Source organism: Cucurbita pepo, chromosome 2 (assembly GCF_057944985.1).
Source record: "Cucurbita pepo subsp. pepo isolate OVF chromosome 2, ASM5794498v1, whole genome shotgun sequence".
Taxonomy (NCBI): domain Eukaryota; kingdom Viridiplantae; phylum Streptophyta; class Magnoliopsida; order Cucurbitales; family Cucurbitaceae; genus Cucurbita; species Cucurbita pepo.
The window spans coordinates 11,436,437-11,657,594 of record NC_141799.1 but is presented as its reverse complement, the minus strand read 5'-3'; the positions used below and the strand labels follow the sequence as shown (position 1 = coordinate 11,657,594).

The following is a 221,158-nucleotide window of genomic DNA, read 5'->3' as shown; positions in this document are numbered from 1 at the left end:
TCCATACGCCTCCAACCCTTTCTATGAGTATTATAGCAAAAAAAAAAAAAAAAAAATGCATTTCTTGGTCTTTGGGTCAAGTTTAGTTCGATTATGTTTCAGTCCATACATAACAAATAGACCCAAAAATATCAAAATAACTAACATTGGGTTTACGATGATAAATCAGCTCGAATGGTGATGATTCTATCCCTGGCCATGGAGGTAGCCGATTTACAACATGGCAAACTGATGTCCATAACTCTCTTGGAAGACTCCTCGCATGCAGCCAAGACAAGAAAACTGATGTAAGATTTGCTAACTTGCGCTCAGCCACCCCATTTTGTTGTAGGGTTTTTGGACTGCTGAATCCCATGCTCCTTACAGTATTCCATAAAATCATTTGAAAGCCACCCCATTTTGTTGCAGGGTTTCTGGACCGCTGAATCCCATGCTCCTTACAGTATACCGCTGAATCCCATGCTCCTTAAAGTATTCCATAAAATCATTTGAAAGAAATTATCCTCCATTTTCAGTGCGCAAGCACTTGATGTTCAATTCAAATTCTTTTTCTATCCTCCATTTTCAGTGCGCAAGCACTTGATGTTCAATTCAAATTCTTTTTCTATCCTCCATTTTCAGTGCGCAAGCACTTGATGTTCAATTCACATTCTTTTTCTAGAGCATGCGTGATAAGAATCACGGTGTTCCAAATGAACGTATTGCTAAGAAGATTCAAAAAATGTCATGAAGATTCAAAAGAAATATGTCAACAACAGAATTCAAACCTACGCGCAGAGAGCTCAATTAATTTCAAACCTATCGCATTAGCCACTCAAGCACATCAACATTTATTAGAAAGAACTATGTTTAATTTCATAAATTATGTAAAAGTCAAATGGTCAATTTGACTTATTCTTTGTGGAGACTAAAGGGGATCGGGAATAAATCCCGTCCACAAACGTCTCGAATAAATCTCGTCCACAAACGTCTTTTGTCGGAAGACTATAAATACCCACAATATGTTATGTAAAATGCAGATTCGTGGATGAATGTAATTCAGATCTCAAATTGTGACGTTTCACTTAGAAATCCGAGCATCATATTTGCCATTTCTAAATTTCAAGCAATTCTTGTGGTAGAATTGCACCCGAGCCATTCAATCAAGCCTTGATCAAGTTAGATTGTGGAGTGACTCAATTTAGAACAAGGTTTCCAAATCTTGCTTCTAGATCTTCGATCGTAAGAGGTAATCTAATTCTAGCCATATCTCTTGGTTGATCCAAATTTCGTATAAGGAGGTGTTAATTACTTTGATTCAAAGGTTCTTGCTTCAACAAAAGCTTGGATCGTTGGGCTGAGGATTAGGGTTGCCTTGTCAATTTGGTATCAGAGCCTAAGTTTACATGTTTGTGGCCTACTCTAGAATTGATTTTATCTTTCATTTCTGCTATTGTTTATCTTTTCTTTAAATCTGTCCATTTATTTTCTTGCGTTGTTTCCGCCATTATTCATCAACTTTTCACTTTGTTCTCATTTTCTTCCTAAAGATCACGTTGAGATCTTGAAAAAAACAAAAACAAAAAAAAAAAGATAAATAAAAAAATCTTATCATATTGTTCTTACGATTGTGATTAGAAACGATCTTTATCATTTTTTTTAGATCATTTGCATGTTTATTTAAAGATCAAATAAACTTCGATTCACATCATTTTCTTAATCCATCTAAATCTAGAACCGTTGTGTTTGATATTTTTTTTCCTCTCATAATCTACGCTTGAAGATAACTTCTAAATTTTCCGAATTTTGTAAAAAAAAGAGTTAGATCGATCTTAAAATCTTCACGTCCTTTCTTTTTTGAATTTTTTTATTTTATTTTTCAGTGTGCAATTCTATCCCAAAATATCTGTGTCTCTTATTTGTTTGTTCACTTCTTGTTTTATTTAGTTGTTATTTCATAATTAACTTATCTTGATTGCCTTGAATAGCTTGCTACTATCAGAATTGCTTTACCCATATATTAGCCTACCTTGATCATAATTTAGTCACTTTTCCAAACAGCCTACTTTTGTGTGTATAAACACGAGTGTCCCTGAGTGTAAAATCAGTGAATTGAGTGTTTGAGGTCCTAAACATATTTCACTACTGTTTGTACAATCATGAACCAAGACGAGGAAAATGGAGGGAAGATCAATGATCTAGTTGAAGAAGTCAAGAAGAATGAGGAGGAACTGGAAGATGGGATTCATTTGGCACTTATAACAAGAAGACTTGTTAAAACTCAAGTTACAGAGAATGATGTTGATGATCAAAGAGACAACCTGGTCCACACGCGGTGTTTCGTCAAGGGGACTGCTTGTAGTCTTGTCATTGATAGTGGAAGTTGCACCAATGTTGTAAGTACCATGTTGATCAAAAGGTTACAAATTCCAACCCAAGATCATCTTAAACCTTACAATCTCCAATGGCTCAATGATAGTGGAACAATGAAGGTAATTTCCCAAACTTTAATATCTTTTACTTTGGGAAAATATAAGGATGAAGTTCTTTGTGATGTGTTACCAATGCATGATGGAGACATATTTCTTGGCCGACCATGGCAATTTGATAGGAAGGTTATGTATGATGGCTATTTGAATAGGAATTTTTTTGTAAAAGATGGTAGAAAAATCACTCTTGTACCTTTGAATTCTGCAAATGTATTTGCTCATCAACTAAAGTTGGAGGAAAGAAAGAGTTTGAGGAAAAAGAGTTAAAAGAAAAACAAGAGTTAGTGAAAAAAGAGAGAAAAATCAAAGAGAAAAAAAAGAAGAATGAAGAAAGGGATGAAATTGAAGAAAAAAGGAAAAGAGAGAGTTATATGGCTACAGTTGGAGAGGTGAGAAGGTTTTCACAAAAATCGATCTTTGCACTTATGTACAAGGGAGGATTTTTGGTCTCTAACTATAACAACTTGGCTTTGCCTAGTGTTTTTCAATATCTTTTACAGGAATTTGAAGACATGTTTCAAGATGAAATACCTCCCATTAGAGGTACTGAAACATAAAATAGACTTCTTTCCAAGGACTGTCATTCCTTATAAGCCAGCTTATTGGGTCAATCCAACCGAGACAAAAGAAATTCAAAGGCAAGTGGAGGAGCTCATGGAGAAGGGCTATGTACGAGAAAGTTTGAGTCCATGTTCTATACGAGACTTATTGGTGCCAAAGAAAGATGAAACTTGGTGCATATGCATGGATAATAGAGTCATCAACAAAATCACGGTAAAGTATCGACATCCTATTCCTAGGTTAGACGATATGCTTGATTTATTGCATGATTCGTGTCTATTTATAAAAATTATTTTGAAATCTGGCTATCATCAAATTAGAATGCATGTGGGAGATGAATGGAAAACAACTTTCAATATTATGTTTGGATTGTATGAATGGCTTGTTATGCCTTTTAGGTTGACTAATGCTCCTAGTACACCTATGCGCTTAATATATAATGTTTTGAGAAAATATATGAGAAAACATGTTGTTGTTTATATGGATGATATTATAATTTATTTGAAGATTTTGCTTGAGCATGTGGAGCATGTTAAATTAGTTTTCATTACACATAGAAAAGAGAAATTTAATTTTAATAAAGGTAGTTTTTGCATGAAAAAATTCACTCTATTGGCTTCATAGTTGATAAAAGTAGAATAATATAGAGACAAAGTTAAATTCATTATGGATTTGCCAACACCAAAGAGTGCACGTAAAGTTCGGAGTTTTCATGAGTTAGCTAACCTCTATAAAAGATTTATAAATAATTTTATAACCATAACTGAACTATTGAATGACTTAGTGAAAAAGAAGGTTGTTTTTAAATGGGGAGGAATGCAAGAGAATGCATTCAATTTGCTTACGTACAAATTAAGCAATGCATCATTATTTGTTTTGCCTAGCTTTTATAAAACTTTTGAAATTAGATGTGATGCATGTGGTTTGGTCATAAGTGCTGTTTTAATTCAAGATGAAAAGCCGTTAGTGTATTTTAGTGAAAAACTAAATGGGGCAACAATGAAATACCCTACCTATGATAAAGAATTGTTGGTAGTTCATATATTGCATGTGCGGCAACACTACTTATGGCCTAGAGAATTTGTGATCCACTTTGATAATGAAAACTTGAAGTATGTGAAGGGTCAAAGCAAACTGAACCGTAGACATGCAAAGTGGCTGGAATTTATTGAAACATTTTCGTATGTCATCAAGTATAAATAAGGTAAGGATAATATAGTAGCTCATGTGTTATCTAAAAGGTATGATCTCTTTACTTCTCTTACTGCAAAAATTCTTGGAGTTGAGCATATTATTGAATTATATAGAGATGACAAAGACTTTAGAACTATTTATGCATCTTGTCTTACAAAAAAAAAAAAAGTGGTGGATGATTATTAATGTGTTTCATAAATTTTTAATTACTAAGAGTATGCTTTGTATTCTTAAATGCTCTATAAAAGATTTGTTTTCGAGAGAAGCATATGGTGGTGCCTTAATGGGACATCTTAAGATTAATAAAGTTTATAAGATATTGCATAAACACTTTTGTTGGCCGAAGATGAAGCATGTGGCAGATAGATTTATGGATGATGCAAAGCATGTTGCTGACTTATTCTTTAAAAAAGTAGTTTATGGATTTAATACACTTCATTTGCTTCCAATTCCTACTAATTTCCTTCTAAACATTTCAAGAGGATTTGATCAAAACATTTCAAGAGGAGGTGAAGGAAAGAAGATGATTTTTTCTGATTCGAGGACAATCGCACTTTTAATGGCAGCGGACTTGCGATTATGTGGCACTCACTTTCCAACGACAAGTGAGCTAAGCCAATTCGTTGTTGCGTCGCCTACGGCCAAGCGACGTATGCTCGAGCCTCTGGCCTCGGTTTTAAGAGAAGGTTTTAGAAAGCGAGGGCAGAGAGAGATTTTGAAAGGGACGTTATATAAGCAAGCAAGAGAGAAATAACAACGGCTTACAATATATAACCTTGGGTAGGGGGATACGACGAATCCTTCTGAAGAGGGGGAAGATGATAAGAATCACGGTGTTCCAAATGAAACTATTGCCAAGAAGATTAAAAAAGTGTCATGAAGATTCAAAAGAAAGAAATGAAGAAAGAAATTTATCAACACCAGAATTCAAACTTACGTGCGGAGAGCTCAATTAATTTCAAACCTATCACATTAACCACTCAAGCACATCAACATTTATTAAAAAGAACTATGTTTAATTTCATAAATTATGTAAAAGTCAAATGGTCAATTTGACTTATTCTTTGTGGAGATTAAAGGGGATCGGGAATAAATCCCGTCCACAAACGTCTCGAATAAATCTCATCCACAAACGTCTTTTGTCGGAAGACTATAAATACCCACAATATGTTATGTAAAATGCAGATTCGTGGATGAATGTAATTCAGATCTCAAATTGAGACGTTTCCCTTAGAAATCCGAGCATCATTTTTGCCATTTCTAAGTTTCAAGCAATTCTTGTGGTAGAATTGCACCCGAGCCATTCAATCAAGCCTTGATCAAGTTAGATTGTGGAGTGACTCAATTTAGAACAAGGTTCCAAATCTTGCTTCTAGATCTTCGATCGTAAGAGGTAATCTAATTCTAGCCTTATCTCTTGGTTGATCTCAATAATCTAATTCTAGCCTTATCTCTTGGTTGATCTCAATTTCGTATAAGGAGGTGTTAATTACTTTGATTCAAAGGTTCTTGCTTCAACAAAAGCTTGGATCGTTGGGTTGAGGATTAGGGTTGCCTTATCAAGGCGTAAATTGAATAAACTAAGAAAAAGCTTCACTTTTGTGTTCTAAGAAGTATACCCAACTGAAACGAGAGAAATCATCCACAAACACCATCACGTAATAAAGGCCGGTATAGCTTGATGTTCGTGTTGGTCCCAAAAGATCAGAATGAATGAAATCCAATATTGTTGAAGCTCTACTCTTTGAGCTTGGGAAAGGAAGAAAGGAAGACGATGAGACTTGCCATATTGGTAGCCTAGACAAATCTCATCATGTTGAATATCTTTAAAAACAGGGACACCATCAATAAGTTGTTTTGTTAATATTTTCTCCAACAACTGAAAACCCACATGACCCAAACGAGCATGCCAAAACTTTGAACTTGCATTATGACCAGCTTTCTTGATACATTCATCACTAGCTGATAAAACATACAAAGATTCTTTTCTTTTTCCACATAGCAGAATATCAACAACATGTTTCACATTAGAAAGAATTTGAACATCTTTAGGACCAAAAAGAACATCAATCTGCTATTTGTGACACAGAAGTAAGATTTTTCTTAAAACCAGGAATATGATAAACGTCCTTGAGTAGAACACTCCCATCATTCAAATCTCCTTCTTTCATCACAGGATGCATTGAATTATTAGCTGTCACAATGATCTTCTTTTGACAATGTCGACGAACATATGATAGAAGAGTTTTGTTTCTAGTTGCAGGATGAGAACAACCAGAATTGACAATCCATTCTTCATTGTAGTCTATAAAGGCATGAGCATCTGCAGAGACATCACGTTGATGTACAACTGAAGTCACATTTGTTGGTTGGTCAAGAACCTCAATAGTTAAGCAGTGTTCCAAAAATGGATATGAAGAACTTTTACTTTCATGTACAACATTTGCTTTTGATTCCTGCATTTTGACTCTGTAATTTGGCTTAATATGGCCTGACTTTCTGCAACGATCACACACCACTTTCACCTAACAATCTTGTTGAAGATGACCAGGTTTTCCACACTTGTAACAAGCTTTAAATGGCTTCTTTGACGATGCCTCACTCATGAATTGATTCCCATTGCTTGATGAAGACTTTGAATGAAAATTATGTCTTCTTTGATCTTTGACATACAACACATCTTCTGACTTTGGAGAAAGCTTGTTGTTGCTAGTCATTTGCTTAATTAAAGCTTCCTGATTAGAAAGCAAATTCTCCATGTCAATAATTGTAGGCGGATTTGCCCACACTTGTATTGAGGTAACAAAGAGCATAAAGTCTTTTCGTAATCCACGAATAAGATAATTCTGAAATTTTGTTAAAATAAAACTCATTAATTTGTGAAGTAATCTCTAAAACTCATTAATTTGTGAAGTAATCTCACATACACTAAAGATAGAACGCTCGAATACCGCTTTGTGAAAATACTATTTGCGTATTTGTGAAGGAGATGTCGAGACAAATAACCCTGATTGTATAAAAAACCTTTTTTGTTGCTCTGTATTTCTTTGGTCTGTATTTTTGCTCCAACTTCAAGGAAGGATTAGTCATTTATATATTTTCTATTACTAATAATAGGGTGAGAGAAACTAAACCCCTATCACCATTCCTCAAAACTTTGTTTTTTTTTTTTTTTCTTTACTTAGTTTTCCTAACATAACTAATTAAATAGAATTGACGTTAAGTTTATTTAAAACAAAAACTAAGCTTGAGCATTTAAGTTTATTCCAACAGATTTTTCACTCTCAAGAAATATTCTTAACACAAAAACTACCTTGAGTTACCACAGCAAGTTCATTCTTTAGAAATTGCAATCGAGCGGTATGTTTCGTAGTGAATAGCTTTTAAAGTGTTTCCTACACTTGCTTTGGTGACTTTAAATCACGAACATGATCAATATATTCCTTGCTAATCAAAGTTCGCAAGGTAAATAAAGCTTTTCCACATTTGATATTCCATTTTCGGCGTAATTCAGCATTTTGTGGAGTATCTGCTGGAATTTCTGTGTCATCACCTTCCATTAAATCTCAATCTTGCCCTTGTAGATAAACTTCCATATATAACTTCCAATAATTATAACTATTGCCAACAAACTTTTTCATAGCTATATCGATAGAAACACTCCCACCATTTATCTCGTTGAGTAATAATATCAAACCCGTGGTTACCAACTTGGCTTTGATACCAAGACATGATACATAACATTCAAAAGTGTGAATAAATTTGAAATTATTATTACTCAAACAAGACATTATAGAGAAAACTGAAATATGAAGTGTTGTAGTGTAGATATATTTTACTAATAATAAAACTTCTATTTAAACTGAAATAACTCTTATCAAGACTCAACTGATTGCACACAGACTCCTAATAAAAATGAACAACTTGACTAATTCAAACAAGCAATAAGTTGCACTAAATTATGACAAGAAACATAGAAAAAAACTAGAGAGAGAGAGAGAGAAAAAGAGAGAGAAATACGAAAATACTCAACGAGCCCAACTAGAGAAACTCGATGCCAAAACTGTTGAAAATAAAAGTTTGCTCTGATACTAATTTGTTAAAATAACACTCACAAAATTGTGGAGGAAATGTGGAGAGGGGAGAGACAAGGAAGCAAAGAATTCTAACAAGCCATTCTCTCTCTCTACACCTTCAACTTTCTTCACAAGTTCAGAGTCTCTTCCTTCTCCTGTTTGAGATAGGAGGAACTCTCACTCAGCTCACCAATTTCCTTCTCTAACCTTTCAACCTTCCTTTCTAACTCTTTCTTTTCTTCTTCCATTTTCTCTTCCATTCTCATCCTCAAGTTGCCTTTCCGGTCATTGAAGCTCTCTCTCTTCGAGCTCGGGCTCTCTGTTATTCGGTTGTTCATCTTTCTTCGATTTTTTCGTCTTCGCTATCAGGATTTCGACATCGTCTTTCACGCCGTCGTGTCCTTTTGTGTTCAGCTCTTCATTTTGGGCCATCAAGAGAATGCCTCCGTTTGTTGCGACATTCAAGGCTAGGTTGATCGTTTCTTTCACCTTTTCCTCGGCTCGACAATCTCTTGCATAATGACCCATTCTGCCACAATTGTAACATTTGTCGGAGTTACAATTATTTGCATAGTGGCCATATTTTTGACATTTGTAACACTAGATGTTGGAATTATATCCTTGACCGCGTCCTTGATTGCGTCCTCTTCCACGCCAATTTGTTTGGCTCGACTGTCTCTTCTCCTTATAGATGTCTTCATTTCTGCTGTCTTGACTGCCTCGACCATTTTCGCGACTTCCTCGACCTCTACCTTGAATATTTTGAGAGTATCCTTTTCATCCTTTATTGATGCCTTAGTCTGAAGCGCTTGATCGAGTGTCTCCTCCTTCTTTTTCTTACGTTGCTCGTGTGCCTCGAGAGAACCAGCGAGCTCATCGACCGTGAACTTCGCTAGGTCCTTTGACTCTTCTATAGCACATACAACATTCTCAAAGTTGTCGGTTAACAACCTCAAGATCTTCTCCACAACCCGTGTCTCGGGTAATATTTCTTCGTTTCGATTTAGTTGATTTGTAACAGTTTGTACGAGCGTAATGTAGTCAGATACATTTTCTAACTCATTCATCTTCATGCTCTCCAACTCGCCACGCAAAGTTTGGAGACGCACTTGCTTGACTCGGTCGGTTCCCTTGAACACCTTTTCTAAAGTGTCCTACGCTTCTTTTGAAGTAGTTGCCCTTGCAATCTTCTCAAAGCCCGACTCGTCAACAGCCCAAAACAACATGTATAATGTTGCCTTATCCCTTGATCGCAATTCTTTTAGTGCCTTGTTTTGCGCCCGTGGTATCCTTTGGTTCTTCGAAACCTTCTTCGATCACCTCCCATGCATCTTGAGAACCGAGAAGAGCTTTCATTTGGATGCTCCAATTCTCGTAGTTCGTCTTCGTTAATCGTGGTAGCGACATTTGTCCCATCATATTCGTCATCGTCTCTAATACCAATTTGTTGAAAATAAAAACTCGTTCTGATACTAATTGGTTAAAATAACACTCACGAAACTATGAATGAGATGTCCAGAGGGGAGAGACAAGAAGACAAAGAATTCTGAAAAGCCCTTGTACTTATGAGATGTCCAGAGGGGAGAGACAAGAAGACAAAGAAAAGCCCTTGTACTTAAATGACACAATTTCTCTTTCTGCTTTTTCTTCTAGCTCTCTTGCTCTACTTTTACCATGCAAAACAACTCATTTATAGGTTTTCTGGAGGCTAAACTATTACATATTCCATCATTTTTTACTAAACAATTCCCACTATTATTTTATTGGCCTTTCATTTTTTCCTTTTGGCCTTTTCTTTTCATGATTGAGTTTAAAAACCGACTAAAATTAACCAAAAAAAAAAAAAAAAAAAAATCAAATAAAACTACCCTTTTTATTTAAGTTTATTCCAACAAAAACAGTCATCCAACGCAACAAAAGAGTCCACTGACGTCTGCACATACACAAGAGGTCCATTGCTTAAAGCTAAGAAGTGGGGGTTGACCTTCACTATAAGAGGGAGGTCCATCATTTCATTTTAGCATCTCACTTGAACGGTTTGAACCAGTCGGAGAATACACTTTTTGACGGCTCAAGGGTAGCATTTTGGGTAATTCGGTTTGGTCTGATATGCTCGAACCCTTTTCTCCTAGTTTCAATTCTTCGAAAGAGTTTAAGGTTAATACGACTACCTTTTATTATCATGGATTTATGAAGTATTGTCGTTGCCTCCTCTGTCACCACGTCTGTGACCATGCCCACGACCTTTACTTTTCTTGTTGTGGCCAGAATCAGTCGCATCTTTTATTTTCGTTCGTGTGAGCCACTCCTCATGGGTGAGTAAGAGATGTCTCTCCTCCTCTCTATCATCGTAGCCATGAATTCTCTCTTGAGGACCTTAAAACAACCAACGATCTCCTCAACCGACATGTTCTTGAAGTTGCCAAACTGCTCGATGGAGGTAACAATCTGCATGAATCTTGGGGGACAGCTCGAAGGAACTTATTGATGTCGGAGATCACTCCACCTTGTCGCCTAACATACAGATTGCGGTGACGTTCGTCGTCAACTTCTTCGCAAAGTCATCTATTGACTCACTATCCTTCACGGATAGCCTCGAACACACTCTTCAAGGTTTGCACCTTTGCTTCCTTGACTCATTCTGCACCCACATGCATTGTTTGCAACAGTTCCCAAACTACTCGATGGAGGAAATAATTTGCATGACCCATTCCACACGCTTTGTGCCTACAAATTAACATGCATTTTTATCGACCATATTGCGTAGTTACTCTTCACGAGTAATGGGTACTGTTGCGTTACACTCCCCTCCTTTCCACTCCTTATCGTTGTCAGATCTCCTCTGATGACTTTGTGAGATGATGACGTTTGTTTCGGCATCCTTACTCTAATATAAGATGTTAGATATTACCTACAGTCGAAATATATCGAACGGAAGAACCTTAAGCACTATATTTTTCAATTCTCTTTGTCATTGTCAATAAAGCATACGTTTGAAAACTATGTATAGAGGAGAAAATATTAATCAATTTCTTAAACTTTTTCCACAAGGTAGTAACTACTAACAAAAAAAAAAAAACCAACAATTTTTCTAAACTTGTTCAAAGTTATTAACGACTGACAAGGATACTAAAATTGCACCAAGTTAATAATTTCTTCTCTAACTCAAGCTTATTAACTCAGGTAACTTAACTTTCAAGGCATCATTTCATGTATTTTGAAGATGAGAATCTAACGACCGTGTGCTACATCAAACATTTACTATAGTTTTGATTCATTATTTCACGAAGTAGTTCACTGATCGTGTCTTGCACGTTATACCGACATTTTCCCATTAATATTCGGTAACAAACTTGCATATAGATGACAAAACTTCACAAAACAACACACAAGACATGCTTCACCACAACGATCTAAAAGGGAATGGAAATGAAAAAGCCCAATGAATCGTTGCATATACAAAATAAAAAACTTAACATTTGGATGTCAAATGAGTTGAAGATATTATTGTTTTTACTTATCCACAATGTTTCTGTCGCTCATAGTAGCAGGTGCTCTATGTTCAACCATTTTGTTGTCTTAGCTGTCTCTTAGCTAAACCCACATGGTCAACAACCATTAAAGTATAACACATGATGATGAACCTGTTTTCTTTTCATTTTATTTATTTATTTATTTTTCTCTTATGAGTTTGACAAGGTGGAAAATAAATTAAATCACAGACCAATCAGAGTTCATCGCCTCATAAGCTTACAAGTGTTCACACAAGTCAAATTAATGATTATTCTTGCATTTAATATAAATGGTCACCCACGTATCCCCATAATCAACCCTTGAGAATTACTTAGAATATAGGGAAAAGATTGAACCTTTTAAAGTTGAAACTCTTAATGTTATTTATATTTCATTACATATTAATAGTTTAATGTTGTTGAAGTTTATATTGTATTATAAGAGCTCATGTGTGAGACAAGTGTTATAAAATTTTGAAAATCGATTAAATTTTGGGTTTTATTCGTAAATTAGAATCTTGACTTCATTTAATTTATTTTTGTATCCTATGAATTGGAGAACACCTGGATCGTATGATTAGAGTAGAAAGTCTGAATTCAAACTTCCTATAATGCTGGACCTTGTGCTAGATCTGAGCTAAGTAAGAAATTGTGAGCTAAACTCAAATAATGTCGTTTTTGTATCATTTCACATCAATAGCTTAGTGTTATAATTTTTCGACTAACATATTAAGAAAGATTAGATGCATTATAATCTATGAACTTAAACGTTTCAGTATGATAGTAATTTGGAACTTCGATAGGGTATAAACTTTAGGTAGGCTTCCGGTATTGGCCAAAACGAAGAACGTGTAGATCTAAAATGTGCACATTGGGAAACCCGAGTTGGGTTGAAAATGTATTTGGTGAGAGTTTTTTTTTTTTTTTTTTGTTTTTTTGAAGTAAGTTGGACAAAAATTGGAAAGAAAGATGAAGGGTAATTTGTTTGTTTGTATGTATTTGAAAGTTTGTGAGGCACATAACGAAGGGATGAGATGGAAAGGCATCCAAACATAGCTATCCAAAACCTAAAAGTTAGGGATTTTGCAAATTAGGGATTTTGCAATGAGGACAAAAATGACCGACCTTGCCAGTTGCACCTACCTATTTTGCAAACATACCCCTCTTATTTCACCAATTTTGGTTTCTTTCATCATTTTTTTTTCATTGCCCTTTTGTGTTCCTTCCCTTCTATCCATAGAGATGTCTACCGGGCGAGGTAGAGATGAGAGGGTAAATGCAAAACTATTAGCGCAGATGTCCCTGTTCTGCCACCAATTTCATTTTTCATTTATTTTTTAGGATCGAGGTGAGAATTCTAAACGACGAATTTGCGGGAATCCAGTTTCCGAGGAGTAAGTTTAAAATTTTCATTTTTCAATATAATGTTTATTTTTTAAAAAATCATAATAAATCAATATATTTAGTAAGTAAACATATATGTAAGGTTTGGGCTGTTATAAACGGTATCAAAGCAAGACACCGGGCGATGTGTCAACGAAGAGGCTGAACCCGAAAGGGGGGTGCACATTAGGCGGTGTGCCAGCGAGGACGCTAGACCTCAAAGGGGCTGGATTGGGGGTCCTATATTGATTGGAGAGGGGAACAAGTGCCAGCGAGGATGCTGCGCACCGAAGGGGGGTGGATTGTGAGATCCCACATCGGTTAGAGAAGAGAACAAAATATTTTTTTATAATTGTATAACGTGTTTTAAAAACCTTGAGGAGAAGCCTGCGAAGGAAAGCCCAAAGATGACAATATATATTGGCGGTGGGCTTGTGCTGTTATAAATGGTATCAGAGCCAGACACCAGGCGATGTGCCAGCGAGGAGGCTGAACCCCGAAGGGGGTGAACACTAGGCGGTGTGTTAGTGAGGACGCTAGGCCTCGAAGGGGAGTGGATTGAAGGGTCCCACATCAATTGGAGAGGGGAACGAGTGCCAGCGAGGACGCTGGGCTCCGAAGGGGGTGGATTGTGAGATCCCACATCGATTGGAGAGGGGAATGAAACATTCTTTATAATTGTGTCACGTGTTTTAAAAACCTTGAGGGGAAACCTAGAAGGGAAAAGCCAAAGAGAACAATATCTGCTAGTGGTAGGCTTGTGCTGTTATAAATGGTATTAGAGCCAGACACTAGGCAATGTGTCAGCAAGGAGGCTGAACCCTGAAGGGGGGTAGACATTAGGTCATGTGCCAGCGAGGACGCTAGGCCTCGAAAGGAGGTGGATTAGGCAGTCCCACATCGATTGGAGAGGGGAATGACTTCCAGCAAGGATGCTGGACCTCAAAAGGGGGTGAATTATGAGATCCCACATCAATTTGAGAGGAGAACAAAACATTTTTTATAATTGTGTGACGCGTTTTAAAAACATTAAGGGAAAACTCAGAAATGAAAGCCAAGAGAGGACAATATCTGCTCATTGTGAGCTTGTGCTCTTATAAATGGTATTAGAGCCTAACATTGAGCAATGTGCTAGCAGGAAGGTTGAGCTCCGAAGGGGGGTGGACACTAGGCGGTAGCCAACGAGGACGTCAGGCCCCCCACTAGGTTGTGCGCCAGCGAAGACGCTAGGCCCCGAAGGGGGGTGGATTGTGAGATCCCACATCAATTGAAGAGGGGAACATAGCATTTTTTAGAATTGTGTGATGCATTTCGGTACGAAAAAGCCTAAAGACAACAACATATAATTTAACATTGTTTAGAGACTAAACTTCGTGTACATTGATTCTCCAAAAATTTTGAAATTTTTTTATTAGATCCTTAAATTACTTAAAATAATATTGATTGAATGTTGCTTTTTGTTTTTTATTTCGGTGGAATTGGAAGTAGATATGAATCTTGAATGAACCTAGTGATTGATTGTGTCACTTTTGGGGCTTTGTTGATTGTTCTAGTATCTCTCCATTCTTAATTGTGAGTACCATTTACCTAAACATCATACTCATCCAAACCCTAAACCTTCAAACCATTTTCAATCACTTTCTTATTCACTTCAGAAAAAAAACAACCACTAAACACCAACACATTCCTCACCAAACACACTACTTTTTTTATCTCAACAAACTTTTTCTTCCTTTTCAAATTCAAATTCCCATTTCATGTCACTTTGCATCATTTTAGTAATTTCCTTTCCTTTAATCCAAACTTATTTCAAAAGTTGCCTTCTCGTCTTTTGGAAATGTGATTATTATTCAAAATTACATCGTCTTATAGAAACGTATCTCATACTGCATGTAGCCTACACTATTTCTTCTCATATGATACAAGAACTATCAATGGTGGTAAGAAACATGAACGAACAGCCACAAATGGTATCTATTTGAAAACAGGGTGAAATTGAAGAGTATTTGCTCTGTTATGGAACTAACAAAATTTTTATTCATAAATACCAATGTCCCAAGAAGAAAAATGCACGGGATCTCATATCATACAAGAACTAATTGTTAGTAAGAACTGTTACGCTTAGTTAAAGAAGAGGTATATGAATAAACCCTGATCACTTTTAAACAAGAGCGATCCTAAAGATGGTTTAAAAGGACTTCAAGACAAGTGAAGTGGAAAACACGATCATCTTATATGAGCAATACACGAAAATATAATGTTATTAGTTATCAAGTTTTGATTCCAAATCTTAGATCGGTTCATAAGCATAAGATGTTTTAAGAAACATAAACTATCGTACTCTCAAACAACTAAAGAATATGCTCTCGATACGATAAATTAAAACTATTTATGAAAAGAAGCGATCATTTATGAAAACCTATAATGTTTTTGAAGCAATATGACAAATTCATAAAAGACAAACTCTTTTGATTAACATTAATGTGAAATTACATAATATATGAATGAAATTGAATTGATTTGTGTGAGACAATTGAATCTAAGCTGTTCATTTCATTCAAAGAATTCAATTGGATTCATATGTTGGTTGGGCAGTCACTTTTATACACACACCTCCAATTCCTACAATAAGTTAAAAACATCCAAATTATTGTTGTAATTTCAAATCTATGAATCTCGACCTTTGATTTATTATAGATATAAAATTGACTTTTATGTTTTATTAAACTCGAAACTGATTAAGTTCGTGTTCGAGGATTATTAGACATTGTTGTAAAGTTCGAGACCAAATAGACACGAATATAAAAGTTTAAACATTAAACATATAATATAACCTTGAGCTGTACTCGTAATGACGCATGAAAACTACCAATTTGAGCATGACTCAGCTATTAAGTTAAGATATCTGTTTTTTAACGTTAAAAGTTTAAATTCCTATTCCGATGGCTTACGAATGAGAAACCTTAACACAATGGTTGAAAAATAAGAGCTCTTTCTTTGTCGAGTGATAACCCCGAAAAATCCAACCTAAAAGCTATGATCTTCAAGATTTTTACTTCAAAAACGACAAATTTTTTAATAATATAATAATTTCCATCTAACTTGGAAATCACCTAAGCTTGTGTGAATTTCCTTTTATTTTTTTTAAAAATTATTTATTTATTTTATTATTAATTTTTAATAGTATGTCTACAATTTAAGTCATATTTTAAAAAATAGATAGCTTTCTTAAATTTAGGATAATGTTATATTTTATTTTAAATATATGTTGTTTTAAATTAAATATTTGTTTTAATTCTTAATATTGGACTTCTTTTTTTTTTTTTTTTTTTTCTTTTTGCACTATAGTCCCTTACTTTTAACTATTTTAATTTATATTCAAAATTGAAGAATAATCTTATAACATGCTACTTGTGACCACAAAAGCTTAGAAAATATATTCCAAACTTATTAAATTAATAAAAATATTCGAGTATATTTCAATTATGTCCTCCGACTTTGAAATTTTTATTTTTTTTCCTTTAAACTTTGAAATTTATTTGATGTCAAAAGCTAAAAATATACTAATGGTGTAATAATTATTAGACATAAAATTAATTTTTTCCCTCTTATATTCAACTTCTTTATCCAATAATTTTGGTTGCTTTAATAATAACCCAAAATAAGTTATTTTCTTACCCAATCAATTTCAAATTAGTTTCAATTAAATTAAAAAAAAAAAAAAAAAAAAAAAAAAAGTCCAACACTTTATGAAAGAGGAGAGAGAAGAAGGTGGGGGGGAAAAAGGAGCATTATGGGGTGTGGGGTTGGATTTGACCAAGTTGGTAAGATTGGTAAGATAGAAAGAGAAGTGGTTATTGGTTACACATTTCCATTACTCCTTAAAAGCTCTTCTCTCCCCCAACCCCTTCTCCCCCTCTTCTAAGCCTTCTTCTTCTTCTTCTTCTCTTCTTCTTCAATGGGGCGATCCCCTTGCTGCGAGAAAGCCCACACCAACAAGGGCGCTTGGACCAAAGATGAAGACCAACGCCTTGTCGATTACATCCGCCTCCATGGCGAGGGCTGTTGGCGCACTCTCCCCAAAGCCGCTGGTATTCATTCTTATCATACCCATTTCTCCCCCTTTTTCATTCCTTCCCTTCTTTTCTCATCTGGGTTTTCCTTTGGGTTTTAGGATTGCTTCGATGTGGCAAGAGCTGCAGGCTTCGCTGGATCAACTACCTTCGCCCTGATCTCAAGCGTGGCAATTTCACCGACGAGGAAGATCAACTCATCGTTAAACTCCATAGCCTTCTCGGAAACAAGTCAGTCCCCGATTCAATTTCAAATTCCATTTCATTTTTGGTTTCTTTAATTTCATTCTCATCTGGGTTTTTTTTTTTTTTTTTTTTTTTTTTTTTTTTTTTTATTTTGGTTTAGATGGTCTGTGATTGCGGGTCGGTTGCCGGGAAGAACGGATAATGAAATAAAGAACTATTGGAATACCCACATCAAGAGAAAGCTAATCAGCCGTGGCATTGATCCACAAACTCACCGCCCTCTTAACGAATCCGCCGCCGTCTCCACCCGTTTCGGGTACCTAAATCATGAATATCCCAACACCAACAACAATTCTTCTTCTTCCTCCTCTGTTCCCGTGGCAGAGCTTCCGATTATGAAGCCAACGATCATCAACGCGCCGTCCTTGGACATCGACGAAGAAGGCAGCGGCACCACCACAGAGACAGAGCCAGCGGCGACCCATGTGAAGACAGAGGTGAATTTGGAGCTTTCAATTGGGCTACACCCATTTCAGGGAGAGACAGCGCCAAGGAGCTCTGCAGAGTCTAGATTGCGAGAAAGAAGCCCGTATCAGTTTGGCTCACTGTGTTTGTGTTGCCAATTGGGATCGGACAACGGCGGCGAGTGTCGCCGGAATTGCCAGAATTCCAAGGGGTGGTTGTTTGGGGTCCGGCCAAATGCTCTGGGTTCTTCATAGACACATTTTTACAAACAGCTTGTGGGGGAAGAAGAGAATAATATGAAATCTAAGTCTCCCACCACTTTGATTAGATAAAAAAATTAAATTATTGTAATGTAGATATAGATATGTAGATTAACAACATTTTTATTTACTCCAAAATTAATAAAAATTAATTAAAAAAAATTAATTTTGGCTAATTTTCCATTATAGTTAAAATCAATATGTAAATCCTCACTTGCATATCCTCTTGGTTACTAAAAGAGGATTGATTAATTTTTTTAGATATTAATATAATGAAATTCCCCTAATTTTTATTACCTTTTTAGATATTATTTAAGAAGAAATTAATAAATAAAAAGTCAAATAAAGCGTCGTGGAAATTATTGTAATTTATGATTGCGTTTTAGAATATTAGATAATAATACAATTATAAAAAAAAAAACATAAAATTTCTCCATTTTAATACATCTTCAATTTCTAAATATATTGTATTTTTAAATATTTGTGTGTAATAAAATCTTAAAACTACCCACTTTTATTTTATTAATATAGTTAATGGGTTTAAAACGTTATAATTGCAATTAAAAAAAAATTAACTTAGACAAAAGCTGGAAACATCTGTATTGACTATTTAACTTTAAATATTAAATAAACTAAAAAAACATGGTCTAATTAAGTTTAATATTAAATAATTTATGAAAATAATTATTGGTTAACCTAATTTATTACTAATTATTAACCTCTTTTATAAATTTAAATTTCTTACTTCTATTTTAAATAACTAGAATATATATATATATATATAGAGGTAAATAATAAAGGAGAGAAAAAGAGGCATTTTAGGTAGAGGTATTCGAATGACTCAAAAGACTCGATCAATCCAACCCAACACAATCTAACCTGTACGATTTAATAAGAGTCGTTTAAGTTGAAAAAATTTACAATCCGAACCATTAGGTTGGGTCTAAAAAAATATCCTAGCTCGACCAAACTTAAACCAACCCACGAACACTCACAGCTCGAAAGAATTTTATAAACCCATGTAATTATAAAACACATATTTTTGTTTGTTTTATTTAAATGGCATAATATTCTATTAATTAGGTATAATATGCCTCTCAATCTAAATTCCCTCTTCACCTACTCCAAATTATATCAATTTCCATTTCAATTTTACCATTTTTTTTTTTTTGGGAGAACGAAACACCCTTTATAAGGGTGTAGAAACTTCTCCATAGAAGACGCATTTTAAACCCTTGAGGGGAAGCCCGAAAAGAAAAATCCAAAGAGGACTATATCTACTAGTGGTGGGCTTGGACCATTACAAATGGTATCAGAGCCAGACACCGGGCGATGAGCCAACGAGAAGGTTGTTCCCTGAAAGGGGTAGACACGAGGCGGTGTGCCAACAAGGACGCTGGGCCCTGAAGTGGGGTGGATTTGGTAGATCTCCCACATTGATTGGAGAAAGAAATGAGTGTTAGCAAAGACGTTGGGCGATTTACCAGCGAGAAGGCTGTTCCTCGAAGAGGGTGCATTTTGTAGGGGTCCCACATCGATTACGAGTGTCAGCGATGACGCTAGGCCCTAAATAGATTGGAGCAAACAGTATCTACTAGCGGTGAACTAGGATTCGTTACATAAAATATCTTCTTCATCAGTCGAGAATTAACCATAAAATATCTAAATTATAAGTATACATCTTGATTTATAGGGTGAAGAAGTTAGGGTTTGAATGGGAGCAAGTTGAGAGAGTTGCACAAGTGGGTGGAGGTTGGGAATTTATTAGGCTATGACTTTTGGTCATCTTCATTCATTTAACCATGGATGGGTACTCAATTCACAACATAGATGCACCAAAAACACACATATTTTTTAAATTTCAAATATAAACAAACTAACATCAAAGACTAGACTATCAATTAATTTGAATATCAAAGATCAAAGCGTGAATGCTTGCAACAAAGAAATTAATTTTTGCACCTACTTACCAATTACTTTACACTCAACTTCAAAGCACTCTCATTCAATCATCACCTACTACGCTTCGAGCCACCTTTATGTTAAATGCCCAACTTCAAACTTCTCTCACATAGTACACGTATGTGCACATAAACTTACTAGGCGGGCTCGTATACATATCCCTTAACTAGGACTAACGTACACTTATATTGTCGAAAACCAATAAAAAGAAATGAGGGTGTATCATATCATAGAATACGTGTTCATACAAAAGCACACTGGAGAAATATTCCATGATCGTGACATACAACATGCATAAGGTCTCACATTTTTAGATCAGAGTACGTACTTCCATACTGACATAACCTAAGGCATGACATTAATTTAGTTTTATTATACACAACTCATCAAGTGTCTCATAGAACATTCATGGTATCATAACATACGTGGATTGACATACCGGAAGTACATGCATCACATATAGTTTATAAACATCACATCATTAAGTACTAACATGTAGATAAGTTGCATAGTACGTATTATTCATACAATATACAATTAATCCAACCTAGCCCCAGACATTCAAATAGTAAGCTCATTTGTAGGCCTAAGTCGGAATCACCAATTTCTTGTGTTGATGTTTGTTGGGTCCCGCTTTCGAGATCTAAGTATAACTATGATATTCCATGACATCATAATTAAAATATCTCTAAGAAATTAAATCACCTAACTCCCTTAATTAATCCAATTTGGTTCCAAATATTTTAAACTCCTAAATAGTAGTTATAATGACCTCAAACCTTCCAACTATGTCAAAAACCGCCAAATAGTCGAGCCAAGCCAATAAGGAGATGAGAAAATGGCTCGAATCTGCACAAAAAGGGAAGTAGTTGGACTTAGTTCTAAAGTGCTTAGTTTCTATTATAGTTTCAACTACTAATCACCTCTCACGGTCCTAGAGTGCTTAGTCTACTAAAAACACTCTGACCAAACTCAGATGGAATGGACCTAGCTCTAGTACCCTATTTTTAAAGGTTCCTAGACTAGTTTATATAACGTAGGTTAATAAAAGACTAAAAAGAGTATCAGAATAAGCCTTTAAGCCAGCTTTGACGGTGTTATATAATGAACTTGATATCAAACTATATGAGTATGAATCTTGGATGCAAAATATTTTTCTCTTACTCTCAGAATATTAGAACTGTGGCTTAGAGAATCCTTTTAACTTCGAACGTTTGAATTGTAACTCAATCGATTCATATGCTATAACTTGAAAATAAAAAACTTAGTTTCTAGAAGGGAGGAGCTCAAATTTTATTTTGTTTTATTTTGTAATTATGAGAATATTTAGTGGGAGTGGGCAAAACCTACCCTCCATTATCTAATTACCCTAAATTAATTCTTATTTTGTTTGATGGCATCTACTTACCATTCTAATCTACTTTTATTAATCTCTCTCCGATATTCGAGTATTATTTAAATCATTAAATATTACATTTTCGTTCATATATTTTAATCTCATATTCACTCATAGATAAAAGTAGAAGTAGTACATGACTTGAGTATTTTAACAAATAATCCGTAAGTGACGCCACTATTGGGGTTAGATACAAACACATATAATCATAAATGGGACCTATCCTTTCCGTCTATATTTCCTTAGATGACTATCCTAAACAAATAATTGGATGTGTATTTACTGTTCTACACACGGCTCACACATGTAAGTATGGACCCACCAGTCGGTTTGCACACCTCCTAGGCCTCTTTCTTGGTCGAGCTAGCATTCTTTGGAATAGCGACAGTCTCAACATTTTGATAAACATGATAATCATTTTACTGCCTCGTAACATATGCGTTCATACCATCATAATAAGGGGATATTCCTCGATGCATGAACACACAATGATGCATCAGGTCCCAACATTTTCATTCATTATCAGGTAAAACAACCCCCTTCGTTATCCTTCATATCATATCATTTTTCAGCATAGGCTTTAAGGCATGTACGGGGTTGAATCTCATATCATACATGGTCTTATGTCATATCATGCATATAACATATCCTTTGACATATCATATCATATCATAGCATGCACGTATCATATCATAAAGCAATCCACAACATGTTTTGTACAGTCAAACATATTACACCATAACATATATCATATCATCAACACGTCACATCATAACATATGTCATAACATTAACATAACATACCACCGACATTTCATAGTCATATAATTTCATAATATATCTTAGTCATATCATTTCATAAATGCATCATACATATCATAGCATATCAACCATATCAGAGTGATATCATATAATAAACATATTATAGTCATATCATTTCATGAACATATCATAGTCGTATCATTTCACAAACATATCATACTCATATTGTTTCACAAACATATCATACTCATATCGTTTCGTAAACATATCACACATATCAAGCATATGACACATGCAGAACTAAGGGGCACGTGTCATCATACAAAACATCAATTTCTAACCATACCGATAGTAAGACCACTTACTTGGTTGGCCTTAGCCAGAGTTTTATCTAGCTCCAAATTTGCTTGTTTTTCTTCTTCCAATTTGTTCTCATTTATGTTGAGGCTTCACCTATTTTGAATATTCACTCAATTGGCTGAGTGAAAGTTGAATTCCATGTTCTCATTATTTGTAATTGTGTTTGGTAATAAAACTTAATTTTAATATTATTTGTAGATCCTACATCAAATATTATTTTTTATAATATTATTTTCATACAAACAATGAAAAACAGTTTAATCATCTCTAAATCTTACCTTATCTTTATGTTCACAGCTATTATGACCATTTTTAATTGATTCTTTGTAAAAATTGATTCTTCCTTACAAAGCTTATTTGCATTTTTTTTTTATATTCTATTTATTTATTAGTTTACTTGGATTATTACATGGAATCACACAAGAACAGGAAGCATTGTTAGGTGTCATGACGGGAACTTCCAGTTGTGCCTAGTGAGGACCCAGCCTTGAATTTCTCTAGCATGGAATGGTGTAGGAATAGGGAGCATTGTCAAGTGTCATTGGTGGAACTTATAGCTAGCACTTAGTAATAGGCACATATGGAGCTATGGGTAGATTTAGAGATCACCTGCCCTAAGCAATGACACTTTCAAACCTGTTACATTACCATTGAGTTCAAGACATATGAGGGCACCCAACTTAAGGGTAGGAAGCACAATAACTTGATGAACCTTGAAAAGACAGAAACTAGTGGCTAAGTGCACACTGAAATCTGAATACACCTCAATCAATGACTTACCCTCTCAGAATATGAGTAAGTAGAGTACATGACCTTATAAGCCTGGGAGGGACAGAAACAAATCCGAGCCATGGAACTAGCCAACTCTAGGACTCTAACTAAGCACATAGCTTAAGGAAGAGTAAATAGCAGATATTGTCCTTTTTGAACTTTTTCTTTCGAGTTTCCCCTCAAGTGAAAGGTTTTCATTCTCCTCTCCAACCCACGTGGGATATGACAGACACAATAATAAAAACGTTTCAAAAGTTATGAATGAGCTTAACGCGTTAGCACCCACCACATGCATTTACGCATAACATTACTTTATTCCCTTCTATTTAAACATATCCAGCAAAGGATGAGAGAGAAAAAGAACATGTGATATGTTTGGAGTTTGGTAGCCGAATGAGTGATTGAAAAATAATTGAATGAAAAGAAAGTAGAAAAGAGTTGGTTAGTTTAAAAAGAATAAAAATATAAAGTAAAAGGTGATGTGGTGTTACAGATCATGGCATGGGATTCTCACATTAATGGGTATGGAATTTCAGAGTCTGCCCACCTAAACAAATCCCACCAAGTTTCTAAAATCACCCTTTTTCTATTCTCATTGTTATTCCCTTTCACCATAAACACAATTATATGTCTACATATCTTAAACTTTCTTTAGACCCCACATGTTCTTCCTTTAGAATCATCACCAACTTTCAACTTCTCTATACCTATTTCGATTCTCCTATGCACTTTCTCCTTTTGTCGTTTATAATATACTTTGAATTTGGTCAGTTCCTTGGTTAACATTTTTTTTTTTACTAACTCGAAGATAGGGTCACTACAACCTAAGTTCACTGCTAGTAGATATTAGATATGGTCTTTTCTGAGCTTTCCCTATAAATGGTATCAAAGCTAGACATCGGGTAATGTGCCAGCAAGGAGGTTGAGCTACGAAGCTGAGTGGACATGAGGCAGTGTGCTAGTAAGGATGTTGGGCCTCGAAATGGGTGAATTAAGGGGTCCCACATCGATTGGAGAAAGAAACAAGTGTTAGCTAGGACGCTGGACCCTGAAGGGGGGGGGGGTGGATTGTGAGATCTCACATTGGTTGTGGAGGAAAATGAAACATTTTTTATAAGGGTGTTGAAACCTCTCTCTAGCAGTCGCGTTTTAAAAACTTTGAGAGAAAATCCGTAAAGAAAAAAACCCAAAGAGAACAATATCCACTAAACGTTGGCTTGAGTTGTTACACCAACTCTACCCTCCTTTTAAGATTATTAAGAATATTTGACATTTATAACTAATACTAGCGATATGTTGTGACGTGTGAATGTTTGATATTGAGTTTTATGTGATTGTAGTCATGGATGTAATGTATATTGTAGATGAATAGAGTTATATATATATATACCCAACTCAACTAAAAAAACAAAGAGTTGGGTTATGAACTATATTCCAGTTGCTCGGGTCACCAACCAAACTAACCCAAAATTTCGAGTTGATCCAAAAAATTTCTCCAAACCAATCCAATTCGTATACACCCGTAATGAAAAGCCAAATTATACAAATTAATGAATTAGTTAATATTATTATTTTTGCAAAGGGTCTATACTATTTATTTATGTTTGAATATGTGTTGAGATAAAATAAATAATGATCCATGGTCGGCAATCTATATTAATTTAAAGGAAACAGAGCGTAAATAAAATAGGGTTTTTTCAAAAAAATTAAACACCTAATATTCAACCAACTTAGACCAAGAGAAAAATAATGTGTCACACCAATCTTATATTATTTTAAATTGATTCATTTAATTATTCCCATTCACAATCTTATCTATCCATATATTATAAACAAAGCCTATATTAATTCACATCATAGTCTAAGAAAATAATTATTTATCTCACTTATGTCAACAATATATGTATATAATTCGTTATGCGTTGAAGTTATGTTTCATCCACATGCCAGCTTTAAGCTTCAACCTTCATATAATATTGATCTTAGTTTAATTTGATATGTTAAGACCCTATAATGACATTAAAGATATTAATTACGTGATGAGATCTTAGGAGGGAAACACGAACACATAGTTTATTGTTTGACGGTCTAAATAAATTGTTGACAACTATCTAAATATAATACTCCACCTAACATGATGTATTTTTTTTAATTCTTTAATTCCTTATAAACATTTAATAAAAACAATTTATTGATAGTCCCAGCCCGTCACATGAGGTTACCCAATATAGAATTACTCTAGGCAAAAACATGTTTTATTATGGTGTCTCTATGATTGAGCCACTGAAAAGAAAAGTGCATATTATTGGTATAGGTAGTGACTTTCAACTCTTGTCAGTCTTTCTTAGTCATTCTATCTTCAAGATCGCTCTCTTTGAAATGTAGTCTTGATTCATTCATGTACCCCTCTTTTACTTGGGTGTCACATGCCCACGAACTGTGATGCTACTTATACCCACATCACACGTACAATTGATTAGTCGACAAACGTGCCTATACATGTGGAGAGAGAGTCCCGAACTTTATTTCCACATAAGCGAGCAGCACATGTTCATGGAGTAGGAAAATATGAAAAAGACTTGGAAAAAAGTGAAGAGAATGAATAAACTCAAACCAGATTTCATACATATGACTTTGTTCATGTTTTTTTAAGGTTTAATTTTGTTTTTTTTTTTAACCTAAAGTTATAATATGATATATAACTTAGTGTTACATTAATATTTTCGTTTAAGTAAACTAAAACTTCCTCCATAATAATTTTAAACTATATAACAAACATAAATGTAAATACAATTTTTTTATAGTTTGAAGAATATTATAATTTAAAATATTAAAATTAGTCTTTATAATATGCAAAATTGTGATAAATAGTTCGTACAATAAAGTCTATTTAAGATGGTTTTTATGGAAAATCATATATGAAATTTTATTAAAAAAAATAAAAAAAAATAAAATTAAAATAAAGGCAATTAACTCCAAAATTATTATTGTCATAAAATATTAATTTAAAAATCATATTTTTAGGTATGATGGTCCACAAATTTTTTTGGAGAGAGAAACCATATTGGTGGGTGAAGGTTGGTAGGGATATGATGTTAAGAGAATCAACTACCTATTCACTTTTTTCATTAAAATCTTGGTTTTTTTTTTTTTTTTTTTTTTTTTTTTTTTTTTTTTTTTTTTTGTATCACGAGCATCGTATGATAATAGATTCGATGTATCCCGATATTAATTAGGACTAAAACTAAGGTAAAATTAATTAATTTTCTTATTCCAAAAATATTTTAACTTTTATAATGATTCGAACTCTAAATAATGATAATTTATATTTTAATCTTAATTGTTGGATTTATTTGGTCGGATTTGTTGGACTTGAGCATGTGTACGCTTCTATTGATTATCAAGGCTAAGACATAGTTGATTAGGAGTTCATAATGCATGAATATGTTGTTGTTGAACTTCAATGGGCGGAGAGAATAGTTTGAGACCCTAATTAGATACGATGATACTAAAGCGTGTTGGATGATGAAAGTCCCACTTCAGCTAATTTAAGAAATGATCATGGGTTTATAATCAAGCAATATTCTCTCCATTAGTATGAGGCTTTTTGGGAAAGCCCAAACAAAGCCATCAGAGCTTATGCTCAAAGTGGACAATATCATACCATTGTGGAGAGTCGTGTTCGTCTAACAAAGTGAACCACAATGAAATCGTTAAGTCAATATAGAGTTGAATTAGACATAATCAGATGTCCCTTGAACCCCATGGCTCATTTAAGATGAAAACGTATGATTCGACTGTCTGTAAAAATGTGGACGATTAGATCTACATATATACCATTATGGTATCATTAGTTACCATGTACATTCAAGGTGTATTACAAACGTGTTAGACAATTTAGTCATGTAGGTTCCCAATCCTTGATTATGACACACAATTGGGATCATGGAACTTCTGATGATGTATGCGTTACATGGGGATGATTGAGGGAAAACCCTAGTTGTGAACTCCCTTCACTTGACGAGGATTCTCTTAGTATCGAGACACATGGAGTCACCCTCCTATCACCTATAGTACAATGTATGACAGTATTAGAGGAGCTTTAGTTAGCACGTAATAGCATTTTATCTAGATGAGCAAGGACCTACATTCGTATCATGATGACACAAGTTGGTAGATGATGAAGAGTCATAGTCTTGAGCTGACAAAACCTTAAGTACCATGAGATGAACATTAATACCTTGAGGGCACCATGTGTAAATTATTGAGGGAGTTCTAATTACGCTTAATGGCACACTTGCCGAACCTCATTTAGGGAGCACAAATAGCACCTAATACTGAAATTGATTAAGCATCATGGAGAAAGAACTAACTAGCGCTTGATAGTATCATCAAGGAGTCTATTTGAGAGACCGTGATTAGTTGCCAACAAGGGATTTGACACAGAAGACATGGTCCATATCCATTCAAGAAACCTTAAATTACGTACATTAAAATTTTATTATTTTTTTAGTAATGTTTTAATCGAAAATCAATAAATATTAAAATAAATCATATAAACGTATACTAATTGAATTGAAACTAAATCCAATTAATCCACGCCATTCCCACGTTATTTCTTACCTAATTTCCTTGGCTGTTTCCATCTCAAGATTGTGACAAGCTCTAACTCCATCTCCCTCTATTTAATTATACTTTATAGCATCAATAATTCAATTAATTAATTAATATAATATAATAAAACGGCATTATTTTAAGGTGCTGGGTCTCCAAGTCTCATGTCTAATAAATAATTGTTCGAACATTAAAATATAATAGCTAGGGAGAGTTCGAAATATTATTTTATTGTTTAAGAACAACACAATAAATATAAATAAATAAAATTTGTCCAGACAACAGAAGATTATAGTTTAGAAAAATAAAGGTATCGATCCCTTTCATAAAAATTAAAAAAGATAAAAGAGAGATGGATCGATTAGATAAGAACGGAAATAGAAGAGTTTTTGGATGAAAAAAATGCACGAATTAAGGAAGGCTTTGTGTGCAAACTTCACCTAATACTTATCTTAATTTAATAATCTATGGTTTGTCACATGGCATCACCATAGTTTGCTCATAGCATTAACCAAACTTTGTATTTTTATTACTTTCCCATACCAAACCTCTTTCTTTCCTTAAAAACATTTTTTTCAATGCTAACCATTCTTTTTTTCTTTCACATTTTATTTTAATATTATTATATTTATTCAATTAATTTATTGGTTCAAAATCGCTAATAACTTACTGTGTAACGACTCAGATCTACCACGGGCTATATTGTCCTATTTTGGCTTTCCCTTCTAGGCTTCCTTTCAAGACTTTAAAACAGTCTGGTGGAGAAGGTGTTCGCACCCTTATAAAAGGTATTTTGTTCTCCTCTCCAACCAATTGGGACACACAATCCACCCCCTTTGGGGCCAGCGTTCTCGCTGGCACTCGTTCCTTTCTCCAATCGATGTGGGATCCCCTCCCACATTGGTTGGGGAGGAGAACAAAACACTCTTTATAAGAATGTGGAAACCTTCCCCTCGCAAATGCGTTTTAAAGCCTTGAGGGGAAGCTCAAAAGGGAAAGCCCAAAGAGGACGATATCTGCTAGCGGTGGATCTGTGTCGTTACATATTATTTCTAGAGATGTCCATTTAATTCGATTGGAGTTCTGTAAGAATACCACCGAAATAAAATCTTTGTTTAAATAAGGAATGAGGAATTTTTTTCTCATTAGCTAAATGGGATTGGGGATCCTTCATCCCCGTCCCTGCCTCTGGCCCTAATCCTTCCCAATCCTCGTCCCACTCCGCGGTCCGTATATATCTCATATTTTTTTTATGAAAATTTTCAAAATTGAATTCTTTATTTGTTAAAAAAAAAAACATATTTCTAACTGGGCTGGAGAAGGCTAATTGGGCCTACATAATTTTTTTTTTTTATAAAAAAAAAAAACATATTTGTTTGGTTCTGTTAGTTAGTTTAGAGGAAAGAGGGCACGTTGGTTTATGGGTTTAGAGTTTAGGGTTTAGGTCGTATCGTTTGTACCATAACCCTTATGATCATATAGTCAACAATTATTTAGTCATCATAGATCTATGATGGTTCTTGTAATGCTAGTGAGAATTGATAATGAATTGATGGTCATTTAGATGGTGGTGGACATTGATAATAACTTCATGGTGTTAGCTCTTCAACGTAACTCATGTTGAGTGTACATTACTAAACGAACATAAACATTCTAGAAGAACACGTTCTAGTGGACGTTCAGAAAACTCATCGTTCCCGACTTTCTCAAATTGATCCTCATGGAATGTGCTTGTTAAATCAATAGTGCTTAGACTTTCATCTTTGTCGTGATCACTATAGCTAACGTAACATTCTTATCAGGTGTAGATAATGAGCTAATTTTTGTTAGAGTTTCACCTTAGCTAATTAAGGCAAATATTATGAATATGTTAGTAAGAGACACTATCTCCATTGGTACGTGTAACGACCCTAAATTTTCACATCTCTAGAGTCGCCATTAATGTCTCATGCTCATCTTTAATGCAGAATATAATTCTAAGAATGCCCATCTTTATTAGCGAAAAAATTTAAAACTTCAGAATACGTTAAAACATTAGAAAACACTGCCGAACTTACGTGTTTCAAACATCAGGAGTTCAAAATAAGATAAAACAATTATAAATTAAATAATTTAAATAAATGAAATGCAAACACCCTATCCTAACTAAGACCAGAAATTTTAAATATGCAACTATACTATGCATGCGCCACAGTCTCTGATCACGATGCTACCGTCAACCGTACATGGGCACCTTGCCTTTACCTGAAAAACAATATGACACGCGGTCTAAGTATTTTGAAGAAATACTCAGTAAGTGACCCCACTATAGGGGCCATGCTAATGCAAACACATGCAATCATGAATTAAGAACTATCTCTAATCATCTTAAGGGTGGCCTCCAGTCTCGGACAAATTTGATGTGTAGTACTTCCCTACACACGACTCACACGTGCGAGTGTGAATCCCAAAGGCGCTCGCACACACCCTGGACCCTCTGGTCAAGCTAATTTGTAGCAACGTCCGGAGGTCAGCGGAACCCCATAGTGTTATGCGCCTAATGAACACCCTCATCTGTGTGCATTCGAGCTCATCATACGGTGCGCATCCGCACTCATCATCTCTAGGGGAAGTAGCCTTATGCTTATGAACATACAATATGCATGAGGTCCCTCTAAGTCCAATTATACATCTCTTCTGACACAACCCTCTAGTCTCATCTCTTGGTTACACTATGTAACACATGATCGTAGATATTTACATTAATATCATTTTCATACTCTTAGGGTTGTGTCCTATGTCGATCTAACAACATGATGCAATATGGCAAACAACATCATAAGGCATGTTCAATATGGAAAACATCATCATGTTAATAACATCGTCATGCATACATCATACTCATCGTAGAAGCCATTAAGTGCATCAAATATAACATGTACGTCATGCATCGAAGCATAAATAACCTTCTACTTTTTCAAATTTTTTTGTTTTCGTGGCTTTTTATCACCTTCTAACATCAAGAAATTTTTTCTATACGGGCACCGTTTTAAAATTAAATTTTACTCTATACGAAATGTGTAATTCCCGTCCAGTCCTCACCCCAGTAAAAAAAAAAAAAAAAAAAACTAACTAAAAAAAGGAAATCGTGAGCGGCAGGATTCGAACCTGCGCGGGCAAAGCCCACATGATTTCTAGTCATGCCCGATAACCACTCCGGCACGCCCACTTGATGAGCCCTAACATACACAAAGGTGTGGGAATTGGTTCGGCCAATTCGGTAAGCTGTACAGAAAGATATCACTCGGGGAAGAAGGATGATCACTCACCTATTGTGAACCTAGAATCCCACGCAGCGTCATTGAGTATAGAGAGGGATTGTTTTTTAATTTTCAGAAACCGACCAAAAACTTTCCCTAAAAGCTTGAACTAAAAAAATCTCTCCCTTTTCTAGAGCTTACTAGCCCTCGAGCTCTTCTTCACGCTTACTCCTTAGGTTCCTAGAAACTCAATGGACACGAGATTAAGGGAAAAATTTATCTATAGTGCTCGAATTATATTTTCAAAGTTTCTCCAAAACCACATTCAAGAACTCGATTGGGGAAATCTGTTCCGTGCATTTCCTGCGCTCGATCCCTTCTACAAAAGTGTGGGTAACTTTATGTTGAACGTGTAGGAATTGGTTTGAGGGAAATCGGTTGAGTGTAGCTCCCCAATTTTCTAAACAACAGTGAGTTAAAAACTCGAATCGTTCTTGCTTGTTTCTTGAGATTTCGGGACTCTTCTCTCGAATGGAAGGCCCATAATGATTGCCCTAACCTCTTCATAACCCGCCACTCCACTGCCTCTGATTTCTCCGGAAGCTGCACGCATCCTTACCTGAAACATCGAGGTGAAAGATACGATTTTTGCCCAGCTCAGCCGTCGGATGAGATCGTGGCAGTCTCGTATGGACCTAGGTTCAATTTTGGATGACATGGACGGTTGGATCCGCACCAATTTGGAATGAAGAATTCAAGGGGCAGATCTACGTGAAATCCTTGGACTTTAGTGCTACTGTTTCAAATTTTTTTTGTTTTCGTGGCTTTTTATCACCTTCAAACATCAAGAAATTTTTTCTATATGGGCACCGTTTTAAAATTAAATTTTACTCTATACGAAATGTGTAATTCCCGTCCAGTCCTCACCCCAGTAAAAAAAAAAAAAACTAACTAAAAAACAAAAATCGTGAGCAACAGGAATCGAACCTGCGCGGGCAAAGCCCACATGATTTCTAGTCATGCCCGATAACCACTCCGGCACGCCCACTTGATGAGCCCTGACATACACAAAGGTGTGGGAATTGGTTTCGGCCAATTCGGTAAGCTGTACAGAAAGATATCACTCGGGGAAGAAGGATGATCACTCACCTATTGTGAACCTTGAATCGGTTTCCTCTTTCCTTCTCCGATCAGGGGGTTAGAGAGCTTATCTCCCTTTGTCGTCTTTAGCAAAGTTCTTCATTTTCTTCCCACGAATCTATTGGTATAAAGGCTCGTGGACGAATCACACTACGGAGCTTCAATTTTGGGGTCAAAGCTTTCTGGTGTATGGGTTCCGAAAACTAGAAAAAATCATCCTCTTCGTCAGGCTAATCCAGACCTCCTCAGCTCTGGATTCCTTTATGAAAAATTCAATTAGTCTCTACGAACCTAAAGGAATCGGTCTCACGCAGCGTCATTGAGTATAGAGAGGGATTTTTTTTAATTTTCAGAAACCGACCAAAAACTTTCCCTAAAAGCTTGAACTAAAAAAATCTCTCCCTTTTCTAGAGCTTACTAGCCCTCGAGCTCTTCTTCACGCTTACTCCTTAGGTTCCTAGAAACTCAATGGACACGAGCTTAAGGGAAAAATTTATCTATAGTGCTCGAATTATATTTTCAAAGTTTCTCCAAAACCACATTCAAGTACTCGATTGGGGAAATCTGTTCCGTGCATTTCCTGCGCTCGATCCCTTCTACAAAAGTGTGGGTAACTTTATGTTGAACGTGTAGGAATTGGTTTGAGGGAAATCGGTTGAGTGTAGCTCCCCAATTTTCTAAACAACAGTGAGTTAAAATCTCGAATCGTTCTTGCTTGTTTCTTGAGATTTCGAGACTCTTCTCTCGAATGGAAGGCCCATAATGATTGCCCTAACCTCCTCATAACCCGCCACTCCACTGCCTCTGATTTCTCCGGAAGCTGCACGCATCCTTACCTGAAACATCGAGGTGAAAGATACGATTTTTGCCCAGCTCAGCCGTCGGATGAGATCATGGCAGTCTCGTATGGACCTAGGTTCAATTTTGGATTGCATGGACGGTTGGATCCGCACCAATTTGGAATGAAGAATTCAAGGGGCAGATCTACGTGAAATCCTTGGGCTTTAGTGCTACGTTTTCAAATTTTTTTGTTTTCGTGGCTTTTTATCACCTTCTAACATCAAGAAATTTTTTCTATACGGGCACCGTTTTAAAATTAAATTTTACTCTATACGAAATGTGTAATTCACGTCCAGTCCTCACCCCAGTAAAAAAAAAAAAAAAACTAACTAAAAAACGGAAAACGTGATCGGCAGGATTCAAACCTGCACGGGCAAAGCCCACATGATTTCTAGTCATGCCCAATAACCACTCCGGCACGCCCACTTGATGAGCCTTAACATACACAAAGGTGTGGGAATTGGTTTCGGCCAATTCGGTAAGCTGTACAGAAAGATATCACTCGGGGAAGAAGGATGATCACTCACCTATTGTGAACCTAGAATCCGTTTCCACTTTCCTTCTCCGATCAGGGGGTTAGAGAGCTTATCTCCCTTTGTCGTCTTCAGCAAAGTTCTTCATTTTCTTCCCACGAATCTATTGGTATAAAGGTTCGTGGACGAATCACACTACGGAGCTTCAATTTTGGGGTCAAAGCTTTCTGGTGTATGGGTTCCGTAAACTAGAAAAAATCATCCTCCTCGTCAGGCTAATCCAGACCTCCTCAGCTCTGGATTCCTTTATGAAAAATTCAATTAGTCTCTACGAACCTAAAGGAATCGGTCTCACGCAGCGTCATTGAGTATAGAGAGGGATTTTTTTTTTAATTTTCAGAAACCGACCAAAAACTTGCCCTAAAAGCTTGAACTAAAAAAATCTCTCCCTTTTCCAGAGCTTACTAGCCCTCGAGCTCTTCTTCACGCTTACTCCTTAGGTTCCAAGAAACTCAATGGACACGAGCTTAAGGGAAAAATTTATCTATAGTGCTCGAATTATATTTTCAAAGTTTCTCCAAAACCACATTCAAGAACTCGATTGGGGAAATCTGTTCCGTGCATTTCCTGCGCTCGATCCCTTCTACAAAAGTGTGGGTAACTTTATGTTGAACGTGTAGGAATTGGTTTGAGGGAAATCGGTTGAGTGTAGCTCCCCAATTTTCTAAACAACAGTGAGTTAAAAACTCGAATCGTTCTTGCTTGTTTCTTGAGATTTCGGGACTCTTCTCTCGAATGGAAGGCCCATAATGATTGCCCTAACCTCTTCATAACCCGCCACTCCACTGCCTCTGATTTCTCCGGAAGCTGCACGCATCCTTACCTGAAACATCGAGGTGAAAGATACGATTTTTGCCCAGCTCAGCCGTCGGATGAGATCGTGGCAGTCTCGTATGGACCTAGGTTCAATTTTGGATGACATGGACGGTTGGATCCGCACCAATTTGGAATGAAGAATTCAAGGGGCAGATCTACGTGAAATCCTTGGACTTTAGTGCTACTTTTTCAAATTTTTTTTGTTTTCGTGGCTTTTTATCACCTTCAAACATCAAGAAATTTTTTCTATACGGGCACCGTTTTAAAATTAAATTTTACTCTATACGAAATGTGTAATTCCCGTCCAGTCCTCACCCCAGTCAAAAAAAAAAAACTAACTAAAAAACGAAAATCGTGAGCAACAGGAATCGAACCTGCGCGGGCAAAGCCCACATGATTTCTAGTCATGCCCGATAACCACTCCGGCACGCCCACTTGATTAGCCCTGACATACACAAAGGTGTGGGAATTGGTTTCGGCCAATTCGGTAAGCTGTACAGAAAGATATCACTCGGGGAAGAAGGATGATCACTCACCTATTGTGAACCTTGAATCGGTTTCCTCTTTCCTTCTCCGATCAGGGGGTTAGAGAGCTTATCTCCCTTTGTCGTCTTTAGCAAAGTTCTTCATTTTCTTCCCACGAATCTATTGGTATAAAGGCTCGTGGACGAATCACACTATGGAGCTTCAATTTTGGGGTCAAAGCTTTCTGGTGTATGGGTTCCGAAAACTAGAAAAAATCATCCTCTTCGTCAGGCTAATCCAGACCTCCTCAGCTCTGGATTCCTTTATGAAAAATTCAATTAGTCTCTACGAACCTAAAGGAATCGGTCTCACGCAGCGTCATTGAGTATAGAGAGGGATTTTTTTTAATTTTCAGAAACCGACCAAAAACTTTCCCTAAAAGCTTGAACTAAAAAAATCTCTCCCTTTTCTAGAGCTTACTAGCCCTCGAGCTCTTCTTCACGCTTACTCCTTAGGTTCCAAGAAACTCAATGGACACGAGCTTAAGGGAAAAATTTATCTATAGTGCTCGAATTATATTTTCAAAGTTTCTCCAAAACCACATTCAAGTACTCGATTGGGGAAATCTGTTCCGTGCATTTCCTGCGCTCGATCCCTTCTACAAAAGTGTGGGTAACTTTATGTTGAACGTGTAGGAATTGGTTTGAGGGAAATCGGTTGAGTGTAGCTCCCCAATTTTCTAAACAACAGTGAGTTAAAATCTCGAATCGTTCTTGCTTGTTTCTTGAGATTTCGAGACTCTTCTCTCGAATGGAAGGCCCATAATGATTGCCCTAACCTCTTCATAACCCGCCACTCCACTGCCTCTGATTTCTCCGGAAGCTGCACGCATCCTTACCTGAAACATCGAGGTGAAAGATACGAATTTTGCCCAGCTCAGCCGTCGGATGAGATCGTGGCAGTCTCGTATGGACCTAGGTTCAATTTTGGATGGCATGGACGGTTGGATCCGCACCAATTTGGAATGAAGAATTCAAGGGGCAGATCTACGTGAAATCCTTGGACTTTAGTGCTACTTTTTCAAATTTTTTTGTTTTCGTGGCTTTTTATCACCTTCTAACATCAAGAAATTTTTTCTATACGGGCACCGTTTTAAAATTAAATTTTACTCTATACGAAATGTGTAATTCCCGTCCAGTCCTCACCCCAGTAAAAAAAAAAAAAAACTAACTAAAAAATGAAAATCGTGAGCGGCAGGATTCGAACCTGCGCGGGCAAAGCCCACATGATTTCTAGTCATGCCCGATAACCACTCCGGCACGCCCACTTGATGAGCCCTGACATACACATAGGTGTGGGAATTGGTTTCGGCCAATTCGGTAAGCTGTACAGAAAGATATCACTCGGGGAAGAAGGATGATCACTCACCTATTGTGAACCTAGAATCTCACGCAGCGTCATTGAGTATAGAGAGGGATTGTTTTTTAATTATCAGAAACCGACCAAAAACTTGCCCTAAAAGCTTGAACTAAAAAAATCTCTCCCTTTTCCAGAGCTTACTAGCCCTCGAGCTCTTCTTCATGCTTACTCCTTAGGTTCCTAGAAACTCAATGGACACGAGCTTAAGGGAAAAATTTATCTATAGTGCTCGAATTATATTTTCAAAGTTTCTCCAAAACCACATTCAAGAACTCGATTGGGGAAATCTGTTCCGTGCATTTCTTGCGCTCGATCCCTTCTACAAAAGTGTGGGTAACTTTATGTTGAACGTGTAGGAATTAGTTTGAGGGAAATCGGTTGAGTGTAGCTCCCCAATTTTCTAAACAACAGTGAGTTAAAAACTCGAATCGTTCTTGCTTGTTTCTTGAGATTTCGGGACTCTTCTCTCGAATGGAAGGCCCATAATGATTGCCCTAACCTCTTCATAACCCGCCACTCCACTGCCTCTGATTTCTCCGGAAGCTGCACACATCCTTACCTGAAACATCGAGGTGAAAGATACGATTTTTGCCCAGCTCAGCCGTCGGATGAGATCGTGGCAGTCTCGTATGGACCTAGGTTCAATTTTGGATGACATGGACGGTTGGATCCGCACCAATTTGGAATGAAGAATTCAAGGGGCAGATCTACGTGAAATCCTTGGGCTTTAGTGCTACTTTTTCAAATTTTTTTGTTTTCGTGGCTTTTTATCACCTTCTAACATCAAGAAATTTTTTCAATACGGGCACCGTTTTAAAATTAAATTTTACTCTATACGAAATGTGTAATTCCCGTCCAGTCCTCACCCCAGTAAAAAAAAAAAAAAAAAAAAAAAAAAAAAACTAACTAAAAAATGGAAACCGTGAGCGGCAGGATTCGAACCTGCGCGGGCAAAGCCCACATGATTTCTAGTCATGCCCGATAACCACTCCGGCACGCCCACTTGATGAGCCCTGACATACACAAAGGTGTGGGAATTGCTTTCGGCCAATTCGGTAAGCTGTACAGAAAGATATCACTCGGGGAAGAAGGATGATCACTCACCTATTGTGAACCTAGAATCTCACGCAGCGTCATTGAGTATAGAGAGGGATTTTTTTTTAATTTTCAGAAACCGACCAAAAACTTGCCCTAAAAGCTTGAACTAAAAAAATCTCTCCCTTTTCCAGAGCTTACTAGCCCTCGAGCTCTTCTTCACGCTTACTCCTTAGGTTCCTAGAAACTCAATGGACACGAGCTTAAGGGAAAAATTTATCTATAGTGCTCGAATTATATTTTCAAAGTTTCTCCAAAACCACATTCAAGTACTCGATTGGGGAAATCTGTTCCGTGCATTTCCTGCGCTCGATCCCTTCTACAAAAGTGTGGGTAACTTTATGTTGAACGTGTAGGAATTGGTTTGAGGGAAATCGGTTGAGTGTAGCTCCCCAATTTTCTAAACAACAGTGAGTTAAAATCTCGAATCGTTCTTGCTTGTTTCTTGAGATTTCGGGACTCTTCTCTCGAATGGAAGGCCCATAATGATTGCCCTAACCTCTTCATAACCCGCCACTCCACTGCCTCTGATTTCTCCGGAAGCTGCACGCATCCTTACCTGAAACATCGAGGTGAAAGATACGATTTTTGCTCAGCTCAGCCGTCGGATGAGATCGTGGCAGTCTCGTATGGACCTAGGTTCAATTTTGGATGACATGGACGGTTGGATCCGCACCAATTTGGAATGAAGAATTCAAGGGGCAGATCTACGTGAAATCCTTGGACTTTAGTGCTACTTTTTCAAATTTTTTTTGTTTTCGTGGCTTTTTATCACCTTCAAACATCAAGAAATTTTTTCTATACGGGCACCGTTTTAAAATTAAATTTTACTCTATACGAAATGTGTAATTCCCGTCCAGTCCTCACCCCAGTAAAAAAAAAAAAAAAACTAACTAAAAAACGAAAATCATGAGTAGCAGGAATCGAACCTGCACGGGCAAAGCCCATATGATTTCTAGTCATGCCCGATAACCACTCCAGCACGCCCACTTGATGAGCCCTGACATACACAAAGGTGTGGGAATTGGTTTCGGCCAATTCGGTAAGCTGTACAGAAAGATATCACTCGGGGAAGAAGGATGATCACTCACCTATTGTGAACCTTGAATCGGTTTCCTCTTTCCTTCTCCGATCAGGGGGTTAGAGAGCTTATCTCCCTTTGTCGTCTTCAGCAAAGTTCTTCATTTTCTTCCCACGAATCTATTGGTATAAAGGCTCGTGGACGAATCACACTACGGAGCTTCAATTTTGGGGTCAAAGCTTTCTGGTGTATGGGTTCCGTAAACTAGAAAAAATCATCCTCTTCGTCAGGCTAATCCAGACCTCCTCAGCTCTGGATTCCTTTATGAAAAATTCAATTAGTCTCTACGAACCTAAAGGAATCGGTCTCACGCAGCGTCATTGAGTATAGAGAGGGATTTTTTTTAATTTTCAGAAACCGACCAAAAACTTTCCCTAAAAGCTTGAACTAAAAAATTCTCTCCCTTTTCTAGAGCTTACTAGCCCTCGAGCTCTTCTTCACGCTTACTCCTTAGGTTCCTAGAAACTCAATGGACACGAGCTTAAGGGAAAAATTTATCTATAGTGCTCGAATTATATTTTCAAAGTTTCTCCAAAACCACATTCAAGTACTCGATTGGGGAAATCTGTTCCGTGCATTTCCTGCGCTCAATCCCTTCTACAAAAGTGTGGGTAACTTTATGTTGAACGTGTAGGAATTGGTTTGAGGGAAATCGGTTGAGTGTAGCTCCCCAATTTTCTAAACAACAGTGAGTTAAAATCTCGAATCGTTCTTGCTTGTTTCTTGAGATTTCGGGACTCTTCTCTCGAATGGAAGGCCCATAATGATTGCCCTAACCTCTTCATAACCCGCCACTCCACTGCCTCTGATTTCTCCGGAAGCTGCACGCATCCTTACCTGAAACATCGAGGTGAAAGATACGATTTTTGCCCAGCTCAGCCGTCGGATGAGATCGTGGCAGTCTCGTATGGACCTAGGTTCAATTTTGGATGACATGGACGGTTGGATCCACACCAATTTGGAATGAAGAATTCAAGGGGCAGATCTACGTGAAATCCTTGGACTTTAGTGCTACTTTTTCAATTTTTTTTGTTTTCGTGGCTTTTTATCACCTTCTAACATCAAGAAATTTTTTCTATACGGGCACCGTTTTAAAATTAAATTTTACTCTATACGAAATGTGTAATTCACGTCGAGTCCTCACCCAGTAAAAAAAAAAAAAAAAAAAACTAACTAACTAAAAAACGGAAATCGTGAGCGGCAGGATTCAAACCTGCGCGGGCAAATCCCACATGATTTCTAGTCATGCCCGATAACTACTCCGGCACGCCCACTTGATGAGCCCTAACATACACAAAGGTGTGGGAATTGGTTTCGGCCAATTCGGTAAGCTGTACAGAAAGATATCACTCGGGGAAGAAGGATGATCACTCACCTATTGTGAACCTAGAATCCGTTTCCTCTTTCCTTCTCCGATCAGGGGGTTAGAGAGCTTATCTCCCTTTGTCGTCTTCAGCAAAGTTCTTCATTTTCTTCCCACGAATCTATTGGTATAAAGGCTCGTGGTCGAATCACACTACGGAGCTTCAATTTTGGGGTCAAAGCTTTCTGGTGTATGGGTTCCGAAAACTAGAAAAAATCATCCTCTTTGTCAGGCTAATCCAGATCTCCTCAGCTCTGGATTCTTCTGTATTTTGTCTTTAAATGATAGACCGGGTTCCTCACCAACTGTATGAAACTCTTACTATGTTTTTAAAGAATCTTTTCGTGCTGCTTCTTGCCCAATTCTTCTAGATAGGCAGTCATCCATATCGTCTCCTTTGCAGCTTCAGCTATTGCCACGTGCTCAGCCTTAGTACAACGCATTTTTGAAGCCTCGACGTCCCATCATTCATGGCTTGCTCCCACTTGGTTGTATCCTCCAACTGTAGGGCCTCTCAGAGGGCTCTAGTGCCCTTTCATCAGCAACAGATAGTGTAATGAAGGTACATACATATCTTGTACTCTGATAGTGCTGGATGATCTTCTCAACACCGGTTTAGGTGTCACTTACTCTACTACTAGTTCCTCTGCAACAACCTCGGGAGTTTGTTGAGTATCTGCTACAAGATCACTAGGTGATTTTCTCCGCAACTTAACCTCAACTCCCACTTGCTTCGTGGTCTTGAAACCTTGCTCCGCATCTGGTTTCTCAGCAATATTTTCATGAGTATTTGCTACAACATCACTAGGTGAGTTTCCCTACAACTCAAGCTCAACTCCCACTTGGTTCATGGTCTTGGAACCTTGCTCCACATCTGGTACATTAGTAGAAGTCTCAGGAGTTTCATGAGTATCTGCTACAACATCACTAGGTAAGTTTCTCTGCAACTCAAGCTCAACTCCCACTTGCTTCGTGGTCTTGGAACCTTGCTCCACCTCTAGTTCCTCAGCAATAGTCTCAAGAGTTTCATGAGTATCTGCTACGACATCACTAGGTGAGTTTTCTTGCAACTCAAGCTCAACTCCCACTTGCTTCGTGGTCTTCGAACCTTGCTCCACATCTAGTTCCATTTCCAACCGCACTTTCTTCAATTCTCTTACAGTTCTTGTGAAGCTAACTCGTTTCTGCTTGCTCATAACACAGTTCTCACAACGACCCACATCAACAGATTTCAGACCTTCTAAAACTCCTTTCGCAACCAGCATCTTCATTCCTTTCACGCTCATATGTTCAAGTCTATTGTGCCATAGACTTGAATTTGAAGCACTCTCAGCAACAGCAGCTATGTTCATACACCCTGCAGTGGTGTATGAGGTTCCAGATTTTCAGCCACGTGCTACCACCATAGCACCCTTCATAATCTTCCACGAACTCTTCCCTAACTTTGTTGCATAACCTGTGCTGTCCAACTGACCAATAGAGATCAAATTCTTCTTGAGACAAGGAATATATCTGACATCTATCAAGCTTCTTAGGTCATTTTATTTCATCTGAAACTACTTACTCTTCAGTATACATTGGTACATTCATTCCCATCTCTATGGTCATAAGACTGTGTAGTTTATCTATGTTCGAGACGTCTAACTAAAATATATGATCTTGCTTAGCAAAATCATTTTCACGCATACACTAACATTTAGTAGCTTACTAGAACTATAGCTACTCATTCACACCAATAATCTCAGTAAATCTAAACATCATCAATACAACAATTTACATTCACATTCCCTGCAAGGTAAAACTTAACGTATTCTAAATTATAATAAATATAGAATTAAGCTAACATGAATGCAGTAAATTATAATACAATCAATAGAGTAAAGGTCCAATTATGAGTTATGTTTTATAATGACCAAGCAATAACAACATACACAATCAACGACATTTCAATTTCTTATCTTACGCAAGACATACCTAACGGTGATGGGGCATCGACGGTGGGACCATGGAACATGTCAAGCGTACATCGTAGGCTAGTCTACAAGAGCTATAATACCAACTGTAACGACCCAAAATTTTCTACTTAATTTAAGGTCGCTACTGTATACGTACCATAAACATTGAATGCGGAAGACTTCATTTAAATTCCATAAAACATAACCTTTATCTTAAAAGACAGCCATGGACTTACGTGTTTCGAAAACATCTTTAAAACGACACAACAAAAGACCCGAAATAAAATAAATAAGCGTTTTAACTCTAAAACATCATATTCTAGCCTAAGTTTAAGAAAACAAATACCAGTATCCTATGCATGTGCCATGGTCTCGAGTTGCGATGCAGTCGTCAGCCATACAGGAATGCCTTGCCTTAACCTGAAAATGTAGTAGCACATAGCTTGAGTATTTAAAGAAATACTCAGTAAGTGACCCCACTATTGGGGTTAAATGCAACAATCACATGCAATGAGATGATGGGACCTATCTTTCATTCCGTTTTTCCTACGGTGCTATCCTAACGGGTAATTTTGGACTTGTACCATATACTCTACACACAGCCCATACGTGCGAGTTATGGGCTCACCAGCTAGTTCGCACACCGCTGGGCCACCTTCCTTATTCGGTGGGCATACTCTGGGAGCCCCTTAGACTGGACACCTACTAGAACTAGTAACCGTCACGGCAGCACTATGCAAAGCATAACGATCGTTGTCCTGCCATTGGATGTACGCGTCTGTACCCTCGTGATGGGATAGGGGTATCCCCCCAAATGCATGAGCACACATAATGCATGAGGTCCCAAAACTTTTCCATTTTCATTATCCTTTAATACAACCCGCTAGCATTATGTACATATCATATCATTTTTCATATCGTTTCAGATATCGTTCATCATTCATGTCATATCGTTTCTCATTCAGTTCTCAAATCATACATAATTCTAGCGGGGTTATACTTCATGCAATTTATCGTAATTTCATGTCATTCATATCATGTTGTATACACACAATTTAAGAGACCTAACATAACGTTCTATGCTTTTAACATAACATTTCATCATATACACATCATACCATGACATATTGCATCACAATGTATCATATCATAAACGAGTTATAACGTAAACACTTCATAGTCATATCGTTCTCTAACTTATCATAGTCTTCACGTTCTTATACCTATCACAGACATATCATTACGTGAACATACCTTAGTCATCTCATCATAAGAACTTAACCTAACGCTATCGTTCTATCAATCCTAACGCTATCGTTATATCAATCTATCACAAACCTATCCCTTTCTACCCGTAGCCTAACCGTATTCTTCCATCAATCTCTCTTATCCATATCACTTCGGTATGTAACCTAACCTTAACGTTTCATGAACGTATTTTACTCTTATCGTTACATTTCGTTTTGTGTATTCTTCTTGTATCCTATCTCAAACATATCCTTGAACACATCGTACCATAATTATTATCATACAATTCACATATTATAACATATACATAACATATAGGAAGCATATCGATCCACAGACAATTCACACATATCAATATATATGACACGTGCAGAACCACAGGGCACGTGTCAACGTTAAATATAACCATGCCGATAGTAAGGTCATTTACCTGGCTAGCTTAAGTCGTTGTCACGAAAATATCTTTAATGAAAGTTCGATTCCGTCCTTTGAAATCCGAGTCAACCTATATGAGCCCATGAAATTAGTTTCAGGTTTGAACTCTACAACATTATTTCTCTAATTTACATTGGTCTTGTTAAGAGTCTTGAAATGTTATATATCTCTAATTATATTTTTATTGAAAATCTTATTTTTCATTGGTTAGTGTTGTATAAGAAAGTAGATAAGCTATTTTAAGTTATCCTCTAACTCTAACTCTCTATATTTAGTATGTGATTTTTAATTCCCTAATTTATTTATTTATTTATTTTTATTTTTTTTTATCCTTTTAAGTCTGTTGTCATGTATTCTAAATTTTTAGTGAATCTCTGTTTCCAAATCTTGTTATCTCAGTGTTTGCTGTTAAAAGTTTTCTTCCCCATTCTATCTCTAATCTATTCATTTGGCTACTCATAATTGATCATTCTATCTCTACTCTATTCATTTGGCTACTCATAAAAATTTAATCTAATATTACTAATCCGACGTGATTTACTCGATTTCGTATAAATGATTGACATTTATTTTCTAACTCAACTAGACCATTCTAATAATTTAATGAAGATCTACTTATAATTGACTGTGATTTCTAAAAAAAATAAATAAGATAAAAGAATTGGCTGTGATTTCTAAAAAAGAAATAGGATAAGAGAAAATGAAAATTTAATATACTTATTGATCAGATCTCTCTTCACTTAACTTGAATCTCAACTGGGTAAAGATCATTCTTTTTTTTTTTCTCGAGTAAATCTGACAATGTTGTTTGATAAAAGAAAATGAAGATTTAATATATACTTTATTTATCAGATCTATGTTCACGTAACTCTTCTGTGAATCTCAACTAGTAAGCCATTCTCTTTTTTTTTTTCTCAAGTAAAGTTGACAAAGTTGTTCACCTAACTCTTCTGTGAATCTCAACCTCGTAAAGACCATTCTCTTTTTTTTTTTTCCTCAAGTAAATCTTACAATGTTGTTTTTCTGTTTCTTTTTACAGTAACTGTTACTTGCAAGAGATAATTGTGGGGAGGGAGAAATTCTGATATGTATGGGTAAATCTGTCGTTGTTTTTACAGAAATGAATTCTGATTTGTTGCAAGATTTATTTTTAGGGAAGGAGTGGTAAAAGATAGAAGGGAGGAGGAGAGATCCGCTACCAAATGTTTTTTTATTTATATATTTTTATTAGTTATTTATTTATTTATTTATTATTATGATTATTATTATTAATATTATTATTATTTTTTATTATTATTATTATTATTATCATTATTATTATTATTATTATCATTATTACTATTATTACAATTACTATTATTACTATTATTACAATTACTATTATTACTATTATTATCATTATTATTATTATAATATTTTCCCCGGTTGTTACACTTTTGCTGAGAACTACATCTCGAATTTCATCAAACTTCAGTTTATTAGATCCTCGGGAACTACTGATTGCAGCAAACAACGGTATCCCACGACTCGGGTAAAGATGACATCAAAATCAATGCTTTAATTTTCGAAATTAAAACATTGATTTTGATGTCATCTTTACCCTTCCACCAAACTCAGTTGACTTACGATCATATTGAATTCATTTATATGATTAGCAACAGATCCACCTTTAGACATCTGTAGATTGAACAATCTCCGCATCAAATACACCTTGTTCATAGTCGACGATTTTTCATACATATTTTACAGCGCCTTCAACAGATATAACATTGTCTATGGAGCCTGTTAAACGCCACATTTCTGGATAGCATCAACCGCTTCAGCCCTAAGGCTTGTCGATCCTTGAGCTTCCACTGCTCTGTGGTCATGGTATCCGGCTTCACCCCCAACAGGGGTTCGTGAAGACCATTCTGATACAGATAATCTTCAATATGCATCTTCTAGAAATCGAAATCGGATCCATCGAACTTCTCAATTCCAATCTTTGAACTTTCCATCTTCAAAGATCGTGGTGACTTCCGCCTAGCTCTGATACCAGTTGTTAGGATCGCACAACAACACACACACTCGATCTAGATGAACACAAAGAATAGGATAAAGAAAATGCAAGAAGAATATTGGCTAAAAGTTTTGTATTGATGACTTCACGTATGTACAATACGAGAGAATACAGAGAATAACATTTTCAAACCTCTGTCTAATGGATATATATATATATATATATATATATATATTTTGTTTAGCTTACTATATATACCTTTATCAAATATAACCATCTACCCTATATAGCTTTTTATTAGATATAGCTTTTTTACTATACATATCTATTTATTATTTATGACAATTTACTTTACATGTCATTTATCAAATATAGTTTTCTATAAACGTTTGACTGACTAAGCTATAAAATAAATATGAGGCTCCATTCGGTAGATAACACGGAAGGGCCAAAACCCTGTGGGAGGGCTGACAGTGTCACAGCTCACATGGCCGCAATTTTAAACCCTTAGCCCCCTTTTCCTTTTCCTTCTCCTCCTACTGTTTCTCCATTTCCATCATCCCCGCAGCGCCAAACCCCTTTCTTCAACCTCTTTCCCGCTCTCTCTTTTTCTATCTCATTCTCTTTTCTCTTCAAACCTCTTCAAAACTGTTAATAGGGTTTTTGCTCACTGAAATGCCCACAACAACAAGCGATGCAGAAACTGTTGCGATTAAACCCTTCGTCTTCTTCCTCAGCCCCCATTCTCTGTACTGCTGTTAAACCCTTTTCTTCTCTACCTTCCAAGACCACCCTCTTCAGCCCTAAACCACCGCAGCAGCCTCTTCTTATGTCGGCTGCTACTTCATTTCATAGCGGCGTCACTGGCTCTGCCTTTTCCGCTTCCTCTCTTGTCAGAAAACCCTCTTCCGCCGTTGTGTCTTCTCGCTTCGTCGCCGCTAATTCGTCGAGAAATTGCTACTTGTGCCGGTGCGCAATCGAAACCCCTGCCGCATTGCGCGCGTGGTTTGTGTTTAAGGATAATCGAAATGGGTTACGACGGCCGGCGTGGGTGCACACGGATTCTGATGGGTTGTTTTCTTCTTCTGGTGTTGAGGAGCTGAAGAGCTCGAGAGTGGCTGTGGCTGGTGATAATGGTGGAGATGGAGATGAAATGGTGTGTGATAATGGTGGAGAAAGTGGGAAGGTTTTGGAGGAAAAAGGGTCTAAGTCGAATAGGAGGCAGAAGAGTTTGTCTGGTGGAAGCGTGTTGGTTGGTGATCCTGATTTGTTGACCATTCCTGGAGTTGGTCCAAGGAATTTGAAGAAGCTAGTGGAGAAGGGGATTGGAGGAGTGGCTGAGCTCAAGCAGTTGTATAAAGATAAGGTGAATAAGTTCGGCCACTTTTGTTTTGAAAATACTATATTATGAGTATTGTTTCTAAGTAGCTTTCTAATTTTTGATATTGGTTTCTGCTAGTTCCGTGTAATGCTAGAAGTATAGAAACATTGTGGTTTACTGTGTTTCGTTTTGAAGATGAACAAGGGGCAGGTTTAGTATCACTTTTGAAAGAGAAATAGTGTTTTAAAGTGTTGATCAAAAGTCATCTCAAACTCACTCTGTTGGAATCCTTATTTTAAATTCTAATGTGCATATTTTAGAAATTGTCTATGACAAAGTAAATCCAACTCCATCAATGTGCTTGGCTGATTAACATGTACTTAGAGAAAAAGTATTTGTAATAGCTAGGAGAACATGATTAAAGCTATCATGAAAAACACTCCCTGCCTTTTTTGCAGTTCTTTGGTGATTCTAGCCCGAAGATGGTTGAGTTCTTACAGAGTTCTGTTGGAATTATCCACAGAAATCATGCTGAAAGTATAACTGCTTATATAAAAGACAGTGTCGATGAGGAGTTGACAGAGGACAGTTCAAACAAAGATGCAAAGCCATCTCAGAAGAAACGGATTACATTCTGTGTCGAGGGAAATATTAGTGTTGGAAAGACGACATTTCTTCAAAGAATAGCTAATGAAACTCTTGAGCTACGTGACCTGGTTGAAGTGGTTCCAGAACCTATTGACAAGTGGCAGGATATAGGACCTGACCACTTCAATATACTAGATGCATTTTATGCCGAGCCTGAAAGATATGCTTATACTTTCCAGAATTATGTGTTTGTCACAAGAGTTATGCAGGAGAGGGAGTCTTCTGGTGGAATCAAGCCACTCAGGTTGATGGAAAGGAGCGTTTTCAGCGACCGAATGGTAAGAAGACATAATCTATAACTTCGTGTTTTAATCTTATAAAGTCAAACATGTCGTGTGTCAGGGCTCCATGTTTTTTCATTTGACTTTCTCTAGAGTCAGTTTTTGTTGTGACATTAATGATCAACATTGATGAACGAAATACCCTGTAGTTTCTTCCTTTTTCTTACTTGACTGATTATTTGAGAAGAAGAGACCCTTACTATAATATAAAGGCTGACACTTTTGTTTCATTGATACTATCAAAGGTGTTTGTGAGAGCTGTTCATGAAGCAAATTGGATGAATGAGATGGAGATCAGCATCTATGACTCGTGGTTTGATCCAGTTGTATCAACCTTGCCCGGGTTAATTCCTGATGGTTTCATCTATCTTAGAGCAAGCCCTGATACATGCCACAAAAGAATGAAGCTACGTAAGAGAACTGAGGAAGGTGGGGTCAGTTTAGAGTACCTCCGTGACCTGCACGAGAAGCACGAAAGCTGGCTGTTCCCTTTCCAAAGTGGTAACCATGGGGTTCTATCTGTCAGTAAGCTGCCATTTCATCTAGACAGTTCTTTACACCCTGATATTAGGGATCGTGTCTTTTTCTTGGAGGGTGACCATATGCATAGAAGCATTCAGAAGGTGATCTGAACCAAAATGCACACCATTTTGCTCTTTCAATACTTATATGCAGCGAAAAGGAGCTTATGATTTTCTTTTTCTACTTTTAACTTTTATTCTTTTTGTGGTGAGCAGGTGCCTGCATTGGTTCTTGATTGTGAACCAAACATTGATTTCAGCAAAGACATTGATGCTAAGAGACAGTAAGCCGAGTTTTGTATTGTTTATGTTGCATTTATCATTGGCGAGTGAGGGAATGTCAAATATTATCATCATTTAATGGCAACCGTGATATTCAACCCCGATAATTTACTTACAAAACAGTTTGTTCACACTAATGTTGATATTAATCTGCATATGTTTGTTACATTTGATTCTTATTTTCTGTGTATGTTGGCTCATGAAGGTATGCTCGTCAAGTTGCCGAATTCTTTGCATTTGTAAAGAAGAAGAACGAAGCGTCTTCATCAACTGCTGGGCAGGACGGTGGAAATGGTTCCCAACCACAAGTAATGCTGCCAAACAAAGGATTATGGGTACCGGGCGGGAATCATTTCCCAGAATCAGCTCTGAAATCATTGGATTTCAGGCGGGCAATGTCGATGATGTCTGGTTAGTGATCAGATCCTTCCTCCATGTTTTTTTTTTTCCCATTTTGGTTCCCAGATTCATCTCAACAGCCCACTTGTTTTTCTGTTGTGTTTCTGGTGAATGTGGACTAATGTGTAAAAATGGTTGCTGCTGCTGTTAGTGCTTAGGAATGTAGTTAGTTTGTACGATGTTAGTGTTGGAGATGGTTTTGTAGGTTGTAAAACTCTCTTCCAGTTTCAAAAAATTGTTGGAGATACGATGAACTGATGAACTATGCTTACTATAACTGTCTTTATGAGAAGTTTCTGACTTTTTCAACCTCTATAGTTTATTGATTCTGAATAATTATCATATCATATCATAATTAGTTTTGTTTAATCACAATTATTGTGTCATTACAATGTCATTAATTTGTTTAGTGATGGGTTTGGAAAGATCCAAAGGGGTAGGGGTGATGTTGACTGAGATTTTGGAAGCTATTAACAGCCACAATTTTTTGAAAAATCAAATGGCATTGGCTGCATTTAATTTAATGCCTTCCCTATACATATTTGTTATACATATTTGTTGTTGTTGTACTCCTGCAGATTGGACTGGTAAACACATTTTAAGATTTCAATGGTTATGGTCAATGCTCAATAACTATTTGTCTTCAAATTTTCTAATTATTTTATTTCCTTTTTTAATTTTTTTTTTTACCAATTTCATTTTTTTTTAATTTCGCTATTTGTTCGAGAAAACTTGTACCTAAAGTCGGGGCCTAGCCGCCGAAGAAGTGTCAATGGAGGCCCTGGTGGAATAATAGAATAATAGTAGTACTCCAATTACTAGGAAGTTGATAGACTCGTCATAAATTAGGTCGGGATCTTAGGATCGATGTCTTCAATGAGGTGCAAGTACTAGCCGCTACCCTAATTTTCTTGAGACTGACACGAAAAAAACTACTAGTAGTAGGAGCTAAAATTTAAAACACCGTGGTCAAGACGTAATAAAATAAAAGTTCGATTGTCTAAATTTTGACGTGGGCAAATTCGACCTCAAATCAATTAACAAAACTGTATGATCAAAACTACAAAAACAAAGATGAAAATTTTGTTGTTGTATATTGGTGATATGTCCACAGCAACCGCCAAAATCGATGAGAATTGATTGAAAAAGCTGCATGCTTTAAAAAGTAGACAAGAATCATTTATTGCCCTGAAACGGCTTTGATTTAATTTAACCAAAGTTAAACAAACAAACAAACAAACACACTCTACCCCATTACCATCATTTTTAATTCTCCTTCAAGTTTTCAACTGTAAAGTTGCTGTTTTGTTTCAATTTCTTCAATCTCTTCTCAATTATCATCATATTCCCAAATCAATTCTTGATGTCTGCCGTTATTATTCATGCCACCGAGTAATAAAACGTTGAGGCGATTTGTAAACATGGGTGTTATTATTCATGCCACCGAGTAATAAAACGTTGAGGCGATTTGTAAACATGGGTTGTTAATTTCAGCGTTAAAAAGTCTTCCAAATTTTGAAACCCCAGCTCGGCCCAACCCCCTTTTTGTTTTTGTTTCCTCTCAATCTTCAACAACTCTCTTCTTTTCACCCGCTCCCGCTAACTAAACTCTCTACAAAATCATGGCGAAACAAAACCCCAGGAAAGGGGTGGACAGAGCGACCCATTTCTCGCCTTAGAATTCGTTTTCTTGAGATTTCTTTCGATTTCTTTCGATTTCTTGTGGGTTTGTCGAAAAAAAATTGTGGGTTTTGTGGGGATTTAGGTACTGAATAATGGGTAATAGCCTAATGTGCAAGTCAAAGAAGGACGTGAAAGAGAATGGATCTAGAAGTAAGAGAATAGGTCGGTCTCAGAGGAAGTTGCAGAGTGAAGAAGAGTATTTGCAGAAGCAAGCTCTTTCGTTGGCTCTTCATCAGCTCCAATTATCTCAGAGGTTCGATGGATCCACTTCGAAGAGAATTGGGTCGACTAGCTCTCGTAGACGCAATCTCTCCGATCCATTCTCTAATGGAAAGCAGGTGGGACGGACTTCATTTTTTGTCAACACTTTTGATTACTTATTTTGTGGGTGATTGAATCATTCAAGAAAAAGTGGGTTATCATCATTATGCTCTGTTAATTTCATAGCCGATTGCCTTTTTGGAATCTCATATTTTATAATCATTCTTAGTCTACTTTTCAGTTTTAAATAGTTTTTTTCCCCTGCTTTTTATGGATTGACCTTTTCAGGCTATCATTACTATGTTCTTTATATCATTATGGGGAGGATGAATGATCTTTACTGCTTAATATAGATATCAGAAAACAACTTTTAGGCAATTAATCTGCCATGTGATGCAAATTATGAGAAATCTACTAGCCTTGAATGGAAAGTAGAAGGACTATTGAAATGTAATCAGTATAATCTTAATGAGTTTTTCCCCCTCAGAGTCAGAGCAAGAGAGATTCAAAGTTGTGTGGAGCAGCAGATGTGAGTTCAAGTGAAGCAAATCTGCAGGTGAGGCTTGGAATGTTTACTTTTTCTCATTTTCATTCTTTGATTTGTTGTTCATGAGTGAGTTTTTCATTGATGGATCTATCATATAATTTGACACAGGCAGCAGATTTTCTGGAAAATGTGAAGGAAAAGAAATTTGTTTTAGTTCATGGTGAAGGGTTTGGAGCTTGGTGCTGGTACAAAACCATTTCTCTACTAGAGGAATCTGGATTGTCGCCCGTAGCCATTGATCTCAAAGGTTCCGGTATCGATCTAACCGATACAAACGGGGTGAATACTCTAGCAGAGTATTCAAAGCCATTGACTGATTATCTTCAAGATCTTCCTAATGATGAAAAGGTTGGATAACAAATAGTTCAGGATTGTTTGTTTGTGAGTTTAGTTTAAAGATTTATCTTCAAAAAAATTGTTCTGAGGGTTCAACTGCTTGTTCTCCAAATTAGACTGCATAACTAAGATGGATAGTACGATACTTGTTAGCGTGTCCGTGTCTTGTATCTGTATCTATACTTCATAGTTACTTAACGATTCTTGTATTTTGAAGGTTGTTCTAGTTGGGCACAGTAGTGGAGGTGCTTGTCTTTCGTATGCATCGGAACATTTCTCGAATAAAATAGCGAAAGCAGTTTACGTGTGTGCAACGATGGTGGCTGATGGACAGAGACCTTTTGATGTATTCATGGAAGAGGTAAGTGATTAGCATTTATAGCTATGGAAAGTTGCTTTTCTGGGCATTTTAAGAACATTTCCTCTCAGTTGTTCGTGTTGATGATATAAACTTATGATCGTTTTGCAGATTGGATCAAAAGAGATTTTTATGAAAGACTCTAAGAATTTGATGTATGGGAAGGGAAAAGACAAACCTCCTACAGGATTCATGTTTGAGAAAGAACAAATGAAGGGGTTGTACTTTAATCAATCTCCTACAAAGGTAGTTTAGTTTAGATCATTACTTAGTGTGTGTGATTCATTATTAATGTGTGGTATCACTGCAGGATGTTGCTTTGGCTATGGTTTCCATGAGACCTTTCCCACTGGGTCCAGTCATGGAGAAGCTCTCACTGTCGCCCCAAAACTATGGAAGCGGGCGTCGATTCTTCGTTCAAACGCTCGACGATCGTGCACTCTCACCTGATGTTCAAGAAAGGCTGGTGAGGGAAAACCCACCTGAAAGAGTTTTCAAGATCAAAGGCAGTGATCATTGTCCTTTTTTCTCTAAGCCACAGTCACTGCACAAGATCCTCCTGGAAATCGCTCAAATACCATAAAAACTAGGCCTCTCTTACTCAAATCTGTCTAACAGAAAGAACAAAAATATTTTTTTTTTTTCTCTTTTTCCTTTTGAAGTTACTTATTTATAGCAGAACCAAACAAATTGTGGATGGGAATCAGTCATGTTCTGGTGTTAGAAGTTCTAGTGATATATAAAGAACCATAATTTTTCTTGTAAAGATACGAAGTGTTGGATTAGAGTTTCATTCATGTCGATTTTGAAGCAATAAGAAGGCATCTGGTTCATGAATTTAACATCATAATCTGCAAATCTAATTGAATGAGTTGAATATGAGCAGAAAGAATAAATAAAAGTGTTATATATTAGTCGACAGAAACACATATCATAATCATCCATCACAATGCCCATCTACGACATGAAAGAGTATAAGTTTGATGTTTCTGATTCACTGCCCCACGCATGGAATCGAAGAACAAATGTGTACCAAACCAAACACCCTTGTGAGATTATGGTAAGTACAGTACTACTAGGTACTTTCTACATTCAGCTTCTTCTAAGGGAAAGAAAACTTGGCATATGACCAAAACATGAAGCAACGGGAAAGTTGGAAGGAACCTCCCTCTTGGCTTTGATATCCTGTCACTCAAACCACGTATGTGTATATACCGACACCGACACGTTCGTCCAGGTGAAGCAATCACACTTGGTATGTTGGGCAAAAAATCAGATCATACCAAACCAAAATCCACAACCATATTTGGTCTTCAACCAACCAATGAAACTTTGATTTCGTAAAATCAAAAATTCTAAGAACGCATGCATATTCGATCTTCAACCAGAGAACTTTGTGTTTGTTTTGTTACCACCTGTATACGACAAAACAATTGCAAATCTTGCAATCCAGTTCACGAAACCTATTACTGTTACCAACTGCTTCCAGGGCATATCTCCATTTTACATGGTGAATGCCTTCTGAGGATGTGCATTTTTTAATCCTCAGAAATGGAGACAATCCCCCTGGAAGTTTGAGGAACCATAGTCCTGTCTGGATGCCATTATCTGTTCGACAGATTACACACATCGTCATCGTCCAATGGAGAACCATGTCATAATCTTGGTTTTAGTCTTAAAGGAGATCAAATGTTTTGCTAATAATTAAAAGAACTCACATGTTTTAAATATGTTAAGAACCTGAAGATGACTTCTGAACCCATACTTGTTTCTGCATATATGCATCAAAGCAAATGAGTTTCTGAAAAAGAAGTGATTGTGTAGCATGAGAGTTAGTCATTTAGCTTAGATGCAGAACCAAACCTCATGGCCACCTGCAACACCTCTTTTGGATGGTTTTCCTTCATTTGGGTTCAAAGATCCATCATCCTTCATAATCTGGACAGCCCCACGACGCCCAACATGTCTAACCGAACCTAGAGAAGCACAGAAGGTGAGTACCTTTGGATATCTCCTAAAATAAGTGATGGACAATATTAAGAAGGTTTGTGAGAAAGTATAACCATTCTCCACTGAACTGCTACGTCCACTCACAGTGGTTGTAACATCCCCAGTCCTGCTTCCATGAACATCATCTTTCATTTCCCCACGGTATGCTGTAAAGGCATTAAAGATAATTAGAGTTATAATTTCATATCTGGAACACAACGTAATACTTCGATCATCGTCCGGTATAATACACAAGCAAGTAGTCTCGTCATCCCCAATGGGTTATAATAGTAGTAGTACCTTCAACCGAGTCAGAAAGCAAATGAGTAGATTGTGAAACAGAGGATTCATCAAGTTGTGAGACTGAGGCATCTGAACGACCACGTGGTGCCCAAACCCCACGATCAGGTCTATCTTTGTTTCTAATTCGTTTTTCTTGCTTCTCACTAGCATTACCCAGGCCATGATGTTCCTTTTTGTTAAACTTATTTTCCATAGCCCTTTTTCCATCCCCTTCTGAACCAGATGGATTTGGATCATTACTGGACATATCATTAGACCCAGATCGAGAATTAATGGAACGAGGTGGTCGCTTCCCATTGTCTGAGTTCAGGATCTGAATTTTTTGGTGAGACTGGGCTACTGATGAACTCTGTCCATGACGTGCATCATTATTTAAAAGAATGCTTCTGATCATGCTTCCACCAGCCTCACGCCTCTGATTCTGTTTTGTAGCATTAGCAGGAGAATTCCCAGAAGATGTCGCGCTCTGAAACTGTAACATGCCATCAGCAATCTGTAAAGGTATCATTATGCATGAACTAGATAAGGCAAGTGTCAAAATATGAGGCAAAAGAACAGAATTGGTACCCACCAAGTTAGCCTAGAGTGAGAATCGAGATCATTCACAGAAGTTAATATCTAAAGAAAAAGAGAGTAACAAAAGATGTAATAACATAATTGGTAAAGAGAACTTAAGAAACATACATGAGATACGTCTCGGCCTTTCCCTTTGAGAAGCAGAATTTTTTTCTTTCCAGAGTCGGCTGTTACATAGACATATGAAACAGAGCCTTCAAATCTAGACGACGAATTCGTTATAAATATGTAGAGCATATTGATATGCAGGAGAATGCATTATCTAATGGAGGACATTGTTTTCTCCCTCTTTTCCTGATGGACATAATATAATACAACAATGGATATGTGCTCCATAGCTAATAATGTATATGTTAACATGCAAGTTTGTGATCTGCACATCACAATATGACAAAATCCAAGAAATAAACAAGATAATTACTAATCAAGGGGGGAAAAAAAGACATTTTCAAGAACATTACTTCTGGGCTCAGGGTAATTAGTAATGCGAAAAACGTAAAATAGTTATGAGAGCTCGCCCCATCGTAGGCAGTGGAATAACAAGTGTTCAGATCTTAAACCATATAGGCTAATGTTCCCCAAGCATAGAATCGGTGAGATAATATAAATCAGACTCATTTTCAACAGTCTAACAATCAATGGACCAGTAACTGAGAAGGATAAGAAAAATGGCAACTTAAATAATGTTGCTGATCACAAAGAAATCTAACCTGTACCAACGTCAGAAATTCCGATTCCACTTGAAGTGGCTGACTGATCCTCTCGCCTCGGCACCAAAATGAAATTTGACTTGTCTCTGCGGTTCGTGTTCTTCCCACTGTCCTTTAAAATATACTGCATATATAAAAGAAAATATAACTAAAATCTTCAGACCAAAAAGATATGACTATAAATTATTCACAAGAAAGGATCACCACAGTAAAAGCATGAAATTTAAGGGGCTAACCTAAAGACTCAATTTTAGCGCTCACTGTTCATAACCTCGAGGTGGTGTGGCATGAGACAGTTTCAATCCCAGTTAGACAAAACTTAAATCATATAAATACTAACCCCACCAATAACGTTAGAAACTTTAGGTTGAGTTCAGTAGAGTCGAAACTTTAGGCTCTGATTAATTATTTTCTGCTTCACCTCATTGTAGAAGGTAAGAATTTCGTAGAAGATCAAGTTTTGAGAGTGGCAGAACTTGCATTAGGGAGTTAACACCATAGACTAAATACAGAGGCCATGTCCTTTGTGTTGAGGCCATACCACCAATGCATTTTTAGGGCATGTTTGGAAGTAATTCTAAAATGGTTAAAATCACGAGTGTTCGAGGATCCAGATCATATCCTTTTGATACCTTGATTTACAACTTTTTTTGAGGCCTTAGGAGTTTTCTTGGTTTGTCATAAAGATTGTGGTTTTCAGTGATCGAGGTCATAAAATATTTCACTAGTTTCTTGCCGCTTAACAGAATATGGCTAGAGAGTAACAAGAGAATCTTAAAAGGTTTCGAGAGTTCTTGGGACTCGTTGGATCCTTCACTAGGTCTAATGCCTCTCTTTAAGGATTTTTATAATCATCCTTTAGGTCTTATTCTTCGTTCGTTTCTGAGATCTACGACAAGACAAGACAGCATACTTCCCCTAAGAAACTAACATTTACGAACTCTAAAAACCTTAGGAAAAAAAAACATTGGAAAAGTAGGACATGCCTTCTTCTTCTCCATCCCTCGCTTCATGGAATTCGACTCATGTTTTCTAGAGGATGCTGCAACACCTCTTTTAACCTTCCGAGGCACTGAAGATCCCTATTGAATGAAAAAACTTACATGAGATAGTGAGAAATTGATGTATTATAAATTGGAAGAGGAAAATAAAAGTCTTCAAGACCACATAGACAACCATCCTAAGAGCATCGGAATTAATAGCATGCATGTCGTTAACTCGTAAGAAAGGAAAAGAAGCTGAAATCGTTACACAAGCAGCAGACAAATTCAAACGAAGAAATGTCAACTTAATGGTAAGTGAATGTATAAATATTAATATAGGTGGTCAGACAGAACCAATACCTTGTGACCTTCATTTTTGTAAACAAGTAGTTTCATTTTCTCTGAAATTTTAAGATATAGCACACAGGTCGACGTGTTAAGAATATCACCTGAGTTCCACTTTCAACTGCTCGTTTCTGGCGAACAAACTCCATGAGAGGGGTAACAATTGGAGTATCTTTTGCAACACCTGCAAAACAAAAGTAGCCATATAAAACTTCTAGACTATCCGAATTTGAACCGAGTAGTATCTCTGCAGCCGTTCATAGCGAAGTTACAGAATGACTACTCAGCGACTTTTTGGCACCCTATTTTACATTATATAACTTATTTGGCCTCGTTCCACATAAGATTTAACAAACGCAATAAACGTCAACAAGTCGTCCATGAACATAATAACAAACCAGATTGCTCTGCTTCTTTTCTTTCCAACTGTATTTCTGCACTTGGAAGATGCTCAGCAGGCTTGGCAATGAGTTTTAAAAACTCCAAATAATCTGGATCTGCTTTCATCAAGAAAAGATAGTTCACATAACCACAATATGCAATATAAAACAAGAACAACCACTTATTCCATCTTCTCACTAACTGATGCTTGCCTTTGTATATAGTCCCCTCACGACCATCCTTCTTAGAAGACGACCTCGGAACACGCTGCGAAGGTGCGTATTCAACTACAGCCTTATACTGAGCACCTGTAACCATTTAACTGAAATAAGCTAAACTGGTATGCAGTCAATTAAAAAGTAAGCTTCAAAAGGGGTAATGTAATCTCTACATATATCATCAATCAGCATTAAGCATAAAGTTGTTATCACCCACTTATCAGAAAAGAATTGAGCTTCAAAAAAAGGTGTCATCTTTACCCTTCTCATTGACGAAAACATGGCCATCAAAAAACTCCGCAAACTCAAAAACATCTTCAGGAATGGTAAAATCTATGTAGGCTCGAGCGTACCTCTGCTCCTTCTGACTGCAAAATTATTTCAGAAGAAACCTCTGAATGAGTAAAAAAGTTTCAGTATTGTGAGGCTTAGTCCAGAGAATCCAAGACAAAAGAGAAGAAAAAGCAGGAAGTATAGTAAGTAAGGGGCATTGGTAATGAGAAAACCCAAATTGGAGGAAGGAGAAAGAAGTGGTGAACATGATTGTAATCAGAGAAACCCCCCAACCCCAGAAAGGAGGAAGGGGGAAAAAGGAGAAAGAAAAATACCCAGTACGCGGTTAGGCTAAGTGAAGGTCCAGATTTGTGGAAACTGAAAACCCAGTTGGTAATACTAATTTATGTGCGGGAAAGATGAAATTAGAAGGAAATTAGAAGGAAATTAGAGGAGGAGGAGGAGAAAAGTGGAACCTGGTCTTTCCGGGACGATAGTAACAGGAATTGTAGCGACCGGCGAAGCGATCATGAATATGGTGGAAGAGATCTGAGTGAGGGAGAGAAGGGGGCAAGTGCCTAATCACTACTTTGGTCCTCTCCAACGGGTCCTTCATCTGAAAAACCCCCACAATGGGAAGAAGAAGAAGAGCAATTCACAAATTCCTTTCTGCCTTTTACCCTTTGGTTTTTGTTTCTAAATTTCTCAACAATTTTTAGCAAAAGACGGAGAAATATATTTCTTTTTTCTTTTTTCTTTTTTTTTTTTTTTTTTTTTTTTTTTCTTTTCTGGGGAATGTTGGCAATTTGGGCTTTCTAAACGACCACACACTGTTTTTGGGCTTCGCGGAACCCGAACTCTGTTTCGGCCCATTGGACTTTTTCTGGCCCATAATAGCTCGCCTTCGGCCCAACTAAAAGGCCCTCTTTTCAGTGGAATATTTTAATTTTTTTTAAATGTAATAGGTATAAATTATTATTAAAAACTAAATAATTTGAAAAAATGAGATTTGGCTATTGTAAGTTCTAACACCACCGATCAAGATGTCGTCGAGCTAGAAAGCTCTTCTATTCATGCTCCTCAAAGTTGGAAACGTAAGAGAATCATGGTTCCTGCTTCTTCTATACCAGCCACACTTGGTTCACTTGCTAGAAATACGTGTACGCTGCAAGATTTCACTGGTCGGAGAAGGAGAAGAAGCCAAAGGGGGGAAAACGTGCATTAGGGCTTTAATTTCCTTTTTCCAAATTTACCCTTCATCTAAAACTTAAATTTTCATTCCAACCCTAAATTTCTTAGGTTAAGAAAGTAAACTCGATTCAATATTAATTAATATCGTTAGCGATAATTGATAATATCTAAACTAGTCGGAACATAGTAAAATAACCTTCTTGAATACATTTAGCTTATTAACTCAATTTCTCGGTCATAATCATTCAATCCACTACTTTCATGAAACATAAAATTCTTTCAAAATTGATTAATTTAAAAAAGAAAATCAAGCTCTAACTAATTCATGCACGAGCTACGATCCTTAAAACAAAAAGCTAATCGAATTCAAGCACGATAGATAAAGGTTCAATATGCGAAATCAATAGAATAAATATCGAGAAAGACAACCCTAGATAGCCGTTCTTTAATATCCATTGAGCAAAGAAGATAATATATAGAATATTAATGATACGTGTAATATTAATATAATTCGAAACACATAAGCAGCAAAGCACATCACAAACATGATCATCATGATCATTAATAATCGCTAAAATTAATTAAAATAAAATCATCACAAAATGATGGGCATATTTTATTATAATCCTTTTTTGTAACCTCAATATTTTCTAAACCTTAATTAATACAAACATCTGTCCCATCATTACAGTCTCCAAAACATCGGGAAATCATCATATCATCATCATCTCTGCATCAAACAATATGATGGAATTAATAAGTTAAGTTCAGAGATTAAATCATGACCCAGAAAAAACTATTAATTTCTACCTGAGATGAAGCAAGTAGCTCTAGTCTTGGTGAGAGAAAGTGACAGCTCCACCTTCCATGATATTAGGAGAGAAGAAATTGCGAGAAGCCAATGCCTGAATTGCATTCAGTTCTTGTCCAGACTCCATGTTTGCTTGATGAAGCCTCTCCACCTCTGCTATCTACAACAAACAAAACCCAAAATTTTCCTATCACTTTATAACAATCTAAACTTACGTTAACGAGTAAAAGTGTTCAAACTACCTGAGTATTCGATCAACTTGAACTACTCGACCCAACTAAGGTTGGATTAGATTTTTTTCAATCTGGGTTGGGTTGAATTTTTGAAAATCCGAAAAAATTCGAGTCAGTTCCCGAGTTGACATTCAATCCAACCTAACCCAATCCCGGGTTGTGAATATTTGAAATTCGAAATTTTTATGAGATTTTAGTTATTAATGTAACATGGAACGTGAATAAGTAATTTTTTTTAAAATAAAAAGAACCCAACAATCTGACCCAATCTGACCCAACTCGAGAATATATGGTTATATTGGGTTGTGAACTCTATTCGAGTTACTCGGGTCACTAATTCAACCAACTCAAAATTTCAAAAGATTTTCTGAATCCAATTCAATCCATGTACAACCTTATCAACGTATAACGACGTACGTACCTTGGTTCTAATACACACATTTTCGTTCTCGAGTTCGATCTCCTATAGAATGAAGTTGATAGAGTTCAAAAAAATGTTAAGAATATGAGGAAAAAGAAAGGTAAAATGGGGCAAACAATGGAGAGTACCCGTTTCTGCAGGTACTCAATTTCAGCTAGCAACATTTCATGCTGTTCATCAAACAAACAAACACATAATTAATGATTTCAAAACAAAAAAAGAAAAAAAAAAAAAAGTTTTAGATCGAAAAAAGAAAGTTGACCTTCTTTGATCTGATCCTAGTGATGCCTCTTTCGAGCCTATTCTCCAGCTGCTTCAGTTCTTTCACTGTAAGAGCACTCAAGGAGTCCCCCATCAAGTGCCTAACAAGATTGCTTCAACCAATGAGAGTAGCACATTCAAGCCAGCTTAGATATCATCCTTTTGGCTAAATATATATCATTCTCTTTTCAATATTCTCTCATTTTTTTCCAATTTTCTCCCCAATTAGGGACCAAATTGAAACAATGAAACAAATATTAAACAGAAAAATCATATATTTAGCCCAATAATGAATCAAATCAATGTGTATATAATATGAATATGATACTCAGAAGAATCACATATAATAATAACCTGTTGGAATTCTGAAGCATTTGGATTTGTTGGCGCAGCTTTGCTGATTCTTGCTGATAATACTTCATTTTTTTTTTTTTTTTTTTTTTTTGTTCAAACCATATCATATCATATAATATGTTAGCCTTAATGAATATGAACATTTTAATGAATAACTTTAAACGGGTTGATTAAGAGCAAACTCGTCGTAGAGATTGAATTGAAACTTTTAAGACACGAATGGAATTAATAAGGTATTTGAAAGGGAAAAGAAATGGAGCTGACTTGAGTATTTAGTTCAGTGACAGAGCTGGTGGCTGAGCTATCAGAACAAGCCTTCTTGTACCTATCAATAGTAGTTTTGATACTGCATGCAAACAGTTCATACAAATTAGTAATCAATTAGTTTGTTCTTGTAATAAACTTGTGTTCATGGTAAACTCAGCTGCAAAATCACTTCCAGTTATTGCCAAAACATATGTTACTGAGCTTTTGTCATGAAAATGATGAAATTACAGAACTGATAGTACCATTATTTATTATTCTGCATGCAAAACAGTTCATACCTAATAACACACTTTTTTAATCCAACATTCAATAAATATTCACCATAATTCTGTGTGGAGTTTTGTTTTTTTTTTTTTTTTGTCAAAATTCACGACCCATAAAAGTAACAGGGATGTTCATACAACTCGATAATTTTGACCAATCCAAACTATTTAACGCAAAGCAAATCATTGATTTGGTTCGGTTAGATTTTTTTTTTTTTTTTTTACTCTTTGGGTTGGGTTGAATTTTTGGAAAATAAAATATTCGGGTCGGTTTGTAGGTTCAACTCGACTAACCCGAAACAGTATTTCAACCCAATTCTACTTTTAAAAAGAATAAGAATATTTAACATTTATAAGAGAGGTTACTCATTAGTTGTGAACAGTAAATGTTTAATATTTGAATTTGATGAGATTTTAGTTATTATTGCGTGGATAAATAGGATTCTTATAAATAATTTTTAATAAAAATATAATAACCGGACAACTTAACCCAACCCAACGTGAAAATAAAGAGTTACGTTGAATTGAGCTGTGAACTCTATTTAGGTTGCTCTGATCACCAACCCAAATAACCCGAAATTTCAGGTTGGTCCAAGATTTTTCTAACCCAACCCAATACAACTCATGTATACCTTTACCTAAAAGAGAAAAGAACGACGGATAACGTAACAAATCTCTTCATATTTCTACCATGGTTTGATATGAAGAAAGATGGAAGTGGTAGTATAATGGGTAGTGTTTTGGTAGGGTTCATTATTGTGATAGCAAACCCTACAAATCTCCATGGCAGAAGCTTAAGCTTTTTGACATGAAAATGGGAAGAGGAAAGGGCATGGGAGTAAGAGACAGAGATTGTTTGTAGAAGGAAAAAAACAGAGCTTTGAATCATAAAATTCAATGCTGCATGGGAAAGCATAAACATGTTTTGTCAGTTTTCTCAACATCCACAAACCCTAAACCCTTCCAATTCAATTTTTTTTTTGAAATTATTAAGGTTTGTTAACATAGATATGTGGTTCTGACAGACAAATCTGAATCTTAAACATAAAAAACAAACAGACACAAACCTAGGAAATTACAAATCCAATCACTCAACTGGATGATATTATATTAAATAAATATAAATTATGTTATTAAAAATATTTTTAGCCCTAGAACTGCAAGGGAACATAGAGTTTGAAATTGAATGAAGGGTTTTGTTTTTTTTTTTTTTGTTTTTTTTGTTTTTTTTTTTTTTTTCCATTTTAATGAAATTAAACAGTCTCATGCCTCTTAAACCTAACTCTATATCTCTATTCCAACAATCAAACATGGGGTTTTGGTAGGGATATGGTCTCCAACAATGGACCCAATTCTATCGTTCTAATTCCCCGTTCTTTCTTGTACTCCAAAATATGTCTTAATCAGTTGAGCTATGTTTCGATTCCTGTTACTAGTGTTAAAAAACTCGATCAACCCAACCCAACTTGGTTTTGAATCTAACTGAGTTGGGTCGAGTTCGAATAAATGATCTAAACAACCGGAAGCAACCCAACTCAAAAATTAGAAATTGAAGGAACGGAAGAAGACCCATTTGATGTAATTATTTAAAAAAGGGGAGAAAAGAAGGGAACCTGTTGTTGGAGTACTCATAGAGACGGCCACGGCTGGAGAAGACAATGAGGGCAACTTCAGCATCACAAAGAACAGAGAGTTCATAAGCTTTCTTCAAGAGACCATTTCTTCTCTTGCAGAAGGTGACCTGACGATTTGTTGTGTTTTCGATTCTCTTTATCTCAATCTTTCCTCTACCCATATCTTATTCAGAACCCAACAACAACAATATTTGGTTGTTGTATGATGAAAACAGATCTAAATGATAGATATGAAGAGAACAGACCTTAGAAATATGCAAAATCTTATTCAAATCTGTATTAAGATTTAGAAAGAAAGAAAGAAAGAAAGAGAGAAAAGGAAAGAAAATGGGTGAGTGGGAGTTTGCCTCAAACTGATACAAGACATTGGAGTTTATGCCTCTTTTAAAACTTCTCCCCCACCTGCAAATTCCCACCAAAACCAGCAATTTTTCTTCCTCTTTCCCTTTTTCTTTCTTTTTTTTTTTTCAATTACCCTTTTGCCCCTTCCTTCCCGATCTATTCTTTTACGAGCGTTTATGTTTAAAGTCGACAATATCGTATCATTCACAAACGAAGGTTCGGATGCTTCTATCATCCTCCTCTTTCCCAACCTTACCCACAACTATTCTATAGTTGCATGTAATCTCTGTAAGGGTCCACTCGAAATTTCAAGTTCGTTAGGTGGTTGACTCGAGCCGCTTGAATAAAGTTCACAACTCAACCCAACTCTTTATTTTCACGTTTGGTTGTTGGGTTATTGTTATTTTTTTTAATTATTTAAGAAAATTTTATTTATCCGTGCTATATGTGTTATGTTATGTTCTTGGTAGGATAGAGTTGGATTGTAACTCTATTTTCGAGTTGACTAGGTTGACTTAATCAAAACATGTTGAGTTACGAGTAGGTCTAAATTTTCAATTTTTCGAATTGGTTAGATTCTCGAATTATTTGAACACTGTTCATAAACAAATACATATAGCTAGTCAAATGTCTAAGACACGAACAAACTAGCAGTAATAAACACATACTTATTTAGGTCGGTGATTCAAATTTCTATACCGAATATTTATTAAAAAAGAAAAAAAGAAAAAAAAAAAAAGGAGAAGATATGTTATTTTAGATACTCTTAGGGTTCAATAATTGAGCTGTATGGGTCAGTTGCTAAGTCAACGTACCTAAGATTTTTCAACTTACATCTATAATTTTAATTGAACGATATCATTTTTTAATTTTGGTTTAAACCCAGAAAAAGAGTACCTTAATATCACTATTTATCTTGGTATCGAGAGGATTCTGGTTCAAGTAATAATCTAAAAGATCTATGGTATATAGATGAGATTGGATGGTTTATCTTCGTATCATTATGCATACGACCCATTTTAAAATTGTTACAAATGATTTGATTCAAATCATTCATGCGGAGACATGTGAGTGCGAGTATCATATATAACAAATTTATATAAGAATGGACTACGCAATATTCTCTTTTTATAAATACTTTAATTGAGAATATTAATATTTCACATGACAATCATATGCACCCGTTTTTAATTCTGAGTGAGTTATGGACTCCTAATTATGAAAGTTTGTCCTTTGATTTGCATGGGTGAGAATGACTTTTGTAGCTAATTCAATATGCTTACCATTACGAGGACTTAATCAAATAGAGAGTTATAAGCATAATTTCATGAGAAGAAATTCACTCTTTCCCATATAAGATTAGTACATGAATAGTTCCCAAGTTTTGATTTGGAGACTGGAATAATAGGGCCCACCCTCTCATTAGGTTGGAGGAATTTGGTTTATTAAACAAACTCTTGACTCTAATAGTACTTATGAACAACCTGTGAAAGATCGACTTGCTTGTAATGATTATATAAATGAACACAACTTGTTCTACCGTGCATAAGAATGCAACTCTAAGTCTATTGGATAGGTTAAATGAAAATATATATTTGAAATTTACCCAAGATTCAAATTAGTTAAAAATCAATTCATGCTCGTCATGTTGCGGTCTTGCTCTTATCGAAAAATCATTTTAAAACATGGTAGTATTAAAAATACTCAGTAAGGCACTCCTCTATTTGGGTTAGATATATAAACCATGTATAGTTCAGCATTCAAAATCGAAGAACCCTAGTAGTAGATTACCCAAAACACACCACGTACAATCTACTCATCTAAAACAGTTTTAAGCAATCAATCTGCAGTAACTATAGGTGATTAGTTACTTGAAACACAGAGAGTGTAACCCTTACCACATTTATTACATTCAAAATCATAACATGCACATATGCCGTCTCAAAACATATACTTTCTTGATCAAATAAGCATGACATCTGTGGAACAACATACACATCCAACTGTATTTTAGAAAAAGTTGGGTTGGTGACTAGAATGACTTCATAGCCAACCCCACGATTTCCTATTTTATTTCATTTTATATGATAGGATACAATACTATTATATTATATTTTTTTTAGGATTTTACCTTTCGAGTTCATTCAATTTCTTTTTTATTAGTTTCGACTACATCAGTGCATACATACCTATAGTCTGACCTGAGATGAATTGATACTCACTTAATATCTATGTACAAGTATATGAACCGTGTGTAGTGAACTAAATGCACATATAATTTTACTCGTAAAAGAATGCAGAGTTCAAGAGCAATTAGGTTTTAAGTTCAAATAGCCACGATCGTAAAAAAACATGTTGCATGTTGATATGAAGTTTTTAGAAATTTGATCTACCAACCTTAACGAAGAATAAAACATTTAGATCTAGAATATCTAACAGCTCCAAAACCATAAACAATTAACCCAAGAGAAATTTTGGAACGGATTATGATCAAGATCAAAAGTAAAGAAAATTTGTTTCTAAACTTGTGATTCGAATCACTGCACAAGATAACTTGATCTAGACCACTTGAATGAGTTTAACATGTATATCTAAACACAAAAAATGCAAAGGAACACGCTCATATAAACATAATATGTAATTTCATTTTAATATCCAAAATCTTTATACTAATATGACCTTAAAAATAAACCTAGGAAAAATTGGAAGATTATAACTCTCACGCCCATCATTACTTTACCAACCAGTAGTAATTAAAACGTTAAAAATAATATTTTAAAATTGAAAAAATGCAACGAAACCTCTCAAAATCCAACCATATCCAGAAGATACCTTATCTTATATCACACATGTTTGCATTTCCTAACCCTAACATTGAGGTTACTTGCCGAGCACTATATTTAAATACTCAACGTTTTCCAACTTTTATATAGTTGACCGTGTCTACTACAAATGCCATGAGATAATTCGTATTAGATAGCTTTCACACTTTAGTCATTTTTTCGGAATATTTCTATTTTCTATTTTAACTCCGTTTAGTTTCTAATTCCAAGTTTTGTTTAAACTTAAACCATTACAAGTTTTGAGGTATTTTTAAACAGGAACTTGGGTGAGTATCTTTGAATTCTAAGTCTTTCTGAGTCATCTTATTCTTAAGATCAGTCGTTCATAGTTTGATGGGTAAGAAAGTAGATTATGGGTGAGGTGGAAAAAGGGAAGGAGGAGAGAGAATGGACCACTTGGTTGCCTTATTTTGGCTAACAAACTAAAAATCTTAAAATTGAATACTTTAACCAAATTAGGGTTTGGTGTGGGGGCTTTGATTCCTCACCCAAAATGCTCATTTCTTCGCCTTTTGTTAACCCAATTTCATCTCCTTTTTTGGGAAACCCCATTTTTGGTGGTCCATAAACAATCAATGCTTTGCTTATTATAATCTCATTTATTACCTTACAATTTTTTTTTTTTTTTTTTTTAAAATAAAAAATTTGATAAAAAAAAGAAAAAATCAGGTAGAATTTTGAATTAAATTATAAGAAAAATGGTGGAAGTCAACTTTGTAGGGGTAAAACGGTCTTTTCCGTCCGCAGTAACTATTTAAGGTGTTTATATTTTTACCATAATGCAGTGTAATGGAAGATGAGTTAATAATTGATTAAATTAGATATTAATATTAAAAATAGGCCAACATGAACCAATAATACACATTAAATGATTCAATAACTTGTACTAATCTTGTAGTACTAATGTGTAACGGTATTATTATTATTATTATTATTATTATTATTATTATTATTATTATTATTATTATTATTATTTGAATTGAAAAGGGAAATTTAGCGGTATGATTTTATGTACAAATCTCACTTTCTTCGCCCTTAAATAGAAACCTCTTTTTCCAATATTGTTTGGGTTACTTTGGGCATTCATAATTACCCAACAACTTACAACACCATTGCCCTTCTTAAACCTCAACTATTACCCTACATCTACCTATTTACCCGAGCAAGATCGTTAAATTGCATGGGGTACCCGCGTTCGTTGTATCTTCTCGAGATTTCTACTTCAATTCTACTTTTTTTTAAAAAGTGCGTAGAAGGAATTAGATACCCAGTTGTACGTAGATCTAGAATACTAAGTGAACCGTGTTTGAAAGTAAGGGGTAGTTGAATTTATGTTTCATTGAATCGTTTGAGATTTTGGAGTGAGTTAGATTATAAGTTGTATCGAGATATGCACAAAGTTGTTGTGGTTCGATAGCACTTGCTTCACAACACGAGTCTTTTTTTATGATGTACATTTGTTGAATTGGGTCTTGAGACCGCCGCCGGCAGTACACAATGTCATCTTAAGCTGCTACAATAGCTGCCAGTTAGTGAAACCTCTATTTTTGGTGTGTTTTCTTTTGTCTATAGCAATGGTTGATTTGAATTTAACATACGTGTTTTGGTGATGCTAGATTTAGGATACTCATACTCATTATCTTGTTGGAAATGTAATTGAGTAGGTGACTTTTTTATTGACTTAATTTTTTTTCTCCTAAAATTGTTCGATATGTATACACGTGTATGAGTCTAGGGTTTATATGGTGTGATAATTACATGATGTGTGCTTGAGTAATTAGTCACCAAGGTTATCGAGAGGAGTAATCAAGGTCACTGTACTCGATAAGCCTAAGTTTTTATTGATTGGTTCCATAAGAATCGGAGTGTTGTTCTTAGACATTATCGATGGTCCACGACTTTTAGAAACTTCTCACTGGTGTACGTGCTTGGTGAATAGTGTTTCTTTGTATTGATTATAATTGAGCTAGATGATTCTGATTCATGTCAAGTTCGAAACGAGTGATCCGATTTTGAAAAGAAAATTGGTTCCTTGATTTTTCTTGTTATCGAGATATGTAGGTAGATATATCTAGCCCTGTTAGGCAGTGTCTTGTTGTTTTAATATGTCGGGATTTATATCCTAAAGACTTGTAATTAATTTTGGTTATTTTATTTACAATTTAATATTATCTATTGTATGAAAAATCTACTTTTATTAGTGTAACCTTCAACAAAAAAATACGTGGTTGACGTACAAAAGGATTATGTTCAAGTAATGATCTAAATAGTCTATAATATATGGATAAGGTTTAGTGCTTGATCCTGGTAACAGATTGATATGATCCACTATGTAATTCTTACCCATCATTTGATCCAAATCGTTCATGTGGAGACATGTGAGCATGAGTATCTTATACCATGAGTTTATACAATGAGCATGAGCATGAGTATCTTATACTGCGTTGAGAGAAACTTAGTTTATTGTTGGATCATAAACTTTTGACCAAACTGTAATTATGAACCAGTCGTAAAAGATAACTTACTTGTAATGTTTATATTAATAGATACAATTTGTACTACTGTGCATAAGAGTTCAATTATTAGTTTATATTAGAGTGACCTATAGTTAATGATTGAAAACCGATTAATTATAAGTTATATTATGATGTGATTATGTTATGTTATAGAGCTATGTTGTGATATCGATATTGAATGATGCATGAACCTTCATATGTCATGCCATGCCGTGTAAACTAATGTTAGCATGTTCGCACTACGCCTATGAGATATGAAAAAGTCATGTACGTTAATCGTGACAGACATGACAAGTATTATGTATGTATGTCTTATAAAGATGTTATGTCATGAAAATAACAGAGGCATGACTTCCATCATAAGTATATGTCATGATTTAGAGGTGTCATATTCATCGGAATACTTGCCTCTTATGATTAGTACTAACACGTATATTACGATATCTATTTATGTCGTGATATTATACCTCAAACAATCAAACTGGATCTAAAAAATGACCTAACCCGACCCAATCCAACTCACAAATATCCTTTCTAAATTGTTACATAATTTTTAACCTAAAGAAATTCAGAAGAATTTAATATTTGGAGTAAGTGGACAGGTGAAAGATTGAAAACCATCTTCAATGTCTTTCTCTTGCCCCAATGAGACTATTAGACTAACTCAGAGCAGTTTGTTTGGGCCAAAACTATTGAACTAAGTCTTAAAGCTATGAGTACCTGCTGGTGCTGGCTGCTCCACAAACCACCAAAATTCTTAGCTCAAAACAGCCTCTGCAAAAGTGCTTTACTACATGTTCAGACAAATCAGAACACAAATCAACTGGGTCAAACCAAATCCGTTTATCATAAACCTTCAACTTTTCAATAAAAACACAATACAACTGGGTGATGTTCATTGTGAGGTCCACATCAATTGTGGAGTGTAAACATATTACTAACATACACGTATTAAAAGACTTGAGGGAAATTCCGGAAAAATCCAAAAAGGACAATATTTGCTAGTGGTGGGCTTAGGCCGTTACATTCATCCTCTCACTTTCATGTTCCAATTCAACCGAGCTGGTATAAGTTTGACAAAACATGAAAGTCTAACTTGGCAGCCCTGATTAGCTTATTTATGAGAGTTTCAGAATAGCTCTGCATCAAAAGGTAACTAATGGCAGCCCTGATTAGCTTATTTATAAGAGATTCTGAAGTTCTGAGCTCTACATCAAAAGGTACCTAATGTCATCTAACAATCTACGTCTCTAAAGTTTTCGATTCATGGTCACGGTAGTAACTATTGGTTATTATCAATGATTCTCAAATGGTACAATAACAAAGGTTTCTTCAGAATCAAATGTCATGCTCAGTATTCAATCTCCATGCATTTTCTAATATGAACAATTGTCTAAACAATGATTTATATTTGAAACATGCCTCAGAGATCATACACATGTATAGATGAATGATTGAAGGAGCAATAACATTATTCAAAACTAATTGACAACAAAGAATTTGCTATGATTTTACGAACAAAAAACAAAATCAGGATAAGATCAAAAAGCTTGTACATATCATTAAACAAAAGGCAATGGAATCCGCAATGTGCACCTCCTCTTAATTGGTTGGATATGGAGGATGAGGATCAGAGAGCTCAATCCCGAAGGCCAAGTTCGACTTCGAGTTCATCGTCATCTTCAAACAGCTTGAGAAGACGGGCATGTTGTTCTTCTCTCTTCTTCTTTTGCCATAATTTGAATAGAATCACAGAAAACGCAATGAAAGTCACCACACCTAGACATATGATTAGCATCTTGATCCCTGTTGATGGACTCTTCGGAGCATCGGGCTTTTTAGTTTTACCATCTTTAGCACTTGAATGATCACCTGCTAACACTGGAATGACAAGAAAAACAAAACCAAAACCAAAACCAAACAATCATTTGTCAATCCAACATCAACTCGAGGTCTACAAGTTATAAGACACATTCAAATTCAAATTCATTTTCATTCATCTTGTTTTTCCTTTTCACAAAAGTCAAAAACGTACAAAATTAAATCATCACTATTTGAAATGCCTCCTCAAGAAACACAAATATACAGCAAGCGGCAAAAAGGGAGGAAAAAGGCAAACAGGGTATTCGTGAAATTGTAGTAATTTTCCAAGAAATTGCAATCAAAATATCGAGTGATCTCTCCCACCATTCATTTTGCTTATTACAATTCAAATGCCATGAATCCTAAGAACGGTAATTCCCCAAACCATTACGGAACAGAACAACGTTACCCTAAAATCTACAATAAAAAAACAATGCGACAATATTTTCAGCAGAAAAGCAACAAGAAATCATCATAGCTACAATTATTTAAGAAATTCAACTCGGTCTAGCTACCAGAGTTACAAAGAACATAAAACCGAATTTAGAATTTGAAAAGCGAAAAGGTGGATTTGTACCTGAAAGAGAATGGAGAGAGAGGGAGAGAAGGAAAGAGAGGAATTGCAGAGATATGGAGCTTCGAGATCGAGACATCCCTTCGCCGATCTCTGCAGCTTTCTCTAGGAGGAGGATTTGGTCGGAATTTCTTGAGAAGGAAATTGGGAAGGGTCGAAAATGGCGGAATTTTAGCTGGTTTTTTATTTTTTATTTTCTCTAATGGAGATTTGAGGGACTTTAATGCAGCGGCAACGGCTGCTAACTTGATTTAACACCCAAAACTATATTTATAATGGCGTTTAATATTTTAGAATTATGGAAAAGATTAATAATTAAAATATAGCCTTTTAAATCGAAAAACTAAAATAAAATATTTAAATTTGACGAGTCATATCATCCTTTAGAAACCATAATATAATCTTAATAATCAACCTAAAATAGTTTAAGAGGTATTGAACATAAAATAGATTTGATCCCGAGGGCTATCGTTTCAAACAAGCCATCATATAGAGTCAATTCAACTGAAACTAAAGAAATTTAAATGCAACTGGAGGAGCTCATGGAGAAGGAGAAAGTTTAAGTCCATGTTCTATACCAGTCTTATTGGTGCCAAAGAAAGATGAAACTTGGTGCATGTGCGTGGATTGTAGAGCTATCAACAAAATCAAAGTATCGACATCCTATTCCTAGGCTAGACAAAACTCTCAAAAAAATCCCATAGATCTACGAGAATACTGAGACAAAAAATCTATAAAACTTCTCGATTTTGAAGGAAAAGGATGATTCAATACCCCGTAACCATCCTTCTCAGTCTAAGAAGTGATTCTTGTATAAAAATCTTGACCGAGATTCAAAGCTTTCAAAATCAAGTTGTGACAACATTCGTTTTAGAATAGATATTGAATGGACACCAAAGCATGCTTATTTGGCTACAAAGAAGAAACTTCACTCCGAGTAGATATTGTCATTAAAAGTTTTCTCTCAAAGTTTTAAAACACATCTACGTAAACACCCTTGTAAGAAATATTTTGTTCCCTCTTCAACTGATCTGAAATCTCATGATCTTTTTATACTAAAATGGAAAGTTGTCCTATAAATCACAATTTGAACCAAGTAAAAGTCCAATAAAGCATTTGCATATAAAGCATTTGCATATATTTCTATTGTCTTAGCATCTAATGCAACATGATCACATTACTAAATCTACTTACTTACCTCTCATGATTATCCGTGAGCGATGAAAACGACTTTTCATATTCTAGCACGCATACATAGGTTTTGTTGGCATGTCATGTCCTTGTATGGGGATAATTATCTTGTCATTGTTGCTGGTGAGATTCTACATCGATTGAGTAGTGTTGAACACAACTCACTGTGGGAAACACTCGCACTCTTTATTAAGACCGATCGAGAAGAGAATACAAGACACTCTGTAGAATACTACTGCTTTTTTTTTTTTTTTTTTTTTTTTTTTTTTTATTATTGTTTTTGGATTTCTTGGATGAATAACCTAGGTAGGGTGGAGGGGTATTTATACGGTAGCCTACGCAATCTAGACCTAACAAATCTAAATCTAGACCTAACAAATCTGAATCTTTTTTCTTAAAATATCTAGATCTCTTTCTCCTCAAATCTCTACTAAAATAAATATACTGGGCTCCTACAATAATTGGGCTTGACTCTATTGGACTAGTGATGATATTTCAACACTCCCCCAGCACTAGTCCTCATTCGCTGCACCATGTTGAGCTGACAGCGAAAACTCTCATGTTTGCTAGTATTCAGCCCTTTTGTAAACAAGTCTGCCACTTGGTCATCTGTCTTGATCTGCTGCATCTCGATTTCTTCCTTTAGGACCTTCTCTCTAATGAAATGGTAGTGCACCTCCACATGCTTTGTTCTAGCATGAAACACCGAATTTTCTGCTTGGCGAATTGCAGATTGATTGTTGCAATGAAGTGGTATTGGATACTTAATTTTCTGGTGCCAATCTTCCATCAAAAGTTTTAACCATGTATTTTCCTGAGCTGCTCCAGCTGCTGCTCTGTACTCTACTTCTTTAGTTGACAATGATATTGTTGGTTGTCTTTTGTTACACCAAAAAATTGTTCTTGAACCGAGCTTGAACACATACCCGGTGATTGATCTTCGGGTATCGTGGTCTCCTTTGACAAATCTCAAGGTCTGTCGAGCTACATCCAAATAAGGCTTCTTCGAATTTTGCATATATTGATCAATGACTCCAACTTCATTTTCGAATTTTTTCGGTTGGTCAATGTAGAACTTTCTGTTTAACTCTCCCTGCAAGAAAGCATTATTCATATCCATCTGCCATAATTTCCAATCTTTATTTACCGTAAGTAATGGAGGAACTTGTACGATAATGATCTTTGCCACTAGACTAATCGTTTCATCATAGTCTAGTCCATATTCTTGAGAGAACCCTGAATCTATAGTCTGAGCTTCGTATCTCACAATTGATCCATTCGGGTACACATTATTTCGTAAGCCCACTTGCAATAGATGAGTTTGGTATCTCTTGGTCTTGACACTAATTCCCAAGTCTGATTTTGTTCTAGGGCTATAGTTTCTTCCTCCATCGCTTTCTGCCAAGTTGAGTTTTGTGATGCTTCTTCATATGTCTCCGGCTCATTAACTTCGTCTTCTACTGCATTGGCATACTCTGGATTTGCCTTTAGGATTATTTCTGAATGTCTGAGTTGTTGAGGTGTCATTTCATTTTCACTAGGCTCGCTTGGTTGAGTCACTTCTTGCTCACCAACACTAGTGTCACTTGAATCTTCAGGCACATCAGCACTTAAGCAAATGTGTACAATTTGCTCCCCCGTCTTTTGTGGAAGAATCTCTTCAGTTTGCTCCTCTGTGTTCTGTAAAAGAATTTCTTCAGTTTGCTCCCCCGTGTTCTGTAGAAGAATTTCTTCAATTTGCTCAAGGCCTGGTAATACTTCCTTCTCTGAGGGCCACCCCTCTTCTATCGCACCGCTTTGATCGTCAATCATGTGGTTTAAGCATCGTGAATCAATGATCCAGTCATCCTCATAATCGATATGCTCTTCCATTATTGCCATGAGTGCTAGCTCGTCTTCTACTATTGGACGTAGTACCTCTGCATCCCATTCATCCTCTATCTTCTTTTTGGATATTACCACATTGCTTTCAATAGACTTTTTCCTGGACCAACAATCTCTAGACATGTGGCCCTTTTTCCCACAATTATAGCAAATACCTCCAAATCCCTTTTCTTGGAAACTCTTGTTGTCGTTCTTCTGAGCTCTCTCAGGTTGTGCAGTTCCTTGGTGGCTTCTTCTTTTGTCACCATTGTATCCACGTTTGGTAGAAGGCCTATTATTGCTCCGACTTTCACTTGTGTAGAGTGCTTCTTCTTCACCCTTCAATGTGATGCCTCCCATTTGTTTAGCCATGGCTTCTTGGCTGGCTAACAAATTTTCGAACTCTACAAGTGATAGTTGAGTGGGCCATCCTTGTACAGCAGTAATGAAGCTTCGATATTCCGGTCGCAATCCGTGGATTATAATCCTCTTCATTCGAGATTCTACAATGGCGGACTTTGGGTCTAGTTCAGTAATCTCCCGACAGATCGATTTTACCTTGTGGAAGTACTAAGCAATCGTCATATCACGTTGTGAAATTGACAACAACTCATTCTCCAGAAGTTGTAGCCTCGTATCATTCTTCTTTGAGAACAACATCACGAACATGTCTCATGCTTCTTTCGGTGTCTTGTCATCCCAAATATGTTCTAACATCTCTTCTCCGATGGTGGTCTTCAAGGCAAACATTGCTTTGCCTGCTTTGATTCTCCATTTGCGCAAAGCGCCGTTAGAACGATCCTCTAGCGGCGTAGTTTCGCACCCGCCAACGATCTCCCAAAGATTACGTCCTTGTAAATAGGACATCATGCATGTTGCCCACGTGTTGTAGTTGTTGTTGCTGAGTTTCTTGATTCCTCCAACGATTTAGAAATCACCCATCGTGTTGGCCATACCTCAGTAATACCAAACAAGCTCTTTCGACACAAGACTTGCAGAGTCACAGACTTCTCACGACACAAAAGAAACTCACTCACCACTAATCTCAAGAAATCGTTTCTGATGTGGAAGATCAGATAGAGCTACAACCATATAGCATACTAAAGATTCCAAGAGATCAGATAACCTACACTAACCTCGCTCTGATACCAAATGTTGAACACAACTCACTGTGGGAAACACTCGCACTCTTTATTAACACCGATCGAGAAGAGAATACAAGACACTATGTAGAATACTACTTGCTTTTTTTTATTGTTTTTGGATTTCTTAGATGAATAACCTAGGTCAGATAGAGCTACAACCATATAGCATACTAAAGATTCCAAGAGATCAGATAACCTACACTAACCTCGCTCTGATACCAAATGTTGAACACAACTCACTGTGGGAAACACTCGCACTCTTTATTAACACCGATCGAGAAGAGAATACAAGACACTATGTAGAATACTACTTGCTTTTTTTTATTGTTTTTGGATTTCTTAGATGAATAACCTAGGTCGGGTGGAGGGGTATTTATACTGTAGCCTACGCAATCTAGACCTAACAAATCTAAATCTAGACCTAACAAATCTGAATATTTTTTCCTAAAATATTACATCTCTTTCTCCTCAAATCTCTACTAAAATAAATATACTGGCTCGTACAATAATTGTGCTTGACTCTATTGGGCGAGTGATGATATTTACGAATCATTTTTTACAAGGGTGTAGAATTTAAAACATCCATGAAAAATTCAAAAGAAAAAGTCCAAAAAGGACAAAATCTAGGAGCGTTTTAGACTAGATGTAATCAACCTTATCCTCAATACATCTGATGCAGAGCATCACTGGTTTTAAACATTCCCACAGAGCGGCTACCAAAATTGCAAACAAATCGAGCAATCACAAGAACAATCACAAACACAACGACAAGAACTGCAAAACACTTGAAAACAACAGACATGAACTTCTTCATCTTCATTCTCCAGCAGCTCCCATACCATTTATTGATCTCTTCAACCATACTCCCCAATCCCATTTCATAGTTCATCTTGATATCTTGAATGAACCCACTTCCAATCTCACAATCCAGACCACTTTTGAGATGGATCTTCAAAACCTCCTCTTTCTTCAAGCTGCTGGTTGAATTCTCAACCCCATTAAACACCTCCACAGCCTGTTCTTCACTGCTCAAATGGTTGTGAACAATCTCTGCTTTCTCCAAGATCTTCAAGTCTTTGGAGTTTCTCAATAACCCTTTCATTAACGCAATGTAATTCACCAAACACTGCGGATTCACCTCTGCCATTGCTTCAAATGCCACTAGGTTTTTAAGCAGAACTTCAGAGAACCCATCAAGATGAATGGAAGGCAATGTTAAAGTGAGCGTTTTCTCATCAAAACGACACTTTAAAACGCCATTTTTGGTGGATTTGAATGTGATTCCAGCAGTTTTCAAGTCTGATGCAGAAGGGATTATCATAGGGAGCTTTTTCTCACACAAATTTGGCTTTGTTATAGATCCTAAAAGTCTAAACAAACGTTGAATTAAACCAAAGGTCTCTTTCACTTGTTGAATGAAGGCTATGTTAATAACAGACCCCAAAATGTTCAAACTCTCACCTAAAAACTGAACAGAAGAAGAAGAAGAATCCATTCCAATTGGCATAGAATAAGCACAGATATTTGCCACAGCCATCTCATCAGGAATAAGCAAGATTAGAAAATACACAAAATGTAGCAAATGGTGGGAAGAATCGAAGATTTCAGGCAAATTGGAGGCAAATCCAAAACATAACAACTCAAATGGGGAAACAGATGCAGAAAATTGGTAAAATAGAGGAGCCAAATAGTTAAAGGGTTCATCGGGGCAAATTTCTTTAAGAACAAGTAATGGAATCTGATTCTCAAGCTTCATCATATCACTAACAATCTCAAATTCAGACCATAATTTCCCATAAAAGATCTCTAAGGGGAGCTTAAGGGGACGATTACTGAACTCATTTTGAAGTAAATCAATAAAAAACAAACCATCAATGAGCACAACCCATGATAAGGTTTCGCCATCAATTTCAAGGGATCCACAGAAACAGCCTCGGATTTCGAGCTCCAATGGCTTAAGCTGATCTGCAAGTTCATGAAGTTGAGGTCTCCATTTCAGATTCTTGGCTTTCCCAAGTTTGAACAAGTCCATTTTGTAAAGCTCTGGCCGGAAATGATGGTACGGCCCCAACGCGATGAACTGGGGTAGGTAAGCCGCCGGGTCGCCGTCGCGAACGGATTCCGGCAGCTGGAAGACGGAAATGGGGGTGTGAGAAGCGGCAAGGAGGGCATTTTGGTGAATGAGATCGTTGATTTGAAGAACCCACTGAGATTTTTGGAGGGTTCCGTTGAGAATGGACATGTTGGAGTGAGTGTTGTTGGAGGTGTGCTCTGTGCCGGGGAATCTGAAGCAGCGAGCAGATGATTTGGTTTAGAAATTAACGAATAAACAGGATAAGAGATTTGCCTTTTTCAAAATATTTTTAAAATATTAAAATAATAATAATGATGACTGTAATTGTCACTTATTGAGGAGAAAAGTCATCTCTGCCACATCACTCCTTCATACACAGTCAGCAAAGACACGTCACCAAGGCTCTCATAATTGAATTCTTAAATATACTTTTTAATGAATGAAATTAAATAAAAAATTAATTGACGAAATTTATTTTTTGGTACAATTATAAATGTCCATCGATATTAATATATCCATAAAATTAAAATAATGATATTAATCTCATATTAAGATATGTGTAATTATTTAATATAGGGTAATGCAACAACAAGGTTGAGATGGCCGAGTTGGTCTAAGGCGCCAGATTAAGGTTCTGGTCCGAAAGGGCGTGGGTTCAAATCCCACTCTCAACATTTATTTTTCGTATTTTTCTTGCTTAGCCGAATATGGCGGGAAGCGCTGACCGGTCAAAAGGTCTTTTCTCAACTATCCAAATGATGGATTTGTGCTTGTTTTTTTAATTCCATCTTTTTTATTATTTATTTCTCTACTTCTTTATTTTTCTTTTAACTCTTTTATTTATTTATTAATTCTTCTTTTTTTCTTGTTTTGTTTTTTTTTATTATTTTTTTATTTTTTTATAAATATGATTCTCTCTTTTTTCTTTTTATCTCTCAATAAATTAAAATAGAGGTATTTTTATGTTTGAATAAGTGAAATAAATTAATTAGATTTAATTTTTGAAATATAACATGTATAATTAATTCTTTAATTTAATTACTGTATTCAGTATCTACCATTAAAAGTTGGTAAAATTTTAATAAAATCATTTATATGAGAATAATAATAATTATTATTATTTCGTATCAAACCTCTACTCTCACTAGATCTATTCAAATTCTTCACCTAACACGATGTGTCTTAGGAAAGAAAGTCACCTCCTAAAGTTAGAGCTCCTACTTCAAAACTCACCATATAATCAATATGTTGTGAGCACGGATAGAACTCTCCTTAACTGTATCTCATGCTCTGCATTTATTTTGGAGTACACTAGTGAAATTTCTTCTCTTCGAACCGCGTAAATTTTTGTTCTCTTTGTTAAATGTCTGTTTATGGGTGTGTGAATGCGATCGATTTTACTTCCGGTTCCGTTACAACACACCGCTATTAGAAGAGAGTCATGGGTCACAGTCGTTCATGCTCATAACATGGTTGAGAATATTGCGTTAAACATATATAAAAATCACAATCTTATTATACTTCCAAATTGAAAAGGCAAAAAGGAAGGATTCCATTGATGCCCAACACGGAGAAGACAAGACACGAGAAACTTGAGATGAAGGACATATTACAAAGTAAGGCAACAACAAGGAAGAGACAATCCGACAAATAGTTCGTAGCTTCACTGACAAACCCAGCTCCTACAACGCTGCCAATTGTTGAATGTTAATGGGATATGCATAGGCTCTTGAAGGGGAGCTGAATGCCATCTTGGCCAACACAATATTGGCGTCCTGAGTGGGATGGAATGCGTCCCAAAACAAGTAGCCTCGTCGATCTTGACATGGTTGCTGCAGTGGCAGACATGTAATTTGTCCATTGTTTTTGCCTACTCCACAACATCCCTTGTCTACCACTGTGAACCCTGTTCATTCGTACGCCACCAAATCAAGCATCCATGTCAAATATTTAGACTTTCCATTTGTATGTCAAATAGTTTAGATTCGTTACCGTATGTGGAGGCATTGTCAATCAAGTCGATGTTGCTTTTGTAGGTATCAAGGTACACAAACTTGGCACCGGGAAGAACACGGCCGCTGTTGAAACGGTCGACGAGTTTGCGAAGGCCGGTGTTGAAAAGACTGATGGCGCTGTTGATCTCTTCGTTGCAGCGGCTACTATTGCCTTGATATCTAGCAAGCTCGTAAGGAATGCAGCCGATCATCCCTACCCCTGTCACCACCACTTTTCGAGCTCCGAATTGGTACAATTGCTGCAACAAAAGCAATCAAAATAGCATGGCATGTCATGAAATGGCCTTGAAATTAGGGAAGAAACTAATCACTTTAGAATTACGTTTTAGAGATTAAACTTCAAAGTGATTCTTAAATTACGATTTTATAATGTTTATGTTAGACCCCACATTGGTTGGAGAGGAGAACATAACATTCTTTATAAGGGTGTGGAGACATTTTCTTAGAAAACGTGTTTCAAAAACATTGAGGGAAAACCCAAAGAAGACAATATCTACCCGCAATGGGCTTGAGCGGTTACTAATGGTATCAGAACCAGACACCGGGCGATGTGCCGTCAAGGAGAATTAGCCCTCAAGGGGGTGGACACGAGGTGGTGTGTCGGAAGGACGTTGGACCCTGAAGGGGGGTGGATTGTGAGGTCCCACATCGATTGGGGAGGCAGCGAGGAGGCTTAGCCCCAAAGGGGGTGGACATGAGGTGGTGTGCCAAGAAGGATGATGGGCTCGAAGGGAGTGGATTGTGAGGTCCCACATTGATTGGGGAGGAGAACAAAACATTCTTTAAAGACGCGTTTTAAAAACCTTGAGGAGAATCTCGAAGGGGAAAGCCCAAAGATTACAATATCATGGTATCAGAAGCAGACATCCGGCTATGTGCCATCGAGGAGGTTTAGCCCCAAAGGGGGTGGACACGAGGTGGGACCAGCGTAGGGTGGACTGGGGAGTCCCACATTGATTGGAGAAGGGAACGAGTATCAATGAGGGCGTTCAGCCACGAATGGGGTGGAATGTGAGATCGGACATCAATTATAGAGTGACGCATTTTAAAAATCAGTTAAAAAGTTAATTGAAACACACATACTCTAAGTTGGCGAGAGTAGTCCTCAAGAAGGGCAGAGGCATAGGCTTGAGGAGTGTATTGAGATTTGGTGTTGTAAAAATCAGTCATGAAGTAATTGTTAAGATAGTCATTGCTTCCCATGCCCGAGTAGAAAATGCATTTGCTTAGATAGCAACCGAGTGCCTCAGTATCTCCTCTGAAAAACCTACTCATTTCTTCCACCGTTCTTCCAAAGTTCTCCACTTGGTTGTTCATAGATACATGACCACCCTTTCAAATCAAAACAACCCAAGAATCAGCCTCCAATTCAAAACAAATAGCATGTTCTAAACTTATGTAGTACATACCAAATTGTTTCCAGTCTCATCACGAATCCCTGCAGCGCCCGATGCATAATTTGCTCCTCTTAGAAGGGCTCTACCTCGAGTTCTAGTGTATGGAGGAATGAATGTCCGAAACCCCAGTAGCTGAGCTGCATGCATTTGTTGTTAGCTGAGTAATCAAACCAAAACCATTAAATATTTGAAAATATTTGAAGGGAATAAGGATTCACCTAAGACATCAACGAATGTCCGGCCATTGGTGAAGCGCCCAGTAGTGCCCTGTGGGAAATCAACTCCATAAGGCCTATAATTGGCTCTTGCAAGGGTAAGTAAACCATTGTTGTTGCCATTATCCACCAAGGAATCACCAAAAATGAAGAATCCAGGAACACCGCCGCCCTGATCCGCCTGTGAGCAAGCCTTAGGAGTACTCAAACACAAACAAATTGTCAAAATCATTGCAATCATAGCCAATGGCTCCAATCTCTCCATTGTTATGTGTTAAATTTTTGAACCCACAAAAAGCCTCTTTCCGAAGGCGCTCTATTTATGGGCCTTAAGTTGTTTTGCATTAATGGAGGTCTCATGTTTATGCAACAATGGTGGAAGTTGAGATTACTTTTAGTTGTGGTTATCGTGTTTTCTTTAGAGAAAAGTGTCTTTGGGGTTCGTGAAAATAGCGGTGGTAGGGTGGTGAGTATTGTAGTTTCTCGTGATGGCTACTATTTAGGCAACTTGGAGATGGAGCTGCTTTGCTTCATATTAATGAAGTTTATAGAGAGAAATAATAAAAAAAATTTAGGTTGAATTTAGCCTCCGGTCAAACTAATTGAATTGTATCGACCCAATTTGTTTATTGAAAATAAGGTTATCGTTGCATGCATGGCGTAATTAATGTATGTGGAATACATCAATTTACAATATTTCATAAAATGTACCATTAACTTAATATTAAAAAACAAATACCTTGAAAGAATGTAGTCATAAATAGGAAAACCGAAGGTAAATATCATGATTTAAACAAAATAATCAAAGCTCTAAACTAACCTATGGACTATGTAAACATACATAAATACGACTATCCTAATTTTGAAGTACGTGAACTTATTGTTAGTACACATTATAGCTTGAATAGATGAATGGTACCTTGTATCATCAATGATGATTAGACTTTTAAGTTATAAAGACAACTTGACATTTGGATTATGTGATGGATGATACAGATGTTAGTAGCGTGAGTTATGAGTATTATGTTATGTACCTCTTACATGTTACACGTTGTTTGACTATTCCAATCATGAGTTACTTTTCCAATCACGATTTACTAATGCACATACTGTTCATCACTTACATTTTGTATTCCTTTCTTCCTCTACTGTGTTTGACTGCGTGAGTGTATGAATGCCCATTGTTAAACTTAGAAAATGATGCCCATTAGGATAATCATAGTCATATTTCATATGCTTGGATTCTTGGATCAGACCCCTACTAAATATTCTTTAAGTATACTCAACTTTTCTAAACCTTTTTTCTTCAAGTAAAGGCAAGGACATTTGGGTGACTAACAATGCAGGTTATGGAGGCCATGATACGATCAACCATGGTCTAATTTCGGCATTTATTTTCATATTTTGAGATTTTAGATCTGTGACAAGATAAAATATGAACTTTTGGGTTTTGAAATGTTTTTATGACAAGCATGTAGGTAACTATTGGATGATGTTTGAACTTGGATGTCCAAATCAACCATTACATACCGAACATATTGACTATTTTTTTTTTGTAATAAGAAGGGTAATAAGAAGAGTCATCAAACATGGTACAAACTGATTTATCATAACCTTGACCTATATGGTTCTTATTCTTATTGGTCATTACAAGCAGTCCCTTCATTGTTCATAGAAGAAACATGTTCAAAAACGATAGGTCAAAGCAGCAGAAGCAAAGGGTAACCGATAAAAGGGGGCGAGAATTCTGACGACTCACCAGAATTCTCGCACCCTAACCCTACACGTTTCCCTGATGCCAAGAACACGCCAACGACTTTCAGATGCACCTCACAGAATCCACATGTAAAGAAAAATGGTAGGATACAAAGGAAAAACGAGGGAGAAGAAGAAAAGACTGTTGAGTTACCTTGCGACGAGTATGACACTGGCAACCACCCCGTCGAGACTCATGGCACCGTATAGTGTAGATAACGCCATGGAAGAGAGGACTAACGAGCCAGAGAACACCTTGATGCACACGAGTGATTACCACCAAACAGTGTCATAGCTTTGTTGGCCAAGAGGATGAATTGTTTGCTAATACTACTCTTTGTGCACCGGTTTAAACTTTAGAAGGTATGGAAGGAGATGGAAGGGTATCTCGAAAGACGAAAGTAAGCAAATTTGGAAGTAGATAGAACTTTGGCTAAGACCAACCAAATAAGTTGCCTCACTATTAGCTCAGTCGGAAGACTTGTCTATGATGATTATGATGCTATGATAAGCTAAGATGATGATTCAATTTCTAGTTTTAAAAAAAAGATGAACAAACTAAATCTATATTTCTATTTATTTTAACATAATCCAACTCAAATAGGCTAATAACTCAACCAAATCATATAAGTTGAGTTAGATGGATCGAATTTTTCGAATTATCAAAATTTTTGAACACCTCTACTTCAAATCTGTATTCAAATGTTTTACATCCTAAATTTGACCTAATATATCAATTTATATCATAATTTTTGAATTTTATCGATATAAACGTAGAATTAAATAAATTTAGTTCAATTTTGATTCAATTCATCACCAGTGTAAACATGTTTATGAACTCATGAATGTTAACAAAAATGAAGTCTAGCATAAAATTGAGTTGTAAAAGATGAACATGGAACAAATCTCCCAAATACTTTTATTTCCTTTCCTATTTCATTCATAACAATCCACTTCCCTCCCTCCAATTTATACCTCATTTCTTCTTCAATACCCTTTTTTTTTTTTTTTTTTTTTTTTTTTTTTTTTTTTTTTTTCTCTGACTTTTTTGGTACGTAACAATTTAATCTCATACTTAGAAAAAAACTCGAACTCTCGAGGCAAGGGTTGGAGGCAACCGTGACAACATCGATACGATAACGGAGAATGATCAACTAAACAAAAGACATTAAGAACGAAAATAAAATACAAGACTCTAAAAAGTGTTCAAAGTTCATAAATCCAACCCCATTTTATTTAAAACTGATTGGTATTACAAGCACTCGAAATGTAAGAACAGCATTGGAGATTTTAGTGACAGACAACATTGCAACGGCAAATGCGAGAGTTGGCACCATGGGGAATGCATTTGCAGCCCTTTGGTGGGATATTTCCATTCCTTGCCATTGATTCAGTGTAGCATTCTGAGATTCCAATCCACCCTCCACATGTTCCTGTTGAACGAAATTCTTGTGGGCAAGTCTTTGATTGATCTGCAATGCAATGATTTGCAAGAACTTAAGCGATTGAAACAACATATTTGGGTGTTAGAAGGAGTATCAAAGGCTTTACCAATAGAGTGAGAATTGGATACAAGGCTGAGGAGAAGAAACGATAGGAGAGCAACGCAAATCAACTTCTTGCCCATCCTTGCTATCATCTTTTGTTTGTGGTTCAGATTATCACATTCATGTTCCTATTTATATTAGGTAAATTGAAAAAGAATATGAGGAATTACAACAATTTTTTCATTTTCATTTGGGAAATAGAGCAAATATTTATATTATTTCATAATTTAGCCATATACTATGGATTTCTTACCTTTTTTCTTCTCCTTGTAATGGAAAGTAAAATTGGATCATACTTTTTTTTTTTTTTTTGGTTAATAATTTTTAAATCGATCTTTTTTAGTTCAACAATGAATATTTGAATTTTTGGGCATGGTCAAGGACAATAATTTTTAAATGGAATCAATAGAAATTAGTCGGGAGTTCAGAAAGTTGTGACGGTATGTTTTATGGGTTTTAGAGTAATGTTTTTGTCAAGATCCTTGTTCTTAGGTCATTGTTTTCCTTTAAAAATTGTTTATATTAATTTAGGAGAACATTTTCAGCAAAATTTCTTAAGGAAAACGAGAGAGAAAATGCTTAGAGGATCGGTTTCTATTGGAGTTCAAATACGGTAAGCTTCAAGAGAACGTCCTAACTTTGAGCACGATTTTCTTTTTTTATAGAATTGATGAAATTAAACGGAATTAATTTTATTGAATTACTGGATTGAAACTCGTTTTAGGAACTGAGAATGTTTGCTTAATCCACCGCATCTAAATAGCATGAAAGTTATCTATTAAATTAAAAGGATATGAAGAGAGTAATAAATAGAAAGATACCTAATATCTTCTTATAATAAAATATCAAATATGATATATATGGTAAACTACAATTTAGTACTAATATCTTCGATGGGAACCATGTTGAATTAAGATACGTAGAAAAACAATATGGAAATAGGAAAAACTTACAAAAAAAAAACTTTGAATTTTTGGTTTTTGAAAGATTGATTGAAAATATGTTTGCAGGGGCGTCAAGGAAGCTTGAACATCGACAATTGGAAGGGAAATTTAAACAAAAATACGAATGTTGCATCTGCACATGCTCGATAGGACACGTATCAAACAACGACAGATGAAAGAAAATCAAGCACCGCCTACGATTGTTGGGACTCAAAGTGCTAATGGGTGCAAGGGAAAATAAAAGGAAAAATAGAATCGATCGGCTTTTACCAAGCTCAAATCAAGGCTTGAGGGCGACTATGCTAGGTGTCACGAACATACATTTTCAACGGTAAGACGTCATGATCTTGACATACTCATGACAAACCTAAAGAGGAATTTAAGCCTCATTCAATTTTTTCCCTTGACTTTGTGGTTTTGTCAGACCTTAGGCGTGGTTTGCCTTCATCAACTAAACACAACTCGTTCAGAATCCAAGCTTGTTCGGTCGCACACATTGCGTATACATGCACTAGGCCAAGTCATCGATTTGCACATCAGAATCCAATCGTCTGTAATTCTAGCTACTTGCCTCTACACTAGGCCAAGTCATCGATTTGACCTTGGCTCTACTTAGGGCCACTATCTCTCATGTGCAACATCACATCTCATCTTTGTTGTGCGCCGAAAGCGGAACAAATATACTCCCAACACCAATGAACGGAATTACACAAAGAGACATCAAGATATTTACGTGGTTCGGAGAGAAGAAGTTCCCCTACATCCACGGTACCAACCAATCACTAATAAAACAAAGTGTTACAAGTGAATACCTCACTATCACACTATATAGACTCTCACCAATATGTCACTCAAGAAATACAAGGTGACACACAAAACATTCCCGATATCAAATTTCTATGACTAAATCTGGTATGACCAAATCTAATCCAAATAACAAAATCAAATCTAATCCAAATAACCAAACCAAATCAAACTTGACAATTTACAACAATCTCCATAAGATCTCCAAGTTGATAACTGAGTTGAATCAAAACTTGACAATTTACAACAATCTCCACCTTGTCATAAGATCTCCAAGTTGATAACTGAGTTGGTTGCTACCACGTCAACACACTACTCCTTTCTTCCGACGTTGATGAAATCCAAACAATGCCAGAACTTTTCACGAGCGATCACCTTTGTCAACATATCAGCAGGGTTATCAGCAGTTCCAATTTTTTAATAAACGAATGTCCCCTTCACTAATAATTTCTCGAATAAAGTGAAAACGAACATCAATATATTTAGTACGAGCATGATGGACTTGATTTTTTGACAAACAAATAGTACTCTGGATATCACAAAACACATCTATATGTTCCTGCAAAATACCCATGTCATTGATCAAACCATGCATCCAAATAGCTTCTTTAAAAGCTTCCATTATTGTCATATACTCTTCTCCGGTGATAGACAGTGCAACAGTAGACTGCAATGTTGAATGCCAACAAACGGGTCCACCAGCCATAGTAAACAAATAACCCATTTACAACCAATTTCCTTCCTACCTTTTGGAAGTTTACCAAATCCTAAGTTTAATTTATCTCCAATGATGCTATCTCCTGATTCATAGCCTCTTGCGAGCGCAATCTATCCGGGATTTGGATAGCATCTTTGTAGTTGTTGGGAACTCCATCAATCAAAGGGAAAGCATATGTTATCATATCATCAAACCTTGCACGTTTTTGAATTTTCCTTCGTGATCTATTCCTGGCGATGGACTTAGGTTCCTCCACTCTTTCATTTACAAGACTTTACTCCTCCTGTTCTAAGACATAAGAGTTATTATCTACATAATCAATAGGTTCTTCAGCACAGTAGGAGAAACCATATCAAGAGAGAACACCACCTTCTCCACCTGCTTCAATGCCTCGTCAATATTTTCAATTTTCTGCAAAAACATTCCAGACTCATCGAATGTCACATCTCAACTATTAACAATCTTACTTGTTTCTGGACACCATTTTGTAGGGAGTGGCACAGATTTAGTTGACCACCCTCCAGCCATTTTTAGGATAATTTATATTTAAATAGGAAATCTGTTTAGAATAAAAAACAACTTCTTGTTGAAGATTTCCTCTCACCGAGAAGAAGGGATTTCCCTGGCTGATTATCGAAAACCAACACATGTGGAGGTCACAAATTATTTTCTTCATATCATAAACTAGTTATCATCTTCGAAGACTTACTCAGAGGCACAATTGCATCGTAAATTGTGACACTCTTTCCGACTTCATCTCGGCTTCGTCTTGGTGACAATCCGAACATCAGGCTAGTTGCTAACTTGATCCATTGAACTTTATCGTGCTCCAAAATAAATAAAAACTTCACACTACTTATGGGCTATCTCACTAATGGACCTTCTCTCGGTAGTAAAATGGTCGTAAGATGGGCTTGTGTATCATGACATTTCCTCATGATGACCGCAACCCTTTTTCTGAAGTAAGGTTTGGAATCTTGTAACACACATCCGTGTTGGAACTACACTTCAACAAACTTCTTAACTAGTCACTTTTATGAGGTAAATGTTGCACTAACACTTCTCTGATCTTGTTACTTATGGTTTTAATATAACACATGTGGAAACAATTTGGATCTTAGGCACTTTTAGAACATCAATTATAGTAAATAACTAGCATGTTCATAAGTATTAAAACTTAATGAGTTTGAATACTAACCTTTTGTAGTTCAAACTTCTTTTTCCTCACGAACCGGTTTCGAACTACCACTAGTGTCTTCTCCACTATCCTCCGGCCTTAGAACGGGATTGTGGAATCTGGTGAGTGACTAACTTGAGAGGGATTTTGTATATATGAAGAGAGTGTTTGTGAGAGGTTTTTCTCAAGGTTTTTCACTAAGAAGAAGACCTTCCATATACCATGATCACTCTATTTAAAGAGTCATGTTTGCATGTTCATGCAAATTTGAGTTCACCAAATTTTGACACTCAAAATTCCACTCAAATGTTTGGGATTATGTGGCAAGCATGCATGTTTGAGTTAACCAAATTTTGACACATAAAATTCCACTCAAACTTGTGGGGTTTATTTGGCAAGCAGGGGTTTATTTGGCAAGCATGCAAGTTTGGTTAAACCAAATTTTGACATCTCAAAATTCCACTAACATGTATTTTTCCATTAATGAAGTCAACATTTTGACTTTCTTCATTTTAATTCAACAATTAATTTGAATAATTAATTTCAAATCAAAGTAATATTAAATGATTAATTAAACTATTTAATTAATATTTAATATTAATTCAAATGCCAATCTCAATCAATTCCGACACATAATTGATTAAGATATTTAAATCTTATTTAAATATCTCAGATTCTCTCTTTTTGTTTAATTTGTAAATAAAACAAAAATGCGGTTAAATATATCGTATATATGTAGCGCATATTCCCTAATTTGAATTCGAACACTTCGAACTCACTCGTCACACTGTTCTATGGTTTAGTCCGATATGAGCTAGCAGAGGGACCTAATGGACCTATAGATTATGGGCTCCAACGATCCAAGATTAACCGGTTAAACTCATTAACCTAGTTAACCAACATTCGTTAACTACTAGGACACTCCACTATAGCCTAGTAGTTGCAGTCCCCTCACTATAGATATATTTCTGTCCATTTGATATAACCATGATTAGTAAGTCGATCCTTCACAGGTTGTTCGTAACTAGAGCTAGGTCAATTTACCGTTTTACCCCTGAAGTTACTTCTTGTTCCTTATGTCTCATTGATTCTCTTATGAACAATTGGTTTGTGGTCCAACCAGTAAACCGAATCCCTCTCAGGCCAATGAGAGGGTGGGGCCCCTTGTTCAAGACCGGGAGTCAATGCTTAAGGGAACTACCTCTCTTCTATCCCTAAAAGTGGGTAGGAGTGAATTCCATCCTGCACCCCACGTCCCCAGCCATTCACCCAGTCTTACCCCTGAAATGGGAGGCCTATTGAGTCGGCGAACTAGAGTAACTCTCACCCATGCAAATCTAAGGATAATTCCGAATAAACAGGAGTTCATGGTTAGCTCAGGATTAAAACCGAGTTACCTAGGTTATCGAATGAAAAGAAAATCAGTCTCAACAGTAAACGACATTATAAAGTGAGAGTGGTTTTCTTCATGGTTCGATCTTATGCAATACTCATTGCATAGGACGCCCCCACTCACATGTCTCCACATGTACAATTTAGTGATCACATTGTTTATATCATATACAAAAGTGGGCCGCATCCATAGTGTCCCCAGAATAAGGTACTCAACCTTATCCTTATACTATAGATCGTTTTGACTATATACTTGAACTTGATCCACTCTTATGTCTCTACATATAGTTCAAGTAATCATACTATAGCCATAGTATTCTTAGTTTATTGGATTTAGATTAATGATCGTAAAGTTCACTTTATTCAATAACAATATTTACTAAATAAATAACAATAATAACTTTATTGAAAATAGAATATGTTTTTGTTTACAAACTATGAGTTTTAGGACATAAAACCCAACAGTTACAACTTCATTCTCTATGTTGCTCACGTCTAGCCTGATGCTCTGTTCTCGAGCGGATTTTGGTTTTGACACTCTTATGAAGCCACCCTAGACACTTGGCGATAGCTCAAGGAATACACATGTGCTTACTTCTTGGAGCACTTTTATAGGGTAAGCAACTCATTTTCTCGGGCTCTACCCCACTCAATTCGACTGCTCTCTCGAAGGGATGGACTTGTATTGTGCAAAATTTAGCACTTGGGGCATGTCGCATCTAACCTCCAGCTTCTTTGCTTTCAAGCATTAGCATTATTCTTCTTAAGCGAATGTCTCTTTCGAAGGTTCCCAAACTGGTATACCTTATGAATATATGTTGCCCATTTGGAACTCCTAAGCAGTTGGCAAACTAATCTTGATTTTTACTTCAATTGTCCTGCCCACTCTTGCACTCTAAACACACTTGTAAAGTCTTCATTTAACCCTCCGGTTAGTTTTCTGATTGTCATGTCTAATTTAGATAGACAAAGTTTGGCTCTATTAGAACTATCAGGGTCGTACATTTTCAACCGTACGATGTCTTGATCTTGATACGCTCATGACAAGCCTTAAAGAACACTCAAGCCTCATTAACATTTGTCACCCCACTTTGTGGCTTCAGCAAATCTTAGGCGAGGTTTGCCTTTGCCAACCGAACACAACTCGTATGGAATTTAAGCATGTTCGGCCACACACGCCGCTCGTGCGTGCTTGCTCAATAATCTGCAACTATAGCTGACTTGCCTTTACACTAGGCCACGTCATTCGACTCGACCTTGCCTCTACTTGGGATCCAGGTCTCTCATGTACAACGTGACATCTATCTTGCCATCTTGGTTACCAATTAACATGGTTCACATATCTTAATGTCATTCCAAGTCTCGGGATGTCATCACCCGTCGAAGTTTACTTGAACATGTTCATCGAAAACGACCCATGTGACGTTCATATCATCGGAACATCCTAAACATTCATCCATCAGGGTTCTCTCAAGGCATTGGACCCTCTCGTGCCCATACCATTAGATAACGGGTGCATATACCAACCTTCGATACATGGGTGAGGGCCCAATGTTAGCACACTCGTATCGATCGACACTATCCTTGAAAGTCCTATTTCAAAGGAAGTCGGTTGAGATACTCGTTTCGCAACGCTCTTCTTCATTGTGACACACGTATGCACCATAAGGTAGCTCACTTAGACCACATGACCCAATGGGAGCGGCGAGTTGACACCATGCTTCCCCTTATAGTACATTTGAGGCATTTCTAATCTTTCTTAAGTAGACGTGATTTTGGTGAGCGGCTATGTGGCCTCATGCAATGTTCACCAGGTGTGCGATGGACACATAATTTTGTGAGCTTTAATCTTTTATAGACAGACTTAACTCTAGAGCCACATGCCGAAAATCATATCGAAACCCTAACTTCGGAATTAATAGCTGGGGCCCTACCTCATCTTCTCCGAGCTTGCCTTCGACACTCTTGTCGCCTCGTTCTCTCTAACCTTACTTTTGCTTTAGCTTGAATTTAATGCACACTCTTTTTGGTTGTTAGATGATTTAGCATCCTCTCGATTGCATTCTAACACTTGTTTGTCTTGGTTGTCACATGGTCTGATGGGTGTCATTGAGAGTCGCTACATTGTTAGTCTGCATGCGGGGTCATAACATACTATTTTCATCGCATAGCTGTGACACTAGACACTGGCGCATGCAGCAACCCCATGGTTACCTATGAAGAACCCTCCTTGACCTCGAGTGGTAATAATTTGTTTTTTCACAATTCGACTAATTTTGAATCCAAAGCTCAGATAAGCCACACACTATCATAAAAGTAGCCATTTAGAATTCGTTCGAATAGTACTTGTAGGATTGTTAGGATACGCTAGCATGCAAGCATGAACGACCTTATATAACTTGAAAAAGCACGATTAAGGCGCTTGAGTGGAATGAAGAAAATGATATGGATGTTGTCTACAAATTCCCTTGAAAGTGAGTATAGTACCTTATGCTATATAAAATGATTTTTGCTATGCTAGGAACATTGATTTCAACTTAAGAACTATACTCCAAGAGATAGAATAGTTCATATCATTGTATGGACATGCTATAACTAGTATGATTTTATAATGATGAAGATTAGAATGTTCCCAGTAAACTAAACACCCAAGAATCCTACTAAATCCTAAATAGCCCTAAAAATGAGAGTTTAAAATATAAACCGTCAAGATGCCCTAACAATCTAGTTAACCTCGAGGACACAAAGAAATATAAGAAAGCTTACTACCGGAGCTAGACCACCTCCTATACCTCCTATATATATAATTAGTTGAGCCCAATTTTGTTTGATAGAAACTCAGGAACCAGCTAAATCTATAAAAATTTTATCTATTTTAACACAATTCAACCCAAATTAGTTAATAACTCATCTCAAATCATGAGTTTTTTTTAACACCTCTATTTAAAATCTCTATTTAAATTTTGACATCCCAAATTTGCCCTAACATATCAATTTACCTCATAAGTTTTCAATTTTATTGATGTAAGCCTAGAATTAAACGAATGTCGTTCAATTTTCATTCAATTCATCCATTAGTGTAAAAATGTTTATGAACACATGAATGTTAACAAAAATGAAATCTATCATAAAATTGAGTTGTAAAAGATGAACATGGAACAAATCTCCCAAAAGCCAGGAATTTCTCGGATTCTATATCCCTTTGTTTCCTTTTCTATTTCATTCATAACAATCCAATTCCCTCCATCCAATTTGTACCATCATTCAATATCCATTTTTTTTTTCCGTATGTAACCATTTAATCTCATACTTAAAAAAAAAAAAAAAATTCAAACTCTGCTAGGTGAAGATAGCAAGGGGAGTTGGAGGCAACAGCGATAACATCGATACGATAAGATGCAACTAAACGAAGAACATTAAGAACGAAAAAAAATGTTTAGAATAAATTACGAGTTTAGTTCCTCAACCTTTAATAATATGTTAGTGTTTAAAGTTTCTAACTAAACAATAGGAAGATGAAAAATGAAGCATAAATCCAAACCCTTTTTATTTAAAACTGTGTGGTATTACAAGCCCTCAAAATGTAAGAACAATATTTGGGGTGGTAGCATTGGAGATTTAGCGACAGACAGTATTGCAACGGCAAATGCGAGAGTTGGCACCATGGGGAATGCATTCGCAACCCTTGGGTGGGATATTTCCATTCCTTGCCATTGATTCACTGTAGCATTCTGAGATTCCAGTCCAATGTCCACATGTTCCCTTGGAATGAAATTCTTGTGGGCAAGTCTTTGATTGATCTGCAATGCAATGATTTCCAGCAACTTAAGCAATTGAAACAACATATTTGGGTGTTATAAGGAGTATCAAAGGCTTACCGATAGAGTGAGAATTGGATACAAGGCTGAGGAGAAGAAACGATAAGAGACCAAAACTCATCAACTTCTTCTCCATAATTACACACCCTTTTTGTGTTCTTTGCTAGATCTTTTATTTGTGGTGGAGATTATGAAGTTGATGTTCGTATTTATATTGTAACTGATCTCATCCCTCCACCAATCTCCCCGCAACTCCTTCCTCAAATATCTCTCTTCAACACCGCTCTACCAAAGATAGATCGTGGAAAAAGAAAGCATAGAATTGTGCGACCCAGAATAACTAAGTAATAGCCCAAAAAAATAATTATAAAAAAATAGTTAAATAATAATAATAAATAAATATTAAAATAAAATAAAATAAAAAAACAACATTTCCCCACCTCTCATCCCTTCCCACAATTATTTCTTCTCAATCCATCCTTAGCCAGAAAGTAACCCTTACTACAGAAAAACAACCATATTTACTTAGAAAAAAAAAAGGGCCTTTACCCAATTGAGATTCACTAAAGATTTACGTGGAGATAGATCTGATCAATGTATATTAAATCTTCTTTCCTTTTATCCTATTTCTTTTTTATAAATCACAGCCAATTCTTTTATCCTATTTCTTTTTTAGAAATCACAACCAATTATGGGTAGATCTTCATTAAATTATTACCATGGTTTAGCTTTGAGTTAGAAACTAAGGTCAATCATTTATGGGAATTCGAGTAAATCAGGTCAGATTAGTAATATTAGGTTAAATTTATATTAGTAGACAAATGAATAAATTCAAAATATAATGACCAAGAAATTTGTGAATAAGAAACACTGAGATAAAGGAAAGATTTGGATGAATAAATTCAAAATAGAAAAATAGAATGACCAAGAAATTTGTGAATAAGAAACACTGAGATAAAAGAAAAATTTGGAAACAATGATCCACTAGAAATTTAGAATACATGAAACAAAATTAAGAAGCAATAGAGTAAATACAAAAAAAAAAAAAAAAAAAAATGGAATACATGAAACAAAATTAAGAAGCAATAGAGTAAATACAAAAGAAAAAAAAAGGAAGATTCAGGAGTTAAAAACCACGTACTAAATATAGAGAGAAAGGTAAATATAGAGAGCAATTAAGGGCAGAATAACTTAGAAATAACTCTATCTACTTTTTTTATACCTTAGAAATAACTCTATCTACTTTTTTTATACCACTGTAACCATGAAAAATAAGTTTTTTAATAAAAATAACTTTTAACAAGGGAACAATGTAAATTAGAGAAATAATTTTATAGACTTCAAACTGATGTTATGAGCTCACATAGGTTGACTTGGATTTCAAAGGACGGAATCGAACTTCAATTAAGGATATATTCGTGACAACGACTTAAGCTAACTAGGTAAGTGGCCTTACTATCGGTATGGTTATATTCATCTTGACATGTGCCTGTGGTTCTGCACGTGTCATATATACTGATATGTGTGAATTATCTGTGAATCGGTATGCTTATGTTATGTTATGTTATAATATGTGGATTGTATGATAATAATTATGGTACGATGTGTTCAAGGATATGTTTGAGATAGGATACGAGAAGGATGCACAAACCGAAATGTAACGATAGGAGTAAGATACGTTCATGAAACGTTAAGGTTAGGTTACCTACCGGAGTGCTATGGACAAGAGAGATTGATGAAAGAATATGGTTAGGATATGGGTAGAAAGGGATAGGTTTGTGATAGATTGATAGAACGATAGCGTTAGGATACGTTCCTGTGATGATATGACTAAGGTATGTTGACATAACGATATGACTGTGATAGGTATAAGAACGTTAAGGCTATGATAAGTTAGGGAACGATATGACCACGAAGTGTTTACGGTATGACATATTATGATACGATATATTGTGATGTGATGTGTTATGTTTAGATTGTTTTGTGTGACCATTGAGGTAATTGTTGTGTGAATTGCACATTATGAAATGACATATTAAAAGCATGGAGCGTTATGTTATGTTTTCTAAATTGTATGTATACAACATGTTATGAATGACATGATATCACGATAAATGAAATGAAATGTAACCCCGTTAGGATTATGTATAATACGTAGACTAAAAAAATGAGAAATGACATGTTAAGCACGAAAGATGATAGTGGGGTATGCATTATGTGTGCTCATGCATTTGGGGGATACCCCTATTCCATCACGAGGGTACGAATGCACACATCCAATGGCAGGACTGTTTTGCATAGCGCTGCCGTGACGGTTACTAGTTCTAACGGGTGTCCGGCCTAAGGAGCTCCCAGAGTATGCTCGCCCGACAAGGAATGTGGCCCAGCCGTGTGCGAACTGATTGGTGAGCCCATACTCACATGTATGGGCTGTGTGTAGAGTATATGGTACATGTCCAAATTACCCGTTAGGACAATACTGTAGGAAATAGGATTGAAAGGATAGGTCCCGTCATTGCATTTGCATGTTCTTGCATTTAACCCCAATAGTGGGGTCACTTACTGAGTATTTCTTTAAATACTCAAGTCGTGCTACTACATTTTTCAAGTTAAGGCAAGGCATTCCTGTATGGCTGACGGCGGTACGGCAATTCAAGACCATGACACATGCATAGGATAGTGGCATTTATTTTCTTAGACTTAGGCTAGAATAGGATGTTTTTAACTTAAACTCTTATTTATTTTATTTAGTCTTTTGTTGTGTCGTTTTAAAAAATGTTTTCGTAACACATAAGTCCATGACTGTGTTTTAAGAAAAAAGTTATGTTTTATGAAATTTTAATGAAGTTTTTCGCATTCAATGTTTATGGTACGTATACAGTAGTAACCTTAAATTAAGTAGAAAATTTCGGAGCGTTACAAATTCCATCAAATTCGTTCATACAACAATAATTATATTTTCTCATAACTTTAGAAAATGAGATCTTTAATATATATATATATATATATATATATATATATATATATATATATATATAATACTTCTGCAAAGTTTTTGAGGCTGACATGAATTCTAACCCATGGACTATTGTAAAACATAAAGAATTAAATTTGAAATTGATGTTATAGGTTCTTATAGGTTGGCTTCGATACAAATGGCAAAATCAAACTGTCATAAAAAATAAATTGGTGACATCAACCCAAGTTAATCAGGTAAGTGGCCTTACCATCGGCTTGGTCGAAAGACTTGTTTTATGTATGATGACACGTACCAATGACCCTTGCATGTGTCATTTATGATTTATATTATATGATGATGTGATGACGTCATATGATGATGTAATGATGTTATATGATGATGTGATGATGTTATATGATGACGTGATGATGTTAAATGATGACGTTAAATGATGATGATGTAATGATGTTATATGATGATGTGATGAAGTTATATAATGACGTGGTTACGTTAAATGATGATGTGATGGTGTTATATTATGATGTGATGACGTTAAATGATGATGATGTAATGATGTTATATGATGATGTGATGAAGTTATATAATGACGTGGTTACGTTAAATGATGATGTGATGGTGTTATATTATGATGTGATGACGTTAAATGATGATATAATGATGTTATATGATGATGTGATAATGTACATGATATTGACATGATGATAATGATGCATGATAACAAGATGATGCGAGACGTATGATGATAATGATGCATGATAACAAGATGATGTGAGACGTATGATGATGAAATGACTTAATATGATGATGTTTCATATTAAGATGATGTGCATGTATTAAATGTCACGATGCACTACGACGACGTGTTTTCAAAAAGACAACTCTAGTTAATGTTAATTATGATGAATGTATGAAGGTTATTGCGTGCATGTAAAGTAATGTGTGAACGATGTATATAGTTGTGCCATAAAGATGATTTACTATAGGGACCTCACTCATTTTGTGTGTTTCATATAGATCAGGATACTTCCCCATTTATGATGATGAGTACGGACGCATACACTATGATGATGATCATCATCATGTCTCGCATGACACTCGGGGTCTGCTGACCACCAGACGTCACTACAAACAGCTAGGTCGACTATGATGGGTCTAGGGGGGTGCGAACTGCCTCGGGATCTACACTCGCACATGTGGGTCGTGTGTAGAAAAGTACTACATGTCCAATTTTGTCAGGATTGGAGGTCACCCCTTATGATGGTTTTTAAATGATAGGTCCCTAGATCATGAGTTGCGTGTGTTTGCATTCCCTAACCCCAATAGTGAGGTTACTTATTTGAAATACTCAAAGCTGTGTGCTACTTCTTTTTCAGGTAAAGGCAAGACATCTCTGTACGATTCGACACCATGACACATGCATAGGGTAGCTATACTTATTTTCTTTGACTTAGGTTAGAATAGTCTTTTTAATTTTAATGTTATTTATTTTATATAGATTTTCATTGTGTAATTCAAAAGATGTTTTATCAAACACGTAAGTCCATGACAGTGTTTTAAGATAAAGTTTTAAATGTTTAATTTTGCATATGAGTATAGATGATAATGACGGTAGCGACTCTAGATAAGTTTTAAATGTTTACTCATGTATCTTTCATCTCATATTGCCGACATCTTGAACATTCATCCATCAAGATTCTATTGAGGCATTGACCCTCCCATGTCCACGCCATGTCATTTACAACCTCCATACTTGATAGCGGGTGCATATACCAAATTCTGACACATGTGCATGAGCGCAATGTCGGGTCATCAATGTCGTCCGACATTGTCTTGAAAAGATAATTGCATGAGACATTCGTCTCTCAATACTAGCCCACACTATAACATACGTATGTGTCAAAAGGTAGCTCACTTAGGCAACAGGAGGTGGCGAAGAGTGGACAAAATGCCTCCTCCTAGAGTACATTTTGTGGCATTTCTAATCTTTGAAGAGTAAACGTGATTTTGGCGAAAGGTCAATGGCCTCGTGGAGCATCTATTGTATGTTCGATTGACACCAAATCTTGAGACATTTCATCTTTCATATATTGAAACTTCGACTTCTTAATTATGGTCTAAGACCTTACTCGACCATTTTCAAGCTTGTCTTCAACACTTGTGTTACCTCGTTGTCTCCAAACTTTCTTATGCCTCAACTTGCTTTAATATACACTCTTTTTGGTGTGTTGGATGACACACCATTCTTCTCGGTTGCATCCTAGGACTTGTTTGTCTCGGCTCTCACATGACCAGATGGGTGCCACTTAAGATTCGTCACCTTGTCTGCATGTGGAGGTCACAAATTATTTTCTTCATAGCATGATTGTGACACTCTCCCCTACTTAAACTAGTTATCGTCCTCGAAGACTTACTCGGAGGCACAATTGCATCGTAGATTGTGACACTCTTTCCAACTTCATCTCAGCTTCGTCTCGATGACAATCCGAACATCAGACTAGCTGCTAACTTGATCCATTAAACCTTATCGTGCTCCAAAATAAATAAAAACTTCACACTACTTATAGGCTATCTCACTGACGGACCTTCTCTCGATAGTAAGATGGGCTTGTGTATCATGACATTTCCTCTAGATGACCACAACCCTTTTTATGAAGTAAGGTTTGGAAGGTTTGGAAGCTTGTAACACACACCGGAACTAAACTTCAACAAACTTCTAACTAGTCACTTTTATGAGGTAAATGTTGCAGTCACTTTTATGAGGTAACTAGTCACTTTTATGAGGTAAATGTTGCAGTCACTTTTATGAGGTAAATGTTGCACTAACACTTTTCTAGTCTCGTTGCAACTCCATTCTTTATGTTCACCATTTGGAATTCTTTCGAATTGTACTTGTAAGATCGTTAGGATACGATAGCATGCAAGCATGAACGGTCTTATATAGCATGAAAAAACATGATTAAGACATTTGAGTGGGATGAAGAAAATGATAGGGATGTTGTCTACAAATTCCGTTGAAAGTGAGTATAGAACCTTATGCGATATAAAATGTTTTTTTGCTATACTAAAAACATTGAGTTCAACTTAAGAACTATACAAGTGATAGAATAGTTTATATCATTATATGGACATGCGTAGACTAATTGAGATAAGATTAGAGTGCTATAATTAGTACGATTTTATAATAATCAAGGTCAGGATGTTCCCAGTAAACTAAACATCCAAGAATAGTCATAAAAATGAGAGTTTAAGATATAAATCGTTAAGATACCCTAAGAATCTAATTAACCTCCACAAAAGTAAGAAAGCTTACCATGCCTACTAGTTATGAAACGTATCACCACAGAGCTAGACCACCTCCTAGTTATGAACAATATCACCAAAGAGCTAGACCACCTCCTATATATATCATTAACAATAAATTTGGATGGGTTCGGTTTAGCCTAATTTCTTTTGATAGAAACTCAAGAACCAATTAAATCCATAAATTTTTTATTTATTTTAACACAATTCAACCCAAATAAGTTAGTAATTCATCCTGGATTGATCTAATTTTTCAAATTTTTGAGTTTTTTTTTTTAACACCTCTATTTAAAAAAAAAAAAAGAATTGTTTAATGATTCCTAATAAATGAATTCCTGTTTTACACTTGTAGATAACTTTTATGAATTGATACCAAAATCAAATAATATTTTTTCTACTTATTCCTTCCTTTCTCTATCACGCGGGGAATTTGTAATAGATACTAAAAAAAAATTCGGTGTTTCTAAAGTTTAGTTCCTCAACTTTGTAACGCACCTAATAGGCTCCGGTTGAAAGTTTGTAAATAAAACAATATGAAAAATGAAACATAAATCCAATCCCTTTTTATTTAAAACTGACTTGTATTACAAGCAGTAATCGAAATGTAAGAAGAATAAATGGGGTGGCAGCATTGGAGATTTAGGGACACACAGCACTGGAGATTTAGGGACACACATCATTGGAGATTTAGGGACACACAGCATTGGAGATTTAGGGACACACAGCATTGCAACGGCAAATGCGAGAGTCCGCACCTTTGGGAATGCACTCGCAACCCTTGGGTGGGATATTTCCATGCCTTGCCATTGATTCACTGTAGCATTCTGAGACTCCAGTCCAATCTCCACATGTTCCCGTTGAATGGAATTCTTCTGGGCAAGTCTTTGATTGATCTGCAATGCAATCATTTCCAACAACTTAGGGGATTGAAACAACATATTAGCGTGTTACAAGGAGTATCAAAGGCTTACCCATAGAGTGAGAATTGGATACAAGGCTGAGTACAAGAAACGATAAGAGACCAAAACTCATCAACTTCTTCTCCATAATTACACACCCTTTTGTGTTCTTTGCTATGATCTCTTTTTTTTTTTTTTTTTTTTTTTTGTTGTGGTTGAGATTATCACATTCAAGTTCCTATTTATATTACTTAGAAGAGTTGTTTATGTAACATAAATAAATAAATAATAATAACAAAATTGTAACTGATCTCAATCTCTCCACTAATTTCACGTAACTTCTTCCTCAAATATCTCTCCTCAACATCTCTAACCACAGAATGGATGCCATGTTTGCTTAAAAAAAAAAAAAAAAAAAAAAAAAATTGGTAAATTTTCTTAAGATAGAAGTTGGATTCTTAGAAATATATATATAATATTCACTCTACCTATGCAAAGTTTATGAGGCTCGCATAAGTCTATAAAATACAGAGAATTTGAACTTGAAATTGATGTCATAGGTTTATATAGGTTGACTTCAATAGAAAAGACAAAATCAAACTTTTATGCAGGATAAATTGGTGACATCGGCCCAATTTAATAAGTTAAATGATCTTACTATCGGCTCGGTCAAAAAACTTGTCTTATGTACGACAGCACGTGCCCAATGGCCCTTGCACGTGTCATTTATGTTTTATATTATATGATGATGTGATGATGTTATATGATGATGTGATGATGTTATATAATGATGCGATGATGTTATATAATGACGTGATAATGTTAAATAATGATGATGTAATGACGTTATATGATGATGTGATGAGGTTATATAATGACATGATTACGTTAAATGATGATGGGATGGTGTTATATTATGATGTGATGATGTTAGATGATGATGTAATGATGTCATATGATGATGTGATGATGCACATGATGTTGACATGATGATAATGATGCATGATAACAAGATGATGTGAGACGTATGATGATGAAATGACTTAATATGATGATGTTTCATATTAAGATAATGTGCATGTACTAAATGTCACGATGCACTATGATGACGTGTTTTCAAAGACACAACTCTAGTTAATGTTAATGATGATGAATGTATGAAGGTTAATGCATGCATGTAGAGTAATGTGTGAACGATGTATACGGTCGTGTCATAAAGATGATTTAAAGATTAAAAACTATAGGGACCTCATGCATTTTGTGTGTTCATATACATTGGGATACTTTCCCATTTATGATGATGAGTACGAACGCATACATTATGATAATGATGATCATGTCTCGCATGACACTCGAGGTCTAGTGATCTCCGGATGTCACTACGGACAGCTAGCTCGACTATGATGGGTCCAGGGGGTGAGAACTGTCTGGGGATCCACACTCGCACATGTGGATGGTATGTAGGGAAGTATTACACATCCAATTTTGTTCGGATTGGAAACCACCCCTATGATGGTTTTTAAATGATAGGTCCCTAGATTATAAGTTGCATGTATTTGCATTCTCTGACTCCAATAGTGATGTCACTTACTGAGTATTTCTTAAAATACTCTAGCGGTGTGCTACTTCTTTTTTAGGTAAAGACAAGGCATCTCTATACGACTGACGACGACGTCATCGTAATTCGAGACCATGACACATGCATACAGTAGCTATACTTATTTTCTTAGACTTAGATTAGTCTGTTTAATTTTAATGTTATTTATTTTATATAGATTTTTGTTGTGTAATTTAAAAGATGTTTTTGGAACACATAAGTCCATGATATTGTTTTAAGATGAAGTTTATGTTTTATGATGAAGTTTTAAATGTTTAATTCTGCATGAGTATAGACAAAGACGATGGTAACGACTCTAAATAAGTGAAAATTTAGGGCGTTACCGTTTAAATGAAAAGGAACGTGAGAAATTACAAGAATTTTGTCATTTTCTTATGGGAAATAGAGCAAATATTTATATTATTTCATAATTTAACCCTATATAGGGATTTCTTACCTTTTCATTGTAATGTAAACGTAAAATTGGATTATACTTTTTATTTAAAATTAAAAGGAATAAATTGATATTTTCTAGTTTAACAATGAATATTTGAATTTTTGGGCAGGGTCAAGGACAATAATTTTAAACGGAATCACATAAATTAGTCGAGGATCGAGGAAGTTTATGTTTTATGGGTTTTAGAAATGATTTGCTTTTACCAAGCTCAAACCGAGGCTTGAGGGTAATAATGCTATGTGTCACGATCATACTTTTTGAACCTTAAGTCATCATGATCTTAATATGCTCATGACAAGCCTAAAGGAGAACTCAACCAAACACAACTCATTCAGACTTTGTGGTTTCGTCAAATCTTAGGCAAAGTTTGCCTTCGTCAACCAAACACAACTTATTCAAAATTCAAGCTTGTTCGACCACACACGCTGCGTGTGCATGCATGTTCAATCGTCTGCAATTCTAGCCAATTTGTCTCTACACTAGGCCAAGTCATTTGGCTTGACCTTAGCTCTACTTGGGGCCAAGGTCTCTCATATGCAACGTATACTCTCATCTTATCATCTTGGTTCCCAATTAACATGGTCCACATATCTTGATGCATTCCAAGTCTCAGAATGTCATCAACCATTAAAGCTTACTTGGACATGTTCATCAAGAACAAACTCGTGTATTGTTAATCTCATCTGAACATCTCGAACATCCATCTAGTAGGGTTTTATTGAGCCATTCGCCCTCCTGTGCCCACTCCATGTCATTTACAAACTCCATACTTGATAGCGGAGCATATACCAAACTCCAACACATGGGCGGGAACGCAATGTTGGGTCATCCCCATCATCTGACATTATCTTTGAAAGAAAATTGCCTGAGACATTCGTCTCACAATACTAGCTCTCACTATAACATACGTATGCGTCAAAAGGTAGCTCACTTAGGTAAAAGGGCCCAAGAATGGTGGAGGGCAGACACAATTCTTCCTGCTAGAGTATATTTTGTGAGAGTAAATGTGATTTTGGCGAGAGGTCATATGCCCTTGTAGAGTATCTATTATTGTCTGATTTACACCAAAGTTGGTGATCTTTCATCTTTGATATAGACAACTTAACTCAAAAGTTGCATTAAGAAATTTATATTAAAACTCCAACTTCTAAAGTTAAGGTCTAAGACCTTTTCCGACCCTTTTCGAGCTTGTCGAGTGTTGCCTCGTTCTCTCCAACCTTGACTTTTATTTTGCACCTAAGTTACCTCGACTTGTAGTTTGCACCTCATATGTTCATATACTCTAAAAAGTGTTCAAAGTTCATAAATCCAACCCCATTTTATTTAAAACTGATTGGTATTACAAGCACTCGAAATGTAAGAACAGCATTGGAGATTTTAGTGACAGACAACATTGCAACGGCAAATGCGAGAGTTGGCACCATGGGGAATGCATTTGCAGCCCTTTGGTGGGATATTTCCATTCCTTGCCATTGATTCAGTGTAGCATTCTGAGATTCCAATCCACCCTCCACATGTTCCTGTTGAACGAAATTCTTGTGGGCAAGTCTTTGATTGATCTGCAATGCAATGATTTGCAAGAACTTAAGCGATTGAAACAACATATTTGGGTGTTAGAAGGAGTATCAAAGGCTTTACCAATAGAGTGAGAATTGGATACAAGGCTGAGGAGAAGAAACGATAGGAGAGCAACGCAAATCAACTTCTTGCCCATCCTTGCTATCATCTTTTGTTTGTGGTTCAGATTATCACATTTATGTTCCTATTTATATTAGTTTCTTAAGCTGCTTAAACGATCTAAATACTCAACAACATTTGGTTAATTAAACTTAGTGGATTAATTTAAGTTTAGCATCAATAAAACGGCTGGAAAATGCTAGAAAACAGAATTTTTTTCTCAAAAGGAAAGGAGACGTGCTAGAGTTGTATGGTTTTTAATTTGTTTCCTTTCCCTTTTTGATCACCGACCAATGATGAAGATTCAGCCTTAACTTTTAACTAATTTGGAAATGACAACTAATTTTTTCTCGACCTTTTTATTCAAGAAATATCAACCGACATACGGAGAGAAAAAAGGTGAATGTCGAACGTGTAGGATAGATATGAAATTCAAATCCCTAATTTGAACGTGTATGTGATAAGTCCAAATGTAGAGTATTGATATCAAATTTGGCGCTTACTATAGTTTTGTGACATGACATATGTGGTTCAAAAATGTGTATTAACTTGTTGCCAACCCCCCAGGGTTCCCCCACGGTTAACGTTACAAGTCAAAGTCAAACTCCCTCCTACTTTCCCTTTTGTCATTTTACCTAATGAAATAGAGACGTCACTATAAATAACTTGAAGTAACCAAAGCGCCCTAATCTAACTTAAAGGATGAAATTTAAACGTAAATGCAACTCTCCTACCTTCGGTCCATGGCCTTCACTACGATGACGTCATCCACATAGAAGTGTCTTACCTTTATTTGAAAAATAAAAGTAGCACGTAACTTAAGCATTTTAAGAAATATTAAGTAACTCCATTATTCGGGTCAAAAAATGCAAACACAAGCATCAATTGTGAGACCTATCTTTTAAAAAATATTTTATGGTTTGAACTCTACTTTCCAGTGAAGTACAAATTGGATGTGTAGTACTTCTCTACATACGACTTATGCACGCACACACGCACGGATCCAGCTGGCGAGTGTATCTGTAATAACTCATACCGGTGGCATTAAATGAGGAAAAAGCCAGCTCTAACCAACATTTTGGGTAAAGAGAAATGACAGACAAAATAAAAAAAAATAATAAAATAAATAAATAAAAGTTGACAGAAAGAGGGTAGATTTGCCACCTACCCCAAAAGTTCTCTTTTAACTTCTGTGGATAAAAGACCAATAAACTTGAGGGAGGGGTTTAAACCAAGATGTTAAACGAGAAGGAAAACGGCAAGTGCTTTGTTGGAGTCCAAGCAACCCCACGGGAGAAATTACCGACGAGATCATAAACTTGCAAGGAACTACCGTTGCTGGTAAACAAAGTCGGACGATCTTCGAAGAAGAGGGAAAAAGGAACGTTGACAGGTGTTGAAAAAGTTGAAGAAGTGAAAGAAAGTCGCGAGGAGGAAGGAGCCGATCGTTGGGTTTAACCGACCGTTGAACCAAATCAACCCGCTGTACCAAAATGCCCTGCCAAAACCGCACCGACCCGTCAATCGACCCTACACGCCTAGTGACCCGAAAGTCAACACCGACCTGACCCGACCCATTTAGCTGACTCCGACCCACTACCCAAACTAGACCTGAAGGTAAACATGACCCAAGGTTCAAAAACTCAATTCTCACAAATTTGCATTGTTTTGACTAGAATTCTACCAAACTTCTATAGTTTTGATATATTTTCTTAATGTAGGACCTAATTGAAGATCTTTGAAGGAATTGAAAATTTGTTGAAGACCTGAAACAACCTCGAGTAGCCTACAACTAGTAAGTAACCGCATGGAGCAAGTTTCTAAGAAATGCTTGTAGGAGTCTGTTTGGAGTATGGGCAAACGATCTAGTATTATACTTACGAGTTTGGTTAACATTAGTTTCATGTGTTGTATTTCAATATCATGAACGATTATACGTTGATTATAGTTAGGGTTATATAGTTTCTGCATGCATAAATGTGAAATTCTCTAATAGGTGTTTGAGTTTATGTGTTTCCTAGATTGTCGAGGTAGATTGTTAGTTCTTGATTTGAAGATGAGTATGATGTAAGCCATGGTACTTTGTTCTGCTTTGATTTAGGGTTTGGATAGCCCTTTATTGCCCATTTGTGAATTGAACCATTTGCTATGTGCTAAATAGCGTGAATTATGAATTTCATAGATTATGAGTTACCGTCTCTTAGTTGTCACCTATAGTGGATATGGATGGCCATAGTGAGTATACTACTGTTGTAACGGTACACCTTCTGAGGAGAGAGGAGAGAGAGAGAACAAAAAAAAAAAAAAAAAGAAAAAAAAAGGGGGCCCCGCCGAAAATCACGAGATTTCGGCGGGATCCACTCAGGCTCCCATAAACCCTAGGAGTGGCCACCTCCTTTAGGGAGAAGGGAGCGCTAGTGGGGTTTGAAGCAGGAGGAAGCCGACGCGCCACCGGAGAACGGACGAGCGACGACGCATCCACCGACGACAATAGCCAAGCCCTGCGAGTTGGACCGTCGGGACTTTTGGACGAGGAAGACGCAGCGCAGGCGCGGGTCGACCCCCGGCATTCGGCGAGACCTCTCAGCCCGCGTTCGGACACCACCCCAGGGCCTCGTCCCCTTTGTGGCCCAAACCGGAGGCGTTCCAGAAACCCTGCGCCGGCGGTGTTCGTCGCAGCCATCGGTTTCTGCTCCACCGGCGGCTTCGCGAACCTCCGGCTCGGCTAAGTGCGGCTTGGCGGCTCGACATCCGAATAGTATACCGATTCCTAGGTTTTCGACCCTTCCGAAGCCATTTCCGCCCTCGTTTCAACCATTTGAGGTCAGTATAACTCCATGTGTGACAAATAGCTTGCGATAGGGACGTACTTGGTAGCTAGACACGAGGGATAGTTGTGAAGGCGCTCTAAGTGTATCATGTTGTCTTATAGGAGGTAGTTAGGCACTAGAGTTAGCGTTGTGGGCGACTTCGGTCAAGGCCAAGGAGGTAAGTAACCTTACTGTTGGCGTTAGTTTTGTATGTATGTTGGTGCGTGCCCTGTGGCCCTTGCATGCACCATATGTTGTTGCTGTATGCTAGGTTAGATGTTTCTTGCCGTGAAATGCTATGCATGCTTTGTTTATGTATGTGATTCTTGCAGTGAATTGCTATGTATGCCATGTTTATGAATATGATGTTGTGACGCGTTTTGTCGCCCTGTATGTATGATGAGCTTGATTGACATGTTATGATTGTAATGAGAACCCAACATGCCATGAATAAGATGACTAGTTGCTAGGACATGCTTGCTCAATGTGGACCCGGTTATGCTATGTTATGCTTGCCTAATGTGGACCCGGTTATGCTACGTAATGCGGCGAGGGGATGGAGCGTCGTATGTGTAATGCCATGGAGGTAAACCTTAAGAACCTCATGCACACTATGGTTGGGGCACTCCCCCGTTATGCTACTGATGGTATGGATGCGTATATTCGATATTGTGTTCGCCACGATATCATGCAGGCCCTCCTTTGTCCGTGGCGTCCGGTATTGTATGTCATACATACCCGACCAAGCCAGGCCCAGGGAGTTCGCTTGCGAGCTCGCCTGGTGGGCCCACAGTCACACACGTGGGCCATGTGTGGGAAATACCATGCATCCACCCCTGCCCGGACAAGGCAAGGGCCTAAGGCCATGGGAAGGAATGGAAGACAAACATCTCTCTCAGTTCCGTTCTTCTAGCAGTGTGCGACATGTATGGTAACGATGTGCGACATGTATGGGTATTCTGTGTGACATGTATGTGTGTTGTGTGCGTCATGTATGTGTATCGTGTGCGACATGTAGATGTACTGTGTGCGACTGCTTGTATCCGAATGTATGAATATATGTTTAACCCCAACAGTGGGGCGACTTACTGGGTATTTTATATAATACTCAAGCCACGTGCTACCAATATTTTTCAGGAAAGGGCAAGGCTCCCATGTACGGGTGACGGTGGATGAGGCGAAGGGCCATGGAAAACTTGAGGAGGGTTTGTTGTGTCGTAGCGCCTGTTGAATTCTCTTGGGTTCTTAGTCTTGCAAATTGTTTTCTTTAGTCTCTGTTGATTACTTCTAGGCTAGGTTGTCGCAATTGCTTTTCCTAGGTATGAACTGCTTAAATTGATGAATGCATTTTCGTTATCGAGACTGTTTCCGTGTGAACTCTTGTCCTGTTGATTTGATGAGTATAAAGTAACGTCGCTAATTAGGGTGGAGAAAATTAGGGGCGTTACAACTGTACTACTACATTAGAGGGGTGGCTAGTGGAGAAAGTCATGACCTTTTACTGATCTAAACCCGATAGGGGTGTAAGACAGGTAGTTTACTAACGCAGCCCGATGGGGCGTAATGGCAGGTAGTTACTAATTCTCAGGATCAAGTAGTTGATGTCAGGCACCACTAGGCGAAATCCACTTATTTGAGCTTAGTAGATAGTTAGGTATGGAATAAAATCCATATCAATGAGAATCCATAGGGTCTTCTTTTGAGACCATAGTAGACTTTGTTAGAGATAGATTCGAGTAGATAGTCAAAGATTCTGTGAATAGGATTAAGTTCGATAAGTGTCACGACCCGATTTTCGAGGCTTCGAAGCTCGGACTGTGACCAAAAAGACGAAAGCGAAAACAAACCAAAAAGAAAAGAAAATAAAAAGATGAAAAACTGGTAAAATTAAAATAGAAGAAAGCGGAGTGTAATTTTCAAATATTTCAAAAGAGGATTTAAATTTACAAAAAGAAAATACAATACAAATATAAAAGGAATTTGCAAAAGACTCCAAAAGACCGAAAAGGGACTGACGCTCTGGAACAACCCCCTCTGTGACCGCACCGCTCTCGAACGCTCCTCCACCTCGACCGGCACCTAACAAAAAAAGTAGAAAGGAATGAGTATAAAAATTATACTCAGTAAGCCACCTACTTGTAGGCTCTTTTCGCATTCTAACTTAACAGGTTCCCACGGTTTCCTAATTCGATTCTAGGACATCTGTTTCTAGTCTTAGTCCCTTGGAACTTGCCCCTTAGGTTTCACCGGTTCATCGTTCTTTCATTAGACGCCTAGAGGTTCCTTATGCCAAGCTAATATGGTCGGTATCTCTCTATGAGGTGCTACCTTTACATGGCTATCTGGGACTACATGGTGTCTAGCCTAGAGGTGTGTGTTGAATACCCCTAAGCCCATATAGTCCCCCTATGGGGGGCGCGACCCAACCCGTTCCCATGCAAATGGGTTGTACGACGTGGGGACACATTTCCCATGCGAAATGGCTAAGAGCAGTAAGGACTGATCAGGGACCCTTGGTCCTCCCACGAAGCTATAGATACCGTTCTAACACTAGCAATCTATGAACACTCCTGATGTACCTTGTTGTCGTGGTAATCCGCTAAGTTCCTAGGGGAAAGTTAAGTCTAGCTAGAGCGACATATCGCTCCTAACAGTAATCCCCTAAGCTTATCATAGAAATGGGTCCTAGCAATTAACAGAGTGTGCATGCAACCGTCTTCTAATATCATATTATATAATTCATGCAAACTAGCATGCCGGCTCAACGGGCGATGATCTCCATCAAGCACCCAGAACACGAAATTCACGCTCAATGGGGCGAATTCATCCATCAAGCACCCGGAACGCGGAATACACAATTCCAACATAAATTAAACGCATGCGTACGTACGGCGGAAGCTTAAAGCATACAAGCAACACTCAGATAATTCACCTAACACAATCATAACAATCAATCCGACTAATATTTTACATGGAGAGCTAATCTGGAGCAAAATTACTAGCATGCATGCAATCCAAGCGAATCCTACAAGTATTTCTTCCTAAATACTGGGTGGTGACTTACATAGTTGATGCGTGCCTTTTTGCTAGCGTTTCTTTGCCTGTGAGGTGTCCAAAAATACTGATTCTTTAAATTAGGTCCCTATTCACGTAAAAACAATATTAGAACTAGAATCGGGACAATATCGAGCAAACAGAGAGCAACCGGGCCAAAATGGCCGTTCCACGCTCGCTCATGCGCCAGCAGTGCGCTGGGAGTGCGAGTGCCACGCACGCGGGAATGTGCCAGTCGCAGGCTGCACGCTCGGCTTGGCTTTGCAGGCGACACGTGTCGTCGCCTCGCTGGAGCTGCGTTGCTCCAGCCGACGATCGACGCATGTCCGGTGCCTGTCGCCGCCCTCCGCCGCTCGCCAGTCGACCTCTTTTTTTTTTTTTTTTTTCTTCTTCTCTATCCTCTGAAATCCGTAACACAGTCATTTTTTCTGATTTTCATATCTTTCGATCTGTAGATCGGATCGACGTGATTTCTTCGGAAAAGTTCTAGATCATGTTACGGGCTATGTCCTAGTATTTTTTTGTAATTTTTTACTTGATTACCGGATGAGTTAAGAGAGTCGGAATTTTGCTCACCGTTCTCGGACGATTCTCGAATCTCTACCTTCGGGTTGAGATCTCGGCCAAACTTCTTCACAGATCGTGCGTAGAGTTGTTCCTAGGTGAATATATCAAGATTTCAGATCTTGATTCACAAAGGAAAATTGTAGATCTGAGAAAACGTTCAAGATCTTACCTCGCGGGTTTTTCCGATTTCTTGATGGAAAATGGGAATCCGGCCACCCACATTCTCTTCTCCCTTCCAAAAAAGGCTCCTTGCATCATGGTCTTGACCGAAATGGACTCCGACGGTAGTTTTCGATGAGTCTTCCGGCCGTTCATTCTTCCTCCTCTCTCTAGGTTCTCTCTAACCCGTTTCTCTTTTGCAGGACTGTGGATGGGGTTTCATTTGGACCCCTTAGGTGGTTGGAGGGGCAAATTTACCTATTTGCCCCTCTCTCAACTTTTCCTATTTTTTTTTTTTTTTTTTTTTTCTATTTCTCTTTCTCCTGTATTACAATAAGAGCCTACAAGTAGGTTGCTTATGGAGTATTTTTATACTCATCCCATGTTATTGATATTTTTTTCAGGTGTTAAGTAGACCAATGTTGGTGGCGGAAACGTGCGGAGCCGTGCGGCTGCAGTGGAGACCCTTAGATGGAGTCCTCTTGTCCATGTCGTTTTAATGTCATTTTGATGTTTATTTTGGGAAAACTTATGCTATTTTGTAATTGATTTCTTTTGATTGACTCCGCGATCTCGTTATGTTTTGAAACTATTTTGGATTTGAAATGCTTATCAGGTAACATTAATTTTCTTGTGTCTCCCATTTTATAAAATGGAAATGTTGTAAGGCTTTTACCCCCAGAGTTCACGTATCGATTTGTGATTCGATGCGTCGGAGAGCGGTCGTTGTAAGGCTTTTACCCTAGAGTCCACCTAGGCTTGCCCTTCAAGTAGTGCATGCTCACACTGCCAGAACGGTGGAGAGCCGGAGCCCGCATAATATTATGGAAAAACATAGATATCGTAATGTATGCGTTCGTACTCATTATAGCAACGAAGTATCAAATGCATGTGACATATAAGATGCATAAAGTCTCATAGTCTCAATTTATGTCTTATACATATGATGCAAATCATACCTCAATTCTTTTCATAACATAACGTCCTATGAGATCTACATACATAATACTTGTCTGATCTTCCATAATCAACATACATGGCTTTCTAATGTCTCATAAAGAATGAGTAGTATGTATTACATATTTTACCTGACATAGAATATGGAGGTTCATACATTGTACAACGTTAATAACATAACATAATTTCATAACATGAATAATCGTTACATGACATCTATATAACATAGCATAATTTGTATCCCATCATGTCTAACATCATATCATAGCATAAACATAACTTCCCATATATCAAGCAATTAAAATATCAGGACACGTGCAGGGGACCACAGAGTAGACATTGCTCGTACAGCAATCAAGTCATTCAACTCACCAACGATAAAGTCACTTGCTTAGTTGGCCTAAGCTGAAATCACTACGATCCCTTGCACTAGCTTAAAAATACTCATTGAAGTCTCATTCTTCGTGAGGAGTCCACAATCGTAACTTAGAATTCTTTTATGCAAATTGATTTACCTAATTAGCATAAACTAATTTATATTTAGCTCCAAATAGTTTAAATTAGTTAAAAAGTAGTCATAGTATCCTTAAATGTCTTCCAAACTGTCAAAAAAAAAAAAAAAAAAAAAGCCCGTGAAGAGTATAAAAATTGTAGAAAATGATCCAAACGTATCAAACCCAAGCTGGACAAGCTGAGAAGCGAGCTTGAGCTGTCAGAAAATGTATTCTCTGACTAGCTCCGAACGACCTAAGTGAGACAAAAAGGAGCAATCATATTTTGGACATCTAATGTCACAATCCACATCCATACCACCGTGAATAACTTTGATAATCATTGTGACAACTTTAAATCACCTTGTAACTTTCTTACCTATAGGTGTCCTCGAACTCGGCTTTAAATCTGGCAATTAGTGCTGAGATAAGGAGATTTCTACCTTTCTTCCCTTACAAATTAGTTCAAGTATAAGGTGTTTGAACTTTCATGGTAGCTTATAAATGTTTTTTTTTTGGTAAGCTCAAATCACTCTTTTACATGTTCACACGGACGCTATGATTTCTTAGTTACGTACTTCATAGTAACAAAATTTTCCTTTGACACTACCATTTTTTATGTCCATAGTAGTCGATAGAAATTTATTATCTACCAAGCCTACTTAGTCATTTTTGTTTGAAGCAATTTATTAGTATACATGGGTACATTCTTTTTCACATTTCCGATCACGGCACTACATCGTTTTTCTTTGTTTCGAGATATCTGATTGAAACATCTAATTTTCCTCAACAAACCCATTTTCATACATATACTAGTATTCAGTAGCCTACCACCTTCCATGAAACATCACAATCTCAATACAAATCTAGCTAAATCTAAACATGCTTTGAATTATCAATACATCATGTATTATTCAAATTTCAAACTTAGTAAATCATAACATAACAAAACAACATCATTTATTATCTTTCGTAGAGCATAACTAATTTTGACGAAGCATAACCGATAAGCTAGTCTATAGAATCTATAAGCCTAGAACATGCATAGACTAATTGAGATAAGAATAGGGTGCTAGAGTTAGTACGATTTTACAATGATTAAGGTTAGGACATTTCCGGTAAGCTAAACAGATGATCAGAGAACTAAATCCGCTCCCAAATTCGTGTTATCCCCTAGAGTCACTCTAACAAGGCCTAAAAACGAGAGTTTAAGAGATAAATCGTCAAGATGCCCTAAGAATCTAGTTAACCTTCTCGACACTAAGAAAATAGTAAGAAAGCTTACCTGGCCTACTAGCCGTTATGAACATCATCACCCGAGCCAGACCACCTCAATTTCCTCTAGCATATCATTAGCACTATTTAGTGGTCTAGATTGGACCTAATAGCATCTCTGCCAAGTGATGATATTCAAATACATGTATCATTGAGCTTGACCTATATTGATCAGATAGGATAGTGCGTAGATGCAACTTTAGGTGCCATTATTGTGTTTAAAAATGGTCAAGGGCCTTTTGAACAGAGTCGTTGCTTCGTTAACCCGTCCAGGTTGGGGCCAAAGGATCACATAGTATGCCTAAAAGTTGGTTGGCATATGGGATCACTCCCCAATTTTAGTATGACTTTATGATTTCAGCTAACTAACTATGCATAAAAGATGCTTAGGAGAGATGATGCCATATTATCCCTTATGTGATGTTTATGATAAGTGTAACACCTTAAATTCCACATATTTAGAGTCGCCACTAACGTCTCATGCTCATCTCTAATGCAGAATATAACTCTAAGAAGCTCATCATTATTAGCGGGAAAATTTAAAAACTTCATAATATGTTAAAACATTAGAAAACACTATCGAACTTACGTGTTTCAAACTTCATGCTGGAGTTCAAAATAAGATAAAACAATTACAAATTAAATAATTTAAATAAATGAAATGCAAACACTCTATCCTAACCCAGGCTAGGAATTTTAAATATGCAACTATCCTATGCACGCGCCACAGTCTCTGATCATGATGTCGCCGTCAACCGTATATGGGCATCTTGCCTTTACCTAAAAAACAATATGGCACACGCCCTGAGTATTTCGTTCAGTAAGTGATCCCACTATAGAGGTCATGCTAATACAAACACATGCAATCATGAATTAGGAACCTATCTCTAATCATCTTAAGGGTGACCTCCAGTCTCGGACAAATTGGATGTATAGTACTTCCCTACACACGACTCACACGTGCGAGTGTGAATCTCCAGGGCGCTGGCACACCCCCTGGACCCTCTGGTCAAGCAAATCTGTAGCGACGTCCAAAGGTCAGCTGAACCCCATAGTGTCATGCGCCTCATGAACACCCTCATCTGTGTGCATTCGCGCTCATCATACGGTGCGCGTCCGCACTCATCATCTCTAGGGGAAGTAGCCCTCTGCTTATGAACATACAATATGCATGAGGTCCCTCTAAATTCAATTATACATCTCTTCTGACGCAACCCTCTAGTTTCATCTCTTGGTTACACTATGTAACACGTGCTTGTGGATATTTATGTTAATATCATTTTCATACTCTTAGGGTTGTATCCTATGTCGATCTAATGACATGATTCAATATGGCAAACAACATCATAAGGCATGTTCAACATGGAAAACATCATCATGTTAATAACATCGTCATGCATACATCATACTCATCATAGAAGCCATTAAGTGCATTAAATATAACATGTACGTCATGCATCGAAACATAAATAACATATATTTAACATACATCACAACCCAACGTCATACTCATACATCATCATGATTCAAACAATCTTTAGTCTATCGTACAGTAAGACCACTTACTTGATTAGCTAATTAGCTTTAGACTGGTATCACCAATTTATCAAGTTTGGTTTTGTTCTTTGTATCCAAGACAACCTATATGAACCATGACATCAATTTCAATTCTCGAAATTTTACTCTATATATATATATATTTTTCCTTTACCTCTCCTCTTAATTCTTTACCATCTATCCGTTTAATTCTTTTTCCCTCGGTTATGATTATTTCTTTTCCTCTCTTGAATTCTTTTCAGACCTTTCTATTTAATTCTTTTCTTCTCCGTTTAATTTTGTTAGCAGTGTAGTAAATGAGGAGGGATCAGATTCTAAATAATTTTATAAAGGAAAAGATCAAATCTCTATTATGATTATTTCTTTTCTTTTTCCTCTCTCTTAAATTCTTTTCAAACCTTTTCATTTAATTCTTTTCTTCTCTGTTTAATTCTGTTAGCAGTTTAGTAAATGGAGAGGGGATCCATTCTAAATGATTGTATAAAGGAAAAGATAGATGACTTCATTCAAAGATCTGACATGATTTCTAAGGGCTAACTAAAATCTAACTAACTAGGTAATGGAAGAGGAGATCTGATTCTAAGTAATTGGATAAATGATTTTGATTTTTCTTTTCTTTCCTAAAACGGGGAAGAAATTTTTTTTTTTTTTAATTATGTACCAACCAATATCTAAAATCTAAATAATTGAAGAAGAGATAGATCTAACTTACCAATAACTTTTCTATCTTTTCATTTTCTGGTTAAATCTGCTTGAAATGAAGTCATTTCCAATTTTTCTCTCTCAAAATCTGTTATTTTTCTTTTGTTTCTTCTCCAATTTTCCCCTTCCCAAAATCTACTATTTTTTTTTTTGTCTTTTTTTTTTTCTTCTGATCATTTTGCTGTTGTAGGAGGTGCTGGTGAGATATTTGGGGAAGGTGGAGAGAGATGATCATTTACCCTTCTTTTTTTTTTTTTTTTTTTTTTTAAAATTATTATTATTATTATTTTCTCTTTTTTTTCTTTTTCTTTTTTGGGACCTTACAATAAAGTAGAGCCTTCGAGATTGAGGATATCAATGATGCACTTCTAAGGCAAGGTAAGCTATCTAAGTCTAAGAACAAAAAGTTGGTTCACCCAAAAACTCTTATAAGTCGTCTAGAAGACCCACGACACTAGAATTGGTGAACAACTCCCATACCCCGATTGAGTTTGATGTAAGTAAGATAATGACTTCCAAACCTTGGTTGGGTTTGTGGTGAGCATGAAAACCGCTTGGAACTTCGAGGCCTCCTAGAAGCTCAGATAACTATAGAACCTAGGCCCAAACTTCCTAAAGCCCAAATAAAAGCCCATTTTAACTTATTAGATCAATGATGTTAGTAGAGACGACAAGCAAATTACTATGTTTATACTCACCAAATATTACCTTACTTTTTAAAGTGACATATAATTACTGATCGAAGTGGAAGAGCGTTCTAGAGTTGAGAGTTATCCTGTAGTGTGAGTCCTTATGTATTAGAGTTTATTGTCTATTATTTAGTATCACGTTCCTGGATCCCCATTTTAAAATAATCTCACAAACAACACTTGATTGAAATTTTCTGCTACCGAAACAAAAGTACTCACTACTAACAAGAACAGCAAGATGACATGATTCCAAAACAAAAAGCAGATAGAAGGCAGCGTTGGGGCAGCATTGCATTGAAGATTTAGGTACAGAAAAGATCACAGCGGCAAATGCGAGACTGGTCACCCGTTGGAATGCACTCGCAACTCCTGGGTGGGATATCCCCATGCCTTGCCATTGATTCACTGTAGCATTCTGACAGTCCAATCCATCCCATACATACTCCCGATGAATGAAAACTATCTCGGCAAGTCTTTGATGGAACTGCACAAATTAACAAAACCTTCAACCATCACATTAAAACAAACATATTTTCAATCAAACGGCTTACCAGCTGACTCAGAAATGGATACAACGCAGATGAGAAGAACACCAAAAAACATCAACTTCTTCCCCATAATTACACACCTTTCTCCCTTCTTTTGTTTGTTGTTCAAATTATCACATTCATGTTCCTATTTATACTCGACTCGACTCTTAATACTTCAACAATATTTGGTTAATTAAGCTTAGTGGAGTAATTGAAGTTTAGCATCAATAAAACGGCTGAAAAACTCTAAAAAGACAATTTTTTTTTTCTCAAAAGGAAAGGAGACGTGCTAGAGTGTATGGTCTTTTGTTTCCTTTCCCCTTTTGGTCACCGACCAAGGATGAAAATTGAGCCTTAATTTTGATGCAATCTTAGTAGGTAATAATTTGGAAATGACAACTCATTTTTGCTCGATCTTTTTATTCAAGAAATATCAACCGACATAAGGAGAGAAAGAGGGTGAATGTTGAATGTGTAGGATAGATATGAAATTCAAATCCCTAATTTGAACGTGTATGTGATAAGATCGAGGGTTGAGTATTGATATCAAATTTGGTGCTTACTATAGTTTTGTGACGGATGTGGTTCAAAAATGTGTATTAACTTGTTGGTGTAAGCCATGGAAAAAAAAGTTAAAAGTTAAAAGTTAAAGTCAAATTACCAAAAAAAAAAAAATAATTTTCAAACTTTTTTTTTTTTTTTTTTTTTTGTCTTTTTTTGTCTTCCTTTTTCCTTTTTTGTCTGGTAGTGTAACAACCTTATTTTTCTTATTAATGGAACAGAGACATCACTACATATATCACGCCATTATTATGTGCGAATAAATTCATTTGAAACGATGTCATGGACTTAAATATTTGTAAACTTCATTTAAAAAAAAAAGGTAAACATCAAGGAAATAGAGCAAAAAAAAAAAAAAAAAAAAAAAAAAAAAAAAAAAAAAAACTCGAAGGAACGAAAATGCACTAATCGAATTTAAAGGATAAAATTTAAACGTAAATGCAACTCTCCTACCTTCGATCAATGGCCTCCACTACGAGGCCGTCATCGATATAGTTCATTTAAAATATTTAAAAAATGATATCTCGACTTAAATGTTCTTAATCAAAGTTTTAAAACAAAATAGTGGGAAATAAATAACTTGAAATTTAAATAAAAAAAAAAAAGAAAAAAAAAATCAAAGAATGCATTAATCTAACATGAGGGCTATAAAATAGACAAAATGCAAATAACCTAACCTAGTTCCATAGTCTTCATCAAGATGTTGTCGTCCATACATGGGTGTCTTATTTTTATTCGAAAGGTAAGAGTAGTACATAGATGTTGTATTTTAAGAAATACTCAATAACTTCACTATTGGTTGGAAAATGCAAACACGTGCAGCATGTTGAGACCTTTCCTTATAAAACATCAGAGCATGACCTTAGGCAACTTTCTAGTTCAAGCCAGGTTGGATGTGTAGTACTTCTCTACACATGGCTTAGGCATGCGAGCATGGGCCCACTAAGCGGGTTTGCACACCCCTTGGGTCGGCTCGTCGGGCTAGCACTCGCTAACGGGTTATTGTCGAACACCACGGAGGAGAAGGACCTGCAAACATCATGGCGAACATAAATGTCATAATTATAAGTCATATGGTATGCATTCGTACTCATCATATTAGGAAAGTATCCTGATGCACATAAGACACAAATATATATGAGGTCCCCATATCTTATAATCATAGCATAATGTGTAATGCAAGACAAACCTCCATTTATCTATAATATAATAAGCCTATGAATTATGGTTACATAATTCTGGTACATTATGTGATACATAGCATAACTTTCATAGCATGGCCTACGAAGGTTTATGATTATCGATTTCATAACAACTTTATACAACACGGCATGATCACAATGTAACATAACTTTTATACATGACATAGCTTATCATAGTATAACATAGCATAACATAGCATGACATGACATAACGTAACATAGCATATTATAATATAGCATCAAGCAACATAGCATAGCTTAACATATCATTTATATATATGACACATGCAGGGGCCACGAGACATGCATCATCATACATAATACAATTCATTCAATCAAGCCAATAGTAGAGCTACTTACATGGTTGCTCTAGACTGAAGTCACTATGCTCATTTGACGTTAACTTAACGCTACTTCTTCAAATGTAATTCTATTTAAGAAGTCCCACAATCATAACTTAGAATTATACTACGAAAATTGGTTCACTTAATTTTGCATAAAATGATTTAACTTTAAATAATTTAAATTAGCTAAAATATAGTCATACAAACCTTAAACATGTTCGAAGAGTTGAAACTAGTAAGAAAGACTGAGCTTATCAAACCCAAGTGGGATCATAGTTGACCTAGAACCATCAGGAAATGTATTCTCCACTAGGTCTGAACCGCCCAAATAGGATGAAAGGAAGCAAGTGCACTTCATAACGAAGCTAATATCACCAAATCGAGTTGATTAAGTTATCGAATCAAATAAGCTATACGCTCGCTCGACGAGGGTCTGGAGGGTAGCTTGGGCCTATTGCTTTGTGGGTCACGTGCTTAGCTGAACATCTCATTTGGTGCATGGGGTGGACCTCGTTTCCATGGGCCTAGGCCACTAAGGGCAGTCGATGAAACCGCGGGACCTTACTGGGTTGAACGCTCTGTGGATGGGTCACAAGTTGTAGGTCGAAGCACAGGTTGGATGGTGGGCCGAAGAGGGTAATCAGTAGGCCTCAGTCGGGGATGGGTTTGTTGTAGAAATTTCCTAAAGTTGTAGGCAACCAAGAGGGTAATCAGGCAATAGGCAATAGGCAATAGGCAATAGGCAATAGGCAATAGGCAATAGGCAATAGGCATGGCGAAATTTGAAGGGTTCGTGTGATGGAAGTGAAGGTCGGGCAGAGAAATGGAGTAGACCGTTCTCCTCTTCTCCCACAACCAATTCTCCCTTCTCTTCTAACTCCTCACAGGTATTTCGCCATTCCCTTATCTCACAACCCATCACCGACACCCTTTTCTTTCTTTTTCTGAGAAATCTTACACAACTTGCTTCGCTTTTCTCCTTTTCCCTCCAATAGAAATTGGGCCAACGCCAAAACATCCTTGAAGAATCACTTCAGAGCCATTGCGCTGGTATGTTTCTCTCCATTCAAGTGCTTTTGCTTCTAATTACTCCATCCCCATGTTTGAATTGTTTCTATAGCCTAAATTGTACTGCAAACTAGTTACTGAATGTTCAGATCCTCAAAAATTTCAAACCCCATATGAATTTCATCTCAGTTTCCATGAGTTGGATTCATAATTTCTAAATTCGAATTGACAAACTCACTAACTTTTTGTTGATTCATTGCGTTCGTGAGCTACATGTAAGAGGAATTTTTGTATGCATGTAAGGTTCGAGTTCTAATTTCCATTTAGTTTTGAAGAAGATATCACATCAATGAAGCATTGAGTAATTAATCATGTTTATCCTGATTAGCTTAGTGACAGTTCTATCAGTTCCAGAATGAATTACCATATAATCTATGCTTGTTCTTGCCTTCTTTCTTATGTTTTACATAATCACTGCAGTTTAGAGATAGATATCAATTGCAAGAAAAGCTTCAGAGTTCTTTGAATGGACTTCGTAAATATCAAATGCATTTCACGCTTGCCTGCCCCCGACTACCTCCTGTAAGTTTCTTTTTCTCACCAGATGCAGAGCTATATCTAATCTACACATATTTATACAAACTTATCTGTTCTCTGCTTTTTTCTTTGTCAGGCTAGAACCACTAGTTTGGTAGTTTTGGTTCCCCTGATAGTATTTTGTGCCAAATGCATAATTGGTGCCTCTTATGCTAGAGTTTTCGGAACGTCGAGGCTTAAACCTGTTAAGGAACCAGAGGGAGAACGTCACAACTTCAGAAGCGGCCATTGGAGATCTGCTCTTCGAGAGATAAGGGAATTGGATGGTTTGGATTCTGAGTCCTCCATATATTCTACTGTAAGTAATATAACTTTTTGCTCCTACTCTTACTGTAAGGAATGGTTTTACTTGCAATGTGAAACGGGAGGAGAATTGAGAACTGGTAGAGTTGTTGAATTGTTGCTTTCATTTCTTTGAGTACCCAACTCCCCAAGGCTTTTCCAGCTGATCATTCATTTTTGTCTATTCCTAATGGAGTTCACTGGCCACCCACTTCGCTTTCTTCTTGTTTGCCCATCTTTTTTGTTCCAATCAGTGTATAATGCTGCCAAAATGGCAAACTATCTTCAGATAACAACACTGGATCTGCACATGGGTGGGGTGAACAAGAAAAGGAACAATGCAGAAATATGTTACTAAGAGTGTTTAAATGAACTTCATAAATTATAAAAATACATCATATGTCGAAATCATTATAGAAAATATGCTTGATGATTTCAAAACAATACCCTTAAAAATCATCCTATACTCATTGTAGTTCTTCTTTTGCAGAGCCCTTCAGAAGAACAACAGATCTCAGTTGAAGATTTGTCACATGCTTACAGAAAACTGGATCAGGATTACGACAAATTTCTATCAGAATGTGGACTGAGTAAATGGGGCTACTGGCGAGGAGGTGCGCAGAGACCTGGACAGGAATAGGCAATCTTTGCAGCACTTTTCTGTGCTCCCTTGCCATCCAAAAGGGGCTAGGCTAGGGAGTTCTTTGTAGCAACCATTTTTCTGGTGTTGTATTGTAGTGGAGTAAAAATTTCAACCCAGTAATGTAATTAAACTTTAAATTGGACAAAATTTATGCATTCTGCATCCAATTTGCTACAACTCTTAACAAATTGAAGAGCTAACCCCAACAGGTTTTTAATAATTCTATCTAAATTTATTTAGTCCACGTAGAGACCATCTGTCATGTAAGTTTTAGAAGAAAAAATGCATACTAAGTAAAAAGAACAGAGATTCAAACATGGGAAGAGCTAATGAAAAGAAAGAAAGTAGGAAAAGATGTGTAAAATTAGGTATTAATTGAATGATGTTATGATATGAAGCCCTTTCCCTCACTCACTCTTTACAACAAACAAATTCCCCACCCTAAGTATTGTGGCAACAACTACACAATCAATCCTCTTTCTATGTATCCCCCCTCCCTCCCCTGTGACCCTTATCAACAATTACCTCTTCTCTTCTCTTCTCTTCTCTTCTCTTCTCTTCTACTTTTGGGGTATATTTAATTTTCAAACCTTATTGTAGCTTCTTATATTATATACAACGCTACTATTAATATTTCATGGTTCATTCTTCTTTACACACAAAAGTGCAGCACTCACAGTTTGAGAGACCACAGCCTTCTTCTACCTTTGATGATGCTCTACCAAACTTGCTTGGATTCTTTTAAAGCTCATCATAACTCTTATTCGTCTTCGCCTTTCTAAAAGCCTGCTGGATTTGTCTCTCATGCTCTTTCAGCATGTCTTCAATAATGCTTCCTCCTGCAGGCACTAACGGTCCCGAGTAATGTATTCTGTTCTTTTGCACATATCCCTACATGTCACATGTTCAAAGTAGGATTCAGGGACTAAAATACAGTTTTATGGTTCTAATAGAATGAGAAAGAGACTTGTGTTCATACCATTCCAGAATCTTTAGTACACACTCCGTCCTCCTTCGTAAGCGAAGAGGTTGCCGAATCGCCCACTGTCTGATGCATCTGAGATTTCTGTGTCCTCAAATCTGCACAATTTCTTGATGCCCCGGTGGGCTTACACCATGAACTTGCAATAGTCGGGTGCACCATAGATGTTGAGTGGGTGTACCGACTCTGAGCAACTCGAGGAGGCTCACCGTCCTCTTGAGGGTTGTATTTCATACTCATCTTTTTAGCAATCGGGTGTACCTGCAGTTTTTGTCCATCAGAAAGGTATGTTCTTGAGTGAATACTGCTTTTTTCAAAACTATTTTTTATACAAACACAATGTGTTTGGTTTCATGAGAAGCTATAAAAGTATTTTTTTTTCACAATTTTATTAAAAAGTACACTCCCAAATGTCATCATAAACTCAAGGACAAGTAGTTTCCAATTTGTGACATATACCTTAATCGTATAGTCTCCTTGAGTGTTGAACTCGGGAGTCGGAGCAGCCTTGTTGTCTCTCAAGCCCCTTCTTACTGATTCGGGATGATGTCCCTTCACAGCTTCTGCTTTTCTCCTGAAATTAAGTAAAGTTGTATCTATAATGATAGCCCCAAAAGGTAACTAGTAGCCTTAAGTATGTTTGGCAAAATATAACGAAAAAGAAAACTAAACAAAAACTCAAATGAAGACCAATAGAGAAACGATTATCCATACTTTCTTTCTTCTTCATTCCGGAGCTTTGCATCGAATTCCTTGCTTGGAGGATATTTTGGTAAGCTTGAAGGGTCACAAGGGAGAGGTTCTGTTCTGAAAAACTGCAAAATTCACAAGAAAGAACACATAAAAAAGAAGCACTTTTTATTTCAACTCTAGCCAGGAGAAGACAATAGTGAAGCGGGTTAATGCACAAGGTCCTAACTCTTAAACATACAAAAGGAAACTGAAAATACCTCACTTCTGAGAACTTCGGTAGCGGATCCTCTGTGCTCTGGTTCAATAGCAAGTAGTTTATTAACAAGAGCCAGAGCTGGAGGAGGGAAACTTTTGAATGTTTCAGAAATGCAGCTTTTATAACGGTGTTGAGGTTTGAAGCTGGTTGAAAGTGGCAACTTTGTTCTCCGCCAGAACTCCTCAGACGGTGAACCACAGAGCTTAAAAATTTTGTGCATTTGTTCCACCTGATAAGAAATCCACAATTTAACTTCCAAATGATTCTTGTAGTGATCTATTGTTTTCTCTTATTTTCCTAAAGATTACACGAAAAAGAGTTTCGTTGATAAAAACCTCTGTTCTTCCCGGCATAATAGGCTTTCCAGCAAATAGTTCAGCAACGATACAGCCACAGCTCCAGAGATCTATGGCGGGTCCATATTCAGTAGCACCAAGCAAAAGCTCAGGTGCCCTGTACCACAATGTCACCACCCGACTGGTCAATGGCTGCTTTTGATCAGGTTGAAAACAGGTAGCTAGACCAAAGTCTCCAATCTTGAGCACACCATTATCGTCAATGAGAAGATTTGAACCTTTGATATCTCGGTGCAGAATTCCTCGACTATGACAGTGTTCGAGTCCTTGCATCAATTGTTGCACATAACATTTAATCTGCAGCATATAACAACACATATCAATATCAATGGTTTCAGTTATCAGTTCCTTCAGATATCAAACATCATGGTCAGTTCGATGGCTCAATAGCTCAGTTTGAATAAGCATTCATTTTCATAATGGTTCGAGTTGAAATGCTATAGAGAAGCTTAGGAAATACCTGAGCCTCAGAAAACTTATGTCCAGGAGCTGCAGCAAGGCCTGCAAGGTCATGGTCCATGTACTCGAAAACAAGGTGCAAGCTACCCGACATTTTGGAAGTAACTAAACCCTCAAGCTTCATAACATTTGGATGATCAAGTTTACGCAAAATATAGATTTCCCTGGCCATAAAACGGACACTTTCTCGATCCATATTTACAAATCTCACTTTTTTCAATGCCACAGTTTTTCCAGTTTCAAGGTCTCGGGCTTTATATACACTGCTGTAAGTTCCCTGTCCAATCTGCATATAAGAAAGAACACAATGAGATGATTGACACATTTCGATATGAAAGACACATGCTGTTCAATAGATACAAATAAGAAGCATTAGAGTCATATGATTCTAAAGAATTTAAGTCAAAAAGAGAACAAAATGAGTGGAACGAACTTTTTCTAACTTCTCAAAGGAGTCAATCCGGCGGGGAACCCACCCTTTAATGGCTTCTCCAGCAACAGAAGCTAACCATGAAGGCCATCCAGCCATCACATATTCAGCTTCTGCAACTTTAGACAAGCTAGCTAACCTAAAAATGTCGGGCTTTCTTCCAGCTGCCGAAGTATTATCTGCTTTTGCTTTTGCAGGCTTAATGGATTCATCGTCCTCCCTTGCTCGATGGACAGACCCTCCATTGGCCTTTGTTTTATGAACAGAACCTCCATTGGCCTTTGCTTTATGAACAGAACCTCCATTTGCTTTAGATGCCTGCCTTGACAACTTAATCTCTGACAACAAATCCTCTCCTTTAGAGGGAGAAGGAGCAACCAATTGAACTGATGATTTGTTCACATCTTTTCCCGTTCTAGACTCTTTCTGACTGCTATCTTCTGGTCCTGAGGAATCTCTTGAGCAAATGCAGCCCATACTTCCCCAAATTTTCCCAACGTTTATTCACAAACGTTTTCTACCATTGATAAGCCTTCATTTCCTGGGAAACCCCAAAGTTTCCCCTCTCTGTCAAAACACTCAAACCCGTTTCATCAATCTCCTAATTCTTCAACACTCAAAATAATCCTCAATCCCTTCGCATAATTTCCAACAAATTGCAGATTGAACCAACCATAAATCCCAGAATTCTCAACCTAATTTCCGAGAAATTCAAATGACAAATATACGGGAAGGAAAAATCAGGCACTCAATCCGCAAGAAACAAACAAAGAGCCCACCGATTCTAGAGATAACACAAGAACATTAAAACCTCAGATGAAAAGAACCCAGAGAAAGAGAAAAGGAGAGATTAATATTGCAATCGTTGAGGAGAAAATAGAAGAGAAGGAAAATAGAAAGAGAAACAAAAAAAAAAAAAAAAAAAAAAAGGAAAAGGAAAAGGAAAAGGGAAAGTGGAATGTAGAATGTTGAAGCTGAATGTGATTAGGAAAAGGGAGGGAGAGTTGAGTGGGTAGTGATGAGATCCTAGAAACGCGAAGGAGCAGGCATGTTTGGGGATTGACAGAGCGGGTAGGTTACCACCAGAGCTCTGTGTTTCCTTTATTTCTCCTTGTGTTTTATGAAAGATGAAAACAGAAATTGAATCGGAAGGGATGATAAGTAGATATTGGAAACAAAACAATAGAAAAGGATTGTTCAAACCTTCCATAGACAGTGAGGAAGAAGAACCGAAGATTGGTTTTCCTTCTCTGGGTGCGCGACTGCCGCAAGACGTGCATTGCAGTACTGTCGTGCTCAAATCGTTAGTCCTTGCAAAAATGGCGAATTCTTTTAACTGATTCTAATGGCTGCCTCTCTATTCTTAGAACATTCATATTCTATTTCTACCCTTTCCTTTTCATCATCTAACTGAATTTTACATTTTTTTTTTTTTTTTAAATCATTTCAATTACAAATTTCTCTTTTACCTTTAAAACTTCTAAATTTTCAATTTTTTTATTTAATGCTTTGAATTATTTTATATTTTTTTTTAAAAATATTCATATTTTGTGTGTTTAATTTTTTTTTTTTTTTTTAAATAGATTTACTATTTAAAAACTTTAAAAATTAGAAGAAAAACAAGACATTTCAATGAATTAGTTGCTTTTAAACTTCTACATTTATGAACCTCTCAATAGGATTCGAACCCATATGAAGTTAAATTCATATGAAGTTAAATTCTTCAATTTCTTCTGGAAGCGGCTTCTGGACATTGAGGGATATCCAGAAAATCATTTAGGGAATTGGTCATTTAGGGAATTGTTTGAAGAAAGGAAGGATCCCAAAGAATCAATCTTTCTTTTAGTTGTTGAATCTCTCTTTGATTGATCAATGTGTGATATTCCGAATCCTCAAATATTTATCCGACAAAAAAACTTGAAAATCAAGTTGGTTTTAGAGTTTTCAAGTTCGGTAGAAGCTTTAAAACAATTCATTTATAGATTTTCTACTCATGATTTTTGTGAAAATTTGGGAGCTACACTACACTCCACCAATTGAGCCCAAAACGATTCCTCCACCTTCATAAAAACGTTTCTAATAAGTTTTCTCCAGACCTCGAGGGTTCAAAATGGCTAGATCACATCCCCCAATTCGAGTTTATGAAGTTCATATTCGGAGGAAGAGTTGAAATTCGATTCCGGCCTTGCACACATAATATGGAGGCCAAAGATTATTTGTGTGGAAGTGCTCAAAACCAAAAGAGTTACGAATAATAAAAATTTGAGAAGAAAAGAAAATGGCCAATAACTCATTAAGAGGAAATTATATGTCGCTATTGACTCACGAACTGACTCACGAACTAGAACCTGTGACCTTTAAAATTGGAGAGCAGTAAGAGTTATCGAGTGACTCTAGATTAGTCAGGTTATCGAGTCATATTAGATTTAGGTTAAAAATGTGAAGGAGTCGGTGTCCAAATTTATAGGAATCAAAACAGACATATTATTAATTCATGGCATTCTAAGTACAGAGGTTTGTAGGATAAAATGAAGAAAGGTTGAAGAAAAATGAATTAGGCACGCCCAAGAAGAAGATTGGCTATAACCAAGATGATACTACAAATATCTTCCACAGTCTTCCCGTTGCCAGACAGCGCTGATGGGTCCTTCGGCGGCTGCGTGAAGCTGTCCAGACAGTCGCCGGCCTCCGTCATGGCTGCAGACGCCTTAATGTTGACGCCATTGTAGTCACCTTCCCCCAAGTCGTTCTTCCCATCCTCGATGTCGCCGGCGGCATCGTCGTACTGTTCAGCACAGGTGACATATCGCTCTTTAAGCTTGGGATCGGTTGCCTTGGACGCCAGGGACTGGGCGAGGGCACGGGTTTGAGCAACCTTGTCGTGGGCGAGGTTGAGGGTGAAAGTGGCCAGCCCTTTTAGGTCTGTAGTGCCAGTAGATTTCAACACGTTAAAGCAAAAAGAAGGGTTTCTAGTTTTCTTGCAGATGGTGGAAACGATGTTGTCTTGGGAAGCCCCTTGCATGGGCACCATCCCATTGAAGATCAATACTAAAAGGACAATCCTAAAGACGGCAAGAAAACTAGAAGATGCCATTTTTTATTTTGATTTTTCTGTCTGTTTTGCTCAATTAATCCGTAGGGAGGGTTCACATATTTATACACTCACAAATATTCCTTTTAATAGCTTTCACGTTAGAATTTTAAGTAAAACGCTATTAAAAGAAAACGAACAAAAATAGACAGAATAGGTTAAGCTTTTTTCTCTCTAAACCCAATCACAAACTTGGCTTAGTTATCATGCACTTTTTTAGACAATACACGGTCTTGCTCCATGTGCCACTCTCGTGTTAACCTCGACTGACTATACATGAGAGTCATAACTTTACTCTCTTTGTTAGTAAGATTATAACCGTTCTTCTCTGCTTAAACTAATAATATTTATTTTACAAAAAAAAAAAAAAAATCAAGGTTATTAATGTAATATTCAACAATATGTTGTTGACATAAAAGAAGATCCTATTCAATAAATAACCTAAAGAATATATAGTATATGAATAATGCTAATACGTGGACAAATATTTGTTTTGCCAATGTTTTTTTGTTGGCATCACGAAAAGTAGTCCTTACCATCATTACGTGTTTTGACGTGAGAAATGTGAGTCAATAAACTCGAATTGGTTAAAATAAAGGATGTGGGAATCATGTATTGAGAAGTTAGTAAGTCAATAAGCTCGACTCCGTTAAAATCATTGGATTTGAGAAGTTAGTAATCATGTAACATTTTGGGGGAATCACTAGATAACGGAGACCAACCTCAACCCACAATTTCCTGCAAGTTTGTTAGAGGCAATCATGAGCTAAGGGAGACCAACCTCAGTCACAGACTTAGAAATTTTTTGGAATTAGCAAATTACTCCATAAGGTTTTTTTTTTAGGACTTGTCTTTCTTTATGACACATAAATAGCTTTTTTCAAGAGCTTAAGGTGTTTTTGGTGTATGGGCTAGTACTAGCACTATTTTATGGTTCAAGCATGGTGTACAACGATGCCTCGAGAAAAGGATTGGGGTTGCGTGTTGACGTTGATGGAAAAATGATTGTATACGGCTCCTAATAGCTTAAGAAATATGCGCGTAACTACCTAACCCTTAATTTGTTGTTAGCAAATATGGTGTTCACGTTAAAAATATGGCGACGTTACAAGGTACACGTATTTACTAACCATAAGAGCCTCAAGTATCTTATTCAGGTAGAAAGAGTTGAACATGGGACAAAGGAGATAGTTGGAGTTTGCGAAGGATTATGATACCAAGAATCCTTTATCACCCATATAAAGCTAACATTAGTGGCCGATGTGTTGAGTAGAAAGACAACTCACTCTTCTAGCATGTCATTTTCGGTGCTCCAAATCTCTAAAAGTTCTACTAGACAGTCATAATTCTAGTCATTTTGGGCTTAGTATGGAGTAGAATAGTCAAAAGATCACCTTCCATGCACCCTCACGTGCCCCATGCGTGATTGGAAAGGCTTCTATGCGCAATTCCACTCGCAACGGGTTCACATGCAAATACCTCGGCCAGTCATTGCTTACCCTTAATTAAGCATAAGTTAACATAAACTCCCAAAAAAATTCACTACTTGACACGCATCCCACTCACGACACAAGTGTTCTTAGCTTTGAGTCCAGGTGAACGTAAGGCATTAGTATTTTCTTATTTTTTCTTGGCGTGGCATGTGTACTCCGAAAGCACACCTTCAAGTCTCGCAAAATATTGCCTCATTTATTTTCCTTCAATTAACGTAGGGTCCGCACATGTCCTTCCACCTCCATGAGCGCTTAGTTTTAATCCACCCCAATGCACGTGCACCCAAAATTTTCAATTTTTCCTAATTTCTTTCAATTTCTATATATTTTTCTACAAAACTCGATTGGCTTCTTAAAAAAAGTTCGAAGTTTTTAAATCCAACAAAGTTAATTTCATTCAATTTCATTTAGGGTAAAAAAAAAGATAAACACATTTAAAGTAGGGGCAATTTCTTAAAACTTATGGTTCTTTGACCTTGAATGGAACTCCAATTGTTAAGTACCTTCTCTCTAAAAAATAGTAGCTAAAAACTCATAACTCTTACACGGTGGCAAGTGTAGGTGGTAGTGCCAATCTGTACGTCACTAGTCCTATTTTTTTTTTAGGATCTCAAAGAGACTTACAAATCTTGTGTAACTTTGGGAAAGACATGATCACCCATAACAAACTCAAGTTCCTTTCTACGAGTGTTTTCGTAGTGCTTTTGCACGCTCTGTGCCTTCAGTATTCTTTAATTGATTTTTTGCACTGCTGCGTTAATAATTCAAACCAACTCCGGCCCTTGAAGTTGTTGCTCACCTACCTCTTCCTAGAATATAGAAGTTTGACACTTACACTCGTATAGAGTCTCTAAGGGTGCCATCTACATAGTCACATGTAGCTATTATTATAAGCATACTCCATTATGTACAAGTGTTCATCCCAACAACCAGCAAAGTCTATAACACAGTCCTCAACATGTCCTCTAGAATCTAGTTCAGCCTCTCAATTTATCCATCCGTATGTGGATGAAAAGTCATACTTAACCTAAGTTACATGCCCAACACCTTATGTAGACCCTTTTAGAAGTGCAAGGTGAACCTTGTTTCCTAATCTCACTTTCTGAAAATTGGAATACCAGGTAGATGGACTATCCCTTTAACATACAACTGAGTCTACCTGTCCACTTGGTATGTGATTTTTCTACGAATGAAGTGAGTTGTCTTGGTCCACCTATCTTCAAATGACCCAAATGATTGTGAAATTATACTTGGTGTTTGAAAAATCCAAGATATAGTCAATAGTCGATTTATTTACGTATTGAAAAGTCAGACATTGACCTACCCACTCAATTATTCTTCCTTCCTTGTAGATATATTTACCTATTGAAAAGTAAGACCGTGACCTACACGCTCAATTATTCTTCATTTCTTGCCATTGGTAACTAGTCTTTAAGCCTTCATTCATCTTCATACTTTTAGGGTAGAACGTATAAGTATTATACGGGCTTCAGTTATAATATCTTTCCAAATTTTCTCATCCTATGGTATGCATAGGCGGGCTTGCCGCAACAAATTGTCTATCTTACGAGACGTAAACCCTTTTGGCCTATCAGTCTCTTACTATTCCCAGATCTTTTAGAGGTACGTATCAGTCTTCTCAAATTTTGAAGCGAACTAAATGCATAAATTACAATTAAATTGAACCAAACTCGATCACAATAATAATAATAATAATATATTTATAATTCCTATTTCTTCTTCAATTGAAGGGCTTCCATATCTTTATTGACCAGCAAATGAATAGCATCCACAAATTAAATATCAGACCAATGGGTAAACAACAGCCACAATGTCCTTAAACAATATCTATAATTAATGTTTCTTATTCTAGTACCAAACTCTATAACTTGGTCGTATTTACACCACAAAGATCAATCAGCTCAGCCATGGCAAGTAGGCTTGAGGAAGAAGCTCCCAACCAAATTGGAAATGGTAGAGAAGATCAGAACAAGGAGGAGACTTGGCAGAAGAGAGATAGAGAGTATCTGTTGGTAGTAGTAACATTCATGGCAACCGTTGCTTTCCAAGCCGGGGTGAGCCCTCCCGGTGGTGTCTGGCAACAAGATGATAAGAACTCGAGGTATGTAACAATAGAGGGAAGAGTTAGAAAAAAAAAAAAAATCTTATAAATACTCATTAGATGTATGCTCTATTAATAACTATGAATAAAATTGAAAAATACCGTGATTAATGTTAATTTTTTTTGTGACTAAATTGGGTGCCCACAAGTATTGTAGCAGGGACATCGATAATGGCCACAAAATTCCCAGTTGAGTTCACCACATTCATCGTTGGCGTAACAGTGTGCATGATAGTTTCAATGTTGCAATTCACACTGCTGTTGAATGAGTTGCCAAGCGACACACCCTCACTTTCGAGGAAATATCTGTACTACACTTTGTTCTTCGCATTAGGCAGCATGCTCTCGTCTTATGTGTCGTCGGTAAAAGCTTATACGCCGGAGCCGATGATACCCCGGGCCGTCACTGTTCTTGCGTTTTCTATTGGCACTGGTATTGTTTTAGTGGGGATTTCATTGTTCAAACAGAAGATACAACAGAAGATACAGGAGAGACGTATGCATTAACTGTTCACTGAAATTTATGTAGTACTCTAAATATATGTTTTAATCTCCATTATTATTCAACTCCTATAGTTTATAAAGTTTTTATTGAGTTATAATTTAAAACAGATCTTCACAATGGTATGATATTGTCCACTTTGACCATAAGCTCTCATGGCTTTACTGTGTGCTCCAAGAGACCTCATACCAATTGAGATATTATTCTTCGATTATAAACCATGATCATTCTCTAAATGAGACGATGCCCATGTGGGACTTTTATTTTCCTCAGATAGGTGGAACCCAAAAAATAGTTACTTAAAATACTTTTGTGACACTGCATATTTTTAGCTAGAGGTATTTTTTTATTTTCTTTTTACTGTGAGTTAAAATAAATACTAAAGGCACAAAATTTATGACCCTTAAAGTTTAATTGGATTATGAGGTCGTAATTAACTTTGGCTAAAATGAATCGCACTCTTTTTGACAACAGAACGACGATTGTGCGACACTTATTTTAATCCAGTGCCTCCATTGTTTGTCTCTTACATGAAGCTTTCCTCAAGTTAGCTTCTGCTATTTCAAGAGTTTATTAAGCTTCTTGTGGATTAATATCAGTAGCCTTCTGGGCATCATTTACTAAAAAAGTGACCTTATTATTGCCTATTCTAGCAAAACCACCTATCACAACCATCGTTAACCATCCGTCATTAGCTGTAAGACTAAGACGTATTCTCAAAATATTAATATCTACACATGTGGCAATAGGTGTGTGATTTGGTAATACAAGTCCATTGCGTAAAAATCGTATTTTGAGGACAATCTGAACATACAGTCGGGCCTCGGGCCACAGTTTGAGGAAAAAAGTTTTAGAAAACGTGGACGAGAAAAATCATTGAAAGTGAGTTTGAAAGAAAGAATTGTGAAAGTCAAGAGCACTTACAATACTTGGTTGAGGGAGGTTTGATGACTACTTGGTTCCCAGTATAGTACATTTTGATGCGGTTCGGGTCTGACAGGAGTAAACATGATTTTGTCAAATGATCATAAAACAGAAAATGTAATAAGAAAGTAATACGACATGAAAGTAAGTAGAAAGGTTTTGGCATGTCAAGAGCATGCGGCCATGAGCAATATGTCCTAGACAAGAATGACAGTGAGATCCTCCCCCACCTCATTGGTTGATGCCCTTGTCAACCAACTAAGTTCAAAATTTGCAATGTGGGTCACGGCGGAGTCTAGATTTTCGGCGCTCAATTTGTTTTCTATATAGGGAGGTTTTTCCATCTAACAAAAAATTCTTGAACACTTTGGATAGACCTTCTAACTTTCTCAACTCTGTCAGCTAGGATCACTTCGACTTCTTTGTTGTCTTTCTATTTAAGGTCTAATCTAGGTTTTACAATGATATTGAGGCTGTCATAGTTTAGATTGGGGAGGTAAGGCTTTAGATTGCTCACATGGATTACTGTTTAAATTTTCATCCATGTGAGCAATGCCACCCCGTCAAATTTAACTTCTTTTTTTTTGAGAACTTATACTTTAGACAAGCCTCTCGTCCTTTGTGCTGCAGAGATTGATCTGTTCTAGAATCAACTTGATGATAAATGAGATGGGACGATTCTTCCTGTTTGCCATTTTTTCGTGTGGTTGAAATTTCTTTCTAAGTAAGCCTAAGTTATATTTTTCGTCGGCTTCCATTTGTGAAGTTTTGGGCTTGAGGAGTCTTCCCGAGGTGGTTAATGATATGGCATAGGGATGACTCACATTTTCAAAGGGGTTCCTCCTAATTGATAAACTAGTTTGGCAAATAAAGCAGAATTAGACCACATCTAGTGTTGCATCCAATTTTTTTTTTTTGAAATGCCTCAACGAAGTGTCGATGACCTAACTTCATGTTTGCCAACCTTTGGGATGTGTGTAAGGAAGGCTAGTGACACACTTTTCCAAGGTCTTGTCACCACTAGCAAGGGTTCGAGGAGTCCTGAGATCTTGGCGTTTTCAACTTTGCGCTGTTGGCAAATGAAGCATTTCTTGGTGTACTATATTATTTCATATCTCACATATTTTGTCAAAAGTACCCCTTCTTCGCTTAGGCATATGTTCACTACCATCCTGGGTAACGGATCCATAAGGTATTATGACATTTTTGGATAAATTTCTTCCTTAGCTCGTCCCCTCTTGGTAAATTTTAATTAAATGTTTGAAAATAAATAAGTAGGTGTTTTATGAATTAACATTTTATTCTTATTAAAACAAAAATTTGAATAAATGATCCGAACCAACCCAAGCTAAAAAATTTATGGTTGGGTTCATTGTTTAATAAAAGTTGTTTTAACCAAAAATAGGTAAAACATGAGCAATTAGGTTTAGTCTAATAAAATGTCCCAAGCTAACCCATTTAACCAACAAACACTCTCGACTATTCCCGTGAAAGTACTAACAAATTTTCTAAACCTTCTTCTCAAGGGCTCCACCTTACATTGATTTTGACTCTCTTGGCTCTCAACATTAGTTTTGCACGATGCTCCACCTTACAATTCAATCCATTCGTTGGACGTTTACGATTTGGACAAATTATTCAATCAATTCGAGAATCAACCGTAAATTAGACTTCCACAACATCTAAAAATAACAAATGTAACTTTATAGGTTGTTAGCAATATGTACAGTGTAAATGGAGTCTCCGCTACCGTTTCCACTCTAGTACCCATACCGTCGAGTTTCCAATCTGATTCCGTACTTGTTAAAGTATTGTAATTAGGTGTCTCGACTTTGTGAAAACGGTCAAAGGTCTCTTGAACAATATCACTGAGGTGTAAACCCATTCTTGAGATGGGTGCATGGGATCAAGTAGGTTAATCCAATAGTTGGCCAGCACACAAGGGTCGCTTCCCCCAAACGTTGGTGACTTTATGGCTTTGTGGGAGGGTCCGCCAACTAACCTCCCATAAATGATGTTAGATTAGAAGACATATTACTGTCCAATCAAAACTTTAAAAGTTTTTTTTACCCTAAAGATGAAATTTATCACCCCTAAACTCACAACACTAGAATTAGGAGACCACTTCCTCGAACCCAGAATAAGTCCATGAGCAACTAGATAACCACATAGAACTTTGAAGCACTTCAGATGCTCAAATAGTAGTAGAGACCGGGCTTAAACTTATTAGAGCCTGGAGAAAAGTCCATGGATACCTATGAGGATGAGGATGCGAGCCTATGAGTAGATTGGTTGCTGAGTTTTTTTTTTACTTATCCCTTTTCTTCTTTTTTTTTAGATATTTGTAGGTTGACAATCCGGGTAGGGAGCATTTGAGAGATGCTTGGTCATAAAGGGTTCATTCTAAAGTGTTACTCATATTCCTATTTTGAATCTTCTGTATTTAGTTTTGTAATTGTATCCCAAATTAGTTTCTCCGTAATAAATTATGACGGTGATTCATTTAACTCTCAAATCTCATTAAATTGTTAACTATTTAGTAGTTTCACTTGGAACCAACATATTAAGCGTAACGACCCAGGCCCACTGCCAGTAGATACTGTTCTCTTTGTGCTTTTCTTTTGAGCTTCCCTTCTAAGTATTTAAAACGTATTTGTTAGGGAGATGTTTCCACACCCTTGTAGCAGGTGTTTCGTTCTCCTCCCGAACCAATGTGGGATCTCACAACTCCTCCTTCAGGCTCGATCATGGGTGTAATGGACGACGAAGACTACTCCAATTATCGGCACTAAAGTGGAAAAATAGTTAGATTGGTTGAGCTTAACTCTTCACATACATGACGAACAAAGAAATCAAAGGTTTTAATCATTTTACCTACGAAGCTATTGACAGATTCCAAGAAGAAAGAATCCCAATTAATGATGTAGCCGAAGCCAAGTTCATTTTACAAAAAAATAAATAAATAGATTTCCCTAAAAGGAGGGCTTGAACCCTAACCGTCACACACTCTAACCAATCGAGATATTCCAGCTCGTTGCATCTTTTATTTTAATTAATTAATTTAATATTTAATTTTATTCGGGGTCAAAGGCAGCATTGGTAAGCTTCAATGGGACACTGAGATTTGAAGTGAAAGATGATGATGCTAGGATGACAATTGCAACACATGGTCGGATAAGAACAAAAATTAGCAGAGGCAAGTTCATGGTACAAGGAGGCCTTGCATTCCAAAAGAAGGAAGAACAACGGCTCCTGGAGATGCTGGTTGATTTTCGTAATTCGGGTCCATGTAAGTAGAGACCGGATTTGAGGGGCTTGCAAAGTTGATCGTGTCAGAGGCATGTCGAGGCAATTTACGACGTATTCGTGCTACACAGGATGTTCTCACCTTCAATATAATAAAATAAGGCATAAGTATTCAAAACTGTTAGCGCCTAATGTTAACTAATTAAAGGAAAAACCATGAGTATGTATTTCAAAAATACTATTTTTAAAATAATAATAAAATAAAGAAGAAAGTGGACGAGCAGATACTCAAAATGAATAATATCATATCATTGTAGAGGTAGATTGTTCCTATCGAAAAGTTCAAGAACGGAAGAAGTATGATTAAAAAAAAAAGTTTAATTGTTCGAGGTTGAGTTGGAAAAATATTACTATAAGATTCTCTAATTTCCTCGTCGACATTGACATCAGTTGCGCCTTCAGCCGTGGTTCTTAGAGCTTAATGCTATGTGGCATAGGATTATTATGTGTATGCATACTATTTATCTAGTAATCCCAAGTATATGGCAGAATAAATCTAGTCATATTATACATTGAATAACTTTAGTATCCATAGTGAAGCAACTAGTCATATAGGTGCAAAGCAAAGGACAACCACCCCAACACATAGGCTACACATGGCCCAAAGCCTATGTGTGTGTCAAACCTGATTCTTGCACAAATTCTTCAAAAAGGGATTAAAGCTCTTGTATCATCCATCATATGTATGAGAATTTGGCACCTACGCATATGTATTCAAACACATTGAAGGCACTTTAAGAAATCATATGTTTGGATCTAAGTGGGTTTCAAATTGTAAAACCCAATACGAATCAAGTTCTTTATGAAAGCAAAAAATTTCAATGGGAGGTTCCAAATGTTGTATAAATGCCACGACCAAAATGATGTTGGAGTTTTTGAAAGGTTAATATGTATGTATTATTGAAATTCTTAACGGCTTATAGATATTTTTATTAATTTAGTTTTTTTATATATATATTAATTTTGTCGATTTTGTTTATATGGTATATGATTCTTATACAAGCCTGACCTTAGCTTAGTTGGTAGAGTGGAAGACTGTAGTGGTTGAAGAATCCCAAAGCCATCCTTAAGTCGCTGATTCAAATCCGATAAGTCGGTGTTTTTAAAAGTTTAATATGTATGTAATATCATTTTAGGTATTTTGTTGAATGATTTTTGAATTGATTCATTGCATATCATTTGCATGTTGACTGGTGATAATATTGGTGATAATATTCCTGCAGTAGAGGGTTGGTTGGGTAGGTAGTAAAACATGACTGGTGATAATATTGGTGATAATATTCCTGCAGTAGAGGGTTGGTTGGGTAGGTAGTAAATATTTTAGGTGATAGCATCACAACTTCTAGTGCAAAGAGTTTTGAATTTATTGCACAACTAAAAGTTTATATGTGATAACAATTTAAAGTTGTAGGTCATAATATCCATGCAATTATTCACAACTATATATATATTTTTTTCTTTTTAACAAATGGAACAACCTGAATCCAATAAAGGGTTAGGTTCCGAATCCAATAAAGGGTTAGGTTCTAAATCCAATAAAGGGTTAGGTTCTAAATCCAATAAAGGTTAGGTTGTGAAAATTTTCGGGTTAGGTTGGGTTACCAATCCAACCAACCCGAACTTTTGGGTTGTTCCAAAAAATTCTCTCAACCCAACCCAACTCAACCCAACCCGACCCATGTACACCCGTAACTTATCTGATCGATTGGGTTTATGCCATAAAATCTCGTAGTTAATTATTTTATTTTTAATAATAATTTTGATTATTTTGTATGCAATTTAACACAATTTTTATATGATAAATCTAAGGTTATTAATGTAATTTTGAACCATATGTAGTTGACAAATGGGTGGATCACGTTCAAGAAATAATCTAATGGGTTTATGGTATATGGATAAAGTTTGGTGTACAATGGTGAGATTCTACATCGGTTGGAGAGTAGAACGAAACATTCCTTATAAAGGTGTGGAAACCTCTCCGTCACAGACGCGTTTTAAAACCATGAGATTGACGGTGATACGTAACGAGTTAAAGAGGACAATATCTACTAGTTGTGGGTTTGGGCTGTTAGAAATGGTATCAGAGTCACGCACCAGGCGGTGTGCCAGCGAGGATGCTGGGCCCCTGAGGGGGTGGATTGTGAGATGGCACATCAGTTGGAAAGGGGAACCATACATTCCTTATAAAGGTGTGGAAACTCCTCTATGTCAACGAGAACGCTGGGTCACAAGGGGGGTGGAGTTTGAGATCCTACATCGATTGAAGAGGAGAACCAAACATTCCTTATAAAGGTGTAGAAATCTCTCTGCGCCATCAAGGTGAATTGTGAGATCCCACATTGGTTGGAGACGGGAACCAAGCATGTCTTGTGGAAACCTCTTTGTACCAATGAGGTAGATTGTGAGATCTCACATCGGTTAGAGAGGGGAACCAAACATTGATTATAAGGGTACGAAAACCTCTTCGTGCCAACGAGGACGCTAGACCCCAAAGGGGGTAGATTGTGATTCAATAAGTCTACCCTTATATTAGTTTTAAGAATGATTGAGATTGTAAACCATTTGTAAAAATGCCACAACAAAATTCTTTGGTATCAATTGTTCTGACGGAAGCGGAGGCAAGATTGATCGTACTCACACACCCACAAATATAAATTAAACAAAGAGACACAAAGATTTACATAGTTCGGAAGTAAGAAATTTCCCTACATCCACGGGTGATAGCCAATCACTAACCAAAGTGTTTACAAGTGTATCTCACACTCTCACACTACAAATTCTCTGTTACAAAGTTCTTCCCAATTGCCTCTCGTCAATACAAAATGACAATGACTCCACGTCTTAAAACAATGTTAGACAAACTTTTATATAAACATAGCAATACTAATTTCATGCATGAATCAAAGCAACACTAGCCTACATAAATCAAGATCATTCAAGTACCAATATGAGATAATGTACCAATATGGGAGATAAACCAAATGAATCCAATAGATTCATGAATCAAAGTGGGAAATGTACCAAAAGTATTAATGAACAGAGTCTTCAACAATCTCCACCTTGTCAGAAGATCTCCAAGAATAGAACTTATTTGGCTGCCACCAAGTCAACTAACTACTTCTTCCCTCCAATGTTGATCAGATCCAAGTAATGCTCGAACTTTTCACGAGTAACTACCTTTGTCAACGTATCCGCAAGATTATTAGCAGTTCCAATTTTCAATAAACAAATGTCCCCTTCATCAACAATTCTCGAACAAAATGAAATCGGATATCAATATGTTTGATACGAGCATGATGGACTTGGTACATTCGACAAACAAATAGCACTCTGGCTATCACAAAACACTTCTATTTATTCCTTAGAAATAACTAAGTCACCAAACCATGCATCTAGGTTCTTTAAAAGCTATAGTGACTGTCATATGCTCTGCTTCAGTGGTAGACAATGCAATAGCAGACAATAATGTTGAATGCCAACAAATAGGTCCACAAGCTATAGTGGACAGATAACCACTAATTGATTGTTACTTATCAATCTCCACTTGTCTCTCGGAAGCAATTGACATATCATCAACATACAAGATCAAATAGATAAACAAACCACACAATTGTCAAATTGACTATGAGTGTACTTATGCTCCACCATGAAGTGATCAAAATTCATATACCATTGACGAGGTGGTTGTTTCAACCTATACAAAGATTTCTTCAATCTACACTACTCGAAAACCAACTCACTGTGTCATATATATTTCTTCTTTCAAATCTCCAGGCAAGAAAACAATTTTTATATCAAGTTAGCAAGCTCAAGATTAAATTGAGGGACGAAAACCAACCAAATTTGAATGGATGGAGATATTCACAATTCTTGAAAGCATGATTTCCAAAAACAAATTCTCAAAACAAATAAGCAAGCTTACAATGAGAAACTTATCTTTGACAATTGATGCTGAGTTTGAGCATGTCCGGTGGTCGATGAGGTTAAGTCTTTCACTGTCATATTTCTTCTTCCAAATCTCCATGCAGGAAATTTTTTTTTATATCAAGTTAAGCAAGTTCAAGATTAAATTGAGTTACCCAATAAATTTTGAATGGATGGAGATAATCACAATTCTTGAAAGTATGATTTCCAAAAACAAATTCTGAAAACAAATAAGCAAGTTTGCAATGAGAAACTTATCTTCGGCCATTGATGCTAAGTTTGAGCACTTTTAGTGGTTGATGAGATTAAATCTTTCACAATACCCCAAATGTTGAAACCTGGCTCTGTTGATACTAATTGTGGTACCCTAATGCCACAACCAAAATGCTCTAATACAAATTGTTATAGCGGAAGTGGGAACAAGATCAATCATACTCACACATCCACAAATATAAATTAAACAAAGAGCGAAGAAATTCAACTACATTCGGGTGGTAGCCAATCACTATAACCAAAGTGTTTATAAGTGTATTTATCTCACACTACAAAACTACAGAGTCTAGGCAAATATAAAATGGTACTAAAAATTAACAAAGAAATTTCACTATATTCGGGTGGTAGCCAATCATTATAACCAAGAGCCTGTCTTACAAAGTTCCTCCGCAAATATAAAAAATATAAAATGGTACTAAAAACCAACAAATAACAAACCATGTTATTCAAATGGTCGCAAAATCGCTAGAAGGAGGGCTTGAACCGCTGACCTTGTGGTTAACCGCCACACGCCAATTGAGCATTTCTAGCCAATTGGCAACTTGGCCAAAGATTTAATTAGAAGAGTTCTTTAGGATTCGATACTGTATTTTTTTTTAATTTAATATTGAGTGAAAAATTTTACTGAGAAAATCTGTTATTTGAGTTGTGTTTATTGTTTGATTTAATGGGTTGCAAAAGCAATATGTTAAGCTTCAACGAGACATTGAGAGTTGAAGTGAAAGATGATACTGGAATAACACAACAGAGGCGAGTTCATGGTAGAAGAAGGCCTTGAATTTCAAAAGAAGGAAGAACAAGAGGTAATACAACAACTCAGGTGGAGATGCTAGTTGATTTTTGTTATTCGGGTGTATGTAAGCCGAGATCGAGTTGAGCGTTTTGCAAAGTTCATCGTGTGACACACTAGCTCTTAAAGCATCTAGTTTACCACCATGGCAATAAGAAGAATCCTATTAGTAGTCGTGAATGATATCACCAAAGTCATGACCATTTCCAATTTCTTGTAGTACAACTCACTAATGTCAAACTTGTCTCAATTTCGTTAGTGCCTTATCGGATGTTGAAATAGTTAGGGATCTCTAAACGAGACCTTAGTTCCATAAACTCGTCACAAGTGCTATGGACCATATAGGTAAACTCGGTAGTTAGTCAACACAGGAGGTTGCTCCCCCACTTCAGTGTGATGTTATGGTCTTGTGGAGGGTTGCTAGCTAAGCTTGCACAAATGATATTCAAGTCTCATGACGCCATATCGTCTTTCATGTCAACAGGTTTGTTGAGGTTGCTCCTCTTCAACTTAGGATACCAATGATTCACTTCCTAATCAATATAAGCTGCTAAATAAGAAGATCATACAAGTTTGTTTACCGTAAAACTGAGTTAGGTCGTTCAGGTAATTGTGCAACACTAGGTTAGGTGAACAACCTCCAAACCTTTATTGGGTTTGTAATACACACGAAAACTGACTTAGGAACTTCTAGACCATCTAAAAGCTTAGATAGTTATCGGACCATTAGGTGTATGAGCTTATGCATGAACTTCTTAGAGTTCATATTAGGTGTAGAAGCTTATGCATGAATTTCCTAGAGTCCAAATTAAAGCTCATGGTAACTAACTAGATCATGGATGTTTAAAAGCCTACGCATAGGCTACTTACCAACTATTTTTATGCTCACCAGATATTACTTTTTTTTCTCAAGTGAACAGCTAATTGGTTGATGTGGGAAGCATTCGGGAGTTATGCGACCATAGAGGAAGGTCATTCCAGAGAGTCAGTTCTTTTGGTATTTTGGCTATAGTTTGTTTGGTATCTCCTACCTTAGTCCCCGATTTTATATTAATACTCAAACAATCCTTCCAAAATAATAAATATATTTGATTTTATCTTTTAATGTTGTGTTATTTTTAAATTTTCAAAATTGTTTTATCGTACCTTTCTTAACACATTCTTGTGATTCAAAAGTCTAGATCATTAGACCAAAACGTTATGAACAATTTTCATGAAGAAAGCTTGGTAAAAAATGACTCCAATTCATCGAATCTAGTGGTGGAATATTGTTTTCTTTAACTTTCTTTCCAAAACCCTAACCTCTTCTTTTCTCTTTCTTTTTTCTTCTTTGTTTTCTTTATCCTCTCTTTTTTAAATGGCTTCATCATCCGAATGGTTCCATCATAAGACCATAACCAAGACAATCAGCTTGTTATGCACCAGCTTCAAGACAATCATCCGGATGGTTCACATCAGCTTGTTTTTCTCGCCAAGTCGAATTGGGATTCTATTGACATTGTCCACTTTTAGCATAAACTCTCATGACTTTGCTTTTTGTTTCCGTAGCAAGTCTCATACCAATGAAGATGGTGTTTCTTACCTCTAAACCCATGATCATCTCTGTGGGACTACTGCTCCCAATAATCCTTAACATCCTCGTTCTGCTTTATATGTAAGAGGGACCTATCGAGTGTCTGAATGCTCACAAAGAGCAACTCTTTATGCCTTCCACATTAAATTTGATGAATTCATTAGCTGAATATGAGATGACTTTAGTTGAAACATCGTCAATTGAAAGCATTGAGAACCCTTACATGGAAGCCCCCTTACTTCAAAACATAGTGGGAGAGATGGAAGAGTCAGTGGAACAAGGTCTTATGTACGAGACATGAATTAACCATGTATCAGTTAAGAGAACTATGACCATCATACACAATTTCATGACAGAGACTGAAGCAATATACTATAACATCAAGATATTCAAAAGATAAAAGTCATCAATTTAGCAACCCTACCTATAATACAAATACTATCCAATTGAAAAAAAAAAATATACATATGCAAGATAGTGAAAAATGTTGTACATGTTAGAAAAAAGAAATATATTTTTCCATCTCATAAATTTACGTGTACTTCATATTAGAACGTTCTCACAAAAAAAATTGTCTCACTTCACGAAAAATTAAATAACTCTCTATATTTAATTTCTTAAATAAATATCAAAACCCATTTACAAAAAAAAAAAAAAAAAAAAAAAAAAAAAAACAAAAACAAAACAAAACAAAAAAGAAGAAGAATAAGAATGATTTTTTTTTTTTTTTATCACTAACACTTAATATAAACATAAGATCTCAACCACCTTAATTAAAACAGGAGCCACATGTAAAAATTCATATCAAAATCTCGAGGAGCCACATGTAACAATTCATATCAAAATCTCAAGTTTTGAAGTTATTGTCCCTAACGCCACATGTAACAATTCATATCAAAATCTCAAGTTTTGAAGTTATTGTCTGGAGCCCTACTCGACCCTCTTCGAGCTTGTCTTTGACACTCGTGTCGTCTCTCTCTCGAACTTAGCATATGCCTTAGCTTCAATGCACATTCTTGGTGCATTGGATGATGCACCGTCCTCATCTCGCATCATGACACTTCTCAATCTTGGAACTCATGTGGTCGGATAGATGTCACTTGAGGGTCCCCTTGTCTGTCTTGTGTGGAGGTCACAATCTATAATCTTGGGACTCATGTGGTCTGTCACTTGAGGGTCACCCCTTGTCTGTCTTGTGTGGAGGTCACAATCTACTTCATGTTGGTGATGTTGTGACATGCTCCTTCCGACAATAAACGAGGGTTTTCTTCCTTTCATTTGGCTTGAAAAGCCTATGATTAGATGGAGGCTCGTTGGGGGGTTTTCTTCCTTTCGTTGGGCTTGAAAAGCCTATGATTAGAGGGAGGCTCATTGGGACAAGAAACGTTCGACCTTCCACTAGCCTTTTCGTTCTTTTTTTCTTTTTTTAATGAAATTGGGTCGGTTCATGACCTAGTTTTTGTGCGTATAAACTTGAAACGAGCCCAAACGAATTCAAATCCAAAAAGATAAAAACAAACCAACCTAACCAAAAAAGTTATGAATAATGAAAATTTGAGAAAAAAAGAAAATGAAATCTAGTAAGCTTTTGAAAAATTTGGGCAACTCTCCCTCCACACTCATTTTGATTCAAACTAGTTTCTATAGCTTCATCGTGGGCTGAGGAGGCCTATAACTCATTAACATGAAATTATGTGCCGCTATTGACTCACGAACTAGAACCTGTGACCTTTAAAATTGGAGAGCACTAAGAGACCTTTAAAATTGGAGAGCACTAAGAGACCTTTAAAATTGGAGAGCACTAAGAGTTATAGAGTGACCCTAGATTAGTCAGATTATTAAAATGTAAAGGAGTCGATGTCCAAATTTATAGGATTCAAAACAGACATATTATTGATTCATGGCATTCCAAGTACAGAAGTTTGTAGGATAAAATGAAGAAAGGTTGAAGAAAAATGAATTAGGCACGCCCAAGAAGAAGATTGGCTATAACCAAGATGATACTACAAATATCTTCCACAGTCTTCCCGTTGCCAGACAGCGCCGATGGGTCCTTCGGCGGCTGCGTGAAGCTGTCCAGACAATCGCCGGCCTCCGTCATGGCTGCAGACGCCTTAATGTTGATGCCATTGTAGTCACCTTTCCCCAAGTTGTTCTTCCCATCCTCGATGTCGCCGGCGGCATCGTCATACTGTTCAGCACAGGTGGCATATCGCTCTTTAAGCTTGGGATCGACTGCCTTGGACGCCAGCGACTGGGCGAGGGCACGGGTTTGAGCAACCTTGTCGTGGGCGAGGTTGAGGGTGAAAGTGGCCAGCCCTTTTAGGTCTGTAGTGCCAGCAGATTTCAACACGTTAAAGCAAAAAGAAGGGTTTCTAGTTTTCTTGCAGATGGTGGAAACGATGTCGTCTTGGGAAGCCGCTTGCATGGGCAACATCCCATTGAAGAACAGTACTAAAAGGACAATCCTAAAGACGGCAAGAAAACTAGAAGATGCCATTTTTTATTTTGATTTTTCTGTCTGTTTTGCTCAATTAATCAGTAGGGAGGGTTCACATATTTATACACTCACAAATATTCCTTTTAATAGCTTTCACTTTAGAATTTTAAGTAAAACGCTATTAAAAGAAAAACGAACAAAAATAGATAGAATAGGTTAAGCTTTTTTCTCTCTAAACCCAATCACAAACTTGGCTTAGTTATCATGCACTTTTTTAGACAATACACGGTCTTGCTCCATGTGCCACTCTCGTGTTAACCTTGACTACACATGAGATTCATAACTTTACTCTCTTCTTAGTAAGATTTAACTGTTCTCCCCTACTTAAACTAATAATATTTATTTTACAAAAAAAAAAAAATCAATGTTATTAATGTAATCTTGAACCATAGTTTTCATGTATGTGAGAGGATAATATTGAATAAATAACCTGAAGAATATATAGTACATGAATAGTGCTAATACGTCGACAAATATTTGTTTTGCCAATATTTTTTGTTGTCCTCACGAAAAGTAGTCCTTGCAATCGTTGTGTGTTTTGACGTAAGGAATGTGAGTCAATAAACTCGACATGGTTAAAATCATGGATGTGGGAATCGTGCATTGAGAAGTTAGTAAGTCAACAAGCTCGACTTCGTTAAAATCATGGGATGTTGAAAAGTTAGTAATCATGGAACATTTCGGGGGAAATCATGAGATAACGGAGACCAACCTCAGCCCATAATTTTCTCCAAGTTTGTTAGAGGCAATCATGAGATAACTCAGCCGGAGATTTTCTGGGTCGGATAGAGGCAATCATGAGATAACCCAGACCATCCTCAGTCCGAGAACTTAGAAGTTTTTTGGAGTTAGCGAACTACTACGGAAGGTTTCTTTCTAGGACTTATTCAAACCTTGACATAAGGAGTTTTTGGTGTATGGGCTAATGCTAGCACTATTTTATGGTTCAAGCATGGTGTACAACGATGCCTCGAGAAAAGGATTGGGGTTGCGTGTTGGTGTTAATGAAGAAGTGATTGTATATGGCTCCTAATAGCTTAAAAAATATGAGCGTAACTACCTAACCATCGATTTGGAGTTAGCAATTGTGGTGTTCACGTTAAAAATATGGTGACGTTACTTGTATGGTGGAAAGGTACAGGTAGTAAAACCATAAGAGCCTCAAGTATCTTATTCAGGTAGAAAGGGACAGAGGAGATAGTTGGAGTTTGCGAAGGATTATAATACAAAGATCCTTTATCACCCATGTAAAGCTAACATAGTGGCCGAAATGTTGAGTAGAAAGACAGCTCACTCTTCTGGTATGTCATTTTCGGTTCTCTAAATCTTAAAAAATTTCACTAGATGGTCATAATTCAAGTCTTTTAAGGATTAGTATGGGTGTAAAATAGTCAAAAGATCACCTTCCACACACCTTCACGCGCCCCATGCGTGGCTGGAAAGGCTTCTAAGCATGATTTCACTCGCAACGGGCTCACGTGCAAATACCACGGCCAGTCGCTATTGGCCCTCAATTTAAGCATAATTTAACTTAAACTCCCATAAACAATTTCACTACTTGACACGCACCCCACTCACGACACAAGTGTTCTTGGCTTCGAGTCCAGGCGACGTAAGGCATTAGTATTTTCTTATTTTTTCTTGGTGTGGCATGTGTCCTCCAAAAGCACACCTTGAAGTCTCGCAAAATGTTGCCTCATTGATTTTCCTTCAATTAACGTAGGGTCGGTGCATGTCCTTCCACCTCCATGAGCGTGCTTAGATTTAATCCACCTCTCCACAATGGTATCAGAGCCATGCCCTAAACTTAGTCGTGCTTAGTCAATTGTCGAACAAAAGACTCCAAAAGAAAAGGAGCCGAGCCTCCTTGAAGGCATAGTAAAAAATGACTAAGACTCAAGGCATAGTTTATTCAGTTCGTATGCTTAGTCAATTTATGCATGAACCAAGAAAACCACATTGTGAGGCAGCTCTTCAGGTTCTGAGATACATCAAAGGTACTCTTGGTCAAGGACTCCTACTACCATCTGAAAACAATTTAAGATTACAAGCATATTGCGATTCTGACTGGGGTGGTTGTCGAACTTCAAGACAGTCTATTTCTGGGTTCTGCATTTTCCTCGGAAATTTAATTATTTCTTGGAAGTCTAAACTAATGTGTCCAGATCATCAGCAGAAGCCTAGTATCGAGCTATGACATAACTCGAGCAGTTAGTCCTAAACATCTTGAAAACGAAAGACAAGATTTAAATTGTCTAGATGCCCTTAAGAACCCAGTAGGCTTCCACAATATCTAAGAATAACAAAGGTAACTTTTTCAAGTTGTTCGCAATATGTATGGTGTTAATAGGGTCTCCGCTACCGTTTCCACTCCAGTACCCATACCATCGAGTTTTTAACCCGATACTGTACTATCGAGCCAGGTATAGGTCAGCTAGAGTATGCAATTAGGTGTCCCAACTTTGTGAAAATTGTCAAATGTTTCTTGAACAAGACCACTTAGATGTAAAACTATTCTTGAGATGGGTGCATGGGATCATGTAGGTTAATCCAATAGTTGGCCGGCACACAAGGGTCGCTTCCCCCAAACTCTGGTGACTCTATGATCCCGTGGGAGGGTCCGCCAACTAACCTCCCATAAATGAGGTTTAGACTAGAAGACACCTTACTGCCCAATCAAAACTTTATGAAGTAGCACCTCAATCCAAGGCGTTGGACATTCACCGCAAGAGAATAGCAAACTATATAAATATAAGACCTACCAGGATGAGGATGCCATAAGAGCCTATGAGTAGATTGCTTATTGAGTTTTATTTTTATACTTGCCCTTTTCTTTGTTTTCCCCCTTTTCCTTCTTTTTTTTCCTTTTTTTTTTTTTTAGGTGTTCGTAGGTTGGAATTGAGGTGGGGAGCATTTGAGAGTTGTTTGGTCACAAGGGGTCATTCTCAAGTGTTAGCTCATCTTCCTATTTTGTGTCTTTTGTATTTCCTTCTATAATTGTATTCCAATGGCAACTAGTGAGAAAGCTTAGTCACAATCTATTTTCTCTCATTAAGTTTCATGAATTAGAAAATAATAAACCTTCCAATTTATTGTCTAATATATCTAATATAGCAACTTGTTGTTCAATTAAGCTCACTATGATGAGGCCTATCCAATTCATGACTATCATTACCATTCATTTAACTCGCAAATTAAATGGTTAGCTATTTATTGGTTTCACCTTGGTTTCACCTTGAACCAACTTATTAACGGTAACAGCCTAGATTCGTCCCTAGCATATATTGCCCTCTTCGGACTTTCTCTCTCAGACTTCCCCTCAAGATTTTTAAAACGCGTCTGCTAGGGAGAGGTTATCACATGATAAAGGGTGTTTCGTTCTCCTCCCCAATCAATATGGGATCTTTCAACTCTTCATTCAGTCTCAATCGTGGGTGTAATGGACGATCAATCAAACTTAACTCATTCACATACATGACGAAACAAAAAAAAATTAGAGGTTTTAATCATCTTACCTACAAAGCTACGAAGCCATTGACAGAGTCGATGAAGAAAGAATCCCAACTAATGACGTAACGGAAGCCGAGTTCAATTCTCCTCTTTCAGATTGCGTGTAACTAAGATCTATGAAGTCGATGAAGAAAGAATCCCAACTAATGACGTAACGGAAGCCGAGTTCAATTCTCCTCTTTCAGATTGCGTGTAACTGAGATCTATGAAAAGAGCCTGTATTGCTAGTAGCTTATGCATTCAAACATGAAAAAGAAGATAAGAGAGAAAAAAATAATTAGAGTTTAAAAACATAAACGAATGCATTTTTTATTTTACAAAAAAGTAAAACAATATCGCTAAGGAGGGCTTGAACCTCCGACCTGGTGGTTAACAGCCACACGCTCTAACCAAACTCAACTATACCAGCTAATCGTTCATTCTATTTTGAATTTATTTATTTAAAATATATTTTTCGTTTAGGATTATTAATTCAGGGTCAAAAGCAGGATTGGTAAGCTTCAATGAGACACCGAGATTTGAAGTGAAAGATGATGCTAAGATGACAATTGCAAAACATGGTTCGATAAGAAGAAAAATGAGTAGAGGCACGTTCATGGTACAAGAAGTGGAAGGAAGAACAACACCTCAGGTGGTGATGGTGGTTGATTTTCGTAATTCGGGTCCACGTAAGTAGAGACCGGGTTGAGGGGCTTGCAAAGTTGATCATTTCTAAGGCATGTCGAGGCAATTTACGACGTATTCGTGCTATATAGGATGTTCTCACCTTCAACATAATATAATAAGGCAGGAGTGTTGAAAATTGTTAGCGTCTAACATTAGCTAATTTAAAGGAAAGATCATGAGTATATTTGAGAAACACTATTTAAAAAAACAAAGAAAAAAAAAAGACCAAAAGAAAGTCTGAACAGCTGATACTCAAAATGAATAAATATCGTATCGAGAAGTTCAAGAACCAAAGAGAAGTATGGTTAAAAAATTGTTTAATTGTTTGAGGTTGAGTTGGAAAAATATGACTATAAGGTTCTCTAATTTCCTAGTCGACATTGACATGGGTTGCTCCTTCGGCAGTGGTTCTTAGAGCTTAATGCTATGTGGCATAGGATTATTATGTGTATGCATACTATACATCTAGTAATCTCCAAGTATATAGCAGAACAAATCCAGTCATATTATACATTGAATAATTCTAGCAGTCATATTATACATTGAATAATTCTAGCATCCATAGTGAAGCAACGAGTTGTATAGGTGCAAAGTGTTGGATGAAAGTCCCACGTCGCCTAATTTAGGGAGTGATCATGAGTTTATTATCAAGGAATACTATCTCCATTGGTTTGAGGCCTTTTGGGGAAGTCCAAAGTAAAACCCGAGAGCTTATGCTCAAAGTGGACAATATCATACCATTGTGGAGAGTCGTGTTCATCCTAATATAGTATCAGAGTCATGCCTTAAACTTAGATATGTCAATAGAATCCTCAAATGTCGAACAAAAGACTCCAAAAGAAAAAGGAGTCGAGGTTCGATTAAGGGGAGGCGTACTTTGTTCGAGTGGAGGGGTTGGATAAAAGTCTCACATCCGCTAATTTAGGGACTGATCATGGGTTTATAATTCAGGAATACTATCTCCATTGGTTTGAGGCCTTTTGGGGAAGCCCAAAGAAAAACCATGAGAGCTTATGCTCAAAGTTGACAATATCATACCATTGTGGAGAGTTGTGTTCTTCCAACACAAAGCAGGTCTCGAAGGACAAGCACCCCGACACATGGCCCAAAGCCTATGTGTGTGTCAAACCAGGTTCTTGAACAAATTCTTAGGGCGAGCTACAACCTATCTAACTTCACCTTCTTACCTTGGTTCTTGCACAAATTCTTCAAGAATGGATTAAAGCTCTTGTATTATCATATGTATGAGAATTTGGCACCTACGCATATGTATTCAAATCCATTGAAGGCACTTTAAGAAATCATATGTTTGGATCTAAATGGGTTTCAAATTGTAAAACCCAATACAAATCAAGTTATTTATGAAAGCAAAAAATTTCAATGGAAGGTTCCAAATGTTGTATAAATGCCACGACCAAAATGATGTTGGAGTTTTTGAAAGTTTAATATATATGTATTACTTAAATTGTTAACGGCTTACAATATTTTTATTATTTTACTTTTTTTTATATATATTAATTTTGTCGATTTTGTTTATATTATGGTATATGATTCTTATACTAGTCCGACCTTAGCTCAGTTGGTAGAGCGGAGGACTGTAGTGGTTGAAGAATCCCAAAGCCATCCTTAGGTCGCTGGTTCAAATCCGGCAGGTCGGAGTTTTAAAAGTTTAATACCTATGTACTATTGATATTAGTTTAAATTTTTAGGTATTTTGTTGAATGATTATATATTGTGAATATAGATAATTAACTATATGTCGGTAACCTTTGAAATGATTCGTTGCTTATCATTTGCATGTTTACCAAGGGTTGGGTAGGTAGTAATTATTTTAGGTGATAGCATCATAACTTCGGGTGCAAAGGAGTTTTGAATTTATTGCACAACTAAAAGTCAATTTAAACTTGTAGGTCATAATATCCATGCAAGTATTCCCAACTATTTTTTTTTTTTTTTTTTTTTTAACAAATCGAACAACCTGAATCCAATAAACGGTTAGGTTGTGAAAATTTTCGGGTTAGGTTGGGTTACCAATCCAACCAACCCGAACTATTGGGTTGTTCCAAAAAATTCTCTCAACCCAACCCAACCCGACCCGACCCATGTACACCCGTAACTTGTCTGATTGGCTTTATGCCATAAAATCTCGTAGTTAAATATTTTATTTTTAATAATAATTTTGATTATTTTATATGCCATTTAACACTATTTATTATATGATAAATCTAAGGTTATTAATGTAATTTTGAACAATATGTAATTGACAAATGGGTGGATCATGTTCAAGAAATAATCTAATGGGTTTATGGTATATGGATAAAGTTTGGTGTTTAACTGTGAGATTCTACCTCGGTTGGAAAGGAGAGTAGAACGAAACATTCCTTATAAAGGTGTGGAAACCTCTCCTTAACAGACGCGTTTTAAAACCATGAGGCTGACGGTGATACGTAACAGGTTAAAGCGGACAATATCTGCTAGTTGTGGGTTTGGGCTATTACGAATGGTATCGGAGTCACACACCGGGCAGTGTGCTAGCAAGGATGTTGGGCCCCTGAGGGGGTGGATTGTGAGATCCCACATCAGTTGGGAAGGGGAACCATACATTCCTTATAAGGGTGTGGAAACTCCTCTATGTCAGCGAGAACGCTGGGTCCCGAGGGGGGTGGAGTGTGAGATCCTACATTTGTTGGAGAGGAGAACCAAACATTCCTGATAAGGGTGTAGAAATCTCTCTGCGCCATCAAGGTGGATTGTAAGATCCCACATCGGTTGGAGATGGGAACCAAGCATTTCTTGTGGAAACCTCTCTGTACCAATGAAGTGGATTGTGAGATCTCACATCGGTTGGAGACGGGAACCAAACATTCCTTGTAAGGGTACGAAAACCTCTCCGTGCCAACGAGGACGCTTGCTCCAAAAGGGGGTGGATTGTGATAAAATAAGTCTACCCTTATATTATTTTTAAGAATTATCAAGATTGTAAACCATTCGTAAAATGTCACAACCAAAATTCTTTGGTATCAATTGTTGTGACGGAAGCGGAGGCAAGATCGATCGTACTCACACACCCACAAATATAAATTAAACAAAGAGACGCAAAGATTTACATGGTTCGGAAGTAAGAAATTTCCCTACATCCACGGGTGATAGCTAATCCCTAACCAAAGTGTTTACAAGTGTATCTCACACTCTCACACGGCAAATTCTCTGTTACAAAGTTCTTCCCATTGCCTCGGGTCAAATACAAAATGACAATGACTCCACATCTTAAACAATGTTAGACAAACTTTTATATAAACATAGCAATACTAATTCTCATACATGAATCAAAGCAACACTAGCATACATAAATCAAGATGATTCAAGTACCAATATGAGATAATGTACCAATATGGGAGATAAACCAAATGAATCCAATAGATTCATGAATCAAAGCGGGGAATGTACCAAAAGTCTTGAATAATCTCCACCTTGGCAGAAGATCTCCAAGAATATAACTTATTTGGCTGCCACCAAGTCAACCAACTACTTTTCAGGAGTAACTACCTTTGTCAACATATCCGCGAGATTATTAGCAGTTCCAATTTTCAATAAACAAATGTCCCCTTCATCAACAATTCTCGAACAAAATGAAATCGGACATCAATATGTTTGATACGAGCATGATAGACTTGGTTCTTCGACAAACAAATAGCACTCTGGCTATCACAAAACACTTCTATTTGTTCCTGAGAAATAACTAAGTCACCAAACCATGAATCTAGGTTCTTTAAAAGCTATAGTGACTGTCATATGCTCTGCTTCGGTGGTAGACAATGCAACAGTAGACAATAATTTTGAACGCCAACAAATAGGTCCACTAGCCATAGTGGACAGATAACCACTAATTGATCGTTACTTATCAATCTCCACTTGTCTCTTGGAAGCAATTGACATATCATCAACATACAAGATCAAATAGATAAACATACCACATAATTGTCAAATTGACTATGAGTGTACTTATGCTCCACCATGAAGTGATCAAAATTCAGATACCATTGACGAGGAGATTGTTTCAGCCTATACAAAGATTTCTTCAATCTACACTACTCGAAAACCAACTCACTGTGTCGTATATATTTCTTCTTCCAAATCTCCATGCAAGAAAACAATTTTTATATCAAGTTAAGCAAGCTGAAGATTAAATTAAGCGACCAAAACCAACAAAATTTGAATGGATGGAGATATTCACAATTCTTGAAAGTATGATTTCCAAAAACAAATTCCGAAAACAAATAAGCAAGCTTGCAATGAGAAACTTATCTTCGACAATTGATGCTGAGTTTGAGCACGCCTGGTGGTCGATGGGGTTAAGTCTTTCACAATACCACAAATGTCGAAACCTGGCTCTATTGATACTAATTGTGGTACCCTAATGCCACAACCAAAATGCTCTAATACAAATTGTTGTAGCGGAAGTGGGAGCAAGATCAATCATACTCACACACCCACAAATTGTTGTAGCTTACCATGTCTATTAGTAGTCGTGAAGATATCACAAAAGTCGAGACCACTTCCAATTTCTTGTAGTACAACTCAGTGATGTCAAGCTTGTCTCAGTTTCGTTAGTGCCTTATCGGGTGTAGAAATAGTTAGGGATCTCTGAACAAGGTCTTTGTTCATAAACTCGTCACAAGTGCTATTAGACCACACAGGTAAACTCGGTAGTTAGTCAACACACGAGGTTGCTCCCCCACTTCATTGTGATGTTATGGTCATGTGGAGGGGTTGCTAGCTAAGCTTTCACAAATGATATTCAGGTCTCATGACGCCATATCGTCTTTAATGTCAGCATGTTTGTTGAGGTTGCTCCTCTTCAACTTAGGATACCAGTGATTCACTTCCTAATCAATATAAGCCGCTAAATAAAAAGATCAAACAAGTTGGTTCACCGCAAAGCTCAGTTAGGTCGTTCAGGTGATTGTGCGACACTAGGTTAGGTGAACAACCTCCAAACCTTTATTGGGTTTGTAATACACACGAAAACTGACTTAGGAACTTCTAGACCATCCAGAAGCTTAGATAGGTGTAGGAGCATTAGGTGTAGGAGCTTCTGCATGAACTTCCTAGAGTCTAGATTAGGTGTAGAAGCTTATGCATGAATTTTCTAGAGTCCAAATTCAAGCTCATGGTAACTTACTAGGTCATGGATGTTTAAAAGCCTACGGTAGGCTACTTACCAACTATTTTTATGCTCACCAGATATTACTTTTTTTTTTCTCAAGTGATCAGCTGATTGGTTGACGTGGGAAGCATTCGGGAGTTATGCGACTACAGAGAAAGGTCATTCTAGAGAGTGAGTTCTTTTGGTATTTTGGCTATAGTTTGTTTGGTATCTCCTACCTTGGTCCCCGATTTTATATTAATACTCAAACAATCCTTCCAAAATAATAGATATATTTGATTTTATCTTTTAATGTTGTGTTATTTTTAAATTTTCAAAATTGTTTTATCGTACCTTTCTTAACACATTCTTGTGATTCAAAAGTCTAGATCATTAGACCAAAACGTTATGAGCAATTTTCATGAAGAAAGCTTGGAAAAAAATGACTCCAAGTCATCGAATGGTGGAATATTGTTTTCTTTAACTTTCTTTCCAAAACCCTAACCTCTTCTTTTCTCTTTCTTTTTTCTTCTTTGTTTTCTTTATCCTCTCTTTTTTAACTGGCTTCATCATTCCCACGGTTCCATCATAAGACCATGACCAAGACAATTTGCTCGTTATGCACCAGCTTCACATCTCTAACTAGTATCTTCATCGACTTCTCCCATATGAAGAATTCTCTCTAAAGAAAAGTGACTCATGTTCGATAACATATGAAGAGTCTGGGGTATACTTCTACGGTATAAACATATGGAACACGTTATGCACGGTGACAAGTGTAAATGGTAGTGCTAATTTGTATGGCCACTAGTCCTATATTCTCTAGGATCTCAAAGAGACCTACAAATCTTGTCTTCAACTTGCCCTTCTCCCAAATTTCAACACCTGTATCATAGGTGCAACTTTGAAAAAGACATGATCACCAGTAACAAACTCAAGTTCCTTCCTACGAGTGTCTTCGTAGTGCTTTTGCCCGCTTTGTGCCTTCAGTATTCTTTATCTGATTTTTTGCACTACTGCATTAATAATCTAAACCAACTCCGACCCTAGAAGTTGTTGCTCACCTACCTCTTCCTAGAAGATAGAAGTTTGACACCTACACTCGTATAGAGTCTCTAAGGGGGCAATCTACATAGTCACATGTAGCTATTATTATAAGCAAACTCCATTAAGTACAAGTGTTCATCCCAACAACCAGCAAAGTCTATAACACAATGTCCTCAACATGTCCTCTAGAATCAAGTTCGACCTCTCAGTTTATCCATGCATATGTGGATGAAAAGTCGTACTTAACCTCAGTTACATACCCAACATCTTATGTAGACTCTTCTAGAAGTGCGAGGTGAACCTTGTTTCCTGATCTCACGTGATGAAAATTGCAATACTGTGATGATGGGCTATCTCTTTAACATACAACTGAGTGTACCTGTCCACTTGGTATGTGATTTTTCTAGGAATGAAGTGAGTTGTCTTGGTCCACATATCTATGAATGACCCAAATGATTGTGTAATTCTGCTTGGTGTTTGGCAAATCCAAGATAAAGTCAATAATCACGTCTTCCCACTTCCATAGATCAGCATTAGCAGTTGCCACAACCCCGAAGGTCGCTATCTCGGTTTATTTACCTATTGAAAGGTCAGACATTGACCTACGCACTCAATTATTCTTCATTCCATGCCACTAGTAAGTAGTTTTTAAGCCCTCATACATCTTCATACTTTTAGGGTAGAACATATAAGACATATAGTGGGCTTTAGTGATAATATCCTTCCCAATTTCCTCATCCCATGGTATGCATAGGCGGGCTTGCCACAACAAGTTGTCATTTTACGAGACGTAAACCCCTTTGGCCTATCAGTCTCTTACTATTCCTAGATCTTTTTGAGGTACCACCTAGGCTTGACTATGGCCAAGCGTATCTTAAGCTACTAAAACCCAACGAAAGAGAAAGATACGTGAATAATAATGTAGGTGTATGTGTCTATATATTGCATAAGTGGAGAAGTAATATATGATCATAGTTCAGTGAGATGATGCATATAATACTTGCATGCATAACTTGACTTCAATTCTTTATGAGTCGAAGATATATACTCATAGTATTTTGATCATATTGATAGTACATTTTATATCATGATATTTCATAAGGCATAACTGTGGTCATAACGTCATATTAGCCATACTCAACATACATGGAAGTATATACATCACATCAACCTACATTAACATAAAAGTTCAATAACATGTACATAAATATCACGTATTGTTATTCATACAACAGACCCAACCACGCTCAAGGCAATCCAATAGTAAATTTACTTACGATTTTAGGCTTAAGTAGGTGCTCCTAAGCTCACCTTATCTAATCATTCAAAGGTTTAGCTTTGATGTGATCCAATTTCACTTTCTTCTTACTTAACCTAAGTCAAACCTAAACAATGAGAAATAATCTTAATTGGCTAAAATAGTAGTTCACTGACATTTTCGAACTTTAAATAGGTTCAAAATGCTTATGATCTAAAATAGGTAAATCGAGCCACAATTGGCCATGTCGAGCAAAGGAGAGTCGGTTGGAGCCACCAAGTCAAGCGCAAGGGGAAATGGCTATTGGAAGTTGTACACAAATTATAGCCTAGAGCTGCATGCTTATTGCATATGATACAGGCAGCTAGGAGCATATAGAGGGATGGGTTGCAGCCATTTAGTTCTGAGCACGCATCTGCGATTTGGTGGGCTTGCTTCGTGGATTAAGGTTCGGTTGAGCGCACTCAAATTGGACCGTCTAAAGAATTCGTGGACATGGGCGAGGCTGTTAGGTTGAGCATCTGTCTGCATTATGGGTTAATTGAGAGTTAGATGTCACACTGATGCTTGACAAGGGTGTTGCCTCATGTCCATTCTAAACCCTTTTACCTTACTTCAATGTAAGTTAGTTATTTATTATTTTATCATTTTAATTTATGTGTATGTCTACACTTCTCAAAGTTGATTGTTATCAAAATACTATAGGGAGATACAAAGGTTGTCAATCCTTTCTGCCCATAATATATGCTATGAATGTTGTTATTGTTCCTTATTGCTTGCAAGCTTATAACGTTACTTTCTCAAATTGATTTTAAGATGTTTTATTTAACTTTCTCTCACCTCGCTTTTTTAAGATGTTTTATTTAACTTTCTCTCACCTCGCTTTTTTAAATTTGTTTTTTAAGAGTGGGGTTAGAGACTTGATGGTTGGTTGAGATTGAAGAACTGACGTTCTATTTACGAGAAGTCTTTGACGATCTTTGACTTTGGAATCTTGTATGAGTGAGAATATCACAAAAGTTGATAAGATTGATAGTTAGCTGGCTACCTAGATGAGATACCCATCCAAGAATTGATGCCCACGATTGAGACCGTGGGTCAAATAAAGTCATATGAACCGGTGGCATGAGCGTGAGGGTAGCTCGACGAACTCTATTGCCCACATGGAGGAATACACCATAAAGCCTCCTCTGAGGTCCCCTTCACCCTTTGCTCGACACTTAAACCACTTTGACCATTTTGACTACACTTTCAAATGGCTCACAACTTCTTTATTCAACACTTGGATTCTATTGACATTGTCCACTTTTAGCATAAACTCTCATGACTTTGCTTTTTGTCTCCGTAGCAAGTCTCACACCAATGAAGATGGTGTTTCTTACCTCTAAACCCATGATCATCTTTGTGGGACTACTGCTCCCAATAATCTTTAACATCCTCGTTCTGCTTTATATGTAAGAGGGACCTATCGAGTGTCTGAATGCTCACAAAGAGCGACTCTTTATGCCTTCCACATTAAATTTGGTGAATTCATTAGCTAAATATGAGATGACTTTAGTTGAAACATCGTCAATTGAAAGCATTGAGAACCCTTACATGGAAGCCCCCTTACTTCAAAACATAGTGGGAGAGATGGAAGAGTCAGTGGAACAAGGTCTTATGTACGAGACATGAATTAACCATGTATCAGTTAAGAGAACTATGACCATCATACACAATTTCATGACAGAGACTGAAGCAATATACTATAGCATCAAGATATTCAAAAGATAAAAGTCATCAATTTAGCAACCCTACCTATAATACAAATACTATCCAATTGAAAAAAAAAAATATACATATGCAAGATAGTGAAAAATGTTGTACATGTTAGAAAAAGAAATATATTTTTCCATCTCATAAATTTACGTGTACTTCATATTAGAACGTTCTCACAAAAAAAATTGTCTCACTTCACGAAAAATTAAATAACTCTCTATATTTAATTTCTTAAATAAATATCAAAACCCATTTACAAAAAAAAAAAAAAAAAAAAAAAAAAAAAAAAAAAAAAAAAAAACAAAACAAAAAAGAAGAAGAATAAGAATGATTTTTTTTTTTTTTTTTTTTTTTTTTTTTTTTTGTTTTTGTATCACTAACACTTAATATAAACATGAGATCTCAACCACCTTAATTAAAACAGGAGCCACATGTAAAAATTCATATCAAAATCTTGAGGAGGCACATGTAACAATTCATATTGTCCCTACTCGACGCCACATGTAATAATTCATATCAAAATCTCAAGTTTTGAAGTTATTGTCTAGAGCCCTACTCGACCCTTGTCTTTGACACTCGTGTCGTCTCTCTCTCGAACTTAGCATATGCCTTAGCTTCAATGCACATTCTTGGTGCATTGGATGATGCACCGTCCTCATCTCGCATCATGACACTTCTCAATCTTGGAACTCATGTGGTCGGATAGATGTCACTTGAGGGTCCCCTTGTCTGTCTTGTGTGGAGGTCACAATCTATAATCTTGGGACTCATGTGGTCTGTCACTTGAGGGTCACCCCTTGTCTGTCTTGTGTGGAGGTCACAATCTACTTCATGTTAGTGATGTTGTGACATGCTCCTTCCGGCAATAAACGAGGGTTTTCTTCCTTTTGTTGGGCTTGAAAAGCCTATGATTAGAGGGAGGCTCGTTGGGGGGTTTTCTTCCTTTCGTTGGGCTTGAAAAGCCTATGATTAGAGGGAGGCTCGTGGGGACAGGAAACGTTCGACCTTCCACTAGCCTTTTCGTTCTTTTTTTCTTTTTTTAATGAAATTGGGTCGGTTCATGACCTAGTTTTTGTGCGTATAAACTTGAAACGAGCCCAAACGAACTCAAATCCAAAAAGATAAAAACAAACCAACCTAACCAAAAAAGTTATGAATAATGAAAATTTGAGAAAAAAAGAAAATGAAATCTAGTAAGCTTTTGAAAAATTTGGGCAACTCTCCCTCCACACTCATTTTGATTCAAACTAGTTTCTATAGCTTCATCGTGGGCTGAGGAGGCCTATAACTCATTAACATGAAATTATGTGCCGCTATTGACTCACGAACTAGAACCTGTGACCTTTAAAATTGGAGAGCACTAAGAGACCTTTAAAATTGGAGAGCACTAAGAGACCTTTAAAATTGGAGAGCACTAAGAGTTATAGAGTGACCCTAGATTAGTCAGATTATTAAAATGTAAAGGAGTCGATGTCCAAATTTATAGGATTCAAAACAGACATATTATTGATTCATGGCATTCCAAGTACAGAAGTTTGTAGGATAAAATGAAGAAAGGTTGAAGAAAAATGAATTAGGCACGCCCAAGAAGAAGATTGGCTATAACCAAGATGATACTACAAATATCTTCCACAGTCTTCCCGTTGCCAGACAGCGCCGATGGGTCCTTCGGCGGCTGCGTGAAGCTGTCCAGACAATCGCCGGCCTCCGTCATGGCTGCAGACGCCTTAATGTTGACGCCATTGTAGTCACCTTTCCCCAAGTTGTTCTTCCCATCCTCGATGTCGCCGGCGGCATCGTCATACTGTTCAGCACAGGTGGCATATCGCTCTTTAAGCTTGGGATCGACTGCCTTGGACGCCAGCGACTGGGCGAGGGCACGGGTTTGAGCAACCTTGTCGTGGGCGAGGTTGAGGGTGAAAGTGGCCAGCCCTTTTAGGTCTGTAGTGCCAGCAGATTTCAACACGTTAAAGCAAAAAGAAGGGTTTCTAGTTTTCTTGCAGATGGTGGAAACGATGTCGTCTTGGGAAGCCGCTTGCATGGGCAACATCCCATTGAAGAACAGTACTAAAAGGACAATCCTAAAGACGGCAAGAAAACTAGAAGATGCCATTTTTTATTTTGATTTTTCTGTCTGTTTTGCTCAATTAATCCGTAGGGAGGGTTCACATATTTATACACTCACAAATATTCCTTTTAATAGCTTTCACTTTAGAATTTTAAGTAAAACGCTATTAAAAGAAAAACGAACAAAAATAGACCGAATAGGTTAAGCTTTTTTCTCTCTAAACCCAATCACAAACTTGGCTTAGTTATCATGCACTTTTTTAGACAATACACCGTCTTGCTCCATGTGCCACTCTCGTGTTAACCTTGACTACACATGAGATTCATAACTTTACTCTCTTCTTAGTAAGATTTAACTGTTCTCCCCTACTTAAACTAATAATATTTATTTTACAAAAAAAAAAAAAAAAAAATCAATGTTATTAATGTAATCTTGAACCATAGTTTTCATGTATGTGAGAGGATAATATTGAATAAATAACCTGAAGAATATATAGTACATGAATAGTGCTAATACGTCGACAAATATTTGTTTTGCCAATATTTTTTGTTGTCCTCACGAAAAGTAGTCCTTGCCATCGTTGTGTGTTTTGACGTAAGGAATGTGAGTCAATAAACTCGACATGGTTAAAATCATGGATGTGGGAATCGTGCATTGAGAAGTTAGTAAGTCAACAAGCTCGACTTGGTTAAAATCATGGGATGTTGAAAAGTTAGTAATCATGGAACATTTCGGGGGAAATCATGAGACAACGGAGACCAACCTCAGCCCATAATTTTCTCCAAGTTTGTTAGAGGCAATCATGAGATAACTCAGCCGGAGATTTTCTGGGTCGGATAGAGGCAATCATGAGATAACCCAGACCATCCTCAGTCCGAGAACTTAGAAGTTTTTTGGAGTTAGCGAACTACTACGGAAGGTTTCTTTCTAGGACTTATTCAAACCTTGACATAAGGAGTTTTTGGTGTATGGGCTAATGCTAGCACTATTTTATGGTTCAAGCATGGTGTACAACGATGCCTCGAGAAAAGGATTGGGGTTGCGTGTTGGTGTTAATGAAGAAGTGATTGTATATGGCTCCTAATAGCTTAAAAAATATGAGCGTAACTACCTAACCATCGATTTGGAGTTAGCAATTGTGGTGTTCACGTTAAAAATATGGTGACGTTACTTGTATGGTGGAAAGGTACAGGTAGTAAAACCATAAGAGCCTCAAGCATCTTATTCAGGTAGAAAGAGTTGAACATGGGACAGAGGAGATAGTTGGAGTTTGCGAAGGATTATGATACAAAGATCCTTTATCACCCATGTAAAGCTAACATAGTGGCCGAAATGTTGAGTAGAAAGACAGCTCACTCTTCTGGTATGTCATTTTCGGTTCTCTAAATCTTAAAAAATTTCACTAGATGGTCATAATTCAAGTCTTTTAAGGATTAGTATGGGTGTAAAATAGTCAAAAGATCACCTTCCACACACCTTCACGCGCCCCATGCGTGGCTGGAAAGGCTTCTAAGCGTGATTTCACTCGCAACGGGCTCACGTGCAAATACCACGGCCAGTCGCTATTGGCCCTCAATTTAAGCATAATTTAACTTAAACTCCCAAAAACAATTTCACTACTTGACACGCACCCCACTCACGACACAAGTGTTCTTGGCTTCGAGTCCAGGCGACGTAAGGCATTAGTATTTTCTTATTTTTTCTTGGTGTGGCATGTGTCCTCCAAAAGCACACCTTGAAGTCTCGCAAAATGTTGCCTCATTGATTTTCCTTCAATTAACGTAGGGTCGGTGCATGTCCTTCCACCTCCATGAGCGTGCTTAGATTTAATCCACCTCTCCACAATGGTATCAGAGCCATGCCCTAAACTTAGTCGTGCTTAGTCAATTGTCGAACAAAAGACTCCAAAAGAAAAGGAGCCGAGCCTCCTTGAAGGCATAGTAAAAAATGACTAAGACTCAAGGCATAGTTTATTCAGTTCGTATGCTTAGTCAATTTATGCATGAACCAAGAAAACCACATTGTGAGGCAGCTCTTCAGGTTCTGAGATACATCAAAGGTACTCTTGGTCAAGGACTCCTACTACCATCTGAAAACAATTTAAGATTACAAGCATATTGCGATTCTGACTGGGGTGGTTGTCGAACTTCAAGACAGTCTATTTCTGGGTTCTGCATTTTCCTCGGAAATTTAATTATTTCTTGGAAGTCTAAACTAATGTGTCCAGATCATCAGCAGAAGCCTAGTATCGAGCTATGACATAACTCGAGCAGTTAGTCCTAAACATCTTGAAAACGAAAGACAAGATTTAAATTGTCTAGATGCCCTTAAGAACCCAGTAGGCTTCCACAATATCTAAGAATAACAAAGGTAACTTTTTCAAGTTGTTCGCAATATGTATGGTGTTAATAGGGTCTCCGCTACCGTTTCCACTCCAGTACCCATACCATCGAGTTTTTAACCCGATACTGTACTATCGAGCCAGGTATAGGTCAGCTAGAGTATGCAATTAGGTGTCCCAACTTTGTGAAAATTGTCAAATGTTTCTTGAACAAGACCACTTAGATGTAAAACTATTCTTGAGATGGGTGCATGGGATCATGTAGGTTAATCCAATAGTTGGCCGGCACACAAGGGTCGCTTCCCCCAAATTCTGGTGACTCTATGATCCTGTGGGAGGGTCCGCCAACTAACCTCCCATAAATGAGGTTTAGACTAGAAGACACCTTACTGCCCAATCAAAACTTTATGAAGTAGCACCTCAATCCAAGGCGTTGGACATTCACCGCAAGAGAATAGCAAACTATATAAATATAAGACCTACCAGGATGAGGATGCCATAAGAGCCTATGAGTAGATTGCTTATTGAGTTTTATTTTTATACTTGCCCTTTTCTTTGTTTTCCCCCTTTTCCTTCTTTTTTTTCCTTTTTTTTTTTTTTAGGTGTTCGTAGGTTGGAATTGAGGTGGGGAGCATTTGAGAGTTGTTTGGTCACAAGGGGTCATTCTCAAGTGTTAGCTCATCTTCCTATTTTGTGTCTTTTGTATTTCCTTCTATAATTGTATTCCAATGGCAACTAGTGAGAAAGCTTAGTCACAATCTATTTTCTCTCATTAAGTTTCATGAATTAGAAAATAATAAACCTTCCAATTTATTGTCTAATATATCTAATATAGCAACTTGTTGTTCAATTAAGCTCACTATGATGAGGCCTATCCAATTCATGACTATCATTACCATTCATTTAACTCGCAAATTAAATGGTTAGCTATTTATTGGTTTCACCTTGGTTTCACCTTGAACCAACTTATTAACGGTAACAGCCTAGATTCGTCCCTAGCATATATTGCCCTCTTCGGACTTTCTCTCTCAGACTTCCCCTCAAGATTTTTAAAACGCGTCTGCTAGGGAGAGGTTATCACATGATAAAGGGTGTTTCGTTCTCCTCCCCAATCAATATGGGATCTTGCAACTCTTCATTCAGTCTCAATCGTGGGTGTAATGGACGATCAATCAAACTTAACTCATTCACATACATGACGAAACAAAAAAAAATTAGAGGTTTTAATCATCTTACCTACAAAGCTACGAAGCCATTGACAGAGTCGATGAAGAAAGAATCCCAACTAATGACGTAACGGAAGCCGAGTTCAATTCTCCTCTTTCAGATTGCGTGTAACTGAGATCTATGAAAAGAGCCTGTATTGCTAGTAGCTTATGCATTCAAACATGAAAAAGAAGATAAGAGAGAAAAAAATAATTAGAGTTTAAAAACATAAACGAATGCATTTTTTATTTTACAAAAAAGTAAAACAATATCGCTAAGAAGGAGGGCTTGAACCTCCGACCTGGTGGTTAACAGCCACACGCTCTAACCAAACTCAACTATACCAGCTAATCGTTCATTCTATTTTGAATTTATTTATTTAAAATATATTTTTCGTTTAGGATTATTAATTCAGGGTCAAAAGCAGGATTGGTAAGCTTCAATGAGACACCGAGATTTGAAGTGAAAGATGATGCTGGGATGACAATTGCAAAACATGGTTCGATAAGAAGAAAAATGAGTAGAGGCAAGTTCATGGTACAAGAAGTGGAAGGAAGAACAACACCTCAGGTGGTGATGGTGGTTGATTTTCGTAATTCGGGTCCACGTAAGTAGAGACCGGGTTGAGGGGCTTGCAAAGTTGATCATTTCTAAGGCATGTCGAGGCAATTTACGACGTATTCGTGCTATATAGGATGTTCTCACCTTCAACATAATATAATAAGGCAGGAGTGTTGAAAATTGTTAGCGTCTAACATTAGCTAATTTAAAGGAAAGATCATGAGTATATTTGAGAAACACTATTTAAAAAAACAAAGAAAAAAAAAAGACCAAAAGAAAGTCTGAATAGCTGATACTCAAAATGAATAAATATCGTATCGAGAAGTTCCAGAACCAAAGAGAAGTTTGGTTAAAAAATTGTTTAATTGTTTGAGGTTGAGTTGGAAAAATATGACTATAAGGTTCTCTAATTTCCTAGTCGACATTGACATGGGTTTCTCCTTCGGCAGTGGTTCTTAGAGCTTAATGCTATGTGGCATAGGATTATTATGTGTATGCATACTATACATCTAGTAATCTCCAAGTATATAGCAGAACAAATCAAGTCATATTATACATTGAATAATTCTAGCATCCATAGTGAAGCAACGAGTTGTATAGGTGCAAAGTGTTGGATGAAAGTCCCACGTCGCCTAATTTAGGGAGTGATCATGAGTTTATTATCAAGGAATACTATCTCCATTGGTTTGAGGCCTTTTGGGGAAGTCCAAAGTAAAACCCGAGAGCTTATGCTCAAAGTGGACAATATCATACCATTGTGGAGAGTCGTGTTCATCCTAATATAGTATCAGAGTCATGCCTTAAACTTAGATATGTCAATAGAATCCTCAAATGTCGAACAAAAGACTCCAAAAGAAAAAGGAGTTGAGGTTCGATTAAGGGGAGGCGTACTTTGTTCGAGTGGAGGGGTTGGATAAAAGTCTCACATCCGCTAATTTAGGGACTGATCATGGGTTTATAATTCAGGAATACTATCTCCATTGGTTTGAGGCCTTTTGGGGAAGCCCAAAGAAAAACCATGAGAGCTTATGCTCAAAGTTGACAATATCATACCATTGTGGAGAGTTGTGTTCTTCCAACACAAAGCAGGTCTCGAAGGACAAGCACCCCGACACATGGCCCAAAGCCTATGTGTGTGTCAAACCAGGTTCTTGAACAAATTCTTAGGGCGAGCTACAACCTATCTAACTTCACCTTCTTACCTTGGTTCTTGCACAAATTCTTCAAGAATGGATTAAAGCTCTTGTATTATCATATGTATGAGAATTTGGCACCTACGCATATGTATTCAAATCCATTGAAGGCACTTTAAGAAATCATATGTTTGGATCTAAATGGGTTTCAAATTGTAAAACCCAATACAAATCAAGTTCTTTATGAAAGCAAAAAATTTCAATGGAAGGTTCCAAATGTTGTATAAATGCCACGACCAAAATGATGTTGGAGTTTTTGAAAGTTTAATATATATGTATTACTTAAATTGTTAACGGCTTACAATATTTTTATTATTTTACTTTTTTTTATATATATTAATTTTGTCGATTTTGTTTATATTATGGTATATGATTCTTATACTAGTCCGACCTTAGCTCAGTTGGTAGAGCGGAGGACTGTAGTGGTTGAAGAATCCCAAAGCCATCCTTAGGTCGCTGGTTCAAATCCGGCAGGTCGGAGTTTTAAAAGTTTAATACCTATGTACTATTGATATTAGTTTAAATTTTTAGGTATTTTGTTGAATGATTATATATTGTGAATATAGATAATTAACTATATGTCGGTAACCTTTGAAATGATTCGTTGCTTATCATTTGCATGTTTACCAAGGGTTGGGTAGGTAGTAATTATTTTAGGTGATAGCCTCATAACTTCGGGTGCAAAGGAGTTTTGAATTTATTGCACAACTAAAAGTCAATTTAAACTTGTAGGTCATAATATCCATGCAAGTATTCCCAACTATTTTTTTTTTTTTTTTTTTTTTAACAAATCGAACAACCTGAATCCAATAAACGGTTAGGTTGTGAAAATTTTCGGGTTAGGTTGGGTTACCAATCCAACCAACCCGAACTATTGGGTTGTTCCAAAAAATTCTCTCAACCCAACCCAACCCGACCCGACCCATGTACACCCGTAACTTGTCTGATTGGCTTTATGCCATAAAATCTCGTAGTTAAATATTTTATTTTTAATAATAATTTTGATTATTTTATATGCCATTTAACACTATTTATTATATGATAAATCTAAGGTTATTAATGTAATTTTGAACAATATGTAATTGACAAATGGGTGGATCATGTTCAAGAAATAATCTAATGGGTTTATGGTATATGGATAAAGTTTGGTGTTTAACTGTGAGATTCTACCTCGGTTGGAAAGGAGAGTAGAACGAAACATTCCTTATAAAGGTGTGGAAACCTCTCCTTAACAGACGCGTTTTAAAACCATGAGGCTGACGGTGATACGTAACAGGTTAAAGCGGACAATATCTGCTAGTTGTGGGATTGGGCTATTACGAATGGTATCGGAGTCACACACCGGGCAGTGTGCCAGCAAGGATGTTGGGCCCCTGAGGGGGTGGATTGTGAGATCCCACATCAGTTGGGAAGGGGAACCATACATTCCTTATAAGGGTGTGGAAACTCCTCTATGTCAGCGAGAACGCTGGGTCCCGAGGGGGGTGGAGTGTGAGATCCTACATTTGTTGGAGAGGAGAACCAAACATTCCTGATAAGGGTGTAGAAATCTCTCTGCGCCATCAAGGTGGATTGTGAGATCCCACATCGGTTGGAGATGGGAACCAAGCATTTCTTGTGGAAACCTCTCTGTACCAATGAAGTGGATTGTGAGATCTCACATCGGTTGGAGACGGGAACCAAACATTCCTTGTAAGGGTACGAAAACCTCTCCGTGCCAACGAGGACGCTTGCTCCAAAAGGGGGTGGATTGTGATAAAATAAGTCTACCCTTATATTATTTTTAAGAATTATCAAGATTGTAAACCATTCGTAAAATGTCACAACCAAAATTCTTTGGTATCAATTGTTGTGACGGAAGCGGAGGCAAGATCGATCGTACTCACACACCCACAAATATAAATTAAACAAAGAGACGCAAAGATTTACATGGTTCGGAAGTAAGAAATTTCCCTACATCCACGGGTGATAGCTAATCCCTAACCAAAGTGTTTACAAGTGTATCTCACACTCTCACACGGCAAATTCTCTGTTACAAAGTTCTTCCCATTGCCTCGGGTCAAATACAAAATGACAATGACTCCACATCTTAAACAATGTTAGACAAACTTTTATATAAACATAGCAATACTAATTCTCATACATGAATCAAAGCAACACTAGCATACATAAATCAAGATGATTCAAGTACCAATATGAGATAATGTACCAATATGGGAGATAAACCAAATGAATCCAATAGATTCATGAATCAAAGCGGGGAATGTACCAAAAGTCTTGAATAATCTCCACCTTGGCAGAAGATCTCCAAGAATATAACTTATTTGGCTGCCACCAAGTCAACCAACTACTTTTCAGGAGTAACTACCTTTGTCAACATATCCGCGAGATTATTAGCAGTTCCAATTTTCAATAAACAAATGTCCCCTTCATCAACAATTCTCGAACAAAATGAAATCGGACATCAATATGTTTGATACGAGCATGATAGACTTGGTTCTTCGACAAACAAATAGCACTCTGGCTATCACAAAACACTTCTATTTGTTCCTGAGAAATAACTAAGTCACCAAACCATGAATCTAGGTTCTTTAAAAGCTATAGTGACTGTCATATGCTCTGCTTCGGTGGTAGACAATGCAACAGTAGACAATAATTTTGAACGCCAACAAATAGGTCCACTAGCCATAGTGGACAGATAACCACTAATTGATCGTTACTTATCAATCTCCACTTGTCTCTTGGAAGCAATTGACATATCATCAACATACAAGATCAAATAGATAAACATACCACATAATTGTCAAATTGACTATGAGTGTACTTATGCTCCACCATGAAGTGATCAAAATTCAGATACCATTGACGAGGAGATTGTTTCAGCCTATACAAAGATTTCTTCAATCTACACTACTCGAAAACCAACTCACTGTGTCGTATATATTTCTTCTTCCAAATCTCCATGCAAGAAAACAATTTTTATATCAAGTTAAGCAAGCTGAAGATTAAATTAAGCGACCAAAACCAACAAAATTTGAATGGATGGAGATATTCACAATTCTTGAAAGTATGATTTCCAAAAACAAATTCCGAAAACAAATAAGCAAGCTTGCAATGAGAAACTTATCTTCGACAATTGATGCTGAGTTTGAGCACGCCTGGTGGTCGATGGGGTTAAGTCTTTCACAATACCACAAATGTCGAAACCTGGCTCTATTGATACTAATTGTGGTACCCTAATGCCACAACCAAAATGCTCTAATACAAATTGTTGTAGCGGAAGTGGGAGCAAGATCAATCATACTCACACACCCACAAATTGTTGTAGCTTACCATGTCTATTAGTAGTCGTGAAGATATCACAAAAGTCGAGACCACTTCCAATTTCTTGTAGTACAACTCAGTGATGTCAAGCTTGTCTCAGTTTCGTTAGTGCCTTATCGGGTGTAGAAATAGTTAGGGATCTCTGAACAAGGTCTTTGTTCATAAACTCGTCACAAGTGCTATTAGACCACACAGGTAAACTCGGTAGTTAGTCAACACACGAGGTTGCTCCCCCACTTCATTGTGATGTTATGGTCATGTGGAGGGGTTGCTAGCTAAGCTTTCACAAATGATATTCAGGTCTCATGACGCCATATCGTCTTTAATGTCAGCATGTTTGTTGAGGTTGCTCCTCTTCAACTTAGGATACCAGTGATTCACTTCCTAATCAATATAAGCCGCTAAATAAGAAGATCAAACAAGTTGGTTCACCGCAAAGCTCAGTTAGGTCGTTCAGGTGATTGTGCGACACTAGGTTAGGTGAACAACCTCCAAACCTTTATTGGGTTTGTAATACACACGAAAACTGACTTAGGAACTTCTAGACCATCCAGAAGCTTAGATAGGTGTAGGAGCATTAGGTGTAGGAGCTTCTGCATGAACTTCCTAGAGTCTAGATTAGGTGTAGAAGCTTATGCATGAATTTCCTAGAGTCCAAATTCAAGCTCATGGTAACTTACTAGGTCATGGATGTTTAAAAGCCTACGGTAGGCTACTTACCAACTATTTTTATGCTCACCAGATATTACTTTTTTTTTTCTCAAGTGATCAGCTGATTGGTTGACGTGGGAAGGAGTTATGCGACCACAGAGAAAGGTCATTCTAGAGAGTCAGTTCTTTTGGTATTTTGGCTATAGTTTGTTTGGTATCTCCTACCTTGGTCCCCGATTTTATATTAATACTCAAACAATCCTTCCAAAATAATAGATATATTTGATTTTATCTTTTAATGTTGTGTTATTTTTAAATTTTCAAAATTGTTTTATCGTACCTTTCTTAACACATTCTTGTGATTCAAAAGTCTAGATCATTAGACCAAAGCGTTATGAGCAATTTTCATGAAGAAAGCTTGGAAAAAAATGACTCCAAGTCATCGAATCTAGTGGTGGAATATTGTTTTCTTTAACTTTCTTTCCAAAACCCTAACCTCTTCTTTTCTCTTTCTTTTTTCTTCTTTGTTTTCTCTATCCTCTCTTTTTTAATTGGCTTCATCATTCCCATGGTTCCATCATAAGACCATGACCAAGACAATTTGCTCGTTATGCACCAGCTTCACGTCTCTAACTAGTATCTTCATCGACTTCTCCCATATGAAGAATCCTCTCTAAAGAAAAGTGACTCATGTTCGATAACATATGAAGAGTCTGGGGTATACTTCTACGGTATAAACATATGGAACACGTTATGCACGGTGACAAGTGTAAATGGTAGTGCTAATTTGTATGGCCACTAGTCCTATATTCTCTAGGATCTCAAAGAGACCTACAAATCTTGTCTTCAACTTGCCCTTCTCCCAAATTTCAACACCTGTATCATAGGTGCAACTTTGAAAAAGACATGATCACTAGTAACAAACTCAAGTTCCTTCAACTTGCCCTTCTCCCAAATTTCAACACCTGTATCATAGGTGCAACTTTGAAAAAGACATGATCACCAGTAACAAACTCAAGTTCCTTCCTACGAGTGTCTTCGTAGTGCTTTTGCCCGCTTTGTGCCTTCAGTATTCTTTATCTGATTTTTTGCACTACTGCATTAATAATCTAAACCAACTCCGACCCTAGAAGTTGTTGCTCACCTACCTCTTCCTAGAAGATAGAAGTTTGACACCTACACTCGTATAGAGTCTCTAAGGGGGCAATCTACATAGTCACATGTAGCTATTATTATAAGCAAACTCCATTAAGTACAAGTGTTCATCCCAACAACCAGCAAAGTCTATAACACAATGTCCTCAACATGTCCTCTAGAATCAAGTTCGACCTCTCAGTTTATCCATGCATATGTGGATGAAAAGTCGTACTTAACCTCAGTTACATACCCAACATCTTATGTAGACTCTTCTAGAAGTGCGAGGTGAACCTTGTTTCCTGATCTCACGTGATGAAAATTGCAATACTGTGATGATGGGCTATCTCTTTAACATACAACTGAGTGTACCTGTCCACTTGGTATGTGATTTTTCTAGGAATGAAGTGAGTTGTCTTGGTCCACATATCTATGAATGACCCAAATGATTGTGTAATTCTGCTTGGTGTTTGGCAAATCCAAGATAAAGTCAATAATCACGTCTTCCCACTTCCATAGATCAGCATTAGCAGTTGCCACAACCCCGAAGGTCGCTATCTCGGTTTATTTACCTATTGAAAGGTCAGACATTGACCTACGCACTCAATTATTCTTCATTCCATGCCACTAGTAAGTAGTTTTTAAGCCCTCATACATCTTCATACTTTTAGGGTAGAACATATAAGACATATAGTGGGCTTTAGTGATAATATCCTTCCCAATTTCCTCATCCCATGGTATGCATAGGCGGGCTTGCCACAACAAGTTGTCATTTTACGAGACGTAAACCCCTTTGGCCTATCAGTCTCTTACTATTCCTAGATCTTTTTGAGGTACCACCTAGGCTTGACTATGGCCAAGCGTATCTTAAGCTACTAAAACCCAACGAAAGAGAAAGATACGTGAATAATAATGTAGGTGTATGTGTCTATATATTGCATAAGTGGAGAAGTAATATATGATCATAGTTCAGTGAGATGATGCATATAATACTTGCATGCATAACTTGACTTCAATTCTTTATGAGTCGAAGATATATACTCATAGTATTTTGATCATATTGATAGTACATTTTATATCATGATATTTCATAAGGCATAACTGTGGTCATAACGTCATATTAGCCATACTCAACATACATGGAAGTATATACATCACATCAACCTACATTAACATAAAAGTTCAATAACATGTACATAAATATCACGTATTGTTATTCATACAACAGACCCAACCACGCTCAAGGCAATCCAATAGTAAATTTACTTACGATTTTAGGCTTAAGTAGGTGCTCCTAAGCTCACCTTATCTAATCATTCAAAGGTTTAGCTTTGATGTGATCCAATTTCACTTTCTTCTTACTTAACCTAAGTCAAACCTAAACAATGAGAAATAATCTTAATTGGCTAAAATAGTAGTTCACTGACATTTTCGAACTTTAAATAGGTTCAAAATGCTTATGATCTAAAATAGGTAAATCGAGCCACAATTGGCCATGTCGAGCAAAGGAGAGTCGGTTGGAGCCACCAAGTCAAGCGCAAGGGGAAATGGCTATTGGAAGTTGTACACAAATTATAGCCTAGAGCTGCATGCTTATTGCATATGATACAGGCAGCTAGGAGCATATAGAGGGATGGGTTGCAGCCATTTAGTTCTGAGCACGCATCTGCGATTTGGTGGGCTTGCTTCGTGGATTAAGGTTCGGTTGAGCGCACTCAAATTGGACCGTCTAAAGAATTCGTGGACATGGGCGAGGCTGTTAGGTTGAGCATCTGTCTGCATTATGGGTTAATTGAGAGTTAGATGTCACACTGATGCTTGACAAGGGTGTTGCCTCATGTCCATTCTAAACCCTTTTACCTTACTTCAATGTAAGTTAGTTATTTATTATTTTATCATTTTAATTTATGTGTATGTCTACACTTCTCAAAGTTGATTGTTATCAAAATACTATAGGGAGATACAAAGGTTGTCAATCCTTTCTGCCCATAATATATGCTATGAATGTTGTTATTGTTCCTTATTGCTTGCAAGCTTATAACGTTACTTTCTCAAATTGATTTTAAGATGTTTTATTTAACTTTCTCTCACCTCGCTTTTTTAAGATGTTTTATTTAACTTTCTCTCACCTCGCTTTTTTAAATTTGTTTTTTAAGAGTGGGGTTAGAGACTTGATGGTTGGTTGAGATTGAAGAACTGACGTTCTATTTACGAGAAGTCTTTGACGATCTTTGACTTTGGAATCTTGTATGAGTGAGAATATCACAAAAGTTGATAAGATTGATAGTTAGCTGGCTACCTAGATGAGATACCCATCCAAGAATTGATGCCCACGATTGAGACCGTGGGTCAAATAAAGTCATATGAACCGGTGGCATGAGCGTGAGGGTAGCTCGACGGACTCTATTGCCCACATGGAGGAATACACCATAAAGCCTCCTCTGAGGTCCCCTTCACCCTTTGCTCGACACTTAAACCACTTTGACCATTTTGACTACACTTTCAAATGGCTCACAACTTCTTTATTCAACACTTGGATTCTATTGACATTGTCCACTTTTAGCATAAACTCTCATGACTTTGCTTTTTGTCTCCGTAGCAAGTCTCACACCAATGAAGATGGTGTTTCTTACCTCTAAACCCATGATCATCTTTGTGGGACTACTGCTCCCAATAATCTTTAACATCCTCGTTCTGCTTTATATGTAAGAGGGACCTATCGAGTGTCTGAATGCTCACAAAGAGCGACTCTTTATGCCTTCCACATTAAATTTGGTGAATTCATTAGCTAAATATGAGATGACTTTAGTTGAAACATCGTCAATTGAAAGCATTGAGAACCCTTACATGGAAGCCCCCTTACTTCAAAACATAGTGGGAGAGATGGAAGAGTCAGTGGAACAAGGTCTTATGTACGAGACATGAATTAACCATGTATCAGTTAAGAGAACTATGACCATCATACACAATTTCATGACAGAGACTGAAGCAATATACTATAGCATCAAGATATTCAAAAGATAAAAGTCATCAATTTAGCAACCCTACCTATAATACAAATACTATCCAATTGAAAAAAAAAAATATACATATGCAAGATAGTGAAAAATGTTGTACATGTTAGAAAAAGAAATATATTTTTCCATCTCATAAATTTACGTGTACTTCATATTAGAACGTTCTCACAAAAAAAATTGTCTCACTTCACGAAAAATTAAATAACTCTCTATATTTAATTTCTTAAATAAATATCAAAACCCATTTACAAAAAAAAAAAAAAAAAAAAAAAAAAAAAAAAAAAAAAAAAAAAACAAAAAAGAAGAAGAATAAGAATGATTTTTTTTTTTTTTTTTTTTTTTTTTTTTTTTTTTGTTTTTGTATCACTAACACTTAATATAAACATGAGATCTCAACCACCTTAATTAAAACAGGAGCCACATGTAAAAATTCATATCAAAATCTTGAGGAGGCACATGTAACAATTCATATTGTCCCTACTCGACGCCACATGTAATAATTCATATCAAAATCTCAAGTTTTGAAGTTATTGTCTAGAGCCCTACTCGACCCTTGTCTTTGACACTCGTGTCGTCTCTCTCTCGAACTTAGCATATGCCTTAGCTTCAATGCACATTCTTGGTGCATTGGATGATGCACCGTCCTCATCTCGCATCATGACACTTCTCAATCTTGGAACTCATGTGGTCGGATAGATGTCACTTGAGGGTCCCCTTGTCTGTCTTGTGTGGAGGTCACAATCTATAATCTTGGGACTCATGTGGTCTGTCACTTGAGGGTCACCCCTTGTCTGTCTTGTGTGGAGGTCACAATCTACTTCATGTTAGTGATGTTGTGACATGCTCCTTCCGGCAATAAACGAGGGTTTTCTTCCTTTTGTTGGGCTTGAAAAGCCTATGATTAGAGGGAGGCTCGTTGGGGGGTTTTCTTCCTTTCGTTGGGCTTGAAAAGCCTATGATTAGAGGGAGGCTCGTGGGGACAGGAAACGTTCGACCTTCCACTAGCCTTTTCGTTCTTTTTTTCTTTTTTTAATGAAATTGGGTCGGTTCATGACCTAGTTTTTGTGCGTATAAACTTGAAACGAGCCCAAACGAACTCAAATCCAAAAAGATAAAAACAAACCAACCTAACCAAAAAAGTTATGAATAATGAAAATTTGAGAAAAAAAGAAAATGAAATCTAGTAAGCTTTTGAAAAATTTGGGCAACTCTCCCTCCACACTCATTTTGATTCAAACTAGTTTCTATAGCTTCATCGTGGGCTGAGGAGGCCTATAACTCATTAACATGAAATTATGTGCCGCTATTGACTCACGAACTAGAACCTGTGACCTTTAAAATTGGAGAGCACTAAGAGACCTTTAAAATTGGAGAGCACTAAGAGACCTTTAAAATTGGAGAGCACTAAGAGTTATAGAGTGACCCTAGATTAGTCAGATTATTAAAATGTAAAGGAGTCGATGTCCAAATTTATAGGATTCAAAACAGACATATTATTGATTCATGGCATTCCAAGTACAGAAGTTTGTAGGATAAAATGAAGAAAGGTTGAAGAAAAATGAATTAGGCACGCCCAAGAAGAAGATTGGCTATAACCAAGATGATACTACAAATATCTTCCACAGTCTTCCCGTTGCCAGACAGCGCCGATGGGTCCTTCGGCGGCTGCGTGAAGCTGTCCAGACAATCGCCGGCCTCCGTCATGGCTGCAGACGCCTTAATGTTGACGCCATTGTAGTCACCTTTCCCCAAGTTGTTCTTCCCATCCTCGATGTCGCCGGCGGCATCGTCATACTGTTCAGCACAGGTGGCATATCGCTCTTTAAGCTTGGGATCGACTGCCTTGGACGCCAGCGACTGGGCGAGGGCACGGGTTTGAGCAACCTTGTCGTGGGCGAGGTTGAGGGTGAAAGTGGCCAGCCCTTTTAGGTCTGTAGTGCCAGCAGATTTCAACACGTTAAAGCAAAAAGAAGGGTTTCTAGTTTTCTTGCAGATGGTGGAAACGATGTCGTCTTGGGAAGCCGCTTGCATGGGCAACATCCCATTGAAGAACAGTACTAAAAGGACAATCCTAAAGACGGCAAGAAAACTAGAAGATGCCATTTTTTATTTTGATTTTTCTGTCTGTTTTGCTCAATTAATCCGTAGGGAGGGTTCACATATTTATACACTCACAAATATTCCTTTTAATAGCTTTCACTTTAGAATTTTAAGTAAAACGCTATTAAAAGAAAAACGAACAAAAATAGACCGAATAGGTTAAGCTTTTTTCTCTCTAAACCCAATCACAAACTTGGCTTAGTTATCATGCACTTTTTTAGACAATACACCGTCTTGCTCCATGTGCCACTCTCGTGTTAACCTTGACTACACATGAGATTCATAACTTTACTCTCTTCTTAGTAAGATTTAACTGTTCTCCCCTACTTAAACTAATAATATTTATTTTACAAAAAAAAAAAAAAAAAAATCAATGTTATTAATGTAATCTTGAACCATAGTTTTCATGTATGTGAGAGGATAATATTGAATAAATAACCTGAAGAATATATAGTACATGAATAGTGCTAATACGTCGACAAATATTTGTTTTGCCAATATTTTTTGTTGTCCTCACGAAAAGTAGTCCTTGCCATCGTTGTGTGTTTTGACGTAAGGAATGTGAGTCAATAAACTCGACATGGTTAAAATCATGGATGTGGGAATCGTGCATTGAGAAGTTAGTAAGTCAACAAGCTCGACTTGGTTAAAATCATGGGATGTTGAAAAGTTAGTAATCATGGAACATTTCGGGGGAAATCATGAGACAACGGAGACCAACCTCAGCCCATAATTTTCTCCAAGTTTGTTAGAGGCAATCATGAGATAACTCAGCCGGAGATTTTCTGGGTCGGATAGAGGCAATCATGAGATAACCCAGACCATCCTCAGTCCGAGAACTTAGAAGTTTTTTGGAGTTAGCGAACTACTACGGAAGGTTTCTTTCTAGGACTTATTCAAACCTTGACATAAGGAGTTTTTGGTGTATGGGCTAATGCTAGCACTATTTTATGGTTCAAGCATGGTGTACAACGATGCCTCGAGAAAAGGATTGGGGTTGCGTGTTGGTGTTAATGAAGAAGTGATTGTATATGGCTCCTAATAGCTTAAAAAATATGAGCGTAACTACCTAACCATCGATTTGGAGTTAGCAATTGTGGTGTTCACGTTAAAAATATGGTGACGTTACTTGTATGGTGGAAAGGTACAGGTAGTAAAACCATAAGAGCCTCAAGCATCTTATTCAGGTAGAAAGAGTTGAACATGGGACAGAGGAGATAGTTGGAGTTTGCGAAGGATTATGATACAAAGATCCTTTATCACCCATGTAAAGCTAACATAGTGGCCGAAATGTTGAGTAGAAAGACAGCTCACTCTTCTGGTATGTCATTTTCGGTTCTCTAAATCTTAAAAAATTTCACTAGATGGTCATAATTCAAGTCTTTTAAGGATTAGTATGGGTGTAAAATAGTCAAAAGATCACCTTCCACACACCTTCACGCGCCCCATGCGTGGCTGGAAAGGCTTCTAAGCGTGATTTCACTCGCAACGGGCTCACGTGCAAATACCACGGCCAGTCGCTATTGGCCCTCAATTTAAGCATAATTTAACTTAAACTCCCAAAAACAATTTCACTACTTGACACGCACCCCACTCACGACACAAGTGTTCTTGGCTTCGAGTCCAGGCGACGTAAGGCATTAGTATTTTCTTATTTTTTCTTGGTGTGGCATGTGTCCTCCAAAAGCACACCTTGAAGTCTCGCAAAATGTTGCCTCATTGATTTTCCTTCAATTAACGTAGGGTCGGTGCATGTCCTTCCACCTCCATGAGCGTGCTTAGATTTAATCCACCTCTCCACAATGGTATCAGAGCCATGCCCTAAACTTAGTCGTGCTTAGTCAATTGTCGAACAAAAGACTCCAAAAGAAAAGGAGCCGAGCCTCCTTGAAGGCATAGTAAAAAATGACTAAGACTCAAGGCATAGTTTATTCAGTTCGTATGCTTAGTCAATTTATGCATGAACCAAGAAAACCACATTGTGAGGCAGCTCTTCAGGTTCTGAGATACATCAAAGGTACTCTTGGTCAAGGACTCCTACTACCATCTGAAAACAATTTAAGATTACAAGCATATTGCGATTCTGACTGGGGTGGTTGTCGAACTTCAAGACAGTCTATTTCTGGGTTCTGCATTTTCCTCGGAAATTTAATTATTTCTTGGAAGTCTAAACTAATGTGTCCAGATCATCAGCAGAAGCCTAGTATCGAGCTATGACATAACTCGAGCAGTTAGTCCTAAACATCTTGAAAACGAAAGACAAGATTTAAATTGTCTAGATGCCCTTAAGAACCCAGTAGGCTTCCACAATATCTAAGAATAACAAAGGTAACTTTTTCAAGTTGTTCGCAATATGTATGGTGTTAATAGGGTCTCCGCTACCGTTTCCACTCCAGTACCCATACCATCGAGTTTTTAACCCGATACTGTACTATCGAGCCAGGTATAGGTCAGCTAGAGTATGCAATTAGGTGTCCCAACTTTGTGAAAATTGTCAAATGTTTCTTGAACAAGACCACTTAGATGTAAAACTATTCTTGAGATGGGTGCATGGGATCATGTAGGTTAATCCAATAGTTGGCCGGCACACAAGGGTCGCTTCCCCCAAATTCTGGTGACTCTATGATCCTGTGGGAGGGTCCGCCAACTAACCTCCCATAAATGAGGTTTAGACTAGAAGACACCTTACTGCCCAATCAAAACTTTATGAAGTAGCACCTCAATCCAAGGCGTTGGACATTCACCGCAAGAGAATAGCAAACTATATAAATATAAGACCTACCAGGATGAGGATGCCATAAGAGCCTATGAGTAGATTGCTTATTGAGTTTTATTTTTATACTTGCCCTTTTCTTTGTTTTCCCCCTTTTCCTTCTTTTTTTTCCTTTTTTTTTTTTTTAGGTGTTCGTAGGTTGGAATTGAGGTGGGGAGCATTTGAGAGTTGTTTGGTCACAAGGGGTCATTCTCAAGTGTTAGCTCATCTTCCTATTTTGTGTCTTTTGTATTTCCTTCTATAATTGTATTCCAATGGCAACTAGTGAGAAAGCTTAGTCACAATCTATTTTCTCTCATTAAGTTTCATGAATTAGAAAATAATAAACCTTCCAATTTATTGTCTAATATATCTAATATAGCAACTTGTTGTTCAATTAAGCTCACTATGATGAGGCCTATCCAATTCATGACTATCATTACCATTCATTTAACTCGCAAATTAAATGGTTAGCTATTTATTGGTTTCACCTTGGTTTCACCTTGAACCAACTTATTAACGGTAACAGCCTAGATTCGTCCCTAGCATATATTGCCCTCTTCGGACTTTCTCTCTCAGACTTCCCCTCAAGATTTTTAAAACGCGTCTGCTAGGGAGAGGTTATCACATGATAAAGGGTGTTTCGTTCTCCTCCCCAATCAATATGGGATCTTGCAACTCTTCATTCAGTCTCAATCGTGGGTGTAATGGACGATCAATCAAACTTAACTCATTCACATACATGACGAAACAAAAAAAAATTAGAGGTTTTAATCATCTTACCTACAAAGCTACGAAGCCATTGACAGAGTCGATGAAGAAAGAATCCCAACTAATGACGTAACGGAAGCCGAGTTCAATTCTCCTCTTTCAGATTGCGTGTAACTGAGATCTATGAAAAGAGCCTGTATTGCTAGTAGCTTATGCATTCAAACATGAAAAAGAAGATAAGAGAGAAAAAAATAATTAGAGTTTAAAAACATAAACGAATGCATTTTTTATTTTACAAAAAAGTAAAACAATATCGCTAAGAAGGAGGGCTTGAACCTCCGACCTGGTGGTTAACAGCCACACGCTCTAACCAAACTCAACTATACCAGCTAATCGTTCATTCTATTTTGAATTTATTTATTTAAAATATATTTTTCGTTTAGGATTATTAATTCAGGGTCAAAAGCAGGATTGGTAAGCTTCAATGAGACACCGAGATTTGAAGTGAAAGATGATGCTGGGATGACAATTGCAAAACATGGTTCGATAAGAAGAAAAATGAGTAGAGGCAAGTTCATGGTACAAGAAGTGGAAGGAAGAACAACACCTCAGGTGGTGATGGTGGTTGATTTTCGTAATTCGGGTCCACGTAAGTAGAGACCGGGTTGAGGGGCTTGCAAAGTTGATCATTTCTAAGGCATGTCGAGGCAATTTACGACGTATTCGTGCTATATAGGATGTTCTCACCTTCAACATAATATAATAAGGCAGGAGTGTTGAAAATTGTTAGCGTCTAACATTAGCTAATTTAAAGGAAAGATCATGAGTATATTTGAGAAACACTATTTAAAAAAACAAAGAAAAAAAAAAGACCAAAAGAAAGTCTGAATAGCTGATACTCAAAATGAATAAATATCGTATCGAGAAGTTCCAGAACCAAAGAGAAGTTTGGTTAAAAAATTGTTTAATTGTTTGAGGTTGAGTTGGAAAAATATGACTATAAGGTTCTCTAATTTCCTAGTCGACATTGACATGGGTTTCTCCTTCGGCAGTGGTTCTTAGAGCTTAATGCTATGTGGCATAGGATTATTATGTGTATGCATACTATACATCTAGTAATCTCCAAGTATATAGCAGAACAAATCAAGTCATATTATACATTGAATAATTCTAGCATCCATAGTGAAGCAACGAGTTGTATAGGTGCAAAGTGTTGGATGAAAGTCCCACGTCGCCTAATTTAGGGAGTGATCATGAGTTTATTATCAAGGAATACTATCTCCATTGGTTTGAGGCCTTTTGGGGAAGTCCAAAGTAAAACCCGAGAGCTTATGCTCAAAGTGGACAATATCATACCATTGTGGAGAGTCGTGTTCATCCTAATATAGTATCAGAGTCATGCCTTAAACTTAGATATGTCAATAGAATCCTCAAATGTCGAACAAAAGACTCCAAAAGAAAAAGGAGTTGAGGTTCGATTAAGGGGAGGCGTACTTTGTTCGAGTGGAGGGGTTGGATAAAAGTCTCACATCCGCTAATTTAGGGACTGATCATGGGTTTATAATTCAGGAATACTATCTCCATTGGTTTGAGGCCTTTTGGGGAAGCCCAAAGAAAAACCATGAGAGCTTATGCTCAAAGTTGACAATATCATACCATTGTGGAGAGTTGTGTTCTTCCAACACAAAGCAGGTCTCGAAGGACAAGCACCCCGACACATGGCCCAAAGCCTATGTGTGTGTCAAACCAGGTTCTTGAACAAATTCTTAGGGCGAGCTACAACCTATCTAACTTCACCTTCTTACCTTGGTTCTTGCACAAATTCTTCAAGAATGGATTAAAGCTCTTGTATTATCATATGTATGAGAATTTGGCACCTACGCATATGTATTCAAATCCATTGAAGGCACTTTAAGAAATCATATGTTTGGATCTAAATGGGTTTCAAATTGTAAAACCCAATACAAATCAAGTTCTTTATGAAAGCAAAAAATTTCAATGGAAGGTTCCAAATGTTGTATAAATGCCACGACCAAAATGATGTTGGAGTTTTTGAAAGTTTAATATATATGTATTACTTAAATTGTTAACGGCTTACAATATTTTTATTATTTTACTTTTTTTTATATATATTAATTTTGTCGATTTTGTTTATATTATGGTATATGATTCTTATACTAGTCCGACCTTAGCTCAGTTGGTAGAGCGGAGGACTGTAGTGGTTGAAGAATCCCAAAGCCATCCTTAGGTCGCTGGTTCAAATCCGGCAGGTCGGAGTTTTAAAAGTTTAATACCTATGTACTATTGATATTAGTTTAAATTTTTAGGTATTTTGTTGAATGATTATATATTGTGAATATAGATAATTAACTATATGTCGGTAACCTTTGAAATGATTCGTTGCTTATCATTTGCATGTTTACCAAGGGTTGGGTAGGTAGTAATTATTTTAGGTGATAGCCTCATAACTTCGGGTGCAAAGGAGTTTTGAATTTATTGCACAACTAAAAGTCAATTTAAACTTGTAGGTCATAATATCCATGCAAGTATTCCCAACTATTTTTTTTTTTTTTTTTTTTTTAACAAATCGAACAACCTGAATCCAATAAACGGTTAGGTTGTGAAAATTTTCGGGTTAGGTTGGGTTACCAATCCAACCAACCCGAACTATTGGGTTGTTCCAAAAAATTCTCTCAACCCAACCCAACCCGACCCGACCCATGTACACCCGTAACTTGTCTGATTGGCTTTATGCCATAAAATCTCGTAGTTAAATATTTTATTTTTAATAATAATTTTGATTATTTTATATGCCATTTAACACTATTTATTATATGATAAATCTAAGGTTATTAATGTAATTTTGAACAATATGTAATTGACAAATGGGTGGATCATGTTCAAGAAATAATCTAATGGGTTTATGGTATATGGATAAAGTTTGGTGTTTAACTGTGAGATTCTACCTCGGTTGGAAAGGAGAGTAGAACGAAACATTCCTTATAAAGGTGTGGAAACCTCTCCTTAACAGACGCGTTTTAAAACCATGAGGCTGACGGTGATACGTAACAGGTTAAAGCGGACAATATCTGCTAGTTGTGGGATTGGGCTATTACGAATGGTATCGGAGTCACACACCGGGCAGTGTGCCAGCAAGGATGTTGGGCCCCTGAGGGGGTGGATTGTGAGATCCCACATCAGTTGGGAAGGGGAACCATACATTCCTTATAAGGGTGTGGAAACTCCTCTATGTCAGCGAGAACGCTGGGTCCCGAGGGGGGTGGAGTGTGAGATCCTACATTTGTTGGAGAGGAGAACCAAACATTCCTGATAAGGGTGTAGAAATCTCTCTGCGCCATCAAGGTGGATTGTGAGATCCCACATCGGTTGGAGATGGGAACCAAGCATTTCTTGTGGAAACCTCTCTGTACCAATGAAGTGGATTGTGAGATCTCACATCGGTTGGAGACGGGAACCAAACATTCCTTGTAAGGGTACGAAAACCTCTCCGTGCCAACGAGGACGCTTGCTCCAAAAGGGGGTGGATTGTGATAAAATAAGTCTACCCTTATATTATTTTTAAGAATTATCAAGATTGTAAACCATTCGTAAAATGTCACAACCAAAATTCTTTGGTATCAATTGTTGTGACGGAAGCGGAGGCAAGATCGATCGTACTCACACACCCACAAATATAAATTAAACAAAGAGACGCAAAGATTTACATGGTTCGGAAGTAAGAAATTTCCCTACATCCACGGGTGATAGCTAATCCCTAACCAAAGTGTTTACAAGTGTATCTCACACTCTCACACGGCAAATTCTCTGTTACAAAGTTCTTCCCATTGCCTCGGGTCAAATACAAAATGACAATGACTCCACATCTTAAACAATGTTAGACAAACTTTTATATAAACATAGCAATACTAATTCTCATACATGAATCAAAGCAACACTAGCATACATAAATCAAGATGATTCAAGTACCAATATGAGATAATGTACCAATATGGGAGATAAACCAAATGAATCCAATAGATTCATGAATCAAAGCGGGGAATGTACCAAAAGTCTTGAATAATCTCCACCTTGGCAGAAGATCTCCAAGAATATAACTTATTTGGCTGCCACCAAGTCAACCAACTACTTTTCAGGAGTAACTACCTTTGTCAACATATCCGCGAGATTATTAGCAGTTCCAATTTTCAATAAACAAATGTCCCCTTCATCAACAATTCTCGAACAAAATGAAATCGGACATCAATATGTTTGATACGAGCATGATAGACTTGGTTCTTCGACAAACAAATAGCACTCTGGCTATCACAAAACACTTCTATTTGTTCCTGAGAAATAACTAAGTCACCAAACCATGAATCTAGGTTCTTTAAAAGCTATAGTGACTGTCATATGCTCTGCTTCGGTGGTAGACAATGCAACAGTAGACAATAATTTTGAACGCCAACAAATAGGTCCACTAGCCATAGTGGACAGATAACCACTAATTGATCGTTACTTATCAATCTCCACTTGTCTCTTGGAAGCAATTGACATATCATCAACATACAAGATCAAATAGATAAACATACCACATAATTGTCAAATTGACTATGAGTGTACTTATGCTCCACCATGAAGTGATCAAAATTCAGATACCATTGACGAGGAGATTGTTTCAGCCTATACAAAGATTTCTTCAATCTACACTACTCGAAAACCAACTCACTGTGTCGTATATATTTCTTCTTCCAAATCTCCATGCAAGAAAACAATTTTTATATCAAGTTAAGCAAGCTGAAGATTAAATTAAGCGACCAAAACCAACAAAATTTGAATGGATGGAGATATTCACAATTCTTGAAAGTATGATTTCCAAAAACAAATTCCGAAAACAAATAAGCAAGCTTGCAATGAGAAACTTATCTTCGACAATTGATGCTGAGTTTGAGCACGCCTGGTGGTCGATGGGGTTAAGTCTTTCACAATACCACAAATGTCGAAACCTGGCTCTATTGATACTAATTGTGGTACCCTAATGCCACAACCAAAATGCTCTAATACAAATTGTTGTAGCGGAAGTGGGAGCAAGATCAATCATACTCACACACCCACAAATTGTTGTAGCTTACCATGTCTATTAGTAGTCGTGAAGATATCACAAAAGTCGAGACCACTTCCAATTTCTTGTAGTACAACTCAGTGATGTCAAGCTTGTCTCAGTTTCGTTAGTGCCTTATCGGGTGTAGAAATAGTTAGGGATCTCTGAACAAGGTCTTTGTTCATAAACTCGTCACAAGTGCTATTAGACCACACAGGTAAACTCGGTAGTTAGTCAACACACGAGGTTGCTCCCCCACTTCATTGTGATGTTATGGTCATGTGGAGGGGTTGCTAGCTAAGCTTTCACAAATGATATTCAGGTCTCATGACGCCATATCGTCTTTAATGTCAGCATGTTTGTTGAGGTTGCTCCTCTTCAACTTAGGATACCAGTGATTCACTTCCTAATCAATATAAGCCGCTAAATAAGAAGATCAAACAAGTTGGTTCACCGCAAAGCTCAGTTAGGTCGTTCAGGTGATTGTGCGACACTAGGTTAGGTGAACAACCTCCAAACCTTTATTGGGTTTGTAATACACACGAAAACTGACTTAGGAACTTCTAGACCATCCAGAAGCTTAGATAGGTGTAGGAGCATTAGGTGTAGGAGCTTCTGCATGAACTTCCTAGAGTCTAGATTAGGTGTAGAAGCTTATGCATGAATTTCCTAGAGTCCAAATTCAAGCTCATGGTAACTTACTAGGTCATGGATGTTTAAAAGCCTACGGTAGGCTACTTACCAACTATTTTTATGCTCACCAGATATTACTTTTTTTTTTCTCAAGTGATCAGCTGATTGGTTGACGTGGGAAGGAGTTATGCGACCACAGAGAAAGGTCATTCTAGAGAGTCAGTTCTTTTGGTATTTTGGCTATAGTTTGTTTGGTATCTCCTACCTTGGTCCCCGATTTTATATTAATACTCAAACAATCCTTCCAAAATAATAGATATATTTGATTTTATCTTTTAATGTTGTGTTATTTTTAAATTTTCAAAATTGTTTTATCGTACCTTTCTTAACACATTCTTGTGATTCAAAAGTCTAGATCATTAGACCAAAGCGTTATGAGCAATTTTCATGAAGAAAGCTTGGAAAAAAATGACTCCAAGTCATCGAATCTAGTGGTGGAATATTGTTTTCTTTAACTTTCTTTCCAAAACCCTAACCTCTTCTTTTCTCTTTCTTTTTTCTTCTTTGTTTTCTCTATCCTCTCTTTTTTAATTGGCTTCATCATTCCCATGGTTCCATCATAAGACCATGACCAAGACAATTTGCTCGTTATGCACCAGCTTCACGTCTCTAACTAGTATCTTCATCGACTTCTCCCATATGAAGAATCCTCTCTAAAGAAAAGTGACTCATGTTCGATAACATATGAAGAGTCTGGGGTATACTTCTACGGTATAAACATATGGAACACGTTATGCACGGTGACAAGTGTAAATGGTAGTGCTAATTTGTATGGCCACTAGTCCTATATTCTCTAGGATCTCAAAGAGACCTACAAATCTTGTCTTCAACTTGCCCTTCTCCCAAATTTCAACACCTGTATCATAGGTGCAACTTTGAAAAAGACATGATCACTAGTAACAAACTCAAGTTCCTTCAACTTGCCCTTCTCCCAAATTTCAACACCTGTATCATAGGTGCAACTTTGAAAAAGACATGATCACCAGTAACAAACTCAAGTTCCTTCCTACGAGTGTCTTCGTAGTGCTTTTGCCCGCTTTGTGCCTTCAGTATTCTTTATCTGATTTTTTGCACTACTGCATTAATAATCTAAACCAACTCCGACCCTAGAAGTTGTTGCTCACCTACCTCTTCCTAGAAGATAGAAGTTTGACACCTACACTCGTATAGAGTCTCTAAGGGGGCAATCTACATAGTCACATGTAGCTATTATTATAAGCAAACTCCATTAAGTACAAGTGTTCATCCCAACAACCAGCAAAGTCTATAACACAATGTCCTCAACATGTCCTCTAGAATCAAGTTCGACCTCTCAGTTTATCCATGCATATGTGGATGAAAAGTCGTACTTAACCTCAGTTACATACCCAACATCTTATGTAGACTCTTCTAGAAGTGCGAGGTGAACCTTGTTTCCTGATCTCACGTGATGAAAATTGCAATACTGTGATGATGGGCTATCTCTTTAACATACAACTGAGTGTACCTGTCCACTTGGTATGTGATTTTTCTAGGAATGAAGTGAGTTGTCTTGGTCCACATATCTATGAATGACCCAAATGATTGTGTAATTCTGCTTGGTGTTTGGCAAATCCAAGATAAAGTCAATAATCACGTCTTCCCACTTCCATAGATCAGCATTAGCAGTTGCCACAACCCCGAAGGTCGCTATCTCGGTTTATTTACCTATTGAAAGGTCAGACATTGACCTACGCACTCAATTATTCTTCATTCCATGCCACTAGTAAGTAGTTTTTAAGCCCTCATACATCTTCATACTTTTAGGGTAGAACATATAAGACATATAGTGGGCTTTAGTGATAATATCCTTCCCAATTTCCTCATCCCATGGTATGCATAGGCGGGCTTGCCACAACAAGTTGTCATTTTACGAGACGTAAACCCCTTTGGCCTATCAGTCTCTTACTATTCCTAGATCTTTTTGAGGTACCACCTAGGCTTGACTATGGCCAAGCGTATCTTAAGCTACTAAAACCCAACGAAAGAGAAAGATACGTGAATAATAATGTAGGTGTATGTGTCTATATATTGCATAAGTGGAGAAGTAATATATGATCATAGTTCAGTGAGATGATGCATATAATACTTGCATGCATAACTTGACTTCAATTCTTTATGAGTCGAAGATATATACTCATAGTATTTTGATCATATTGATAGTACATTTTATATCATGATATTTCATAAGGCATAACTGTGGTCATAACGTCATATTAGCCATACTCAACATACATGGAAGTATATACATCACATCAACCTACATTAACATAAAAGTTCAATAACATGTACATAAATATCACGTATTGTTATTCATACAACAGACCCAACCACGCTCAAGGCAATCCAATAGTAAATTTACTTACGATTTTAGGCTTAAGTAGGTGCTCCTAAGCTCACCTTATCTAATCATTCAAAGGTTTAGCTTTGATGTGATCCAATTTCACTTTCTTCCACGATGTTACTTAACCTAAGTCAAACCTAAACAATGAGAAATAATCTTAATTGGCTAAAATAGTAGTTCACTGACATTTTCGAACTTTAAATAGGTTCAAAATGCTTATGATCTAAAATAGGTAAATCGAGCCACAATTGGCCATGTCGAGCAAAGGAGAGTCGGTTGGAGCCACCAAGTCAAGCGCAAGGGGAAATGGCTATTGGAAGTTGTACACAAATTATAGCCTAGAGCTGCATGCTTATTGCATATGATACAGGCAGCTAGGAGCATATAGAGGGATGGGTTGCAGCCATTTAGTTCTGAGCACGCATCTGCGATTTGTTGGGCTTGCTTCGTGGATTAAGGTTCGGTTGAGCGCACTCAAATTGGACCGTCTAAAGAATTCGTGGACATGGGGCGAGGCTGTTAGGTTGAGCATCTGTCTGCATTATGGGTTAATTGAGAGTTGGATGTCACACTGATGCTTGACAAGGGTGTTGCCTCATGTCCATTCTAAACCCTTTTACCTTACTTCAATGTAAGTTAGTTATTTATTATTTTATCATTTTAATTTATGTGTATGTCTACACTTCTCAAAGTTGATTGTTATCAAAATACTATAGGGAGATACAAAGGTTGTCAATCCTTTCTGCCCATAATATATGCTATGAATGTTGTTATTGTTCCTTATTGCTTGCAAGCTTATAACGTTACTTTCTCAAATTGATTTTAAGATGTTTTATTTAACTTTCTCTCACCTCCCTTTTTTAAGATGTTTTATTTAACTTTCTCTCACCTCGCTTTTTTAAATTTGTTTTTTAAGAGTGGGGGTCAGAGACTTGATGGTTGGTTGAGATTGAAGAACTGACGTTCTATTTACGAGAAGTCTTTGACGATCTTTGACTTTGGAATCTTGTATGAGTGAGAATATCACAAAAGTTGATAAGATTGATAGTTAGCTGGCTACCTAGATGAGATACCCATCCAAGAATTGATGCCCACGATTGAGACCGTGGGTCAAATAAAGTCATATGAACCGGTGGCATGAGCGTGAGGGTAGCTCGACGAACTCTATTGCCCACATGGAGGAATACACCATAAAGCCTCCTCTGAGGTCCCCTTCACCCTTTGCTCGACACTTAAACCACTTTGACCATTTTGACTACACTTTCAAATGGCTCACAACTTCTTTATTCAACACTTGGATTCTATTGACATTGTCCACTTTTAGCATAAACTCTCATGACTTTGCTTTTTGTTTCCGTAGCAAGTCTCACACCAATGAAGATGGTGTTTCTTACCTCTAAACCCATGATCATCTCTGTGGGACTACTGCTCCCAATAATCTTTAACATCCTCGTTCTGCTTTATATGTAAGAGGGACCTATCGAGTGTCTGAATGCTCACAAAGAGCGACTCTTTATGCCTTCCACATTAAATTTGGTGAATTCATTAGCTAAATATGAGATGACTTTAGTTGAAACATCGTCAATTGAAAGCATTGAGAACCCTTACATGGAAGCCCCCTTACTTCAAAACATAGTGGGAGAGATGCAAGAGTCAGTGGAACAAGGTCTTATGTACGAGACATGAATTAACCATGTATCAGTTAAGAGAACTATGACCATCATACACAATTTCATGACAGAGACTGAAGCAATATACTATAGCATCAAGATATTCAAAAGATAAAAGTCATCAATTTAGCAACCCTACCTATAATACAAATACTATCCAATTGATAAAAAAAAAATATACATATGCAAGATAGTGAAAAATGTTGTACATGTTAGAAAAAGAAATATATTTTTCCATCTCATAAATTTACGTGTACTTCATATTAGAACGTTCTCACAAAGAAAATTGTCTCACTTCACGAAAAATTAAATAACTCTCTATATTTAATTTCTTAAATAAATATCAAAACCCATTGACAAAAAAAAAAAAAAAAAAAAAAAAAAAAAAAAAAAAAACAAAACAAAAAAGAAGAAGAATAAGAATGATTTTTTTTTTTTTTTTTTTTTTTTTGTATCACTAACGCTTAATATAAACATGAGATCTCAACCACCTTAATTAAAACAGGAGCCACATGTAAAAATTCACAACCACCTTAATTAAAACAGGAGCCACATGTAAAAATTCATATCAAAATCTCGAGGAGGCACATGTAACAATTCATATTGTCCCTACTCAACGCCACATGTAACAATTCATATCAAAATCTCAAGTTTTGAAGTTATCTCGACCCTCTTCGAGCTTGTCTTTGACACTCGTGTCGTCTCTCTCTCGAACTTAGCATATGCCTTAGCTTCAATGCACATTCTTGGTGCATTGGATGATGCACCGTCCTCATCTCGCATCATGACACTTCTCAATCTTGGAACTCATGTGGTCGGATAGATGTCACTTGAGGGTCCCCTTGTCTGTCTTGTGTGGAGGTCACAATCTATAATCTTGGGACTCATGTGGTCTGTCACTTGAGGGTCACCCCTTGTCTGTCTTGTGTGGAGGTCACAATCTACTTCATGTTAGTGATGTTGTGACATGCTCCTTCCGGCAATAAACGAGGGTTTTCTTCCTTTCATTGGGCTTGAAAAGCCTATGATTGGAGGGAGGCTCGTTGGGAGGTTTTCTTCCTTTCGTTGGGCTTGAAAAGCCTATGATTAGAGGGAGGCTCGTTGGGACAGGAAACGTTCGACCTTCCACTAGCCTTTTCGTTCTTTTTTTCTTTTTTTAATGAAATTGGGTCGGTTCATGACCTAGTTTTTGTGCGTATAAACTTGAAACGAGCCCAAACGAACTCAAATCCAAAAAGATAAAAACAAACCAACCTAACCAAAAAAGTTATGAATAATGAAAATTTGAGAAAAAAAGAAAATGAAATCTAGTAAGCTTTTGAAAAATTTGGGCAACTCTCCCTCCACACTCATTTTGATTCAAACTAGTTTCTATAGCTTCATCGTGGGCTAAGGAGGCCTATAACTCATTAACATGAAATTATGTGCCGCTATTGACTCACGAACTAGAACCTGTGACCTTTAAAATTGGAGAGCACTAAGAGACCTTTAAAATTGGAGAGCACTAAGAGACCTTTAAAATTGGAGAGCACTAAGAGACCTTTAAAATTGGAGAGCACTAAGAGACCTTTAAAATTGGAGAGCACTAAGAGACCTTTAAAATTGGAGAGCACTAAGAGTTTTTAGGATAACCCTAGATTAGTCAGATTATTAAAATGTAAAGGAGTCGATGTCCAAATTTATAGGATTCAAAACAGACATATTATTGATTCATGGCATTCCAAGTACAGAAGTTTGTAGGATAAAATGAAGAAAGGTTGAAGAAAAATGAATTAGGCACGCCCAAGAAGAAGATTGGCTATAACCAAGATGATACTACAAATATCTTCCACAATCTTCCCATTGCCTGACAGCGCCGATGGGTCCTTCGGCGGCTGCGTGAAGCTGTCCAGACAATCGCCGGCCTCCGTCATGGCTGCAGACGCCTTAATGTTGACGCCATTGTAGTCACCTTTCCCCAAGTTGTTCTTCCCATCCTCGATGTCGCCGGCGGCATCGTCATACTATTCAGCACAGGTGGCATATCGCTCTTTAAGCTTGGGATCGACTGCCTTGGACGCCAGGGACTGGGCGAGGGCACGGGTTTGAGCAACCTTGTCGTGGGCGAGGTTGAGGGTGAAAGTGGCCAGCCCTTTTAGGTCTGTAGTGCCAGCAGATTTCAACACGTTAAAGCAAAAAGAAGGGTTTCTAGTTTTCTTGCAGATGGTGGAAACGATGTCGTCTTGGAAAGCCGCTTGCATGGGCAACATCCCATTGAAGAACAGTACTAAAACGACAATCCTAAAGACCGCAAGAAAACTAGAAGATGCCATTTTTTATTTTGATTTTTATGTCTTTTTTGCTCAATTAACCCGTAGGGAGGGTTCACATATTTATACACTCACAAATATTCCTTTTAATAGCTTTCACGTTAGAATTTTAAGTAAAACGCTATTAAAAGAAAAACGAACAAAAATAGACCGAATAGGTTAAGCTTTTTTCTCTCTAAACCCAATCACAAACTTGGCTTAGTTATCATGCACTTTTTTAGACAATACACCGTCTTGCTCCATGTGCCACTCTCGTGTTAACCTTGACTACACATGAGATTCATAACTTTACTCTCTTCTTAGTAAGATTTAACTGTTCTCCCCTACTTAAACTAATAATATTTATTTTACAAAAAAAAAAAAAATCAATGTTATTAATGTAATCTTGAACCATAGTTTTCATGTATGTGAGAGGATAATATTGAATAAATAACCTGAAGAATATATAGTACATGAATAGTGCTAATACGTCGACAAATATTTGTTTTGCCAATATTTTTTGTTGTCCTCACGAAAAGTAGTCCTTGCCATCATTGTGTGTTTTGACGTAAGGAATGTGAGTCAATAAACTCGACATGGTTAAAATCATGGATGTGGGAATCGTGCATTGAGAAGTTAGTAAGTCAACAAGCTCGACTTCGTTAAAATCATGGGATGTTGAAAAGTTAGTAATCATGGAACATTTCGGGAGAAATCATGAGATAACGGAGACCAATCTCAGCCCATAATTTTCTCCAAGTTTGTTAGAGGCAATCATGAGATAACTCAGCCGGAGATTTTCTGGGTCGGATAGAGGCAATCATGAGATAACCCAGACCATCCTCAGTCCGGGAACTTAGAAGTTTTTTGGAGTTAGCGAACTACTACGGAAGGTTTCTTTCTAGGACTTATTCAAACCTTGACATAAGGAGTTTTTGGTGTATGGGCTAATGCTAGCACTATTTTATGGTTCAAGCATGGTGTACAACGATGCCTCGAGAAAAGGATTGGGGTTGCGTGTTGGTGTTAATGAAGAAGTGATTGTATATGGCTCCTAATAGCTTAAAAAATATGAGCGTAACTACCTAACCATCGATTTGGAGTTAGCAATTGTGGTGTTCACGTTAAAAATATGGTGACGTTACTTGTATGGTGGAAAGGTACAGGTAGTAAAACCATAAGAGCCTCAAGCATCTTATTCAGGTAGAAAGAGTTGAACATGGGACAGAGGAGATAGTTGGAGTTTGCGAAGGATTATGATACAAAGATCCTTTATCACCCATGTAAAGCTAACATAGTGGCCGAAATGTTGAGTAGAAAGACAGCTCACTCTTCTGGTATGTCATTTTCGGTTCTCTAAATCTTAAAAAATTTCACTAGATGGTCATAATTCAAGTCTTTTAAGGATTAGTATGGGTGTAAAATAGTCAAAAGATCACCTTCCACACACCTTCACGCGCCCCATGCGTGGCTGGAAAGGCTTCTAAGCGTGATTTCACTCGCAACGGGCTCACGTGCAAATACCACGGCCAGTCGCTATTGGCCCTCAATTTAAGCATAATTTAACTTAAACTCCCAAAAACAATTTCACTACTTGACACGCACCCCACTCACGACACAAGTGTTCTTGGCTTCGAGTCCAGGCGACGTAAGGCATTAGTATTTTCTTATTTTTTCTTGGTGTGGCATGTGTCCTCCAAAAGCACACCTTGAAGTCTCGCAAAATGTTGCCTCATTGATTTTCCTTCAATTAACGTAGGGTCGGTGCATGTCCTTCCACCTCCATGAGCGTGCTTAGATTTAATCCACCTCTCCACAATGGTATCAGAGCCATGCCCTAAACTTAGTCGTGCTTAGTCAATTGTCGAACAAAAGACTCCAAAAGAAAAGGAGCCGAGCCTCCTTGAAGGCATAGTAAAAAATGACTAAGACTCAAGGCATAGTTTATTCAGTTCGTATGCTTAGTCAATTTATGCATGAACCAAGAAAACCACATTGTGAGGCAGCTCTTCAGGTTCTGAGATACATCAAAGGTACTCTTGGTCAAGGACTCCTACTACCATCTGAAAACAATTTAAGATTACAAGCATATTGCGATTCTGACTGGGGTGGTTGTCGAACTTCAAGACAGTCTATTTCTGGGTTCTGCATTTTCCTCGGAAATTTAATTATTTCTTGGAAGTCTAAACTAATGTGTCCAGATCATCAGCAGAAGCCTAGTATCGAGCTATGACATAACTCGAGCAGTTAGTCCTAAACATCTTGAAAACGAAAGACAAGATTTAAATTGTCTAGATGCCCTTAAGAACCCAGTAGGCTTCCACAATATCTAAGAATAACAAAGGTAACTTTTTCAAGTTGTTCGCAATATGTATGGTGTTAATAGGGTCTCCGCTACTGTTTCCACTCCAGTACCCATACCATCGAGTTTTTAACCCGATACTGTACTATCGAGCCAGGTATAGGTCAGCTAGAGTATGCAATTAGGTGTCCCAACTTTGTGAAAATTGTCAAATGTTTCTTGAACAAGACCACTTAGATGTAAAACTATTCTTGAGATGGGTGCATGGGATCATGTAGGTTAATCCAATAGTTGGCCGGCACACAAGGGTCGCTTCCCCCAAATTCTGGTGACTCTATGATCCTGTGGGAGGGTCCGCCAACTAACCTCCCATAAATGAGGTTTAGACTAGAAGACACCTTACTGCCCAATCAAAACTTTATGAAGTAGCACCTCAATCCAAGGCGTTGGACATTCACCGCAAGAGAATAGCAAACTATATAAATATAAGACCTACCAGGATGAGGATGCCATAAGAGCCTATGAGTAGATTGCTTATTGAGTTTTATTTTTATACTTGCCCTTTTCTTTGTTTTCCCCCTTTTCCTTCTTTTTTTTCCTTTTTTTTTTTTTTAGGTGTTCGTAGGTTGGAATTGAGGTGGGGAGCATTTGAGAGTTGTTTGGTCACAAGGGGTCATTCTCAAGTGTTAGCTCATCTTCCTATTTTGTGTCTTTTGTATTTCCTTCTATAATTGTATTCCAATGGCAACTAGTGAGAAAGCTTAGTCACAATCTATTTTCTCTCATTAAGTTTCATGAATTAGAAAATAATAAACCTTCCAATTTATTGTCTAATATATCTAATATAGCAACTTGTTGTTCAATTAAGCTCACTATGATGAGGCCTATCCAATTCATGACTATCATTACCATTCATTTAACTCGCAAATTAAATGGTTAGCTATTTATTGGTTTCACCTTGGTTTCACCTTGAACCAACTTATTAACGGTAACAGCCTAGATTCGTCCCTAGCATATATTGCCCTCTTCGGACTTTCTCTCTCAGACTTCCCCTCAAGATTTTTAAAACGCGTCTGCTAGGGAGAGGTTATCACATGATAAAGGGTGTTTCGTTCTCCTCCCCAATCAATATGGGATCTTGCAACTCTTCATTCAGTCTCAATCGTGGGTGTAATGGACGATCAATCAAACTTAACTCATTCACATACATGACGAAACAAAAAAAAAAATTAGAGGTTTTAATCATCTTACCTACAAAGCTACGAAGCCATTGACAGAGTCGATGAAGAAAGAATCCCAACTAATGACGTAACGGAAGCCGAGTTCAATTCTCCTCTTTTAGATTGCGTGTAACTAAGATCTATGAGGTCGATGAAGAAAGAATCCCAACTAATGACGTAACGGAAGCCGAGTTCAATTCTCCTCTTTCAGATTGCGTGTAACTGAGATCTATGAAAAGAGCCTGTATTGCTAGCAGCTTATGCATTCAAACATGAAAAAGAAGATAAGAGAGAAAAAAATAATTAGAGTTTAAAAACATAAACGAATGCATTTTTTATTTTACAAAAAAGTAAAACAATATCGCTAAGAAGGAGGGCTTGAACCTCCAACCTGGTGGTTAACAGCCACATGCTCTAACCAAACTCAACTATACCAGCTAATCATTCATTCTATTTTGAATTTATTTATTTAAAATATATTTTTCGTTTAGGATTATTAATTCAGGGTCAAAAGCAGGATTGGTAAGCTTCAATGAGACACCGAGATTTGAAGTGAAAGATGATGCTGGGATGACAATTGCAAAACATGGTTCGATAAGAAGAAAAATGAGTAGAGGCAAGTTCATGGTACAAGAAGTGGAAGGAAGAACAACAGCTCAGGTGGAGATGGTGGTTGATTTTCGTAATTCGGGTCCACGTAAGTAGAGACCAGGTTGAGGGGCTTGCAAAGTTGATCATTTCTAAGGCATGTCGAGGCAATTTACGACGTATTCGTGCTATATAGGATGTTCTCACCTTCAACATAATATAATAAGGCAGGAGTGTTGAAAATTGTTAGCGTCTAACATTAGCTAATTTAAAGGAAAGATCATGAGTATATTTTAGAAACACTATTTAAAAAAACAAAGAAAAAAAAAAGACCAAAAGAAAGTCTGAATAGCTGATACTCAAAATGAATAAATATCGTATCGAGAAGTTCAAGAACCAAAGAGAAGTATGGTTAAAAAATTGTTTAATTATTTGAGGTTGAGTTGGAAAAATATGACTATAAGGTTCTCTAATTTCCTAGTCGACATTGACATGGGTTGCTCCTTCGGCAGTGGTTCTTAGAGCTTAATGCTATGTGGCATAGGATTATTATGTGTATGCATACTATACATCTAGTAATCTCCAAGTATATAGCAGAACAAATCCAGTCATATTATACATTGAATAATTCTAGCATCCATAGTGAAGCAACGAGTTGTATAGGTGCAAAGTGTTGGATGAAAGTCCCACGTCGCCTAATTTAGGGAGTGATCATGAGTTTATTATCAAGGAATACTATCTCCATTGGTTTGAGGCCTTTTGGGGAAGTCCAAAGTAAAACCCGAGAGCTTATGCTCAAAGTGGACAATATCATACCATTGTGGAGAGTCGTGTTCATCCTAATATAGTATCAGAGTCATGCCTTAAACTTAGATATGTCAATAGAATCCTCAAATGTCGAACAAAAGACTCCAAAAGAAAAAGGAGTCGAGGTTCGATTAAGGGGAGGCGTACTTTGTTCGAGTGGAGGGGTTGGATAAAAGTCTCACATCCGCTAATTTAGGGACTGATCATGGGTTTATAATTCAGGAATACTATCTCCATTGGTTTGAGGCCTTTTGGGGAAGCCCAAAGAAAAACCATGAGAGCTTATGCTCAAAGTTGACAATATCATACCATTGTGGAGAGTTGTGTTCTTCCAACACAAAGCAGGTCTCGAAGGACAAGCACCCCGACACATGGCCCAAAGCCTATGTGTGTGTCAAACCAGGTTCTTGAACAAATTCTTAGGGCGAGCTACAACCTATCTAACTTCACCTTCTTACCTTGGTTCTTGCACAAATTCTTCAAGAATTGATTAAAGCTCTTGTATTATCATATGTATGAGAATTTGGCACCTACGCATATGTATTCAAATCCATTGAAGGCACTTTAAGAAATCATATGTTTGGATCTAAATGGGTTTCAAATTGTAAAACCCAATACAAATCAAGTTCTTTATGAAAGCAAAAAAATTTCAATGGAAGGTTCCAAATGTTGTATAAATGCCACGACCAAAATGATGTTGGAGTTTTTGAAAGTTTAATATATATGTATTACTTAAATTGTTAACGGCTTACAATATTTTTATTATTTTACTTTTTTTTTATATATATTAATTTTGTCGATTTTGTTTATATTATGGTATATGATTCTTATACTAGTCCGACCTTAGCTCAGTTGGTAGAGCGGAGGACTGTAGTGGTTGAAGAATCCCAAAGCCATCCTTAGGTCGCTGGTTTAAATCCGGCAGGTCGGAGTTTTTAAAAGTTTAATACCTATGTACTATCGATATTAGTTTAAATTTTTAGGTATTTTGTTGAATGATTATATATTGTGAATATAGATAATTAACTATATGTCGGTAACCTTTGAAATGATTCGTTGCATATCATTTGCATGTTTACCAAGGGTTGGGTAGGTAGTAATTATTTTAGGTGATAGCATCATAACTTTGGGTGCAAAGGAGTTTTGAATTTATTGCACAACTAAAAGTCAATTTAAACTTGTAGGTCATAATATCCATGCAAGTATTCCCAACTATTTTTTTTTTTTTTTTTTTTAACAAATCGAACAACCTGAATCCAATAAGCGGTTAGGTTGTGAAAATTTTCGGGTTAGGTTGGGTTACCAATCCAACCAACCCGAACTATTGGGTTGTTCCAAAAAATTCTCTCAACCCAACCCAACCCGACCCGACCCATGTACACCCGTAACTTGTCTGATTGGCTTTATGCCATAAAATCTCGTAGTTAAATATTTTATTTTTAATAATAATTTTGATTATTTTATATGCAATTTAACACTATTTATTATATGATAAATCTAAGGTTATTAATGTAATTTTGAACAATATGTAGTTGACAAATGGGTGGATCATGTTCAAGAAATAATCTAATGGGTTTATGGTATATGGATAAAGTTTGGTGTTTAACTGTGAGATTCTACCTCGGTTGGAAAGGAGAGTAGAACGAAACATTCCTTATAAAGGTGTGGAAACCTCTCCTTAACAGACGCGTTTTAAAACCATGAGGCTGACGGTGATACGTAACAGGTTAAAGCGGACAATATCTGCTAGTTGTGGGTTTGGGCTATTACGAATGGTATCGGAGTCACACACCGGGCAGTGTGCCAGCAAGGATGTTGGGCCCCTGAGGGGGTAGATTGTGAGATCCCACATCAGTTGGGAAGGGGAACCATACATTCCTTATAAGGGTGTGGAAACTCCTCTATGTCAGCGAGAACGCTGGGTCCCGAGGGGGGTGGAGTGTGAGATCCTACATTTGTTGGAGAGGAGAACCAAACATTCCTGATAAGGGTGTAGAAATCTCTCTGCGCCATCAAGGTGGATTGTGAGATCCCACATCGGTTGGAGATGGGAACCAAGCATTTCTTGTGGAAACCTCTCTGTACCAATGAAGTGGATTGTGAGATCTCACATCGGTTGGAGACGGGAACCAAACATTCCTTGTAAGGGTACGGAAACCTCTCCGTGCCAACGAGGACGCTTGCTCCAAAAGGGGGTGGATTGTGATAAAATAAGTCTACCCTTATATTATTTTTAAGAATTATCAAGATTGTAAACCATTCGTAAAATGTCACAACCAAAATTCTTTGGTATCAATTGTTGTGACGGAAGCGGAGGCAAGATCGATCGTACTCACACACCCACAAATATAAATTAAACAAAGAGACGCAAAGATTTACATGGTTCGGAAGTAAGAAATTTCCCTACATCCACGGGTGATAGCTAATCCCTAACCAAAGTGTTTACAAGTGTATCTCACACTCTCACACGGCAAATTCTCTGTTACAAAGTTCTTCCCATTGCCTCGGGTCAAATACAAAATGACAATGACTCCACATCTTAAACAATGTTAGACAAACTTTTATATAAACATAGCAATACTAATTCTCATACATGAATCAAAGCAACACTAGCATACATAAATCAAGATGATTCAAGTACCAATATGAGATAATGTACCAATATGGGAGATAAACCAAATGAATCCAATAGATTCATGAATCAAAGCGGGGAATGTACCAAAAGTCTTGAATAATCTCCACCTTGGCAGAAGATCTCCAAGAATATAACTTATTTGGCTGCCACCAAGTCAACCAACTACTTTTCAGGAGTAACTACCTTTGTCAACATATCCGCGAGATTATTAGCAGTTCCAATTTTCAATAAACAAATGTCCCCTTCATCAACAATTCTCGAACAAAATGAAATCGGACATCAATATGTTTGATACGAGCATGATAGACTTGGTTCTTCGACAAACAAATAGCACTCTGGCTATCACAAAACACTTCTATTTGTTCCTGAGAAATAACTAAGTCACCAAACCATGAATCTAGGTTCTTTAAAAGCTATAGTGACTGTCATATGCTCTGCTTCGGTGGTAGACAATGCAACAGTAGACAATAATTTTGAACGCCAACAAATAGGTCCACTAGCCATAGTGGACAGATAACCACTAATTGATCGTTACTTATCAATCTCCACTTGTCTCTTGGAAGCAATTGACATATCATCAACATACAAGATCAAATAGATAAACATACCACATAATTGTCAAATTGACTATGAGTGTACTTATGCTCCACCATGAAGTGATCAAAATTCAGATACCATTGACGAGGAGATTGTTTCAGCCTATACAAAGATTTCTTCAATCTACACTACTCGAAAACCAACTCACTGTGTCGTATATATTTCTTCTTCCAAATCTCCATGCAAGAAAACAATTTTTATATCAAGTTAAGCAAGCTGAAGATTAAATTAAGCGACCAAAACCAACAAAATTTGAATGGATGGAGATATTCACAATTCTTGAAAGTATGATTTCCAAAAACAAATTCCGAAAACAAATAAGCAAGCTTGCAATGAGAAACTTATCTTCGACAATTGATGCTGAGTTTGAGCACGCCTGGTGGTCGATGGGGTTAAGTCTTTCACAATACCACAAATGTCGAAACCTGGCTCTATTGATACTAATTGTGGTACCCTAATGCCACAACCAAAATGCTCTAATACAAATTGTTGTAGCGGAAGTGGGAGCAAGATCAATCATACTCACACACCCACAAATTGTTGTAGCTTACCATGTCTATTAGTAGTCGTGAAGATATCACAAAAGTCGAGACCACTTCCAATTTCTTGTAGTACAACTCAGTGATGTCAAGCTTGTCTCAGTTTCGTTAGTGCCTTATCGGGTGTAGAAATAGTTAGGGATCTCTGAACAAGGTCTTTGTTCATAAACTCGTCACAAGTGCTATTAGACCACACAGGTAAACTCGGTAGTTAGTCAACACACGAGGTTGCTCCCCCACTTCATTGTGATGTTATGGTCATGTGGAGGGGTTGCTAGCTAAGCTTTCACAAATGATATTCAGGTCTCATGACGCCATATCGTCTTTAATGTCAGCATGTTTGTTGAGGTTGCTCCTCTTCAACTTAGGATACCAGTGATTCACTTCCTAATCAATATAAGCCGCTAAATAAGAAGATCAAACAAGTTGGTTCACCGCAAAGCTCAGTTAGGTCGTTCAGGTGATTGTGCGACACTAGGTTAGGTGAACAACCTCCAAACCTTTATTGGGTTTGTAATACACACGAAAACTGACTTAGGAACTTCTAGACCATCCAGAAGCTTAGATAGGTGTAGGAGCATTAGGTGTAGGAGCTTCTGCATGAACTTCCTAGAGTCTAGATTAGGTGTAGAAGCTTATGCATGAATTTCCTAGAGTCCAAATTCAAGCTCATGGTAACTTACTAGGTCATGGATGTTTAAAAGCCTACGGTAGGCTACTTACCAACTATTTTTATGCTCACCAGATATTACTTTTTTTTTTCTCAAGTGATCAGCTGATTGGTTGACGTGGGAAGGAGTTATGCGACCACAGAGAAAGGTCATTCTAGAGAGTCAGTTCTTTTGGTATTTTGGCTATAGTTTGTTTGGTATCTCCTACCTTGGTCCCCGATTTTATATTAATACTCAAACAATCCTTCCAAAATAATAGATATATTTGATTTTATCTTTTAATGTTGTGTTATTTTTAAATTTTCAAAATTGTTTTATCGTACCTTTCTTAACACATTCTTGTGATTCAAAAGTCTAGATCATTAGACCAAAGCGTTATGAGCAATTTTCATGAAGAAAGCTTGGAAAAAAATGACTCCAAGTCATCGAATCTAGTGGTGGAATATTGTTTTCTTTAACTTTCTTTCCAAAACCCTAACCTCTTCTTTTCTCTTTCTTTTTTCTTCTTTGTTTTCTCTATCCTCTCTTTTTTAACTGGCTTCATCATTCCCATGGTTCCATCATAAGACCATGACCAAGACAATTTGCTCGTTATGCACCAGCTTCACGTCTCTAACTAGTATCTTCATCGACTTCTCCCATATGAAGAATCCTCTCTAAAGAAAAGTGACTCATGTTCGATAACATATGAAGAGTCTGGGGTATACTTCTACGGTATAAACATATGGAACACGTTATGCACGGTGACAAGTGTAAATGGTAGTGCTAATTTGTATGGCCACTAGTCCTATATTCTCTAGGATCTCAAAGAGACCTACAAATCTTGTCTTCAACTTGCCCTTCTCCCAAATTTCAACACCTGTATCATAGGTGCAACTTTGAAAAAGACATGATCACTAGTAACAAACTCAAGTTCCTTCAACTTGCCCTTCTCCCAAATTTCAACACCTGTATCATAGGTGCAACTTTGAAAAAGACATGATCACCAGTAACAAACTCAAGTTCCTTCCTACGAGTGTCTTCGTAGTGCTTTTGCCCGCTTTGTGCCTTCAGTATTCTTTATCTGATTTTTTGCACTACTGCATTAATAATCTAAACCAACTCCGACCCTAGAAGTTGTTGCTCACCTACCTCTTCCTAGAAGATAGAAGTTTGACACCTACACTCGTATAGAGTCTCTAAGGGGGCAATCTACATAGTCACATGTAGCTATTATTATAAGCAAACTCCATTAAGTACAAGTGTTCATCCCAACAACCAGCAAAGTCTATAACACAATGTCCTCAACATGTCCTCTAGAATCAAGTTCGACCTCTCAGTTTATCCATGCATATGTGGATGAAAAGTCGTACTTAACCTCAGTTACATACCCAACATCTTATGTAGACTCTTCTAGAAGTGCGAGGTGAACCTTGTTTCCTGATCTCACGTGATGAAAATTGCAATACTGTGATGATGGGCTATCTCTTTAACATACAACTGAGTGTACCTGTCCACTTGGTATGTGATTTTTCTAGGAATGAAGTGAGTTGTCTTGGTCCACATATCTATGAATGACCCAAATGATTGTGTAATTCTGCTTGGTGTTTGGCAAATCCAAGATAAAGTCAATAATCACGTCTTCCCACTTCCATAGATCAGCATTAGCAGTTGCCACAACCCCGAAGGTCGCTATCTCGGTTTATTTACCTATTGAAAGGTCAGACATTGACCTACGCACTCAATTATTCTTCATTCCATGCCACTAGTAAGTAGTTTTTAAGCCCTCATACATCTTCATACTTTTAGGGTAGAACATATAAGACATATAGTGGGCTTTAGTGATAATATCCTTCCCAATTTCCTCATCCCATGGTATGCATAGGCGGGCTTGCCACAACAAGTTGTCATTTTACGAGACGTAAACCCCTTTGGCCTATCAGTCTCTTACTATTCCTAGATCTTTTTGAGGTACCACCTAGGCTTGACTATGGCCAAGCGTATCTTAAGCTACTAAAACCCAACGAAAGAGAAAGATACGTGAATAATAATGTAGGTGTATGTGTCTATATATTGCATAAGTGGAGAAGTAATATATGATCATAGTTCAGTGAGATGATGCATATAATACTTGCATGCATAACTTGACTTCAATTCTTTATGAGTCGAAGATATATACTCATAGTATTTTGATCATATTGATAGTACATTTTATATCATGATATTTCATAAGGCATAACTGTGGTCATAACGTCATATTAGCCATACTCAACATACATGGAAGTATATACATCACATCAACCTACATTAACATAAAAGTTCAATAACATGTACATAAATATCACGTATTGTTATTCATACAACAGACCCAACCACGCTCAAGGCAATCCAATAGTAAATTTACTTACGATTTTAGGCTTAAGTAGGTGCTCCTAAGCTCACCTTATCTAATCATTCAAAGGTTTAGCTTTGATGTGATCCAATTTCACTTTCTTCCACGATGTTACTTAACCTAAGTCAAACCTAAACAATGAGAAATAATCTTAATTGGCTAAAATAGTAGTTCACTGACATTTTCGAACTTTAAATAGGTTCAAAATGCTTATGATCTAAAATAGGTAAATCGAGCCACAATTGGCCATGTCGAGCAAAGGAGAGTCGGTTGGAGCCACCAAGTCAAGCGCAAGGGGAAATGGCTATTGGAAGTTGTACACAAATTATAGCCTAGAGCTGCATGCTTATTGCATATGATACAGGCAGCTAGGAGCATATAGAGGGATGGGTTGCAGCCATTTAGTTCTGAGCACGCATCTGCGATTTGTTGGGCTTGCTTCGTGGATTAAGGTTCGGTTGAGCGCACTCAAATTGGACCGTCTAAAGAATTCGTGGACATGGGGCGAGGCTGTTAGGTTGAGCATCTGTCTGCATTATGGGTTAATTGAGAGTTGGATGTCACACTGATGCTTGACAAGGGTGTTGCCTCATGTCCATTCTAAACCCTTTTACCTTACTTCAATGTAAGTTAGTTATTTATTATTTTATCATTTTAATTTATGTGTATGTCTACACTTCTCAAAGTTGATTGTTATCAAAATACTATAGGGAGATACAAAGGTTGTCAATCCTTTCTGCCCATAATATATGCTATGAATGTTGTTATTGTTCCTTATTGCTTGCAAGCTTATAACGTTACTTTCTCAAATTGATTTTAAGATGTTTTATTTAACTTTCTCTCACCTCCCTTTTTTAAGATGTTTTATTTAACTTTCTCTCACCTCGCTTTTTTAAATTTGTTTTTTAAGAGTGGGGGTCAGAGACTTGATGGTTGGTTGAGATTGAAGAACTGACGTTCTATTTACGAGAAGTCTTTGACGATCTTTGACTTTGGAATCTTGTATGAGTGAGAATATCACAAAAGTTGATAAGATTGATAGTTAGCTGGCTACCTAGATGAGATACCCATCCAAGAATTGATGCCCACGATTGAGACCGTGGGTCAAATAAAGTCATATGAACCGGTGGCATGAGCGTGAGGGTAGCTCGACGAACTCTATTGCCCACATGGAGGAATACACCATAAAGCCTCCTCTGAGGTCCCCTTCACCCTTTGCTCGACACTTAAACCACTTTGACCATTTTGACTACACTTTCAAATGGCTCACAACTTCTTTATTCAACACTTGGATTCTATTGACATTGTCCACTTTTAGCATAAACTCTCATGACTTTGCTTTTTGTTTCCGTAGCAAGTCTCACACCAATGAAGATGGTGTTTCTTACCTCTAAACCCATGATCATCTCTGTGGGACTACTGCTCCCAATAATCTTTAACATCCTCGTTCTGCTTTATATGTAAGAGGGACCTATCGAGTGTCTGAATGCTCACAAAGAGCGACTCTTTATGCCTTCCACATTAAATTTGGTGAATTCATTAGCTAAATATGAGATGACTTTAGTTGAAACATCGTCAATTGAAAGCATTGAGAACCCTTACATGGAAGCCCCCTTACTTCAAAACATAGTGGGAGAGATGCAAGAGTCAGTGGAACAAGGTCTTATGTACGAGACATGAATTAACCATGTATCAGTTAAGAGAACTATGACCATCATACACAATTTCATGACAGAGACTGAAGCAATATACTATAGCATCAAGATATTCAAAAGATAAAAGTCATCAATTTAGCAACCCTACCTATAATACAAATACTATCCAATTGATAAAAAAAAAATATACATATGCAAGATAGTGAAAAATGTTGTACATGTTAGAAAAAGAAATATATTTTTCCATCTCATAAATTTACGTGTACTTCATATTAGAACGTTCTCACAAAAAAAATTGTCTCACTTCACGAAAAATTAAATAACTCTCTATATTTAATTTCTTAAATAAATATCAAAACCCATTTACAAAAAAAAAAAAAACAAAACAAAAAAGAAGAAGAATAAGAATGATTTTTTTTTTTTTTTTTTTTTTTTGTATCACTAACACTTAATATAAACATGAGATCTCAACCACCTTAATTAAAACAGGAGCCACATGTAAAAATTCATATCAAAATCTCGAGGAGGCACATGTAACAATTCATATTGTCCCTACTAGACGCCACATGTAAAATTTCATATCAAAATCTCAAGTTTGTAACAATTCATATTGTCCCTACTCGACACATGTAACAATTCATATCAAAATCTCAAGTTTGTAACAATTCATATTGTCCCTACTCGACGCCACATGTAACAATTCATATCAAAATCTCAAGTTTTGAAGTTATTGTCTAGAGCCCTACTCGACCCTCTTCGAGCTTGTCTTTGACACTCGTGTCGTCTCTCTCTCGAACTTAGCATATGCCTTAGCTTCAATGCACATTCTTGGTGCATTGGATGATGCACCGTCCTCATCTCGCATCATGACACTTCTCAATCTTGGAACTCATGTGGTCGGATAGATGTCACTTGAGGGTCCCCTTGTCTGTCTTGTGTGGAGGTCACAATCTATAATCTTGGGACTCATGTGGTCTGTCACTTGAGGGTCACCCCTTGTCTGTCTTGTGTGGAGGTCATAATCTACTTCATGTTAGTGATGTTGTGACATGCTCCTTCCGGCAATAAACGAGGGTTTTCTTCCTTTCGTTGGGCTTGAAAAGCCTATGATTAGAGGGAGGCTCGTTGGGGGGTTTTCTTCCTTTCGTTGGGCTTGAAAAGCCTATGATTAGAAAGAGGCTCGTTGGGACAGGAAACGTTCGACCTTCCACTAGCCTTTTCGTTCTTTTTTTCTTTTTTTAATGAAATTGGGTCGGTTCATGACCTAGTTTTTGTGCGTATAAACTTGAAATGAGCCCAAACGAATTCAAATCCAAAAAGATAAAAACAAACCAACCTAACCAAAAAAATTATGAATAATGAAAATTTGAGAAAAAAAGAAAATGAAATCTAGTAAGCTTTTGAAAAATTTGGGCAACTCTCCCTCCACACTCATTTTGATTCAAACTAGTTTCTATAGCTTCATCGTGGGCCGAGGAGGCCTATAACTCATTAACATGAAATTATGTGCCGCTATTGACTCACGAACTAGAACCTGTGACCTTTAAAATTGGAGAGCACTAAGAGACCTTTAAAATTGGAGAGCACTAAGAGTTATAGAGTGACCCTAGATTAGTCAGATTATTAAAATGTAAAGGAGTCGATGTCCAAATTTATAGGATTCAAAACAGACATATTATTGATTCATGGCATTCCAAGTACAGAAGTTTGTAGGATAAAATGAAGAAAGGTTGAAGAAAAATGAATTAGGCACGCCCAAGAAGAAGATTGGCTATAACCAAGATGATACTACAAATATCTTCCACAGTCTTCCCGTTGCCAGACAGCGCCGATGGGTCCTTCGGCGGCTGCGTGAAGCTGTCCAGACAATCGCCGGCCTCCGTCATGGCTGCAGACGCCTTAATGTTGACGCCATTGTAGTCACCTTTCCCCAAGTTGTTCTTCCCATCCTCGATGTCGCCGGCGGCATCGTCATACTGTTCAGCACAGGTGGCATATCGCTCTTTAAGCTTGGGATCGACTGCCTTGGACGCCAGGGACTGGGCGAGGGCACGGGTTTGAGCAACCTTGTCGTGGGCGAGGTTGAGGGTGAAAGTGGCCAGCCCTTTTAGGTCTGTAGTGCCAGCAGATTTCAACACGTTAAAGCAAAAAGAAGGGTTTCTAGTTTTCTTGCAGATGGTGGAAACGATGTCGTCTTGGGAAGCCGCTTGCATGGGCAACATCCCATTGAAGAACAGTACTAAAAGGACAATCCTAAAGACCGCAAGAAAACTAGAAGATGCCATTTTTTATTTTGATTTTTCTGTCTGTTTTGCTCAATTAATCCGTAGGGAGGGTTCACATATTTATACACTCACAAATATTCCTTTTAATAGCTTTCACGTTAGAATTTTAAGTAAAATGCTATTAAAAGAAAAACAAACAAAAATAGACAGAATAGGTTAAGCTTTTTTCTCTCTAAACCCAATCACAAACTTGGCTTAGTTATCATGCACTTTTTTAGACAATACACCGTCTTGCTCCATGTGCCACTCTCGTGTTAACCTTGACTACACATGAGATTCATAACTTTACTCTCTTCTTAGTAAGATTTAACTGTTCTCCCCTACTTAAACTAATAATATTTATTTTACAAAAAAAAAAAAAAAATCAATGTTATTAATGTAATCTTGAACCATAGTTTTCATGTATGTGAGAGGATAATATTGAATAAATAACCTGAAGAATATATAGTACATGAATAGTGCTAATACGTCGACAAATATTTGTTTTGCCAATATTTTTTGTTGTCCTCACGAAAAGTAGTCCTTGCCATCGTTGTGTGTTTTGACGTAAGAAATGTGAGTCAATAAACTCGACATGGTTAAAATCATGGATGTGGGAATCGTGCATTTTGAAGTTAGTAAGTCAACAAGCTCGACTTGGTTAAAATCATGGGATGTTGAAAAGTTAGTAATCATGGAACATTTCGGGGGAAATCATGAGATAACGGAGACAAACCTCAGCCCATAATTTTCTCCAAGTTTGTTAGAGGCAATCATGAGATAACTCAGCCGGAGATTTTCTGGGTCGGATAGAGGCAATCATGAGATAACCCAGACCATCCTCAGTCCGAGAACTTAGAAGTTTTTTGGAGTTAGCGAACTACTACGGAAGGTTTCTTTCTAGGACTTATTCAAACCTTGACATAAGGAGTTTTTGGTGTATGCGCTAATGCTAGCACTATTTTATGGTTCAAGCATGGTGTACAATGATGCCTCGAGAAAAGGATTGGGGTTGCGTGTTGGTGTTAATGAAGAAGTGATTGTATATGGCTCCTAATAGCTTAAAAAATATGAGCGTAACTACCTAACCATCGATTTGGAGTTAGCAATTGTGGTGTTCACGTTAAAAATATGGTGACGTTACTTGTATGGTGGAAAGGTACAGGTAGTAAAACCATAAGAGCCTCAAGTATCTTATTCAGGTAGAAAGAGTTGAACATGGGACAGAGGAGATAGTTGGAGTTTGCGAAGGATTATGATACAAAGATCCTTTATCACCCATGTAAAGCTAACATAGTGGCCGAAATGTTGAGTAGAAAGACAGCTCACTCTTCTGGTATGTCATTTTCGGTTCTCTAAATCTTAAAAAATTTCACTAGATGGTCATAATTCAAGTCTTTTAAGGATTAGTATGGGTGTAAAATAGTCAAAAGATCACCTTCCACACACCTTCACGCGCCCCATGCGTGGCTGGAAAGGCTTCTAAGCGTGATTTCACTCGCAACGGGCTCACGTGCAAATACCACGGCCAGTCGCTATTGGCCCTCAATTTAAGCATAATTTAACTTAAACTCCCAAAAACAATTTCACTACTTGACACGCACCCCACTCACGACACAAGTGTTCTTGGCTTCGAGTCCAGGCGACGTAAGGCATTAGTATTTTCTTATTTTTTCTTGGTGTGGCATGTGTCCTCCAAAAGCACACCTTGAAGTCTCGCAAAATGTTGCCTCATTGATTTTCCTTCAATTAACGTAGGGTCGGTGCATGTCCTTCCACCTCCATGAGCGTGCTTAGATTTAATCCACCTCTCCACAATGGTATCAGAGCCATGCCCTAAACTTAGTCGTGCTTAGTCAATTGTCGAACAAAAGACTCCAAAAGAAAAGGAGCCGAGCCTCCTTGAAGGCATAGTAAAAAATGACTAAGACTCAAGGCATAGTTTATTCAGTTCGTATGCTTAGTCAATTTATGCATGAACCAAGAAAACCACATTGTGAGGCAGCTCTTCAGGTTCTGAGATACATCAAAGGTACTCTTGGTCAAGGACTCCTACTACCATCTGAAAACAATTTAAGATTACAAGCATATTGCAATTCTGACTGGGGTGGTTGTCGAACTTCAAGACAGTCTATTTCTGGGTTCTGCATTTTCCTCGGAAATTTAATTATTTCTTGGAAGTCTAAACTAATGTGTCCAAATCATCAGCAGAAGCCTAGTATCGAGCTATGACATAACTCGAGCAGTTAGTCCTAAACATCTTGAAAACGAAAGACAAGATTTAAATTGTCTAGATGCCCTTAAGAACCCAGTAGGCTTCCACAATATCTAAGAATAACAAAGGTAACTTTTTCAAGTTGTTCGCAATATGTATGGTGTTAATAGGGTCTCCGCTACCGTTTCCACTCCAGTACCCATACCATCGAGTTTTTAACCCGATACTGTACTATCGAGCCAGGTATAGGTCAGCTAGAGTATGCAATTAGGTGTCCCAACTTTGTGAAAATTGTCAAATGTTTCTTGAACAAGACCACTTAGATGTAAAACTATTCTTGAGATGGGTGCATGGGATCATGTAGGTTAATCCAATAGTTGGCCGGCACACAAGGGTCGCTTCCCCCAAATTCTGGTGACTCTATGATCCTGTGGGAGGGTCCGCCAACTAACCTCCCATAAATGAGGTTTAGACTAGAAGACACCTTACTGCCCAATCAAAACTTTATGAAGTAGCACCTCAATCCAAGGCGTTGGACATTCACCGCAAGAGAATAGCAAACTATATAAATATAAGACCTACCAGGATGAGGATGCCATAAGAGCCTATGAGTAGATTGCTTATTGAGTTTTATTTTTATACTTGCCCTTTTCTTTGTTTTCCCCCTTTTCCTTCTTTTTTTTCCTTTTTTTTTTTTTTAGGTGTTCGTAGGTTGGAATTGAGGTGGGGAGCATTTGAGAGTTGTTTGGTCACAAGGGGTCATTCTCAAGTGTTAGCTCATCTTCCTATTTTGTGTCTTTTGTATTTCCTTCTATAATTGTATTCCAATGGCAACTAGTGAGAAAGCTTAGTCACAATCTATTTTCTCTCATTAAGTTTCATGAATTAGAAAATAATAAACCTTCCAATTTATTGTCTAATATATCTAATATAGCAACTTGTTGTTCAATTAAGCTCACTATGATGAGGCCTATCCAATTCATGACTATCATTACCATTCATTTAACTCGCAAATTAAATGGTTAGCTATTTATTGGTTTCACCTTGGTTTCACCTTGAACCAACTTATTAACGGTAACAGCCTAGATTCGTCCCTAGCATATATTGCCCTCTTCGGACTTTCTCTCTCAGACTTCCCCTCAAGATTTTTAAAACGCGTCTGCTAGGGAGAGGTTATCACATGATAAAGGGTGTTTCGTTCTCCTCCCCAATCAATATGGGATCTTGCAACTCTTCATTCAGTCTCAATCGTGGGTGTAATGGACGATCAATCAAACTTAACTCATTCACATACATGACGAAACAAAAAAAAATTAGAGGTTTTAATCATCTTACCTACAAAGCTACGAAGCCATTGACAGAGTCGATGAAGAAAGAATCCCAACTAATGACGTAACGGAAGCCGAGTTCAATTCTCCTCTTTCAGATTGCGTGTAACTAAGATCTATGAAGTCGATGAAAAAAAAAAAATTCTTTATAATGGTTTTTTTTTTCATATTATTTTTTTTCTATGATTTTTTTTGATTAATTTCATACAATAATGTCATTTTAAAATTAAAAAAAAAAAAAAAAAAAAAAAAAAAAAAAAAAAAAAAATTCTTATTCAATCAAATATATTTTTATTAAAAAAACTAAAACAATTGTTAATTATAAACAATGGCAAGGGCAGGGTGTTCTTCTTTCTAAATGGGTTACAACCGTGGACCAAAACAAAGGTACACGAGAAAAAGATCCAAGACCTAGCTACCGCAATTGCCAGCGCCGAGAGACTCCTAGACTATGGGAACGAAGCGGGTTACCAAAGAAAAACAACACAGGCCCCAAACACTGGGGGCAAAACATATAAACCGCTAGGTCATCGAAATGGAAGCCCCAATAGGCCAAATGGAAGTAACAACAGACCAAGCGGGTGGACAGATAGACCTCTTCATAACAACCAAGCGGGGACATCTCGAGGACCTTACCCTCAAAGGAACCACCCGACGACACCTTTACAATGCCTGTTGTGTAGAGGCCCCCACAAAGTGTCCTACTGTCCTCATCGGGCCTCTCTCAGTGCACTCCAAGTGTCCATTCAAGAGAGCAACGACACAAGAGTTGAGACTATGCTAGACAAGAAGAAAGATCAAGACAACCCCGAATGGGCGCGCTCAAATTCTTCCAGCCCTCCAACGGAAGGTCGACCCGAAGGAGATAATAGAGAAAGGGCTCATGTTTGTGGATGCGACAATAAACTCTCGACCAAGCAAGAGCACCTTGATAGACTCAAGAGCGACCCACAACTTCATCACCGATCAAGAAGCACGAAGATTGGGACTCACCATAGAAAAGGACCCTGAAAAAATGAAAGCTGTCAACTCCGAGACCTTGTGTATTGTGGGAGTTTCCAAAAGAGTCCCCTTCAAATTAGAGGCTTGGACAGGAGAGTTAGACCTTGTCGTGGTTCGCATGGACGACTTTGACGTGGTACTTGGGATGGAGTTCCTCTTAGAACACAAAGTTATCTCAATGACACTGGCGAAATACTTGGTGATCACCGACCGCAATCCCACAGTAATACCTGCAAGCATCAAGCAACCAGGTAATCTTAGAATGATCTCGACCATACAATTGAAAACAGGACTCGCACGAGAGGAAGCTACATTTATGGCTATTCCACTGATGGAAGAAGTGACCACTGAGGAAACTATTCCAAACGAAATCAAGGAGGTACTAAACAGTTATGCTGACATAATGCCATAGAGCTTACCACAAAAATTACCACCCCATCGAGGCATTGATCACGAAATTGAACTCCTCCCTGGGGTTAAACCCCCAGCGAAGAACGCCTACCGGATGGCTCCCCCTAAGCTAGCCAAATTGCGGAAACAATTAGATGAGTTGTTGACGGCAGGATTCATTCGCCCGACAAAAGCACCTTACGGAGCCCCCGTACTATTCCAGAAAAAGAAGGATGGGACGTTGCGTCTGTGCATAGATTATAGAGCCTTAAACAAGGTGACAGTACGCAACAAATACACACTACCGATAATATTCAACTTGTTTGACCAACTTCACGGGGCCAAGTACTTCACGAAGTTGAACTTACGATCAGGGTAGTACCAAGTACGTATTGCCGAAGGGGACGAGTCCAAGACGACGTGCATAACAAGATATGGGGCCTTTGAGTTCCTGGTAATGCCCTTTGGCTTGACAAACGTCCCAGCTACGTTTTGCACGTTAATGAACCGGATTTTCTACGAATACTTGGATCAGTTCGTCATAGTATACTTCGACGACATAGTTGTATACAGCACAACCCTAGAGGAACACAAGGTGCACTTGAAGCTGGTGTTTGACAAGCTGCCGTAGAATCAGTTGTACGTCAAGAAAGAAAAATGTGTCTTCGCACAAACATGCATCAACTTCCTTGGACATGTCATCAGTTGTAGACAAATCGGCATGGATAGCGACAAGATAAAAGCTATCCAAGAGTGGAAAATTCCTACTTCCGTATCCGATGTGCGATCCTTCCTAGGATTAGCAAACTACTATAGGCGATTCGTCGAAGGGTTTTCACGGCGAGCCGCCCGATTAACAGAGCTCCTGAAGAAAGACCACCCTTGGTCGTGGTCAAATAAATGTCAAATGGCCCATTAACAGAGCTCCTGAAGAAAGACCACCCTTGGTCGTAGTCAAATAAATGTCAAATGGCCTTTGAAGATCTGAAGGCAACCATGACGAGGGGTCCTGTCCTCGGGTTAGTAGAATATTTGAAATTTATAAAATATTTTTTTAAGTTAAGTATTTCTAAAATAAAATATCTAAAGGTATTCTATTTTCAAATATTGAATATGTTTGATATTAAATGATATTTTTATTAGTTTGTGAATAAAAGAAGAGAAAAAAAGGAATATTTTTATGGTTGGTATTAAAATAAACGAATTCATTGTTGGCTTGTTACCTGCATTGCAGTATATATATTTATCAAATGTTGTGACATCCAGAGCCATTTCCATCTATTTTCTCTTATTTTTCTCGCTCTGTTTATCGATTTTGCTCATAGAAGCCGTTCATCTTCCTTAGAAAATTCACCTCATTCTTCCGCCGCTGCTGTCAAGGATCGGAGCCCTAAGTTCCAGGACCTGTCGGAGCCGAACATCCATATTGTTACCTCAAGTAGACTTTCCAGCGTATTCTACCATTCTGGTACTCCATTGGATTTCTGTCTTCTTTTTTTATTTTCCTTTAAATCTCGTCTTAACTTACATTTCAAGAAGTTTCGCCTTAAATGTCGATTTTTCTCCATGCTCGTAATGTTGCCACGTCTCCAAGGCAAACATTGTTGCTGCTAATTCAAGGTCATGGGTAAGGTAATTTCGTCCGTACTCGTTGAGTTGCCTAAAAGCGTAAGCTATTGTCTTACGCTTCTGCATAAGCACGCATTCTAAGCCCTTACCCAAGGCGTCTCTATACAAGGTTGTCTGGCCCATCCCGCATCTAATGCTTTTTTTTTTTTAATAACCAAATTGCAAGATATTTTTGCTATATATAATATGCCCTATTTTATCTTAATAAAATTATAAGTCCTTTCTTCTTAGTATTTATTGTACATTCCATTTCATTTAGGTTAAATAAAAGTTTGGTTAGTTTGGAACAAGAAATTCATACATACACTTTAATTAGGAGTGTATACGAGTTGTCACTATTTTTGGGCTGTCGAGTTGTCAATGAGGGCGAGGGTGAAGAGATGCGTCTATGTCTAAAGGCAATGGTCGAATGCAAGGAGTGTGGATAATAACGTGGGCACGTGCGAGGACTCGAGGACTGGCGGCAAGGAGATGCATAAGCAATGCCCAGGGCAAAGATTGTGGCGAGGGACATAGGTGAAGGCGATGCTAGGACGAGGAGGTGCATCTGCAAGGAGTGCTTGCATCTAGATTTTGGAAGGACATAGGTGAAGGCGATGCTAGGACGAGGAGGTGCATCTGCAAGGAGTGCTTGCATCTGGATTTTGAAAATGGGTGATTGAGTTTAGTGTGTTCGAGTAATTTTTCTAGAAGAAAATACAAATGCAAAGTTAGGAAGGTTTAATAAGAGGTTAGGAAGGTTATTGATAGAAGAAAATACAAATGCAAAGTTACATACATACATTAGGAAGGTTTAATAAGAGGTTAGGAAAGTTATTGATAGAAGAAAATACAAATGCAAAGCTACATATATACATACATTTTCGATATTGTACTCACTAATAGCCTTCTGCGCTAATTCTCGAAGATATGGTGTAGATAGTAATTGCTCCATTACAGGTACAATGAGACCAACTTCAGAACTATCCCATAAGGTGGGTACATCAAAACCCTGTGGCATATGATAATATTACAAAATAATATTGTGAGAATAAAAGTAGGAAACTAGTAAGGAGAATTGAAAAGAATAGTACGTCGTCGGACGCAAGTGCGGCTTCATTGTATCGCCTCAATTCTTCCGGAGTCAATTCGTCGTCATCTGAGTCATAATCTAAGTCATAGGGATTATTTGGTTGGTTTGCTTGGACAGTAGGTGTCATTTGAAGATTAACGTATCATTTGGTTGGTTTGCTTGGACAGTAGGTGTCATTTGAAGATTAACGTATCGAATCGAGTTCAAAATCTAATAAAAAAAAACAATGAAATAATGAATTGTAATGAAACAACTCACTAATCAAAATCAATCTAAGAATCAAAGAAAATCGGAGAAGAGAAGAGAAATAGGAGAAGATTACCTCAGCCAGCACAAGTAGGGATCGCACAAGTAGGGATCGGCCAAGACGATTGGAGCTGCAATGAAACACAAACTAAACCCTAATCCTAATATTTATTTCTTATATGCTTATCTAAATTAATTAGTAATTTTATTATATTTTATTGAAATATTCAATTATTTAATTAGGATTATTATTGGTCAATAATTTCCCTTGCTTATCTAAAATTAACTCCTAATCTATATCAATAATTTCCTTATATGCTTATCTAAATTAATTAGTAATTTTATTATATTTTATTAAAATATTCAATTATTTAATTAGGATTATTATTGGTCAATAATTTCCTTTGCTTATCTAAAATTGACTCGTAATCTATATCAATAATTTCCTTATATGCTTATCCAAATTAATTAGTAATTTTATTATATTTTATTAAAATATTCAATTATTTAGAAAAAGAAATTAAATACGATAAAACGTAAATTACATACCTTAATAACATTAAATATTAATGTATATATTTAGTGTTATTTACCTTTTTTTTGGAGGGAAAGGATTCACAATTTTTAAATTTAATATTGTTTAATTTATTTTAGAGATATTTTTATTTTAATGAATCAAAAATCATTTATGAAAATAGAATGTTCGGTCATTTTACCAAGTTTCTTTTTTTCTTCTCTCGGTTCTCTTAACTCTCTCACTCTCTTTTTTTTTTCTCCTATTATTTGCTAGAGTTTTACTTAGACCCTATTGGATTGGAGGGGCAAACTTACCTATTTGCCCTCTTTGACTTTGACTTTTTTTTTCCTTCATGGCGCTCATGTTCATGACAATACAGACGCGTACACTAACTACTAGGTAGAGGAACGATCATTATGTTTGACATAGTGCTGTCGTGACGGTCGCTACTCCTAATGGGTGTCTGACATCAACAACTCCTACCCGACCAAAACAAGTGAGATATAAAATTTTAAAGGTATGTTAATACTGGATAGATACCTTAAGTTCTAAGGTGGCACCTGATTCGAATGCAGATAAAATAAAATAAATAAATAAAAATTGACAATACACATAGATTTGAAAGAAAGAAAGAAAAAAAAAAAAAAAACCGGATATGAACTTACTTCTTCAAGAAAGTATGAGGTAGGATAATCTCTCTATCCGATGCTTCGAACCTTCTTGTATCGACAATGTTTTAACAGCTTCTGCACGTGAGTTTTTTATTATCTAATATTTTTATCAGTTGTTCTCTTTTCCAAATCCAACAACTAACAATGTGAAGGAGCACTGACCGTTTATTTACATGACGCTTTATTTACATCATCTTAAAGGGTGGTAATATATTTTATACAACATTTATAACTTAAAAAGTTAGTTAAAAAGTTAGTTAAGATTACAAATTCGTATTTTTATAGCCTATTGTGGATGGTTTTGAATCACTCAATTAAGTCAGCTAATTGATTTTCATTTTCGGCCTGACCTACCATCATAAATTAGATGTTATTTTATAAAATAAATTAAAAAATACACCTAAACTAAAATATTTTAAAAATATTTTATCTTGGTTATTTTCTGGTTCTCCCTCCGCATGATAATAAGCTCCACCTACCATCCTCCCATCATTGCTCCACCTACCATCCTCCCATCATTTACAATTGAATGCTTTGTTGCTATAACATTCTTGATTTTGGACATTTTGGTCCAGTTTAACCCAACAACTAGTTGTTGGGTGAACCCTGAAATAAATCTCATCCTCATTTCTAAATCGTATAAAAGTTCAATAGCTCATAAAAAAAGAAATGAACTCTTTATACTTACAACCTCTTTGATGTCGAAGTACTTCCTAGATTAGGATTTCGAAGTACTCCCTAGATTAGGATTATAATATTACACGAGAATGGTAGTATGAGAAGGGATCCGGAAGATTACCTAATAGAAGTCATGCGTTTACAAGAATGACAGTAGTAGAAGGAGGGATTCGGAAGATTACCTAATAATCAAGTTTTGCGTTAACCAGCAAGAATGACAAGAATAGCGGTAGAAGAAGGGATCGGGAAGATTACTTGATAAGTTCTACGTTAACAAGCAAGAATGGTCGACTTTAGGACTGGCCCTAAACACATTTAAACAAGGATTAAACATTTTTAAGATTACAAAAACAATTAAATTAATTAATTTAACTATTATTTGGAATTTTTAGTTTAAAATTATAAAATAGAATATTTTTGTAATATGTGAGAGTTACCTAAGACTTATCCTATTAGAAGAATCTAACTCAAAGTATCTAGGTTTCAATAAATTAAATGACATTTTACAAAATATAATAAATTAATAAATAACAACAAAAAAAAATCACACAAAAAAAAATTAAAATATTTTGCATTCTTTCCCGCCCATGTATGAGTAATCAGCTTCTCCTACTATCTCTTCTCGGGTCGTCATTTGATTGCATTTTCTCTTTCTAATGGGTTTTTCTTCCTTTTGCTCATTTAAAAGTTTGGTTGATATGACAAAGGTAACATCCTCGAGAATCTTATTCACTTAAACTTAAGGAATCAATTAATTGTTGTTGTGACGACTAAAACACATTTTCATTTTGATTTCTAAATTTTATGTTATATACGATTCAACTGATACTGCAACCACAACAATCTAATTGAACAAAAAAAAAATTATAATATTATAATATAAAACAATGTACCAAATTATTTGAAATTTTCGTTTAAAGTTATAAAATGGAATATTTGTCGTAATATGTGATACTCACCCAGACTTATAGTATTAGAAGTATTAAATTCAAAGTATCTATATTTTATCCTTCTAAAATTTATTTTCATAGGGTGTACCCCTCCCCTCATAAATTGGAGGTTATTTTACAAAATATAATAAATTAATAAATAGCCCAGCAGCAGAAAAAAATAGTTAGGATTATAATATTATAATAATAAAAAAAAAATTAACTGTTTCCCTATCTTACTGCAAACGGTATTCAGAAATGTCCAACCTAAAAATATTAGAAAATAAAAATATATATATAAAAAAAATAAAATAAGGACAATCCAACCGAGGTACACCCCTACCACTTGTGAGTCTCCTCTCTATCTTGCCAATAATAAGCTATAACTTCGGACCCAATTTTTTTAATTTAAAATTGGGTAAATAAAATTTGTTTAAAAATAATCCAACCTCAAAATAGAGAGTTGAGTTGTGAAATTTTTTGGGTTGGTCTAAAAAAAAAATTTTCATCAACCCAACCTGACCGAGGTACACCCCTACCACTTGTAAATTTGCATGTGAGTGACGTAAACCATGCTGGAAGGACTCATGTTGGTTTGTGGCAATAAATTTTTACTCTTAAAAGGTGAGGAGTAATGTGACCATGTAAGGGATGCTAGGAAACGTCGGGGACACCAGATGCCAAATTCAGTTTTTGAATCCTAGACATGGGTCATTACAAATTGTATCCTAGCAATACCCTGTCTCTGTAAGATGTGGTTTGGGGAAGAACCAAGACGAAAGCGGTATGTGACACTTTATTAGTGAAAGTGTATTAGTGAAACTTTTATAAATTTAAGAATTTTTTTTATTTGTACACAATTCACATTTTATTAGTTTAGGCCTAAAATATATAAAAATGAGAAGAAAAAAATGAAACAAACCAAATTAAATAAATAAAAACTTATATCTAACTCTTCATCAAATGAGAGTGATACGTGTTTCTCCAAATCTACAAGTTTTTAGTTTTTTATTCATTAATAAACAATGGAAATGAAGTAACATAAACTTTCCAACCACACTCTTAATTTATTTTATATATATTAAATAAATAAAAAATGGCTTTGAAATAAATAAATTTAAAGATCAACTTCTCAAAATTTATATAAATAATAAAATATTATTTTTTTAGGTCACTTTATAATTATTGAGAGTGTTCATATGTTAGTGGTATAAAGTTATACAATTTTACTACAGATTCCAAACCCAAATTTTCTCTTTGTTTGTTACCCATCAAACAACATCGACACATATGAAAGAAAAAAAAAACAAAACAAAAACAAAAAAAAAAAAAGTAAACATTAAACATGGTTAATATGAATTTAAGCAAACATTAAAGAGTGAAAAAAGAGTGTCTATTAGATGTAAAAACATTACTAAAATAAGTGTAACATGCTCAACTAAAGTGTTTTGTTCAGCATAAATATACCTCTATAATATAACCAATCCCAAGGTTATGTAAAAATATTATTAAAACAAGTGTAACATGCTCAACTAAAGTGTTTTGTTCGGCATAAATATACCTCTATAATATAACAAATCCCAATTAAAACTTTAGCTTCAAAAGTTGTTGGAAACTTGTTACAATTTGTTTGGCATCAAAATTGACGTAATACAAGATACCCGTGATAGCTTCATGGTTAGCCTTTAATTTTTACCAACTCAAAGTTTATACTCTAGTCATAATAGGGAGAGGTTTAACAAGCTGTTAGGATAGGAAGGTTTAATAAGAGGTTAGAAAGCTTAGTAAGGTAGAGTAAAAATATACATACATTTTCTATCACGTGTACCATCATTTTAAATGATAGAACACAATAATAATGATCTAGTAGGAGAAACATAAAAAGAAAAGGAATCCGGTGAGAGGAAGATCCATTGAGGAAAATTATCTCCGTGTAATTTCTTTAAATCATATTTACTGAAAAATTATGGGAAAAAAGACTTCTAATTTTGCAAGTTTGAAGTCCCTTCGTTAACACTTACCACAAAATAACTAGTAAAAAATGGAAGTCATCGTATCAAGTGGACATCATTGGTGTTCGCAAGAAAAAGATTGTAACACTGTAATAGAAAAATTGAAAAAAACACCGGGTTGGGTAGTTAATACTTTATAGATATCTATTTGTGACACTTGATTGGAATGCAGATAAATTACTGCCGTTAAGTGTCAACCATTTGCAAAGTTTCCAAGAAAAAAAAAAATTGACAATCACACATAGATTTGGAAAGAAAAAATAATCACTCATACGAACTTACTCCTTAAAAGTATGAGGTAAGATAATCTCTCTATCCGATGCTTTGAACCTATCGACAATGTTTTGACTGATTTTTGCAAAACCATTGTCATTGTCAGCCTTCTCTTTTTTATTATCCAATATTTTTATCGGTTGTCCTCTTTCCAAATCCAACTACTAACACTGCATGTGACAGCCATAATTTATTTACATGTCCACTAATACATCTTTCCATCACATTTAATCAACCTAGAGTTAGTTAAGATTACACGGAATAAATT

General features: G+C 36.9%; 11 protein-coding genes, 8 long non-coding RNA genes, 12 other non-coding genes and 5 pseudogenes across 35 annotated transcripts; 11 read left to right on the top strand and 25 right to left on the bottom strand.

The window, feature by feature from the left end:
- The first annotated feature begins 17,103 nt into the window (after window positions 1–17,103).
- On the top strand, window positions 17,104–18,354 carry LOC111788821 (transcription repressor MYB6). Its single transcript, XM_023669353.2, has 3 exons — window positions 17,104–17,285; window positions 17,369–17,498; window positions 17,614–18,354. The coding sequence occupies exons 1-3, from the start codon at window positions 17,153–17,155 to the stop codon at window positions 18,170–18,172; spliced, it is 822 nt and encodes a 273-aa protein (XP_023525121.2). The 5' UTR covers window positions 17,104–17,152; the 3' UTR covers window positions 18,173–18,354.
- Window positions 18,355–31,168: 12,814 nt separating this feature from the next.
- TRNAS-AGA (transfer RNA serine (anticodon AGA)) lies at window positions 31,169–31,250 on the bottom strand. Its single transcript has one exon. It is a non-coding gene; the product is annotated as a tRNA-Ser (tRNA).
- A 997-nt stretch (window positions 31,251–32,247) lies between these two features.
- On the bottom strand, window positions 32,248–32,329 carry TRNAS-AGA (transfer RNA serine (anticodon AGA)). The gene has a single exon. It is a non-coding gene; the product is annotated as a tRNA-Ser (tRNA).
- A 1,276-nt stretch (window positions 32,330–33,605) lies between these two features.
- TRNAS-AGA (transfer RNA serine (anticodon AGA)) lies at window positions 33,606–33,687 on the bottom strand. The gene has a single exon. It is a non-coding gene; the product is annotated as a tRNA-Ser (tRNA).
- Window positions 33,688–34,963: 1,276 nt separating this feature from the next.
- TRNAS-AGA (transfer RNA serine (anticodon AGA)) lies at window positions 34,964–35,045 on the bottom strand. The gene has a single exon. It is a non-coding gene; the product is annotated as a tRNA-Ser (tRNA).
- Window positions 35,046–36,320: 1,275 nt separating this feature from the next.
- TRNAS-AGA (transfer RNA serine (anticodon AGA)) lies at window positions 36,321–36,402 on the bottom strand. Its single transcript has one exon. It is a non-coding gene; the product is annotated as a tRNA-Ser (tRNA).
- Window positions 36,403–37,415: 1,013 nt separating this feature from the next.
- TRNAS-AGA (transfer RNA serine (anticodon AGA)) lies at window positions 37,416–37,497 on the bottom strand. The gene has a single exon. It is a non-coding gene; the product is annotated as a tRNA-Ser (tRNA).
- Window positions 37,498–39,862: 2,365 nt separating this feature from the next.
- On the bottom strand, window positions 39,863–39,944 carry TRNAS-AGA (transfer RNA serine (anticodon AGA)). Its single transcript has one exon. It is a non-coding gene; the product is annotated as a tRNA-Ser (tRNA).
- Window positions 39,945–46,117: 6,173 nt separating this feature from the next.
- On the top strand, window positions 46,118–49,431 carry DNK (P-loop containing nucleoside triphosphate hydrolases superfamily protein). Its single transcript, XM_023669544.2, has 5 exons — window positions 46,118–47,036; window positions 47,450–47,917; window positions 48,166–48,543; window positions 48,658–48,725; window positions 48,929–49,431. The coding sequence occupies exons 1-5, from the start codon at window positions 46,365–46,367 to the stop codon at window positions 49,137–49,139; spliced, it is 1,797 nt and encodes a 598-aa protein (XP_023525312.1). The 5' UTR covers window positions 46,118–46,364; the 3' UTR covers window positions 49,140–49,431.
- Window positions 49,432–50,396: 965 nt separating this feature from the next.
- On the top strand, window positions 50,397–53,073 carry LOC111788033 (putative methylesterase 12, chloroplastic). The gene is made up of 6 exons (XM_023668169.2): window positions 50,397–51,143; window positions 51,554–51,622; window positions 51,722–51,961; window positions 52,167–52,310; window positions 52,419–52,553; window positions 52,618–53,073. Exons 1-6 carry the CDS (start codon window positions 50,898–50,900, stop codon window positions 52,888–52,890), a joined length of 1,107 nt encoding a protein of 368 aa, XP_023523937.2. The 5' UTR covers window positions 50,397–50,897; the 3' UTR covers window positions 52,891–53,073.
- Window positions 53,074–53,199: 126 nt separating this feature from the next.
- Window positions 53,200–58,808, bottom strand: LOC111788032 (regulator of nonsense transcripts UPF3). 2 transcript variants are annotated; one of them, XM_023668166.2, is made up of 13 exons: window positions 58,562–58,808; window positions 58,074–58,180; window positions 57,807–57,902; window positions 57,612–57,710; window positions 57,318–57,397; window positions 56,872–56,967; window positions 55,886–56,009; window positions 55,284–55,342; window positions 54,597–55,092; window positions 54,371–54,463; window positions 54,171–54,283; window positions 54,026–54,078; window positions 53,200–53,915 (listed from the first exon to the last, which is right to left on the bottom strand). In XM_023668166.2, exons 1-12 carry the CDS (start codon window positions 58,699–58,701, stop codon window positions 54,040–54,042), a joined length of 1,542 nt encoding a protein of 513 aa, XP_023523934.2. In that variant the 5' UTR covers window positions 58,702–58,808; the 3' UTR covers window positions 53,200–53,915; window positions 54,026–54,039. The 2 variants fall into 2 exon arrangements, with proteins under 2 accessions (XP_023523934.2, XP_023523936.2); XM_023668168.2 differs by having other exon boundaries at window positions 54,597–55,071.
- A 1,049-nt stretch (window positions 58,809–59,857) lies between these two features.
- STK (K-box region and MADS-box transcription factor family protein) lies at window positions 59,858–63,883 on the bottom strand. Its single transcript, XM_023669695.2, has 8 exons — window positions 63,500–63,883; window positions 61,621–61,702; window positions 61,357–61,418; window positions 61,004–61,115; window positions 60,870–60,911; window positions 60,742–60,783; window positions 60,087–60,247; window positions 59,858–60,006 (listed from the first exon to the last, which is right to left on the bottom strand). Exons 1-7 carry the CDS (start codon window positions 63,679–63,681, stop codon window positions 60,107–60,109), a joined length of 663 nt encoding a protein of 220 aa, XP_023525463.1. The 5' UTR covers window positions 63,682–63,883; the 3' UTR covers window positions 59,858–60,006; window positions 60,087–60,106.
- Window positions 63,884–70,610: 6,727 nt separating this feature from the next.
- LOC111788931 (uncharacterized) lies at window positions 70,611–71,898 on the bottom strand. The gene is made up of 2 exons (XM_023669514.2): window positions 71,662–71,898; window positions 70,611–71,102 (listed from the first exon to the last, which is right to left on the bottom strand). Exons 1-2 carry the CDS (start codon window positions 71,735–71,737, stop codon window positions 70,861–70,863), a joined length of 318 nt encoding a protein of 105 aa, XP_023525282.1. The 5' UTR covers window positions 71,738–71,898; the 3' UTR covers window positions 70,611–70,860.
- A 4,574-nt stretch (window positions 71,899–76,472) lies between these two features.
- LOC111788930 (putative UPF0481 protein At3g02645) lies at window positions 76,473–78,168 on the bottom strand. Its single transcript, XM_087121276.1, has one exon. The coding sequence runs from the start codon at window positions 78,097–78,099 to the stop codon at window positions 76,519–76,521; it is 1,581 nt and encodes a 526-aa protein (XP_086977402.1). The 5' UTR covers window positions 78,100–78,168; the 3' UTR covers window positions 76,473–76,518.
- Window positions 78,169–78,524: 356 nt separating this feature from the next.
- On the top strand, window positions 78,525–78,605 carry TRNAL-AAG (transfer RNA leucine (anticodon AAG)). Its single transcript has one exon. It is a non-coding gene; the product is annotated as a tRNA-Leu (tRNA).
- Window positions 78,606–79,427: 822 nt separating this feature from the next.
- Window positions 79,428–81,870, bottom strand: LOC111788433 (GDSL-like Lipase/Acylhydrolase superfamily protein). The gene is made up of 5 exons (XM_023668770.2): window positions 81,562–81,870; window positions 81,356–81,480; window positions 81,030–81,278; window positions 79,924–80,185; window positions 79,428–79,837 (listed from the first exon to the last, which is right to left on the bottom strand). Exons 1-5 carry the CDS (start codon window positions 81,821–81,823, stop codon window positions 79,614–79,616), a joined length of 1,122 nt encoding a protein of 373 aa, XP_023524538.2. The 5' UTR covers window positions 81,824–81,870; the 3' UTR covers window positions 79,428–79,613.
- Window positions 81,871–84,525: 2,655 nt separating this feature from the next.
- On the bottom strand, window positions 84,526–85,001 carry LOC111789331 (uncharacterized). The gene is made up of 2 exons (XR_002814317.2): window positions 84,865–85,001; window positions 84,526–84,785 (listed from the first exon to the last, which is right to left on the bottom strand). It is a non-coding gene; the product is annotated as an uncharacterized LOC111789331 (long non-coding RNA).
- An 8,417-nt stretch (window positions 85,002–93,418) lies between these two features.
- Window positions 93,419–93,909, bottom strand: LOC147793703 (uncharacterized). Its single transcript, XR_015420046.1, has 2 exons — window positions 93,774–93,909; window positions 93,419–93,695 (listed from the first exon to the last, which is right to left on the bottom strand). It is a non-coding gene; the product is annotated as an uncharacterized LOC147793703 (long non-coding RNA).
- Window positions 93,910–100,534: 6,625 nt separating this feature from the next.
- On the bottom strand, window positions 100,535–101,090 carry LOC147793702 (uncharacterized). The gene is made up of 2 exons (XR_015420060.1): window positions 100,965–101,090; window positions 100,535–100,886 (listed from the first exon to the last, which is right to left on the bottom strand). It is a non-coding gene; the product is annotated as an uncharacterized LOC147793702 (long non-coding RNA).
- Window positions 101,091–104,245: 3,155 nt separating this feature from the next.
- Window positions 104,246–104,743, bottom strand: LOC111789370 (uncharacterized). The gene is made up of 2 exons (XR_002814328.2): window positions 104,585–104,743; window positions 104,246–104,505 (listed from the first exon to the last, which is right to left on the bottom strand). It is a non-coding gene; the product is annotated as an uncharacterized LOC111789370 (long non-coding RNA).
- A 2,179-nt stretch (window positions 104,744–106,922) lies between these two features.
- LOC147793701 (uncharacterized) lies at window positions 106,923–108,877 on the top strand. The gene is made up of 3 exons (XR_015419791.1): window positions 106,923–107,446; window positions 107,556–108,019; window positions 108,128–108,877. It is a non-coding gene; the product is annotated as an uncharacterized LOC147793701 (long non-coding RNA).
- A 449-nt stretch (window positions 108,878–109,326) lies between these two features.
- LOC147793700 (uncharacterized) lies at window positions 109,327–111,446 on the bottom strand. Its single transcript, XR_015420022.1, has 3 exons — window positions 111,064–111,446; window positions 110,498–110,575; window positions 109,327–109,512 (listed from the first exon to the last, which is right to left on the bottom strand). It is a non-coding gene; the product is annotated as an uncharacterized LOC147793700 (long non-coding RNA).
- Window positions 111,447–116,973: 5,527 nt separating this feature from the next.
- Window positions 116,974–117,616, bottom strand: LOC147793699 (uncharacterized). The gene is made up of 2 exons (XR_015420045.1): window positions 117,436–117,616; window positions 116,974–117,368 (listed from the first exon to the last, which is right to left on the bottom strand). It is a non-coding gene; the product is annotated as an uncharacterized LOC147793699 (long non-coding RNA).
- A 2,619-nt stretch (window positions 117,617–120,235) lies between these two features.
- Window positions 120,236–122,228, top strand: LOC111786288 (uncharacterized). 2 transcript variants are annotated; one of them, XM_087121488.1, is made up of 5 exons: window positions 120,236–120,408; window positions 120,517–120,571; window positions 121,010–121,111; window positions 121,203–121,424; window positions 121,885–122,228. In XM_087121488.1, exons 1-5 carry the CDS (start codon window positions 120,320–120,322, stop codon window positions 121,996–121,998), a joined length of 582 nt encoding a protein of 193 aa, XP_086977614.1. In that variant the 5' UTR covers window positions 120,236–120,319; the 3' UTR covers window positions 121,999–122,228. The 2 variants fall into 2 exon arrangements, with proteins under 2 accessions (XP_086977614.1, XP_023522372.2); XM_023666604.2 differs by having other exon boundaries at window positions 120,242–120,408; window positions 121,899–122,228.
- On the bottom strand, window positions 121,416–126,587 carry LOC111787622 (putative serine/threonine-protein kinase At1g54610). 3 transcript variants are annotated; one of them, XR_015419913.1, is made up of 9 exons: window positions 125,231–126,587; window positions 124,799–125,083; window positions 124,318–124,635; window positions 123,984–124,211; window positions 123,748–123,848; window positions 123,493–123,607; window positions 123,031–123,294; window positions 122,729–122,942; window positions 121,416–121,712 (listed from the first exon to the last, which is right to left on the bottom strand). XR_015419913.1 is itself a non-coding variant. In XM_087121487.1 (9 exons), the coding sequence occupies exons 2-9, from the start codon at window positions 125,702–125,704 to the stop codon at window positions 122,793–122,795; spliced, it is 1,935 nt and encodes a 644-aa protein (XP_086977613.1). In that variant the 5' UTR covers window positions 125,705–125,922; window positions 126,431–126,577; the 3' UTR covers window positions 122,109–122,792. The 3 variants fall into 3 exon arrangements, 2 of the variants coding, with proteins under 2 accessions (XP_086977613.1, XP_023523408.2); XM_087121487.1 differs by lacking the exon at window positions 121,416–121,712 and having other exon boundaries at window positions 122,109–122,942; window positions 125,231–125,922; window positions 126,431–126,577; XM_023667640.2 differs by lacking the exon at window positions 121,416–121,712 and having other exon boundaries at window positions 122,109–122,942.
- Window positions 126,588–127,687: 1,100 nt separating this feature from the next.
- LOC111787822 (pectinesterase inhibitor pseudogene) lies at window positions 127,688–128,336 on the bottom strand (annotated as a pseudogene).
- A 3,337-nt stretch (window positions 128,337–131,673) lies between these two features.
- On the top strand, window positions 131,674–132,544 carry LOC111787821 (uncharacterized). Its single transcript, XR_015420011.1, has 2 exons — window positions 131,674–131,933; window positions 132,083–132,544. It is a non-coding gene; the product is annotated as an uncharacterized LOC111787821 (long non-coding RNA).
- Window positions 132,545–145,091: 12,547 nt separating this feature from the next.
- On the bottom strand, window positions 145,092–145,751 carry LOC147793698 (pectinesterase inhibitor pseudogene; annotated as a pseudogene).
- A 5,714-nt stretch (window positions 145,752–151,465) lies between these two features.
- On the top strand, window positions 151,466–151,559 carry TRNAY-GUA (transfer RNA tyrosine (anticodon GUA)). The gene is made up of 2 exons: window positions 151,466–151,502; window positions 151,524–151,559. It is a non-coding gene; the product is annotated as a tRNA-Tyr (tRNA).
- A 9,030-nt stretch (window positions 151,560–160,589) lies between these two features.
- On the bottom strand, window positions 160,590–161,238 carry LOC147793696 (pectinesterase inhibitor pseudogene; annotated as a pseudogene).
- A 5,627-nt stretch (window positions 161,239–166,865) lies between these two features.
- TRNAY-GUA (transfer RNA tyrosine (anticodon GUA)) lies at window positions 166,866–166,959 on the top strand. Its single transcript has 2 exons — window positions 166,866–166,902; window positions 166,924–166,959. It is a non-coding gene; the product is annotated as a tRNA-Tyr (tRNA).
- Window positions 166,960–176,074: 9,115 nt separating this feature from the next.
- On the bottom strand, window positions 176,075–176,723 carry LOC111784914 (pectinesterase inhibitor pseudogene; annotated as a pseudogene).
- A 5,627-nt stretch (window positions 176,724–182,350) lies between these two features.
- Window positions 182,351–182,444, top strand: TRNAY-GUA (transfer RNA tyrosine (anticodon GUA)). The gene is made up of 2 exons: window positions 182,351–182,387; window positions 182,409–182,444. It is a non-coding gene; the product is annotated as a tRNA-Tyr (tRNA).
- A 9,319-nt stretch (window positions 182,445–191,763) lies between these two features.
- LOC147793694 (pectinesterase inhibitor-like) lies at window positions 191,764–192,303 on the bottom strand. The gene is made up of 2 exons (XM_087121374.1): window positions 192,085–192,303; window positions 191,764–191,994 (listed from the first exon to the last, which is right to left on the bottom strand). Exons 1-2 carry the CDS (start codon window positions 192,301–192,303, stop codon window positions 191,764–191,766), a joined length of 450 nt encoding a protein of 149 aa, XP_086977500.1.
- Window positions 192,304–198,033: 5,730 nt separating this feature from the next.
- Window positions 198,034–198,127, top strand: TRNAY-GUA (transfer RNA tyrosine (anticodon GUA)). Its single transcript has 2 exons — window positions 198,034–198,070; window positions 198,092–198,127. It is a non-coding gene; the product is annotated as a tRNA-Tyr (tRNA).
- Window positions 198,128–207,315: 9,188 nt separating this feature from the next.
- Window positions 207,316–207,964, bottom strand: LOC147793692 (pectinesterase inhibitor pseudogene; annotated as a pseudogene).
- Window positions 207,965–221,158: the final 13,194 nt, after the last annotated feature.

Bases quoted from the DNA above. Each gene is read 5' to 3' on its own strand.
- LOC111788821 (XM_023669353.2), top strand. From the start codon at position 17,153: ATGGGGCGATCCCCTTGCTGCGAGAAAGCCCACACCAACAAGGGCGCT. The intron at 17,286-17,368 runs GTATTCATTCTT...TTTGGGTTTTAG, and splicing joins CACTCTCCCCAAAGCCGCTG to GATTGCTTCGATGTGGCAAG. The intron at 17,499-17,613 runs GTCAGTCCCCGA...ATTTTGGTTTAG, and splicing joins CATAGCCTTCTCGGAAACAA to ATGGTCTGTGATTGCGGGTC.
- DNK (XM_023669544.2), top strand. From the start codon at position 46,365: ATGCAGAAACTGTTGCGATTAAACCCTTCGTCTTCTTCCTCAGCCCCC. The intron at 47,037-47,449 runs GTGAATAAGTTC...CCTTTTTTGCAG, and splicing joins AGCAGTTGTATAAAGATAAG to TTCTTTGGTGATTCTAGCCC. The intron at 48,544-48,657 runs GTGATCTGAACC...TGTGGTGAGCAG, and splicing joins TGCATAGAAGCATTCAGAAG to GTGCCTGCATTGGTTCTTGA.
- LOC111788033 (XM_023668169.2), top strand. From the start codon at position 50,898: ATGGGTAATAGCCTAATGTGCAAGTCAAAGAAGGACGTGAAAGAGAAT. The intron at 51,144-51,553 runs GTGGGACGGACT...TTTCCCCCTCAG, and splicing joins CATTCTCTAATGGAAAGCAG to AGTCAGAGCAAGAGAGATTC. The intron at 52,311-52,418 runs GTAAGTGATTAG...ATCGTTTTGCAG, and splicing joins TTGATGTATTCATGGAAGAG to ATTGGATCAAAAGAGATTTT.
- LOC111788032 (XM_023668166.2), bottom strand. From the start codon at position 58,701: ATGAAGGACCCGTTGGAGAGGACCAAAGTAGTGATTAGGCACTTGCCC. The intron at 58,181-58,561 runs GTTCCACTTTTC...ATAATTTTGCAG, and splicing joins TATCGTCCCGGAAAGACCAG to TCAGAAGGAGCAGAGGTACG. The intron at 57,903-58,073 runs GTAAAGATGACA...AAATGGTTACAG, and splicing joins TGTTTTCGTCAATGAGAAGG to GTGCTCAGTATAAGGCTGTA.
- STK (XM_023669695.2), bottom strand. From the start codon at position 63,681: ATGGGTAGAGGAAAGATTGAGATAAAGAGAATCGAAAACACAACAAAT. The intron at 61,703-63,499 runs GTTCCCTTCTTT...GTTTGCATGCAG, and splicing joins TATGAGTACTCCAACAACAG to TATCAAAACTACTATTGATA. The intron at 60,248-60,741 runs GTACGTACGTCG...TGTTTGTTGTAG, and splicing joins ATGTGTGTATTAGAACCAAG to ATAGCAGAGGTGGAGAGGCT.
- LOC111788931 (XM_023669514.2), bottom strand. From the start codon at position 71,737: ATGTCTCGATCTCGAAGCTCCATATCTCTGCAATTCCTCTCTTTCCTT. The intron at 71,103-71,661 runs GTACAAATCCAC...TTGTCATTCCAG, and splicing joins CTCTCTCCATTCTCTTTCAG to TGTTAGCAGGTGATCATTCA.
- LOC111788930 (XM_087121276.1), bottom strand. From the start codon at position 78,099: ATGTCCATTCTCAACGGAACCCTCCAAAAATCTCAGTGGGTTCTTCAA.
- LOC111788433 (XM_023668770.2), bottom strand. From the start codon at position 81,823: ATGGAGAGATTGGAGCCATTGGCTATGATTGCAATGATTTTGACAATT. The intron at 81,279-81,355 runs GTATGTACTACA...TTGATTTGAAAG, and splicing joins ATGAGACTGGAAACAATTTG to GGTGGTCATGTATCTATGAA. The intron at 79,838-79,923 runs GTAACGAATCTA...ACGAATGAACAG, and splicing joins TGACAATGCCTCCACATACG to GGTTCACAGTGGTAGACAAG.
- LOC111786288 (XM_023666604.2), top strand. From the start codon at position 120,320: ATGGAAGTGAAGGTCGGGCAGAGAAATGGAGTAGACCGTTCTCCTCTT. The intron at 120,409-120,516 runs GTATTTCGCCAT...TCCCTCCAATAG, and splicing joins TCTCTTCTAACTCCTCACAG to AAATTGGGCCAACGCCAAAA. The intron at 121,425-121,898 runs GTAAGTAATATA...CTTCTTTTGCAG, and splicing joins AGTCCTCCATATATTCTACT to AGCCCTTCAGAAGAACAACA.
- LOC111787622 (XM_023667640.2), bottom strand. From the start codon at position 125,704: ATGGGCTGCATTTGCTCAAGAGATTCCTCAGGACCAGAAGATAGCAGT. The intron at 125,084-125,230 runs GTTCGTTCCACT...TCTTATATGCAG, and splicing joins CCTTTGAGAAGTTAGAAAAA to ATTGGACAGGGAACTTACAG. The intron at 122,943-123,030 runs GTATGAACACAA...TGTGACATGTAG, and splicing joins GTACTAAAGATTCTGGAATG to GGATATGTGCAAAAGAACAG.
- LOC147793694 (XM_087121374.1), bottom strand. From the start codon at position 192,303: ATGGCATCTTCTAGTTTTCTTGCGGTCTTTAGGATTGTCGTTTTAGTA. The intron at 191,995-192,084 runs GTTGCTCAAACC...TGTGCTGAATAG, and splicing joins TCAACCTCGCCCACGACAAG to TATGACGATGCCGCCGGCGA.